Genomic DNA, 243,793 nt, shown 5'->3' with positions numbered 1-243,793 from the left:
ATAAAACAAAAATCATCCAGAGGTCATATCAGTGTCAGGTTGTTGGTTTTAATGCATATCTGATCAATACACGCACAGTCTTGAACTTTTGATTGTGTGCACCTTTTTAATTATGAATGTTTTATGTCAGGTACAGAGAAAATAAATATTCTGTCTGATTTAAACGTTTTTTTCAGGGCTGTATTGGAGTTTGCAGACTGCCAGACTTCTTAACTGCACCTGTGGGACAAATTACACATTGGTCATGTTTGGACTTTGGTGGTTTTACATATTTTTCTAATCAGCCACAGTAACTGGCTGCACCTGTGTGGCTGTGCAGAGCTGATACAGACACAAATTATACACATTAATATTCATTCTTCGCATTAATTGAAAAACTGACCATTAGTTGGTGTTATAATCTGGGTTGTTACCTCTAAAATGTGGCAGGTGGACAAGAAAGGAGCGGTGAAATGTAAAAATGTTATTTTTGTTAACTGGACGTGGGAATGAAGGATGGAAAGGCGCCGTTTCTCCATGAAATTATGGAAATGCAACACAAGGCTAAGCTACGTCCCAAGCTAGCTGGAAAAGGTCGGCTAACTAGCTAACATTTACAGACACAATGACGGACTACAAGCCAACAAAACAACTCTGGAAAAGACGCAAAAAGGTGAGTTATAGTGTTTAGTAAACGTTGGGAATTAACTGAAATGTCGAGTTAACGCTAGCTACTTTTAACTTGGGCTACCTCGAAGGGGGAAAAAAAGCTTCAAGGTTGAATTTGGTCAAATGTACGTTATGCTAACAAGCTAACTGTACTAGTTATTCAGCTGCTATATTTGAGGTAAGCTAGTCTCAGTCTTTATAGTGTTTCAGGTTTATAGTGCTTATATTTCCCTTGAAATGAAATGCTCTAATTTAAAGAAGATTTTGTTTTAGCTTAACATATAGTTGTATTAATGTCAGTTTTATTTAGATATGACAGCACATTCAAAAGATGTTGTATCCAATATTAGCTAAGGCTTCACGATATGGTTAAAAGAAATCAGTTTGCTAGGGTCATTTTTTGTGTATTAAAATTATAATTATATGACATTTATTAGGGTCTATACCAAACATACAAGATTTGTAGGCCAGGGCGTCACTTCTTTACTGGCCATCATGCTGTTTTGTCACTATTTTTACATTTAGACATTTAGTAACCTTCAACTTTATTGCAGCTTTTGCAATTTGGATATTGCAGTTGACCATATTTCAATTCAGATTAGGCTATATTATTGTAGTTTTGCATCCCTATTTAAATGTGGTAAGTTTGCTTACTAACTCAAAATCATTTTTTTTATTTTTTTTTACTAATTCAAGTTCAATTATCCAGCAGGGAGGGAAGAATAAATTAGATCCTGCCGTATTCTCATTAACTCTATGAATATTGCTGCTGATTTTGGTTGAATGACATTTAAGTTTCGGCAGCTGTTTATCAGCAATGTGGCGTCGAGTTTTTAAAAAACAACATGAGATAGCTGACAGGGGTCTAAAAGGACCAAATCATCTGTGGCCAAATTGCTGATGCATCTGTCAAAACAACTGTAGAAAGATTATTTATTTTTTGTTGTGCCACCAAAGGAAACAAAGAAAACGGCAGAAGGAAAACAGAGAGACCGCTGTGAAAAAAAACAAGCAGCAAGATGACGCTCATTTGAAATTATTTGAGCCGCAGAGGCAGCTATTTTAAAAAGATAAATGTTTGTGACTGGTAAATTTGGTCTCTCATATGTTCGTAAAATGTGCACATCAGAAATTTTCAGATGCCCACGTTGACGTCTTTGACTGTTGAAATTGTTTTATCAGAATCAAAAGTTATTCAGTTAACTGTCAAAGGAAAAAAAAATCAATTTTTTTTACATGATGAGCTGGAATGAAGTGAATTTCGGCATTGATTTAGTCACATAGAAGCACGTTTTCATGAAGAGTAATTTGGTTATTTTTCTTCTATCCTGTTTACTTTTGCTTTCCGACATATCACATGAATATCAGCCCTACAAATTCTCTTACACGGCCCCTGTATGCATCTCCCTGTATCTCAAACCCATTCCCTAGTTACCCTTGTCACTTTTGGTCACTCATAAATACACTCCATCGCGTCCCATCACGGCCTTGTTTTATGACAGGAGGGATAAGCAGTAAAACCCCTCGTACCCCTTTAATGCCTGACAGTATCACAACACTTACTCACCCGAGAGACGCGAGCAGGCCCCTCACGCCACGGGCAAACAGGTTACGTGACATTCACAGAGGCCCTCTGTGAGTTAATTTGGAGGATAATTTTCAGTGCACAGGCCACGAGAGAAGGAGCATGCTAGTCGGGGAAAGCGGTAATGGCCGTCCAGGGAATTTCTGTGTGTTACCGCGGGTCACAGGATGGAGTTTGTTATACAGTACATAAGCAGGCCGGCTGCTGCAGCATGATGTAGTTCACCTGTTACTTGGTTCTTGGTCTCAGCGGTCTGAAAGCTCTGAGGTCAATTCAGCCGCGGGCTTGTTTACAGTCGGTCTGGGCACGAGTTGAGATGTTGCAGCAGGTTCACCTTGAAAGAGTGGACTGGATCACAGCGATTTTCCATAATGCATTGTGATTGGATAACACACTTTCTGAGTTGTGATCAAACACTACAGTAGTTGTTTTTCCTCCTTTTTCTTTTTTTTTTTTTGCCTTTTAGGACCTCTGGGGTGAATATGACCTTCCTCAGATCAGATCAAACACATACTTGATGTTTCGCAGTAACATAAATAAAAGCAAACATTGGAGTAGTAGCATGGTGTCCAGTTTGAAGGATTTAACCAACTGCTTACCACTCGCCTCACCCTCCCCTGCCAAAAACATAGCAGACGCAAAAGGTCCCCTCTGTCCTTGACTAAGGATATAATGGCCGCTTGATTAATGGATTTAAAGAAAAAATAATTGCCACCTATTTTGATAATCAGTCAGTTGTTTTCATTCCTGGTTCTTAATTAAGTGACAGTCATTTTGATAATCAGTTATTCAAGCAAGAAATGGCAAACATTCCACAGATATCTGGCTCTTTTCCTTGACTTTAGACTGTAGGTTGAATGAAATAATAATTTAATAGGCATTTTCTGACTTTTTATGAATCAATCAATTTGATTTATCAATATAAGGAAGTCATTCCTACCTGTGGCCATTAAACTTTACAACCCCTCTCTCTGAAAATTGGACTCAAATCGCTATTTATATAAAATAAAAAACTATAACTACTCATTCTCTTTTTTATTTATAACGCTACAACCATTTCACTGTATATTGTATATATTTCCAGATTGTCTACTTTATTATTTTATTATTTGTTTTATTTTATTGTCTATTTTAGTATTTTATTTATATCTTTATCTTTATCTCTTGTTTCATTCATGCTGTATTTCTATTTCTACTTTGCACAGAGCATTGGAACAAAAACAATTTCCCCCCGGGGATTAATAAAGTATTCTGATTCTGATTGATTCTGATTGTGATTCTGATCGGTGTCTGAGCTGTGGCCTTCCCATGAATCAAAAACGACCTATAGTCTTGACATTTGCTTTTAATTTTAAGGAAATAATTGGCAGATTTATTGGAAAAATAAAATGGTAAAATAAATATCTGCAGCCCCACTGAGAAATAAATGTGACGGCACTATATATTTGGCCCACAGTTTTTATGGCACTCTCAAAGTGTATCAGTGGTAGAGAAAGCTTGTTGTAGCGGCGCTCAAAGGTCATTTTAGAGGGTCAGTGATACAAATTTTGTTGTAGCAAGGTTGCGACAGCCGTAATGACACTGTAATTATGCTCTCACACACCTCTCGATGAATGATAAAAAATGTGGCGATAGAGGTAAAATAGTTCTGTCCCGGAGCCAGATGGCGTGCCGCGATGATATCTGGCTCGCCGTCAAGGTGGACGGCAGATGCGCCAGTATTCTGACAAGCCAATAGATTCAGTACTCACTGTTGCCCCGTCCATCCCACCTTCTATGGCCAATCAACAGAGATAATCTTTTGAATTAAGAGAAAAAATCCAGGGTGAACACTTTGATGAGATAAGTACCCTTTGTCAGAGGCAGGCAATGGTATTTTAATTAAATATATGAACACATGGTCCTGCCCCAGATGCTCAAGTCTAAACAAAGATAGCATCATCTAATCAAAGCCAGGCCCGGAGTGTTTCAAGGGCAGAATTATTTTCTATTAGGGCCCCTCTCCTCGGGGATTGAGCCAATTTTCTTTATTATGATAGAATCAGCATATTGTAGATTGACTGTGGCGATAGTGTCACGGCAGGATAGGTGCGCTGCTCCCAGATGCACCACCAGCATCTTAAAATCTTTCAAAACATACAGGCTGTGTCTGTTCTCTTCACATGTCCAAAACGGCACACGTCCTCCTCTGAGGGCTGAAGTGAAAGAAGTGTACGGTTTCTTGATGTCAGTTCCCAGGAACGCAGTGTGTGGCTCTAATGAGCTCACTGATCCATTAATCTCTTGACCTTGCTTGATTATAATCAGTGTTCTTTCAAAAATATGCCATGGAGAGCCAAGATAAGGGCTTTCTCTTGTGTTTCAACCAGGCATGGAAGCATTCAGAGCATTTAGAGCTCGACTGTATACGTAGCCCCCGCGAAGATAATAAAAATATATTCCTCTGGATTCTCTGTGGATACTGTTGATTGGACGCTGCTGCGATCCAGCAATTTAATGGGATCTCCTAAAGGGATACTCTTACTAATGTGTACACATCTGCTTTCATCACAGGGGCTGATATGGCTGGATGCTAATACCAACACCGGGTTATATCATGGATGCTAGCACGTAAGGGCACACAGTTAGATATAAACGATGCGGTCGTAAAGTGCCATGTTTTCTAATTGGGTGGCCGAGCGGCCTGGTTGAGCCTGGATTTTTCCCGGGGAAGAAGAGATGCCGTCTGGGAGCTCCAGGCTCAAGTTGCATAAAATCTCCTGCAACAGTCACCTTGAATTTCCTGCTCTCAAACCAGATGAGATTTGAATCTATGTAGGATTATTAGTTTTTGTCATGAAATGTATCGCATCCTCTGAATTGCATTGAACTCAAATTGCATTTTATTTCATTGGAACAAAAACAGGCTCACTTTCCAGTGCCTCCACAGGAGCAGGCACTTTAGTCTAAGTCTTCCGACTGGTTGCTGCGCGTTAGGAGACTGTGTATGAGAGTCTGAGGATTTGTGCAATGATTAAGTAGCTTGATTTCAGGCTTTGAACTAAGCATTCAGATCGCTAATTGGCTCTGCTTGTACTTTCTTAATTGGCTTAAATTCAATCAATTGCTCTCTGAAACAACATGCTGAGTCAAAGGTTGGATGTAGGTGTTTTATAGTGTGAGTTTATTCGAGTGTACAATGTTAAGGAGTTAAAGAAAGTGAGAGCATAGATGCAGAGAGGGTATGTTTTCTTTTTTTGTGATTTTGTCATAACTGGCTACCACTTCTAATGATAAAACATTGCAAAGAAACTGGTGAAATCATGAATATGAGTATGGAATGGAGTCATGCTCTGTATCTAGTTAACAAATGTTGCATCAGCAGAAGCCTGCTGTCCTCTGTCGTCTCTAATGTGTTTGACAGGTCCGTGTGCATACAGACGTCTCTCCACAGTATTTCGTTTACCAGGCTGTGAAGGTCCAACAGCGTCTGTGAAAATGCATGAACATGTATTAGTTTCTGATTTGGACTTAAAAGAGTTGCACTGGCGTTTTCCAGCTAACATCACGATGATGTCAGGGTCAGTAATACATATTTAGCTCTGCCTTTGAAGCCGTGCAGGTTCTAATATAAGCTAACAGAGCTGAACTGATCTGTGGCAGATTCAGGTATAAATATTCCAGTGCAGTAAGAGGTTGGGTTTTTAGTTTTCAGCCCCCTTTTTTGTCACATTTACCAATATTTCCTGCTTCCTGTGTATATTCGGAACTGCTGCTTGATGCTTTTAGCTTGGCACTGACACAATAGTTTTAGCCTAAAAGATTTTAGGCGAATTTGCTTTAGCTGGACTGTTGTGTTATCATTTCATGCACTATAAAAGGTCTTACAGTGGTTAAGTGATCGGGGATTGCTGTTTTATGGATACAACCAAGAGTTCAGTGGTTTGTCCTGAATTGTGGCACAATTGGTTAATATCGGACCACAACTTTGTTAGAGGGAAAGTTCTTTAATTCACTCTTACCCTTCCATCTGTTTATACAGGGTTTCTGCGGGGTCTTAAACAGTATTAAAAAACATTTGACAATCTCAATTTTAGGTCTTAATACGTCCATATTTTGCACATAGGTCTTAAATTACATTTAGTTAGGTCTTAAATATGTACATTCATTCACCGCTTCCGTCGTCGCCTTTTTTGTTTTTGTTTCGGGGAAATGTGTTGGTGAGATTCACAGTCAGCTCCGTGTGTTGTACTTCTGTCTGAAGTATTAGGAATGTAAGTGGCATTTTGCCAACAGCCCGGTCGGAATTTAATAAATTTAATAAATTCCCAGATAAAAACTAAACTAAAGCTACTTAATCACTTATTCAACTAATTCAAACTAAACTGAAATAAAAAGCAAACTGAAAAAACAAATTAAAATAAAAACTAATGAAATTTGAAAACTATAATAACGGACACACTCCATTTTTAATTGCTTGAGTTGCTCTGTGAATGGCAATAGATTTTGTTATTTTTGAAAGTAATTGGGGGACTTTATTTTTCCTTGCTTTTTTGTACTTCGTGTAGGTCTTAAATTTCGTTGAAAGTGGTCTTAAAAAGGTCTTAAATTTGACTTGTTCAAGCCTGCAGAAACCCTGTTATATTTTTGACAGGCCTGCACCACCCACTAGTCACCACTATTGCCATGTCCAGGTATGTATCCACCAGTTTAAAATCACACATCCATTATATTACTGCTGCAGAACATTTCCCATGACGTAACCAACAGTGGCTTGAATAATTGAGCGTGTTTTTCTTACCTGCAGGGCAGCCATTGATTTTCATTCATTCCTGTAGCCCGCGAGGTGTAAGTCACAGTGGTGAACGCTGTGCCTGTTGTTATTGTTTTTAAAATTGTGTTATTGTTGAGCTGTGATGCTGCGCTGCACATTCTCAGACCAATCTGCACTAAACAGCTCAATGAAAACAAAATGTCCGCTGTGATCAATCTAACTCAAGCACCAGGTCAGGTAAATAGATTTTTATTCAATTATTGGGAACAATTATTGCCAGTGCTGCAGTTGATACTTTTCAAAAAGATCAGAAATCATTACGATTAATAATTAAAGGATGAAATGGTTATTAAGTCTAGCATAAGTAACAGTTACCAGATGAAACAGGACCAATTTTCTCACACAACTCACAGAAACAAACAAATACTTTTGCCGTTGCTGCTCATCACAGATCTAAAGGATATATATCAAGCCGTGAGTCATATCCATCCATCCTCTTTGAAAATAGCCGCATTTATACACGCTCAGTGGCAGAACAGAATGGGAGTAAGTCCGATAAAGACATTTTTCACAAGACAAAGGGCAGCAAACAATCAGTTTATCTAAAATCTGCAGGACTTTGCTTTTGTATCAAAATGTCATGGGGCCAGGAGTCAATAACTCACATTTAATGACTGGGAGAGAAGTTGTGGTTTCCTTTAATGAAGCCAGAAAACAGTTTATCTAGCTAGACTGACCTTAGGCAATTACTTTAAGCGCATTCCTCAATCAATAAAACACTACTTCTGTTTTTGTGTGTGTGTGTATGTGCACGGGTGAGATGTATAGCCATGTGTTTCCCAGCTTCTCTTGTTGGTGCAACTCAACAGATGTACCGTGTTAGATGTGTTGCTGTTGTGCAACACTCAACCGCCATGTTTTGCATCTAAATACTGTGGAATATCTCATTTGATAAGGTCGATCTGTAGCTGTCAGAGCACACAGTCCGACTGCTTGGTGGTTAAGAAGAGGTCCAATAGGACTGACCGCGTTTAGACATCAGGCTTCTGGCCTTTAGTTATTTGATATGTTTTCTGTAAGTGTTCTCTGTATCTGTCAGCAGCAGCTGTCAAAACTAAATGCCCACTAGCTGTTTTAAGAGAATACAGATGAAAGTGACCCCCCACCCCCAACCCTGCAAATAAGCTTTGTTCTGCTTAGCGTTTACAGTGACATGGGGTAAAATAAGAAATCACATTGCAGATGAATATCTGCACAGTGGCCCCTTTTTGCTTCTGTATGTCTGGATGACCTTGTAAGATAAAAATTCCAGATAGAGTATAGAGAAGATGCTCCAAATTAAAGCTTTGCACAGGAAATTGAACTGTCAGACAGATGGAGAGGGAGGAAAAGCCAGTTTGTAATACAGCTGATTTTTATGCAGAGGGTCTGCTTGCGCAAATGTCAGACTTAATGGCAGTTATTCTGCATGAAATACTGTACTTGAAAGGAGGGCTGTACATTTCTGTACCTGGCGTGCTGTTATCAAGGTGGGAGGCGCAGTCGGGTACTGTTTACATTTAAGATATTTACATAACAGAGATAAGTCAAGAGTACACCGAGCTGAATGCTGATTTGAATAATAAATTATTTGGAATACGCGGTGGAAATGCACTGCACAGCAGCAGAAGTAGAGGGAACCGGAGGATTTTTGCAATTATGCTTGGTATTTATTTAACAGGGTCGACTGAAATGTTCTCTAATGTACTACACCGTCATGTTCTAGGTTGTGTGTGTGTGTGTAAATCCAATGATGCACACTTTGCTTCAAGGCTTAAAAATCGTTCATCTGACGTTAAACTTGTTTCACTCTTGCAAAATGCACGAAACTGCAACCGCGAGCATAATCGAACGTTTTTAAATCTATTTTCTTCTGTTTTTGTAATTTGCACATTACTTCTTATATTAGGACTCGTGACATTTTGGTCTTGTGCTGTTTTTTTCATTTTAGAACTAAAATCAGGTCTTTCCTCTGAGAAAGATCTGCTCACAATCAGTCATGCTGCAGGTACTGTACTTACTGTGTCAGTGTTGTGAAAAACAATATTTAAGTAAGTCTAACATTTAATGATTTGATGAATTAAATCAGCTCATCGACAAATTGAAACAATCCACTAACGCCAGGGTTTAATTTAATTTATTTTTTTGTAATTTGACATTTTATTTTATCTTGTTTTTCTCAAATTTGATGTAGGCCTAATCAAATTTTAATGTAAGTTGTGTTTTAATCTTCTTTAATTGACTTTGACATCTTGATCAAGCACAGTTTTTAAATAAAATTTGATTTTATTGATTTAGCGTGTGTTGATTTGTTGTTTGATTTAGCTACTTTATTTTTTACATGAATTTTAATGTAATTTTTACTTTTTTTTAACCTATATTAATATAATATAATCTATATGATTGTATTGTTTAATTTTCACCTAAAGTTTGATATCAATCCAATTACTTCTATCCATCCAGTGTAGTTCCTTTTCACACTCTATGTGTTGATGGTTATTTTATGACTGACAGACTTGTCATCAATCACTGTAGACACCGTGAGCAAACTGATTTAGAAACGTTGATGTCATCCAAATAGCGGCAGAGTAAAGTCGGCCCCTCTAACATCAGTACTGGTCGGTATCTTGGTTAATACAGCAGCTGTTCAGAGGAAAACCTTCGCCCTGAACTTTAACCAGCATTAAGGAGAACTCCTAATGGTGCTTTGTGAAAATGGCCCCTGGTTGTAGTCTAAAGTGTTCATTGCAACTGTAGTTTTTTACCTCTAGAAGGTAATGTAATGCTGTCTACTCTGGGTTGAAATGGATTTTGCAGTGTATGATAAGGGCTGGCTAGTTGCTGCTTAAAGTGATAGGATTGATCACATAAAATTTGCCTTCAGTGCAATAATGCGACAATCCTGAAGCTTGTAGGAACTGTGGATTTTGTCTGCCACTTGCTGCACTGTGTTCCAGTATGTTTTTTTAAGCAGGGACAAAATCTGAGGTGTTTTTAAATTTATTTTTTTCAGTCTCCCTGCGCATCCATTCAAACTATTGAACGGAACAAGCGTACCCTATTTCGTCAGCTCCCTGGTTCACACTGGTGGTTTGTCAGCTTGTCAGGTCACACCTATCCTCCTCGACGGTGCCAATAAAGTATGTTCAGAAAGTGAACGAACACGCCGGCACTGACACTTTTTTCATTCCTTGTTTGTATTTTCACGCGTTGAAATCAGAGGCTCAAGTCACTTGTCAAGTTTGGGAAATGACTTATTCAAATAAACAGCAGGCTGCCAAACAAATCATGCACTCCCCCCCCCCCCCCCAAAAACAAAATATTGCTGAGGTATGTTGATAATAGTGCCAGCTGCTTACCAGACATGTTGGACATGATGTCTTTCTCACAATGCAGCTCGAGGCTTCCGTTTTCTTTTCATTTCTCCCTTTGATGCTCCCTTAATATTTTGATGTGGGCAGGTGAACTTTTGGGATTCCAGTCTGTCCTGTGTTGTCAACAGTGTTCTTTATTTTTCTGAGCAGATACCGTGCTCCCTCGATATGTTGTCAAAAGCATATGAAAGATATCAAACGCAGCAGACTCCAGATTCTGCCCGGTCTATTGTCTGTTATATTTCTCACTGACAAACATCGTCTTTGTGTATTACATCTTCTCCACTTTAAAGCATGACCTTTCCTCTCAGGCCACCCGCCAGTCGACTCTGTCATCAAAACATACAGCAGTGTTGTAAATCCATCACCGGTACAGATGGTGCTCCTTCAGCACATGATCCATGCTCTCCATTTCCCATGTTACCGCGACATCCTTGCACCTGCCGCAACCTTACATTGTCTCCTGAGATATGAGTTTCAGTCAAAATCCCCCTTCTTCCATCAAACCCAAACTAATGACCCCAGAGCTTAGCAAGACCTATTTCAATTGAGAAGTACAGCCATTCATTTATATCTGATATCATGGACAGTTGTGGTATTCTCTTCCCCCGAAGAGGCTAACCAAGACAAGTCTCTCGAGCCTTTGACGCTGTGCGGTTTCCAGTAGATCATACACGAGTGAACCAAATGGCCTTGTCTTGGGAGCAATTTAAAGCAACAAATGACCTCCTGGATAAAAAGTCTACATGAGCCTTCGCAGGCATTACCATATAGTAGAGGATACAGCCGAGTGTCTGGCACATCATTTTGAAAAAAAGTGCCTGATAGATAGCTAGTTTAAGGTTGAGGAAACACTAATACATCCTCAGGCCTAAATGACTGAATAGTTTGATTGCAAAATGACTCCTGACAGACATACATCAGCGTTTCAGCGTACAAGTTGCAGGCGTACAAGAGCTTTTATACATTCACATTTTTTATAAGTTGAGGCACTAAAAGTACTTGGTTAGGTTCCGGAAAATATTGTGGTTTGGGTTCAAATAAGAATATAACTTCTGTTATTCTACTTATGTACATACATTATCTATCAGTCAATCAATCAATCAATCAATCAATCAAAGCTTGTATTCTCATTTTGTTGTACCAACAAAGCAGCACAAAAAAAATGAGATTACGTTTCTCCAGGATTACGCATGTAGTTTATGTTATGTGATGTATGTGACATAAGTCACTAATAAGTCACTGCTAAGGTGAAATAACTCTACGTTGACTCTTGGTTTCTTTATACCATGTCGCCTGACTTCCTCCTTTGCTACTGTACCACAATAATTACCACAGCAACCAAACAATGTTATGCAAATATAGGTTGTAATAAGCTGCTTTCACAATCAATTTATAGACAGTTAACTGATGAATACCTAGAAAAGTAGTAAAGTAATTGCCAGTGACTCCTTTTTACGTTTTTATTACAGTATACAGGAGGGTTAAACTTTATATTAATTGAATGTCAAACTGTGAGAGTGCAAATGTGTCTTTTCTGACACAGTTTAAAAACTTTCATAGTCAAAAATGGATGAAGGAAAGGCAGCTTTGTACTGTTGAGGAAGAACGTGGAGTTCTTTATCCTTTCAGGCAGGTCATGTCCTCTATCCTATTGGGAACAAATTTAATATAAAACCTTCATAAATGTCCTATACATTTCATGCAGTAGCAGTTCTGGCAGTGTCCTTTATGTGACTGAAATTAGTATCTAACTAAATCTGCAATAAGCTCATGTATTAGGAGAAAGCTCCCATAGGACAAATGATGGGCCTGCATTAAATTAAGTGAGCCTTCTGATGCCATCACATCACCCAGAGCATCTGTGTCTGTGTTTCCATAATTATGCATGTCCCACTAAGAGAGCTTTAAAGGCAATCTATGCCATAGCTTATTTAGTATTCCTGCACAAATACTGTCAATTAGGTCCGGTTCCCAACAGGCCACCAGGACGGTAAGTGGATTGATTAAATTGTACATTTGAATGCACTTTCTGATTGTTTATTTTATGTACTAGCCATGAAATTATAGGCTAATTTCATCCTCTGACACCTCTGCTGGCAGGTGGATGCTTTCAAGAGATTGGAAAGTATCAATGTTTATTTAAGTATTGTCTGCTATAGTGTCAGCACTTTGACGTTTAGCACACAGGCTGATGTGACTCCCAACAGCACTGCAATCATTTTTTTCTTTTTGTAATTCTTCTGTTTTTATGTGTGGCGGTTGAGATTATTGTCCAGTCAGACAGCTCCACAGTTGTTACCAGGCAATGATACAACAGACAGATGATTCGTTATGGTATTGATGCCAGAATGGGTGTTTTTGTCTTTACTTCAAACACAATAATTGAGTCTTTTGTGGCAGCTGACATTTTCTAGTTTTCAAGTTTTTCTTGTGGAAGTTTTTAACTGAAGGGGTCCGTTGTCCAATGTCACATAATAAATATTACATTGCTGCGGTGTTCTGGGTAATTTGTCTGTGAGTTCAGGGTGGCACCGTGCACACATTAAAAGGCAAGCATCCAGCTATAATAAGTACAACTTCATTGGATTCTAATTTGTCATTCCTCCGCCAAATGCGGCCATTAGAGCAAATGGATAGCTATTTAATTGTCCTGCTGTGGCTATACTTCAGCGCTTTCAATGACAGTTGTGTCTATAGCCTTGTTGAATTACCTCCTTTGCTTTTTTTTTATTTGAGATCCACATGAAATAGTTTATTTTTTCCTTGGCTTGTAGCTCTCCCCCTCTTCCTGTTCTTCTCTCTCAGGTATGAATCGTGGGCAAGGATTAATAGTCTTCTTCAGGGTCACTTCTCTTTGGCCAGCTCAAAGGATTTAAAGTAAACTGAGCCATGTTCGTATACCCAGTATACCCAGTGTGTATTAATAGTCATCAACAAAGAGAACAGGGACAGTTGGTCTAATTTCCTAGGCAGCACTTCACATAGTTTAAAGCTGTGGTCTTTGGTGTCAGGCGCTCTTTAAACATTTTATATTTATTTAGTCATACAGCTAATTCTTCATTTGTATGCAATATCACGTCTCCATGGTGGTCTGCTAGGAACAATGAATGCAATCATGAGCCAGCATGATATTAATTATTAAAACTCCATATTCTTTATTAGCTTAATAATTCCGGTTCAGACTCCTGGCACTCTCCAACGCGTGACGCCAATGAACAGTTCATCAAACTGACCGATCCGGAAAAGGAAACGGCGTTTAGCAACGTGATTAATGGGGTCAATATGCTGCTAACGGGGGACACTAAAACATGTCATTTTAATCATGGGAATGCTTGTGGGGGAGATGGGAGCAAATTATTTCATTACCATTTTCGAGCGTCTTGCTGCAATGAAAGAAGGTCTTCGAGCCCTGCAGCTCTCCCTATGTAAGGATGCTGGGGACAGTGACGGCTCAGAAGGACTAGCGTCTGTCATTTCACATGGCTGTTCCCTTGGAGAGTAAAGACAAAATGGCAGCAAGTATACAGTGTTTTACTCTGGAAACAGCATGCCATCATGTGTCAGAGCTCAGGAACTTTGCATTTTTTATGGTCTGTCATGTTTTGTGACCGAGTCTGGGGACGCCGCTTCGGTTGTGTTGACTCGAGTTCCTGCACAGGGCACTGATTGGGCGAATCTACGGCTAATATAACCGCATTGGAAAAATGTTTTTGTTCACAGGCCGCCTGGCAGAAATGGTGGCTAGTCCAAGCACCGGCGTATTTGTCACAAGTAATTAATTTTTCACCCATAAAAACGCCCACTGGGATGATGGAAAAGGTGGGTTCATTAACCTCCCTCACCCAAACTTCGTGTGGCATGTTACAATGTGTTGGTGGATGGTTCCTCCAATCGCCCGTGGCGGAAAATGTGCAGGAATGAAACACTTTTCCTCCAAGATGGCTGTTTTGCACGGGGAATAAAAAAGGATTTGCTTGGCGGCTCAGTCTCGAATTTCTCAGACACTTTCACTTTGGCTGCGTCTTCTCTTGCCCAAGACACATCAGAGGACATCTTGGAACCCTCCTCCCAACTCCCCTCTCTTTTTTCCCCTCGTCTCATCCTCCCAGTATCCCCCAATTCCCTCCCCCCTGTCTGACTCACTGCCACCACTCTGCCTTCCCCTCCCCAGGAGCTTAGGGTTGGACTTTGAGTTGCTTTTGTCACAGTTTATTTCAAATTGACATTTATGGAGTTTAATCTCCAGAGGGGAACAATGGGTACATTCCATCACACAGAGTGATATGAAAAGCCCCAGACCTTGTGAATGGGAAGTGAGATAGGGAATAAAATAAATAAATTAGTATCTCAGAGTGACCCAGAATACAGATGACAGGAACAGTGGTGGGCAACTTTGCATTTCAGCACGTTCTCCTCTTTCTCCCAGTCTCTCATCTCTGCCTCCCTCCTCTTTATTGTCAGTCAAGGCACTTGCAGCCTGCTTACTCGAACGTGCTTAAATATTCAGAGATATGATCCACAGACTGAATGAGGCTTGTTAAAAGAAGAGGGAGGAGCATCTGCATGTGTGTGTTGCCCTCCCATAGAGCAGGCATGTAGATGATTTGCCTAAGGAGAATCCGACAGCTTGACTTGCTCCGCAGAGAAGGAAATGAACTTGTTTATACACTTGGAGTTAATAGGTTGATGGGTTGCAACACGTCTGGCTGCCCGTCGGCACTCCAAGAGGTTCTGAGCGTATGCTTGTCTTGTCCATCTGCAAGGCAAGTGGTGAAAGAAAAAGTCATGTATATTTGTATTCCATGTAGGAATGTTAGTGCTCCCCTCAAAAAATGGCATTCTTAACGGTATACGGGAGTTTTCTCGTCCATCCTGCACTTGCACTTGCATACACTAAGTTTGCGTCCAATGAAAGGCTCTCTGAACTTTTAGGACGCCATGGTGAACCTGTAAAGACGACAATGCAGGCAGACACATATTTTAAAACTTTCTTCACTTATTTGGAAGGAACTGGATCTCTTTTGTGAGGGAAATATCTGATGATTTTCACTCTGACTCAGCTTTTGGCAGACAGGTAACCGCCAACTGCTGCTAACTAACAGTTACCCAGTGATGGCCTGACCAGGAATTCATCACTGAAGTGATTAATGGATTTTCTTGATACACAGATAACTTTAATTGTTAGCTAAAGTTGATAGCGTTAGTTGTTACCTTCTGTTTGCTAGTTAAGGGTCCTACTTATTCACTTTACTTTTTGCTTAGTGCCACAAGCTGAAGTTGGCAACCTGTTCTAAGGTATCTCGCCTGCCTTTAGTCTGAGACATTTAAAAGCAGCGGGATGATCCCTGGCTTTGGCTCCTGGTAAAAGGAGCAGTTAGTACTGTTTCTCCCCATTACCAAACATCGGCAGTGATAGTGCTTCACAATATGAGCCCTCGTTTTGTTGCTGTTGAAAAGCTTTCTACAATGAAAGAGCAAAATCAGGAAATGGTTTTCACCAGCCGTAAGTAAAGATGGATTTACGTTTTAGTCAAATTAAATAGAATTAAGCACATATCTGAAAGTACAAACAGGGACACAGGAGCGAAAGTACTTCACATACAAGTGCAAATGATTTTAATACAATAAAATGATCATCATGGCCACATGGAGAAGATTGGCACTCTGTTGTGTTTATGAGAAAGCTAAAGAGAGCATGTCAGTATTTTCCTTTATTATAAAATAGCCTATTGCAGTCACAGCCACAGAGGCAGGTGGACACAAACAGTACATTTCCATCCATGCTCAGTACTGTCTTCCCCTTGTCACATTGTGGGAGCAGACCACATATTCAGTGCTATTGGCTATCGTAAACTGCAATTTATATCTGTCCCTAGATGCCTGTTTTTACAGGAAACATGTAGATATGCAGAAGCAAATAGCACTCTGCTAGCCATTTTGTCTGAACTTAACTAATGATGGGAGGACATAATTGCTAACCATTCATATAGAGGAGCTCTGGGGAGTCAATATATTGCGGATGCTTCCAGACCACAGATGAGCTCAGCCATGTTTGACGCCTCTCTGCCGAGAAACTTGTTGTGAATAGATTTGTGAGGCCTCTTTTAGCAATTCTTCACGAAGATGAAATGCATATTTCACCCATTATGTTTAAGCCCAAGGCAGCATCAGAGATTATGGGGTGTAATGTCTTTTGTTTTCTTCTGTGGGACAGAGTAACCAACCAACCAGGCAGCTAGTGTCATCTGTAACTAATGAACTGCAATAGTTTGTGGAGTTGATTGCGCCACTTGGATTTATAATGTTCTCATTCCTTTATAATTTGTTCGATGCTCATTACATTGACGCTCTTATTGTTTTGTTATTGAATTGCCACATGATTAATGTTTGATAAATGATCACTACTTATGTTTGAGATGGAGAAAATGAGAAATTACTGAAACCCAGTGGTGGAATAAATACTGCTTCAACTTAAGTACAAGTAGCAATATTATAACCTAAACCTCCTTTGTTATTAGTGAAACTCTTATATACGAAATCAAACTTAAATAAAACTATAGAATAATACAGACAAAATGTACATAAACTATGAACAGGTCGTATTGTGCAGAAATTACCCTGTGAGTGATTTTTGTTATTATTTCATAGTCTCTTAATGTCTGAGCAGCTTTTAAGGTTCACCAAAAATGCAGCCTATTTTATGTCGTGGAGTAAAATGTCCAATAACTCCGGCAATAATTTAACGTACCAACAAATGTGAATTTAAGCCATCAAAATCTGTAAATGAGTAAAAACAAGGTATAGCTTATATACTGTTGCATCAATAAACGTTATAGTTCAAGGTGCAGGTTTTTTTTAACACAGGTATTGAATTGTTGGCTAATTTAAAAAAACAAAACAAATGTGCTTCTGGCGGAAAGGCAAAGCAAACTGTTAAGAGTTGGAATACATGTTCACAGTTCTGTTCCTCCCACAGATGCTGAATTCAGCCTTAGTCAGATAATCAATTATCCACCATATCCGTGTTCCTCTTGATCGCCCACAGAGCTACCTGCGGCTATAATTGTCATTTTATTTTGCAGCATGCCCATAAATTATTCTCCGTGGTTTGACCTTCATCGTGTCTGACAGCAACACAGTGCCTGTGTTGGTCTTGTGTTGATGTTTGAACGACATACAGATGGAGGTTAACGCTTATGCGGACTTAAGGCAATGCATCCTCGGAAACTTGAGCACGAGAATGTTAATAGACATTTAATTCTTAACGGAACGCACTCGGGAGCTGGATTGGATGTGTGTAATTAAGCCGGCATGGGCCATAGCCATCGAAATAGATTGCTTGGCAACCTCTGGAGCTGCAGGTCTTGCAGTAATGTAACTGGTGGCTTTAAAGCTTAATTCGTTCTTGATTTGTTTCATCTGTTGAAATGACAGAGACGGCGAGAGACGTAACACAGACTTCTGGCGCTGTAGTAAGTAGATCTAGTTTAAACCCACTGTTCCACTTTAGTCCACTTTATTTGAATTCATTGGTTGAACTTTCCTTTTAAATCGATGCTTCATTAATTTCCTATGACAGTGTTGCTAGGAAGCATCTCTTCATATATCTTCATATAGCTGGGTATTAACACAGTAAAACCACCCCCAATTAACACATGCTCTGCAGAAGCCGTACGACAATGCTACACCTGATGGCACAACGACTGAGGCAGATGGGTTGATCTTGTCTCTTGGACTCGGAAGACTTATATGAAGGTGGTGTATTAAGTCTCAGCCTGCTCCCTGCGGCTTAGGCTTGGCTCCGCTAACGGTCATTCATCTTCACAGTCATCACTCACATCATTCACAGTCATCCCACAATCCCCTGGACCCCAAGGGTGTTGAGGGAGATTCGCAGAGAGAGTTTCCTGGAGGCTCCATGAGTGGCGCCATTATCAGAGCACAGTAATGGATTACCTCGATGGTCAGCCTGTCACGGTCAATGTTTGCCCTGACATTTCATGTAAAGTTCTCTTCCCCTGGTGAAATAGCATACTGCGGCGGCCAGGCAGTGGTTGTTTTGCCAAATTGGTTGTCACTGTGTTGCCGGTATTATGCCCTCCTCGCCCCTCCTTACTCTCTCTGCCTGTCAGTCCTTGTATCTTGCCAGTTCGGCTAAAAAGGACCTTGATTTCTTTTTTTTCTTCTTCTTTTTTTCCCATTGGTGATGCTAAAAGGATAATAGTGTAGGCAAACAGAAAAGGGGTAATTGGAAAACACATTTGGCTAAATACTCAAGAGACTGATAATTGGTGTAAAGATGGAAAAAATGTTTCAGTACATGTTAAATAGCCCTTTTTTCCCTTTTTAATGAAAAGCCCCGAACACCCACACAGGTGTTTTCAGTTATTCTGGCTGATTAGCCTTTGTTGTGCTGGGAATCATGTGAGGCCACCAAACTCAATATACCAATAGAAACGTTTCAGATTGTCCCATCTTTGCATACTCGACAGAAAATGAAGGAGATGTCAGTCAAGCCTGGTCTCGGCACGCTCGCAGTCCTGAATAAATAAGTGAAAACACCTGCATGAATCTGGGTGTATATTAAACAATCATACATCTTGTATTAAAGTCACTTTACATCCACACATTACAGTCATAACCCTCTGAGCTGAACGGTGTATTCATCTTTTTCGAAATTCTTCTCGTAGACAGCATCATCTCCTAGAAAGCTATTGTGCTGCTTGTGGTACAGAACATCACCACAGGCAAAATGAGTTTGACATTGGTCCATGGTACAGGCAATGGAGGGTGACATATCCAATATCGAGAGAGTGGCAGGGCTAAATATTTTTGTCAGGCCGGCGGCTTTACTGTGAAGAGATGTGGATGAAGGGTTCATTTGGGTCTGGGTTTGAGCACAGCCTTCTGGAACCTGAGACTCCAGGTAAATGCTTCTCTTTGGTCTACCCTTGTTGTAGGCAACCACCTGGCACAGGAGGACAAACGTGCAAGGTTTTAAGCTTCAAACTAAGCAGCTGAAGTGGCAACAGGAAAGTCAATTGTCAGTTCCTGTACGTCAGTCAGTTTTAACAATGCTGTTTTTAAAAGTTGTCTTTTGAAATTTTGATTAATTCCATTGCACTAAATGGTGGCTAAAATTGAAAAACAAATATACTTACATTTAATCTTTCTCATTAAAAGGCTTCATTTGTGTGACTAACACTCAAGTTTTAAGGCTAATGCAAATAGCCATATTAGGGAGGACAAGTTTATCTTCCCATGATCCCCAAATCTGATGATCACAGACACATATGTAGTGGATGTCAGGTATAAGTTTAACAAAAAACTGTTCTTCAAATTGACATCAGTGCACTGAAACCGTAAACTTTAAGAGAAATTTCCTATCCTAAATTTCCCCGGCATCTCTTTCTGCATTATATATTATATATTATTTTTCAATTTGGAGCATATTGGAAAACGATATACCAATGAAACCCTTGACATATCCCAGGCTTCATAAATAAAGCGTAGTCCACATCCTGTTGGAGGTGGGACAGGATCGTTACTCATAGCTGGAAACCCCACGGCTATTTTATCACTCAGGGTCCTAAAGATATAGAGGCTTGCATCCTTGGAAACCAAAGATTTTCAGCACTGTACTGTCCCTTTATGGACATAACATGTATGACATCTTGGGTAATCCTTCTTGCTTTTAATAGCTTCTTTATTGTCAGGTACGTAGGTGCAGCTCAGCCTATGTTTGTATACAGCTCTGCTTCGCTGTCAGCGTGTGGTCAAGACTGCTGTTTTAGTTCAAGCTTTGCTGGTTACGCGGTTTTAGCCTGCAGTCACTGCCTGCTCTTTACACCGAGCCGCGAGTCAACTTCCTGCTGGGATAACAGCCCGAAGAGTGTGTCACAATGGAGGAAATAACCTGAGCAAATCGATGGACTGTTTTTGAAATGCCAATCAGGCTTTGAACAGAGTGCAATTTGGATCCGCCTGAGCCGTCTGCACTGGAAGGTGTGGATCCAAGGTCAAACCTTTTAGAAATCCATTGTCACCCAGAGCCATACAGTTTGGAAGAGTAGATAAAAATATGTCAGGAGAGAAACCGAAGAGTACCTAATGGAAGATAAAAATATATTGTGTTGACCTTTTGCTTCACACTTTTATGGCAGTTTACCAACCGCCCAAAGATTTTTTTATAGCTTAACATGAGGCTGTAAAATCGCCTGCATGAATAGTGTTATAATGTTGTCTTTCACCAAAGTGAATATGTGAAATGGAGAAATCCACTCTTTTTAGATGTCATAATGCTTTGTCTCTGCTGGTGCAGTATAGAGCCGTGGTGCATTGCAGATGTACCACATATTTACATGACAGGGAATGACTTATCTGGTACTTCTGAAGTCAGGTGTACTGTTCTGTGAAGTGTAAGGAAAAGGCCATGCATGCAGATGCTTCTCCATCCAGTGTGTTCCTGTGTTGTTCTTTATTAAGAGCCCGATGCAGCTCCAGCAACCCTCCTCCAGCCGGTTTATCCACCTTTTATCGACTCTCTTCCCTCATGCAGCAGGGTGAATCCGAGCTACCTCTTGTTCTCAAATACAGCATGAAGAGATACAAGTCAATTTCCTGTATTTCCACCACAAGCTTAAGTCTGCAACGCCACGCTGGGATCGGTTTATAACATCTGTGTTTGTGTTACCCTGGCCCTGTTGTGTAAAGAATAGGTCAGGGAACACAGTGATTGTGTTGCACTTTGTGATGAGTTAACAGCCCGTTTGCAGTCCAGCTCTCTTTCACTGCATCTCCAGTCTTACTTTTATACCCTGTACCTGAACAGATCTTGGTTCATGTCTGAGTAAGATGGCAGTTTCTGGCAATCAAATATGGGACTGAGATAACATGTTCAGGATAGATTGGAGCTCTTTTCCACAAAGTGAAGCATATCGATGAGTCTGGCCACAAAAGCGTAAATTCAAACATTTATTTCTCGTTTTAAAATGTTAATTTCCCACTCTGTAGCCAAGGCATTAAATATCAAGTGTTCAACATCACATAATTCCTATTCTTCTCACATGCTGCACCTGTTTTAGATTGTTTTAATCCTGTAAGATTGATTTAAAAGGATGATATCGCGAAACATCGCCACATTCAAATGTCTAAAGCAGACTAGAACTTTGTCATGTATTCATTTGCGTTGTATGCTTACTGAAGGCTAATATTTCTGTGCTTTAACCCGGAGAAATGTGTGATTTTATTCAAGGCAACAATGTGTTTTATTTGGTCGCCTATAGCTGTCACACCAGGGAAAACTTGAGGTCATACGTCAGAGAGTGAGAAAGGATGTTGATGATCCAGAGTAAACATAGAGGAAATAAAACTTGGAAACAAGTCAGATTGAGACAGATTTTCATTTTCAGGCAATGGTAGTTGTGTAATAGTGAATAAAACAACCCCCATGATCCCTTGCTCCATCATAACATCCTCAGAGTACATCTTCTGCATTCAAAAATAACATACTGTGTTAAAAGTTTGAAATGTTACTGTAATCTTACAATAAAATATGTGGTATTTTTTGGTAGCAAGCCTATACAGTGCTGTTTTCCAAGGGTGAAATATGGGAATTATTATCTCACACGCTCATTTATGAAGGAGCAAATCTCTCCTGTAAACCACAAAAACAAAAATAAGGATGATATCGCTGTAAAATCTAACATTCAAAAAGCCTTGAAAAGGAAATGAATTTTAAAATGGCTTTGCTCTGAACAGAAATTGAATTTTTAACCCTTTTGTTGAGCTTCGTTGGCTGACTCATAGTGTAGTTCAATGTCGGGGCAAAGGATGAAATTAAAACATGTTGCTGTGCTGCTGTGTGGTGTGCTGATCACCAAATTCCCACATTTGATATCTTAATCATATAACCTTTTATCAAGGCTAAACTGAGGAGCTCATGCAGCCTCCAGGCAAATCACAACCACAACATCAACAACTGAAGCTGTGGGGAGAGAAAACATTGAATATTACACGCTTATATGCTTTTCTTATTCGCTACAGTTTAAAATTGATCCACATTATTTGTTACTTAATTTGTCTGTGGGGCACATTTCATTTCCTTACGCACAAGAAATTATAATTGAAAGCCATATCTTTTTTCAGATTAATACACTGCTGTCTTGTGAATGTGGCGCAAGATGCCTTCTATAATACATTGGATGTGTGAGGAGAAGATAATTGTGTTCATTATCAGAGAGTCCTATGAGCTGGAGTGCATTATCCAACCATCTATAAAAAGATGTATGTATTTATTCATTTTTTTTTTCAACCAAGCACACATAAACCATGGACAGTTTTCAGCAGTTATGTGTGAATTATTATGAGTGAAGTACACCCTCCTGTCCAGTTGGTGGTGAGTGCACACATTAGACACCTATTGTTGAGTCATGTCATGCTCTGGCAAATCTAAAGTATTTTTTTAAGTAAGTCAAACAGTTGTGCGTTGACGAAGTAACGAGGTAAACAAAAGAGGAATTGATATTGTGGATGATGGACAAGCAAGTAATATTGATCATGTTCAATAACCAGGAGGAGCTACAGAGATAATTATCATTAGATATGACAGGTAATAATAGATTGTGACAGAATTTTTGTGGCCCTGTCTGTCAAAATGATGTACAATGTGAAAGACTAAGGCAAAATCTGCAACATGACAAATATTTGTCACTATTTTTTCCGACTTTCTGCTTTTATCTGACAGGAAAGCGAGGATAGAGAGAGGGACGGTATATAGGAGCCAGGATGGAAAAAAATGTGTTTCTGAATTTCTACATCTGGCTGTTAAATGTTAAAAACTGGGTGACTTCTCTCCACTTGGTTTATGTATGTTTGAGTAAAGGTCTCTACTGAAGAAAAAAAGACTTCCGCAGTAAAGTTTCTTTCCCCTTTTCTGTCAGTGTGAGCAGCTAATGCAGCTGTCTATGACGGCGCTAACCCTGAAATAAAATACAATTTGGTTATCAAATACTTCTAAAGAGAAAAAATGTGAAGAACCAAGTTAACAGCTGATTTGACTGCTGTACTAATTGACATTAATACGTGTCCGTTTGTGTCTGAGTTGGTGGAGAGCTTACTACGGGAGCATGGCCTACCATTAGCACCCTGCCATTTGCCTTGACATGGAACCATAAACAGTGGGCAAAGCACACTACTCAGCAAATTAAAACACTAATTCACTCCGAAGGCTTTACAGTATGATAAATAACGTCATTTTCAGAGTTGTGTACAGTTTACAAAATAAGGCCCTTAAAATAGATTAGGATTCAGTTTAATCAGAATAACATAGTGTGAATTGTCTACTTGTGAATACGTTTTATCCTAAATAATGGAAAAAACCTACATGACTATCTATTTTTCCCCTCCTCCTCCATCGTCCAAGCCCAGAGTGCCTATTTTTCTTTTTTTTTTTATCAGGTTTGGTAACATAATTAGATATTGAACCAAGGCCCTCACACAATAGATGAGAATAAACTGGAAGAAAACGAAAGGTAGAAGCCACAAACGCGTCTATTTGTGAGGTGTCCCTAACCAATAGACGACTGAAATTCCATTACTTGCCTCCTGTGTGCACCCTTGATATCTGCAATATTAGAAAGCCTTTTGGTTTTTGTCTCTGAGCACGTAGTATGGCTTTCCTCATTGACATACAGTGACAGCTGACAATATGTCAAAGACTGTTTTTTAACTCTCCCGCTGAGGTTTATTTGAGCCAGACGCTGGTTGATCTCTTTGAGACAGCAGGTATAAGCATCACTCAGGCAACTCTTTATGGAGGCTTCAGATATGTGGCCGTCAGGGGCAAATAATTACTTCTCCAGCCCAAGAGTGCCTTTGTGTGCTGGTGGAAAAAACTTTTGATAGTTTCCTCTGTTCAGACATGCTTCAATGCATTCCTAACACCATTTATACTTTTAATAAGGGTCTGGGGTGCAGAACGCCCAGTGACTTCATCCTTCCAAATTTATAAGGTCCTTTGAAAACACTCAAAATGGGTCCCGTTATCTCTACAAGTCACAATGAGGTTCAAGCGCAGTGGAGCGAGATCAGCGACGAGATGCTTTGCCTGTAATTGTTTCAGTTGGCAGTAATCAATACGCAATCAGTTGTTATTTTTATTTCGCCTTGGAAAGAAATGATTTGCGAGCACATCCACATTGTTGGCAATGTCACTGGAGGTGGACACACTGCAGATGAACATAACTAAAAAAAACATACAGCACAGAATAAAGGGATCCAATACAGCGGCCCTATATATATATATATACATATATATGTGTATATATATAATGAGAGAGAGAGAGAGAAGCAGCAGCGTGTCAGGGAGGTGTTGAATAACCTCTATGGTCTTTCCTGAGGCCTCATGTTGTATTGCGAGTTGATAATGAAGGTCGATCCCCTCTGCCTCGACCAATCAAAGGGATTTAAAGCATATATTGAAGTTACACCTTTCTAATGCATTCCCAAAGCCAGAGCATTCTGAGCACGATGTTTCCCGCCCTTAAGTGCTACTTTTAAAGCAGCTGCTGCTTTTCTTTCTAACAGACAAAAGTGAAGTCAAAGGAGGCTGAGCAATGCCAGAGAAGTCCCTAACCACCAAATAACTTGTGTTGACTGAGAATGTCAGGCTCTGTCTTCCTTTAAAATTTGAAAATTGTACCTCTTAAGATATGTTTTTTTAACAAAGAAAGTTACAAATTGATCAATTTGTTTTCCCACTTGAGAAAAAGTCGGGAACTAGCAAAACATTTTGTGCACAAGTCACTTGATTCCACCCTGTTGGCAGATGTTTTTCACTTATTCATTCACTTGTTTTCTTGTCATTGCTTCTCTGCAGCTAGACTCTGACAGATGAAGTCTTAAACCATTTCACAGTAAACTACAGGCATCTCCAAACTATTCCACAAAGGGCCGGTGTGGCTGCAGGTTTTTGTTCCAGCCAGTCAAGAGCACACATTTTCAACATTTTCAACTTTCTGAAGAATGAGATCAGTTGATTAAATGAGTCAGGTCAGGTCTGTGCTGCTGCTTGGTTGAAAAGAAAACCTGCAGCCACACCAGCCCTTTGTGGAATAGTTTAGACATGCCTGCAGTAAAAGATTTCCGGGGCCATCCATCAGGCTGGGTGATGCCCAAAATTTGGTTAGCATTCTTAAAACTGAGCCTGGTAGATGGAGAAGTTGTAGACACTCGAGCATCTATTGGTCAGACGCTGCATTTTGACAAGGTTCAAGGAGTGTAGTAATAATATTATTTCCAAGTATGCAAGCTGTTTGTATATCTGAAGCATTTAAGGAAAGAACGGTGGAAATGTGTTGGCACGTATAACATCAATATACATAATGTGTACATCTTAATATTAGCATTCTTGTGACTGACTGTCAGGTGAATGGGGAAAAGAGATTAGCATCCACAAACAGTTTGATTCCTGTGAAATGAGCTCGGTGTGCCCTGTCAAATGTTTTCAGTCACTCTTTGAAACCTGATTGTCTAGAGTGCTTCTCGTTTGGATTTAAATGAAAATTTCCCCTTATTTATTGTGTCTCTTCTCGAGTTACCTGTTAGTTTTAAATTTCGCTTTTATAAACTGAATAAATAAGGTATTTACAGATAGCAGAGGCACGCAGTTCAATACTTAGGAAAGCTTATATCCCCATTAGGGACACAGATAAAAAACAAAAAAAAAGCAAAAATTCTCATTAGTGCTTCTTTTATCTTTGCTGCAAGTGTCGGACTGTCTCTTCCCCGCTTTGAAAATGAAGACTGTAAAACAGCGTGCTGTATCACATTTGGGAAATGCTTCTCAGAGTTAAATGTTCGGAGCAGCATCATAGATGATAGCACAAATGCTGCTTCTTTAAAAGTGTTCTTCAACTCACAGGTCAGTAACCCTCTGTTTACAAGTCCGTCCCTGATGACTTGTAAATCAGTAATCTCTGAAAAAGATCAAACACATTCGTATTTACCAAAAGGGATAACGTTTTAGGGTAACTCAACTTTTTGTTAGAACTTGGGCCAGTGAAAAGAAACAGGAATGAGCCTAATCAACGTTAAAAGTATGCTAAAGTATACAGCAGTGCGTTGTGCTTGAGTCAATGCAAGCATCAAGGCCATCTGTCCAAATGTCAGTGACATCCAACCCAGCTACTGGTAAAACTCTGACTCTCTGAACTGCACCCAGGATCCCGAAAGACTTGTTAACACATTTTAGTCTGATAGAAGTCTTCACCAATACAAGTGATTGGCCCAGTGAGCCAAACCGATGGAGCAGCACCAACTACTGCAGATGATACCATTGCTGACTTTGGCCCCATCAATATGCTGGCAAGTAGCTGGGCTGGCGCAGTTGTCTCTGTGGTTCCCTATGCCAGTGTGGCAGCAGGTGTCACACCTGGCTGTGGCCTGGCAGACTATTAGCCCATTTATCATAGGCTGTCCATATGCACAGTGGAGAAAAATCATAATTTTTTTTAGATGCTATAATTTGTTAGGGCCAGTTCCCCAAACAGCATTAGCACCCACAGTTAGCAGATGCAGAGTTTAGTCAGACTTCTGCTTCTACTGTTTAACAGAAGCCATCAACTCAGCAAGTAGCTTCATCCGGACAGCACGATGTGCGCTGAAGTTAACTCAGGGCCCTGCAGATCATGATTGTCGGGAGCCATTGGTGCAGTAACAAAGATGTGATCCCTCCCTGGCTTCCCAACATGGATGTTAGTAAAACCGGGTGATGCAAAAATCACTGTACATTGAAAAACATGTAATTGATTTCATTTCATTTAATGCTTCATGGCTTCAGAAAGGGAATGTAGACTGGTTTTCCTTGAGGGGCTATAAAATAGCAACATCACACAACTTGAATATCCTGTTAATGGTGCGTGATTTTTTTTATCCGACGATCGCTGTATTGAAATAAGTCTTGATTGTGTTGTGGGGCTGAACCACCTTTTGAACGTGAATGGAAACAAATTGACAAGTCAGTGACCGCAGTTTGAGTCTGTGTTTCAACATAATTAAGGATTACACCACTGGAATATATTTATCGAGACTGTGGGCGATTTCCAGCCATGGCGTCACAATCTGGATAGTTTTTCGACAGGAACTGGGACATCCTAAGCTGCATTTGGGACCAAAACAGGGGTACACAACCATAACTAACGGGTGTTTGATTCGGATAGCGGCTACCTGTTGTGGTGACTGAAGTGAGGATGTCAGCCCACAACGTATTATTGTTTATCTGGGCTAAATGCAGCACTATAAGGGAACGTGGGTAGCTTTCTCTGGCGGTCGCTCAGTTTTGATCAACCTTAACCAGGCGTTTGCAGTATTTTCCTTCCAACAACAAAGAGAAATTTACCAAGTGTATCTTTGGAGTCTTATAAAATTGGCTAAGAAGTGCTGGAACACTTCTCCTACTTCAATCTCCTGGCCTTATGAGCTCACATCTCAAGGTGTTGTTTTTCTCACACCATGTTCGCACTGCAGTCCATACAGTGGTGATGTCAATATAGGCTGCAGTTTTTCTTTTTTTGTTTTAAGTGTTGTTCTTCCTCTGCACAGTCTGTGTGGGCTGTGCTGGCTGAAGTCAAAACAAACACAATTGTACCCATGGCCGGCAGTCAGGAAGAGGCAACAGCATCTGTCGACGAAGGCTGTTATTTGTTTTCCTCAACTTCTCTGGTTTTCTGTTTCCCCAGGACAACTCTCCACCTGCTAAGAGGAAGACATAACACAATGCGGAAAGCCAAAATGCCAGCTGTGACCCTATAGGGCTGTCTAATGCTTATCCCTGCCTGGTGTCCGTCAGCTGTCTAGTTTGTCCGGATGAGCACGGTTAACAAGCACCTGCGTGTTTACTCCTCACCTCATCAACAGGGGGAGAGAAATTGTTGAGAATAAGGAGGAAATCAGTTAGCTAGCTAGCACAGACTCAGGGTTAGATCTGGCTTGGCCTCAGTCAGCAGCCTTAGATATTGACTGTTTCTGCTTGGGTATTCATCTGTGATCATTTCTTTAACGTTTGCTTTTTTAAAATTTGATAGAAATACAAGCATGCAAGGGTCTAACCAAGTAATGGTGCCAGCTTGAACTTTGATGCACATAAATAAGTCAGTGAACTTTGCTGTACTTGAGTTCCCCTGAGCAGGCAATAAAATCAGCAAAGATTGCAAAGAAGCTCCTTCCTCTCGTTTGAGTTTTGGGGAATATTTTGACTTCCCTAGATCACAGCGGATATTAGTGCTCTGTAATGATGATTTGACTGGTGAGATGCATTACTCCTAATGCCAGTGGGCATTCTGGGTAGCTGTGTTTGATTATGTAAGTATAGTGCGATGTAAAATAAGCTGTTTTTTTCTCCCTGATTTATTTGACTAATCTCACATTCTTTTGAGCGGATCAAGAATACGATGTTTGATGCATCTCCTCTGCCGCAACACTTGATCCCTCACAGTTTCAGCTTGTAAATTATTCCAGTTTTCTGCTCTCCTCTTTAGAATAAGAAATCATATCCCAAATACAGTAAATAATGTACTGACGTTGCACCCCTCGGAGATGGAAACTGTTAAATTAACTATTTGTTGCTCTGAATATTTGCTTTCATTATAGCTTTCCCACTGTATGCTCCTCCAGCTCCTCAGCATGCAGCACTTTTCTTCCTGTCAGGTTCAGGGCGGCGTTCCCATTATCATTTGCTCCTTAAGGTATGCGAGGAATAAATCACGAGGTAGTGCTTTTGCAAATGTTCACTTTGTTTTTCATTAGTGTGGCTGGACTAATACAGGGTTTTCTGACCTGGGAACAGCAGGTGTACTCCACTGCGTTGGCACCTTTGAGCGGCAGCACTTCATTAGTCGAAGCAATTACTTTTGGGCAGTGGAGGTTTCACCTGCGTTCCATGAGTGTGAGCGGGTGTAACGAATTGAGAGTGTGGACCCACACCTCATGACCAAGTCACAGTGACCTTTCTCAGTGATTGTGAGGGACAGAAAAGTTTTCTCTTGTAGTTTGCAAGAGCACTGGAGCAGCAGAGTTTGATCACAATCACGAAGGAATTAACTTAATTAGTCAGAGTTCTTTGTTGGCCCACTGTGCTAGTGTTTAAAAGTCAAGCTGGTATTTTCAAATCTTATTAGGAAAGCTGCAACTAACAATTATCCTCATTATTGTTTAATCCGCCAATTATTTTCTTGTTTGTGGCATCTTCAAACAGCTTTTTTGTCCAAACAGCAGTCCACAACCAGTAGACTCTTCATTTACCATCATAAAAGACAAAAAAGCAGTTCTTGCTCACCTTTAAGAAGCTTGAACCGGCAAAGGTTTGGACACATTTTCCATAAATGGCTGGAGCAATTAACCCATTTTCTTTTGATCGAATTTCTCTCACATGAATTACCGGAATGATAATCGAATGTAGTGTTGTTTTTTGTAAATGGGAACGATGAATTGCAGAACTTAATGTAATAGCACTGCTTTAACTTTCCGGTGGCACATTTCTTCATGAACACGAGAATAACATCCAGCGTGAGGCTTTCCTGTTTATTTCCTGTCTAAACACCCATCTCATCTACATAATTATATGCTCCCCATGCACCTCTGGTATTATTCTTTATCACCTAGCATAATAAACTCCTAGCCCCCTTGTTACCAAATTATATAGATGCTATAAAACCCTACAGTCAGTGCACTTAGCTGCTCCCCTCTTGTGATATGTTTAGTTGATCATCAACAACATCATCAACATTTTCAGGTCGGCGCTGTCTCACAGTAAATAAATGTTCATCCCATGATCCCATCTGGTCTCTCACATCTCTAATTGACGCTTCACTTATTTAAGAAAGAAGAAAAAAAAGATGAGCTTTAGGACTAATTAGCTCATGAATAATTTGTGCTAAGTCAACAAGTGACTAAATTTCAAAGTTTCCTACGAGACACCCCGCGAGACAAACTCACCACCGCCCGTGAATACAGAAAACAAGGCCAGAGAAATGTAGGGCAGCGATCCCTGTTCGCCCTCCTCCCCTCATCAGGTGACTCAGACAAGGCTACAACAAGTGGACATATGTGTTCTGCTGCGGGCCTCAGCTTCAGGGAACATGCTGTGTAATGTACACCACCTGTGTGCTTCCTGGCTGTGCTATTACTGTGGCTACAGTCGCCACGACAGGCCCAGCAGAGGTCATTTGCATACTTTATGACTCTGGGTAAAAGGGGATGGCTGGAGGTAGAGGTAGGCAGAGAACGTGTGTGTGTGTGAGAGAGAGAGAGAGATGGTAAAAACATTTCTTTTAGCGTAAGTCATAAGGAGAGACAGTTAAAACTGGCCGAATCCATCTTAGGGCCTTGAGATGTGCTGATGGCTGAAGAGCAAACAGCTCAGAGGTAGGTTGTTTTTTCTGACAGTTTGTTCTCTCTAACAGGACACATGTTTTGCAGCCGGGCCTCCTGTGATGCTGTCTTTTCTTCTGCTGCTGTTGTTGTTATTGTAGCTTGCTTTCTACTCCCGAGGCTAGCTCGGGCTCAGGCCTGGGTATCCATACACTTGTCTCTTGTTTTCCTCCGTCTGTCTTGTCTGCAGCGGATCAAATGGAGATGCCCTGAGAAACTGCTTATCTTATTTTGAAAGCTTTTAATAAACTGCCCTCCTGGCAGGCTGCTTTTTAAAATGGAAATAAAGTGGCTGAGGAGGAATTAAAGGATTTCAATGAATACCTTTTTGTGTTAGACAATAACGGAAGAAAATTAAGCACTTATTGTTGAGGGTTTTGTTCCAGCGGTTGGGAATCTGAACGGGCTAATATTGTGGGTTTGTTTGCTGAGTCAGAGGGGAAAGACGGTGAACTTCAGCCCGGGCTGAGCAACGTTACCCGAATGCTAATGATTTACACTGAGCCTGTCACTGATGTAACGAGCGGTAAAGAGGCCACACAGATAGCGCTATCTATCTTACTGTTTACTGTACGCGCAAAACAAAGTCTTCTTGAATGACATGTCTTAATGGTTCATTAAGTTCATTAAGTGCTAACATTTATCCTTCTTTTTTTTATTTATCATTTTCATTTGTTTCTAATGAATGAGTAATTAGCTGCTAAAAGTGATTGACAGGTTGCCCCAGGAAGCGCAGTTACCAGAGCTCAGAAATGTTGCCTCTCCAAAACTAATTACCTGTAATGACTGACTTAATATCTGTGATATCGTTTTGACAGACTCCAGTATCACAGCTTAAAGTCTCTGTGATTAAAGGGACTATTTGGAGAGAAAAGGTTGAATTAGTGACAGGAGCAGGAAACAGTAGTGTGGGTTGATGGTTTATTCTCCTGCAAATACTGTTTAACATGTACACTTTCACTCAGTGTGTACTTTTGGGGGCACGGAGGCATTAGAATAATCCTACTGTGCCTGCAGGATTAAGACATCTGTTTAAGCGCGGCACATTTTAGAGAGATATTTAATGTATTTAAGCTGCAAATTGTTTTTGTAGTGCACGAAGAGGTAAATTATAAGTAATTCCAGACTTCTTTTTTTTTTTTTTTAAGTCTGAAGTTAGGTCAGTGGATTGTTATAATATCTAATATTGTGCTGTGTGTAAGCAGACTGGCCGTGTTGCCTTTTTTTTAAAAAACCTTGCATTGCTGCTCTGTGAGGGCATGTGGCTAGCAGATGAGGCCAAGATATGAGATGAACTTCCGCCAAAAAACCAATTAGTGGACTCAACTCTGCTCTCCCGTTGCTCAGAATTTGGTGTGAGGGTCTGCAAGATAATCAAGGTCCATCTTTGGGTCAATAAACTCTCTTCCCCATCAGCTTGGCGGCTGGCACAGGGGCAAGCAAGAGAGGTGCCCCAGGGAGAAAAGAGTGCCGATAGCCAGGATACTGTAAAGTAAGATTTAAGCTACCATTGGCTGATAGTGCAGAAGCTCCATGGGCCTGGGCTAAAAGGCACGACTAGCTGAAAAACTAAAACCGAATCAGACAAGAAGAAAAGGAAGCTGTTGGCTTTTGTTGTAGCAGTTAATGCCAAACATACTGCAGACTTATATCACCAGTCTTGAGCTGCTGATATAAGCAACCTGAGTGTCCTGGGTCATGGAGTTCTGTGATTCACAGGCTCATGATACAACACACAGAAGTGTGACCTGAGCACTTGGAAATAAAAAGAGTGTCGTAATAAACAGAAGAAGTGGATTATGGAGTGGCTTGAAACTTTACTATAGTTGTTAGATATATTTTATAATTCTGGGTAACCAGTAGAATCCGCTGTAACAACCTTGGTCCTCTGTGAAAGAGAGAGCAGGTTGCTATAAACTTTTCAAAGCCATCTTTGAAAAGGAAAAAAAACTATATATTTTTCATATCATCTTCTGATGAATATTTCAATGTTTGCACCTTGCACTACATTTTCTGCCTTTTTTTCAACTGTATTTGTTTCTTTGTTTGTTTGAGTCCTATGAGAGAACCTTCTCACATTGTACAGTATGTAGTCTCGCTGTAGGGGGACTGCAGGGGAGCTCGTGATAGAGAAAGAGTTGGAAAGAGGAAAAAAGACGGATTGGATGAAGTAGCACTGGGACCATTATGCCCTTCAGAGGGCTGTAGCGGCCCGCTTGTAACGGATGTCGCAGACATTCTCTGCCGTCCTCTGCTCTCATGCTGTATGACAAATATCTGTTTACTCTTTCGATCATCCTCTGGGCTGAAATAATGCACTTTGCTGTCCCTAGTCCCCAAACGCCGGGCACGCATCAGCACTTATACCCTCTCAATACTTTTTCCTTTTTTTTTCTGTATCACTCCATTCTCTCCCTTTCACCCCTCCTTGGTCCTTTCATGGGGCTTTTCTTTGGAACTAATGATACTGTGAAAAGCTGATGCCAGTGCCTGATGGCCATAGTCTTGTGAAAAATGAGTCCAAAAAGTGGCAAAAAGAACTTATTCCACTTATTCTCGGCTCTCCCAGTCGTAGATTAAAATGATGATCTGGAAACGATCTTCACACTGTATGGTGTCTGTTCTCCAGAGGACCGTCTTCATTGTGTTTTGCTACACTGCGACTGCAATGCAAATCACAATCATACCCTCTCTTGTTACTTGTTATCTGTTCTTTAGATGTGGAATTGAAAAAGAGTCCTTGAGCCGGGCTTTTTCCACAACATTCCCCCACACACAGACGCATACACGCAACACACACACACACACACACACCGTCTTTTACAGGCACATCTCTTTTTCTCAGATCCCGACACAACTCACGCACGCACATTTTTGACGTATGGGCTGAGTATATTCTTAGAGATGTTTTTCACCCTTCATGCTTGACGTGATTTCAGAGTGGAGGTGGTACCAGACTGTCCCTCTCTCGCGCATTACATGTTTCAAAAGACGAGGCTTGAAAGCTGTGCAGGCGAACGCGGCACATACTCAATTATACAAGCACTGATGGAGTCGAGTGGTCATGCGTGTACTTCTTCGTAAAGACCAGGGCCATTTTACCCTTGTTCAGTTCCATAACCACCATGTCCTTCCTAAGATATACAAAGTTAGCCATGTAGAGAAAGCTACAGCAAATAATGATTAGAACCCTGCAAGGAAAACTACCCTGGATGAGGTGATGTGATGTGCAGCATTTTAAACCTGCAGCATCTCCTGTAAATGCCAGAAATATGGACCTCTACAACAGTACAAAAGGACAAAACCAAACAAAATGATAGTCAGGATTGTCTGTGCTGAGCCAATTACCACCTCACCAATACTCTCCAACAGATTATTGAATGGCGCTCTAATTCCTCAGCCCATCAGAGCTCTTATTCGGCCATTTGGAAGTTTCCCATGACGGTAAATAAAACATCCATGAGGTAGCATTAAATAATGTAAACACACAGAGGGGAGGACGGTACAGAAAGAGGAAATGGAGCGTTAAAAGGTGGCACATTTGTCAGGGCTACCCTTGGGCTAAAAAGCCCATCCCCATCCTCCACCTGCACCACCTTATACACAAGCTCTAATCTTTAAAGTGTCCACAGAGCCTCAGTGAAAGTGCTCTGCAGCCTGCTGTAAACACAGCCAGGTTTAGCAGTTAATAACTTTATTCTTCAAATGTTTTGGAGCGTTGCAGTATCCCTCCCTGTATTTATAATATTTTGCAATCAAACCTTTATTGCATGCCGTCAAATCAAGCATAGTTTTATATGTTTATATTAGAACTGAATCTTTTCTCTGTAACTGTTAGTCCACAACACGCAATAAAGAAAAAGCAAGAAAAGGACATCTGAACCTTTGTTCAAATAAAGCAAATGGCACATATGTTTGCAGGTAAGTGCAGGATGCATCAGTTGTTTCAGTTAACAAGAAGACGTCTGTCAAGTCCATCCGTATACTCAAATGTATCATGTGTGAGAATTGTACTGTATATTCATATAAATGTTATATTTAGTTTATGTCAGAGTGTGGGATCCAGTGGATTAGAGATAATGTATTGTCTACATTATGCAGGTAGACAATGATATCACAGAAGTCCATTCTGAGTGGTGGGTAAAGTAAATATCTCTTAATCCCGTAGTAGGTAATGATCAGGACCTCGCAGCAGGCCGATGTATAAGCTGTAGTCACAGGACGGACCGTCAGTTGTAGAGTTTTAATAAAGGTCATACTTGATGTGGCAGTGTAAAAACGCCACGGCAGATCTATTTGTTTATTATCTGTGTAATCAGTTTTCAGTTGCCAGTAAAACTAGCCGTAAAGATTTAACAGCAATCTTTGGTCCACATGAAAAGTGAGGCAGCTGCCCATGTAGCTTTTTGTCTTTTATTTTACTCTGATCACCGAGAAAAAAGGCTGATTAATTGACAAGATTTGTAGCACAGTGGTGGTTAATGAGACAGAGTGCACAGTTTACATTGCAAATTTTGGTTTTGACCTAACAGCTTTAAATGCAGCACATTAAGCAAAATATCATGAACATGGTCTTTAATAAAGGTTCTCGCACTGTAGATCCAAGTGCTGAGGCATTGCCCCATCCTGAGATTTGCTGAGTGTAGGTGATAATAATTCTTAGAACAGGTGCTGCACCATAAGCCCCAAGGCCTGGGGAAGAGAATGATTAGTGGCACTCCCCCAAGATGCATTGCTCCTCTGTATTAAAACCAAACTCTGCCTTTTATTCCCTCCAGGGTTTATTAAGTGGGCCAGTTGCCATAGCGACGCTTTGGCAGGATATTGCCAGGATAAGCCATAATGGGTCTCCTGACGCAGTTCACTCTGCTCCTGTGGAAGAACTTCACTCTCCGGAAGAGACAAAAGGTACACTTGTGCTCGCCAACCCCCCCTGCAAATTAAGGTATATCTGCTAAAATTGGTCAGCAATGGAGGGAAAATGAGAATATGGTCCCAGGGTTGTGTCATCAAGGGCGACTTAAGTTATTCATGGGGGGACAGGTAATAGAAGGGATTTACTACCAAAATTGTCTCCTATAGAAGTAAGCTGCCTTTAACACTGCCGCAAGAGAACAAGAACAATCTAACCTTAATGCCAACCAATTTCAAGTGTCACCTTCAATTTTTGGAGATCTATCTCTTGTGCACGTTATGTCACATTGCCTGTGTTTTTTAGTTCTAACAAAGCCGGTCTTCGGCCTAATGGAATGGGATAGGGAGTGACGAATGTTAAATGCTTTCTTTGAAGGGCAAATGTTCTTTCTGGCCCTTTCTCACACACACTTGCTGTCCTCAGCAATGTTATCCAAAAGTTTAGTGTCACTGCAGTTTACAGAAAGTGTCACCAGGCAATTAGAGGTCATTAATTTTTATTCTTCATCTGAAAGCTCAAATACAGTACACTGACTGACATTTACATTTATTTTTTTTATGACACACATAAACTGTCCCTGCTCCTTCACTTCGGCTGAAATTTTAACTGCTTTCATATTTCAACACTTCCCCTGACAGTTCAACTGCTTTCACCGCTTCTAGGTTTAGTTCACCTGCTTTGAAGTGCTCACCATCCAGCTCACAAGTCAACCGCCTGCAGGGATTAAACTTCAGTTCAAATGCTTTCAGCAGTTACACTTAAAAAAACATGCTCCAAACTTTCACTTTAACTGACACTTCAACTGCCTTAAGTGCTTTTACTGTAACACCGAACCCACATGCTTAACATTTAAATCATTTTAAGCTGATTTTCAGCATAAGTGAGCACATTGAAGTTATCTCCGGATTGCTTTTGTAATTTGTAGAGCTTTATCTTCTTTATCGATGAAACCTCTGAATGTAATATGAATTGTTAATTCTATTAGATACCCCAACATTTGTTTAAACAATTCACCACAATTTTTGAGAGTCCAAAATGTTGTCTTCTAAGTTCTAACTTGTTTGTCAAAATCAACAGTCTTAAAACTCTTAATTAAATATCATGTTTTTTATGAACTAATCACTTTTATGTTTACAGGCATTGTCTCTTTTTCCAGGCGTGTTCCCATAACTCCACTCATTACTTCCTCACTCCCACAACAGACAATACTGCCGCATACACATGATGCATCAGTGATATATGGTGGATTTTATTGCCTCTGATGTCATCCACGTTGGCCTGGAGGTCACATGCTGCAGATAACAGTCACACCATGTGTCGCAAACCGCATCCCAAGGGTCAGAACGAGTTGTCATGGAATCCAGTCAGCCTTATGAGTCATTTTTGAGGCAGATGTAGCTGGTACAAAGAGCTGCAGTGTGTTCTTTGATTTACACCCTTGCAGTGATGATAGGAGTCACATCCACCCACTTGTTTTGTTAGGGGTTCAATCGCAGCAGTGCGTCTGTTGCCGGAGCAGAACAAAAGACATCTTCACCAAAAATAAGAAAAGAATCGGCTTTCATCAAAGTTCTTGCTTTCCTGGAATAACTCAAGGCAAAGTCATTTGCAATTTCACAACTTTGTATCTGGGAAGCATTCCCCCCGCCCCCCGTTCATTTTCTTCCACCAGCAGAAAAGAAAAGTGTGGTGTCTTTTGCATCAGGAAGAAATATGCACTTCCATTTCCCAGAAATATGGAAGGCGACAGTGGTGGTTTTGTGCCTGGAATGTGGGATATTTGGCCAACGTCAACATGAAATATTGTTATTAGACAAAACCAGTGGGAGTTAGCAAGGACAATGGTGCTTCTGGAGGGCTCGTGGAGGTTAATGACCAATTATATGAATGCCTCACCAAGCATTTTAAGATTTTACAACAGGCATGAAACTGATTTTATGGTCCAGTATTTCACATAATTTCATAGGAGGAGATTATCTATTCACAAAGACGCTGGTGTCCGATGGCAAATGCCTGGGGAGCCAGACATTGAGAAAGTCCCCATGATCCCTGTGTTCCCTCTCCATTGCCTTTTTCTTTGGAATACATTATGATAATTCAGCCTCTCCGCAGAACTACATCCTCTCTGACATGCACTGGAGGGAATTAAAGGACTGAATTAGATATTCTATCTAGTTTCTTTGAAATATGTGCACTGTGACAATTTTCCCGTTTGTAATTCATTGACAAAATTGTAAAACTGCATATTCACTGTGTGCCTATATATATTTATATACATAACAGAACTAAATAGAACGTGTTCAACTCCCACCCGTCCTCCCTATTCTACCGCACAAACTTCACGTACATTCATGAGGTTCCCATAGCGCTGTGGCATAACAAACAACACATATCTTTGAATTTCCCTCACCTCTGCATGCCCTCCAGTCTAATTGTGAAGACAACAGCATCAGTATAGATGTCTTCTCTTATTATTTGTGCGAATATGTGTCAGCAGATGCGGCATCCGAACAGGCCACCAAAGCACAAGCAGGAAATCGGCTGGCTGGATATTTTTCCAGAGATGTGGGAAGGGATGAGCGTGCAGGCGGACCAGGTCAGCCGAGGTTAGCGGAGAGGGCTCGGTGGGTGAGCGCACAACTTGGCGGGTGGGGTTGTTGAGCGATGGAGTGCCAAGGGACGCATAAAAGCCTAGATGGTGGAGGGTGTGGGGTTGAAGAGTCAAGGAAGGATGAGCCGCAGCATTGTAATATCTCACTGAAAAGTCATCTGTGTTGGATGTTACTGCGGAAACACTGCAGAGATGAATTGCCTGTATGAAGTGAAATCTGCTGTTGCACAAATGTTACTCGGCCTTCAGCTTTCAAAGGGGCATGTTACCTTGACTTATGTTTTTTATAAACTGCAATGCTTTTGCTCTACTTCTGTGAGAGGTATGGTTAAAATAAGCATTCAGGAGTGTTTGGTAAATGTGCAAACCTGTAGTACCCCGAGGTTGTTCAGAAATATGTATGTTAAACCTCCAAACTTTAAGGTCTTGCTACTTTGTCTCTAGAATCGCCCTCGAGGCAATCTAAGGGGGAAGACCTGAGGAACGACCTCGTGAACAAGTACAGCCTTGAGGTCATCCATTTGTTCTTCGTTGCTTTGTCTTTTCACCCACTCCCTGAGGTTGAAATAAAAAGCTTGGCATGTCGTGTGGGGTGCTGCCTGCCGGCAAGGAAGTGGTTGGTAGTCTTCATCCAGAAAAAGGATTATAAAGGAAATGATAAGACAGGTCGAAGCAGAAGTTCAACACGAGACCACAGGAAAACATGTGGACTTATGACGTTTACTGCTGCACACTCATGCGGATACACACACCCTCGTGAGGTCTTTTTGGTCAATCATTAATGGTATCTCGGCTGTAAAAACATATAAACACAGCAGAAGTCTCCCATCTGCACATGCACCTCACGTCTTTCGAGAGTTTCCCTTTGACCGACAAGTGACATAACGTCTTTCACGTTTGGCAAAAACAAATGATTATGAAAACAAATAAACTTTGTCCTTCCTGCAGGTGCGGCTGGTTGTGGAAGTGATATGGCCTCTGTTTCTCTTCTTCATACTGGTGTTGGTGCGTGCAACCAACAAACCTTTTTACAAAGGCCAATGTAAGTACATGCCTAGTTTAATGTTAAACTCCATTATAGCCTACAGAACAGCTGCTCAGGTTTCCATAACAACTCAAATTATATTATTAACTCCTGATGATTACCTGTGCGGACAATATCATTATAACACAGGATATTGTCAAATACATGACATTCCTGGACATGATCTACCAAGACTAACCAACACCTACTTCTGTGATGACATCTATGCAACAATTTCTGAGACATGAAGCTGGGTGGATAAATAAAGCAACTCTCTATTCCTTCAGGCCACTACCCAAATAAAGCCATGCCATCGGCTGGCGTGTTGCCTTGGCTTCAAGGTATGGTGTGTAATGTCGACAATCCCTGTTTGAGCTATCCAACGCCGGGGGAGACACCGGGCCAAGTCAACAACTTCAACGACTCAATGTACGTACGACTGGGATATATTTCTTTTTCCCATCTTGTAAGACTTCTAGGATTTATTCCATTTCTCATCTCTTTTTGTCTCTCTGGCAAACCAGAATTTCTGGAATGTTGATAGAGCTGCAAACGCTGCTGGTGAACAGATCTATTCTCAGCAAGGTACAGGTGCTCGCAGACGACATGGACCAGTGGAATTCAGTCATGTCACAGTCCAACCCTGGTGATGGTAAGAGAATTTCAAGGCCGAGCCCTTGATGCAATGACCCTCAAAGTAATTCATTAAAGGACTTTAAACATTATCAAAGAAACTGGTGAAAAACACCAGGGTCAAAGTTTAGATCGGTCTGTCTTACTGTAAAGGTTTTATTGCCATTGAGTAATGGTTCAAAAAATAATTGGTATAGAAAATACTCAGCCTCAGCAACAATCACTCTGCTATGTCTTTATTAAGTACTCTCCATCAAGGAAAGTATCCCCCTCATGTGGATGACAAGTTGGAGGATTTGTTATTCCCCTTTATCCCTCAAAAACAATGGCCTGATTATTTATGATGCAATTTGCTGTGCAGACTGACAGATCGTTTGTCTTGATAAGTTGCTGCTTTGCATTAGGCTCATTTAGCCTGATGATATTCAGATTTTCATACGGCACCTAATTTGCAAAAAGACAAAGGGGGGAGAGGGGTATTGCTGTTCAACAAACGGCTCCTGGGCCATTTGCATTTTGGGGTCGCTGGCTTGTAATATACAAGATTAAATCCATCAAAGATCTAAGCCGGAGCATAATTAATGGCATTCGCTTTCTGACGAGAGAGCACAAAAGGTCATTAACAAGAAAAAGGGAATGGAGTTCTATCAAAAGACTCGGATGGCAAAGGGGATTGTGTTGTCCCTTCTTTTGGTTGATTAAAAGACTCAGGTGGTCACTTCAATCAGGACGGCAACAGTGTTCAGGAAGAGCCTAGAGCATGTCCTCCTTCCCCAAAATCTAACCCCGTCCGTCTCCTGGGCCTCCGGGGGGCTTAATAATACATGTGTAGGAACCAGAGGGTGTTGTGTAGAGAGAGTAAGCAGTGCATCAAGCAGCATGATTAATTCCAGACACTTGTGAATGATTATCTTTTTTACCAAACATTTGATTTAATAGAACCTTAAATAACCCAGTGCAACTCCCTTCCTCCCCTCATCCTTATAATTGACCGACTTGCATGCATTACGCTTGCAAACGGGCTGATCTAATTAGATTATGTAACCTCTTCATCATCTCAACAGCACATGCAGGAGTCCCAGAAAGAACGAAGACACACGCCACATACTTTAGCATGCGCATGACTGTGTGAGTCTCTGTAGTGGGCTCGATAACACCTTGTAATAACCATCTTTCATAAATAAATGTTGCATTTATAGTTAATTACACTTTTGTTAATAGTAGTTTTACTGTCAACAAACAGTGAAATGTTAAAAACAGGAGTTGTAAAGGTTTGTAAACATCAGTTGCAACTTTATAATGACTATCCAAATGACATTGTACTAACTATTAACTTAAAGGGATATTCCGGTGTAAGTTTAATCCATGGTCTAAATCACCGTGAAACTGTGTTAGACTCCCTCTCGAGAGATCAAGTTAGCAGACCGCTAATTTACGGAGTTTTATCAACCTCAGAAACGACTGCACGACAACAATACACTGCAGTAAATGGATCCAAATATAAACCTCCACCAAAAAGCCACAAGTAATGCTCAGAACAGCACCAAACTTCAGCAACAGTACAAATAGGGTCTCAGCACATAGTCCGGGGCATCTAACCTCCGCTAGCTTAGCTGGATTTCTATTGTGAAGCTAAAAACAGAGTTCAACTCTCCTCCATCAGCTTCCGGGTCGGGGAAGTCCCGATGCAACGATTACCAAGTGCGGTTAGAAATGCTCAATTCCGTTCTTTTCCCTGTCCCCTCTCGATAATAACTGTTATAAACTGGCAGGTAAGACACATATGAACTTTGATTGCTTTTTCATTGAGTCTTAATCATACATTTTCATCCATGAGCCGCGGAACTCTACTGCACTCGGTAATCGAGTCGTCGGGACTTCCCGTCAACAGGAAGCTGCTGCAGAGTAGAAATCTAGCTAAGCTAGTGGAGGTTAGATGCCCCGGACTATGTGCTGAGACCCCATTTGTACTGTTGCTGAAGTTTGGTGCTGTTCTGAGCATTATTTGTGGCATTTTGGTAGCGGTTTATATTTGGATCCATTTACTGCAGTGTATTGTTGTCGTGTGGTCGTTTCTGAGGTTGATAAAACTCCGTAAATTAGCGGTCTGCTAACTTTATCTCTTGAGAGGGAGTCTAACACAGTTTCACGGTGATTTAGACCATGGATTAAACTTACACCGGAATATCCCTTTAAGTTTGATAAACCCCAAATTCACTATTTAATAATGATCAGTATTAGGATCCCACATATGCTAAGCCATTGTGAGGGAGTATCAATAACCCACAGTTTTTTTGAAGCTGACTACCTGTGGGCAGTTAATAAGGTGAAAATGGCTTATTAACAATCTGGCTTGTTAAGCAACAAATGATCTCCTCTCATGTAGCTCGAGTGCTCAACCTCCATGCGCAGCAGTGAAGGAATTAATTATGACAGTTGTCTAAAAAGCATAGTTTTAAAATCATGCTGTAAAGCCACTCCGAGCAAAATGTGTGGCAAAACCAGATCAGAATGTTTTTTTCAAGACTCACGCACACGTGAAACTTAAATGATTTCTTTTCCACAGTTTCTCTCAGTTGGGATGAGATTATACCCGGCAGCTGCACTGCAGTGATTTTGAAGACAGGGACTTTAGCTTTAACCTTGTCCTTTCAACAACACAATAAATCCTCTAGTGCTTTGATGAGATCAACCTTCCATTGCGGTGGAAGGGCTTCGTTACATGACAGGCTGTCCTGCATGGTTGGCATAGGTGTCCATGAGGGCAAATGACACATGTGTTTTTGCATGCTCCCTGAATTTGCAAACTGTAGTGTAGAAATCAAATGCAGGGGTGAGGACAATGAATGGAAGCAGAGACAGAGAGGCTGCAGGGTTAGGTGCAAAATATCTGCAGTGCAGATGGCGAGGAAAGGAGGGTTTATAGCTAAAAGTAAACTTTTGCAGCACATGTGTAAACATCAAATACACTACTGTTCTGTGCAGGTAATGACTCTCTATCTTCTTGTTTAAGGTCAACCAGTGATCCTAAGGAGTATTCTACGAGACGATGAGACTTTCTCCACTCATCTCAAGGAGAATTTGACCGTGCCACCTACAGTGGTCCAAAGCCTCATGAATGCTCAGATTAAACTCAATTCAGTGAGTATCGTTCTGCTACTCTGCTTTCATGTTCAACCCCCCCCCAAAAAAGAAGAAACTCTCCAGTAAGGATCCCATCTGCTTTGAAAGCGGATTTCTCACCTCCCTCTGTACATAAAGTAATTTAAGTGTTACGGAAATCTTCAAAAGACCACAAGTGCCAAGAGTGTTGTGCTTGAACATTTAAGAATAAAATGTCCCGGCCAGAAGCTGCCTCTGGGACTCCTTGTCTTGACAGCTATAATCAAAGCAAACTCTGGTATTTGCTTGACAAAAAAAAGTCGTTTGAAGCCGCCTACATTAGGTAATTTGGGATGAAATGAACTTGCAACGGCAAGTATGTCTTCTCTCTAAATACTCCCCAATTGCTACTGTGGTATGTCCCAAGTAATATCAGATAAGCTGCAAGAAAGTAATTATGTTTCACTGACATTGACAAAAAAACAGTGTGCAGTGATTCATAGATCCCCACTGTTTGTGAGGCATTCTGAGGGTGCAACTGTACAATGTGTTCAGAAAGTAAAAGTTTACAAGCCATCATCTGTCTGCTGCCCATGCCTCCTGTCTTAGCTGGTCTCACCCTGTCCTGTCTGGTATGATGCATATTATCTGTGTATATGCATCTATGTGTCCATGCTATTTCAGGTGTCACTATTTGTGCATATGTACACTACTGAATGTCAGTCTTTACTAGCGACTGATCCAAGAAAGATGAAGCTTACAGTAGCTGCAATGACAAACCAACTCTACATTTGATTTTTAAATGTGATCTTGCACACCATCTGCCTGTGCAACACGCCCAACGGACACAGCACATGAATAAATAAAATATGTTTAGATGCAAAGTTGTCTTGCGTGTCAACTTCCACCAAACTCGGTATTTGTTTTTCAGATGATGGGCACCCCGAGGCCCGGCAACCTGAAGAGCATCCTGTGCGAGGGGACAGATCTGGATCAGTATGTCCAATTTAGCAGCCAAGCTGAAAAGCAGGCTTTTCAAAATGTCAGCTGCTCCCTCACTCCACAGCAGCTGATTAACACCCAGCAAGTACTCGTGCAAAACCTGGATGCGAGGAGAGTGCTCTCCGAGGTGAGCCTTTCTAGCTGGCGCCCACACACAATGAGCAAATCTCGAAACTTGTCTAATTTGAGTTTTATGAGAATGAATTCTGCATTGTAACCCGAACACAATTAGTCTGATTCTGACAACAGTTAGAGGGTGAATGCATTAGGGAACCGTGTTTACACTAATTGCCCTGATGGGGACACTGCAGTTGTAATACAGGCCATAATGTCTACATTTGTAAAAAAAACCTCATTCCTTCTCGGCAAGGTCACCCACATCTTGCATTCTTGCAAATTATGCTGTCTGGGCTAATGAAGGTGGTATTAAAATGTTAATCTGAAACTCTTGTGATGTCTTAGCAAGCACTGGTTAGGAATTACTTTAAGGATGCTGTTAAACCCTCCGCCAGGCATTTTAAAGTCAAACTGCAGATGCTGCAGCTGTTGTGTATGTCTTCTTTTCCCCCCATTTTTCAAAAGAGAATCAAACTGTTTTTGGACATTTTTCTTCTAACAGCATTTGATTCAAGGCCTCTTATTTGGCATTTCGCATGATGGGAATTTGAGAGCTGGCGTTGCTAGGAGATGCACTGTCAACCTCCATGCTGTGCCACTGACAGGAGCATGCCACGTCCCTGGGCAGCCCCTGAACATGGATCTTCTTATTAATTATTTAACTCTCGCATGGCTCGTAATGAATTGAATTGAAAGACAATGATGTTCTCTGCCAACCAAAACCCGGGGATGTAACCACTTTAATAACGGACCTACCAACAACAACTCAACACGTATCTTGTATTACTGCACCCTTTATCTTAATGCATTTTCATTTCTTCCTGTTGATTGAGGGATCCTTTTCCATACCATCGAGTCCAAAGCTTTTAAAAATGTCAATGCCATGAGCACCTCTGTGTCTTCAAGTGATTTTACTAGAATGCATGCAATCACGTGGGAATTATTTATTAGAACCAATGTTTTCTTGAGTTCTTTTAAATCTCTGAGTCTCCTTTGGGATGATGAAAGCCAGCACTTTTCTTTGAGTTTATCTTTGAGAAAAAATATATGGGACAGCAAATCCAATAAATAAGTGATAAGGCAGGAAGTTCGTAGGAGAGAGCATTTGAACAATTTAAGCCCACAGGCATTTTCAGACACAGGGAAAAAAAAAACAGAAAGGCCAGACAAGATATGGCGAAAAAAGCTCTTCAGCGCCGCAAGCAAATGGATGGAAAAGAACATCAAGCCCTTCACACTTAAAGCTCCACGCAGCTGAATGATTGTGATAACAACAACAGCATAAAGAAAAGGACAAGGGAAGAAGTCAGGGTTTATCACTCAGGTAGATTCAGACATTGGTTCCACAAGTTTGGGTTTGGGTTTGTGGGAATACACAATACACTGGGAAGGAGGTAAACAAAAAGGAATTAAATGTGTGTGGCGCTCGGCAAAGGTCACTCGAGTGTGTCCTTGATAATCTGCTCTGCAGTTCATTAGCTCAACACATCTCAACTTTCCTGTACCATTCAAAACACGTGTGGTCACATCAGCTTACCTGGTGAGCAAAAGAAACACACACACACCATCGGCGTCCTCAGTAAGAAAGTGTAGTGGAAACTGAGTTTACCAAACAAGCTGGAGAAATCTTATTTTTGCACCGTGCTTCACTTTGTTCCAGCTCTTAATGCGACATTGTTACTCACAGGTGCACAGCCCATAATTGCCTGAGACTTCTTTCACACACTCTCCTCTTCATGTCTGAGAGTTAAAGTGATCCTAAATGAATGTGCTCGGGGTTCAATCAATAGCCACCCTATTGTCCGAACCATGCTTGAGTGGGCCTCTGTTTGTGAATAGAGTTTTATCTGAAAATACTAATGCAGTGTCTCAACCTGCTTTACACCTCCGTCTGCCTTCTAATCTTTCCGCCCCGGGTATTTCGGGACCCGTGTCTTTCACACATTAATAAGCTTTGTAATTTTAATTGCTGAAAGACAATACAGGCACTCCTAATACAGCCTATACTTGACGCTTGATGCATGAAAATGACAGTGGTTTAAAGGGCATGCCATTAACTTGTTCTAATTGGACACATACTGCGCACCTTCAGAATGTCACACAGTAACATTTGTCATTTTAATGCAACTTTTATTAACCAGTGTCAGGGATGATGATGCCGGCATACAATTTACAGGTCAAGATGCACACATTAGTGTGTGTTTTGCCATCATATAGTGTCTTCAGTGGAGAGGCTAATACAGAAATGGTATTTTTAGCTAAGGTGTGGACGTCACAGTGCTCACCCACCAATATAAATCAATGTGGAGCTGTCACTGCAGCTACTGGCTACACAACACAATGACATCATTATTTTTCAGGATGTAGTTTATATGTGCAAAATAACTTTCATGCGAGCACAATTTATGCATTAGATTATTTCCTTGTTAAATTTCGATTTCGATTTAAACTAACTGTTTGCACCCTGCTGTAGCTTCCTTCAGCTTTGGACCTGAACGCAGCAGACTCAGCAGCGTTAGTGAGGAAAATCGGTCAGGATGCGGTACCAGTGATTGAGGAGGTTAGTGCTGCTACTGTTTCATGCATACTATATACTGTACTATCTGTGATGGTGTGACTTAAAATGTATTTTCAAAATGTACTTTTCTTGTATCCAGTTGGCCAGGTTGAGGAACTCCATGATCCTTAAGGCTGCAGATGCATTGGATTTCCAAAGGGACATGTTTGGCAGTATCGATACGCTGCTGTGTAGAAGGCAGACTGACGCTAATTCCACCAAGATGCCCTTCACTTCACGCTCGCCTAGATCGATGCATTACAACATGGCAAACTCCATGGGCAACAATTCTGGTAAGTGCTGCAGCAAACAGTTGCGTATGCAGATGTCACACTGTTCTTGTGTCTTAATCATGTGTCTGCATTGTAGCTTAACAATAGTGTACGTAGTCATGCCAGGAAATGGACAAAATTGCTCCCATCTTTTTAGAAACCATTGGGCATGCAGGAAATGGCAACTGACTTTCAGTCATTATGCAGCCAGAGGTCTAAGGCAGAACTGTGTTGTATTTGGAAAAAGAGGAAGAACTGGGATTAAAGCTTGATCAATGGATAGAACAGAGGAAGTCCTGAATCTTAACTCATGAATTTAAGCTTTTCCTTCCTTTTAAAGCCTGTTAGTGTTGTGCTGTTTTAGAGCTTCAAGTATCAGTTCCAGCAAGGCAACTTTGGTCCGACAGTTACGTTGTTAATGCACAAAGACTGCAAGAAGTAACAGGAGATAGACTCCACTTTGGTATAAAATCAAAGATAATTCAACCCCCCTTTTATCAAAATATACATGCATAAGAGAGAAATATCCAAATGATTCCTATTTTCTTGAATGAGTGGTGCACGGTACGCAGTGCAGTCAACTGTGCAGCTTGCACAGGATGCGACCGCTCTTGCTCATGCAGAAAGCTGCCACCTGTGGCACAGTTGGCACCTGTGCCAGAGCTGGAAACTGGGTTTGATTAGGAATACATTATCGGCGGCTGTGTCAGGTGCTGGCATCAATCGCAGCCAATCAAATCAAGCTCATCTCATTCTATTTATAAGCGCTGCACTCCCAACCCTGACATAATGATGTTTTCTTAATGGAGAGGGAAGTCCAGAGCAACTCATTCCAAGCGGAAAACTAATGTTGTTGTCTGGGTGGTGCAGATTCGCAAAGGCGAGAATATATAACATCCTAAACATGAACATATGGCAACCCAAACTTCCCACAGAGGACAGATGGTGCCACTAAAAGACTTTTTTGTGTTATAAACTGGTATTTTGTACTGTTTGGTAACAAAATAAACAACAACCTTGACAGCCATATTGTCAGCGCTATTGCTCATATTCCCCAGGTGTTGTATTGATTGCACTGAACCTGGCTCAGTTTGTAAAGATTTTTGGGACGTGGCACTTGTGAACTGGAGAGTAAGTGCCACCTACTGCTTAGCTTGAGCCAACTCCTGATGATGGCATAATGGTAGAGGATGTAAACAAGCTTCCTTATTGTCTTGGTTGAAATTTGTGATATATTTGGACAGAACACTAACTATTGTCGTCCATTCTCTTGAAGATACGCAGTGTTAAAACATTGTAACCATGATTAACTCTTTACACCATGGTTCCAGAACCACCACCGTCCTAAAGTGAATGTAAACCATCCCATAGTTGTTAGTTAAATATTAGCATTGATATACTTTTACTTTCAAACTGTATTCAGCTGAAGTACTATTTATTTATCGTAGCCTCATCTTGTGTTGTCACATTAAACCGCAGTTCACTGTTAATGTTCCTCTGAACAAAAACTCTCAGTCCTGCTGTGTGTTTAGCCGTTAGCACTCTATTTGCACCGTTAGCTGTTAGCTTCCTCAGCCAAACACACCGCTGGACTCTGTTGCTCACCAGCTGCGAACATCTAACAGCTAACTAGCTCTCCTCCTGCTGATCTCAACACAGCTTTGTAGCTACCAATGTAGCGTCAGGGGTAACAATGGGGCGCGTCCCCTGTCGAAAGTGAGTTTACTGAGTCCTTTTGAACTTTAAAATCAGTTTTCATTGGCCCCATGCTGAGTAGCACCAATAGTTACAGCACAAGGAGAAGCACTGTGTTGCAGTTGGTGCTCGTTTCTATTTTCCTTTTTGCTATTTTTCACATGCTAATAGTGGCATGCGAGAGTCGCACAAAAACTCCCTGTCGTCCCGGAGGCACAGGAAGTTCTCAGGAATTTTTCATTGCAGCAGCCTGGCAGATGTGGTCTTATAAATGATGTATTGTAGCTAGCCACATTGGTAAAATTGGTATGTTTGAAATGCTTTGAAAATCTGGGCTGCATCACCGACATTCAGTATGGTTGTAACGTAGGTGTGAGAGCTCTCCTGGCTGCCAGTATTTAATTAATAAAAGGGGCAAGATAGATTCTACAAGCAATTTTGGAGGACCGATTGGTGAGTCTGGCACTGATATGAATCACCCTTTGATCTGAGCCAGTGCACACTCTGCTTTGCTGGCATTACTGCATCAAAGTGTGTTTTTGATGCGCAAATTTATCTGGTGGTGGAGGACTTGATATCAAAGTAAAATAGGCATACATAAAAGATGTTTGTGATTTGGGTGACTCACTTCTGTACCAGATGAAAGGTTACGGGTTGACCATATTGCTTGTAGTGTAAACTTCAGGTCAGAGTCAGGTACAGTGTGCACCGACACACTTTCCACTTTTTTCAATCAAAGTAAGAAAATGTGTTTCTTTGCTCCGCGGGCTAGCTGACACTATGAGATGTTTCATTTAATGAGCCCAAAATAAAGGGCCCACACCATGGCCCAAGGCCTGTTGAGGCAATGCGACATGCCAGATCTACTGTATGATGCTTCACAAATGATTAACACCTATGTCAGTTTTTTTTTTTATTATTTTTTTTTTTTTTATCAAAGACAAAACTTGGTCCTTTATGCACATTACACAAAAACAAAACATACCAATAAAAGGGGGAAGGACTAGCCTTCTTAAACTAGGCAAAATCATCTACCGAACAGAACACATGACATTTTTTTCCCAGGAGATGAGAAAGATAAGATGCTCAAATTAATTATGACTTCCGACAAAGCGATTTTTTATACCCATCAGTCTTGATCAAACAGCTTTTATAATTCTGGTAATTCTATTGTCAAGCATCAAGTTACTCCGAAGCAGTAATAAAATCTCAGTGATGAGTTATAATACCTTATTAAGATAATTAAGTTCAGACTCACTTGAAACAAGTTAAATGTTCTCTACTAAAAACTAGAAGAAGAAATATCTTGTCTGACATTCAACATCGAATCTATTGCCTTGATTGAAGATATTTCATCTCACTTTTTGCATTCACAGTTCTTCACCCAGATCAAGGTTTTGTTGTTGCTAACCTTCCTCTGCATTGTGAAGATATTTTCCTCTAAACAGACCCTCTGATATAAAAGTTATCATGCACCTGAATGTATAATTCTGATCTTGATGAATGGGCAGAACCCTTTAGGACTAACAAACTTCTTTATCATTTGCACCTACTTATTAAGTGCACCTGATTCTATTTTTAGTCATTTAAAGAATGGTAACATCCACACAGGGATAAGCATTTATCTTGGTTCTCTCTGTGCTCTGATTCTGCAAACATGGTGCATGATACTTTAAATTAATTTATTTAATGTTATTTCTCCTCACACCTGCTTAATGTTACTGAAAGGAGTACAATGGAAATTAAAACCTGATAAAACATGTAAAGATAAAGAGTTTAATACTGTAATACTTTGAAAATAGATAGAGGGATTGTGTATAAAGACTCTACTGTTCAACTATTATAATCCAAAAGATAGTTGGTGATGGTGTCGGGGACAGCTTTGAAAACCCACTGAATATGTTTTGTTCCATAAAATCCTTGGGAAAGAGATCTTCAGTGTGACTCCTTGCAGCCTCACGCTCATTAGAGACCACACGTTCCTGTTTCATTAAATGGCTGTTCTTTGGAGGAAACTGCACGAAATTAGATTTTAATAAGAAGCCTTTATTCCCTGGGAATAAAGCAGAACTGTAAAGTGCAATCGCATGCTAGTGCCAGCGCAAATTAGCAAAAACATTGTATCATCCATACAAAATAAGCACTAACATCTCTGTTAGCATGCTAATAGCTGTTTTGGATTTGCCGTGGCATTTCATTGTGTTGCTCTATGTACAGTTAAATGAATCTAGAGTGTGGAGTGTGTCTGCATAATGGCCAATTACAACTGCTTTGTAAGTATAAAAGTACACTCAAAGGAATAGTCGAATAGCAATAATAAAGGCCAACACTGAGGCCCAGTAATGGTCCGTTCCTAATTAATGGTTGACAGCAAAAGGAAAACTTCTGAGTCACGATACAGAGTAGTTGAACTCTTCTTCTGTGACAGTAAACACTAGTTTTAAGTCGTTTCCATTTTCCAAACTTGGCCAGCAGATTAGCATGGATGCGAAGTGATTACATTACATTCATACATTAGCCGGATACATTTGTGAAAAGATATTTTGCAAATGCATTTGGAGGCTCTTACATAAATATATGACTTACTTTAGAGGCTGTTTTCCCTGCTGTTGAAAATTTGCATGTTGTTTGGTGGAATATTTGAATAGCTCGTCCCTCTTATTCTCTGCTAACAGAAACAGGCTGAAGTGCTGTAAGCATGGCTGTAAAACTGGTGATTTGACTTGACCTCATACTGTTAATCAAAGGGACATTTTAACAGTATCTGCTGCAAATGTCGTTTTCAAACGTGAGTATACTTTGTACCCACGGCAGACGTCAGCCTTTCAGTTTAATGCATCTTTTGTTGATCCATCAAAATAACTCTCAGTCAGTCATTTAGACTTTTTCCTATTTTCACTGGAGTGATTTTCCCTGACATTGCTCATCACATTTCCTAATTATCTCCAGAGTCACACTGTCATCCTCTGAGTATTCGCCTATGGGTGTCTCATTGAATATTTAGTAATTGGTACCCTTTCTATCTAGTTTTAAGCACATCCTTTTAATATATACTGGAGCCGGTGAAGGCAGAGGCATCTCATACTGTTGAATGTCAGAGCTGCCTCTCTCTCTCTCTCTCTCTTATGAGAGTGACTTCAATGACATTTATTCACACTTATTTGACTTCCCGTTGGAATGCTGCAAGACAGCACATGAATTGTACTTGTAGGAAATAAGTACTGCTTTATTGATGCATGGGTTAGCTCACTTTAGCCTGGCGTGTCGTATTAGGTGTACATTCATACTGTGTGTGTGTGTGTGTTCACTCCGAAATACGAGTGAACCGAGAGTAATATCATTTTCCTCGTGCGATGCGATTGCACGTGCGCTACGGTGCGTGTGTGGCACCAGGATTCGTATGTGTGTGTGCGTTTCGGCGGCACTGTCTCGCTGTAGTGCTGGATCGAGCCCATCTCCAGGGTGCAACTCAAATTGATTAAATTTGCCAGGTAAGTTGAGGGGCTGACTTGAGGCTCCAAGCAATTATTTGACTGTGGCTAAACCCGCTGTAAAGAACAGATTCTCTTGTTCTTTCATTCTGCCGTTTGGTAATAAAGTGCAGATCTGTTGTCAGGAAAGAACTACAGCTCACCACTTTTGAGGCTGTGTAACCTCTGTAATCTGATGCTCCCTTCAGTACACAGAATATCAAAAATGGATGTATGCTCCCCCCGGTACAAAGACTGCCGACTACATTCATGCTCCACTGTTGACTGGAGCTGCTTCAGTCTTTGAGTCATACAATTGGCCTCAACTTGCTGGTCAAGGTCCATTTGCGCTGCTGTCTGTTCTCATTATAGCTCTCATAATCTGAATTATTGTTATGAAAGGAGCTATCAAACTGTACACACAGATAACGTGCTCAGTGGTAAAGAGACACAAAACGGAAAAATCCTCGAGACATTATGAACAGTGTTTAGAGAGCTTAAAAACGTGAGAAATGTTTGAACGGATTAATTCATCAGGTTCACAGTTGTTAAGGACGGGAAACAGGTAGGAATTAAATATGCAGTGCGCTTGATGACACATTCTAGATTCTTAATAATAGTGTCTCCCAAACTCTTTGACTTGTGAGCCATTAAAATAAAGCTTGTATCCCACCTTTAAGGCACCCTGTGGAGTTTGGAGTCAAGTCAATAACACGTTAGAATATCTCCACAACACACATTGTGTATTTTGGAGATCTTGTAAAGACAATTTCTTTGCATACTTTAAATCCTGCTTTGTTTTGCATCCATAGCTGGGTGCTTGCAGTCATCTTCTTCACTTATTTCTGCATTGCCTCGTTTTCTGTGTGTTACTACCACCAACTGTCAGTCAGTGTAATGGCATTGAACTGATCAGGAGAATCAGGAATGTGTTTTGCATCGCCTGCACAAGAACGTGTACCATACATACAAAAATACTGGCCGACTAGTGGTCAAAAAAACTCCTCCTGGCAGCTTTAAAAGTGGGCTTGAGGCTTATAATTAAACATTAAGATTCTATAACTTACAAGGCCTGATAAGGTCATAGTGTTGTTCATTTCAACAACTAAGGGGACACTGTAAAACATCTTTTTGTGTCACATAAATATCTCCCTTTTGCAAGCTTCTAAATACATTTTTGACCCATCATATTTACAGCATCTAATCATGTCACATTTCCAGATCTCCAGATTGTGAATCACTGTCTCAAGGTAATCAGTCTGCTCTGCCCTCTTAGGTTCAAGCCTTCTAGTCTGTCTTTTTCTATCAAAAATCTTAGTATTTTTGACAAGCATGATACAAAGTCTACCCATTTCATAAAAAAACCAAAAAAGTCTTATAATTTGGTGTCTCTAACAGCAGAGAGCTGGTGAGCTGCGTGTGAAACACAGTTCCTGTCTTTCAAGTGTTATGATGGCAGGAAGTGGCATCTGTGCAGTCTGCGGAGGGAACAGCTGGCCAGACTCAGACTAAGGGGTGGCCATTAGCTGCCCTTGCACATACCTCCCAGGAGCACCTGGGAAAGATGGCCGAGAGGCAGAAAGGCTAACATTTAATTGCGCTGAAAATGGCTGGTAAAATCTCCCTGTTGGGTCAGAATGGTTGCCCCGGTGAGATGAGAAGAAGTGCCGGATTGAGGTTTTGTTGCCGTCTTGACAGGAGATAAATGAAAAAGGACTGAGGACTGAGAAAGGGCTGATGGTATGACAGGTGTCTGGACAAAAGGTACACTTGGCAAACGATCAGAAAAGGCAGGCGGTCAAATTGACGGTCGACACACTGAATTGATCAATTGTCTGATTATCCACCACTGTGCAGTGTGAGGCAGACTCCATGAAGCACCAGCTCTCCTTCTGCTTCAGACTCTTGCAGTGCAGGGCCTCATGTAACCTATTCAGCGCTCTACCTACCTGGCAGTATTCACGTTGGCAGATAAGTTAAATTAGTAATGATTGTGCCGCTGCTGAGCATATTGACTTTCTTTTTTCCTTTTTTTTTTCCTCTGCTACACAGAAGCCTGTCTTCATGTACTCAGGTCTGAACTCTTGACTTGTATTTCCCTCTACCTGTGTGCTAAAGTAATCTTAACTTTTGATAACTTTTTTGTAAATACATCCACTTTGCAGCTCTCTGGTCGCTGATGCATAATAAAGATCTGTACCAGTAACTGACCGTGAATCCACTTAAGGAGAGCTTTTTATAAGCCCAGGTAGGGCATTCCCAGGCACACTCATGCATAACGTAATCTTCCAGACGTATGAAATAAGCAGCAATGGTGTGTTTTAACAGGTAGAATTGGATAGTAAGCTTTCTTATCAACAAAAATTACATCAAAAATAAACTTTATCCATTTATCTGATTGCTGTAATTGTAAATTCTAGCTGCACATTGAGATGATTTTTTCTAAACTACTTTGAAGGTGCATAGCAGTGTGTAAGGTTTAGCCACCGGTTGAAATCATATCCCAAACAAATAGGGGGCAGCATATCACCAGTGTAATTGCTAATTGCTGCTAACTCCGGTTAGCTGTTGAGGTCATTTAACCACACAGCTAGCGGTCGTATTATCCGACGCTCTCTGGACTGTGAGCTCGGAGCACCACGGGATTGTTGCCATCATCTGATATCAGACTATCACATCTAGAGGTACATTGTGGCTGGGAGCATGCTAACTTCAGTAAATATTCCTGCAACACGTCACAACTGTTATTTCTTCACATTGTGTTGATAATTTGAGTTGACCTTTGAGTGTTTCAAACTAAAATTCTGACATATTGCACCTTTTAATGTTGGTGGCAAGGCAAGTAATGAATGAGCTAACCTCCTCATCCTTATCTTTTAGACAGACCATCTGCATAATTATTTGCAAATAATCAGATTTTGGGGTTCAGACATGTGCAGAGATCGCTGTGGTCACGGCGTAAGCTTCAGTCACTACATGTGCTGGTGACATGGCTTTCCAATAAGGAAATGCCAAAAACTGAATTTTGGCTGGTGTTCTGAACCTCTGGGTGAGAATGCGATAAGTTGTATCACAACACATCCCTCATGCTTTATTTTCTTGTGATTTATTTTTGATTGATTTTAGAACTTTTCTCATTTGGTGAGTGGCAGTATCATTATAGAGGGCAAAAGTAACATACAGAAGTGAAAGAAAATATAAAAAGAGTGCAGCAGTAAACATCCACAAAGGCTTTCTTATGAGTGATGTTTTAAGACAAAAAAAACAGAAGAGATAAGATGTTGCGTTACGTTTAAAGTCATTGTCAGTTTGTCACTCCTCTAACATGACTCATTTAGAACTGGCAATTACATGGCTCTCTTAACAATACGCTACAATAAAACCAAATCAACTCTTTCAACCATCCTCCTACTAAACGGCCTCATAAAGCGCCAGGAGCTGCCGTCGGCTCAAAGTACTCGTCGCGATCCTTACACAAACATTGTTACGCTTACGACTCGCGATGGCGTCAGAAAAAAATGAATCTTTTTAATCAAGACTCTTCAAAAAGGAGTCATCAGTAGGCGTAAGGAGTAATAGCTATCATCTGAAGTGCAGTGATTACATCAATACTGTCCCTGCAGGGTACACCCGGGGTGCTGTGTACTTACCTGTAGTTTTATTTAGTTCTGTCCTTGAATTTTACTGGTGCATTACGGTGTGTTACCTCAGAGTTGCTGCCGACAAACTTTAATGTATTAGTATATGTGATGATGTTCAACACGGGAAAATCATGAAATTCAAAGATGTGTCTGGTTTAGTGGGCTTATATATGTGAAGTTAAACAGTGGATATGTATGTTTAGTTGTTTACAAACTCTACTTTGCTCATATATCATGTTTCTTTTTGCCCACATATGAACTCAAGCTCATGTACAATATTTATTTGCTTCTCTGATATCGAGTGGATCTCACGCCGTGTTTCTCCCTTCCTGTCCCTTGAAAGAGCATCGAGAATGTACAGGTATTTTCTCGGTCTTGGCTTGACTTTCCCTGTCTTGTCCGCTCTCTTTCTTCTCTGCTGTAGATGCTTTTTGTCAGACCCTTGTCGACACCCTGGAGGGCACACCTGGTCTGCGCTACATTTGGAGCACCTTCAAGCCGTTATTGCAAGGGAAAGTCCTCTACGCACCTGATACACCTGCTGCTCGCCTCATAGTGAAAGAGGTGAGTCTGGAGAGAAAAATGTACTGTATCTAAATGCACACTGACATTTCATGCACTCGAAAACTAGCTGGGTATCTTAGCTCGTATTGGTTTGTGATATGTACAAGCTGAAACACCTTTTTTTTATTTGTTTTCCGGGCATATTTGAATATTCTGTGTACACAGGATCAGAACAATTACAGGGAAGACGCCCTCCTGTGAGGGAATGAAAACTACTGGATGTCACACACAGTCACCACCTGGGACAGGAAATAAAAATAACGTTAGTCGGGGGGCCTGTTCGTGGAACGTGGCAAATGTAATGCATTTTCATGACATGACATTTCTCCGAGACATTAGCATCGTTTTGATAGCTGCATAAGCAAAACAAACAACAGGCAGGCAGTGAGGGGTTCTGCATTACGAATACATAATGAGTTCACAGCGAGCGGCCCGGTACTGGCGCAGGAGGCCCTTTTCACACCAGACATAGATTGTTTACAAGTCTATGTTCTGGGGTAAATAACCCCATTTACATTTGTCACCGTGGGGGGTGGCAGTGTTAGGATGTGATGAGTTCCTCTGGGGATTAGCTGAAATGTTCAGATGTGAAGTACTTTCATGTCTGGATTGGCTCAGAGTGAAAGGAAGAGGCTCAGTGGGTATGCTTTCAGTCAGGGTGAGGTGAGATAACTGGATTGTTAAATATTATTTTTCTTTTCTTTTGTTTCAGGCAAACAGCACATTCACCGCCTTGGCCATGCTCAAAGAGATCGCTGATTCGTGGGATGAACTCGGGCCACGTGTCGGGGACTTCCTTCAAAATAGCCCTCAAGTCGAAGCAGTCCGGGTAAGAAAATTGTTTTTGTTTTGGCAGAAATCTTAAAGGTCCCTTATTATAGAATGTGAGATGTTTATTTATTTTTTGGTCTCAAAGCAGATCTGAGTGCCATAAATACTGTGAAAATATCAAATCACTTAACCCACAGAGAAACTCACACAGTCCTTTTTCACAGACTAAACCTTCAAACCAGCAGTCAGGACTTGGGTGAGGTTGTGATGATAAAAACAGTGGGTGGGGCCGGCTCTGCGCACTAAATAGAAATGAAATAACAGTAATTTGTTTGTTGAACATTAAAGCGTGTAAATATTTTCAAGTAGACAGCAAAAACAGAGGTATGAACCTGAATAAGAGCATAAAACAGGGAAAGTTCCACATGTTTTTCAGATTACAAACCTGTAATATACAGCCAGGTACTTTTGGTTTTAAGTGTCTTAGCTTGTGTATGATGCTGTTTTACATTTACCTGTAAAGAATTTAAAGAAATAGTCCACAATGATTAGAAATAGAATTATTTGATTCCTTGCCCTGAGTGAAATCAACACCAATGTCTCATAGCTTAGCAGAAAACATGAAACATTTAGCATTGTGCTGTTCAAAGGTAAAAATCTGCCTATGAGCTCCCCTAGAAACATACTAATCAACAAGAACATGTTGATAATGTAGTTGTGTCTTTTATTTTAAGAGGGTTAAAACAACAATATGTCATTTACAGAGGCTGATGGGCTTTTTTTTTTGCAGACCACAAAAAAAGGCAACAGCATTTGAAAGTATAAAGCGACTCAAAATCCTTTAGCTTCTCCCAGAAATCCTGGTATTTTTAGTAAAAGAAAATCAGTAAAGGAATGAAAACTGCAAGCCTCATATAGTTTGCAGGTGAGAATATACATGTCGTGTATATCAATTTGTTGCACCTTCTGTTAGATATGGAAAACGGGGGGAGGAAAGTAATTATGGATAAGTGCAGGATAATTTTCATCCGGGCAGAAAGGATTATCTATAGAAGTAGAGGACATGGACTCCTCGTCACCACTTCTCCCTCTCCCTCCCTGCTCTCCTTCTCTCTCTCTCTTTGCCTCTTGCCGTATTTCCTTGACACTGACATTACTCCAGTGTCACTCCAAATGAGCTTATAGGCAGCTGCAGGGAAGCAGACATCGGGAGCTCCATATAGCCAGGGTATTCATTACCCTAGCCCTAACCTTTACACAAATGGGCCAGCAATCCTCCTTTGTCTTCATTTTCTCCCGGCCCGGCTCCCTCGCTCTGCACCTCTCGCTACGGAGCTTGTGGCTTCGGAGGTTTGTCATCTTCGGAGGTCCTTCAAGGTCGCAGACTCGTTTTACGTTGATGGACCAATTACCATCACCACCACAGCTACATTTCAGATAGAAGATTTAGGGCGTGGAGCTGGATAGAAGAACACACTGCACAGAAAAGGCTCACTATCAACACTGGTTGAAAAAAATGAGTTTGACATAACAACACATGCCGTACATGGTGTTCACATGTTGGAGACGGACGCTTTAAGGTTTCAACCCGGGCTAATTTGGTGACGCCTGTGGTTACCATGGTGATAACAAGTGCAGTTAAATGCTTTGGGTCTTTTGGAGCAGAGCGTTTACAGTGCAGTCAGTCTCACTTTGCTCTGATAAAGAAAGCCAGTCAATAATCTGCCTTTTTCATCACCCCATGAGTAAGTGCAGTCTGACTCCATGCTGCACATGGAAGTAGTTCATGCAGTAGTATGCTCCGCACAACAGCCGGACACAGTAGAATTAATAACCTTTCTGGGAGGTCGGAGGTGACATTCCAGTTTAACTCCATTCCATGTAATGATGAAAAGGTAGCGGCATCTTGATAATAACTGTTATAAACTGGCAGGTAAGACACATGTGAACTTTGATTGCTTTTCCGTGGAGTCATAATCATACATTTTCATCCATGAGCCGCGGAACTCTACTGCACTCAGTAATCGTTGCGTCGGGACTTCCCCGACCCGGAAGCTGATGGAGGAGAGTTGAAGTCTGTTTTTAGCTACCCAGTAGCTTCCCTAGCTAAGCTAGCGGAGGTTAGATGCCCCGGACTATGTGCTGAGACCCTATTTGTACTGTTGCTGAAGTTTGGTGCTGTTCTGAGCATTATTTGTGGCTTTTTGGTGGCGGTTTATATTTGGATCCATTTACTGCAGTGTATTGTTGTCGTGCGGTCGTTTCTGAGGTTGACAAAACTCTGTAAATTAACGGTCTGCTAACTTGATCTCTCAAGAGGGAGTCTAACACAGTTTCACGGTGTTTTAGACCATGGATTAAACTTACACCAGAATATCCCTTTAATGCTGAAAAGGCAGCGGCAAAAATGTTACGTTAATTTGAGATGAGAATTGATTAATTTTGCTTTCTTAAAGTGAAGCAGAAGCAGTAGGATGCTCTGTTTGCTCAGTAAACAGTCGGGCTGTTATGAGTAAGATACAGTTACACAGGTCAGTAATGTGCCTTGTGTCCTAAAAAGTGTATTTGATTGTATTAAAATAAAAAAGGATTATAACTTAACATCTCAGTATATTTGCTTAATGTAAGAACTGGCAGTCTGTCAAATTCATACTCCAAACAAATTGGCGGCAGCATATTTGAAGGTAGCTATAAGCTAATAGCTAACATTAGCAGTTGTTAACTTCACACCTGTCTCAAGTGGTTGACAGCAGCAACAGAGTTAACTCTCTTGTTAAGCTTCTGTTACTATCTCTTCTTTTCTCAGACGATGACTCTGTATATGAAGGCAAGCCAATACATTTCACTCCCGTGGAAGAGCCTCTCATGACGAGCCATGTCATCTGACGCATGACCAAACTTGTATCTCTCTGGCCCCAAATGCCACTGAAAATTATGATACTGAGCCGGTTTAACATTTCTGGTCAATTTGCTCAGCGTGATTCTGCTGCTGCGATTTCTAAATGACTCAGAGACTTTTGAAGCACACACATTTTTGAGGGGTCATGTCCTTAATGTTGCACACACAAAGATGGATGTGCTGATCTTTTTTTTTTTTCTCATCGAAAGGTCACATGCAGCATAGAGATTGCTTAATTTGACACTGTGTCTTAAGGTTAAGCAGAATATCATCAGAAGTGTTGACACTGAAATGCCACTGCACCAGCCAGAATATATCTGAATCTCAACTCAGGTTTTCACACTTCAGAGGCTGAGTTCTTTATAGACGCTCATCTACTCTCCAGTCCACACAGTCCACTTTGAATTGTGATCCAAAATTATAATTGGCGTTGAACCTATCTTTTGATTTCCTTAATATGTCAGTGGGTTTAGTTTCCTTTTCACTTTTCGTCTATCAACACGTCTATAATCAGTTATGGTTAGTTTAAGTTGTTATTTCTCCATTATTCTAGTTTATGTAACAACGCTGTCATTACAGGAACAGTGCCGTATTCATATTTGCGCTATAATTTCACAGCAGCACTCATACTGGGTGGGAGTGGGGGGGTAATCGTTTAAACCAACAGGTGGGAGTGAAACTATCTTATAATGTAAGAGCTATTGTTGGAGGAGGTCACAACCATTTATTTCTGAAAACAATGATACCTATGCATATTCATGTCTTGTATAAATGCAGGGCTTAAGTGCGGCAGCAGATATGTTTGCTCCCAGATGATCACGTCACCTTTATTAATTCATCACATAATTAGAGCAATTGCTGTTTAATACGTGACCCGAGACGACTGAAAGAGGCTTCACACACATGTCTGTCATCATGTTAGTGAAGAGGATACAGAGAGGGGAATTAGCATTTGCCTCTGTCTGTTTTGTGCTCTTGTGTTTTGTGTGTTGTGTTTGTGTGTTTGCATACAGGCAGATTTGATTTGCATTCATTTTCACTCTGCTTAATGTATGTTCATGCAAATATGCTGTGTGTGTGCTGTACATTCATAATGTATGCTGTGCATGGGCACTTCTCGGCCAGGAGAATAGCTGATTCCCAGAGGCGGAAGTACAACAGTGCCATCTATCTTAACGCTCCTAATTAATTCTGCAGGAGAATGAATGTCACTGCCACCAATGAACACAGCTGACCTCCCATATTTTCTCCTCAGATTGCACTGCGTTCCTGTCGCATCCATTCTAACCCTCTCACTAGTAACCAGAATGACTATAATTAAACCCATTTTCTTGCCTTTTTAAATCAGACTCTGCTGGCGAATCCGCTGTTTGCTGTTGTCCTCAACCAGCGTCTCGGCGACACAGGGTGGACAGCCGAGCGGCTAGCCAACTTCCTGTACAGCGGACCTCCAGAGGACCGTCCACCCGGCATGCAGCCCTACGACTGGCGAAATGTTCTCAACACCACTACCCAAATCATGAAGCTCCTCTCCAACTTCCTTGGTGTATGTATTTCTTTTATCTGTTTTTTTACCTCATGAACTTGGCTGCCAGCCCACTCATGCGCCAGAGGGTTCTGTGACCTCTCCAGTAAAGTGAGAGATTTGATTAAAGAAAAAAAGAAAAAAGCACAGACTCTCTGACATTTTTGATTTTTTTAAAAACATTATTCACACTTTGGCGAGATTGGCGAGACGTATTTTCTCTGCCCTCCCTCGCCTGCTCTCTTTTAGCCTCTCCCTCCTGTGTTATTTATTTGATTTACCTGATATTACCCATGTGATATCTTTGGTTGGACTTGGCATTAAAACAAGGGCTGTGTGACCTTTTTAAAGCACTCGAACAAAAGAAATAGGTTGTGAAATTCTAATGTTTCCGCCTTTTTTTCTGGGTTGTTAGTTTGCCAAAAACATGATTCAGACGATTTAACATTAGCCATGCGGAACCAGCGCAGCAACATCTTCCAGATTTAATAGACATTAAATTACAATTTATTCATAGCATCTATTATTTTCCCATTTTTATGTTTTCACTTACAGACTTAAAGGTCCCATATTGTATCAAGTGAGACTTCCATGGTTTTTATTTGATTATAAAGCAGCTCTAGGTGCTACATAAATATGGCTAAAGGTGCCCTGTGCTCATCCACAGAGAATTGCCCTTATTCAGAATCTGTGGCTTCAAACGAGCCGGAGCAGGTTGTGACAGTCACTGCCTGCACTGAGCACGGCGGTGCTTTCAAATGGTGGCTGATCTATTTTAGAAGAACGGTGGGTGGTGCCTGCTCAAGCTTGTGAGAGCTGACCAATCAGAGCAAAGTGGACTTTTTGGAAGACAGAGGATGAATATAGGTGCTGCAGTAATGGACAGTATAAGGAAAATAAAGACACCCAAAAAGTATGAACCCTTAAAATGAGCATATTACAGTGTGAGACCTTTCAGTTGGTGATCTGGTGAAAGTCCTGTGTCCTTGACATAATTGCTACACTTACTCCTGCGTCTTACTGTTTACAGCTGTGACACAACTCTGACAGAATGTCCAGGGTGCTACAGTCTGTAAGCGGAGTGCTTTGTATCTGAGACACAACGTGTCGAGCACAGTACATTTTGTTTCTCGGCTCTTTTGTTGCTGTGTCTGCGCTCAGCCGCAGTTCAAACCAAAATCTAGACTTTTCCACTTGACATGTAGGTTTTTTTTGTGTTTTTTTTTATCTCGCTCGCTCTATCATCGTGTGCGTGTGTGTGTGTTGAGAGAAAAAAAAGGCTTCGATCTTTTATTCATTAAACTTTAATATCCTCGACTTAGCAAACTGTCAAACACACAGGAAGATCCGTCACGACATTGCTTCCGTGATAATCATGAAGAAACCTTGTTATGAGCCTGACTATAGAGAATGTGTAAAAGCATCAAACAGAGTGGTGTCTCTAAGTAGGAACACACACACTGTTGACATTGATATATTGATCTGTGGCACAGTTTGCAGCAAAACCCTTCAATCCCTGCGTCGAGTGATCAAACACATCTACAAAGCCCACACACACACCCTGACATGTGCGAAACACACGCGCGCACACACACACACATTTATATCAATCCACAGGCAGGTGGAATGGCAGGTTGGGCCCTTGGGGTTAGCCATACATGGCCAATGAAATTCCAACATAACACAATCTATTTTCTGATAGAAATTGCATTTCTCAAAGTGAATACCAGAATAGGGAGAGTTAGTAGACCACCTGTGCTGTGGTGTGTTCTCGAAATCTGTGGGGAGATGCGCAGTTTCTTCCAGTCTCACGCTGATGAGTGTATTCTTTCAGCACTGATAAGCCGATGTAAGCAGGCACAGTAGAGAAAAGGCAAATAATGCAATATAGTTATGGAAACTGGGCCCAGCATGATACTCTATATAATCAGTTTTACTGCTGGAAAGAAAATGAAAATTAGGAAAGTTTGCCTTTTTCATGGCTAAACTTAATAACAAATATCTTGTCCATCTGATGAAAACCATAATGCAACCTTATTCAATTACTTTTTGTTTGCTGGTTTTTGCATGCACTCTCTGCATTATAAATGACGAGCACAGTGCCTGTTTACAGCAAAACTGACTTCTTTACCATACAGTACATAGAAAAACAAATGAGGCCATTAAGCCTGAAGTGCTAAGAGGCTAGATATAGCAAGTAGAGAAAGTAAATGCCTTGATAATATGTGTTCAGAAATGACTCATTTGTATCTCTGAAATAATAATCTGTGTGAGCAAATTAACAACTCGAGATCAATGCCCAACAATCTGTGGTGATTTTATAATTGGCATGGCTTCTCTCCACGGTGCCACCACCGGCATAAACACTGCAGAATCAGGCTGCGTCTCTCTGATAGCACTGGTCCAAATTAGAGCCACGAACTGCTGCTGCCCAGCTTCTTTTATGAACTGCCCTACAATTTTATACGATTGTGATATTAATGGAGGGATTTATCAAAGATAAATGTGAGGTGCGATAGTCATGTAAACTGCATAACAAGTCATTATGAAGGAGTTCATGGCAGCAGTAACAGTAGCAAACAAAACTGTAGAGTAATACTTCATTATGAGCTTAAGGTGACTCTGATCAGTTCATTATTGGGAATGCTGCATGGTAGTATCGTAATATTTTGCCTGCACTGTAAAAAACACAATGTATAAAGCATCTCTGATTCATTTTTGTCAAAATAGTATCTCACTACACTCGATATGATACTCACCTAGGAAGTAGCATTCATAGCATGCACTCACGCAGCCACCCAACAAGCACATCCTCCAGTAACCTAATCAAATATTAGAAACTTCATCAGGATACACCAGCGTTAATCACTTAACTATGAGTCCGTAGCATCCACACAAGCATGACACTATCGTGACCAGAGTAGCTTAATATTTTGCCTTGGATGTTCCCTCTGAATTAGGCCAAGGAGGTTTGGCAAGCTATCAGTCGTGCTAGTTTCTCAGGCCACAGTCGGAGTCAGATGGTTAAGACCCGACAGCTAAGCTGGCCCACTGGTAACAAAAAAACAAAAATACCACCCAAAATGCATGAAGTACCTCACTTTATCTTTCCTGAAAACATCTTGGTTGAAAAGGCGTGCAGAGACAGAGGATGGTGCCGATATTTAAAGATTAAATACAGACACGAGAGGCTCAAAGGGCCATTTAGAAACAAATTAGACTGATGTTCAGCTACTTTAAATGAACATTTGAGAACAGAATCTGTACTGCCAGTTGGTTCAAATGGTAGTGTAGTATATCATAACACACTGAGTCTATGAAGAGAATTTTCTTCCATATATTTCACTCAGCACTTGTCCAAACTTTGGGCCAAAGTAACCATCCCACTGCTGCGATATCCTCACCACTATGTGCTGAACTAATGCTGCTGCTCTGATGTTTTGTTTCCCACCGGGGCTTGATATAGAATACAGACTAGAGGATCCTGGGGGGAAATGATAAAACTATTGCAGCACTGAGATGTGTGGACAGCTGTCAGGTGTGACTGCCTCCCAGGATGGTTAGCTCATTATCGTCTCATGAAACGGGGGACAAGGCTACAGAGCAGGGAGTGCTAGTGAGCCTGTATCTCATTTGCTTGTCTGAAGCCCAAAACATTTCCCACCCCCTGGCAGTGCCAGATAATTTGGAACTAGACTCTGCGTGGTTTAGTCAATAGCTGGGTGAGACTTTCTGCTAAATATCCATCTGCTGTTCTGTTAGTGAGTTCATGTATGCCTGTTATATTCCCTCTATTGTGGATGCTAAAGATGTATATGAAATGGGAGGAAATAGCTGCAAGTATTTAAAAAGTAAGTTTTTGTGATACCTCTGTATTTTCTTGACAGTGTTTGGACCTGAATAAGTTTGAGGCATTCCCAACTGAAGGCCATCTGGTGACCAAAGCCCTGGAGCTTCTGGAAAACGGTACCTTTTGGGCCGGTGTTGTCTTTGAGAACCTCCAGCCAGACGCCAGCCAGCCTCCTCCTTATATCAAATACAAAATCCGCATGGACATCGAAGAGGTAGAGCGCAGCAACAAATTGAAAGAAAGGTAAGGGACTCTGATCTTATCTATCAAAACTGTTACTGACTGACTTACATTCATACAAGTTATTTAAAGGAATAAGAGTGGCTCTGTCCAATGTTAAGAAACTCAAAGGAACAAGCATCTACGGCAGCGCTAGCTATATAACTTTACCTTCGGTTGACACAAGATTAGCTGTTTCCTCCCTCTCACAGTTTTCAGGTATTCATGCTAAATTAAGCTAATTGCCTGCGGGCACTAATTTCATATTAGAAGTGGAGACCTGAGAGTCTTTTCAACCTTCCTTTCAAATTCTCAGCAAGAGAGCTGATAAAGCACATTTTCTAAAATGTCAAAGTGTCCCTTTAAGCCCAAAGATCCTGAGTTTTATTGTCCTTTCTGTTTACAAAAAGATCAGATCTTTTGTGTCTTTAAAAGTTTACTGTCAAACAGCAAGACCTCTAAAAACAGTCATTACACTCTGACTATGTTTCTGACCATCCTGGTTGTAGTTTACTTGCCCTTTGCTAAGACAGATCACGGTGTGTCTGCTTTTTAATAAGGTTATGGTTTCCCGGGGCCCGAGACAACTCCTTTAACGACCTGCGCTATATATGGGGAGGCTTCGCCTACCTGCAGGACATGATGGACCACGGCATTATACGAGCACACACGTCAAAGACCCAACCCCTTGGTGTTTTTGCCCAGCAAATGCCATACCCTTGCTTCGTGGATGACGGGTGAGTACAAAGGCTTTGATCTGTCAGCCTTGTGATTAGTGGAAGAGGAAGGAGGTATTACAGCAATAAAATTCTGCTCACTCCAGGGAGTTGCCACTCACTGCCACCATAGTTGAGTTATAGTCTTATCAGTCACTTAGGGCCTCCAGATTTCCCAGTGGATGCTCAAGATGCTCCCTTGTATTTGTCTAACTTACCCTTTCTTTAATACCTGTGTTGCTTTTCTGCTGGTGTCTCACTGATCACAGTTGAAGGGACTCTTATAGTACTGTCAACTCTTAAAAGTCAGTGAAAAAAATGGATCCTTGAGGATCAGTTTAAACATGCATTGGGGGTCAGCAGGTGAAGAGAAATGAATGAAGAAACAGGAGGGAAAGAGTGGGTCAAAACTATTGATTTGAGTCAAACCACAGGAATTTCCTGAATAGTTGATGGATGCTGAATTATTTAAGCAACCACCATGAGTCCCTTCCTTCCCTCGTATTTCTGAGGCATTTCATTGGCAACAAAGTGAGCCCTGCGTGTCACATATCTCCGTCATGTGCAAAGATTGACATCAGGACTCCATCTGTGTTGTGCATGTATTCGCTGATAGCACCGGCTTCTATCGTGTTAGACCGTTCACCTGGGGACAGAAGTGATGGGATATCACTCTTGATCTTCCGCAGGCAAGATTTCCTCAGAGTCCTGGAAATTACTCGCATCCATGCAGCATTATGATCTCCATTAATAAAGAAAGGCCCAGCGATGCCATCAAGAGAAAAGATAATTACCAGGGAGATTTAAGTCCAACAACACAATACGCCCCTTTCAGTAGGCACAGAATATTTTGCACCCTTTGGGAAAAACGCAGTTCCAGAGATTAGGGATCTAATTTAAAAACATTATCTGCTTTGGATAGCACAGAACTTACAGTTAGGCAACCTTCAGAGGGTTTTTGGATCCACGTGAAAAATCTGACTTCACATTGCTGCTAATATCTACAAGCATGGTCCAATTCTATATCACATGTTTGTTAATGCAAAGGAACCATATACAAAATCGTTGGCTTCACTAATAAGGTTTTTTAATTATGTATGGTTTTGTATAAAGTGCTTATGTCCTCCTGATTTATATTCACATTGTGTATTCCGGATTAAATGCAGCTTCACTGCTTTGCACTTTATTTCACAGCTGTGTTCGTGAACCTGGTTTAACACACATATTTTTCACATTTGTTTTTAATTCCTTAAGTGGGTGCAATTGGTTCGGAAAGCCGGGGAATAGGATTGTTTCAGGAGGGCTAATTGGAGGAAATGGAACTATGTGGAGGGCTTAAAGATGACCACGATGGTCCTGATTTAGTCCAGATATAAGCATTTATAGATGTCTGGTGCTGGGCCTGACTCCTCTGTACATAAACAGGTGAACACACTGCAGACAGAAGAAGACCGACATCCCCACTGTGTCCTTTTTGTGCATTTTCCAGCACAATAACAACCAAAACGCAGCACCAAATTCCTCCATTTTGTAATCTAGCTCAACAACTTCAGAGGTGGCCGATTCCATTTTCAGCAGGCCACCTCTGAAAGTGCTTTTCACATAAAGAGCACCAATTTCCTCATGTCTTCATTTACAACCGATTGTTGTGATAATGATATGAAATTAGACAGCCGTGCTTCAGCTTATTTGCTGATGCCAGCCCCATTGCCTCAGTTTCATCTTGCTGAAACAAAGGATTAATAATTACAGAAGATAAATGGGAGCCGCAAAGCGCTGCTCTACCCTCGGTCCCACCACCATTTACTCTTTCGCCTGCCGAGCCATTTGGGCATTTCTATAAATTATTAACACTTGAAAACAGCTATTTCATTCATAAATAATTGAGAGTGAATTCACACAAAGGAAGATGCGCTACAAAACCGAGAGGCACGACGGTGGAAGAAACTTGGTGGTAATTATTTTCATCTCGAACCGTGAAGTCTCGCCAGCCAAAAAGGAAGGAGAGAACATTGTGCAGTCAGACAAGCATGTTTGCTGTCTGCTGTCAATGTTTCTCAGTTTAGAGGAGGGTCCAATCTTACATTGAGATGTCATTAAAAACCCTCAGCATGTACGCACATGCACATGCACAGGATTCGCCATCCACCTGGAAAATATGAGACGAATAATATACAACTATATGTATAAAATCAATGGAGAGACGATACGCTGCTGACAATTCAGTGTGATTGCAGTAACAGTGTCACATGCCAAAAATAACGACTTTTAGCCAAATAGTTAATAGTTAACTCAATAGTTGAGTTAAATTGCAAGAATTTAATGAATAGTTCTTTCTTTACGTTTGTTCACATCGTGCACACGAGAGTATATCTTCACAGAAAAAGTCCCTGCGAGAAACATCATCATCTTTTTCCCATTCCTTTTAATCTCACAACAATTTTCTAACAAGGCACCAGCACTCAGCGCCACATCCAACATCAGACGTGGTGGTGTTTCTTTTTTTTTGCGCCCCCTGATCTGGGCCTCTGGAACCACAGCTGACCCTGTTGGCATTTCGAAGCTGAGATAACCAAGCTGTATTAGCTCCCCACTGTCTTCACATTCACTTTGTGCGCAGATGATGGTGCAGGATAAAGCTTGACCCTTGCGGGGCCTGATAGCATGTAAAGCGCTTCTTTATCAGCGGCCTCTGCACCCCCACACGCACCCTGAATCAGAGGCATCTCTTGTTTGGATCCGGAGGCTGTGCTCACCATCAATAGGTCTTTCTCTTTCAATTGGTTTTAATTTGAGTTCTGAGGCGGCTATCGGCCATACATTACATACAGCAAAGGCCTGCAGTGAACGTGAGGCATATTTAAATCAAGGGCTGAAGAGGAATATGCTGCCCGTCTACAGCAGCTAATTAACCTACAGTGACGTGTGCACTGTTGGAACTGAGAGTGGGCGAAAAAGCTTGTAACAAGGGAAAATCAGCTGTTGATGCTTTGTTTCGTATTTTAGTGCTTCTGCAATGTGCAAAAGTGACACGCTGTATTATTAACAGCAGGAAATATTCCCTGTATTATTCCCTCACATTTAATTCCGTCTCTCCACTTGCTGTTTTTTGTGCTTACATAAGAGAACGCTGGGGAGCGAAGACATCTACAGTTTACAGTAGGTGGTTTATTGGATTTATTTTACTGAGGCTCCTAAAAACAATTTGGATACCCATTCGGATGTCCAGATGCAATATTTTGTATTCGCTAAATCGATATTAAATCGTCACAATGCACGAGCGTTCAGCCAGTCAACACGTTGAAGAGTGCTGAGGCCGAGAGCGCAGTAAGAGCCGCGCATTAATGAGTTTGTTTAGTCACTCGTTTGATCCTGTGTGATGCTTTTCAAGACCTGGCATTAAACAGCATCAGATGGAGGCCTGATGGCAGATCCTGCAGTAAACAAACAGTCCAGGCTGATAAAAGTCTGTTGCATTTGTTTTTAAATTATAAAAATAGTTTTTAGTTTTTTTTTAGTATGGCATTTTAGAATCATTGGATTTGGATGATGTTATTTGGAGGAAGATATTAATAAATTGATCTGTTTGCTTTCCAATAGACTCACACCAAAAGCTGATATTAGGTTTGCTAAAACAAATCCAAACCTGCAGGAACATGTATGTTAAAAAACGTGTTTTGTTAAATGTTAAAGAACGTGCATTCTTCAGAAGACTTAAGAAAAGATCCAACATTTCAAAATGAACCAGACTAAATGTGTGCAGTGTGAGGTATCTAAAGACTTGATTTAATCTCACTGCTTTTACTGAATTTTTCCAATTGTGAGGAGACTGATTCAAATTAAACATGACTCTATATATATATATTTTAATCTCGTATAAAAAACATCCATCCAAAGTAATCAGTACTAAGTTAAATAGAAGTGCAGATCTCAAAAAGGTTTGTTGAGAGGCTTCCAGGGCAGCACCATGAATAGTTGGAGCAATTTGTTTCAAGCACTTCTAAAAAATTAGATTGTATGCCTGATGGAAACATTGCCCTTGCTCATGTATATATATGCTTTTACAAGTTCATGGCCTTGGGTAGAAGGAGACGAGTTGTGCAGCTCTGGTAACACACAAGTGCAGTTCAACTCTGCGAGTGACAATGCAGAAAGTTTTGTGATATTTACATCGGTGAAAAAACTGCAACGTCGACCTTGGCCATCAAGGTCTTATCGCCCAGGGAGGTCCACATGGACGAGGTGGCAACACCAGAGGAGGAAGTCCCTTCCTACAGCACAGTGAGGAAGTGGGCTGATGAATCCAAACATGGCAGAGAGAGGTCCTGGAGGATAACCCCGCTGTGGAGGGTTGGTCACTGTCCCCACACAGGAGACTACTGACAAGATCCCTGACAAGAATAACACAACAGTGCATTGCCACAGAGCTAGGCGTCTCCCAGAACAAGGTGTCAGCTCATTTGCTCCTGAGACTCCTTTGTCCTGATGAGAAGCAGATTGGGCACGACATGTCAACGGGTAATCTTGCAATTCTGCTGTCAGATCAGATGTTGTGTACTTGTTTTCTGGGATGCAAAGGGTCTGCTGCTAGTATACGATTGGATAAAGGTCAGAGTTAAGGTCATTCCACCCAGTTTGACATAAGTGACAAATACGATACATTTCATATTACAGAAAGTGGTTTGCATTGCCAGTCTTTACATACAATGGATGTAAAACTGCTTGCTCAATGTACAAAGACAAAAAATACTTCCTTCCTCCTTCTCTCACAGATCTCGATTCCACTTAAATATTACATACTGTGCTTCTATAGACAGTCAGACATCTCAGCATACATCAGGGACATTGGATAATTGACCCACCTCATCATCAGTGCTGTTAAAGAATTTATTGAAAGGTTTTCTTCGAATAAGCTAGTACTTGGAAAAAAAATATTGATTAAATGCTGCTTCTTGCCTTCTCACAAGTCTCAGCTTCTTCGTCCCAAGTTATTAATATTTATAGAATTATTCGCAAAGTGTTGCGAGGTTGAATGAAAGCACTGCATCACTATCAACAAAAGCATGGTGGAGATATGGATTTTAAGATTGTATAATAAGCTTTAAACTCTGGCTGTTTCTCAAGACTTTGCCTGACTGTTGGTGAAAGGAATTATTCTCCGTTTTATAGACGTGATCTACAAAAACAGGAAAAAAAATAGACATAACAGATGACATGCGCGTTCCTACGTACTCTTTTTGCCATAACCACATGCACATCTTTCCTCAAGCAATAATTTGTACCAGCGACAAGATAATCCACATTGAATAAAGTCTGTTCCCTTCAATGAATTGCTCATTTCCATCCAGCCAAAGAACCCAACGGTATATTTGCTCAAAATGAGACAGGAAGCTCTTTTTCTTTTTTTTTTTTTTAGCATGGCACGCCGACCTCTGGGGAGGCTCTGCTCTACTATCTCTCGATTTACTGAGAAATCAGTCTTCCAGCTTCCCTAAATTTAGGTCAGGCTGCCAATGTAACTGGAGCCCCGTAACACAGACCCGCCTGGAGTTCTATTACTTAAGCACCTTTGATCGATCAGCGAATGTATAATTCAAGAGCATCTGGTGGCAAGGTTGTCAGTGTCAGACACGGTGTGCATGACTGATCTCTCCCCCTCCGGTGCTAGAAGTCACAGAAGGAGTTAACTCACACAGGCTGTCAGCTGTTACAGAGACGTTAGGGTAGAATCGGGAGCAGATAATGCCAGAATTAGTATTCCACCTGATGCGCGTGCTGCTCGAGGCAGCTCGCCTCCCTAGAAAAATGTGCAAGTGTGCAAGTGAGCCTTTATTTGTTGAAGTGCATCGATCTCAAACTCTTCAAGTTTGAATTTCCAGGTTCAAAGAGGCAATTTTATTTATGCAATCTTCAGTCACAGATTTGGTCTGAAGAGGTCTGAACTTTCCGAAACTCGGTGTCATCCAATCCTGTTTTGCTGCTTTCAAGGCCTAGTTTGTTAGTGATCCATCCCACGAGGGCAGGGGAAGTGTCCTGGAAAACAAGTCCGTCTCACTCTCCTTCAAGTTCTCATGTAACTGAACTTCCCCTCTGAGGTCTCAGTGGAACTAACTTAATCTCTCTGTTGTCTTTGCAAGGCTTTCATCGTTGATTTACTGACAAAACTAAACTATATCTTACACAGATTGAGCGTTAAAATGAGTGTACCTGTAGCTGCTTCGTCTCTGCTCATTTGGTGCAAAGTCAAATTATAATATAGTGAAAGCTGTCGGCAAGAAAATGCTTTTTGATTAAAACTATTATAGTACAGTAGTTTATGGCTGTTTAAAAAGAAATAAAGAATAAGTGAGGAAAAAAAAACCAAATTACTGATTCACAATCACCATTTGAAAAAAACACTCACGCAGGGCTACCTAGCAATTATGGTAAGTAGATGTTTGCGTGAACTGCTCTCACTTGGCTGGGATTCAATAAGGCCTTTTAAAAAATAACTTACCCAGAATTACAGGGGAAATTCATTTCATGAAAATGTGCTCGAGGTGTACTTTGATCAGTTGTTTATGTTAAATCGCTTGAAAAGGAAAAGCATCACTCTGCCAATTACTGCGTATTCTCTTTGTGCTTCATCTACACGCCCGTGCTGAGCCGTGCTTTGCTTGCATTATATCCCCGGTATTTATGGAATGCAAGCATAAGTGTTATATGAAATCTATACTTTGTCAAAATCTATTTGATATCCCTCCTTCACTGTCTAATAAAGCAAAGGAAGCACTTTGTTATATTGGCAGAGGAGGAGATATTGACATGGCATTTTGGTGGCATTATGAAGCCAGTTTAATATCACCTTATTGTGCTGTAACAGCATCGAATCATACATCATGTCTGGCACAAGGTGCAGCACTAAATGAGTTGACTGAGCTGATGCGCCAGATTTATGAAGGTTAGCGCGGTGTTAAAATAAAGCGGCATTAATGGCATTGAATCCATAAATACAACTCTGACGGTCTTGATCGTCCCTCTCGATGACACTTTCATCATCTTCTTCATCTTTTCTTCTTTTTAAGGCAGCCTTTAAGTAGAGTGTGCATGTAAAGATATGTTTAATCTTTCTTAAATATCACTGAGGCTGCAAATAAGTTTCTTTTTAAATTATTATCACCCTAGTTTTCTATAAAATTTCATATACATAGTGATTTGTGAGTGAATGTGAAATGAAGCCCAAGGTGTGTCAGCATTGTGCCTCTGTTGTTTAACCCACAATCCTAAAAACTCAAGAATATTAGATATTTAACAAAGGCAACAAGCAATTTCTCACGGTTATCACAACATGTAATACATGTGCATATAGTCTAAGCTGGTGCCTATGCATGTGTGTACCCAGCATTTATCTATGTACAAATCGGGAGTATGCAGCAGATGAAAAAAAGACACCCATCTGGCAGTGTTGCCTTTGTGTGCAGTCCTGACCTTTTTTGATCGCTTTCTTCTACAACCAGCTTCATCCAGGGCGTTGGAGGCATGCTCCCCATGTTCCTGGTGCTGGCCTTCATGTACACCGTGTGCATGACCATCAAAGACCTGGTGCTGGAGAAGGAACGGCGGCTCAAGGAAGTGCTGCGTGCCGTTGGCATTCAAAACGGCGCCCTTTGGTGTGCAAGGTTCACTGAAAACATTGTTCTGCTCGCAATTCCCTGTGCGCTCATAAGTGTCATGGTTAAGGTCAGTAGAAAAACAGTCGCTTAATGGAAAGTAGCGAAACAAAAAGCATACAGTGTGAAAACAACGCACGTTTCGGGGGTTTTTCAGTCGCTGTTTTTCCCCAAATGGGAATTTAAAAAAAGAAGAAGATAATTGGCAAACATGACAAAAACTAGAAGAGGCTAAACATCCGACCAAAAGTGATGGGATGCTGTCACGGGTCATTCAGGTCAGGGAATTGTTCATGCTTTGTGTTTTGGTACTCTTCCCGTTATTAATCATAACGCATTCATCAGAACTAAATCAAATCATTATCTGTGATTCCTTCAATCGGCCTTCGCAGGCTTACTAATCGAGCATGAGACCACAACTGCAATTTAGTCAAATTAAAATCATGCCAGTGCTGTTTGTCCTGTATTTCCTGCGATTGCGTCACCTCTCCGTCTGGGCCTTATGCATAAAGAAAGGCTCCTGTTATGTAATATGAGAAGTGAATGATCGGAACTGTATATTTCCTTTATTGCGAGGACTATTGCAGTCTTTTACATTATTGAATTTGCAAGGTAATAACCGTGAGTGGGAGGAAATGTGCTGCACTAAAGTTCAGAGGGAAGCTGTAGAGTGTGGACCAAATACCACTTGCAGCCCTGAGGTTTACATTTTTTAATATACACTGCTCTTATTTGTATGACAAATAAGATGAATGACATGATATGAACAAACAAGATTAATATTTGGCTCGTTTCATGAATCAGAAATGATATAAACTCACGATGGCTCGTCAGAACAGCGTGTTTAGATCTGGCATATCGAACAGTTCGCCAGCCCTCGGACTCATGCATAATGTACGCAGGTGGGAACAGTATGAAAAGAACAACACCTTAGACAACCAAAGCATATCTGCGTCATCACCCTCATGATGTATAATGCACTGCAAGCACAATCATCTAATGGGTCTCACACCATTAATCATTCTGAAAAACTTTTGGAACAAAATGTAAATTTCATTTCCCAGAAAAAATGCCGAAAGAAAACATTAGTTATGTGCAGTATATTATAGATTTTATTTATTTTTTTACTTAGCAAATATCCTTATTCTGGAAACATCTTTTAGGTTGTAAATGTATTTATTTCAGTTTGTTCTCTATCCAGCGATCCACTGCTGAATCAGTAGTTTGGTAGGAACTAATGGACTTCCTTATCTGTGGAATGATCCTCTGCTTACGGATTGATTCAGGAAAGAAGCACGAAGCACAGTTTTCCTGAAACCCTCTGTGCCGCCGGTGACATGCGCTGCAGCAGCTTTATTGCCGGTCTCCTTTATATAGCGCACATCTTTCACCGTCTTCATGCTTTGTAGGCGTTAATGAAATCAAAAAGGATGGTTATTTTAGATCCCCCTAATCAATTTTTGCAGTTTAATTGGAAAATGCGGCTGGTAAATAAAAACCGATATTTGAACAGCTGGGTGAAATGTAATTTCCCATCAGCCTAATGTGTTTGCAAGCCACCAACAATTTGTAAACATTAATAACAATAAATTGAGTTAGTTGAGTGCCTTGGAGGAGCAACTGCAAGCGCTGTGTATTCAGATCACGGGCCCGTTCTAAATGATAATTTCACAGCCATTTTCAGCACATTAATAATAATAGCAAATCAAATGGTAATTATCACAAGGCTGTATCTGGATTAGGTGTGACAGCAACTAGTTTTGTCATCTGCACCTGAGTCCTCTGTCACTTTACACTTGTTTTGTCTTCCATTACGGAGAAGCTAATGCGTGTATTAAGCTGCAGAATATTTACACCCTTCCCACACTTGGTTCCTGCCTCAAACCGGCTGAATCCAAGTGTTTGACAAGATCTTCTCCATGAAAACCAACACCGATCGGTGATGATCAATACCCGTTCCCTCTCCCCGACCGCATGTCCTTGTTGTGACAACGCGAAACCGCCTTTCAAATGTTTTGTCATGTTTGTGCGCAGTCATTAAAATTTGATTAATTTGTTGTGGAGAGCAACACAGAGCACAGAGAAAAGGATGCGAATGACGGCGTCAGAGACCACCTTCACAGTTGGAAGACAGCCGCTGACATCTCATCAATCAGCCATGCAAATAGGACAAAAAAATGGATAATAAATGAGACATTGTCGAGCCAGAAATGGATGCCGGTCGAACATTATTGCATTTACCTTTGTTCTGAAGTCCCATTTTGAACTAGTTGTACTTTAATTAAACACTTCTATGTCATGCCACTTTTTATTGCCATTCATCATATTTATTTGGCACATTGAGTATAGAATATGATTCATTTTTATATATCAAACTACCAGTTCATTGTGCGGACAGTGCTTATGTACTCTGATTTCAGTGAAATGTTAAAAGCAGGACTTTGCCCTCATTCTGACAAAAGCTAATATTCCAACTAAGTTGTTTGAATGGCTAAGAAGGACTATTGCAGGCATTCACACACAGACCACTAAACAAACACAGCCTCCCTCTTTTATTCCACAATATTTGTTAATATCCAAAACCCTGTTCACATCCAAGTCTTATTTTAAAAGTAAGTTTGTTTTTGTGGGCGTTCTTTTTGGTGCATTCATCTCTACAACAGAGAGAGCTGAGCTGACGGTAAATAGACAAGAAGCTAGCTGTCGCAAACCGTGATAAAAACGCCAGTTGTGATGCACACTTCTGAATGCACTGTATAAAGAATGCTACTGAATAACATTGGCTCATCCCATGTGTCTTAATTGGAGAACACTAAATTGTGGACATGCTGTTAACTGTGTGTGACTTACTGTGAGTTACTGCTAGTTTTTCCTCTCAGAGTTTCTTCCACCACTATTAATGGAGCATACCTGCAATAAACTCACACGGTGAGAATGTTGGACGTGTTCAGCACCGTTCTCAAGAGTCAGCTGCTGAGACACTTACCACTGTTTACTTCTGGTACTAAGATAGAAATCTCCATCTGAATGTGTCATCAGGAAAAGGTGAAGACGACGTGTTAATGCCATGTGTGAACGCATGCAGAGCAATCAGAATGCTTATGGACGACAGTTTAAAAGCAGATTGTACAGACAAATGTGTGTTTAATGTCAACTACAGATTAAATGACAGTGTGCATTATAAAGTGGTTGGTGATGGAGATGAACCCTCACTTCAGCTCTACAGAGCCTTTTAGCATCTTTCAGCTCTTCATTTGCATTCATGCGACCTTCACGGTTCAGGTTGAGTTTCACAGCTCTGAAGCTCTAACAACTACCTGCCCGGCACCAAACATCAGACAGAAAAGTTAGCGACTAGCTGGTGAGCAGTTAGGATTAGTAATGTGCGATTGATTTGATTATTATCTGCGGGGCGTTTCCTGATAAAGTGTCCAGATAAAGGTTGTAAATGGGAGTCATTGTCCTGTCTGGTCTGGCTCCTCCACCCCTCAGGTTCCTCCGGAGTCTGGCGCGCTCCCTCCCCTTATACATGACCTTAGCCTGGATCTACTCAGTGGCCGTGATCGTTAAAAGTATCGTTGCGGAGAAAGAGGCCAGGCTTAAGGAGACAGTGAGGATCATGGGCCTGAAAAGTGCCATCTATTGGCTGAGCTGGGGAGTGTCGAGTTCCCTGCCGCTGGCCGTCAGCGCTCTCCTGCTTGCCCTTATACTGAAGGTGATTTCAAAATGATTTAACAATGATCCAAGGAGGACCCAACACTACTTTTGAAGAGTTCTTGGCCATCATGTCTCATGGACTAATGAGACTTTTGTTTAAAATAATGAAGACATTAATTCAAAGAGAAACCGAAGGAATGAGATCACTTCACTTGACGCACACGCAGTCGTACTTGAAGAGTTCATTTCATCTTCGCAAATTTAGAAGACTCCCTGTAATGAACATTCATACAGCTCCATGTAGCATTGTCCTCTATAGAGTTTTTATAGCATAATTGCATCCATTACAATAGCACCATTATCCTACAATGGTTCAAGTGCCTCTTTGAAACGGGCTCGGAGAGAACATCGGCATCGTGGTGCAATGTGGGACAACGGATGGCTTCACAAGCAGCTCGCTAAAATTAGTGAGGGGTCCTCCATCACACTGGCAGAGCAAAAGAGTGATATGTTAAATGACTTTGGGACAAAAGAATATCAGTCAACTGGAGTAAGGTTCAGGTGTGTCAGAAATATTGATGCACTAGGTGTTTTATTCCTTTGAAAACTCTTTTACTCTGTCTGCTGTGGCGTAAAAAAAAAAATCGACTGTAATAATCACAAACTCTGAATCTCCTTGATAAATAATCTGCCTCTTCTTCCAAACCTCAAAGTTCTTTCGGCATCAAATTCCTGTCTTGCTCACTCTTTTTGTATCTTTCTCCACAGTATGGCAAAGTGCTGCAGTACAGCGACCCGTCTGTAATCTTTGTCTTCCTGCTGGTGTTCTGCCTGGCCACCATCACTCAGTGCTTCTTCATTAGCGTCTTCTTCTCTAAGGCCAACTTAGCAGCGGCGTGCGGTGGCCTCATCTACTTTGTCCTCTACCTGCCGCACGTCCTTTGCTTCGCCTGGAGCGACGTCATGGGTTTCGGGGCCAAGGTTGCCGTGGTAAGTCCGTCCTTAGCTCTGACATGATTTTTAATATCTCCCCCCGCTGTTATCACACGGGAGGGCTGACTGTATTTTCAGTTTGTATTCCTCGGTTATGTTTTTGCCACTATAATCACACTTTGCCAATCGTTTGTTCCTAATCCTTTTCCTTTTCCCTTTAAATCCAAACAGGCACGAGTCTGATTTGATCGGTGCTCGTGGTTATGAAAGGAAGTGAATTCAGTAATGTCTGTACTAGACTTGCCTTTATCGTGCCTGCACAACTGTCCTGATACGGGGGTGTGAAGACGAATTTAGAGGTCCAGTGAAACTGTGTATTGGTTTCCATTTGCTCAGACACATTTTGGCACAAGAGTGGAGAGTTTTGTCAAACCCGGACATACCCAAGTGACAGAAACATGAAACATTTACATAAAAGGAGACACTAGACAGACGCACAGCGAGGAAGTTAAGGCTTTTCTCTCATCCTCTAAGGGATAAAGATAAATAGCACACCATTGCTCAACTCTCAGTGTAGCCTTTCTGCGTGACCTTTAAGGACGGTGCCAGAATCATTTGTCCTCAAGCTGTCCTTTCTGCCGACAAAGACGCACAAAATCTTGAATCTTCATTGCTGTGCGGGCGAGTGCGTCTCCCCAGAATTTCAATCAGGTCATGCTTTCTTGTTTGTCAATTCCAACAATGCGGTATCAGGTGCAGCTGGCAGGTAAAACAGCCTTGTGTTCTATCAAATTGAAATAGTGGCAGTCAATAATATCTTACATTGGCGCCTGACAGAAGTCACTTCTGCCGTCATCTCTCATCCTAGGACGACTCTGTAAACCCCGCTTTTGCCAACAAGTCGTGCCAGCGTACCTGCTGAAATGGCGCGTCTTTGAGCAAGTCCTTTAAAGTGATGTCATTCTTTTCATTTAGGAAACTTTCCAGTCCGTCTTCCTTTTTCGCAGGCTGCATGCAGGTTAGGCAGGCATTTTACATATAAAGCACTGCAAACCTTATTTAATCTCTACACAAAGTGCTGTTGCTCGGTCCTCCCCTGGCGCTGAGATTTTTCTCCCCTGCTCCGACTAGATGGATAGCCCTCTAGCCCTCTAATTAGCATGAGCAATGTTCCTCTGACCAAACTGCTATCCAGTTCATCCTTACACTTTATCAGAGGTGTGTGTGTGTGTGTGTGTGTGTGTGTGTGTGTGTGTGTGTGTGTGTGTGTGTGCGCACAGAGGTTTCTCTCTCTCCCAGCTCCGGCGGAACTACACCGTGCCAAGGCATACAAATTCTCCCCCACATTGTCCTTGATAATGAAGTCTTTAATCGGAACAGAATTTTCAAAAGATCACCTGAGTTTATATGAGCAGATTTTGATTGCAGCCGTGTGCCAAAGGAAAGCTAAAGGCAGTGCATCAAAGGGCCACCGTAGGACGGGACGCAGTCACAATCTAACTACGTATCTACTGTACTCTGACTACCATCGCCCTCTTTTTTACCTCCGGTTTGAAATGAGGCTGAAACAAAGAGAGAGTTCTTTTATGTTCTGGAAATTAAATTACTTTCATTCTTTGTTCCAGTGTGAGAAAAGTTAATTTTCCTGCAAAATTTCTGCAGGACTTCTTAGGCTTTTTCTTGCTAAAATCAATTGATTGATCTTTGCTTTTTGTAATATCCGGCACCAGACATATGTTTTTTTATGTTCAGACTTATTTGCCATAACTCCTCTGACATTTTCATCCACGGTATAATCATTTAAGGTCAAATTTAGATTCTGTATTTGTCCAATATCAGATGTTAGAGAAGCAGACAGGAAATGAAGGGAGAGAGCGGTGAGATGACTAAAGGTCCTCTTGTTTGATCCATGAAATGTCTGTAAAAAAAGATGATTTCTGATTTCTCAAGATGCTAAAATAAAGGAGTCTTTGATATTTAAATGACTTCATCAAGCAGACATCACCAAAATAGCTGCCGTTTCCCATCAGTCTAATAACTTAGAACAAATTATTTTAGCCTTTTCTTCATTTCTCAAAATCCAATTCATTTAGCGAAACAGTATTTAGCAAAAAATTCCCCGGAAAACGACTTCTGACATAGAACGGGGAACCCTGATTGCTCTTCCTTTCAACAGTCCTCTCAGTCTGCAGCCAGCTGAACGGTGGCTGAATGTGCAGTGGTGACATGTGTTCAGTAGAGGGGGCTTTTCCTCGTCTGCCTCCCAACTCTTGCCCTTTTCTCTCAAGCCAAAGGAGTGGTTACTGTCATATTGTCAGCTGTTCATGCAGAGGTCAAGGATGGGTGCCCACTAGCCCTGCTGTCACCCCTCATCTACTGACTCACTGTTGATCGCTTGGCAGTAGATGGGCAATGGGGGACCACACAGGAAGTTGCCAGCAGCCGAGGCTAGAGGATTGGCGTTACTGCAGAGCTTTTTAGATTCTCTGCCTGGTAATGTAACATCGGGGTAGACGGTATCCATGGTGGATTGTCTCTGTAGCTTCAGCAAATGCTTCTGCCGGCTTGGAAATGCTGCGAGCAAATGAGGCGTGATAAAACAGCTGGCGGGCAACATGGCAATGCAGAGTGATAGGCAATGGCAGATGATGTCTTTTGGGCAAAGCATCATTTGCAATTTCCTACTGTATGAAAGACATATCTTGGTTTTCAGCACACACATTTTAGCCTCAGCCTTTGTCCACAGAGATGTTCACGGAGCAGCACTTACACCAGCTGATGCCTGTGTGGATGTTCTTTCTCTGTCTGCAGCAATAGTTTATTGATCAGTTACAGGTATGACCTTGGGCAGTAACAGTATATTCACCTGATTAAATCATCATCTGTATTTAGTAACCAGAGGGTATCGCACATCCAGTTTTATTGTTCTCATGAAAGTATGAATAGTGATGAGTTTCCCTTTGTTTCCAGTCTCTATGCTAATCTAACTAGCTATGTATTTAGCATACAGACATGAGTATGGTATCTGTGTATCCTCTCATTCAACTCCTATTCTTGTATTCTTTTTCTAGCTACTCCTTTAACCCTGGGTGTTTTTTTTTACCAGAGTTTACTGTCCTGTGTTGCCTTCGGCTACGGCTGCGAGACCTTTGCCAAGTACGAGCAGCAAGGCGTCGGAATCCAGTGGTACAACATCAACGTGAGTCCAGAAGAGGGAAACCGCTACACCTTCATCGTGTCCATCTTCATGATGCTCATCGACGCTGTTATTTACTGGTTGCTCACCTGGTACATCGAGAATGTCTTTCCAGGTACATGATGGATAAGTTGTTGTGATTTGTACACAATCTACTACTGCCATTTCTAAAAGAAGATGGAAAGATGCAAAAATTGCTACCATATTCCCTCAAGCCAAACCATCATTAAATTCTCTCTACACTTGATCCCAGGCCAGTATGGAATCCCAAAGCCATGGTACTTTCCTTTCACTTCATCTTATTGGTGTGGGACAGCCTCAAGGACCCGCGTTGACCCCGACCTGCTGAAGGACTCCACAGCATATAGCGGTAAACAGCCGTGAAAACTTTTACTTTTGGTGTTTTACTGGAGTTTGACATACCCAGTTATTATGTATTTCTCAGATTCTTAAGTTAATTGGGGAGTGAGTTAATTGTGATGGGTCGCAAACAAACATTAGCACCTTTTTTGTCACATTGGATGATAGTCGAGCTTGGCGCTTTGTGAGAAAAAAGGTGAGTTTCAAGGTAGGCACTTGCCAAAAAAAAAAAAAGAAAACATCCAATTAGAATTCAGAGTGAGTGCGCAAGCTCGTTATTTTTTATCTTTTGGTGCTCAGCAGTGTTTTCTTTTCACTTTTTTTTCCAAAGGTCCAATCAGTATTTTGACAATATAAATTAACAGAATATTCACATACTGTGCATAATTAAACAGTTCTAGAGAAAATGTGTGTCAACCATATTATTTTTAAAAGGTGGTTTGGCACCAGCAGATATCGCACAGTTCAGTTTTGACTTTATCTTGTATTAGTTTATGTTTTGTGACACATGCATCATGGTTTACGTCTCTAAAAGACATCTCTGTCTTTAACAGATCTGCCTTGACGCTTGTTTCTCTGCTCATGTATGAGTGTGTTCGTGTTTTTACTAAAGAGTATCTGGAGAAACCACCACCAAATCTGAAGGCAGGGGTCTCAATCCGCAACCTTGTTAAAATCTACAAGACTGGGAAGAAGCTTGCTGTGGACGGACTGAGCATAGACTTCTACGAGAATCAGATCACATCTTTTCTTGGCCACAATGGAGCCGGCAAAACAACCACCATGTGAGTTGCATTATCTATTCCTCCCATGCTCCGCCGCTTGGCTCAACGCTCGTGTGATTTCACAGGGTGCAACTAATCTAACTTGTACACAATGCCGACTGTACTGTCGCGCCATTAATTCAGTGGTCACCGCTGTCAGAGTGTGGCATCGTCTGAGAGGACATTTATCGCACAGAGTCAGCTGTGACGTTAAAAGTGGGACTCATCTAATTGCTGTTTTTAAAAATAAAGTAGTGGAAAAGGTTGGAAGGGGTTTAGGATGACAGGATATAACTGAAACCCAGTGGCCCAGAAAGAATGAGCCAGAGAGAGAGAGAGAGAGAGAGAGAGCAAGTGATGCAAGACTAAGGGCTGAAAGGGAAGACATCCACTCTGAGCAACTGTAACCAAACATAACAGGGCACAACAACAGAAAAGGACAGAGGAAGGACTCCGTGACACACTGAAGCTCACAGCACAGTATCTGTCTGTCTGCGAGATGCAGCGTTACAATTGAGTTTGGGCACAAACGTAAAAAAAAAAAAAAAAAAGCAGTGTTTGTTTTGTCTGTTCTGTTATACAACCTTTTGCTATTTTTCTGCTTAGTCTAGTAAATAATCAATACATAATTTATGACCTGAGACTGAATGAAAGTTATTACAGATGATATGAATAGTCATTGCTCCCGATCTTCTGGCACGGCGCTACAGTCCTGCTTTCTTTTGTCAGTACTTGAGATTAAAACATCTTTTTCTTTGCTTTTTGAGCCTTAAATTAGAACATGTTGATGAATTAGAACATAATATCTGTTGACAAATATGTTGAAATGGGAGCAGGGGGACACATCTAATTCACCATTATGTTCAACCAGCTGCTTCTCTCCTTCTGACATTATTCATCACCAGACCAAAAAAAATCAGCAGCCAGGATGGATCACGAGGCCTCGCGTCTTGTTTACGCCTTCTTTTCTCTGTAGGTCAATTCTGACAGGACTCTTCCCGCCTACATCAGGAACAGCTCTCATCAACGGATACGACATCCTCTCCGACATGGACAGCATCCGAAAGTACCTGGGAATGTGCCCGCAGCACAACGTCCTGTTCAATGAGTGAGCGAATTTAGCTGATCCGCCTCTGTTGTCAATTGGTCATTGGTATAATCATGTTTTGCCTCTAGTGTATTTAAAAAAAAAAGGAAGAGGAAGAAAGAAAGGAAAAAAAAACAGATCATTACAGTGCAATTTAATCACATGCATAATGACAGCTCAGTCTGGGCTTATGTTTCACATCAACACATCATTATCCCTTTCCCTCTTTCTGTTAAGAAATGAAATGAACTTTGCTCACATCCATCCACTAAATTCACTCTAATGGCACCATTCTCAGTCATTATTCCACTTTTTTTAATTTCACCTTTAGATTCCCCTCTATTTCTCCCTCTCCTCAAACTGATTACCTGCAACTCGACACAAGTCTTACATCATAATTACGGCTGAGCGACCGCAAATTACTTTCATTAATATTAATCCCAGACAGTCGAAGCATCTATATTAAGTAAGGTTATGATATTAATGCAAACGTAAAGGTAGGCATTACGACCTATTATGTTGTGATGAAATCCTTACGTTGGTTCACATCAGTGCACCGAGAACGGAGATGAGGTGCATTAATCCGGCATTTTGGGCCACTTATCCACAAAAAACACTTGTGAATAAGTGGCAGGTGATGCCTTCACTTGTCAATCACTAGGGGCTCATGATATAATTTCCACCTTTGCAGGCTGACGGTGGAGGAGCACATCTACTTCTATGCGCGGCTGAAAGGATGCAGCCGCGATGAAGTGAAAATTGAGATGGACCAGATGATTAAGGATGTAGGCTTGCCGCATAAGCGGAAGGAGCTCGCAAAGAACCTGTCAGGTGCGTCTGTACGTGTGTACGCTGACATGCTTTGGATCTCGGCACCTCGTTGAAATTATGCAGGAATGTAAATGTACTTTTTGATGCGTGCATCAGATTCTGAGCTCGGCGTCTTCATTTCCCGTGGGAAGGAATATCATCTGTAGATTATCCCCTCTTTTCAGGATGAAGCTGCCCTGTTATGTCGTTCCTCTGCCAGCGCACGTGTGTGCAGCTGTCTCAACATACACATGCACTGTACCTGTGTGTCACAGGTTGTTATTCATTGTCTGGGGGGGCACGAGCAAGTCCTGCTTGATAAATTGTCCCCAGTCACGGATTGCTTGTGAGCAAAATCACTGAAATATGACTTTCAAGGTTGATCTATGCTGACATTTCCACTACATTAGCACTGCATTGGATGCATTTTGAAAAGCTCGCTATGAAAAACTGGACTGGACTGGGTGTGTGCACCTGCCTGCCATCAATCATTTCACACCGTGCAAAAGACAATAAGAGCCGGAGACAAGTCGACACATTTGTTCCATAATCAGTTCCCGGTATTGTGTCCATTTTACATCTGAAACCTAATGTTGACAGATGGTTGTGTAGGATTTTCACCGATTGCATCCAGAATGTCTGCTACACAGAACAAAGACGTCCACGAGAGAATATACCAGTGAAGCTGATGAGTGTTGTTCTGTCTTCTAGGTGGGATGCAGAGGAAGCTGTCAGTGGCTATAGCATTTGTTGGCGGATCAAAAATCGTCATCCTGGATGAACCTACAGCAGGAGTGGACCCCTACGCCCGCAGGGGGATCTGGGAACTGCTTTTAAAGTACAAACAAGGTAGTGTATGGGACCAGTGGTAAGAACTAACGCTCTGCTAAAGACTCTGAAGCCAGAATTGACCAGATTGCACAGGGTGCTTCTTTGATTCAGCTCAAACTGAGAAACTTTCCAAAACTGAGCTGAAGTCATTTTAAACTTTTAAGTGACGTTGCTCAAATGTATCCAATATGAGAGCTGTTAAGGTAATGAACCATCCAGACTACTTTTCTTTTCTTTTTTTTTTGCCTTGGTCTCTCTGACACTCAATTGTGGGTGGAGAGAAATTTTAATTTGCGCTGGAACAGATTGAAATGGAAGTGAAGACAAGTGAATCCAAGAAGCTTTAATTGACATTGCTATTTAACAGAGTCCCTAATTGTCCGCCGCCATCAGTCAGCTTGTCACTTCCCCCGGCCTTATATACTGTGTGGTTGCTAGTGGCTGTAAGCAGGACACGGACATTATAGTAACACATTCTCTCAACAGATGTCTAAATGTTTAATGTGCATTGAGTGACATTCCGCCCTCGCCGTGTCATTAGCTTCTCTCTCTCTAATCAAGTCCTTTCACTCGAATCGAGAGGCGGAGATAACTCCGTTATAATGAGAACACCCACATTCTGGCTGGTTTCAATGAGTCATGTTTTTGTGCCTCTCCAGTCTTATTTGCGCCTCGGTGTTACTAAGGTTTGTCATTAAGCAGAAAAGGCTACAGGCCGTCTGTTTGTGTGGAAAAACTGAAGGCTGAAATTGGACTTAATATCGTGGTTCTTCATAGCTAATTAAGTGTTCAGATTGTTCACACGGGCAGGGTGACCAGACGCCTTAAGTGGATTTTGTTTGTGATTAAATTCAGCTGGGGCTTGTTTGGACTCAAAGTTGCTCAAAGTACAAAGAACATGTGCACAGCATACATGTGTTAATAGGCTCATTCACGCCCTTGGTGTACATTTCAGATGAGTATACTCAATATATCTTGTAATTAATGGGGATTGTTCATCAAAATCTTGATAAGGTGGCATTTGATTAATCCTCAGTTCTTGGCATTTAAGGTGCCTTTTAATTCTCTCTTTTGTAGTGTGTCATTACAAAATTACTGCGGAAGGTGAAGATTTAACATGGAAAATTAGCAAATTATGAATTTTTAATTATTATCCATTACTGGAAGTTGATTACTATTAAATTACCCCACTCATTATGCTATAAAATGGGCCTTGAGGACGATTCATATAATGGATTTTTATACATCCAGCTTTGTGCCTCCAGTCTTGCGTTTTTTTGCTGCAACAGCATCATTTTATATCACCTGTTTTATTGATCATAATTGATAACTTTAACAATTTGCACAAACTCTTTTTAGTTCTCTCGCCACATGTATTTATTTTTTTATACCTCAACTTCCACATAAACATGATTTTTTATTTTACATTTGTGCACAACATAAACAACATGTTTTTAATGATATATTACAGATTCCTCACACTGATGTATCTCACAGCTCATATCAGCAGCCATGTAACAACTGTGAGTACAAACATTAGCATCCCTGAGGATCGTTGTTCTGACTTAATTAGTCGTTAAACAGTTAAATAACATAAACCAGCTCCTCAGAAATGCCATAAACATCATATAAAAGCAGCGTGTTACGATGTTGAAGGTTTTAAATCCCACATTGGATATTGAAACCATGAATAAACTTCATTTAGGCTGAGACAAGACTCACGTGTGCGAAGCAGTTAACATTCTCACTCTTACTTTATTGTTAAAGAATGATATCAATAGCATGTAGAAATGTATATCATTTAGCCATCCTTTGCAGGCTTACTTTGAAAAACAGTGACAGAATTGATGTTGAATGTTTGGAACAACTCCATTTATCGTAGACTCTGATTGCATTCATTTTTGTACTTCCTCTGGCAGAACCACCATACATAATGCATTTTCCCCAGGAAAAACAAATTAATGTAGAGTTGAAGCCAATGTTGCAGTGCAAATGACATAAAAACGCACCCGCCTTTAGTTTTTCTTGTATATGATCTTACGTAAGCTCTGATAAAATAGGCTGCAGAGTGTGGAGAGGAAGACAGGAGCAGGCTGTAAACTTCGGACTATATTAGCCGCAACATCATATAACATTTAATACGATGCTCACAGAGAAAAATATTCTTTCAACCCGTGCAACCACATAGTTACAGATTCCTCCTGCAGTGACTTGTTATTCACGCGTGGCAATACAAAGACTACATTCAAGTGTGAACAATTAACAGAACTTGAATCTGAAACATGTGTGATTTCTCCCAATCTGTCTTTACAACATTTGATTAGCCCATCTGCCTAATTTAACTCCACTAACAGGCGTTTAAAATGTATTAATATGAACTGATTACTTGTGGTGCAGAAGGTTTTATGTTTGACCCTGCCATCTGTCTCTAGCTTTCCTGTGGCCTGCCTGTGTGGACTTTGCATGTTCTGTTTTTGTCCGGGTGCTACGGTTTCTTCCCACAGTCCGAAGACATGCAGGTTCACTTAATTGGCGCCTCTAATTGGCCGTAGGTGTGAATGTTTGTCTGCTGGTGAATGGTTGTCAGCTGGGATCGGCTCCGGCCCCCCTGCCGTCCGCCACCCCTTTAAAGGACATAGGTAATGGATGAATTGATTGCCACAAACAGCAGTTAATGCAGTTCTGTCCAATAATTCATCTTCCTGCCGATGTACATAATATCTGTCCAGCTTTACTCAACCACTGTGAAATTCATTTCTATCAAGTTGATTTAGGGGGAAGGAAGCTGAATAACAGAAACCAGATTTTCAGCCTCACTTTGCTGTACGTAGTGCGACTACCAAATTACCTGAACACACCCAGCTCAATTTGATATATCACTTTGTGCTGTAATGCACCACAACACACTATAAATCAGAATACCTTTGTGGGCCATCTGCAGTCCAAACACATTTATTTAGCTCCCAACTCACGGATGATGCAGTGCGATTTAATTTTTTGTATTTTTTTTTATTCTTCCTTGTAAACCACAACAAATCCCAAGGATAATCATCTGTGAGTTAGAGCATCTCATTCAAAATGAGCTGGCTCCATCACACCAAACCTCAAGCAATCTCCTCAACCCACCCCCATCATGAGCTTAGCTTTTTCGCATCCATATGTTGAATTGACTGGGTTGTGGGCACTCATTCAACGTGGTTATTTTGTTGGAGTTGTATATAGAGTGGATCCAGACTTGTTTGGTATAGCATAAGGCAGCAATACTTAACTGAGGAGGGATGGATTTAGCAGCTCAGCTGGTGGCAGGGCACAAAAAGTGTGGGGGTGGGAGAAGGGGAGACGGAGCGGAAATAGTTGGCCAAGCAAAATGGCTGCACAGGGCTGCAGTTAATGACCTCTGAGTGTGTCCTTGTCCCTGGGATAATGTGACCTGCAAGCATACAGATTTAACTAGCTCAGTGCGAGGAAAGCCGCCAAGCTCAGCAGCTCACCTGACCTTTTTGTAGTAAACCAGCGAATTCAGTGAAAGAACGGGTGAAAACTCAATCCAGTCAGCTTCTCACTGAGCGTGCAGCATCTGCTTGCCATGTTTTGAGATTAATATGCTTGATATGGCACACGGTCTCCGTGGGGAGCTGATGTGATCTGAAACTTGTCTTAACAAGGCTGAGAGTCTGCTGCCTTGCTACTGGCACTGCTTTGAGCTAAAGGCTAATGCTCACAATGCTAACATGCTGATGTAAAAGCCTCATGCATTTTTTTTTTTCTCCAATTTTGAATATACATTTGCAGTGAACAACGGCTGTAAGTTTAGTGTCTCATTACCTACACTGAATTCAATAAAAAATGTATCTTTTGTTCAGGATTTAGTGGCATCGAGCCATAATTAATATGATAGATCCTGATAGATCCTCCTAACCTTAATTTAGCATTTAACATGCTATCAAAAGTACATGAGCATTAACCCCAAAACGCAACAGATGCTAATGGAAATGTGTTTGGGTTTGTAAGGAAACTGTTGGACAAACCAAAAATTTGACCTGATAATGAAACTAGAGAAAAAGTTGAGGATAGGAAAATTGTAACAGTTGTTGTTGTTGCAGTTAGCAGTCCCCTCCCTCCTCCCTACATCCACCACATGAACATACAGCGGTAATTGCCAGACATAGCAGCAAACAGGAGGATCCTGCTCTCAGGCCCGCCTCTTATAGGAGCTTTCTGTCCTGATTGGATAAAGTGAACAGGGATACCAACATTTTTTCTGTCTTTTACCTCATGAGCAAGAGAGACATTACTTACTGACCAAACACTCTGTAACAGTAATAACTGTTGGAATATGGAGCAATTTAAGTCTTATTCTAATAGAAATATATAACTTAAAGCAGTTTTAATTCAATGACACCATTTTATTTTAGTTTCGAGACTGCCATCCATTGAGCCATAGTAGCATTTCTGAAAAACACACAGCCTTCATCACCGTTTATCGACTCTTTTTGCTAACTGCAAAGAATATTATTCTTTTGAGCTGGCAGAGTCTCAAAGTTACTGACTTCTAAGCGGGTTTATTTCATTGTCACTTAATGAAAAAGGCACCAGGTTAAATGTTTTCTGCTTTAAAACATGATTTGATCAAAAGCGACCCTGTGCTTTGTGATGTCGCTTTCATGCCGACTGCAGAGACATGACCATGCTGTGACTCCATTACAGATCCAGTCCCTTTTTCTGATTTCTGGGGTATGTGATAATTAATGTGTGTTATCTGATGCAGCGTGATCTGAAAGGATTAGAACACCTGTGAATAACCTTGCAATGCATGCCGTAGTTGTCAGTGCAATTGTGCTCTGTTTGACGTCTTTCGAATCAAAGGACCTGCAGCACAAAAGGGAGAGCTGAAATGAAATGTGGTCTCATATAAACGCTGGAAAGTAGGCTTAGGGTGGCCTTTATCATAATTTTAATTTTGTCCCAGATTCACACCCACGCGCTCCTCTAGAGTTTGCTTTGTTGCCATGCGGATAAGCGTGGCTAAAACACACAGCGGATTCGGCAATAAGGAGATAAGTGTGGAGACAGATTGTGTTATTGGCTTGATTCGAACACTTTTGATCTGTGGCATCTTTTCTTGTCAGACTTCTTCTGCCTACCGAGAGTTGTCAAAACAAACACGGTCCAAAGAGAAAAACGCTTCAGAAGTGCGATTTATTTTACAATATCCAGTCTGTGCCTCATCTTTTTTTTATAGTTGCCAACCAGCGTTTTTGTTCTTTGACTTCAGACGCACTCTCGACTCCAAATCCGCACACGAAAAAACACTACTTCAGACGAGCACACGTTCCTATTACTGCGGTTCAGGCGACATCGATCAAGTCTCTCCCTCTGTCTCTCTTCAGCTCGCACCATCATCTTGTCCACACACCACATGGATGAGGCCGACATCTTAGGTGATCGCATCGCCATCATCTCCCAAGGCCGGCTGCGTTGCTGCGGCTCCTCACTGTTCCTCAAGAAATACTTTGGCAGCGGCTACTACCTCACTCTGGTCCGAGACGGGACTGAGAAGATGACAGCTCAGCGAAATGGCATCATACACAGTCAAGCCAAAGAGGTACGAACAGGAGGATATCTACGATTAAAGTTTTAAAGGTGCACTTTGTAACTTTCTGTAGTATCAGTGTTTGTTTGACGGTCCTATGTTCTTGAACTGTAGGACATCTGTGTTGAAAATGTGCTGTTTTGTTCTCCGCCCACCGTAACTCTCAAGAGAAATCTGCTTTGCTGTAATATTTACAAATATAAACAGATGGCCTTTTAAAGGTGCAATTGTAAGACTTTTGGTTGAAAACATTCAAAACTTAACTGAAATAAAATGATCAACAGAGTGTGAGGGATCAACAGTTTTGATGACTTCTGTCTATTGTGTTGTTAAGCATGTTTAGCATGCTAACCAGCTAGCCCTGGCCCTAGCAGCGGGAATGCCAGCACTTCCCCAGTGCTCCAAGCTCCCCGTCCTGATCGCTTGGTGCATGGCTAACTGAGCTAACTAGCCAACAGCAGCTACAGTTGGCAGCAGTTACTGTTACTGTTTTGAGTATGAATTCAGCAGGTCTTGCAATTCTTACATAGTGCACCTTTTAAGTGCATCTTAAACTCATGTTAGCTCTTGCAAAGTCTGTTTAAAGGCCTGTAAAATAAAAAAGTTGCATTGTGCACCTGTAAATCAGACGATTTATCAACCGTAAGGAGATTGTATCATTATTATTGTAAGAAGATAAGATCGCATTGACTTTCCTACATTATTATGGCCCATAATCTAATTCACAACAAACAGATTCGCAGACATATAAAAAATGCGAATATAAGTCTGCGTTAACAACCTATTCCAAGTGGTCTCTCTACTTCACCACACATTTCTCAGTCCTACCATTAGAGCTGAAAGAAATTGTGTTTGTATGACACAACTTTTGCAAACTCTGTAAACCATTCCCTGAAAGATGGCTCACCTGGGTAATAATTAGCTTTCCCACCATTATACTGGTCGGAATAAAGTTCTCGGCTCTGCAGTGGGATGTGATTTGTGGATCACTGAGAACATACAGCCTCGGGCGGAGATCAAAGTTGGTCTGGGTAATGTTTTTTTTAATCCCTTCATGAACCTTAAGCCGGTTCTGAATAGTTCTAAAGCATGAGGCATTCACAAGGTAGGTGAGGAAGCACTAGCAGCGGTCAGCATAGGTTATTTTTGTACAGTTTTATTCTGGTGTGAATATTTAACAGATGAGACATTTGACTTCTTATGTTACATGAAAAGAAAAACATTCCTCAGAGTAAGACATCACAAACCGTCATCTTATAATCCTCAAGTGTATTTCACACTGTTGTCTCTCTGTTGGGAGGCACAACACTGGCTGTGTGATCTCATTATCTTCAGATATACACACATTTGGTGATAAGGACCCTTGCCGGACCATGCAGTTACCATCCTTTATTCTCCTTATTAGAATAACTTAACATGAAACTGTTGTAATTGGAAGGGGATCAGGGTTTTTGACTGCATGTATGAAGAAAAGATCTTGAGTTGCAAGCCCCTCTGACACAACAGTAAACTCTGTCGAGTCTATTATTGAACATGGCCCCATCTGACTTTCCTGAGTGCTCTCGTTCTCTCTTGCTGCCCTCCCCCTATAATGATCTGTGTTTAGTCTCTCCCAGCATGAGAATTGGCAAATGCCTACGTGCTGGATGATACTAATTGTCACAGGGGAGAGGGGTGATCCTCGCTCCTGCTCGCCAACAGTGCCTCACACACTTAGTTTTAATCAATAGGAGCAAATGAACAAGATGCACTGATGCCAGCAGGGCTAGAGCAATTACCATTAGTCTGCAAGCTCTTTGAGGTGAGCGGCGTCATTTGTTTGAAATAAATAAATAAGGATGCAAACACCTTTGTGGACGAGAAGAAAGAAACCCCTTCTCCAAGATGACGACTTTGCAATTCGCTGGAAGATTTTGCAATTACACAGCTAATATAACTCTGAAATAGAGCTGGACGAAGTTTCATCAACCCGATCTTATTCCGTGTGATTAAACTCCATTTTAAACATGTCATCAAGTTCATTTGAAATGCAGTGAGGCCTCTTCAGTCTTGAAAATATCGTCTTCACTTGTGTGTCTTTTCTTCCCCTTAAAAAGTCTTGATGTTGCGCCACAGGTTGAATGCATTACCTGTCGTCCGTCTCATGCAGTCTGTTTTATTTAAAGCAATTAAATAGAAACTTTTGGATGGCATCCATTATTCCATTAACGTAAGACAGGAGTTGTTCTAAGTGGTGAGGCATGATAAGGCCCTTCTAATCCAATTCTGGTTAACAGGAGAAAGGCTGTCCTTCGAGGAGCAGCAGCATAGATGACGGCATCGGCAGCACAAGCTGGAGCAACTCCGATCCCTCAGGTAGAAACTTTATCTCTGTTCTGCCAGCCCTATGCTGTGTGAAAATGTGGTATTGTTGGCGCAGAATGCATTTGACAAGCAACTTTTTTGTATAATTTTGTAAATATTTCATCCAAAACTGAACAGTCTGTCATTATTATTTATTCAACTCTACTGTGTATGAAACCTCCAGTAGAATCTGTAAGTTAACATAACACGCTCCAAGGTTCGCACCGTGTTAAGCCTTCTTCAGATACAGGAAATCAAAAAAACAGGACACCTTCTCAAAAACAATATTCCTATTAGCTCACAGATGTTTGTTTTTTTCACCCTTTCTCTACCAAACCGACAAACACTACAGGAGCGGTGAGGTAGCTGCTGCCTTTAGATGCTGCTGAAACCTTCAAGCTAATGGTAGAGTGCACTTTAATGTCCCACTCAAATGTGAGATACAAATGGGAAAGCTGGATTTTTGGTGATGGAGAAAGAACTAACAGAGCTTTATGAGTGCAGACAAACTGGCAGGCAATATAGAAAGTGATGGATTTGAACATGAAACTATGGCAAAGTGTAGTTTGACAAATTCCCTGCAAATGGACGATGATCTTGGAGAAGATGTATTAAAAGGTTCCATTTTTCTTTTGTTATTAGTTGAGTCCAGTGCAGATGTTCACTCTCAGAGCTCTCAAAGTTTCATTTTCATCCGCAGCGGGCAGCTGTTTGGAAGACAGATACGGTCTAGCTAGCTGGTTTGGAGCATGGGAGGCATTCAGCAGCAATAGTGCAGAGACCATTTCCAGTTGGTAGAGACCAAACCAGAGCTAAAAGAGAGTGAATATTACATTCATCAGGTGGACAGAAACAGGACTTATGTTGTTTCGTGTTAACACCTAACAGACGATATATCATTTTTGTGTTCACGACTTGTTTACACTGCCCCCAAGTGGCAAAAGCATCTCCTTGATAGTATTTTTCAACTGTAATTCAAGAAACCTCAACTGAAACAGTGGGAATCCATTTACCCTTCGGCAAGTTTCATCCCCAGTATCTCTGCTAGACACAAGCAAGTCAGTCTTGGGCAGCTTGGATTAATGCATGTTTAAATCCACATTTCAGACAACTCTCTGGTGGAAGTGTACAGAACAAAGAGAGGTAGCTCAGGCTGAACACATACCGCCGCACTACAACATGCGATGCTGCTGATTTGATTTGTTTTGATCATCCTCGGCCTTGATCATGTAAACAGAAGTACCTGTGCAAGGCGTGATCAGACGAAGAATCTCCGGTAGGCTCGAGTTTATTATGCATGGAGTGTCAGTCGGTCCTCGGAGTGATTATACGCACGATGGATAAATATAAGATGCCATAAAAGTAATCACATTTCCACAAGTGACAGCACATTTCTCTTTATTACCACACAGATGGAAACACACACACATTTTCACAAATAATTTAGTCTGATGTGTGAAGAAGATCCCTTTACTTCTTCATAAAGCACCAAGCCGGTGGTTGTTAAGCTGCAGTAATTATGTATGAGAGGTTCGGGATCAATAATGGATGCGGTGCGTTCTGCAACACTGTCCTGATTGATTCTCACTAAGACCGGGCTTCAGAATGGATGAGACAGGAGAATTATGTCCACTGATCTGTTTCAGTGTGTTTAAAGGTCACATCATCAGGTATGTTGAGATCTCAATTCATTACATGGTGGGTTTTTGAGTGTTTTCCTCCAAAAGATATTTAACTAAGCTCCGCTGGTGGTATTATATCAACACTGGGTTTGGAAACTTTAAAAATACGCTTGCTCTTGAATTGTTTGCACGCTATATCTCTCAAATCACTGGAGTAATGCATGAGACAGTGAAGGAGGGATAGAAATCTATATTTCACACGTCTCCAGTTTGTATATGTGCAGTTTTACCATCCTTTGGAGTTTGTTTTATGAGTACTCTTGCGGATGTCCATCCGGCAGATTTGACGGAGGTGGGTATGCTTGTGCGGCGCCACGTCCCGGAGGCGGTCTTCCTGGAGAGCATCGGTCAGGAGATCACCTACATACTGCCTTACAGCGGAGCCAGAGATGGGACCTTTGCTCTGCTCTTCCAAGAGCTCAACCTGGCCATGGCTGACCTTGGCTTGACCAGCTACGGCATCTCTGACACAACACTGGAAGAGGTACAGTAAGCGTGGGATTGAAAACCTAGTCAGAGACGCAGTATGGAATACGCAGATATACTGTCGAGAGAATACACACAGGAACACAAAGTACACATGCAGATCAAGTTGCCCCTGAGCTTATTATTTAACTTTGCTTCTGTTTCTTTTGGGGTCATTCAGTGTCAAGTCAGAGGTTTATGGTTTTAGATCTTGTTCAAAAATGCACATAGCCTGAAAAGATCTTGTCACAGTTCATCAAACTCAGTGCTGGCACCTTTACATTTTACTCTTTGGCTTACTGTGACTTTTTGTTCGCTGGCCGTTGTCACAAGCTGCTGATGCACTTTACTGGCCTGTACATACTCTGCCGTGGACACACAGGAGGTGCAGTGCCCTAAAGCAATGCCCACTTCCTTTCAGCGCCTATCTTGAGCAATTGGGCTGTTGAAACGGAGCGCAGAGCTCAGCAGCCTGATCGCGGTCTGCGCCGATCATTTCGACATCTGTTCTATTTTCGTTGTCTGCTGCGAGCGATCTGGCACGAAAAGACGCCGGTGATCTTTTAGAAAAACTGTCACAGCTGTTTTTGAACAACTCATGGATCTGTGAATAAGGATGGTGACGGCACTTAAAGCACTGCATGAAATACTGATATATTTTTAAACAAACATAAACTGTTCATTTGATTTGACACAAAATATCAGATATTGCTGCAGAAACACACACCACCACACTTACTCTTTTGGTCTTTATGCTTCTCAGTCTGTAAGTAAGAAATCAGAATTTTGGTAGACAGTTTTCAAAAACCTCCCACAACTCAGGTAATATAAAACTACAAAGGCGGCAGCACTATAACAAGCAACTTCACATTTACTACATTACATTTCTTTTCTTAGACTCGGTCTCAGTGCCAAGTATTGTTTTGAACAGCATGCTGATTTGAAATATGTGTGGCCCCTTGTGTGTTTTTCCTTCAAAGTTTTTTCACTTTCAAGCGAATGTCACACAATAGGATCTATGGGCTTTATTCATTTATTGGCAGTTGTGCAATGCTCATATTAGAAGCTACACTTGATTGTAGAGCAAACTATGAATTTTAGATGAACAGCAAATTGAGATGGAAATGTCGAGTCGTTTTAAATACTTTTACAACCTTGTAGCAACTGCACTGTCTGTAATCTTTAACAGAATTACACAATACAAATGTCTGCGTCGTGTTTATGTCATAGATTCCCTGTAGTTGCTTTTTCATGACCGACCATTGAAGTTGACAATGAGATTTGTATGTTTTTCTAAATTCCCTGAATTCAAATTTGCCCTTAAAACTGAAAGAATAAGTGAAAGACTTCTTCCACTCTTTGAGCTAAATAGATAATTTAAAACATGACGAAATAGCCAAACATATATTGTCACAAAGCTAAAAAAAGGGGTTGTAAGGATGTGATTTCACAGAACAGCAACATTTAGAAGCTAGAGCATTCAAACTTGCATAAATGACTTTTGCGTGAAGTACTTCAAAATACTATGCTTGAAAACTTCATTGGTGTAAAAGTACCATTTTACTTGCACTTGAAGGACCTTTAATCAATATTTTAACTTTTCACAAATAAATGACTCACAGTTTGTTCGGCACCCAGACGAATCTCGGATCATGAATTTGAGCGACTGTTGGTTAATGCCCCTCGTGTAACTCAGACATGATTCAGACACTCGTGGCCTGCAGGCGATGTAAATAATTCCTTTTGAATTTCCCCAAATTTCGGCACAACAAGGTTATTTCATCCATCCATGTTTTTCTTTTGAAGTCCAACCACACTGCTGTCGAAATGTGGTGTGATTTTCTATATATATGGTACTTACAATCAAGGGATGATTGAAGTTACGTAGGAGTTAGTCATACAGTAACACTCACTCAAGTTACTGTTACGGAATAACCTTTGAGCTCCTTTTTGAGTGTTTTTACAAAGTCAGAAGTCCTTTTTTTAATGTGTTTTTTCATATAATTCACCACATAAATTCATACTCGGTTCAAACGATGTATTTTTTAGGCTTGCCCTGAAGCTTGCAGACACTTTTAAGAGGGCAGATGTTGAAACGCCGCTCAAAAACCCACAACAGAATGAAATAGACGCAGGTCACTTTAACATTTTTGCACAGATATGAAGATTTATTTATTTTTGATTCATATAGCCTGAATTGATAATTGAAGTCAAGGAGGGCACTTCTCTTGGAGAGGTTCTCAAGTAAAGGTTAGGATCTCTGTGGATGCACAACTACGATCCGACACCGGGGATAACTGGCATTAAATCTGTGTTAAACAGTTTAGTTAACACACATTTGCATTCATCTTGCTTATGTGGGTCCTTATAAGGTGACAGGACACAAACTGCAGCTCTTATAAGAAACTTAACTCACACTTACTATGTTTATTTTTACAGATTTTCCTTAAAGTGGCAGAAGATACTGGAGTGGATGCAGAAATACCAAGTAAGGAGCCGATGTGTATGAATCATGCTGAAACAGTCAGAATAGAAAACAAATAAAGAAAAATAAAGGAGGCATAAAGAAAGAAGAGGGAGAGGGGAAGTAGGTAAATACGGTTCGGGAAATATATGGGCAGTGTTGGCCCAACACGAGCAGAACATGCTGCTGCATGCGACTTGCCTGAAGACCCCCTGCTGCGTAAAGCCACTTTTGACGGTTGGAGATACAAACATTACTTTGAATTTGTTGGACATAAGGAAAATAACTTGACTGTAAGGTGCACACTTTGTCTGTGTTGGAAACTTCTCTCCACCGCTGCTAACACTACCTCAAACCTAACGAAGCACCTATAGAGACAGCACGCACACACAAAGCTTGTTGCTAAGGAACCGTGGAGCAAAATGAATCTGACGAGCAATGTAACTAGTTATGTAACTAATTACTTTCTTCAGGGAGTAATCATGTAATGTAAGGCATTACTATTTTTGAGAGTCATGTGTAATGTATTACTTTTTTGAGTAACGAGCCCCAACACTGTAAATGAGATGCAAAGAGAAATCAATACAGACATAAATACATATTACATAAATACAAAGAATGAATACAATTACAAATAAGTGGAAAATGTAATGGGTAAGTAAATAGACAGGGGAATTTATACCTGTGATATTAAAAACGGAAGCAAATTGATACAGAAATATCAGTTTATGTAACATTTTATCAATTGATTAACGATTACATGTATTTTTACCATTAATTTCGGTGCATTAAATTACATATTGATTTATTAATTGAGCCATTTCTTCCTCCTTTTATTTTGAAAAATATTTAACCTCCTGAATCTCCACTTTACCTGTGCAGCTGCTGTTTGTTTGGAGAATCTGGCAGCAACACAGAGCACTTCAGTGTGGCCTTCAACATTTAGCGATGATGTTGCTGCATCATGTTGTATCAGGTTGAATGCTGGGTAGTATCATCTTCATGTTATAGCTGATACAACTAACCCTACATACAAAGAGGCCACTTCACTCCACTTGTGTCCACAATTCTTCCACTCCCACATTTGCAGCCTTTTCGTCCGTATTTACCGGCAAACAACTTCCCCTTTCAGTATAATCTTACATTTCCTTACAAGCACCTGGGTTTTTGTGCTTTTGCAGGGAATAATATGGCGTCATGCAGGGCAGGTAGCAATTCTTATTGTTATTTATAACCCTAAATTGGGTCAGGCCAAAACAACATATCTTATTTGTATTCCCACAGCAGCAAAGGAGCTGCTGGCGAGAGACTGCAAGAGAAGCTCCCGCACATCCAAGAGAAACAGCATCGCCAGCGCCCACAGTAAAACAGAGCACGTCTCTGGAAGAAGTGGCAAGTCCCTCTTCAATTTATCATACATTGATTTTTTTTTTTTAAGAATTACGACTCAATTTATGTTTTGAGAGTTTACTCAAAGCTGTTTTTGATAAGTCATATTCATGGTGGTGTAATTTTGAAAAGATTCTCAGTCAAATTAACTTTAATATATGCCTGAGCCTGGTTTCTTTTCTGTTTCAAATGAAGAAATGAAAGAAAAGTTCAGAAGTAAAGTTGAAGGTAAGTACTGTACTGTTTTATTACACCAGCAAGTGTTTTTTTTCCACGCGCCTTTTATTCTCTCGCGCTCATTACCGTCATGTAGTTTGGCTTCAATTTGTCTGTTTCACCTCAGTGGCCTTTTTGAAAAGAGGGTATAAACAAGTGCTCGGTCTTTCAGAATGAGTCATTTTCAAACAGAACTTTCTTCCATTCTGCACAAGCCTATCGAAGCTTTCTCTTCACCTTTCTGCCCTCCTGAAAGAAATTCACTTTCATTCAGTGTTTTTTTTCATCATAGAAAATGGCTTTCAATCAGAAAAGATTCATTATTTGAATTATCTTATTATTGTAGCGAGACGTAAAATCAAGGTGTCAACGAGACCTTTTCCCTACAGAATTGCACCCAAAAAACATCTCTAAATTCCTGATGTGTTTAAAAAGAAGCAGCCGCTACAGTGAGGAATGAGCTAATTCAGCTGGCAGGCTTAACACTTAAGTCATATTTGATCAGCCCATTAGCTGTGCTGGAGAGCATGCTCAGCATGTCCTTTTACATATGCATAGATGATAAATAACAGGGTGGGTTAATGTCCACTGCAGACTCAAAGAGGAACGCCAGTGTCAATGGGAAGGGATCCACAGTCATCACCGGATGGAAGCTGATCAGGAGGCAGTTCCTGGCGCTCTTTATCAAGCGCTTCCACTACGCCCGAAGGAGCCGCAAGGGACTCATTGCCCAGGTAATGGCCACAGTCTGTCATATTGATGGATGGAAGGGTTATACTAGGAGGGCTGCATGGGAGGATCAAGGTAGGATTACATGTTGGCTTTCAAAATCCGTTAATGACACATACGATAGAGAAAGCTCGTTTAAAATCTGAAGGGAAAAGTCATCCATCTCGATGGGGTCAATAGTGGTGAAATTTAAGTTGTGGGGAGAGAAAATCAACACAGAGTGAAAATAAGTTGAAACATCTTGCAGAGCAGCGGATGACAGTGAACTGGCTGTACAATAATTATTTTTATCTCTGAAAAGAAGTCACGTGTTATATCACTTAATAGCATGAGGGAAAAAATAGGGTGCCTGACTGCAACACAGGTTCATTTTTCACAATGTAGCATACGGGAAAATAGTCTTTGATTGAGAGTTTACTGGGTGGATTTATGCCTAGCTTGGCCAGGAAACTGTTAACACATTTGTGTGTGGAGCGAGTGAGTCAAAGGTATGTTCGCTCACCTCAGAGTACGATCAGTTTCACCTGATGGCTATGATTGGCACCAGAAAGGCCAAGTGACACCCGTGATTTGTTTTCCCATCACTTTACTGAGCGCTAATCATGTGTTTTCGTTTAGCCATATATTAAATGTGATCGCATAACAATTACAGCGATGACAGACCGTTATTAGCCTATTAAGTGAATGTCTATATTATTTTGTTCCTCATAAACATAATTTCAAAAGTCAAAACCGATAAACAGACGTAATTTAAATGAGTCAAAATCAATTCCGGTAAGAAGCAATTTTCAGGTTTTTTTTTTTTTTTTCTAAAATGTGGGTTGTGACTTAAACTCTGTTTGCATACACACACACACACACACACACACACCTACACACACACACACACACACCGACATGATGCTGAAATAATCATAAGTGAAAGTGACTGAAGTGCAGCTCATTCGCTCAGGTCCTCTGTGTGTGTGTGTGTGTGTGTGTGTGTGTGTGTGTGTGTGTGTGTGTGTGTGTGTGTGTGTGTGTGTGAGATAGAGAGAGAGAGAACAATGTTTCACCTTTGTGAGGTGTACAGGTTCCTCTTGTAATTTGCTGCAGTACCAATCCCCATTAGTCACTGTCAGTCTTGGACGTCCCTCTTTAGTGCGGACGCAGCGCAGGATGGAGGGATAAGTGTGCGAGTGTGTACGTACAAGGGTGCACGTCGTCTGCAAGGGCGCACCTCCTACCTCCTGCTCTTTATTCATTTGGCTAAAGGATTTTTTTTTTTTTTTTTGTCCCCCATCATGTCAACAGCTCCCATTGTCAGCTGATATGATTGTGTGGTGAGGTAATCTCCTGGAATACAAGCGGTTAGGGGAACATAAAAGAGATTATGGCATGTAGCACAAAAGGAGTGATTTATGGGAATGAAAGTTGGGCACGGGCGAGTGTTGGCAATGTCAGGATCAGGGAGAAGCAGTTATTGGTCATGTTGCAGCAGATGAGCTGAAGGCTTCTGGTTGTTTGGAGCTCAACCTGATGACAACACAGCCTCTTCAAGGCTGCCTCGCCTCGAAGCAGCAGATGACACTCATTCCTGCTCCAGTGTCTGAAGTATTTGTGTTTATTTTCATGGATCGGGTTTTTTCGCTGGAAGTAACATCAAGTTGACTCACTATTTGTCATCTTTTTTCTGAATGCTGTGAAAAGAAAACATTAAGGCACCAGTCAAAAATATCCAAGGTGATGCTACTATCCACTTCAACATGAGGAAACGCAAGAAAAGCTATTATTCACAAATGAAATTGGGTAGACGTAAACGTTTCGCTGAGGAAACAAATTCGATTTAATGAGCCATTTGAGTTTGCCGGGAAATATAACACGTCTTAATCGTGTTTTGGTGTTTATACCCTGTTTGCATATAATCCTGTCCTCTTCTTTAAATCCCCGCCAAACTTGAGAATGCGATAAACTCATGCATTGTTCATGGCGGCGCTTTGGCTTTGTGAGCATAATGACTTCCCCCTGTTTTTTTGCAGATCTCTCTCAATGGAGGAAGTACCAGCTGTCACCTGCAATTACTGTTGAGAGAGAGAGAGAGAGCAACAGGAAAAGAATAGTTCCGCCATTAAGCTTTTCAGTCCCATTGCTGCTCTTTATCTTGCTTTCAAGCACATTTCCACGACCGTAGCTCCATGCAGTTAAATTCAGGATTTTCAATTGTGGCATCTTGAATTGGCCTGGCAAATTGTGTGCCCCGCAATTAATCAAGTGTACGCATACCTCCCCCTCCTGCCGCCGAGCTGCCCCCCAACCTACTAGTGATTAAACATGAAAGATATCTTGCTTTTTTTCCCACTGACCTTTTTGGCGGCTCTAACAATGAAATGAAAAGAGAATTACATGATGGGGAAAAAGGCGATTGAATGAGGGAGGGCGCTGGCGAGGAGGACGGGAGGATGGGGGGTGGTGGAGGCTCGGCGCCGTCTAGTCTTTAAAAATAACAACACAAAAGACAAGAGAATAGCGAGAAAGTAATTATATCTGAGAGGCCAGATGATGGTGGCAGCGGTGGAAGTGTTTAATCAAAGTCATAAAGCGTTCCGAAGAGCCTAAACAAGTTTGTGGGGAGCATATTAATGTGGCACGCGTCACTGCGATGATTGCATCAGGCATTTTGCAGCACGTAATAACAGTGAGGCGGCTCGTGGAGGGGGATGATGAAATGGATCTGACTTTGAATCTTGTGCCGTCATGCTTACACACGGAATCACCCGTACAGATCTCCAATGCACACTGCATGATATAATACTGCTTCTCTTGTGTGTTGTTTTGTTTTCGAGGAAGCCCAGCGATGTTTTTACTAATATTGTGTAATTTAAGTGGTCATAAAATGATCACAGCCTGTTTCTACTTACAATAGTTATAGTGTGCTCTATGACTATGACTATGAAGCTATTTGAATTCTGTATTACCTCAGGTCCTCCAGTAATTGTCGTCACCCTAGCGGTCGATGGAATGCCTCAAATCTGATTCTGTTTCTTGCGATTCAGTGAATTTTGCAAAAAAAGTCAACTTCAGCTCATTTGGCAGTTAGAAAAAATACCCACGATTTCATTCCAATCTCACACATTTGTAGCATTTCTGTAACATTTTGCCTTCAGATGTAGTGGGATAAATATCTCAAGCAGAGCCGCCTCAGGGATGCTTTAATGAGATAATTTGATTTCAAATTTGTCACCATCCTCCTAGGTGGTCCTGCCTGCTGTTTTTGTGTGTCTGTCTTTGATCTTCTCGCTCATCGTGCCACCGTTCACTGAATACCCGAGTCTGGAGCTGCAACCGTGGATGTACGGCCTGCCTCAGACCACCTTTTACAGGTAAGCACATTATGTAAAAATGGCATGAAATGCTTTGTTTTTATTTCTTATTACGGCAGTTTACCTGATTCAGCACTGATTTTGTTATTTTCCTTTAAGAAATCTGCTCGCGGTGGATAGTTAGAGTAGAAAGAGCAAAAATGGCAAATGTGCGCCCAACAGTACGATGTGAGAAACTTAAAATTTCAAAGGCAGAAAATCAAAAGGAAAAACATGACACTGTACTGCTCATGCTGTTTGACTGCCAAGAGATTTTTGCATTGCTGAGGTCATCAATCTGGACGCTGTCCCCTTCTTGGCGGCAGCTTGCCATTCTGTCACTGAGAATCATGCTTGGTGACAGGACATGGCCTTGGTGGACGTCAGCACCCACTGCGAACAAACCTGACTTATTGCAGAGGATGTGGACACATAAGAACACCCAGATGTGCACCACTCTAGATGGTTTTTTAGTGTTTTTTTTTGTAAGAATCTGATCCAAGACATGTCCTTACTTTCATGTGTACATGAAATTTAACAATTTGGATTTCTCCATGGTAAATTAGAATCTGAGTTCACAGGTAAAATCTCCATATTCACACCTGTAAGACCCAGATTTCTCCCACAGGACGCATCCTTCTCCGTGACAACGAAAGTGCTGTAAAAATGCCAATTGAATTCTGATAGGCGTCACCGGTCACAGCGTCTGTCTCAAGCATCAAACTAATCTCGACACTGCATTCGTAATCTCTTCTTGTGACACGGTGCCGCCGTCGCTTATCCGCCCTGCAGGTATTTCATTTTCGCTGGCAGCGCTTTGTGGAAATTCACTTTGAAGATGTCAAAACACAATTAAATGTAACGAGAAACTGGTTTATTTGAGATGCAATCTGAGCTCTCAGGCGCACGCTTCTTTTGTATTGTGGAGGTTAAAATTTTTGAACCCTTAAGTGAAATCTAAGCAAAAATGTGTAGTAACATTGTCAGGTGTTAATAAACAGCTCATGAATGTGGTTCTATCCACACAGCCACCACATAACCCTCCCTTACTTTATTCTTCTGCTGCTTCATTCTCTGGACCAGTATTGTTACAGGTTTAGCATCACACATCCACCTTTTTCCTTCTGTACGGGCACTTCTGGGCTTCTTGGAGCATTTTGTGTGTAACATTCAAACATGAAGATTAAGATTAGCGACTTTATCAAGCGAATGCTATGAACACTATCATTATTGACACTGGTGTGTTGGTATTGTAATACTTTGTTACGGATGCTCATTCTGCTGAGCACCGAAAGTAATAACCATGATTGTTTCCCCGGTAACCTCCCTCCTGACCAAACCTGGAATGAATTAACTTTTGAAATGCTTTGTGCAAAGAAGCGTTGAAGCACTTGGTCTTGAAAAATGACTTCAAGCTTTTCAAGTAGTTTAATAGTGGGTATTAGGTTTAAAGTCCAGTTCTTTGTCCCTCTTTGTAAGTGCTGAAACACACAAATTAATTCTGTCTCTGCCTCTCTCTGCTGAAACATTCAACATGGTCCGTCTCTCTCCATGGTGCTGAAACTTTCAGACCCAGTCTGCTCGTTGTCACTACTTTTGCCACTGCTATGTCCTCTGTGGACCGACTCATGGAGTACATGGTGTCATCATTTGCACTTAGAAACAACCAGCAAAAGTACAGCCGCGGAAAACCCAGGCAGCAAACTACCTATAAACTAAATTATCATCTCGCTCAGGTTTAGAAGGTGAAGGTGAAGGTAAGTTGTAGCTAACAAGCTCTAGATTTCAGAGCATTTTGCTCAACAGTCTCGTTCACAAAGTCTCTGAATGGTTCACCTCTCTCTGGATTTCCTGGAGACCGAGTTTTCTTCATGTCTTTGACATTCCCCCTGGCCAATTATTAAATATTGTCTTTTCTCTTGAGTGACTTTAAAACATCCTGCCTGTGTAATTAAAAGTAGTGTGCCTTTTCATCCTAAAAGTTCATTCGGAGGAGCATCGCAGCTCTGCTTGCATCATAAACGGCAATGGTCCATTTAAGTTTCGAGTGATTGAAGATAATGATTGATCTAGTTTAGCAGTCCAGGGGCCTTCTTACCCCGCTCACATGGTTTAATGTATAACAGTGATCATAATGTGGCTTAGTTAACCTCTGTATTTTTAGTTTTAGGTTTAGAGATCAGAATATTAAAGCTAAAGCTTCCTCCTAAAAACGGATCAAAAACACTCCTTTTATTCATTTTTCCTATCTCAGTAATATAATGTAGCCTTCATTTGACTTTCTTCTAATATTGTCTCAGTTCTTAGTTCTGTGATGTTTCATTTTGACTTGATGAACTGTTCATTAGTTTCCACTCTTTCTGTGTGTGTGCACAAGTCTTTGGAACTGTCCAATAGTTTTATTACTTTGAATAACGTGCTAACCCAGCCATTGTTAATTACAAAACAGATGGCTGCACACAATCCTTTTTTTTTTTTTACAATCCAGCCACTTCAATTGCGCTCACTGGTGGTCAAGGGAACGACCGTATGACCTTCACGGAGACGCCTCTAAATGAGACAATGAACACAGTATTAATCCAAATGGTCGGTCGGGCTGTGGCTCACTGCTGGCAGAAAGCCATCACGATGGTCTTTTTGTAACACTGTGTTTTAACTCCCTCCGGTACCCTTAAGATAAAGGGCAGAGTGTGTGCGGTTAGTAATGAGAATGAAATTGGAATGGGAAGATTGTTTAACCGAGACACGGGGCTCAGATATGTACAGGACACTCAGATAATAATGAAAGGCTGTGAAGAGCTTATACTGTACACAGAATCCTGAACAGGCTCGTGTCGGTACGTGCTCGCCCAAGAGTACACATCAGAACAGAGCTGGACTCAAGCTATAGGCACAGAGTATGCATCACCGTACAGTCAGTGTTGATGTGGGAGTTCTGGTTTTGAAAAAGATGGTAAACTCTCTCGCACTTCTTGTATAACGAAACCCCGGCGGCAAGCAGCATCGCGTCTTTGCGGCCGAGCATTGTCTCGAAATGCACCACGTCTGATCACCTCATGTGCATGCCGTATTTTCCTTCTAGCCTCTGCGGATGTCGAGATACGTTTAAGATTAATGATCGTCTAAACACCCGTGCTTTGTGGAAGACAGATCAGATGATCAACTGTGACAGGAGATGGATTATAAGATGTGTTGAACGCTAACCAGTTGTGATCAAAGAAGGATTAGAAGACTTGTCAAATCCTAACCACCTGTGAACACTGCGTATTCCAAACATAATGACAGATAGCACTACTGTTACATTTACTTTTCACTTACAACACTTTCAGACAATATCACTGACTGAAGTGATTTCAGGGCCTCTAACATCAAAACGTCTTTGTAACACCAGTCAAACCATCAATAGAGGTTAATAGTAAGTCTCAGCTTGCTTCTCCTCACAGTAAACTCAGCTCTTATTGAGTGTTGGCCGTCTTTTTCTTTTTAGATGGGATCTCTGCTTCCAATACTATTAATGCTGCACAGGTCAGTCTGTGAATTGATTCAGCTGTTTAAGATAGACACCATCTTGGTGCCCTGTCAATGTCCAGTGGAATGACAATAGATCTCAGTCGATCATCGGTCAAGACTACCAAGACTTTGATATATTTCCATCTTGAACGTCTGGATGGTTAATTCTGATCAGTCCAGTCAATGCTGCTGCAGGCAAGTGTACAACTTGACACTTTTGATGGGTATGGCTCTGCAGAAATGAATGAGTTTTCAAATTATACTTCAGCAAAAGGTTTCAGTCATCTTCACAGTAACCAGCTGTTCCTCCAGCTGCTAAAGTAACTACCTAATCACATTGCCCAACAACTTATGACAATGTTCGTGACGTTGCAAAATTCTCCATGTTAATGTCAGTCGAAACTACAGCAAGGCTTTTGAGCTACACTCATCACATGTTGAGAACCATAAATCAGGCTTCTGACAAAGGGGCCATATTCCATCAATAGTTTTGATGCTCATGGATTAAGTAGAAACTTAAGGCACGCTGTAATGTTGGTATGTGTTTTATTTCTATTGATTATATTCCCAATTTCTCCAGCAACGACGGGCCAGATAATGTGGAGGTGTCTCGGGTGGTGGAAACCTTGGTGAACGAGCCTGGCTTTGGGACTCGCTGCATGATTGGAGACCCGATACCGTGAGTATTTCTGAGTGCACAAGAAGACAAAACAACAGTGTTTGCACATTTTTTCAAGCCAGACGGTCTCTGTGAAATGTAATGCTCTGCAAGCTGTTTATGTGTGGATAGTAGCTGGACACCTGTGTATGCACATACCCAAACATGGACTTGTGCGTTCCTGAGCATGTGCCTGCGCCTCCTGCATGGAAATCCTGCTGCAGAAATCAAACAACCCTGAAAAAGAGCAAAGTAAACCAGAGCGTAGTAGAAGCTCTGCATGCCCATGTTTGGAAACGAAACGCCCATCTTGATCAGAACAATTTGAATAATGAAAACGCTTTAAACTTCAAAATGAAATGGAATTATTACTGAGCTCGGAGCCCATACAGTTCATGAGTGCGCATGCATAGCAAATGCAGTGAGCTCCATACTGTGCTCAAGTTCTTCAAACACACGTCTTGTAATTCAGAGGTATTATCCAGCAGCCTTTAAAAAAATATTTTACTCTTGACAAATGTTGTTTGTACGAGGTCAGTAAACAGAAACCTTTCAGATGGCAGACAATATCCAGTCAACAAAGTACTTACAATATCTCAATTCGATCCCCCTCATTCTCCTCACTTATCACACTTATCAAGCTTCATGCCACTGAAGCTGTTACGAATGTGGTAAAGATAAGAGAACATTTTGTTTATATGTTTTTCAGTAGTTGCGGTTGGCAGGACTCAATTATTACCAATTAAATACTCATTGTTCATCCATTGTTCTCTCTTAGGAAGTTACCGTGCTCGCCGAGTGGCTCTGAGTGGTTTACACCACCCGTGGATCAGTCTGTCGCTGACATCTTCCTCAATGGGAACTGGAGCATGTCAAACCCCTCCCCCTCCTGTGAGTGCAGCACACCTGAACGGTCGTTCATGTTACCTGACTGTCCACCCAGTGCAGGAGGGCTCCCGCCACCTCAGGTCAGTCTCTTACACCAGAGCTTGTGTTTTTTGCTGGGAGGGCAGTGTGGTAGTTGCGGTAGTCACCATTATTTGACGTTGTACAGGTTATACATTTGATGTGCTGCACTGTGGTTCTGAAACACAATGGGCCGGTGCCTGCTCAGGCCTGTAAGAGCTGACCAAGCAGAGCAGACTGGGCTTTTTTAAGATGGGGACATTAAAGAAGAAGGGCACTGAAATGGAGCGTTCCGACAGAGGTGCTCCTGTTATGGACAGCAGGAGAAAAAATAGTTTTTTGAGATGTGAATACAGGCTAGGACTGTTTGCATATTCACTGATATGTACATACACAGTGAAGGAACAGGTGTTTTTTAGGCATTTAAGGCATGAGGGGATTTTTATTCAGGAACAAACCTTATTTATAACCTCATATTATAAATATGTAATTTTGATGAAGACAGATGGGTTTTTAGAGGTTTAATCAATGCCAGGAATGACACAACAGCACAATAAAAAATGCTTCTCATGGATGCTTTCAGCTTGCAGTCTGAAAGTCCCAGTCAGCATCATTTTGATTTGAAAATGTAAAGGGACTTACCAACAAGGAATTTGCATTGCATTGCAAAATGTAAATCAGCCTTTTGTGCTGTGTCCCTTTTGTGAACTAGCGTGCATGCATGAAAGTCAGACCAAAATTGATTCCGTTGAAAATACACTGAATTTGGCACTGAGAATGATTCAGCTGGTTCCACGTCTGCTGAAAACCTCGAATATACCCATAGTGTGTCCTCCTGCTCTTTCAGGTGTATGCCAGCCTTTAACTTTCTATTTTTGTATTTCTGCCAGCATAGACCTTACACTGGACGTCACCTTTTATTCTCACATCATCCCAAATCCATACCTATTTTTTATTGGCCATTACTTTATACACATGGCCAAATGCGCTAGGGCAAATGTTGCACATCTGACCTGAAGAGGATCATCCAGGTTGGGATCGAAGGACATGTTAGAGGCTTTTTGCTACCAGCCACCACCTGCTGACTGAAACAATCACTATAAAGACTATAAAGTAGTGTGTCATTTGGAGCTAACTGGTTTGCACTGCTGTCTCCCAATGATAATGAGACATCCAAGCTTGAGAGAGTAACAGATTGAGGAGCTGCCACCTCCACTTCAATGTCATTTTATTCGCAAGGGCTTTGTCTGTATACTTGGGCTTTGCATATTGGGTAGCTTTCTCTTCACATGCAATAGCATGCTAGAAAAACTGCCATCTGGAAACAGTCTGCAAGTCTTAAAGGATGTCTGTTGTACTAAAACAGCATGTCTGCAAATTATTATCTATAAAAGCCCGAAAAAAATATTTGAGAAGTTGAATATTGGATGGGAGTCTGGGCAGCCTTGATGTAACAGGAAGTGCAGAGGTGGGAGGGTGTGGCAGGAAAGTGTTACTTTTTACAAAAGTGCCAAATCGCAGTAATATACACATGACCTGTGTCTACCTCCAACTAATGTCCATAATGTTCCTCCAGTCCAGACCCTCACCTTTTTTCAAATAATCATCAATAATGTGGAGACACTGTAGAACAGTCTGGTATGTTGAGAAAATGCTTTTCACTTTGCTTTAAAGACAACACTTAAACAAAGCCAGGGTATGATGATACCCAAAATCTAAAATGAAACATAATCTCATATCACGATACCATAAAATATCAAGATATTGCCCAACCCTTTGATGCTCCTACAGGACAAAAATACACAGCACACCGCTCTTGCTAGTGTTTTACATTCACATACCTGTACAGATCATCCTTGATGTGGAAAAAATGTTTTTCGTTCATCTTCCACTTCAGGAAAACTCATTCAACATTCAACATCCACAGCAGTGTCCTTCACTTTGAAACCATGCATTCATGCAGTCTGATGACTGTTATTCAGCCTTGTAGCAGTTAGCAGCACTTTATAGCATTCATACAAATTGAAACATTAATCTCTCAATTGAAGATCAACAGCAGAAAGTCGTAGAAATGATCCTTGCCCTCATAGGTGACCCTCAAGTAATTCCACTACAAAGCAGGGGGAATATATGAGAAAAGTCCTATAAATGAAGCCGTTAAAGGGATAGTTCGGGTTTTTTGAAGTGGGGTCATATAAAGTACATATCTATAGTCGATCTGTTTCCTACCGTAATCACCGATCAGCGCAGCCTCAGTTTGGAGAAGTAAAGAGCCGCTCCAGCCCAGAGGCTCAGCTTTGTACTGCAGTGAACGGGGTTCAGCAAAAAAGCGAAATTAACCACCTAAAACAAGGCTCACCTAAAAAAATCTATATCAGGTCAAGTGTACGTTGTATAGGTAAAATTCACACCGCTTTACATCGCCGTCAGACCGCGCTTTCTTTTGGCACTACATTTTCTCAACCGCAGAACCTCCGTATCCCTACGCATGAGCGCTAATGCGGAAGGATACGGAGAGTTAAGTTTCGTTTTTTATCGAAAGTAAACCTCTCGTCCAGCCGCCGCTCGCAGATCAGCTGTTGCCCAGTTACGCTAATGCGTAGGGATACGGAGGTTCTGTGGTTGAGAAAATGTAGTGCCAAAAGAAAGCGCGGTCTGACAGTGATGTAAAGCGGTGTGACTTTTACCTATACAACGTACACTTGAACTGATGTAAAACATTTTAGGTGAGCCTTGTTTTAGGTGGTTAATTTCGCTTTTTTGCTGAACCCCGTTCACTGCAGTACAAAGCTGAGCGTCTGGGCTGGAGCGGCTCTCTACTTCTCCAAACTGAGGCTGCGCTGATCGGTGATTACGGTAGGAAACAGATCGACTATAGATATGTACTTGATATGTAAAAAACCCGAACTATCCCTTTAAGTTTACCTTGAGCAATAATTAACATGCTTTATGTTAACATGAGTAGACAGAACATTGCCCACATGATCCAGTAACTAAAATGTTTTGACTTTCCAATGGTACACTGTGAGAAAACTGCATGTTTTAGTTACCTGCAGTGATTATCCGCATCCAAAAATGTGGCCTTGAGCATTTTGAGTGAATATAGTTTTTAAGGTGATGTTGATAAAATGTATTTGTGGACAAATCATTTTTTCAAAACAGTATACCTACAGAGCTTGTAGAAAGGTGCACAGTCCTTGACTCAGTGGGATAACATCTTTGCTATGGCTTGGTGTTTGTGTTTTGTCAGCATGAATAGTCTTTAAAAAAAAAAGTTAAAAATGGGAGATCAAAACAACATTTTATATAATTAAGCTGCATCTCAGGGAAGAGAGAAACTTTATGGGAGCAGAGGGATCAGATTACACAACAGACGGCTATAATCTTCTGCTTCACTGAGCTTAAAAATGCCTTACAAGTTTTTTAAAAGTGTTTTTAGATGTCTATGATATCATTTAAATAGTCCTTGTAAGTTCAGTTTGCACAGCGGTTATGAAGTAAAAACATTTCCCTTAAGTCTCAGTTCTTAAGAGAAGTGAGGGAGCGTTGAAAGAGACAAAACTCACACAGCCACATTCAGATATATCTAAAATGATTGTGTCTCTTAATTGCCATGACTTTTCCCCCTTTAGAATCTAACACTCTTGGGAGATGTCATCTTGGAAGGACAAATGAGACACCTTTAAAAGAGAGAAACTCTGGCAAGGACATGAAATGACACAGTTTGAAACAGCAGGCCTCCCCTGACTGCCAGTCTTTTATTTTTCCTCCGTACCCTATACAATACTCCATGCGATATAGTGTGCCATTTCAAACCCTCCACATAGCTGTAATGCCTCGTTGAACTTGTGCGAGTCTCTCTGTGCGCTCCCTCCTGTGACAAGGCCATCCGGAGCCACATTAATAGAGCGACTGTCCAGGTATCATGTTATAGGATGATTGTTGAGACAGTCAAACAAGAGATGTGCCCTTTGTGTAACCTTTTCCTTTCCCTGACGTTCGGTCCTAGTTTGTGACAGCACTGTCACACAGTTGCCCATTTGTTGACTTGCTACTTGTATCTTCAAAGTACCCTGCGAGGACATCAAGGTCTTCCTTTATAACCTCCTTTTTTGTGTCCTTTTCTTCTCCTTCACCTGCTACTTCTATCTAAAACAGTCTGGATCTTTTCCTTTTATGTTATGAATTGCCACCACTTGATAACTTTACTGGATTTCTACTTTATCCTGCTGTGAGTTGCAATACTTTGGTACATTTAGCCTCAGTAAAAAGGCAATTTATAAAGGCCAATTCTTGACTACATCTTGTTACATTCACTTGCATCATTTCTTTATTTACAACATCTCGTTTCGTTCCAATCCAGATCCTGTAAAAAGGATATTAAAATGGACTCCTGTATTTTTTTCTTTTTTTGTTTGTCTGCATGGAAACAACCTTGAGGACATTGTGTTATTATCATGCAACAAGATTATTGCCAGTCATCTCCCACTGTGGCTGAAGGAAGTTTAAATTTAGCATTAAGAAACTGCTGGAAGAGGAGAACATTTATATGCAATACATATGCTGTAAACAGTCTGGTTTCTCTGCTCATCACCTTTCTTTTTTTTTTTTTTTCACATAACGCAACACTATGTTTATTTGGCAGGGGTCAGTTTTTTGGTAACTCAGTAAGCCGGCAAGCTGTGCAGCCTTTTATTTCATCATCTGATGGCTTGAAAGATTTATACCACTGTGACAGGGTGCGAGCTCATATGGTAGAGAGATATTGTAATGTATCGGGATTTTGAGGTAAAATAATTGATCTTTACCATTTTAATGCAAGTAAAAAGACTCATCTTTGTCTGCGTATATATCCAGTGTCTTTATAAATGACAGTGAATGAAAATACGGAACTCGAAACCCTCGAAACCTCTCCGACCCTGTTCACCGCAATCCACAAGTGGGCCGTAACCTGTAATTTACTGTTTGAGATGCAGTGTAATGCATAAAATCATGTGATAGATCATACAGTATATGTTTTTTATATTGTCTGGCCATCGTGCGTCAAATATACAGCATCATTTCTTGAAGCTGGGAGAATTGTTGCTGAGCATTGCAACATGCTGCTGAACACACGTATGCACTCAGGAGGACGTGTATGCTCATGTGCTCTGGAAACTTATGCATTTATCATCATTGCTCACCTGCAGCTCGCGGTCCATCACACAGGGGGGGGATGAATGAATGCGAGTCCAAGGCAGAGACCACCCACAGTGGCTGAGCACATTGTGAGGATGTATTCCCTTTGACCTGAAAGCTTCCCCCGTTGAATAAATCATGACAAAGCATACCAGCCTTACGCAGGTTTTCTTTTTTATCTTTTATCTTGCCCATCCTCCGAATATGCCCTTGAGAAGCTACAGAAAAAGACGGGAGAGGGAAAAAAAAAGAAAACATCGACACATCACCGCAGGAGGTAGTGCGAAATCATTGTTTCCATGGAAATGGCAGGCAACAGTAAGCCTCGATGAATAGGCCGTCATGCATGCAACGGAATTGATAAAGCCGCCACGTTCACCAAATTACAATTGATGGCTTTATCATTGGAGACCGGCCTAACAACTGCTCACTTTAAAACTACTCTCCTCAGCCTCATCTGTTAGGTTATCGAAGTTCGGCATTGGCTTACCACTTGTGTTTCTTAAAAAAAAAAAAGCTTGTGCGAGAGAAATTCAACCTCTAATTAAAGAGTTTGTTGGTTTGAGAGAAGCTCTCAGCAGGAGTATTTGTTGCATCTTCAAAAGCTTCTGCGTGGCATATTCACTTTAATTCAGAACGTAGACTGACCGGATCAGTGAACTCATAATGAATCTGTTAACTTCACATCTATAAGCAGCTTTTTTTTTCACCCCCCTCCAGCAACAGCCTATTGGCAAATCCAGTAACCGCGGATCAGCTCCAAAATCCCCGCCAGCTCCATACACAACCTGGCAAACACAACAGGCTGGCACATCCTTTCTCTGCTGGGCCCTGTTGATTTGTCACCTTGACTCCCAGCACCCGCAGACCCATTTTAGTGTAAAGCGACCTGTCCTGAGTCACCCTCTCAGCAGAAGGCAAGAGATGCTCCAAAACAAGAGCAGAGAGGTCATTGGATTGTGAGTCGAGGCGAGTGTCAGACAGGGCAGCGGTTTTCCCTTTGTTGTGGTTAAACAGAACAGTAGGCGTCCGGATGAAAATCTGTCACCAGGCGAGGATGTGGGCAACTCGGTCTCTCATGATCTGGGACAGAATAGGCAGAGCAGCATGTAAGTGTGTGTTTGTCACCCAACAAGGGCTTTGCACACCACTCCAGCTATTACCTAATGGTTGTGTCTGGCTCAGTTTAAAATGATTGTTGTGCCGAGATCAAATCGGACATAATCACACACAACACAATGAAACCGCATAACCGCAATGACACACACACGCACACTTCACACAACAAGGCCGCCTGTCACTTCCTGCCCTGCTCATCATGTTATAATGAGTTCAGTGATTTTAGAAACAACTTCACGCTTGCAGAAAGAGATTGTTTTGCTGAAAACACAATTAACCTGATCATCACTTGCAAAAACTTGAAGTCAGAGGACATGTGACCCTGCACCTCAACATAACATGTTTAATTATAGGAGAATTCTGCTTCCCTGAGATTGCTTTTCCTTCGCTCGGGCTAGATAACATTTGAATTTTACCTTAGAGGTACAGTGGGATACAAACAGTGCCAGGATTAATATGAACACAGCGCGGCCTCTTATCTCCCCTGCGCTCGAGTATGCCAGCTCATTCAACGGATTTGATTACTCCTTAGTTTACATTTCCCTCACCCCTGTTTGCTTCCCCAGCTATCAAGCTACCACTGTGCTGTGGAGAGATGCCGCTATGCACAGAATGCCAAACAAACTGACGCTGTTCACAGGTAATGAACAAGAGATGCAGGCACAGGTATTGCACGACCACGTATTGCACCAATTTCAGTCTTTCTGATGGGGGATATGGACCAAGGCCAAAATAATTAGACCCACACTGACTGCATAAACTCATTGTACACACAGCAGAGTGTAAAGCTCTTATTTATGGTTTTGTTTGTTTCCGAGTTCCTGTGGTCTTTTCGAAAGAGAAGTATGTTTGTTCAGAGATAAGCCAAGGTTGCCGTGCCGTTCGTCCTCCTTATCTCTGATTCATAAGCCAGATGGGTCCCCTTCTTCCTCTGCCTTCTCCTTCTGTTTGTTCTTTGCCTTGTGACTCGAGTTCTCCTCCTCGTCTTGGGCGCTCTCCTCTGCTCTTTTAGCTTATGTTTCCACCCTCCATTCACTTCCGTTCTGTTTTTCTTCTCCAATTTGTTTTTAGAGCGACTTTCTGGTCTTTCTAATATCCCTTTACTCTTCACCTCCTTCTTGTTTTACCTCAGCTTATCCTCCTCTCCTCATCCTTGATGTGCCCAACACCATTTGGTGTAAAAGCCAAAGAAATTGTGATTTATCTGTAAAGGGGTTTTGGACTCAGTAAGAAAAGACATGCCCAAAAAACATCCTTCCAGCTGATTCCTAGACATCATCTTCTTTACAGACATCTTGTGTACTGTATGTCCAAAGTGATAAAGAGTGGGTGTCCACACAAAGGTAATTGACACACAGGGCTAACTGATTAAACAAGACACATCAAGCTTTTTGTACAAACGTTTAGATAACCAGCGTAGCTAGTGGGTACATTGGTAAATTGCACTGCAGTCAGGGGTCCCTACTGCACTTTATCAAGGATCACTCTGCTAATTAGCATACTGCTACCTCTCTAAATAAGCAGGGGCTAAAGCATATTGGCATGAGCGTGTGTACTGGGAGGAATCAGCCTACACACAGTGGAGTGTATTCATGTTAGTGTGTCGCACCCTTCCTTAATTGGATGTTGGAATGTACCCATTTATCCACAGAAGGGCGTCTAATTAGGGTCCTTTGACATTAGATACAGCTTCTGTAGCTTTGGCGGGGGTCTAGATATCAGCCAAGCTTCCCATAGCCAGGCTTAATTGACTATTATGATAAGGGCTGGGGGAACGTGTTCCACGCTGCTGTGAACAGATATCACCTGCGAAATGGTCTCGCTCTTAAGTTTTGTTGATTTTTATTCGTCTAGCGGATGAGTTTTTACGGGTGGCTGAGCAGTTGCGTCTGCTGGAGTCTGTCTGTGGTCAGCCGCTCTGCTCATGATGCTCCACCACACATGGGCGCAGCAAAGTGCTGTTTGCAAAAGTTTGGGATCTTTCAAGAAGTAAAAGAAAAGGCGCTGTACCTCTTTTCATGAATGTCACGCATCTCAAAACATCTACAGATTAGAAGTTGTTATGAAATGTTTGTCTGCGTCTAAACATCAAGGTCCAGCGTGTAGAGTTTGGGGTAGAAATGGAATTCAAGTTTCCCAATTGTGTTGGCTTCTCAGGTTTTCTTGTGTGTTTGTTTTGTGTTTTAAGCTGGCAGATGTAGGTGAGGGTGAGACGAGGGGTGTTCACTTGGTCATAAGCTGCAACTACACTGTTGCAGATGCCACTGAATCCTATGCACTGTGCCTTTAAGGCTGCTCTAAACAATATGTTACTCTTCAATGCTCCTGAGCTCTACAGAGCATGTTGGAATCTTTTTGCTCATTGTTTTGCTTTCATGGTTCACCACTTACAGATGAAATATTAAAGAGCAAAATAACCACTAATTGTCGCTAACTGTTTGCTGTTTCTTCCATTAGCTAATTAGCACAGTTAGCCATGCAGCTAACAGTCCAGATTTTGAGCTTGGAGCACTGGGGGAGTGTTGGCGCTTACACCGCTAGCACAGGAGTTTTTGACCGAGATGACCCGGGCTAGCTGGTTAGCATGCTAACTGCAGTACATATCTCTTCAATATAAAACATGGATGTCATGACAACAAAACTGTTGAAAGTTCAAATTCTCACGCATTCTACCTTTAATGATTCTTGTATTCCACCTTGAATGTTTTCAGCAAAAAAAGCAACAAAACAACTGCGTGCTACCTACGCAGCACCCATAGCTGTCAAAGTTAGCGACTAGCAGGTGAACAATGTGTAGCATTTAGCAGTTTAAGACCCTGATATGTTTTGTCGTGAGTTGGTCGAAAAACCAAAACCGAGATCAAAGTAGAGAATTTTAAAGCGACATTTGTAAACATTTGTGATGTGTGATGCTGCTGTGTGATATGCATGGTAAATTAGCAACTCTTTGCTAATATATTCACCATATCAGCCAAATGATAAACCAGTTGAGTGTATTTATATTACAAGTGCTAACACTTTTTGGGCTTTGTCTCTTTTTAACAGAGGATCCAGAACACAACAGACACATTGTTGGATTTAACTGGCCGGAACATGACGGACTTCCTGATCAAGACTTTTGAGCGCCAGGGTAAAAAGAGGTAAAGCATGTCAGTGCTTTTGACTGTGGGTACTGCAAGTGCATTCATGTATCTGTTAGCACAAGTGACTCTCCTCCAGTGCTTTGGCTTTAGTCACACATTTTTTTGACACCGAAAGGAGCCAAATTGCTACCTGTGTTGCTGTTGTGGTGTTGATGCATTCACTTTCAGAAGGTCAGTTGAGTGTAATATGAATGAATGGACAGAATCCTGCAGAGCGTGCTGCCATTTCCCTCTCTACATGTTATGCAGTTGTCATGCTCTGACAAATCCTGCTGGCCCCCTCTTTGATACGCTTCCCTCAACCTGTCTTCTCATGTGTTTGCGAACGTTTAGAGTGCGCTCACAGTGACAGAATTGATTAATTGTAAGCTTTATGTTGATGTGTTTGCTTAACCCTGTGAATGTTTGGTCATGTGTCCAGAATAAATGCTACGTATCCACATTTCCACTGCTCCATAGCAGGTGTAAGAATGCGTGGGTGTGTAAATCCTTGGCTCTGCTTATATGATCTTACCTCCCTCTCATTTCTGCTTTATTCTGCCACTCAAGGTACGGAGGGATCTCTGTCGGAGGGGTCAACTCCCAAGTCCGTCTGAATGAGTCGGCAATCGAAGATGCATTCAGGGATATAACAAACCTTTTGAGTTCATTCCAGGTACTGTATATATTAGATATTTCACAGAGCCAGACCTGTTGATATCACTGAATTATCTGAATAGCCCGGAGGCATCTACAAGGATCCTTAAAACCTTAGAATGTGTTAATAAACCAAGGGCAGAAACACTGAAATTGTGCTGATCCTTGAATGTGGGTTTTTTAAAATTTGGTCAAATAGGTCCTATTGTCTGGGAGTTTGATATTTCCAAACAAAAACATTTTGTCCAAATATAGTTATTAGATCCACATTTATATTGTGGATAATACAACTTTTTCAATATTACCATATCACTCTTACATATGAAACGCTCCTCAACAGTAGAACTCACCCAGCAACGAGTTTCTTTTAGATCTTCTCAGCTCCATCTCCATCTCGCTCTGAAATCCAGTTGTTCCACATTTTAAGCAGTGTTTTAGAGTTCCTAAGACATTGTTCTACGATGTTACAGCACGATGCCTTGATGCTGAAGGGAAATCCACACAGGGCAGAGCTCCGTCCTCTTCCTGCTTATTTATACAGATCGAGCTTTACTGTCAAACACTTACTTACATACAAGTCGTACAAAATCACATTTTGAGTCCTCGTCAGCACTGTGATTTTGGTGCTGCAGCTCTTCTTTCAGCACTGAATGTTTACACAAGTTTTGTGAGTGAAGAGGTGGTTCAGAAACCGATTTTCTCCTGTCAAGGCTGCAGTTTGCCAGTTTTTCTTTTGAGCGAGCAGCTCCTAATTGGAGCGTGGCGTCCTTTGTTCGGTTAGCTTTGTATCTCAGGTGCAGGTGATGTTTTCTGTCGTGGACTTTTGGACCCCGCTCAATTCTCAAGCGATTGAGAGAGAAGAATGAAGGAAAAGAAGAGGAGGTTTAGATTCTTCAAATCTATTTTGTTGAGTGTCCATGGCAACAGGCTATGATTGTCTGTGCGCTGCCTTGAATAAAGGTGTTTTTCACCACACAAGAACACTCGCATTCACACACACCATCCTGCAAACCTTTTCACTCTCCGGTTTATTTAACTTTATCTGCTTAACTACCTCAATTCAATTCGTACACATATGTAAACTCACACACTTTCACTCAAGCTTTGTTTTGTGAACTTTGTACCAACTCACTCGTCCCCTTCTTGCATCTCTCTCTCTCAGCCTTGCATTCTCACAGTCTCTCATTAACATTTCAAATTTTGGACGTTCAAACTACTTCGAGATCAGCACATTGCTTCGCCCTCAGGCGTCTCCGGTCTTATTCCTACCCAGGCTCCTTTCTCTGTCTCCCGGATCTCAACACTAATGTGACTTTAATTTGTGCGGCAGCGATGATGTAACCCTAATGGCTGGGCATTAGCCATCCCAGCTCTGCTTTCCTTGTTATTAAAGTGCTACGCTGTCCTTGGGAAATGTCTGGCTCTCTTCTGCTCGGCAGCCATTGTGATGAGAGACGTTAACGGGAAGTAGCGTGTTTTTGCACTCTATGCCACCTGCGCAGCCTGGGAAGTGGGCACTGAAATGTCTGTTTAATTGCATTTCCCATGTCTTCCAGGTAGAAATAGGTTTCCGTGTTGCAAGAAGCGATGGGAGCGATGCGAACAAGAATGGCTGTGTGCTTGGAAGTTGTTTAATTAGGCCGAAAAAAAAAGTAATGCGTTAATGTAACTGCTCTTCCCTGAAATGTTTATTTAACCTCCTCAAACAACATTTATTTTTATTTATTTTTCATTAGTCAGAGAAATGAGTCTGTAATTTAACAAATCACGAATCCCTTCCTGGCAAGTCCTCAACACACACACACACAAACACAGATCACGCTGTCACACACACCATTTGACCACTGAACTGTGGAGGCCACATTGGAATATTGGCCCGAAAAAGTCGCCCCACACACTCGAGTGGCTTTATTGCTGTGTCGTTAGCCGTGGCACCGGTGGGTCCACTGGCCAAACCAGCCTTGTCATTGTCCTTGAGCGGGGAGGAGTTCTGTCAAGGATTAGACCCCGGCAGCGGCTGGCCCACTTCTCATCTTGTTTCAGCCAGCGCTAATCCTCCGGAAGGCCACCTATTGGAGCTGCCGGGCGCTGCTTGGCGTGATGCAAACCAGAGTGAAGGAAAAAACACAAAATACCCTCAAGATTCCATCGCCTTTTTGTTTTTTTGATTTTTTTTGCTGAAGGAAGCAGTACGGACAAGAGTAGGAGTCTTGTTCTCTGCCCGGTTTATGAATAGGTAATGACTTGGAACAGCGCGGATGTTATTTAACACAAATACTCTTGTCAGCGTAGATGGGGGTGTTTTTTTTTTCCCTCCCCTTTCACACTGTGATATGAAAAGAGATGACGAGTGCGTGCTGCGTTGCTGATTTGATGTGTAAACATTTTGTTGTGCCAAAGGAGCAGACGTGATCTACGGCAGGGCGGAAACAACGCTCTGAATACATTCCTGAAATTTGTCCAAATTGTCTGAGAATGTCACAATGTTAGCGGAGGCTAGGTGGAGGAATGTGGGGGAGGAAACGTAAGAACAGGAGCAGTATGATCTCCTCAGATATCTTGTGTCTACTCCTCCTCGCACCTGAGCACACTCTTGCATTCTTGCGACGTCTTTCTTGATTTTTCTCCTCTTATTTTTCCTGCCTCCCCCGAACCTCTCTTCCCAGTTGTCACCAGCACTTTTCCTCCACAGACCTCTCCTCACCCCTCGCCACATCCGCCCCCTCCCCAGCTATAGCCCCATGATGAAGGCAGAGTCCAACAGGAGGTCCATTTGCATTTATATCACACATGTAATGTGCTCAGTGCTCTTATGGCTGGGCTGAACAGCATGGTATCAACATGACACTTTGGAAATCGCATGCCTGTCATCTGGAGCCCTCTTCCTGAGGCTCATTTCACCTGAAACATGAGAGGAATAGAGCAGATTTCTAATGCAACCTGTCCGGTCTACCCTCTCTCTGCCATTTCATCTCCCCGCCTCACCACAAAACCCAGCAGACACTCCAGAAAATAGTTTTTTTGGGGGGGGGGTTATTTTGGACACTTACAATCCAGTCATGCTGGTTGAATCTGATTGGTGCGTTGGATAATGAGGTAATTTCTGTTACTTGTGAGCCTTTGTTTCATGTCCTCTCCCTCGTCTCATGATTTTAATTATTTCGCACGATTTAATAAAACAGAAACGTCAGAAGAGAGCGGGGGAAAAGGACTCGCATGTAGCCAGAATAACAGGGGACACATTTTTCCCCAAGTCTGTGGGAAATAAGTGGCTCAGCACAGCCAAAATGCTCTCCGGAAGTCTTAATTCTTGTCTCCCTCTGCCTCATGTTTTGCATTTCAAAGAGCACTAGTGGTTTTCCAAGTGTATCCAATTAAGTCTCAAACTCATTTTTTTTCTTTTTTTTTCTTCTTTACTGTTGTTTTCCTCATCTTCATTAGGACAATTTGACTGATCAGATCCTCCCCAAGGCTGAGACGCTGCTGAAGAAGCTGGGAACCAGGGACAACGTAAAGGTATTACCCTTCACTCAGCTGTTTGATTTGACCCGATCTGATGAAAGTTTAATGATCTCTGGGGGGAAATGAGGCAGGTGTCGTTTCGGATTTCTTGGGGAGGAGAGGGGTGGTGATTAGGAGAAACAGGACATGATGGAGAGAGTGGGGGCACAAACCCAACTAAAACTGACCCAGTCACCTTTTTTACTCATGCAAGGATTCAATATAGACTATACTTGTAATGTTTATCCATCAAAACATTTTTGCACTTTTTTCTTCATGAGAATAGCTGATCCACCTTAAAGGTCAGTCCACCTTATGTGAGCAGGGGTCAGAGTTGTCATTAAACCCCATTCATTTTAATTAGTAGGTTGCAAGCAAGATGCGAGGACTTGGATCGGATGTGTGACAGTTGCAGCAGCTATCCACCAACAATAAATAGAAAAAAAACATGATGAATGCATTTATGTGTGTGTACGTATGTAAGCAGCATTTATTTTTGTAGCTGGTTTAGATGGAGCTAGTTTAAACTGCTTATACACCAGTTTACTCCAGTGGTTCCAAATCTAAAGGATTGCAGTATAAATTAGAGAGGTTGTGACGTGACTAATTGGGTAGGAAAGATGTAAAAGTTATTCTACGGTTCTCTACTTTTTACTTTTCTGAAACTGCTAACAACTCCTACACATCCAACGCACGGCAAAGGGTGCTGGAGAGTACTGGAATGTATCTTATAAACTTATCACATAATAAGTTTTTTGTCAAATCTTCTTCTTGATCTTTATCTAGCAACTATTGCTGTCTAATAGATTTAGTGGAGTAACAGTACAAAGTAGCAGAAAATGGAAATACTGTGATAAAAACTCAAAATTATAATCAAAAGTAAAGTTCATGTGTTATTGTACATTCCAGCACTGGACTACACGTCTATCTAATGTTGAAGCTGATGCCTCTTACACATATCTCATGCTTGTATCTCTCACGCTGAGACTACAGTCTTGCTCCTCCTCAAAAACAGCGAGAGGTTTGAAGTTGTGTCAGAAATGCAAATGTGAGTTGCCATCGCATCTCCTCTTGTATTTGTCGCCTAACTCCATACCACCCTCGTGTGTTTAGCAGACACGATTATGATCTTAGGTACATCAAATAATCTTTGAGATGTGGATCTTTCAGAGACTTCAGGATGAAGGGAAAAAATGATATTAAAAATAATATCAATTTCGGTCGGTGTGTGTGTGTGTGTGTGTGTGTTGAGATACGGCGAGAACAAAGAGAATGAGAGTCGCAAACAGACAGAAAGAGAGAAGTGTGTGTGTGTGTGTGTGTGTGTGTGTGCATGTGTGTGCACATCTGTGTGTGTCGTTTCTCTATATCTTCCTCTGTAATGCACTGTTATGTCAGGCTGACACTCAAACACCATCCACTCTTAATTAGCGCTGCACTATCAGCGGGGTGTCCTCTCTCACTCCCGCTTGCTTTCATCCATTCTCTTTCCTCTACACCCCGCCAGCCACCGACTCAGAGAATCACTTATTAAAAAGAAAGTGTGCAAAAAAAATAAAAAGATGCTTCTTGCACCGTCTCTGCAGCTGGCATGCCGCGCCATATCGGGATTTGGCAGTCATCGCCGTAGCCTTTATCTTCTATTAGAAGAAAAAGTTACATTTGACAGTTCTGTTGCTGGCTCTTATGGAACAGTGTGTTGCTGTGAAAAGTGTTTGAGAGATCATTTGACCCCTCTCCTCAGAGCTCCTTATGCACGCTAAGTGGACAGAAATCTATTTTATCTCTTACTGAATTCTCGCCATCTTAGGACGAAATATGTATAAGCACACAGAGATACAGAATAGAAAGCCCAAAGGTAACAAAGTAATGTGCCGCACATCTCACTGTTGGTTGCACAACATATTCATATGCCTTTCTTTGCCACTTTTCTGGATAGTTAGTGTTCTGACAAAGCCAAAATAAAGACGGAAAAACATTTCCTTTCGAAAACAGAAATGGAATCCATACCACAATGAGAATCTTTCATCTGCGACTGTATGTCTTATTCTTTCTCAAGTGTGCCTTCTTTCTTAGCCTGCATTTTAAATCTTTCTCCACTCTTTGTCCACGACCGAATGTATCGATGTGTCGGGTGTAGTTGCTAGGAGACATCTGAACCGACTGCAAAGCCTCCGCATGCTGTTCTCTGAGCTAATGCTCGCCTCTTCCTCGGCAGGTGTGGTTCTACAACCAGGCATGGCACGGCATGGTGTCCTTCCTCGGCACGGCCAACAACGCCATCCTGAGAGGAAATCTGCCGGCAGGACAGGACCCCCGACAGTACGGCATCTCTGTGTCCAATCACCCCCTCAACCTCACCAAGGAGCAGCTCTCCTACGCTGCCATGTGAGTCCTCAGACCGAGAAACCAGTTTTAGATTAATGGAGCAAAGGTGCAACTTGAGAAATCACTGTTTTTGTTCATTATGACTTCCCATGTGCCTCATAGAGGTTCAGCTGAGAAAAAAACAAGGCAAAGTGTAAAATGTGAAATATAGTGTTAATTAGAAATGCGATCAAGGTAGATAGCATGAAATGATGGCAGCTATACGGACACGTGCACCATATCTTGTGGATATAAAAAAACTTCTCTAGACTTTAGAGTGTAGTCTGCAATTATCTCAGAAAGCTACGTCTGCAAACCTTGTCTGCAGTTTCCCCCCTTAATAATTTCAGCATGTAGGGCTGCTGCATTGCATTCTGCCTCTTGTTGGAAAACATGATTTTTTATTTTCTGACAATGCATCATCTGAGAGAGATAAAGCAGAGCGAGCGGGACGGAGCAATGGAGTAGGGGGAAGAAGAGCGGAGACAAAGGGAGAACAGATGAGTAAGAGACAATACAATAGGAAGCATAAGACAGATAGATGGATGAGGGATTTCTTTGAGTATGCACAGATTTGGAGGCCCATGGGAACCCCGTGCGAGGATCTACCATATTTTTTTCTAATTCCTTATCCCAGGGCTAGCAAGAGAGCAGCTCCCCATGAGAGTGAGAGATTAATGACGTGCTAAGTCACAACATATGGATCTAACCGCTCACTGTGCACTGTTTTGTTCTCTGATCATGTCCAGCGATTGTGAGCTTTTGTGTGTTCCTTAATAATATCTATTGTTGGATTTTTTCCCCGCTTTTAATGGAAAGGAGTTGGAATGTGCTCTGCTGCAGCAAATTACCGCGCAGTGCCATAACCACAACTCCTGACATTATACAGGCAATTCAGTGGCTGCTACCAATCACCACTTAGCAGCGGTTTTATTCCGTCCTCTGCTGCTGCTTGAACCCAGTCCTCAGCCAGGTATTTATGTAGTGATCAGGTGACGACGACAGCCCTGAGTTAGAGAGGGAGAGCGCGCCGAGGTTGGGCGATAATTACAACGGTAGGTTCAGGATGAGCCTTTTCTCCTCTCTCTCTGCGCAGAGTGTGACGTCTGCAATTTATGAACTATGATTTCCAGATTAGCTTGGACAGTCCGTCATTGTTGAACAAGCGTGCAGACAAGAATGGGGGAAAAGGAGAGAAAGGGTCGACGAAGTTGCTTAATGCTCCACTGAAGTGTTTTTCTATATGACCACTGGATCAAATAAAAACCCAGAAGAAATATCAAACTACGCTGCAATTCTTCAGACTGTCTCTGCAATTTCTTAGCCTTTTTCGGCTTATTATTATTCTGCAAACAATGTGCTCTTCAACACCATGTTTGGCAGTGTCAGACATTTATGTTCTTTTGGTGATAAATGTCTAAATGGCAGGTAGAAAAATGTCTCTTTTCAACCCGCTCAACACAAATATGTCAACAGATTAAGAAACGGACAGCTAACAGCTATAGCTTTTTTTTGCTGAAGTTGTTAGAGAATGTAATTATTGACTTTTTTCATTGTGTAGCCAGAGACAGAACTCCAGATAGCCTAAATTGCTAATGTTGTTCTGCAAATTCCTCTAGTGATGTCCCTCTGTGTTGCATTGTGGGTAATGTAGGCACCAGTTTTTTTGAAAAAGGAGGATTAATGCACAGAATGAATGAACACCAGATGTGTTACGGTCCCAGTGTTGTGGGGCAATAATGCAAGTTATTGGTTGATATGTGAGTTATAAACATACTTCAACGTACCCTTTAAATACACACATTTTAGTGTGCATAATTCGGTATTTGTTGTCATTGCCTGTTGAGCATGGTGGAAGGATGTTTGGACTAATGTTAGATATATAAAAATATATAATATATATGTAAACTTGCAAAAGTCCTTTCTATGAAATTTGATGAAAAAATGCCCACGTTTATTTTGGTCTCAAAGTCAATTTGCAGCAGGTAGCTGTCATTGTGTTTGTGAAGGCTTCTATAATTTATCTGTCACCAGTCCAAGTAAAGTCCCTGAATTACAGAGTGAAGAATAACCACCAATAATGAAAAGTGTCTCTCTGGCCGGTAAAAACAATAGTCAGCCTTAAAAAGGAAGTTAGATTTCTCACTGCCACCTCCTTAATGTCAGGGAGAGACAAATGCTCGAGCTGTTCTGTCAATAACAATTCGCCACTAAATGTAACTTGTTCCTGTGCCAGGTGTCGGACACCAAAATTGCACCACGCCATCTAATTTAGAAGTGAGACGCCCCTCTAGTGCACTCCAGAAACAATTTCAATACAGGTGATGTCACAAGGCCCCAAACTGTCAAAGTGTGCATGTGGAAAGAAAGGTAGTGCTCACACCCATCGAAATTACCACTTCACTCACACCCTGTTCCATCTGCACGATAAAAGGGACTTCTAATTTTCTCCACGCGTTCAGAAATGTCACATTTTGGCACATTTCCATTATGAAAACACACTGTATCATGTCTCTGTTGCTGACGACCAGCAATTTGGCAGCTGACTTCTGTCGAATTTGATGACTTGCAAATTAATATTGTTTCTGATTCGTGAGCGTCGTCTGCAAAAGCATCCCATTGAAGAACTCATGTGTGGCTGAGCTGCCAGATGAAATGTAATTCTCTCCTAACAAAATTGGAATGGCTCTCTACATTGTCTACATAATGCTGCATAATACAAATAACGGCCTTAATGTTGCGCCTGGAGCTTCAGATTTGATAATTATCTCCTGCTATCAGCCCTCCTACACTTTAACATTTAAGGCTGTGGCCCGCAGCCCTTGTCATTAAAAGAAAACGAAAGGGAAGCAATACATCCTGTAACGCTTTACTCCCACCGCTCATCTTTCTTGCTCTTCCATTATTACTTAATTAGCAGATTGCTTGTCCTGTTCTTCACAGCAATTAGTGAGCTTCAAGCGTAAGGGGTTAGATCATTCACAGCTTCGTCCCCTACATTATCTCCCCACCCGACCAGAGCAAACGGCCCTTGAAACCTGTTGAAATGTGGACCGGCACCCGCTGCTGTATATTATTTTATTTATGTGTTCTAATTGTGTCTGGTTGGCGGTGATAAATACAGCCACATGCCCACACGGGGTAGCTTCTTTAATATGCTAATTACACAACAGGAAGTCTTGAGAGAGATTATCGCCGGCCGAGGGTGAGGGCGACGGCGGGGGTTAAAGGAGCACATCATGATTTCATCTGATCCTAATTGAGCAGGACTCAGCGAAGGACATTTTCAAAGCAGAAGTGAAAACATACACCAGTCAAGTGAAGGTCAACATCTTGGAGGACAAAGGGACAATTTGTCTGGACGAAGTCAGGATTTTAAGCTGTGGACCGTTGCCAAGAGACGACCACGAGCTGTGAGTCGAAGAAAAAGAGGCTAGGATTAAAGCCTATCATGGTTCCAGAGGGCTAATGATCTTTAAAAGCTTTTTTATTACATACAAACAGCATTGTCGGTGCTTGTCTGATTAAGTCTTGAAACTAACGAGCAGCATTTCTGCAGGCGTGACAAAATGCATCCAAACAATGCAAAGTAATGAATGTAATGCGTTTATTGCATTACAGGAACTGAGACAAACGCTGCTTTAACAATGCTTAAGTGTCGTCCAGCTCGTTCCCTGGTAACAAGAGATCCGACCGCACACCTGTTCTCTCTTCTTTGAATCTCCTGGACTTTTCTTGAGTCACATTTATACACCTATAAGTACACTTCTACCTCCACAGAGAACTGAGTCCATCAGCTTTAACCTTTTCTGTTATTCTCATTGACGTCAGTGTGGTGATTAGTAATATTTCTAGCCTTGTGAATATTGGCAGAGGAGGTAGATATGAATGCTGTGGTTTGTAGCTATGTAGCTATAGCCAGCTCTGATGAAATAAAAATGAATTTCAGAAAAGAAAATTAAAGGGGCACTTACCTCTTATCCATAATGCTGTTTATCCGTCTAGAATGTTCTGGTATGAAGTTTTGTTTTACTTTTTCAAATGTGGACCATCTAATTCCAATAACTCCAAAACTGATAAACTTACACAACAACAATTCAGACAAAGGAAACGTAGTTATTCTTGAGAGTGTACTGTCCCTTTAAACGCAGTGAATATGCACTTGGCCTTCTATTCTTTTGAGGCCTTTTTCTACATTTTAATGGATTATTTGAGTTTTTTACTTCATAAAAACACTCATTTATCCCAATTCATTGTGTTTTTTTTGTTTTATCAAAGGAACCCACAGAGGGCTTACTTTTAGCAAGCGTATCTTCTCTCTCCACTCAACCTCCTGTTTGCTGTGCTCTATTCATTCACAGGGCCACGACCTCCACTGACGTGGTTGTGTCCATCTGCGTTATATTTGCCATGTCCTTCATCCCTGCCAGCTTTGTCCTCTTCCTCATCCAAGAGAGGGTGAACAAAGCCAAGCATCTGCAATTTGTCAGTGGAGTAAACCCAGCTGTCTACTGGTTGTCCAGCTTTGCCTGGGACATGGTGAGTACCAGCTTCATCACGCTGATGTATCACCTCTTAATTGATCGTAGCGTCTTCAGGTACTACTCAGACATTTCCAGTTGTATACATTTTTAATGAAATCTAGTTGAAAAATGTGAGACAATGAGATTCTCTCAGGTTTCAGCGCCATAAGCCTCACTTTACAACAATTTGACACTCTTCTACTATCCTGAGTTTATTTCCACCTAAGGCTATATGTAAAAAAAAAAAAATCCACCTACTGTAATTGATAATGTAGCTTTGACACGGCTGACCTCTGGGAAAAGCTTCTGCGGAGCAACAGTTATTGGCTGAGGCGTAATTATCGACACCGGCTGCCCCTGCTGGTTACGCTCAACAGGCTCACCGGCAGTTTCCCTCAGGCATAATTGAAGCAAACATTTTATCAGGTACCTTTGGTAAAGAAATGGCATCAGGACGCTCATCATTATGGTGGATAAACGCTGTCGGAGTGGAAGACAAATGCACCTAAGGAGTCAGTCTAATGATCCTAGCCTGAAGCCGTCTGCATTAGCATGCGTGCTCTATCAACAATAGGGATATTAGAGGGAATCCAGGTTGATAGCTCCTGAATATATCCGTGTAAACCTTTTTTGTGAACTGTAAATAAACACGTGTCAGCGTATCTTGATGCATTCTGTTTATTTTATCTGTGGTACATCATTTATTCACCAGTGGGAAATTGTAGATGTGTTTTATTAAAGAGCTCTGCAGCCAAAAGGAATATTAAACCTCAAAGTGGAAGGCTTTTTTTTTTTTTCTTCACCCATCTTTTGATATTGACTGAGTTTTAGCAGCATTTAAATAAATGGTAGTTTTAGTTGGAAGATTTCAGAAAGCAATCGTGCACTACTTGTTCGGTTTAATGTGTCGGTGAGCAGCCACGTGCCTCAAGCAGAGCAGAAGCAGATTGGTCTGTTATTTAATGAATTAATTAGACAGATAAGGATGGAAATATTTAAGTGTTGATCAAGAAAGTAATTTACAGATTTCATAATTACACATCCTTTCAGTTTGTCTGAAAAATAAAAGCACAGAATCTTCTCAGGTGATGCCCGTAGAACAGTTTCTTCTTCCCCACACTTTCCTCTTCTGATGGTGTCAGCTGCTTATTGTTCTTCATTTGTTTGCTCTGACAGTGTAACTACGTCATCCCGTGCCTGATTGTGATTGTGATCTTCCTCTGCTTTCAACAAAAAGCCTACGTTTCACCCGCTAACCTGCCGGCTCTGATTCTGTTGCTCGTTTTGTACGGGTAAGTAAAGTTGAAAACGCAATGCTTGAAGGCGCATTATGTAACTTTCTTTTTTAAGTAACACATTTTTATAGTAAATGATGTGTGCAGTTTGAGGTTTTGATCGTTTGTGCTTCATTAGGTGACATATAAACAACAGCATCATATACTCTAGTTGGAGCACTTAATGGAAGCTACAGTGCGATCATACTTATAATCAAATTGAAGACAGCATTTTCTAAATTCTATTGTAGGTGACATAACCAAAGCTGTCTCTTTGATTAATGCCTGAATTTGTCAAATGAGTGAGTTATGTCTGCCTCTCATACCTGTGTCAAAGGAAAGTTCGATGATTTCATCAGTTGAATCTCTTTAGCTTTTAGTAGAAAGGTGGTCACCGCCAGTCGAATAAATGACGGCAAGAAATCGTGATACTTTAATAAAGTAGAACCTGTTAGTGCATGAACCACAGCCTGGAGATATTCACCCACTATCTTAACATTCAGAATGACCTGCTACCATGCGCTACATGTGCGGCACGTTCATTAAAGCTGATTCACACTAAGCGATCCGAGCTTGAGTGCAAAGTGTACTGGCTGTTGCATCATTGTCAGTAATAGTTGCCCCAGCGAAAGCTGATGGAAACCAGTATGTTAATGAGGTGTTCTTTAACAGCCGACATGATCGGCCATATCACGGAGCGCTGGTCACAAAATATCCCAAAAAATGTAAAAGAAAGTGAAAGAGATCTGCAGACTGACCTTTAGATACTGCCGGCCTGCAGATGAACTTTGATTAACATTAAAACTCTGAAAGGTCCGGCATTTGTTAACTCGCCCGCATGCACAATATTCATGCTGACCTCAATAATAAAATGATAAATACGAGTTATTGAAGTCTTATTTCACTACTTAAGTGATAACTTTGAGCGGTACTTCACTCACGCTGACCGTGAACTGCTGCGGGCCGAGCGTGGGTGGCATTTGTTGTTCAGCGTTGTCTTTGTGGGTCACTCACTGGTCATGCAAGAGGCTGGTGATGATCTGCAAATAAAGTGGATCCTCATCTTGCGTTAAGTGCTTCTTTATTCAGACTTTAACTATACAATAGGACTGCTAAATCAGGTCAGGGGATGAATGTGATGGTGTCCTTGTGTCTGCAGGTGGTCCATCACCCCCATGATGTACCCCGCCTCCTTCATCTTCAGCGTGCCCAGCACAGCCTACGTGGTGCTGACCTGCATCAACCTCTTCATCGGCATTAACGGCAGCGTGGCCACCTTTGTTATGGAGCTCTTCGATGATGATGTAAGTGGCACACACATACGGTACAGTACGAGCACACATCCTGGAGACACTCACATGCATATATGCAGAATTCTAACACCATTGAAAACACAGTTCCTGTGAAACAGCAGGCGCAGCCACTCATGCTCCCATAGCTGCATAAAAGATATATTTGGCAGCTATAGCAGTGGATGGCTAATTGATATGAATCATAGATAAACGCACTGTGTTTTTCGAAGCAAAGGCCTCCGTACGCATGTGGGTGGAGTGTGTACCCACCTGGTATAACTTTTAATATATTTCCTTTATCCTCTCAAGGATCTTTCAAAGGAGTTATTTTCCCTATTCTCTTTAATGTTTAATCGTTTGGTGAGAATTGGGTCTTCGGAGAACTTTCCTCATCCATCTTTCAGTAAGTGTTCATTTTAACTGCAAGCTGCTTCAGTCTCAGGGGAATCAAAAGACAAAGACACCAAAAAAGGAACCGCGTGAGAAATGGAGAGCTTCGGAGAGTGTTGACTGTCAGTCATTTCACTTCTGATTATGATTTGAATCACATTCCATTTTAAAAAAGAGAGAAATTGGCCGACACCGACGACACAGTTTGTGTAACAGCCAGATCTCTCAGCGGCAGGACCTCGGCTCCTTACAGGTGGTGATGATTGAGGAAATTATCTGCTTTTCTTGATGTCTTTTTCTTCTCTGAACTAAATATGTCTAATTTGATTTGTAGACTTAATTGTTATTTGCATGATTAGCATACAACGCCCACACTTGGACTTTCTCATATCACATTTTTAGCCTGGCGCTGATCTGTCATTCCTCGTCAACAGACATAACGCCGCTTCGCTCCCTGACAAGCTGCTTATACATCTGATGCTTCATCAGGATGTCTCCCACAGCTCTGAGCCGGCACTTCAGACAGAACGTATGTTGTCTGAAAGTCTTTGCCGCTGCACAGTCGTGTCCCCTCTGACACGCCTGCCTCTGACTTGACGCCTCTTCTGGCGCCGCTTGGTGATGGCATGGGATGTTTCCTGTCTCCTAACGAGGCTGCCTTATTTGCATCGTGATTTCATTATCGCCAGCATTCATTATCAATTTGTGTTTTCCAGCCGGTGCACCCCTTCTCAAAGAGAGGCGTTGTTGCCATTTTGTTGTCTCTGCATCCACTTTATTTATTGATACGGTGCTAGTGGAGCGTATTACTCATAAAGGGTGCCATTGGTGATAATTTAATGGACAGCATGTGGCCCACTGGCAGTGTAAAGGGCTGGATTTATTGCGCTATTCTCTTGTCCAAGGCATTAGGGACAGAGATAATGTTTCTCTGAGACTCGACAGGGACAGGGGTCCTTGGTAATTCTGCTAATCTGACCTGATTTCACAGCTGATAACAGAACCTGATGGGTCGACATCAATCAACAAATGTTAAAACTCTCAGAGCTTCCGTGTGCCCCCTAGTTCAGAGGAGATATCTCAACAGAACAGACTCTTCACAATATCGCAGTGCCCCGGTGTGACCCAGTTCGACAGAAAAGGTAGATCCTAGACATGACAGCTCAATCCAGTCGTCTCTTATAGAGATTTCTGCTGTTTCAAAGCTACGTCTTATCTTTTTTAGGCTCCTCAGCGGTGGCTTTAGTTAAACATTGTCGCTCAAAAGTGAAGCTACAGGCTTCAATGTGCTCCCTGTTTTTCAAGCGCGGGGTGAATCCAGATCCCTTTTGGGCACAGCACCATTTTTACCAAGAGAAAAAGTGTGAAAGCAGAGCTCCCGTGTTGCAAACTCGGTGCCCCAGTTTTGTCTCGAGACCAATGGGAGATTTTCTTCCCCTCAGGACCGGCCAGCTCCCTGTGGATTGCATCAATCCCAGCCTGCCTCGTGTGCTTGAAGCGGTGTCTGAGTCAATATCTCCACCACGTGCCGCTCAGTGATAACCACAGGCACACATAGATTTTCCAGGATAAACATAAAGGTGCGGCATTGTGGCTAGGTACTGGTTTCCGCATTGTACTGTTATTTGTGTGCATTGTGTGGAGCCCAGCAGCTTTTATTGACAGGATGTTCAAAGTAAAGGCAGAAGTTTTATGCAGTTTATTCTTCTTCTTCTCTGTACTACTTTTGTTGGATGATACACTGTCACAGAAATAATTGCAATAAAAAACATAAGCCCATTTTTTGCCACTAATATGATGATAAAAATGCATGCACACCCTTTAAAAGAGCGTTGAACCTCCAATGCATAAGCTTATCCAGATGTTGGAATTTGAAATGGATATCTAAATATCCTGATTGATTGAAACAAAAATCTAATAAAACTCTCTGGCTCTGTGGGGAAATACAGAGGTCAGCGAAAATGATCGATCGATACATTTCCCTAAAATGTCCTTATAAAGTCTTGAATTAGCTGATAGGTCGCGCCCTTGCCTTTCCACAAGAGCTACACTGGTGCCAAAAAACAAGAATAAAAGCATGAATATCATCTCCAGAAAATATCTAACTAGACTGCTTGAGTCATATATTGTGTCTGTCTGCTCTCATTGTGATTCCTGGCGTTATGAATGAAGCTATGCTGTGGGAATAAGCACAAGTAGCGATATGGGTCAGATAAGCGCCTCGCAGACTATACCACCTTCAGAACCATTTGAGAATGATTTATGGGCATATGGCTGAAACGTAAGGAGGAAAATTGTCCAGCGTTTCATCATCCCCGACTAAGAGCCTCTTAGATCTCCTTGATGAACACCCAGTCGAGAGAAGATGTGTTATTTCATGTATTGATCTCAAATTAGGTCTCGCCTTCTTCGCATTTCTCCGCCAGACGGATGGGCCGGGCTCAGCCAAGGTCACAGCTGCTGTTTATTTATTTGACTTTCGTTATGTCTGCATAAGCTCGGCGTTGAATTTAAAGAAGTGTGTCTGAACTTGAACATTTACGTTTGCAAGCTTGAGAGTAAAAAACATGTTTGAAGTTTGTGCTCGCAAACAGTGTTAATGACATCTTTAGGTATAAATCCCTCCGGTGCACTGAACTACTTTAATAGCTCTTTTGTTTCCAGGAAAATACATATTACATATGTTTCAGACTAATTGGACTGATCTGTAACATATTCTGCAGGTTACAGACTTATTTATTGATCAGATTCTTTTTCCAACGATGTCTCATCCACATTCACAGTGGATTTTACTCTTAGCTCCGAATTGCCCTCGAAGTTCTTTGCACCCTTTCGACTTCAAGCAAAGGCGTAAATGTAGATAAAAGGTTTGATGAATTATTGTTGAACACGTTGCCGGACATCTGAAGGTTTGCTCTGACATCATGATCAATGATGCCTTTTTCATCGCACTCTTGTATCTTTCCTGAGAGAAACTAGGTCAGTGACCACCTACTCAAGGTAAAAAAAAAATAAAGAGAATTTAAAAATCCACTCACATATGCAGGTGCCCACTCTTGGATCTTGAACGTTACTGTGTGTTTTGCCCCGGGGGGGAAAAGATTAAGTGAGATAGCTTTCTTCTTTTTGACCTGGATATACTTGTTAGGAATAGAAATGTTAAGAAAGACGGGACTCTTTCACGTGAAGAAGTTATTGTTTGAAACTGTTTCGCTGCACAAATGTTGACTTTCGACCATCTGAGACAGAGTCAATACCGGCCTGTCTGTGTGATAAGATAAAGAGTCAGCAGGCAGTTAGCTTAGCACAGCATTAAAAGCCAAAACAGCTAGCCTGGCTGTCTATACAGAGCTGTGTCAGTGCTTTGGCTTGTTAATATTTCTTACTAACTTTCATTCTTACTGAACACAGTTGATGTGGAACGTGCTAAACCTCAGGTGTAGTGACAGTATGCATGCAAAAAAAAAGTGTTGTTGTTTGCTGTAATAACAGAGATTTTTGAAAACATCAACACAAAAACAGCAGAAGGGAGGAGAATGCTGCCAGGTGTAGAACCACAGACTACATCTGGTGAATCAGACTGGCCCAGATGTAACAATATCAACCTCTAAATCTGACTAATTGACACTGCATTCATTGCTTTTTGAAGTGAGAAAACAGCAATTAGCTTTTCTATTTTTTTGGTTTTGTGGGACCAGTGGCTGGGGAACCAGCAGAGGCTATAGAAAGTTACTAACTCAAGATAAAACATGTCAATTAGCGTGCTTTTGAGGTGTTGGTTGTTGGATTTTGTTACCTTTGGGCAACTCCTCGCAGTTTTCTCCCGTGTTTTGCTCTGAGAGAGAAAAATACTTGGTTTTGTTTGAAGTCTGCTAATGCCATGGCAACAGAGGGCTGACCACACAGCTAGCGCGATAAAAGCACAACACTCACCAGCAACATTCAGTGTCCAGACGATCTGCTCCAACAAACAGACTTCTCTGTCTCTGTTATTAGATTTTCTGTCCGATGAAGCTTTTCCTTGATTTTCAGGATTATTATTATGACGAGTCCCCACCAGGCTAATATGCGATTGGTTGCCTGGAAAAGAGCTACTGTGACGCCCCCGGCACCTTTCTGAAAACCTGAGGGATTTTCAATGTTTCTCCAGGCGGCAGCTCCTCATTAGACACAACTGGAAAAATTGCATCTCAGAGAAAGATGTCATGTGGACACAGGCCCTAAGCTTGAACTAGCTGGCTGCTGGCTTTGACTATATATTTACTGTACAAACTTGACTGTGGTATCAATCTTCTTATCTAACTCTCTGCAAGAAAGCTATTAAGCGTATCTCCCAAAACATCCGACCATTCCTCTGAAAAGTAGACAGACATCTGTTAAACTTACTTGACAAAGATATCTTTCAGTCTGGCATTTGAGACATTTTTTTTAAGTCTGACGGACTCAAAAGGCTTCAAGCGTTCATCCTCAAGTGCCAACTGAGCGCTTATTCGGTGAAACTAATAAATCACGGAGCAGTTACACAACAACACCCATGAATAAATCCTGCGACAAAAAATGGCCATCATGTGGAAATCCTGCACACAGCTTCAACAAAATGCACTTGCCGCCCCCATCCCGCCCACTCTCTGCCGAGGCTCGCCCCCAAAAAAAGAAAAGAAAAAAACGGAAATGATGAATTTATAGTCTCTCTCCATGTATGCAAGTGCTTTGAAGACTATGCTGCAATGAAGCAGTATGCATTATGCATGAACCTTCTTTTGAACGCCATGCCGCGCCAAACGTAGTAATATTTTGTCATCCCCCCTCTCTGCCTTTTCCTCACTCAGCCCTTCCTTCCTGACTCACTGTACTCCTTTTCTTATTGGAGACAGATTGTTACAGCGTCGTCCATTGTGTCTTCATCTAATTAATTATTTTCTTTTGTGCTTTACTGGCCCACCGTTGAATTGCAGCTCTGGTGAGAAGGAGGAAAAGGAGAAAGGGGCAGTCCAATTCTAGGGAGAAAGACGAGTTGTAGCGAGGAAATGCCCTGTCAAGATAAGACTAGCCTTTTATGTATGCCTTGTGAAACACTGAAACAATACGCTTTGGTTCTGTGTTCGCGTGTCTGCTTGCTCTTGTATACAGTATCAAAAGAAAGAAAAGAGGCAGACACACAGAGAGCCTGCAGATGTTTTCACATTTTGTGTTTTTTTTTGTTTTTTTTTTTAGCTGTGTGCTCCTTTTACCTCATTTTAAGGACCAGCGTCTGCTTACACGTGCACCAACTCACCAGTTTGTGTTACACATACTTGTGTCTATCGCCGACTTCAAATAACAGTAAGGTAGATGAACTAAGATGCCCCACGCTCCCTCTGCGGGCCACGTGGAGCCCCGCATCACAGCAGAGCGCAGCGTGCAAACGGAAAGCAGGATGTTTGTTAATTATCCAGTCTTGCATCGGGGACGCTGCACACTGCTTTCTAAACCTCCCACACGTGGCTGGGCCTGCTGCTTCAAGGTGGCAAGTCAACATCACGGGCATATCTTAAACATGCCACCAATTTGTTTCTTATGTGTGTTTGTGTGTGTCTCCCTCAACAGAATGTCACCCGCATCAACGACATCGTGAAGCAGGTGCTGCTGATATTCCCGCATTTCTGTCTGGGCAGAGGGCTGATCGACATGGCCAAGAACCAGGCCATGGGCACCCTCTTCAGCAGCTTTGGTAAGAGGAACAACTGATCCATGAGAAAACAAATCCATTATGTTTCATATTAAGCACTACGACTACATTGTCCTCATAGGAAAGAAAACATCTGCCACGTGGGCAGAGTGGGATTCTAACATTTTTAGTAACACGCTACAAATGAACATGTTGAACTCAAGCAACTGTGTTTGATAACTCAGCAGCAATCCGCCTCGTTTTAAGATACTAAATGATGCTGAAACGTTTCAGCATCATTGAAAGAGTCTCTGACAGTGAACGGATTCTGAAATAGAGCTTTCAATGTGATGTTAACACAGTTTGAGTGTGATGGTCTGTGCTTAAAGGTCCCCCGTGGAGTTCTCTTGTAAACAAACAATAGTTTGTGTTTATATTCGATGTTACCCCTGTCGCACATCACCATCAGGGAATATGCATCAATATTGCATCTTTGGGGAGTCTCTCTCATCATGTGTCCGATTACAGAAGGGCTGTGAGATTTGCATTCAGGAGACTTTAATCGAGTGCAATTTCATCTGTAGAGCTGCAGCAGAAGACTGGTTTCAAGGTGTGAACACTGGGATGCGATATTGAATTTAAGGTGTTGGTGTTGCTAGTTTATATCATCTTTCACATCTGTTAGGGCTTTTTTTGTGAAATTAGATTTAAGCTTATGCTCAACCATAGAAAAACCCTTCTGTGTTTATTCCTTTAAGGTAACACTAATAATCATAATAACAAATGTATGATACCATGAAACCGGGGAAACGAGGATAAATTAGTTCCATTTGTATAAAAGCAAGCAAGCAAGGAGTTTATCTGTACCTCTTGAAAAGGATCTTCCAGTGGACCATCCCAATAAGATTTGGCGTAATAACATGTTAATTGCACTACAGGAGACACTTGGTCTTCCCTGCAGCTAGGTGGAACAAAATGCATATATTGGTGTCATCAGCCAGCCCAAATTATTTGGAACATATCGGCATGTCGAGTAACGGCAAAATCCAAAATTGTGCATACCTAAGTTGCAAAATGCACGTTTACTTTTACTCACTCTCTAGGCTCATTACTGTCAGCTGTAGACTGGTGGAATAGTGTCAACACATTGGCAGGAATGTGTGTACTGAATGTATGCTTGTGCACCATCCTCCTTCTCTGGTGAAATAACTCTTAAACATGCCTTTCCTCTGGAGTCCCTCTCTACCACTTCATTCAGAATGGTACTTCTTTATCCCACCAGTGTTTGACCCTTAATACAGCCCACCAAACCTCCTCCTGAGCTGTACACTCTACATGTGTTAAATTTAGATAGGAGACTGGGAGACGAGGGGAACGGGGGGTTGAAGAGGTGGAGCCGGGAGGTTGAGGGGGCCATCAAGAGGCAAAGAGGCGCATGAAAAGAGGAAGAGGAGTCTTTGCTGTAGAGAGACGGAGCAGGAAATAGTGGTTTGAGGAATCATTTGTGGAGAGCAGGAAGAGAAAAGCAATCACAACCTAAAAGGGCTGGTGTGGAGAGGGGCTATTTACGAGAGAATGAGACTGAAAGCGCTTTCGTTTTTCTTGTCTGCCTGCTCTGCCCCCTCGGGCTCGAGAGTCGCAGACGCTGAGAGAGGGTGGAGAGGCAAAGAGAGGGAGAATTGACAATGATTAGAGTGGGGGGCTGTCAGCGGTTTACTTACATGTTCATTAGCCAAAGAGGCTTCAACATGAAAAGTGCAGGATATCAGTGATTTTCTCACATGACACACTGTAGGTGACAGCCATTTATTTATTTTTTTTAAGGCTAAGTGGTGTTTTAAAAGTCACCAATGAACGTGTCTGCAAAACACTTCAAAGAGCTGACAATTTCCTGCTCTCCACTAACTTTTAACAAAGATAAAAATGTGGCTGCCAACGGAAAGAGAAAACACATCAGCTAATTCCTTTTTGTTTTGACGATGTTTCGGTTAAAAATCATCCCCTGAGCTTGTAGATAAGAGCTGGGAATTAACATCAAGTGACACACAGTCATAATGCATTTCATTGCTCACCTTTTCCCTGTTTATCGACGTGTTTATTAACGTTCTGTGTTCCTTCCCATCTTTTTTCTATCAGGGGAGAACCGCTTCAAGGACCCCCTCGGCTGGGACATGGTGGGGAAGAACCTCTTAGCCATGTTCATCGAGGGAATCGTCATGTTTGCCCTCACGCTCCTCATCCAGTACAAGTTCTTCTGCAAGCCGAGGTAAAAGCAGCTGTCAGAGGGAAGTAACTCGGTGTGGGTAGAAAAAGTTTCTGACCACAAAGTAACGTAGTTCATGTTTCTTACTTTTATAATAGTTGTCGTCCGTTCATTCAGGCAAACCGTTCTCCCCCTTTTTAAATCAATAATGCACTTTTTGAGAACACTTCCTACTTTTAGTATTTTTTAAATTTTTCTTGCTGCCATGGAAACTAATGCCTGTGGCTTCCCCTTTTCTTGTACTTATGAAAATTGCAGAGATTGTTTCAGCGAGCTTAAACTTTGACCGAGATAATGTGTCAGTGCGAGTTCATGTTAATTTTAATGAAGGGGTGTTGTGCCAACTGTGGTCGACTTCTCTCTGCCAGGCTTATTTCAGCGAAGTCATTATCTGCGGAGGAAGAGGAGGATATCGACGTTGCTCGGGAACGCAGGCGGCTGTACGAAGGCGGGGCCCAGGATGACCTTTTGAAGATCTGCGACCTCACTAAGGTATTGTGTGCAGTATATCTTAGCTCCTGCAGAAGCACTGCTCCGACAATGAGACACTTTTGTTATTCAGTCGATTCTTTTATGTTTTTTGGGTCGGACGTCGATCGATTGCTGTATTTGTTTTTATGCTCTTTATCTTGTGTATCATGCGTGATATTTTTAATTGTTCATGGCAACAAGTCCAACACAGAGAGAGTCTCTGAACTCTGCCCTCTGACCTTTGTAAACCCTCGGCCTTGTCTTGCCCTCTGTGAATCCTTTGCTTTGCCCTGCACATATGCAACCTACACATCAGGTCAACTTGAGCATTTTGATTTTATTTTATCTTTCCATTCTATTCTTTAGACGTGTATTTTTAATCTTATCCCGTTTTTTTATTACACACCATCCTTTTTCACCATCCAGACAAAAAGAAACGAAAACAATGTTTTTTGTCCTGCATTTAAATAAAGATATAGTTTTGAAGAAGTAATTCAAGCTTATAAATGTAATATTTACAATATTAATGACATAATGATCCAAACTCAGTAATATCATTACTGAATAGACAGTTGTTTTTTTTTTCTCCACTTGCATCTGCATTCTTCACTTTGCAAGACACATAGGAGAGACAGATTACTGCAGCTGTGGACATTCACAACCATCAGAAGTGGGCATGAACCAAACAAGCCTGTGTTTTAAAGGGTGTAAAGGTCTGCGCTCCCACACAGCCCCGGACGCTCCCTCCTTTTGCAGCAGGTGAAGTTGAGCGTGCTGTGACAGTGCATGCCTCGACACCGCCGAGATTAACACCTCTTCGGCGGCAGATGTTCCCTCCCCGCGGGTGGTGTGGCAGCAGGAAGTGTCGCCACAGCATCCGGCTCCGCCGCTCCAACGCCAACAGCTGGACGATCTAACAGCATTTCACTTCTTACCAAGCCTCCTCACGCCTTCACTTCCTCGCTCTCCTCAGTCTCACTGTACTTAATCTTTCGCTCATTGCTCACGGACACAGACGCGCGCCACGCTCCCCGGGGTAATTACTGAACAAGTGCTGGGTAGAACAGTTGGGTGGGTAATGTATTACAAGGTGAAACGGCATGGAGAGAAGTGTTACCCCAAAACTTGCTGGGATAACTTCACAAAAGCAAAACTTGTGAAATCTCTTCAGTTCCACTGTAAATACATTTTAAAACAACAGCAAAGACTTTAGGAATGTTAGATTAGATCTGATTAAGCTTGTCGGCTGTTGACAAGCAGCCATCGTTCATACGCACCTTCATGGTTGACGGTATTTCTCTGAGATGAGACACGCTGGCCAATCACCGCATGGAAATGGCAGCGCAGCGGCAGAAGGCATCAGGATTCCTCCTGCAGTGCCCTCATTGACTCCCACCACAGCTGTGCCCCATCCATTTGGGGGTGTAGATAACAAATTGATCAATGAGCGCGTGGCTTCGGTGGCCACGCACCACAGGCTGAGCCCTGTCATAAATCTAAGCATGCCTCTGAAGCGATCGACAGGCCATCAATCATGTGTCAAATTCCCACTCCTCCCCTTCCTTTTCCCGCTGCTTTAAACAGGAGCATTTTTCCGTGCGCCCCACCTGCTAGCCTCCACTTAGCTGCTGCATTAGCATCCGCACCGTAATCGATGGGGACTGTAATGGAAGTGTGTCCGTCTGCGAGGCCCAGCGCTGTCAGTTCAACCTTCCAGTCACTCACTAAGCTGACGGAGAAAGTTTTGAAGAACCTTGTGACAGCTGTTTGGGTTTAGCAGACTAATGAGAGATGAGTGGCACGTTGGCATATACAAGTATGCTCATGTGGTGATATGCACTCCGGGCGTACGAGAGGTTCAGATGAGACTAGTTGGACAAAAGGTCTGCGTTGTATGATTACAGAAAGGCTGAATTCATCCACCAAGTATTTTTATTTTATTTTTTTGTTACAAATGGTCTTGAAAAACAGCCCAACCTCACTTTTATTTTTATTCCCCTCCAAAATTGTTTTTTTTGTGATTCTTTTCTTTAATTGTTTTTTTGTTTTCTTTCTTGCTCACACAATGTCATTATTTTTCTATTGAATTTTTTCATTTCACTCCCCTTTCAAAATATTATAAATCCCTGTGGGGGGTAAGGGGTACTTCTGCAGTCGCTGCGGGTTCTTGTAAAGCTTGTCGAGTGACAGTAGAAATAACATGATTTGGTGAAAAAGGAAAATATACATGCAAATATTTGTATGCAGTTGGAAAATGAGCAGACAAATATGAAGTTGTGAAGGTTATCTTTCTACTGTTTTTATTCCCATAATAACCTACAAACTACTACAGTATGAGGGTACACACCTAATCAGAATCAATGCAGCGACTTAAAGGTCCAATATGTAAGAATCGGCCACCTGTCGCATCCACACTGAAAACCAACAGATATCACCAGAGTAACCTACTAACTGTAGCTGCTGATTAGCCCAGTAAACTGTACAGCCTGAAGGCCTGAACTTAAATATCTGACTCACGCCTGTTGAAGTGGTATTAGGAGGCAGGACAGCCAGGAGCTAGCTCATTAGCTTGTTAGCTTTCGTAGACAACTAGAATGGCACTCAGTCGAGCACATACCTCAACCGAGCCCAACAGTTGTACTCACTCACAGATAACAGCCACCTAAATACACCACATTGTTTTTTATTTTTTTCCATCCATGCATTTTTTCCTTAGGTACCACAAGATATACTTCTGTTAGTTTCTTTTTAATAAAGCAGTGTCAGGGTCATGGTTTACCACCTGAGCTGTCGCGTTTGGCTTTTGAAGCTTGTGATTTTCCAGCCTAAATCTATATTTCAGGTCTGCACAACTGCCGCCGCCACTTTCTCTCAACTGTCTCATCTGATTAGACGTCTGCCTGCTTATCGTGACAGCTGCCGTGGTGTTCGAGTCAGAGGGGAATTATCCTTTAATTGCCTTCCTCCTTACATGTATCTGCTGCTTTGATGTAGCTTTAGCGCTGCAAACTATCACTAAAAAGTAGTACGTGTAATCCAGGTTGATAAGTAGTGAGTGCAGCTGCCAGATGGCACTGGAAGAATGGCGGATCTCTGCAACTCCTGCTTTTATCAGAAGCTTTTGATGTGCCAACTGTGAAATAAATGCAATGTCATTGTTTGTCAGGCTTGAAGTGGCAGTTCTAAATTTATATTTGCCTGGTAGCATTCTGCGTGCAGCTGGGAGAGGTGACTGTTTACAATGGTGAATATTTGGTGTAGAGATTCTATAAGGGAAACGTTCCGCTGTCACTTCTCTGTTTTAATGAACGTTCGTTGTGTCGGTATCCGACTCCCGAACACACGTAAACATGCTCATCGAGAAAAAAACTTTTAAAAAGAAAAGCCAAACAGTAGTCACTTGTCTGTCCTTGATTCTGAATGGTAAATGTCTTTACTGTCACACTCAGCAACAACAACAAAGTACTTGTCTTGTCTTTGCGTGCTAAAGCAAGACAACTGCCTTCAAACCACTTTGGAGAAAGCACCCCGTGCACGGCCAGTGGGGGAGGTTGTGGATGCAGCATGGAAATTCTTTTCAATGTGGAAAAACATCAACCACCTTCTCGTTTCCAGTTTCATTCTCTTCTTTGTTCTGAGAGCAATTCTGCTACTCAGGGGGTCCGGTTCTGTGTTTGAACCATGGCCGGAGCTTTAAGGGTGGCTGTGTTGGCCTACCACAACTGGATCCCTTTTGGTTTTATCGAGCGTTTTAGCTTCTCTCAGCTCATTGTTTTGGTGTTTTGAGTCACACTCGTATTGCTGCCATTCAGCACTGCTGTTTTCAGCTGAAAGTATCAGGTCATAGTGGTGTATTTCGTAGCTAATGAGCGCGATATACCCTTCAGGAGTTGGTGGAGACCATAACAGAGCTAAAAGGAGAGTTAGCATTGGCTTTGAATATTAACGTTGCTCTGTGTCTGCTTAGGCAAGCCTTTGCAAACCCGTTCAACGTAACAACTGTGGTAGGTGCTTTGACAAAACTGCAGTAGAATGCAATTTTAGCATGCTAACTGTAGACTTGCTAACATTACATTAGCATTATAGTCATTGTAGATTTCTTCAAGAGAAGGACCAACATGCCTTGAGACGCACTAAATGCAGCCGAGTCTAAAGTTGGAGTCCACACATGAAGTACTGACGGACTTGTTTGGTGTTGAAGGTTACTGAGGGTACTGAAGTGGCACTCACAGTGGAGACAGATTTCCTCATGAATACTGTCACAAATATTAATGCTCATGCCCTCCTCTCCTCCCCCTCTGTGCAAGTGTCTAACTTTTTTTTTTCTAGTACCTTTTTCCCATCTGGCTCGCTCTAAATGTTGCAAATTAGCCCTTCTTGTTAAAATGTGTTTCCTTCACCTTCTCTCTCTCTCTCCCTCCTACTTTTCCTCCACCTGCTTCTATCAGCTCTCCTCTTCCCTGCTGCTCTGGTCTATCGCTCCATATATTCTCATGCTATCCTCTCTGCTATCTTTCTCACTGTCTGCTCCCCACCCCTCCCGTGCCACCCGCCTTCTCTCCCTCTTTCTCTCTCCGTCTCTCCGACTCTGGCTGGCTGGTTGATTCATTTTATTGTCTGCTCTCCACAGGTATACCCTCGGAAGAGCACTCCTGCTGTGGACAGGCTATGTGTGGGCGTACCTGCTGCAGAGGTGAGCCAAATGCTGCTAAATAACGCAAGCACCTTTTTCAAGCCTATAGTCAGTTTGCTTCCATCCATATTAGAGGAGTTACTAGCGTTTCATCATTTGGTTTACAAACACTATTCACCTATTCCTCTGCTGCTTATTAAACCATCTGGATATTAACTGACTAAATGAAGCGCACTCAACAAAAATTTCAATGTTAATGATAATATTTACAAAATATTGACACACACGAGAGCAAGGAGCATCGAGCATCGATTCTCTGGGCTTCGATTTTCAGTTTGGTATTTTTTTTAGTTTTTTTCTTTCTCGAAGATTCAAATTGGCTCTGTCGAATCAAAATATTTTCCAAACGCTGCTCGGTGAAGGCGTTAGGAGGAACACTAATCTCCTTATCAGGCTTGTTTCCTGCTATTATGCTACTGCCAAGCATGTGTGTGCTGAAAACACACAGGCAGGCCAGTGGAAGAGCAGCGCTACAGCAACCCGGTGTGAAGCGAAGGTGCGTGGAGACAGTGAGGTTCAGATCAGTGGATTTGCAGCGGGAAACTAAATCAACCAAATGCAACAAATTGAACTTTTACGCAGTTTTGTTGAAAGAAACTTATGTGTGAAATTGAAGTAAAGCATCCTCGTTATGCAGTAAACATTCCCATACACACACTCACCGTCACAACACACACACTGTACCGCTGGCAGCCTGATTTAAACATAATCTCAAACGCTGACAGGCACTCGTACTAGGTAGGCTTTCAAGCCGTATCCATCCACCCTGCCACTGTTTACTCAAAGCCCAATGTAAATGCCAGCGGAATATTGTCATTCACGGGGCTCTGCTGATCACACACTGCATTTCCATACATTATTTACATCAAGCTTAGCCCCCTTCTATGCATTCACAAGCACAGGTCACAAACAAGCGAGGATCAATGAATGACAGAAATCAAATATTTATGCCGGAGCACCTAAGGCGGAGTCACGTGACCGCTGGGGCTCTGCAGAGACAACTTCCTGCCACCTGCCCTCCAGAGGGACAGAACATCAGCAGCATCAGGGAGGAAACACCGGGTAGTGTTTGTTGTCGAGGATGTACAGAGGCATGAAGAAATGCTGTTGGGAACCGTCACCACAGTTCTTACAGTGTTTGTCGGCGCGTGCCTACGGTGTTGACTTAGCGTTTGTTGTTTTGTTTGTGCACGGAAAAATATCAATTTGTTGTTTTGCTAAACGGCGAAGCAGTCGTGCATACTCTGTAGACTGTAGTTCCAATTGTATGTAGTGAACAAATACTGACACAGTCTCTAGATAAACTTCATTAAAGTGGCTAATGTGTATTCATTCGAAAGGGAACTCGTCGACGTACAGAGTATTTGAAATGGCATCCAGTACGGCTGTTTTCCGATGAGGCTTGTATCTACAGAACACTGTTTTACTAACGGAGTCTGCGCTCCCCGTTGTGTCCGTCAGTGTTTCGGGTTGCTGGGAATCAACGGGGCTGGGAAAACCACCACGTTCAAGATGCTGACAGGAGACATCCCAGTCTCCAGTGGAGAGGCCTTCCTAAATGGATACAGGTGAGGCACCAACTCCCACTAGTGCACCAAGTAACTCATCATAATTAGCCACCCAAGATGGCTGCTCAGAAGGGGATCGAGCTGGAGGTATTTTTTGTTTTTTTGTTTTTTTACAGCTCACACCCGCTCTCAGCTCCTCTTGTTCTGTGTAACACAGCTTTCTATTCCTCTATCTCTCTTACCTTCAGTCTTTTGTTTTCTGTTGGCTAGGTAGTTTCGATATCTCTTATATATTCTGCCGTCTCTGCCTTTTCAACTCTGGTTCTCTCTCATGTCTCCTCGCTGCGATATTCTCAGAAAAGCTGAACACTCTGCTCTCGCTTTTTCCTCCTGCCTCTTGCACATATTTCATTCCTTTTCACATCATCAGCCTTGCTCTGTTTTTTTTTTGTCTCCGACGTGCAGATTCAGTCAGGAGAAATCTTTGTACATGCCAAAAAAGTACCTTGACACCAGCAATATGAGACTCAAGCACTTGAGCGAAGGAAGGCTTGCTCTTCCTTATTTTTAGGAACAAACAACAAGGCAACACAGCTAAGCATCGCCCAGTGTGAGCAGCAGTTGGTTTTGCACATCACAACGGTTGCTATAGGTGTTCATTTTTACATCCGATAATTGCGTTGAACAAAGAAGGAGAGCTGAATAGAGCACAGCAGTGTTAATCCTGATTAATGTGGGTAACAGAGCTCAAAGAAAAGTCCCAGGGACCTTAAGGGGAAGCAAAAACTGAATAGAGAGAAAAACAGCTGTAAGTACGCCCACACTCAGCTCATTACGCTTCCTGGATATTGGCACGAAAAACGATCATCATAAAGGAGAGACAGCATCGCTTGAATAGAAGTCCTCTCCTGACAACCGTCTCTCTTATACGCGGTTGTGTCCTCTCAACACTCACAAGGAATAGCTGGCAAAAGCTAGCCTGCTAACTTAGCAGTCTGCATGCTCAGCTAAGCATCCTTCATTTGGCAAGAAAGCGGACACAACTCAGAAAATCAAAGCTTCCTGAACAAAATAATGCTCCGGCAAATTTAGCATGTATGTAGCTTCATTCTTCAGTGAAATCTGGGTTTTGTGTGTTTTTGTTTGGCTCTAGTCACTGTTTTCATAAACATTTCCGCACAATATGAATGTTAATGTTTAGCAGCAATATTAAAAGGTAAATCTTTTTCTATGTGGTGACAGAATCTGCCCAGCTGTTTCCAGCAAGCTTAAAAAGATGAAGGTACTTAAAAAGCTGTGGTGGCACATGAACAGCCCGAACTATCCAAAGGCAGTTAAACCGACTGCTATCACGAGCCTTTATCAAAGCTAAAATAAAAACAGCCGCAGTATCAGATCAGTTAAGCTTTAAGTTCACGACAGCCTCCAGACACATCAGATCACATTTAGCCTCCCTCAGGGTGACAATCGAGCCAGGAAAATAACAATGGACGGGGAAAAAATGGATCCAATATTGTCCTGAAAAGAGCCCAAACAAAGCATCTGTAAAAATAAAGAAGAAAATCGGCTGTAACATTTGTGGCAGCAGGTAGTAAAAGTATTTATGTTATAGTTTGTGCACATATTATGACCCATCCCTGGTCTGAGGATGTATTGCAGCAAAGTGACGCACCTGTCCTCCATAGAAGCCTTTAATTACCCTTTAATCAATTTGAAATACATGCCAATGTGTTGTGATGTAATCTTAACAATTTATGTGAGTTAAACTTGTTTTTTTAAAACATTATCCTCCAGAACAACTTTCTTGAGAACACGAGTGTGTGAAATGAATCACAGAATCAAAGGCCTTGACTGGCTCAGCTCTGATTTTCTCTTTCTTCTCGTCAACATACATTAGGCAACATAAACAAGTTTTATATCATATGCTCTGTGTTTCTAAGGCATTCAGTCTCATGTTTAGATCTGTCATCTCAAACATAGAATGGCGTCCATTGTCAAATCTCCCTCATGTCCTCTTCTCCCAGCATCCGAACAGAAATGAGGAACGTGCACCAGAACTTGGGCTATTGTCCCCAGTTTGATGCCATCGACGACCTGCTGACTGGAAAAGAACATCTGGAGTTTTACGCGAGGTTACGAGGGGTACCGGAGGAAGAGGTCACCATGGTAACCATTGCATTTCTTACTGCTTGTCCTTGTAAAAGATGCGTTAATTGTTTTACTCGTGGCTGTCACCGTTTTCAAGACAAAATGTAGATTAGTTGTCGAGCTCTTTTCAAATGTTTTGCTACTTTAAGACGCGTCCATTTCCTTCCAGAATGTTTATATTTTATTTCCCCATCAAAATACTGTTCAGCCAGAATGCATGTAGGGCAAGCTGAAGGTACATGTCGGAGTGATAGATAACCTCAATGGGAGAAGCCATACATAATGAAAAATGGCCGGTGGTAGAAAAGCAGCAGCTGTGGGTTATAGCTCTACATTATTCACCATGCCCAGTGGTGTGGCCGGCCCTGTGCGGCCTCCCTGCACTCCTTCTCACACCGCCCACTTCTACAACAGTGAGATCAAAAGAGGAAGAGGCTGGCGGCGACCACGGGCCTCAGACCCGGCGCCAGGGCTTTGATCTCATAGCTGCAGCATAAAGGGACCCAGTTCTGGGCTGCTAGCATAACTCTAACTCATTTTACTGCAGCCCATTGTGGTATGCCTTTTTTTTTGGGGGGGGGGGGTGTCAAGTCCCGATCCAGATTGAGCCCTTGTGTAGCCATATTTGCATATTGGGTAGAAAAAATGTCTCCATGTATGTTCTGGAAAGGCACTGGAAGTGAATTGTGGCTCTTACAGCTTGCTAAACATCTCCTTTTTGATGTTTTGCACTTCCGAGACGGTCCCAATCTCCGGCGCTTGACGAGATGTTGTTTAAATAGCGAGGAGAACAGTAAAACGCCTCAGCAGGCTATGATTAAGGTCTAACAGTGGAGCCAGCTGTCACGCCTTGTCCTTGAAAGCTATGGAGCACAAATACTCCGGAGATCCAAGCCAAAATATCATCCATCACGAAGCGTCTGATGATGCAAACACTCCTCTTGACACCGTAATGGGTTTGGTCACTTTGATTTCTCTCTTCAAAAGGTGGCCGAGTGGGGGATCCAGAAGTTGGGGCTGGTCAAATATTCCAACAAGTCAGCAGGAACCTACAGCGGCGGGAACAAACGCAAGCTCTCGACAGCAATTGCCCTGATCGGCTGTCCTCCTGTGATTTTCCTGGTGAGATACGCTGCTCTTGATGTGTTGCACACGGTGAAAATGTGGTACGATGCCGTTCCATTCACTGAAGGTTGTAATACTTTCAATCAATATTGAGGCTGTGCAGATGTTTGGATTACAGCAGATCAGTTCTTTTGACGTTTACAAGCACACAGAGACCCGACTGTGGTAGGAAGACGAGCGAGTGTAAAAACACATTTAGACCAATCTGGTAAAACCTTATTGAATATCCCAAAGTACGTGACTCGTGGATGAGAGGGGTCACTCACTGGTCATTTCCTAATTCATTAATTTGTAATTTTCAAAGACCAGTTCCTTTCGAGAAACACGGAGCACACAGAATCCTACTTACACGACAAAAAATCTCATTCACAAGTACTTAATACTGAGCACAAAAGCATTTTCTCACTGATGGAAGAATTAATGAGCGCCTGACTCAGAACACACTGCATCACATGCTTCAGTTAAGTGGCTTTAATGTGCCTTATGAAGTTGTGGCCGTGCTATAATGAAGGACATACTTTAATGACCTTAAATCACACTGCGGGGCTCCTTAAGGCGATTCACCAAAGTCAACATTTTCATTAAGATTATTGCAATTTCTACGTGTTACCCTGTGTCCCACACCAAAAATCACATGATCGAATAAAGCAGAAATATTATATTACATAAATACATTTTACTGCCAGCTCATGCTGTTTAATTTGCTGCCTGTAAACTGTAATAAACGCATTACTTTGCATGATTTAAAGCAATCCATCAGATTATGCTGCTAATAACAATTTAATGAGTAATCACTCAGGTAATGAGTAATCCATAATAAATTACATTTAGAGAATAATCTCTCCAACCCGTTTCTGTTTTGCTGGCTCAGTGCTGCTCATCCCATCGAGCTGCTCTCTCCCAAACCTACTTATTTACTCGCCCTAGCCAAGCTAGCCTTCACTTTGAGGCAGTGGGATAATGTGTTGTCAGTGTCTGTGTCAGTTTCAGTATTGTGTGCAAGCCCGTAGAGTCCAGGCGGGCCTTGAGGCAGTGCCACGTCGGGTCTGCACAGGGACACATTGGGCACGGTGATGGAAATACCCCTTGGGATTTGTAGGACTCTGCTAGTGAGGGAGAAGCAGGCCTGGAACGAAAACCAGCCAATGGACTGAGTACTGTCACTCTCTAATCACGCATGGGCAGACTAGCCCTGAGGAGAAAAGACACAGCAAGTCACTGAGGCCCTGTGTGTGTGTGTGTGTGTGTGTGTGTGTGTGTTGTACTGTGTGCGAATGCTGGAGAAGGCTTCAGTATGTGTCTCCATTATGTGTAAATGGGTACACTCAGAGTTCACCCAGACCTTACCTATGTCGCCAGAAAAACGCCTCTTTTTGGCCTTTCAGCTATGTGTTTATGTACAAAAATGGGTGACAAATTGAGAGAAAAATCACCATGAACAGCTTTGGAATGCATGGAACACCCCCCTTCCAGGACTTGTTCCCTCTCTCGTTGTTTTGATGACGATGTTGGAGAGCACACTCGCATGTTAGTCCAAAAATTCACAGTTGTTTTAATTGGGTTGACCTGCTTTATGTTGTGTATGACATTTTTTCCCTCATTAATTCAGGTTTTTCCTTTTATTTGTCACCCATCTCGCACACGTTTTTAAATCCTCTGCTAAAAAAAAAACATTTGTGCAACTGCGGCATCCTACATTTTCAAACGGCGTGCTGAGGCGGAGAACAATCAGAGCGGTTCTGAAGAGGCTGTGTTTATTGCAGGATGAGCCCACCACTGGGATGGACCCCAAAGCCCGGCGATTCCTGTGGGACTGCATCCTGAGTATCATCAAAGAGGGACGTTCAGTCATCCTCACATCACACAGGTGCAGAATCACTCTTTATCTATTGATTTGAGGGATTCGCCCGCCAAGATGGTGTCCAAATAATGTGACTCCTCACCAGGGACAGCAGATCAACCGATTTGTCCATAAAACTAATGGGAGCTGTAAATATTGTTATTATAACTGATTGGAGTTGGACTGAAGTTGAAAGGTATTGTTTTAGCGCGACTGCCAGAAACACACTGGCTGGGATAAAGCTTTCATGAAGTGCGAATTGACTGAGTGGCGCTTTTTTTCTTTTCTTTTTTTTCCTGCAATGAAAAGAGAAACTGTCAATATCAGAGCTGGAGTCTTTTCATTATCCAAGACTTCCTGGAGCAAAGTCAGCTTTTATGTCTTCTGTAGCATTGGACAGTTTTGGTCACGGTTTTAGTTGGAACGCCTCATTTTTCATGAAACTTAAAACTTGATGGAGTCGATATGGAACATTTAACAATGCACATGTCTATTCATTTCACTGTTTTCCCAAATTGCCGGGGTTTTCGAATCATTCCTGCTCCTGGCACCGCAGGTGAATAATCTGCGCTGCTGTTTCCTCTGGAATATATTATCCTCATTACACTTGTTGCCTTCATAGGGAAATAAAAAAGCGTTTGTTGTCATCCCAGGCAGTATGGCTGCGCTGCATCCAATCGTCCATGGCGCGACCAGGTGGTTGTGTTTTGTTAAGTGGCAGATTCGCCAGGTTTTACAAAGTCATAATCCTAATTGCGCCATTCCTCAGAAAGGCTTCACAGGTTTTGCCTCAACTACAAATGACTCCCGCTCCAGTCCAACGCTGAAAGAGGAAAAATGAGATGATAGGAACTACAGATGGTTTCCTCTCTCTAATTCCCAAATTTGTCGTCCATTTAAGTTATCAGAGTGGACATGCAAAAATGTCATTTTGAATAAAAGGTTTGGCAGAAATCAGGTTAAAAATATAAAATGATCTGTGATCAATGATTTAGCCTTGAGAGCAGACTGAGAAAAGACAAAAATACCCTAAAATACCCCCATTATACCGAAGAGACCCATTTTAAGATGTTGTTTTTCTGCAAAAGACGCGACTCACACATCTGGTATTAATGCTGCTTTTGATTTATCCTGCAAACCTGTCGGCTGTTCTTCAACAGTATGGAGGAGTGTGAAGCACTGTGCACCCGCATGGCCATCATGGTGAACGGTCGTTTCAAGTGTTTGGGGAGCATCCAGCATCTGAAGAGCAGGTAAGGAACCTTCTGTTTTGTTTTTTTTTTTTACTGCCAAGTGTGTTAGACCAAGAGTAGAATACAAAAAAAACAATCTTTGAAGCTCCTTGAAATGAGATGAAAGAAATCCCATTCTCCCACTGAGCTGTTCTGTTATTTATACTGTATATATAAATAACACGGGACAATGAAGTGTATAATGGTAATAAAAGTATCTAAGTTTTTTCAGGGAAAGTAAAGGACAGAATACATATTCTTCTTTTATCATGTATTGCTGTAGCTATGAAGGACTACATGAGTTACACAAAGGAGGACAGGATTTATCAGAAAGTACCAATATTACCTCACATGAGCTCCACGATGTCATCATTCTCAAAGGAATACTTAAAAATTGTGGTTTATATACGTATTTGCTCTTTTGCCAAGAAACAAAACAGTTGGTATCACTCTCACATCCATCCTTTAAGTACAAAGCAACACACAGAAGCTAATTAGCTTAGCTTCGCTTAACACTGAGGCTCAAAGGAGAGGAGAACGGCTGGCCACTTTCTTCCACTTTGGTTTTCCATTGATTGAATGGACGGGATATAATCATTTCAACCCAAAGAAGTACGCTGCAAAATCTCAACCAGTGTACAAGCATGAGAGTAGTGTCAGTCTCAGTCTCGGCACAATAACACAAAATGTAAAGCTATTCCTTTGATTCACTGTTCACCTCTCCTTTCTACATGCTTTGAGGTTTCAGAGGCTATTTAGCGATAACATATTCATTTGTCTGACTTACCTAAACCCATATATATCCCTCATGCACTAAGCTAAAGACGTTTGTGTAATGGAGACTCCTCATTGTGATCAATGTGATCCATATACGGGGGAAATGTGCAGACAGTCAGGTCTGTGAGCATCAGGTTAGTGTCCCCAGTCTTCCACCATTATCTCTGTTTCCCATTTGTTTCTCTGCAGACCTATAAATTCTATTCCCACCAGCCCTGTCTTTATGCACATCCTTAATGGGATTTGTACACGTCTCTTAATGTGTTTTGTTACCTCTCCATGCCAGATATCTCCTGCCCTTAACTCTTACAGCTCCGGTCCGCTCTCTGATATCCTTCTGACATTTCCCAAGGCCAGCACTTATGCCCCGAGCCCTGCATGTAGCACTGAAGCCCATCCGTTACGTTAGGTACAGTCTGCTGACATTATTACCACTCCATTGTGCGATCTTGTAAGAGGAATGACACTCGACGCAGACACAAGAGCTACACACACGGCGGGAATATGCAGTGGCAATCACTGGGCGGAGAGAAAAATCAATACACTTGGGATGAGGGGTGGAGCACGCCATTTTTAAAGTCATGCAGGGGATTAGGGGAAATGGCAAGGAGGGGGCACTGGTGTCAAGGGTATTTCACATCAAGAGCGTTAATGTCATGTCATTGGCCACTGTCTGACTCGGGAAAGGCAAGTGGTAGATTGTGTACGGGGCTGAAAAAGAGTGAGAACGAGGGAGAGTTGAGAGGCGAAGGGCAAAAGTGGGAGAGCGATGTACCAATCAGTCCCTCCCAGATCCTCTGTGTCAATTACATCCTGTCTGTAGGGGGACGGGCAGGGTGGTGTAAATAATTTATGAACCGCACAGGAGGTATAGGATAGGTAACAGCAAGGGGAGGGGGGAGGAGAGGGGAGAGGAGAGGGTTAACTCGTGTCCTACTTCACTCAACATGCTATCAGGTAAAAGGGAATCGCACTTCACAAGACAGTCAAGTGAGAGGAAGCCAGATAAGCATGACGTCTACACCGATTTTCGCCGCGCTTATTTTAGATCTCACACGGACAATTTACATGCCGCTGAAATGCTATCGCTCAGTTCTCCCCACGCAGTGAATAATTTCTAATTAAGCGTCCCTATCTCTGCAGCGCTCGGTGTAATTAATGTTTCATGAGGTGTGGGACCCTGTTAATGACTGAAAAGGCAATTAAGGACTGTCTTCTCTGTTTTCTTTTCTCGTCACTATCCCACCACATGTTTGTGCTGCTCCCGCCCCTGGTTTAGCATGTGAGCCGGCATCGTTTAAGTTGCTGTGAGCCTCATCAATCCAGCCTGGCGTGGTGAAACGCTTGACATCCAGTAGTCTGTCTCCATATCTGAGACCATGTGTGGGAATGGAGGGGCAGATTCTCACAAATGCACAAGATGCTTCCAGTTTGCAGATGGGAAGATTTTCATCAGAGTTGGAAGTGGAGGGTTGGGCGAGGAGGTGTGCGCCATTGTAGCAGCTGACCTGCAAAGCTGGGGGCTGCTTCTTCCACTTTGCCCCCCCCCACCCCCCGCCACCACTCACTCTACCCATCATCCCCAACGTCTCCATCTTTTTCTCATCGCAAGCCCCTGAAAGGAGAGCAGAATCTCACAGCGGAGGCAGCTCTCACATTTTGACCCCCCATTGCTCACCCTCCCAGATTTGCAGCCCCTGCTCCCCCGCCATCACCTCCTCTCCTTCAAAAACCTCTCGCCATATTACCCTTATTTATTCCTCCCTCTGCTACTCTCAGGTGGCAGGGCTTCCAACCCAGCCATCCAAGTGCTTGTTAGTGCTGCCCCCTTTAGTTCAGCGGTGACCCTGTCTTTATCACCAAGATGCCCTTCTGTTGCTTTAACAACCCCGCCTCTGTGTATCAATCAAGGCCCAAATGAGCCAAAATAGGCCATTTAAACTGCCAGAGAGGTGGTCGGTGTGTGAGAAGGGCTGAATATTTCATTTGGGTGGTGGATTCTGAGCAGTGGGGCGGCCATTTTAAGAGAAGCCCCCTTAATTATCTTCCTCAGCAGCAGTTAAAAAAAAACATCCTCCTTACTCATCCGGATATTGAGACCCTCAAATCAATCACACTTCTAGGAATTTATGAAAGGCTGACGGGGAAGGAGGGGGAAATAAATAAGTAAAGAAAAAAATCCAAGGGGCTGTAAACAGTGCTTTAGTACAGCAGTGTGCTGGTGTGAAAGCTCCCAGGTGTTAAGTAAACCCAAATGAAGTGGAGGAACCAATAAAGGCAGCTTCAAAGCTCCCCTATAATCTTGTCAGTTAGGAAGGACACCCACTAGCCGATGCAGGATTTTTCACTGATTGATATCATTCATATCCCCTCTCCATAGAGTACCTGCTGTAAGCACACACCACAGCCTGGAGTCTTATTTTCTCCTTGCTTAAAGCACGTCGGGATATAAAAGCGGGGGGTAAAGTGCCTTTAATGCATTAAGGTAATGCAGTGTGGGCACTGGAGAGTTTTTTACAAGAGCGGTGTCTAAAAGTTTGGATCAAATCCCCTGAAGTTGACGTGGAGGAGTCCAATAAACTCCTGCCCACTCACTCTGCGTCGGCTCTGCAGGTGTGCCATTAACTAAATAGTTTACGGCTTTAAAGTGTGTGTCACCGGCGGAGATGGATGGCAAGATAATTCTCTTTACAGTTTACTATGCATCAGCAACGTAGGTGTAATTAAGACGACAAGAACATCGACGGACCCAGATGGTGTACTGTATATGTACTGTACGCATCTGAGAGCTGTCTGCACTCAAAAAATACGACATCTTTACCCTTGGTATTTGGTGCGCAACTCAATGTGTGTGGGAGTCGTTCTTGTACAGACATTAGTTTTTATCATATCTTATTTTGTGTTCTAGCATGCAGGGCAAACGCCAGCATCTACATTTGATCCTTCAAGGTCTGCAGAAGGAGCTGCACGGCTCTCGGTATCTTATCACGTCCTTGTTGAACTATGCGTGTTTGAATATCCTGTAGTAATAACCTTTACAAGCCCGATGATGGCCTTCATGTTAGATTACTTTTGAAGCACAATTTTCCGTGCTATCACCTTGTAAATATGTCCTCCCATAGAAGCAGACTGTCACTACTAATCACTGACAACGATCACTAAAGGCAGATTAATCTGTTTTATTTGAACACAATAATCTTAACTCAAGGTCCGACAGATGCATTTCCAAGGTTATAACTTAACTTCATGCACTTTCTAATCCAATCATTATGATTAACACTGAACGTACACTGAACATTTTAACTTTCTTCCGATTAGCAAGCACTTGACCATCGTCAGGTGTTTCTCACATGTTCATTTGAGATAAATTAACACTCAAACAGGGGTTGTATTAAAGTAAGATGCTGAGGAATGAATCCTCAACTTCAGCTTTCACTTTATTGTCACTGACAAAACAAGGGTTGCGTTAGGAGACGTCAAAAAACAGACAGGTGTCAGGAAGGTTTAGACATAAGGGATGAGAGCAATAAAAAACCCCTAGTATGTCAATCCAGCCATCAGTATAGTTAGTTCCAGTATATGGAAAACTCATCTTCAGCTGAGTCATCATGGGTATATAAAAGTTTGATGGCCTGAGAGATAAAATAATGTTTCACCCTGTCAGACTTGGCATTTGGTCGACTAGAGCTCTCCATGAAGAGGATGAAGAAGACACCAGAAGGACTCTGTGAGTTCGGTTGGACAGATCAGTTTGCCGTCACTTGCAATGTGTTCTTGTCTCCTATTGAGAGAACACCAAACCAGGTATACAACAGAATAGACCCCAGACCAGTTGAACAACTCAACCCATATCAAATCTTCAATATCAATAATATGCTGAGAAATGTATGTGCCCAAAAAAGACAAGATTGGTAGCAAAGGGTGAATAATGAGCTTTATTCATGGTAAACAATGTATTTTAATCAGTTCATTCTTCAATGCCTCATCCGAATCCAAAGCTCTTCTTTTCTGATTGGCCACAGATCACTTGCGCATCCTTCTGTTCATTCATCCTTCCCTCTGTCCTCACACTGCCTGCAGAGCCCCTGCCTAGAGTTCTGTTAGCTCCCCCTCCAGGAACTAAGAAACTTTTTTGGATGACTTCCTGCCTGATCAAAGCACCAGACCACCCAAGCCACACTGTGACCTCTCGCCCCGCGTCCGCCCTCCCCCCTGCGGACACAAACACAAGGTTTGGCAGTGGTGAGGGTGACCTTTCTATACTCCCTCAGATGAAGGAAGGCAGCAGAATTATTTTCTGCCTGTCATGCCCTTATCTGTGTCTGGCTGTTGTTTGTTTTAAATTACATGGAAGAACGGCTTTCCAGCGGACCAGGGTGGAGGAGAGGATTGAGGCAGAATAATGAAAATGAAGAAGCAGCGCAGACATTACAGTGTCTCTGCCATGCTGTGTTGAGCTGCCGTATCGTATCTAATGTAAAATATTATGAAAGGATTAGTTGTGACAATGTGGTTCAGTCATGACTTTAAATGTAATCCATTCATTATTTTCTCTTAGACTTTATCCAACCCCACATTGGAGAGATCTCTCTCTCTCTTTTCTTTTTTTTTTTTTTTTTTTACCTTTTATACCACCAGCTACTGGTTAAAAGCTAATTGATTGTTTCAGGCATGTCATGCCATTGTTATAAACACACAGTGTAGTACAGGCTCTGTTAAAGCATATCCAAACCTACCTATCTCTATCCAAGCGCAGTTTATTTGAGGAGAGCCAAGACCAACAGTGTATCAAAGATGAAAGAACTTGTTTTGTTATGAATACAGAGGCAAAGTAAAAATGATGAATATGAAAGGAAGATATTTCTCCCAAAGTGCCGCCTGAAGCCCCTGTGTAGCTGCAGAGAGAAAGGAAATAAAAAGTAAGGTATGCAGGGAGAGAGAATGAGGGAAAGCTAATTGATAAGCCCTTTTACTGTCACTGACAGGCAGCATTTCATTACCCACATACGCCCCGGACCCTTTCGCCAAAACCCTTTTGCCACATTGCTTCCCGGCCTTATTGGATTTTTGCAAAAATGTTTTTGCATCTTGGCCGAGCTTGGCAGCCCTTAGACAAAGCACATTTCCCGAGCCAGGAGCTATAATAAACACAAGGAGATTATGGTCATAGTCTTGATTGGATGATGGATCGAGCTTTATGTGTGGGGACAGCTGTGATGTTGGTGGTAGTGTCTGATTACAGACTGTGTACCTTATAAAAATCATCACAAGCTATGTCGTTGTCCTTTAATAAATGTATGCTAGGGCTGGGCTATATAGCCTTAGAAAAATAACCAGGGACCTTTAGGCTATATCACAATATACTATATATATCTCCATTCTGAAAAATACATAAAAGCACTTGTCAAAATCAGTATTGTGACAGTATTGTTGGGATGACTATTGATACTTTCACAAAATGTTAAAGGTGCAACATGGGACTGAGCACCTTGCTGCGAATACTGTGCGTGTGTTTTCACACTGGTTTTAGGTATTAAAAACACCCAATTTTATTCATGATTCTTTTATACCTTTCACACTGAATACAGTCAAATGAGCATATTACATTAACACGTATCCATTAACAAGTCTTAGTCCTGCTGTGTAATATCTCTCATTATTAATCATTTTCTGCCTAATTTCACTGGCAAATGTGAATAGTATTACAATGGAATGTAGCCATGAAAATAGGTAATTAAAAAGTTTAAATACAACCTGAGAGGAGCTACATAAAGAAGGACGAAGCAGTGCTTCTATGGTGTAATTTGTTTTGTGAGATAATATCAGAGTCGTTGTTGAGACCCCCGTTCCTCTGATGATCATTATCGTCCTGCCTTCCCTTTGCACTTTGAGCTAATGAAGCCCCACACACTCAATGAACTCCCAGAGAAAGGAACGGTATTTCATGGCAAGGTTGATCAGGGCTCAGGTCAGTTTAATAGGAGTATATTTTAGTATGGTTGAAGGGCTGTCTAAAGGGCAGTCGGTTAATTAAGCGCTAACATGCTGATACTTGCAGGGCACGCATAGTTGTATCCACATGATGTTCACTACATAATATGTCTTGGAGTTTCACGGGGGATGCTTTTGATCACCCGCCGTGTGCAGCCCCTGAGGAGATCACAGTGCAGGCACAGCTCTCAGATCTTCCCTCATACAGCAGGTTCCACGCAGATGTGCTTGTGGCAGGATAGCATGCCACCCTATTGCATCATGAAATGGGAAATAGTCCAGTAGTTGCAGGACATTTTCTGCACTCTTACGTGTCGCTTTCTTTCCCTGTAACACTGCAGCCAATTCAAATGCAACGGATTTGAATGCGTAGTTGTTTTTGTTTTGGAGCTTCTTCGTCACTGCGGCGTCACACGAGGATGCTGACAAACACCGAATCTTAGGAAGACGTCACAGTGTCCTGAATTTAATCTTGTCGCAGTACCAGTTCTAGATCAAGGGGTGGAGGTCAAAATATGTATTCTGGCTTGTCCAATCATAATGCAAGAAAATTCCAGCTGAGGATGGCGGCATTAATCTGTCACACAATAATAACGTAAATCAGTATTAAGTATTGATGCACAGTTCCTCCATCTTGCCTGCTGCTCTTCAACGTCAAGCAGTCGTGTTTTAACGAGAGGCTCTCTGCTGCCCATGGAGTCCGCTCATTGTGCATTTCAGCACCGGCACTGAGCTCCACTTCCTCTCTCGCTCCCGTTGGGATCATGTAGGCCTGCAGTTTATTCACCATATCTCTAATTGCCACTAAGGGAGCCTCTGACTCTCGTTGCATGTAGCGCTGTACCAGCCCACAATGGACATTTCGACGAGTAAATCCAACATTAGGGAATTAATTAGGCTGAAAACAATGGGTCATGAGAGTGCTAACGACAGAATAACAAGGCACAGAGTCTTATTTGGTGCTCACCAGACGTGGCGTACAACCGGGAAGATGCAGAATGCTAATTAGCTTTAGAGCTTTAGCTATGGGCCATTTTCATCTGTGAACATGCCCAGGATATCGTTCATGTGAAGTTGTGCTGGGATATTTTCAAAACCCTGGTTGTTCAACCGAAGCAAGAACTTTATATGCACTCTGCATTATGTATCCTATAGTATGATTCCTTAGAGTTTTTATGTTCAGATTATTAAAGCAGCATTAAATGATTTTTTTGCCACCCAGGGCTGCAGAACATGCTCCAAACACAACATGTATTACATGATATATTATCACATTATCGTCACTAGCAAAGAGTGACGTATACACTTAGCAACTTAAACACCGATCTGCTCGTCAAATGTAAAACCGATGTTTACCTTTTTTTAGCTTTAATAGATTTTTTTAGATTACACATTAACTTTTTGACCCATTAATGCTATAAAAGTTTTTTTAAATTACAGCTTTTAAGCAGAAATCCATAGGTTTAATATGTTTAAGTCAAATATGGCTGCAAGAGGCACACAATGTATTGGCTAGCATGACTTCATAATCATCACAATGCCTGTAAATATATGAAACATATTTTCTTTAAATCCTTTGTTGTTTCAGTCATGCAAAGGCTTCTTGACTCATTTCCACCTTTGTCTGAAAGTCATTTCTGTTACATCTGGTTTGTATCTTTTGCTCAACTCAGATTGTTGCCTTCTTAGCCATCCGGCTAACCGGCTATTTCTTGAGAAATCAGCATTGATTCATCAGCTAACATCTCTACTGTTGTTGGAGTGAAGCTGCTTTTTCCTCTCACCTGCCCCTCCAGTTCACCACATCCATGAAAACTGAATTGGTGGGAAATATGAGTCCAATTACATCTTGCTTCCTGCCTCGCCTCTTTCTTTCAGTTCAACAACCTATCATCCATCACACTGAGCTGTGACTACAAAAGAAAGGGGAAAATATTCAGATGACCAGCAGTGGGCAATTTGTGCCTCTTTTTTTGTTCTGAATTCTTGGGTCTGTTGTTTTTAGATTTGGCGATGGCTACACAGTAATCGTGAGGGTCGGCGGCTCTCCTCCTGCCTTGAAGCCAGTCGAGGACTTTGTCCAGCAGAACTTCCCGGGCAGCGTCCTGAAGGAGAAGCATCACAACACACTGCAGTATCAGCTCCCGTACAAGCAGGGGGCTCTGGCCAACATCTTCAGCGTGTTCACAAGCCATCAGCAAAGGCTGGAAGTCGAAGACTACACCGTGTCCCAGACCACTCTGGATCAGGTAAGGCCCCCTTCTTCTAAACTGAAGTGTGCCTAATTTGATTTTAGTTTTATTTACACAGAGAAAGCGCAGGTCAACCTATTTGACTCCCAATGCCCTAGACATTGTGAGTGCAATTTGTTTCCATCAAGGCAGAGGTTTTACCCCCCTGACACTTGACAAACAGAACTTGAGGTCTTTTAATCCTTCAGCTGAACGATGATTTGGCCTGTGACTAGATTTGGATGTCCCCGTCTTATTTTTTCTATTTATTCACTGATCTCACAGACGGTTACGGTTAGAAGTGAGAGTCGCAGACAGTGACATCGGCATTAACCTGCGTATTGCTCCAATTTCTGATGGTTGAGATGAAAATGGAGAGATTTGAAAGAATGCACGGCCAACTTTCAGTCGCGGTAACAACAGATGGAGATGAAGAGATGTCAGTCGATTCCTTTTCACCTTTACCTTGTAGAACATTACCATTGTATATTGATCAAAAGGGACAGTATATTCACCCCCAGAAATATCATGCAGAATATATCAGAGAATGCAGACCTGGAGAAGAAAAATTACCAAGTTCAGCTCAATAATCAGCAGCAGCTAGCTGTCTTAAGTGTTGAGAACAATGTGATGACTCACCCTAAAACGGTGAGGGATTACATCTTAGAAAACTTTGTTAAAGATGTCTGAACCTGAACCAAACTTTAATGTTTAAAAATAAAACGATGAAAAACAAAAGCCAACAATCAGCCTGAGAAAAGGAAGCAGTTTCTTCACAACAAGAAATTTATGTTCCAATAAAAAGAAATGTATGTTTGTATGTATGTATACACCTGAAAGTGCTGTCATCCACTCACTAACTTATGTCAGTTGAGGACAAATGGTAGAATCAATTCATTAACTAGATTTATACACACTCTTCACTACACTCAAAGCAACTTTATGTAACTTTTTGCTTTAAAATAACAGCTTCAGAATCATGTTGATGCTTCAGTGTCTTGTGATATGGTGGATGGTGTCTCTGTCTCAGCCACTCCGCCCCCTTTACTTCAACATACAAGATTTCAGTACGTCATAGTTAGCAGCTACATTACGTCTGACAAATTGCTACAGACCTGGCATTTGTGTTGTACGACAGTGGTGTTGCACTCTGAAACTGTGGGGAGTGCCAAACTGAACAAAATGATCATTTCTACATAATTTTGCTTTAATTAGTTGTTTTTTTCCTCATGTAATATTCTCACATGTAATTTCTTGATTTAAAAACAAACAACGAAACAGATAAAGCCTAGTTGTGCCAGTCAAATTTCTAAGTGCAGTTGAACATTGGGAGTGGAGCTGTGCAATTATTTGTGTTGTCATCCTTGAGGGCAAAACATCAGTTTTGGCTGAACGGTAGCGGGGGGATGCACAGTGTGACTCCAAATTTCACTTCTGACATGGGCAGACATTTGGCGGCGGGTTCTATTGTCCCGCTGTGATTCTGTGGAGTGCCAGCTCAGTTTAAGAGATTATTCAGTCATCAGTCAATGCATTCAGCATTTTAAGTGCTCGCGGTTAATGTTAGTCCGCACAGTCCAGGACAAGATGTAAACATCTATCATTGCTGACGCATTGTCATCTCCAATTTAGGCTGTCAGACTGACCAATGAGGACTGCACTGAGTTCATGTAGCCAAGATAGTTCAGCTGCCAGCTCCCAGTATTGATCAAAAAACTGGACTGTGATTTCTTTATTTCATATAGATATATAAAAGGCTCCTCCACCCTGTGCCTTTTTTTTAATTCCAGCCCAAGAGCACTCCCCAGACCTCCTGATCGCTGAGATAAAGTAAGCCCTGCATGTTACAACTGGCTTCACCTTGTGTTTTCCAACTGGCCCCCGGGGACCTGATGCAATCAGGCACTCAGAGGCGAGTGCAAGTGTGTCTGGTCTTGCAAGCCCGTCATTAGCTCAGCAGCAGATGACCAGGTGGGAGGTGGGGACGACCTCCAGAAAGGTCACCTGTCCTCCTCATCTGTCCACCTCACCATGGGGGAGAGAAGCGGCTCCTCTTGGATTTAAAACTAATCCAGACTGATGTATGAATAAGTGAGTGACTAACAGAGTTGTCTGTTGTACTCTGGCACTCTTGTATTTAAATCAAATTATGTGGTATAAAGAATACTACAGGCATGTTAGGCATTTCATTATCAACATGATCCCCTCGTGGATAACCCCCTAATTCAAGATAAAAACCATCTTTAGCAGCATTATTTAAGCGAAATGTGCCCTTTAGGGGACAATCAGCCTTCCACTGTGACAGGAAAGTAATTTATGCAAAGAGAATTCCTCTAACTTAGCGTGGTTGTCGGTGAGTCCTCCTCAGATCATTGGTGTCCTTCTTTAACCTTACATCACGTCATTATGTCATTTCTCTTTTAACTTTTATTCCACAACTTGCCCCACATTCTGCACTGGTCAATATTTACCAGATCAGAGGCAGTAAATAAATAATACCTGGACCAGAAGGAGGTCATAGTGTTAAAACACAGAGGGGAGGACTGGAGAACCTGTGGAGACCCAGACTGTCACCTTTCAGCTGGTGATTTATAGAGAAGAGCCGTGACCTATAGTATAACACCAGACTTGCACTACAATTAATATTGATCCACGCTCAGCCCGGAGCTCGGGCGTTAACGCCGATGGCCGAGACGGTGCAGAGCAGGCGGAGCGTTTGAAAGGAAAATGTGACTTTCTAAACTGTCTCAGAAGCAGATTGTGTGGCAGGAATGTGAAGTGTTAGTTAGTCACTCACTGCTGCACATTTAAATCACATCCCCTCTCTTCATATATACAGCTTTAAAGGTTTTCTTTTTACAAGCCTTAGTTTTTAGGAGCTAACATGAGTTGCTACAGAAATACTACAGTCAACAATATGGGACCGTCTAACACAACGATGATGCTACAAAAAGCTACCAAGTGCCCCCCGAACAATTCAGTTGTATTACAAAACAATATGACAATAAGAACGTCGAGTGATCTGACCCCTTGAGAAACACCACAGAGCTAATGTAACACAAACCCTTTATGTAGCGTATTAAAGAGAACAATCCTCCTCAGATTTGTTCCCCACATCAGAAGCTAACATGCTCTCACACACTTTTGACCTATTGTATAATTTACAGTCCATCTTATTACCTCTTAGTTGTAGTAAAATAAGACATAACCCCATTATAAATGCTTTGGTAATGCATATCCCAGGTTCACCATTCACCCTGTTACAAGACGCTGTGCCATCAAAATGATTCTGAGTCTGTTATTTTGAGTTTCTTGTAGTTATAGACCCACAAAGAATGATCATGTGGTCCTGGCTCTACGGAGTGCTTTAGGGTCTTTCGGCTAATTGTTTTGGGTCCACTGGATTGTTTTGGGTTTACTGTCAGTGCTCAGAGCCAAACATTTCCCACTAGTAGTTTGTGGAGACAAAAACAAATAGCTGTCAGAGGAGATTCTGTATTCGACTTACATTTTCAGGGTGTCCGGGGACATGGCTCCAAGTAAATGATATTTTTGCTTTGCAAAAAGGCAACAGTTTTCTAGCATTTGTTCCCTTTCAAATGTTTAAAGTGATAACATGTCAAAGTCTTGTAAATTGTACGTAATAATGAACTTTATTCCGAATAAGCCTCATGATGGCAACCACATGCTTCCTTTAAATATAAAGACATGTATTTTTTTTGTCTTATTATGTATTACTGAAGTGAAATGTTTGAGTCCAGACTAAAGCAAGATCTTGTTGCGTTAAAGAGCATTTCAAAGTCAGTGGACATGTGGATGACATGTAAAAGTAGCTGTTTTACATTCTGCAAGGACTCCTTTGAAATACAGGGGAGGTTAATTGGGTGACTCACGTCCTTCCCCTTCTCTGTTCTGCCTCAACGGGCATCAAATAAACACCCAAATGCAGCCTCTGTAATGTAATTAATGCCTGTATCCATCTGTCATTAAGAAAATGCCACTCAGCAGCGCTGGTGCGTGACGTTCAGGTCATGAATGGATGGCTGGCTAAATACAGAAAGCGTGGCGTTATGAGGAGAGTAATAACACAGCGCAGGGGATGGATTCACCGTGGTCACCGCAGTATGAAACGCTGTCAGCTGCACATGTTGAAGCGCTTTCCATCACACAAAGAATCTTACAGAAATTTTAATGCACTCGGTACTTAGAGATTCTAACTACACAGCCTTGACTGTGAATATGAAATGCTGTGCATGCCTCAGCACGTCAAGCCAATATCAGCCAGTGGCAGGGTCAGAGGCCGAGAGAGAGGGGCGCAGAGTTTATTTGTTGCTACTGTCATTCTTATTCTCTTATTCTTTCTGCCCCGATAAGATGCTTTGACAACTGTGACCTTGATACACACTGCTGATGGCCTGACATCACACACACACAAACACACACACACACACAGACGCGTGATTCAGCCTCAGGCTTTCTGCAGACGTAGCTTGCTCTTCCGTTAGGAGCTAGTCTGCTGTTTTTGCTCTTTCTGCACCCAACTGGCGACCAGCTCCGCGAGCTTCGAGGTCGGGAAGCTTTACATATGTAGGTCCCAAACTCCAATTAAACTGATTTGCTGCACAGAAAGTGAACACAAATTGCTGCTTATTCTTTGGAAATCCTGTATATGAAGCAGCGAAAGCCTATTTTACCTTCAAGTGAACAAAGGAGGCTAATCCCCTCTTGTAGAATTACAATTTATGACTGGAAGCATAACAGTTTGATTCCTTGACATCCCGAGTTTTAAACCGTTTGACTTCGAATCTGCCTCTGCTCATCACTGCCACTGAGCCGCCCTTGAGCAAGGCATTTCACCTCCGACTCGCTTCAGATGCTGAGCTGCTCTGAAGACAACAAATTGAGTTAGGCTTTGTTTGTATTGGGTTGCTTCCCAGAGAGACTTTAGAGCAGGAAAAAAATGTATTTGTGCTCAGAAAACTCCTGGATAAATAAAGAAGAGACATTTTGGAAACATCAGCTGTACGGTCATAACACTTTAGGTGTTTTAGAAGAGATGAGAGCCAGAGAATCATTAACTTAACACGTAACACTAATATTGATGTACCTAAAGATACAGTACGTAACATTTCTGCATTGGTCTAAATCGACTAGATGTTCAAATCCATGATTTTACTGAAGGTAACCGTGTGCTTCATTCTTCACCTGTTGCTAAGACTTCTGGGAGAGAATCAGAATGAGGAAGTAAGTTGTAAGTCACATCTCAATAGTGAATGTTTAACAATGAAGACAACAACTCCCATGATCCCACACTCCTTATATCTTCTAGTGGCAAAGATGTGCGTTTAACATGCACTTCAGTAGAATAACATTATCTAGAATAAACAGGGGGGGAACAGTTAGCCAAATACTGTCCAAAGTTCAGATATCTTTTTATATCTTGTTGTTGTTAAACAAATAGAAATATGAAAACCCCCATTTGTGGTTTCAGAGAAAGCTAAGCTACTTTTGTCAGTGTTCAGGATCATTACAGTGGGGTCAGTCTTCTCATCTACCTCTCAGCAGGAAAACTAAGCTAAACAAATACTTTTGTAAAGGTTTGAACGTGTATAAAGTAATATAATGTAAATTCCTGCACTCCACATGTTCACTTCCAAAGAGGGGAGATATCACACAGCAGTGACGCAGTGAATGCATCAGAGTAATTGGAAAAGCTCTTCCTTTGTTCAAAAAATGGAACTGACTAATGTTAATAAGACGTTTTCCTCTTTATCATTAACATTGAATTCTAAGGGTGCTGATTATATGAATTGGCTAATTAAAAACCGCTGCTTCAAAGGCTGACAGGATATATCTTTATGAGCCTGTCGTCATTATCTGAGCCCCTCAAAAAAAACAAAAGCCCTAAAAAGGACACGACTGTTTATTTATCTTCATTTATGTTCCGTCCTGCGTTTGTCCCGTTTAATTTAATGGAGAGTGTGTAGCTGTGAAGACGGGTTTAACTCACAGGGAGTCTGAGTGGTTTCTGGTGGAATTGGTCGGGGTGATTTTTTTATTTATTTATTTTTTTCCCCATTAAGATTTTAAATACAATCTAGTAATTCACATGTGCTTTTATGCTCACACGGCCGCTGAAAACCCTTTAATGAAAAAGCAATGCTCTTATCATTTTATATGATCCTCTTTGTTGCCTTTTTTTTCAGTCGAGTAAAAAAGAAAAAAGTCTTTGTGTAGCTTTAACCGCGACGGGCCGCTAATGCGAGGAGAGTAAAAAGCCCCGACTACAGAGATGTTTACAGCACAATGAAATACACACAGCGTTTTTATGAACGCCATAGGATTGATTTCTTCTGACATTAAATGGGCATCACAGAGAGAAGAATGATTGTTTTATACTCCTTCTCAGCTGGTCAAAGATGTCAAACTGACATTCACTGTGTGAGTCTAGACGCTTACTTGATGCTTCATAGCTCTCGTCTGGCAACTCATTCACATGCACCCCGTTGTCTGTACCGCTACTTCTGTTTGTTTTAGAGGCGGAGGGTGGAGGAGAGCAGAAATAAGCCGGGTAGAGAAATGTCCACAGGCCCTTTAGTGATGCGTGTACTTGAGTGGTTTTGATTTTTTTTATATCTTGCATTTGCCTTTAAGAACCTTCTTCTTCTCGTTGGTATTCCAGGTCTTTGTGAATTTCGCAAGGGAGCAGCATGAGGACAAGGACTGTGAAGCCTACGACAACCCGGTGGACACCTCAGACGAGCTGCCGCTGAAGTCTGTGAGGACCGGCCGAGAAGCCGAGATGGTGTAATGCAAGAAAGAAAAAGAAAAAGCAGAACATTGCACCTACAGTTGTCTAGCAATCTACTTTCAACAAGTTTAAATTAGTGTTATTTATATACACTGCCGGAATAATGGGTCCACGACCAGAGCAGAGTGCAGTATGTGGCTTTAAACATCATATTGTGTCTCAGATGGACTTCACCACAATTCCTCCAACATAACTAATCTAAACGTGTTAAAACTAGAAAAAAAAATGCTTAAAACTTCAAATTGAACGACTAAATTTCGACACTCCAGCTTATAAACTTATTTCTGTCTGTAATCGAATCGTAGAAAAGCAACTTTCTTTAAAACAACAAGATTTTAGTTTTCTACAGTTTCCAATTGAATAGATGAACTGAGCGTCTGGATACAAGACACTGCACTGCAATCAGGAAAAAATTAAACTACATGTTGGAAAAAATATCTATTTGCATTTGAAAAACACTGCACTGCATAGTTTTCCACTTGCACCAAGTAAAATTCACTTTGAGAACTAAATTATGGACAAAAATGACTTCATCACAACGGCTTAACTTCAGAGAGAACACCAGTTTGATTTTGATTAGAGCACTTTGCTGGTCTCGTTATACCTCATAAGAGTGAAAGAACCAAAAAGTCCTCAGGAAGAGCGGCTGAGGATTAAGCATTTAGGACACTTAGTTATATTTTACATCTGTTCACATTTGCTGTTGGTTGTTTTTTTTTTATATAGAGCTCGGGGTGCGATCAGGTCAAATGTTGGATTGCTTAAGTTAAAGAATACCACCAAGCGACTTATGTGAGAATATTTCGTCAACACACATCCAACAAGATTTAGTTCCACGGTCCTCACATTGTGAGACGCTGACAGGCACTTTAATGATCGCTGATGATAAGAAATTCATAATAGCAGCTCTGTCAGATGTGTTGACTTGGACTGTCTGACTGAGCCTCCAATCAGCTGTAGACAGTGTTTAATGAAAGACGTCGGTGTTGCTGCAGCGAGGACAATACAGAGTCAGTCAGAGTCAACCAGCTGTCACACACGTTCGGTCTGCAGGATAGACGACGCCTCCCTCGCGTGCACCGACCTCAGCTCACAGACGACTGCAGCGGCGTTAAACTCAGCAATCATGAATGCAATCAGAAAAATCGCTCACGAATCACAAATGAGGAACCACAGATTTATATTTTATGAGTGAAATCTATCTTTTATTTATCTTTTTTCAACTGTACAACTGAGATTTCTTTTGTCATATGAAATGCTGGTTCTGGCACTGGGCACAAGAAACCAGTGTTAACCTTCACTCCCTCTCCTGCACAGAACTCTGCATTTAAAGTGGATACATGTTGTCACCATGTGCCTTTTGAAACACACAGTTTTAACATGTGTAAGCTATGATGTACTATGCATTTTTTATTTTTATTTTTGAATTGACCATTTGCTAAACCTCACTCCCTCCAGTTACTGTTGCTACATCTGTCAAGTTTTACATCTGCAGACATGGAGTTTACAATAATAACGCTGGCAAATTAACAAAATCGATAGTAACTTATGAGAACACTGGGGTCTTGATTTAGCAAACGCTGCTTTCTAGCCGCCCTGCCATCACATTAGCTACCTCAAGTGACCGCCAGCCTTGTGTATAGCAAGCTAATCAAGCTTCACTGTCTCAGGCGGACTTTCTAATATTTCAGAATACTCTTTTAAAGGTGCAACATGTAAGAAATTAAGTTCAAAACATTCAAACATAACATTATAAACAAATGTGGACGTTATGTTAAAAACGTCTGTACTGTGTGGAAGAGATATCAACTTAAGTTAGCATGCTAACCAGTTAGCCACAGGCTGATGACCTCATTTCCACAGCTGTCAAACGCTCCTGTGCTCGGGATGCAAACACCAACGCTCCCCCTGCGAGTCTGGCTAGCTGCACGGCTAACTGAGCTAACAGTAGCTACTGTCATAAAGATTACAATCGCCAGCAGTTAGCAGTTATTCTGCTGCAGTTGGCAGTTCATGCTCATCCTCACATATTGCACCTTTAAAATGAAAGCTATGTACATTTACGCTTGATTGTCAAATACAGGATGTCATGCTAAACAACTGATGCTAAAGCTGCATGTTTCAGGTAAAATGGCAGTATCCTCACCTGCTGATGATCAATTTGTAATAGGCCTACGCAACGCTGATCAAAGACGTGGCATTGCTCTTGTATTGTATTGTAAAGGTAATAGGTTTTAGTATTGTTGTACGAATGATGAAAAAAGGCCTTGTTCTAACCTAATTATATTTGGATATTAACTTGCAGACTCATGTCTTTACTTTTAATGTTTAGCAGGAAAAAGGCTTTTAGTGGAACAGCTAATCAGTGTGTTTGGTGAATTTAATTCTATTGGCTGGAGCTGATGCAGTTAAAACTTTATCCAAATACACTTAAAAAAGCAGAACACAGCTGCTAACGTTGACCCGAAATCAAATATCATCCAGGACGTTAGGGAAATAATATCTTACAGAGTGGATGTACTGTACCAGTCACGTTGAAGCAGCTGAACACACTGTTTATTAAGTTCTTACACTCTTGCTTTTGTGTTTTTGGTTTTGGCAAAGATAAAAAAAAAGACACAACCCTCCAAACTTGTGATATGCCAAATATACACAACGCTTCAGTATGAATCCAGCACCTGACACACCTGCTGTTCTTACAGTAGTTAAGGTTTTTAAGCTATGATCGTTTAGCAAATGGTCAATTATGTTTTCTAACATTTATATCAGGTGTTTACAATAGAAGTAGAGCGATACGCGCTGTTTGAGTGAACGTGAACATCATGTGTAATATGTAGCCCTTTAAAAACTGCACAGCTCGGACGAAATCTCCCTCAGGAATGTTTTATGTGCAATTTTGACTCTGGAATGTTGTTCGTCCGTTTGTATTAATTTAATCACTCCGTCCTGTACTGTACGACACTTAGCAGCTCTGACTGTTCTAACAATTAAAAAGCTCTTTCCACATGACGTGGCACTTTTCCTTCAGAATGCAAATACTTCCTCACTTCGCCCCGCGCCCGCGCTCTGGTTTACTTTGAGAGCTTGACATAATTTGTATGCTGTGCTTAAAGTCCTCACATTACTATCATGCCCGTTGAATAAGAATAATGAATCCTGTTTGTACTGAATATTGCTTCATGCCAAGACAAACGATTAAACATTTGCACAAATTGTAATGCGACTCTGACTTCAATGTTTGCACGTTGCCGCTGATGGACTGGGTCCCAGTTTGAAAGTCTCTTGAGCTCAACTTTCTTCCACGCTGTTTTATTGTGTTGTCCGTCATGTATCTCACTTTGAGTGGAGCTCTGGGTTGAAGGCTCACATTTGTTGAATCTCTCATACGTCCATTCTTTAACTCGAGACCGCGGGATGCCAGGACACAGACGGCACCGGAGTGGGCGAGGCGTTTTATTTCACATTTATGGACTCGCTCCTTTTCTGTGGGGAGGAGATGTTGTGTCTGCCAGACGCCTGAGAATGAATTCATTTTCTTGTCAAACTCTCACACAGACCCTTTTAGCTTGTGTGCTTTCTTATTTAACTGTTTTCCAGCGGATTCAAAGCGAGCATGCCTTCAGGTTGAACCAATTGTTTTCTCAGTTTCATTTCCGTGCCACAAAATATGCTGCTCTTGTTTTTGGAACACGCCGTCCTCCGATAATTCATTAAGACGTCTCCATTTTTATGTAATTCTAAAAAACCTTTTCCAGTACCAATTTCCTGTTTTGTTTGCCCTCCGGATTAGAAGATCAAGCCTCGTCTGTCTGCTCTACTTTTAAGTCTAAATTATAGAGATGAATGGATATGGATTTTCTGTTTTCTCTCTTCAGGTGCAAATGTATTTGTTTTTTTGCTCGCGAGAGGCAGTCGGATGAGAAAGGGTGGGAGCTGTAATCTATGTACGTTGCTGTTGGATAAATCATTTACCGTGTTTCTTCTTGCCTCGCGAAAACATTGACGTTCTCTCTAATCCTGCAAACAGAATGTACAGAGCATCAGTGGGCTGATCCACAGTTGCACTATCAAAAATGTGCCAAATGTTTTACAAGTTATAGTTGTGTGGAAAGTGTTTTGGCACCAGCCTTCAAGGAAATTTGGCACCAGCCTTCAAGGAAATTCTTCACATTTGGTTAAAGTGTACAAAGGTCAAAGGTCATTATGACCTCATGATGGCGCATTCTCATGAATGCAGTATCTGTGTTCACCGTTGCTTTGTCTCAATTCAGGGTCTGCATCGTTCGGAGGCCACATTTGAAGACCATTTACCTCACAACGCCGTGCGAAGGCTCCTCCAAATGCTCCTTCTTTTCCCTCTGTTTGGAGGATGCACGGCTACTGTCCTTCGCGGCCTCTCATATCCCAAGATTCAGACCCTGAATTGAGACACAGCAAGTGACTCATGGACGGACTGAGCAGAATTTGGTGGTCAAAGGTCAAGTTCATTGTAAGGTTATGGCCATAACTCCAGAATTGATGCCATTGAACTTGACAAACAGACGTCTCAGAGGATAAAATGATCAAGTTATGACATTTGAGATCCAAAAGGTCAAGGGGGTTAAATCCACTGTGACATCATAATATTCTGCAAGTAAAATGTTCTGGCCATTGTTCAACTCCCAATTGTTCAATTACAGTTTCTGTTCAATATAGAAATCAAATATCTCTGATGCTTAATTGACTAAATGACCCGTGATGACTTGCAGCCACAGTTTGATCCGCGTGTGTCTTCAAGTTTTAATGATTAAAACACCAGATGTGCCCATCTCCACTTTATCTGGGAAAAAAATCACGTGCGATAATTATTAAGGGATATAAATATACTCAATCACATAAGATAATTATACCGTAAATGCAAATTCAGTTAACAGCGCGTATGATTTTCTTCAGTAAAGACGTGGGTGAATTACCTACCTGTAATAATTAGCGAATCCTTTGATTATCCAGAGTTTTAACGGCTTTAACACGACCTCAAATTCCCTTAAATCCACCAGGCGACTCATATTTCCCACACGCAGGCAGGAGACTTCATGGTGGCAAAACTTTACCTCCGCTGTCTTGAGATAATGTTTGGGCTTTCCCGCATGTGTCGCACCTCCTCGTCTTTGTCGTGCTCATTAGAACTGCGAGCTCCGGGGCACGCAGCCCGAGGCAATCCGTCAGGTGGGAACTTCACAGGGGCGATAAAACTTGAGAATAAAGGTAAGATTACTTGTCACATTCCACCATTATTCCCTCGCACTTTTTGTCCCAGTGTAATACTTAGGAGGTTTACGAGCGCAGGTTACGTTACAGTTCAAGGGAGTCGGCGCGCGCGGGGCTCAGCAGGCAGGCCGTTAATTCCTTTGAGCCATTGATTCTGCAATATACAATATATTTATCATGCACAGCTCGACCTGACTTCACCCATTGACTGGGTATGTTTACTATATATATATATTTTTATATACAAGAGGCCTTACTTTACATTTTTAACTTGGCTTTCCAACCACGTTTTAGAACAAAAAGCACACCGTCTGTGCAGTCGTGAGCGCTATTATATGGGAATAAAATGATGTCGAGAGTGGGGAAAAATACACCGAGGAACGCCAGGTAACAACACATGAAAGGTAGTTTCCATTCCGAGGAACTGAAAGCTTCGGCGGTAATGTCAGAGTGAAGTTTTGCTCAGAAAAACAAGATGAGAAATGAGTCGGCTGTATCCTCATTTTGCCATAAAATTAGCGTCTGCGTAAGTTTTGTTTGTCAAATGATGATTATTTCCGCAACACGTGACCCTGATAATCTCGCTCATACAAGCGCGCACAATAGTCCTTCCCATGCCTTTGACATTTCGCCAATCTCATTGCCGCGTACAAGAACACAATAAAAGGCGTTGTCAGTCGGAATGGGAAGATTACAGGAGTTAGAGGAGATTCAATGATCTGCTCGACAGGCGAGCTTTACAGAAAGCTCCTGCCACCCTTTCAGACTGTAATCACCCTTTGTACTCTGAGGTTTGCTGTTCTTGCTTCGGGGTACTTGTTATAGGCTGTCTAGAATAGGTAGTAATTGGTACAATGTCTCTGTTCATCTCGCTGCAGTCAGACTACTATAGACACTTCAGAGGAACTCGTGCTTTTTTGACTGCCGAGAGTAATTTTTAAAGTTCAATTTTTATTTAATTCTCCATTCTTAATGCTTGTGTCTCATGTCTCTTTGTCTTTGGGTTCATAGAAAAAGTGTGAACTCGACTGAACTTCTAACGAGACGTCATGAAGCCACCATTAGATATCGCAAAATGTTAGAACGCTGTGTTTGCCACGAGGTCAGTAGTTCCGTCGCCTGCTCCTCCTGAATGGTTATCAGTTGGCGGCTTGAATGGTAACCTCCTCCACAGAGCGAAACACATCCACGAGAAAAGATGCAGCGTTACGCTGAGTGTTCACCGCCATTGTAGCGTCCAGGTGACATCCTCACAGGATTAACGGTGGCTGTCGGCTGTCGGCGAGCATCTGCGGCCGCGGCTTTGCCTGCGTGTTCCAGACGGCGGGCACTAGACGGCCTTTATCAGAGGCTTTTCAGCCGACCTGGCACATTGACTCCACAGCAGAGCTCTTCGGTGAGAGGAATCACTCCGTATCAGTGCACAAGAAGAGAAGCAGAAGAAGAAAAGGGAGCCACCGGTGTGTGAATGTGTGTGTGGATGTTGGCTTGTGTTGTAAAGCTCTTCAAGTGACTGGTCTTGGAATACGGAGACCCACAATGTTCAGAATTAAATAATTAAATTAGAATGATAATTATTTAAGCCATAACACTGGCTACTATTTCAAAAAGTTCCAAAGTTATTGCTCCACAACATAATGTCCTGTCGTCAGTCAGAGCCAGTCACTCTATGTGATGTCAGTCTGCTTATCACACAGACATTCTTTCATTTTATTTATTTAGTTTTCCTCCATGTTGCAAAATGGAAAAGCGCCGACATTAAAGTGGCCGACACTGTCCATCATGTGGTCGCTCACGCAGTTTGAAATACCTTTGAGCTCGTCTGCCAAAGCGACCGTGACATCCCTTTATGCTTACCTGACATCAGCAGCCATTAAGGCACGGCGACGCAAATCCTCAGCGTTGTGCGCGTGCGTCTTTACATAAAGCGCTGCGCTGCATTACGCTCATTTTCTGCAGAATTTGAAGGCTGCACTTTGACAAACACCTCGACGCCCCGTGCCGACTGAATGTGCAGGTGAAAGCGTCTCTTAAATCCAGCAGCAGCAGCGGGCTGATGTTTCAACAGGCCTCATGCTGTTACACATGAAGCTGTTAGGCAGGACACGTGGATTTTAATATTAACTACGCTGATGGATTTTTAGTGGACAGCTCAATAATGTATTGAAACTAACTCGGGTTTTTTTTAAAGAAGCACACTTAATGCAATATCCAGACGGAAACTCTTTGCAGGATACAACACCAGATTTTACTTGAACATAAAAAAGATTTTTTAAATAATTGCAATTCACATGGCCTGTGGCAAAAAGCGATATAACACCTGAAGCTGTTCCGTATCTTAAAAGTAGTGAATTGTTTGAAAATGTGCCCTTTTCAAGCGTTTGTTGTGATCAGAAAGTTATTTTGGAACGTAATTGCTGTGCGATTTCATTTTATTTCTTACTTTGAACTCATGTTAACATGGATGCACGAGGCTTTTTAAGTTCTGCACCAAAAAGTCTGTTGTTGCTCCAAACTTTATATTTGCAGACAGTCAGAGGAGTCATGTTGCCCGCCTGCCTGCAGTGCTGCAAATTCAGCCGTCAGTCTGGGTCAAACACTCTCCCATCGCTGTTTCTCTCTGTCTACTATAAATGAATAGTATTGACAGGAACGACATGAACTGATAAGAATTTTAGGTGGAGAAAAGTGACTTTTGCAAAGGACATTTTGACATCTGCATGCCGACTCATGTATTGGCGGAGTGGGACATGTGAAGAGAACAGAGCCATTCTTAAAGTCCCCATGAAGTCAAACTTCACGTTAAAGTGCCTTGTTTTTACCTGCTTTGCTCTATCTCTCACCAATCTGCCAATATCAGGCCCAACAATGGCAAGAAAAATGGTTTCGTAGGTTTCCTGGATGGTATTTTAGAGATTGTAACTTGAAAAACAATAAGAAATGTTGCTGACTCATCCTGCACTCGTGGGTGTGTTTTCAGGGGGTCAGGACTCACAGAACCAAAACACCACTTTAAAACTTGTACTTGGGTGAAACTGGGTCATTTTTTTGGGAGAAAGTGTTTTCTGGCTGCTCTGCCTCCCTACTGGACAGGTAGCTGAAGTAACCGCTAACTTACAGCCTCTCAATGAACACCTCTTGAGCAGGGTCATACGCAACTTCTGAGAATGATGGAGGCGATTTACAGTAGTACTGAGGGGATTTTTGGAGTTTCCTGATGGACTTATTCCGGTAGCTTCGTTGCTTAAGTGTTTGCTGCTGTTAGCTAGTTAGCTGGTGTCAAACAGACCTCCATCTTCTCCGAGGCTGCCGTCGGTGGACTGCTAGCTCCCCTGCCAGGGACGTAGTGCAGAGTTAGCGCCGTTGGCTAATGTTAATGCTAATCAATATCTGCGACAAGTCCGCCATGGGCTGCCTTTTTCATTTTTTTAGGAACCATGTAAGTATGCTGAAGCAAATAGCACTACTGGGACAAGTGAAAATGTTTGCTGTACAAAAAAATGCATTGCTTTCCATCGACGACTGAGCAACAAACCTGTAAAGACTCCGTGGTTACTGTTTTCATTGTTTTTATAAGAGGTTCAAATGCCACGTTCTGAATTTTGCTTAGCATGTCTGCACGGAGGGTAATTTTCGTGATGAATAATGTTTCCTGCATCATCAAAACCTCATGGAAATCAGGCGTGTGCCTATGTTTGACACGATGCATTATGAAGAACGTGCGCCGGCAGCGGCGGAAATGAATGTCAGCAGCTTCTTGCCGACAACAAAAGAGGGGGAAATAAATGCAGCTGGACTCGGCAATGTGCATTTTTATCTCTCTGCCTCAACCAGTCACTGTAAATTCCTCACATCCAAGACCCCAGTTTGTGACCCCGTCTGCAAGATGCTGTGAAATATCACATGTGGAAAAGGCCTCCCCGCTCCTCCTCCACTTAATTGCCTTTGTTGACATTTTTATGCACACACGCCGCGCCAAACCCTCCATCTTGTCTCCCGGCTTGATTTAGAGGACGAAACACGCAATCTTCTCTTTCCTGTCCGTTTTATTTCCAGCTCAAGATGGGACGTAGCAGCGCTCCCAAAATATTGTTTCCACCGCCTCTCTTTTATGGAGGCCATTATTGTTCTGAACGTTTGTCACTGATTCTCGCGGTTTAGTAAAGTTAGAGTTGTTTCTTTAATCCCCATGCTCGTCTCTTACGTGCAGTAGACGCAGCAGAGCTCACACTGAGCGGGTATTGTATGCTGCTTTGGGCTATTTCGAGCAAGCTTTCGAGCCTGATCCTGTCTACAATAAGCGGCTGACTCCTGTGGAAGCTGACGTCGAGCTGCCGAGGGGGGGTTGCGCTGATGCATTCTGTGACGGGGTCCCACTTAATTGAACCTCTGATCTTTAACAGGGCAAAATTGAGTCAGAAATTGCCGTAATGACCGAGTATTGTCGTACTTTTTTGTCCAGGGCTATTTTAAGTTCCACCAGATGCCTTTTTTTTTTTTTTTTTTTAACAGCCACCCACCTCTCTGGGGCTTCACGCTGAGGGATGATGAGGGTTGGAGCTCGCTGCGTGGGCCTCGATTCCCTTTTGATTGGTGTTCATTTAGGATCTCCTGCAGCGATGAACGCTGCAACACCGCTGCGGAGTCAAGAGACATTTCTCACCACCTTCCAGCGATTCTTCCTCCCGTCCGGCCGCCGTCTCCAAAGTGCCGCCCGTCTTCGAAGGCGGTGGGTGGGGCTCGCTGTCACGGCACCGTCAGGCATGAACTGTCTGCCGCGCTGACTGATTACGGCCATTTTAATAATTTAGCTTTCCTTAAGTCACCTTTGCAATCAGCAGTGAATTACTTTCCTTCCCAATTCATTACATCATGTCTCCTTTGGACTTGCCCAGCTTTTACAAATTGCAATTGTGTTCTTTTTTTTTTTTTTTTGGTGTTGGGGGGGATTGATTATTACACTTGCACAATTATATCCGTGAATCATCCGCGGACACCTCGAGGACAAACCTGATCAGCAGTTGGATCGAGGCGAGCACTTAACCAATTTTTGTTGGATAGATTTTTTTTTTTCTTTACAACAGTAAATATGATTGAGTAAATTTTTTCTCTTGCTTTTCCCTCAGTTTTCTTTCACTTAAGTCTCCATCAGAAAACCGACGATAGCAGCTGGCGAACGTTAAGAGCGGCGCACAGTAGAACCGTAAGTGAATGTCAAGGCCGTTTCGCTTTTACAATACAAGCTTTCTACCTTCACATATATATGATTTATCTGAGAGTGGCTTTTCTATCATTTATAAAACGCTGTCGAGGAGGTTACCGGACAATTTCAGCTCAGACCGGTTGATAAATCCGATGGGCTGAAACCTACTGTATTAATATACCGCTGTTTGATGCGGCACATAATCCGTTCTCCAGATCGTTTTTCCCCGAACGTGAGACAAAATATCTTCATCGCTCCGTCGCCTGCTTTGTGCGCCAACCACCGAACCTCAACCTCCCCCTGAAGACACATGCAGCCAGTTATCCTGGTCCAAAAAGCAAAAGAAAGCAGTTCTTGTGTGTTTGTTTGAATCCAAACCGCGGCTCAACAAAACTCACGCAGACCGATAATTAATTCAGTTTGCCGGACAGAGTTTGTGTGAAAGGTCAGAGGGCGATCTGTTCCTAGTCCCTGTAAGAGCAGCAACGTGTCAGAGCTTGTTGTCTGACAGAAAGGTGTCTCCCTGTAGAAATTGTTGACAGGATGTTGTCGGACCACCTCAGCCCGTCAGAAACGAACACTGTTGATGGATGTGGCGGCTGCCGGCTGAGGGGATCCATCTTCTCCACTGTATCTGATCTCTTTGGTAAGAATGGATCATTCAGAGTCCAGACTTACTGTAAGACTCCATTCAGACTTCTTGATAAAGCATGTATTATGTGAGTGAGCGTAGTCATAAAAGCATTATGATGCTCACATGACTCCCTCCGTCTGTGGGTTTGAACAACATCTTGAGCATTCAAACACGAGTCTTCTGACAGCCGTCAGTGTTTTTTTCCCACCACCAACTTGTCGGGTTTGTTTTATCCTGTTGCCTTGTCCATTAAAGGGCGCCTAGGAGTCTGAACAGTGGTCGTGACTTTGTATGTAATCTTGTCAGGAAAGTGATGCACTCGCTTGAAAGGGCACCGCTGACCTCGTTGACAATAGAGGCAAAATAACGAGCAGGCTCTCACTGCCTCTCGCCACTTCAAAACCTCGCTGTCTAATGGGTCGGTGGTGGAGAGGCTTGGGTTTTCCAGCGAGGTTGCTTCGAGGAGGGGAAGGAGAGTAAAAGAGAGGGAAAAGAAAAGCTGAAGGAGAGTTCACGGCCCAGACACTCTCACGCCCGGCTGTTTCTCTCCTCGCTCTCTACCTAATGCCTCCCAGCGCTTTCCAATCTGTTTTGTGGCCGGGCATGCTACCTCAGTCCCAGTGTTTATCTGACATCATGAAGGGTTTCGGCTTCCCCGAGATCCGCCGACAGCCCAAACCCTTCAGAGTGCACACACGAGCCAACTCGGCAGATGACAAAGCGCCGTGGAGCCTGTCGGCAGAACCACGCGGCTCCCAGCATGCTTTGCCCTCAGCACGTCACCTACCTGGTCTGGCACAGACTCAGCCGCGGAGACCGCCTCATTATTCACTTTGACAGAGTTTTATGACCCAGCAGCTATGCCCAGACTTGTTCTGGGAGCATGAGCAGATGCTTAAATCTGTAGCTTTTGCACTGTTATCAAACCAAAGAAGCAACTTCTACCGCTCGACAGGAAATTCGCTGAGAGACAAACAGGTTATCCGGGGTTGCGACCCGTGTTTATTTGAGCTGAATCCTAGTTGGTGGGTTGGCCCAATTAGCCAGCTCAGAAAAAAAAAAAATCCAAACACAGCTCGTATAAAAGACACAAAGTTTGACTTTCAGCTGACTTGTTATGCAGCGAAGGGCTGGGGGGTTAAAAATAAAGCCAGGAAGGAACCGATTAATGCAACACACACGGCCGCCTGCAGGTGCATACTGATCAGCAGAGCTTCACTGAGCTCAGGATGATTCACCCGGGCCTTTATTTTGATGGAGCGCCTCGAGGAATTACTTGAAGAGACACCTTGCTGTCCCTTCGGTCGCAGGTCTCGTCACGAGACACCGGCCAGGCAGCCTGTTGCTGAGGCCCGCTTCAACATGAGCCCTAAATTTTCCACCGGCAGGGATATCTTTTTTTTTTTTTTAACATATATTTTCTCCCCCCTTAAATCAAATGAGGTTTGACCTTAGCGTCGTCTGAATACTAAGCAGGCGAGACAGAGGGCCCCTGTTTAAAGGCCGATCTGAAAGAGGTGCCGCCGCTTGGAAACTAACAGTATCAGCACCCTGCACTCTTGCAGATAAGCGCAGTCGGCTAAAAAAGAAAGAGATACATATGTTTACCATCCCTTTACTTTGCTGCATCAGGGAAAAAATGTTAAGGACGCACAAAATGACTGACCTTCAAAACGCTGCAGCAGCAGCTGGACGAACCCCTCAGATAGACCTTGTTTTCTTACGAGGTCACTGAAGGCAACACCGGCTCGGACAGAGGACAGCGTGATATCTTAATTACACTGAACAGGAACAGTTTTCTCTCCTCTGAATCCAATTGGTTGAAACATTTTAACAGTCTCCTCTAATGTTACTGTATCTACCGCTCTGCCTTCCGTCACAGTAGCGACACAATGGATTCTAACACAGAAGGGCATCCGTTGCACAAAGGTCTCCCACCTGGCCTTGACTTATAGTTTAAAAGGCAGCACAGGAAATCACAGGCCATTTGATAAACGCTACGCTGCCATGCTGTTCTAGAAATTATATGCCAGTGGTCTTTCAATGCCTCTTACCCAATCATAGGCCTTTGCTTCAATTTAAAAATAGATATAATATAAAACCTAGCCAGCAAACTTCTTATATCGACTCCCTGTCAGTAGCTTTTTATGTGTATATTAGAAAAAAGGGCATCAAGCCTTATGAAATTGTTCTGCAGGGCATCGTGAGCGAGAAAAGAAAAACGGAAAGGAAAGAAAAAAGTGGCGAGTTACCCGCGGAGCCGTGAAAGAAAAGAAATTAACTACATCTGGCCCCAAGTACAGTGTGTCGTCCGCTTCCCTCGCGGTTAAACCAAGCACCAAAAACGTAGATTCGCAGTATAAACCAACAAGTTCTGATCCGACACAAGTAATACAAAGACTAACAAACAGTATCGTTTGCATTTTGGAACTTAAAATATCCTCGACTGGCTGACTGATCAGATTACCATTGCGACCGGACGCAAAACGAAGATGGAACGACGGATACTCGGCCTAACGCTACTGCTGCTAGCACTACTAGCCTGACTGTGGCTAGCTAGAGAGGAGTGTAGTCTTAAAGGGGACTGTGATGTTTTTACGCTGAACGTGTCTGGCGGTGGGTCACATTAATGGAATACCCTGAGGGGGTGTGGTCCAAAAACAGGTGAGCGGGTCCAGTACCTGGCTGCACCTCGGCCCTGCTTGCCAACTTTGATATCTCGACCGCGCTGGAGAGAATCCTATCGAGTCTTGCACCAGGCGAACCGACCTCGGCATGTCTTTACGTGTCACTGTGTGGCGGTGACAGTAATGAATGGTATCCATGGCAACAGGTGTCGACGGGCAGGTCCCCCGAGCGACGCGGGGTTCGTAAGCAGGGAGGGAAGAAGTGAGCCGCTCGCTGCCTATCGACAGCGTCCTCCGCCTGTGATGTCACGTGAGCGCAGTCGCAACATTTTGTGTGTGTTTGCTGCATCGGGGTTGTTACATGGACGTATAACCGAGGGAAACAATGTCCTACTGCGGGCGTGTGTGTGTGTGTGTGTGTGTGTGTGTGTGTGTACAGTGGTAGTAAAAGGCCAGGCCAATCGATCAGCAGGGGCTTAACAGCTTTAGTCAAAGAGCACATTTCGCCGTTCTGCTCGTCGCTCTGTGGGCTTCCTGTGCCGCCGTCGTTCCATCGGGGAATTCACATGTCCAGGCTCAGAATGTGCGGTCTGAGCCCCGGCAGACTCGGAAATTTCAGGGAGCCTGACGACGACTGAAGCGCCCATCTTGAATATATGAGATTGCTCTTTCCTCTTTGTGGCAAATCAACACATTTTCAAAGCTGTCAAAGGCTGCGAATAGTTCCCTTCCATTATCACCAGGAACTTAAGGAACCGTTTTCAGGGCCGTATTCCAGAGACAAGAACAAGCCTCTGTTACAGTACCTGATCTCTTCTGTAATCCCATCAGCAGAGCAGTGAACTGTGAGGAATCTCACCAGCACAGTCTACAGGCGAGCAGACGCTGTGGAAGTCCACACAGAGCCCGCACCAAATATTCGCTTGAGAGCCCTTGCAGACTTGATGAATGTTGGCAAAGGCCTGCCGTAACCCCTCTGCAAAGCCCGCAAGTCTGGGCGAGAGTGGACTTTCGGATTCAGCACATCTTCTGTCTTCACCGCCCGAGTTGTCTAACTGTGTCTGAGGCCCGTAAGGAAATGAGCGGCCCGAGTAGAGTGACTGACTGCTGCAGCTTTAGTATTTTTTTTTGTTCTTGACTGCTTGTATCTGACTGACTGATTTATTTATAGAAGTTGTCTGAACATGGCTGCAGCTAAAAGAAAATATATTCTCACTTTGCCTTTCAAGCTTTCTAGGAATAAATAAAATGTCCGCATCTGTGATCTGATCGCACAAAATCTGCTTCTTAAATCGTTAAAGACTTTTTTTCTCAAACTTGACTGTGACGTATTTTGACGGTGCGCTCTCTAATAGTCAGTGAAAATTAAAGGGGCAGCGACAACAACAAAAAAAAACGTTCCCCTGCGAATTCAGGTGCACGAAAAACGGCAGAAATGAACTAAAAATGCAATTAGCAACAAATTGCTTTTAAATGATCACCAGGAATTGATTGCTTTTTCCGTGTCAGCTAATTCCTTATCAACCAAAACCACATTTTTGGAGTCATTAGGTGCTACAACCTATGCATGTTCTTATCTTAACCTCGCTGTTAGACAGTTAATCAAACCACTTCACTTATCAAAACGCATGTGCGTGTCTGGTCCCCGGCCCCTGCAGCTGGTTGTCTGCGTTTCCAGCAGCTTTGATTACCGTGCTCCAGCCCACTTGGCGTCCCACATCACCGGGATACGCTGGCGGCGGAGAGGAAGCGGCGATGCTCCTCGGCACGCGGCCGTGTCTGTGGGTGAGACGGCGAGGTGTTCGTACTACGAGTGTCATTATGTGCAGCGAGTCAACGGCAACGACAGCCTTGATGTGGAAATGTTCAGTATTTATTTGTCTTATCGGGGTAATATTTTACATTTATTAAAAGGAGTCTAAATGTAAATCAATCGGAAGACTAATCCAGGAATCTGTTGTTGTTTTTTCTCTCAAAAAGACAAAAACTAAAATCCCAGCTTTTCTCCATTCCAGTGAAAAATGAGCAGCAGCTTGTACAAATGTACGCGTGTCTGCCCTCTTTACGCCACCGCAATGTAAAAGCATTGTTAGACGGATGAATGAGGCTCTTCAGGAGATACATCCTGGTGAAAAACAGGAAAGCAAAAGCCTCTTGAGAGCAGGGAGATGGTCGGAATAGGGCAATATGACCGGTGAGGTCATTGCGTCGGGCGCACAATGGGCTGGAATCCTCCCTCACAAAGGCCAGGGACAATTTAGCTTGATTATGACTGTGAAAGGAAGCATCATCCACCGGAAAGCAAAGCGGAGTGAGGAGGGAAATCATGGAAACAGGAAGCACTACAGCTCCTTCACCTTCTCTAAGAACTGGGATCAAAAGAGTAGGACTCATTTATTACAGAAAAGAAACACTACTTCAGAGCTACTTGGACATTTTGGGAGGTATAAATGGCCGTCATGCTCTCCTGCAAACGGTCAGTACTTGACATCAGTGTTTTAAGCTTCCCTGGCTACAAGTCTGGACTGAATTCCCCCCTCACTGATCTGCCTTTCCCCCAGTGTTGCTGTCCTACAGGTTCCACTTGAAATATAAATATTCCACTTGAGTGTGCACTTAAAACACGATGACAAAAATGCATCCTGTGTAGACGGAGCTAGAGCACTGAAGTGTCTATGGGTCGGCAGTGTGCTCCAGACCGACGCTCAGCCATCGGCCAACGTCGGGGCTGATGGTGAGCGCGCTTGGACCCGGTTTAAACGGCTTGTCCCGCTTCTCAGCCGACTGATCATGTTGAATCAGTGGCAGAGGCCGTTGGTGAGTGCAGGAGAAGAGAAACGGGCGAAGGAAGAGAAAGCCTCTCGAGTCCGTCGCTGTGGCATCTGTGATTTCAGCCGTTAAGCGCAGTTTCTCTTCATCTTAGAGGAAAAACAAAAAAAATGCGTCAATTACTTTCCAGGAAAACTCTTTATTTTAGTATTCTTCCATACGTCAAAAAAAGTTCGACCGGAAGAAAAAAGCATTTAAAGTTGGTAATTGCACGTAAACACAGGGGTCTCCGTGTTGGTGACCACTCTTCAAATCAATATCAGTTTTTTAATCTTCTCTGTAGGCGATTGCAATATCCGGAGGTTAAACTCGGTGCCATTTTAATCAACTTCAGTTGGTTTATTTTCTGACGGCAGGACCCACACAAACCCCTTTACATACAGAGACGACGATAAAACAGATTTTAATACTTGAAGGGAGAGAAGTTGACGTGCACCCTCAGCGCCGCTCCGACGCTGCCAGTCACCCCTCGGTGGCCTCACATGGCGAGCATTCATCTCCACCCGTTGCTCATTCCTCTGCTCTCGCCGGACAGAAGGGGACATCTGGGGTGACATTCTGAAGCAGATGCAAAGAGTCCATTACGGTTGCCCTCCCAGCTCGGCGGCCATATTTCCTCTGTCACCATAACCAAGCAATGAGATTCTAAGGGAGGTGACCAAGAGCTTGGCCTCGTCTCCAGCGCAATCTGCTTTCAGGACCGCGGAGCAGACGCGCCGGCACAGGCATTCGTGCTCATACATCACACACACACACACACACAGAGCGCCACGCCATATGGCCACGCCACATAATGAGGGTCATTAATGTGTCCATGGAACGTGTGATTGACAGGTGGCGGGGTGAGCTGAGTGGCAGGTCCATCCACAATCGAAAAGAGATTGAGACGGCGGTGTCAGCGCCGCACAGGCAGACGCACACGCCTTTATATATTAGTTTATATGATGATGTGCCGGTGACAATGTCAAAGCTTTCACCTGGCACGACCGAGCCACCTGAATGAAACTGTTTGGATCTTTATGTAAAAGTTTTAAGAGGCTTTCCTGTCTCTCCTGCGCTGGAATATTATTGATGCCATTTTAGTTTGTCTCTTCTGCTCGGTTTGAAGTTCTGTCATGGCTCGATACGATTATGTTAGGCCTTTTTCACAGGCGGGAGAAAGAGCACTTTCTGAAGGCAGACACCTGGAAATAAAGCAGGCGCTCAGTTGATTTCGCTCCGTGCAGCAAAACTATTACGACCAAACAATCATGAAGATGAATGGGCAAATACAGCCTCCTTCTGAACCACAGCTTTTACTAATTGGTGTTATTTGACAGCAGCTCATACATTATAAAGGACTGTCTAAGGGTGTGTGCCGGGGTCTGAAAACTATTCAAAGTTACTAAATTAGTTTGGCGAGCATGAAGGCCGCTAAAAAGTTTTTAAAGGTGCAACATGTAAAACTTTTAGTTCAAGAAATTTCAGTTAAGATGTTGAGTCAAAGACGTCTATGTACTGTGTTACTATCTACTCAAGTTAGCATGCTAACCAGCTAGCCGGGGGCATGAAAACGTCCTTTTTTTTCAAGCGGTCCAAAACTCCAAAACAAAGACTGCCCTGGTATTCTGGCTAGTTGCACCGCTAGCTGAGCTAACAAGCTAACAGTAGCTACAGTCATGGACTGCTACTACCTTTAAAGCCTTAAACGTTTCAATACGTGCATCGGTCCAAAGATGTTGTATGCTAGATTTTACATGGATTGAACCATGTGAGCGCATTGCAAAGGACCCTTGGCGACCGCGTGCTAATCTTTTTTTAAAAAGTTTTCAGACGGTTTGAGGAGATTGAACGATGTGTCAGAATGTGATGGGTGTTGCCTTGACGAGAATCAATACTCCCGCATGCTAAGGGCTAGCGACAAAGCCGCTAAGGGATGCAGACAGCAAAGGCCAAGTGCATAAAACTCCGTGACTAAAACTAATTGCACAAAGACTGAGTATGCATTCATTTCATAGATTTATAATGTTGAACGTATGGCTGATTGTGTTTTAATAAATGTCGGTCACAGCTTCATTTCCACTCCCACAATTATCCATAAATGAAAGTAGGGACAAATGCATGCTCCACCGCTCATTAGACGTGTCAATGAAAGGAACAGCGAAGAAGAAAAAGTGGAATTCAACCGCTTGCGTTGCATCAGCGAGGTTCTGCAGCAGAGCGGCCTACGTTACGTATGACTGTGGCTTTTTATAGAAGCCGTACCCCTAACTTCATCACATGTACCTACAAACCATCATTCCTGCAATATCTCCGTCATAATTAAATGTCACACGGACGATCAATGATTAATCTGTAGAGCTCAAATTGAGACAGAGCTTACAAAGTGCTCTGCGGTTCAGGATCAGATGAAAAGATCATTAACGGGGGACGTTATTGCTTCAGTGTAAATACAATTCATCACTAATAAATTCCGATTAAGCTCATAAAGGTGCCTCTGGGTAACATTTCACAGAAACGCCGTGTAGACTGCAACACAATAACACCACAGGTGATTCCGGCAAACAGCCGTGTTCCCTGCGGCTGCCTGGTGATTTCACTCGCGGCTATCTCTTGACAGCCGTGCGTACGTTGGTCTGAAGTCTGTTCTCGCAGCATATTCTTCTTTTATAAATACCAACCGGTGAGTGGGAACAACACATGCAAATGTTTGTTTCTCTGTCCGTACATCAAACCCCCCCCCTCCTGAGGCCACCGGCGTCCCCGCGGTATCACTGTTGGCACTGCTTTAGCAAAGACAGCTTTAGCAGCATGGCTACTGTCAGTCAGTTTGAACCTAATAATCCGGATCTCTGTTATAAAAAGGCACCTGGTTATATAATCAAGCAGGCAGGTGTTGTGACTGACTCGTCTAGTAGACTTCGACACAACACTTGGCTCTCTCTCCGCAGGGTGAAGGCACGTCCGTTCGCTCAGTGTTTACCTTGGTTTCAGTCGCTCTCCCTCTTCACCTTATTTGCCTCTTCTATCAGATCTTTTCCAATTCAAGCTTCGTCTTCCTGGGGAAACTCCGGCTCGGTGGCAGAATAAATGCCAGGGTGGAAGCGAGGCTTATAGGGAACCAATCTATATGCAGATGGTGTCGCTGGTTTTCTGCAGCCATCATTACACCGCACATTTAGGGCTGTAACGACACACGTATCAAAACCGAAATCGCGACACTCAGATGCACGAACCTGTCTCGCGGTGTGAGAACGCTCCTGAAGAGGCGTGACGGTAACGTGTACCCCCCTGTCAATCTCGCGGGACGGAGGCTGTTTTCCTAAAGTTCACTGAAGTCTCGGTCTGGAGGGCTGACGGTCGCGAAGAAATTTTTTTCATCACGAACACTCGGTGAGTTAAAGTTTTTTGCCGGTGACAGACGCTGTTTTTCCTGGAGGAAATGTCGTGAGGAGTCGGTAGGACAGGCGGGAGGACGGACACTTCTTCACTATATCTGTGGTATCTTTTTCCCCATATAAATTGGCCAAAGACAGTTACAGTTACTACTTTACTTTTGTTTGGTTCTGTAACGTTGCTTTGTGGGACATTTCTGTTTATTAAGTTGAGTGAGGGACCTGTGCAGTCATCAGACTGTACGACACCCCCTCCATATGCGCAGCTGGCTCATCCATTCACACTGGTTCAGTTTCCCAGTACTGCGCCTCTGATACTATCAGACGAGTTTCATATACAGAAGTTAATGAAATGCTACATAAATAAAATGTTTAATTTTATTCTAAAAAAATCGAGGTTTGTATCGAACCGTGGGTCAAAAATCGTGATACAAACCGAATCGCGAGTTTGGCGTATCGTTACAGCCCTACGCACATTGTGTATTTGCTTCAGAAAAGTTGTCTATTGTCTCTGAAATGTTGTGAGTAATGTGTGACATGATGTGTTGTTACGTTCAGAAACTGCTTAAATAAACCTCAAAGCACTCTAAAGGTATTAATAATAGTTCTTGTTTGGGCAAGATTTTTATTTTTGAAAGAAACATTTTGCCTGCCCACTTTTTTTCTTTTTTTGTTACATTTTATGCGATGATTCATTTAATCTTCCCACGCGAACAGAGAAAGGGATTACGGCTCTTTAAACAGTAATCCATTCATCTCTGAACAGAAGAGCTTTTCTTTTTTCTCGCTGAGGTGAGAGTTTTCTCTGTTTGTCTCCTGGCTCTGTTCTAGCAAGGACAAAATGGCAATACCAATCCATGAAGTGGCTAATGTGTCTTTGTCCTCACATCCAGTCACAAAGCAGGAGCGGCTCCTGGAGGGCGGGAGGTCGCGTGGCATTGGCGGCGCGGAGATGAACGAGCCCTTTTGTCAAGGGAGATGGTTTTTTTTCTCTCTTTTTTCTCCAGAACGTGGGCGAGTGTGTTGAAAAACGGGAGAATAAAAAAAGTTTTTATTTTATTTTCGAGGCCTTGAGAATTGGCAGAAATTCAAGAGGCAAAGTAAATCAGCCTCCCTATTGATGGATCAACCTCTCAAACAATCAAATGTTTGTCCCTGTCAGCGTAACGCTGGTGAGACCGGCTCGCCCACGGCGCAGTCCTTGGTAAGCGACTAAAAAACATTTTCATTACCATCACATTTCCCTGGTAACCTCAATATAAAAATTTCATTTCTACTATTGGATCTCGTATTTGCAGCTTTCAGCCGACCAAGCAGTCGTAACTTTTGCAAAAACATTTAGCCTTGCTCTTTATTAGAACGGCAAATCAATGTCTATGCCGGTGTTCAGCTGCTCCGGCTGAACTTATTAGGCTTGCGTCTCTTATGACAAGTGGCAGAGTGATGTTTTAAAATGTTTACAGACGTGGATAAAATGATTGAGCTGTAATAAATCATATTACTTTAGGGTGTATTTGGGGAAACAAATAGATGCTCCGGTGATTAGAAACAGCCAAATTTATGTGTCGTCCTGTCAGCTTACAAGAAAATGAGGAAAGCTCATAAAAACTAAAACAGCGGGGCGAAATCAATAACACAACAAATATCTGCCTGCATTTGGATTCGGATTATTGGAGCATTTCAACCTGGCAGACAATTTTCTCAAGTTTTACAGTATTTTTAGGTTTGCTTTATGACAGAGGTATAATTTAATAGCACTTAGTTCTTTCTTTAAAAATGTGTGTTGTCAGAGGACAGGGTTTTCTCTTCGACAGAACAGATGGAACGATCTGCTTGCACTCGGAAAATGTGTTTGCTTATTGTTCACCTCACATGGATGGTCGACCTTCACGCTGACGATTGATGGATGTTTGGATTCTGACGCTTAACGGCTGTTTTCACATTCAACCGTTGAAGGAGGAAAGTTTCCGTGTGATCAACACAGTGTGAGGAAATATCAGGTCATCTATGTAATGTGTTGCAGATTCCTACTAAAGCTAGCATTCTAACTAGCCAGCTCGGCCTTTCTTGCCTAATCATACAAAAAAACCTGGCAGTCCATGCTACCAGTGTTAGCTGCATGGCTAATTGAGCTAAATAGCTAACCTCAGCTGGACGTATCAATCATTTATCGCTGCAAGGTTCAAAGAGACATTTCTAGGGGAAACATAAAGCCTTTTGTGACTCCAGAGGAAGCTGCATTAAATGTGATAAAATGCCTCCTGGGATCTCACACCGTGACTGTTGTATTGTGGGTAATGTAGGCGCCGAGTTTTGAGGAGCAGTCCACTGATCTGCTGCTGGACTCACTATGGATATCGGGGACAAATGATCAAAATTGATGCAGAGGAACCAGAGATGTTGCCTTTTTTATTCCACACATTCTTCTTCCTTTCCAAAGGAAAGCTGCTCCAGCTGCTGAGTGACAACACTGCAGGCAATTTATCAGATTACATGCAGCTTACTTTCTCTGGAACCACTTTTTTTTTTCTTCACATATGCAGTCGTACTGTAAATACAATTAAAGGTGTAAAATTGATGGAGTCGTCCTTTAACTGAACAACGTCTCTATTTTGTTTCTAATTATCACCAAATTACATTTGTTTTATGAAACTTGCAATGAAATTATTGGTGAATTATGGACTGTAAAGTATACCATGACCGTTTTTTTCACCTGGTGGTTAATGCAGACACGTATTTAAGACAATTAGCTTAGCTTAGCATTAAGAACACCCAACACAATTAGAGCTGTGTCCATCTTCTCATTGAAGCTGCGAGAAAGCATATAAACGTATTTCCCCAAAATGTCAGACTACTCCTTCAAGAGCTGTATTTGAAGAATCAGCAGAGTCTTGAAAGTGACTCTTTAAAACAGCTTTTCCACAGATTACTTCCCTATGCCAGGATTTTTTTTTTGTAAACTCCATCCTCATTGGTCGGTCACTTCAGCTAGGTGGCAGGTTTTTTTTTTTTTTTCCAACATAATTTAAGTTATTATAATTTAATGCAGAAGAACACTGAGCCAATTCCCAGTGCCATTAGAAGAAGTGGCCTGTTGAGTTGTTTTTGATTGCGGGAGAATTGCAGAGGCCAAGTCAAGTTGTGAAGCCCCGGCCGCAGCATGTGGGTCCAAGGGCACATGACTGACATTTCCACAGACCTCTGGAGCCACAGTCAGAGCCTAAAAGCTGCCGGATTTCCAGCCGTGTGAGCGGCCCCCTCGGACGCCCATCAATGGCGAGGCTGCGTGTGTGTTCCGCCCACATTAGGCATCTCCTGCTGTCAGGGAGACATTAACAAGGCAGGTCGCGGCCTGTCCTCTGCTCTCAAACTGCTGCTTTTTCCTGTTGACTGTTGACTGTTTGCTGCGTCCTCTCTGTGCACTTCCTGGGACGAGGTGACGCACGTGGCGTGAAGTCCTAACGCACACTTTTCCAGCCTTCCAGCGAGGTTTTTCTCCTCTGAGGCGTTTAAAACCAAAAAAAAGAATGTGCGTTAGCTCGCCGAGTCGATCGAGAGCAGTCATTGGTTCTCATTGGTCCTTTACAGTTCAGCGGCGACAGTAATTAAGCAGATAAAACACAAGTTCAAGAAGCAGAGCTCTCCCCCGCAAAGTCAACCTGATGCCCACTCCTTGTTTTTTTTTATTTTTTTGTTTTTCTCTCTTTGTCAGACAGCCTGTGGGGAAATTAACTGATGAGTTCACGCTGGCAACAGGGTTGCTATAGAAACTTCACATATAAGACTCGGGCTGGAGTTTGTCACCGGAGAGAAAACGGAGGAGAGAGCGAGAGGAAGACAAAGAGGTGGCTGTGTTGAATGCTCACTGGAGAGGCATCGAAGGTGGAGTCACTCGCAACACAACGTTAACGCCGGCTTTTATTCCCTCTCCTCTGTAGCGCGGCGCCGTCGCTGCAGTATCATCACATCCTGCTGCAGGCTGGGCCGGGCCGGGCCGGGACACCTGAGAGGAAGGTTTTCTTTATATTCCACCAGAGTGGCTCATAAATACCAAGAAAGACATGTCATTCTTTCTATGAGCAGAATCAGACAATATATTATACTTATTACCCATCAGCAGGGTGTCAGGGTGCTGTTTTTTGGGGGGGATTTCAGATGAGTGCTTTGGAAACAACATGTTTTTGGTGAGCTGTCCGACTCCACGCTGCTTTGTACATATCAATCGGATGTTCTGTTACTGGCCCCTAGTGGTTCAGGTCAGAAGTAAGTCTGCAGCACTGTGTGCAGATGATATGACCCCAGGGTAACACTTCATAACAACCTTCATTAATGGTAAATGTGTTAAACACAATTTAAAAGTGACAAACAACAAAAATGCTTCATAAATCATTTATTCAGCAATTGTTAAGCCACACAAATACTGTTAATAGATGAACTACATGGTATTTATTAAAAATTCACAACAGTTTCAACTGAACAATTAACAATTTTTATCATAATAATAATAATAAATGGTTGAGAGGCGTTATGCAGGATTGTTTGCTAGCTATGAATGATGAATTAAAGGGGCACTGTGTCATTTTGTAGAAGAAATTGTAATATTTACAATATTAACAAGGTAATAATACAAACTCAGACATATTCATCTTTATACCCAAGTGAATAAACGAGCTGCTCTCAGAGGACAATAAGGTTCCAGCACACTGTTTGGAGCTGAAAAGGTGGCAGGGTCCGCCACATATCAACAAAGTAAAACTGTGTAAATTGTGCCAGTTTGTGTTTTCGGTTTAGTCGTGAAAACCAAGAGAGAGTTTGTTTATTTCGTTTGTTGAGGAATTTAAAAAAAATCAGTCGACGCAGATTTTTCTCTTCTGGTTAAAAGGTATTCCCCAAAACTACAGACTGCTCCTTTAACAATATATTGATGAGGGCGACTGTAAAGTGTTATAGTCCTTTAAAATCCTACTTTTTACTTTACAGTGAGTGAAAGCTTCAGTGGTTATTGTTGCCTTCAGGAAAAGGAGGATTTTAACTTGTCCTCTGCTGGGAAATCTATACAGCACTACATTAAGGTTTATATCGCATTAATTAATATAGCTTATATTGCAGATGATTTAGCAGGACAAACTGGATTTAATTCATGCCAACAAAGCAGAAAAAAAGTCTTCCCATCAGGACAAATTGTTCCTCTCCCTATTCCTTTTTTTTTTTTCTTTCGAGACAGCAGAATTCAAACCTTTCATTACTGTGATTGAAAACAAATGGATAACTCTATCACGTCTAATGGAGTGAGGAGAAGAAATTGGACCATTCCTCAGCAGCCCTTCCTTTAGAAGACATCACTTACATTCTTTATAAAAATCTATTTTCAGTTTAAGGCCAGTTGAGGGAAGATGTACCTGCTGAGAGCGGGAGATTAAAAGTGATTAAACGGTGAAATTCATTTACGGCCGCAACAGTTTGCGACGGCGCCGCCTCTGATTTATGTCCGTCCGAGCCCGTCCTAATTCCAGTTCGGGTGACACATGAGATGAGTGTCAGCAGTCCTCAGGCTTCTGACGGGAGAGTTGCGGCGGCGTCTCTCGCCCTTTTGCTCCCACCAGTCTTTATCCTCCACCGTCTACACGGCCTCCTCTCTGCGCCACTCTTAGACGAGACGAGTGAACATTGTCATGCCACGCTAAACTCTGCACATCTCTATCAAGTATCCGCGGCCCCCTGGAGGAGTGTTTTAGGGGAAAACAGAGAGAAAAAAAATGTTTATTTTGAGCATTTTCCTCTGCCCATCCTCACCTCCCCCCCCGGCACACACACTCTGCCGGTGGGTACGAGCAAATGTGTGCAGGGGGGTGAGCTGCAGCACACAAACACACCGTGAGACGTTCAAAGCCAGATGCTGCCGATGTGAAGCTCTGGAGCGGGCCTCTGCTCCTGCAGCACGCCGTAAACAAACACACCGAGCTCCCTCTGCCTCTTTGTGTCGGCGGCGGCGCCTCGCTTTGCTTCCAAGCTTTCTCAGAATAAACCTAACCCCGGAGTTGACTGGAGTTGGAGCCGAGAGAGACAGAAAGTTGGAATGTCACCTTCTGCTCCTTGGCATCTCGGCCGCGGAGAGTGCAACGGGGCACAGTGGGGGCCCGCGTGAACCTTAGCCCTGGGACAGATGGCAGGTTTGGACCCTTTGGACCTTGCTAATGAGCGGGTCGTGCCAAGCGGTGTAGGACACGGGGACATAGGTCAGGTTGCTCCATCAAAGCCGTGATCTGCCATGTCAGTTGGGTGAGGCCACGCCCAGCTGCTTAGTCGCTCGTGATGTGTTGTTGTCGGGGGGCTGCTGCTCATTCAAAGATACAATAACTCACTCGCGTTCTTTCACATTTCTGACACTGTGAAACATTAGGTTGCCAAAAGTAGATGTCTTAATCTTAATTTCAAGATGAAAGGTCGCCCGCTGCCCTCAGATTCCTGTCTAATTGAGAGTCTGTTTCCTCGAGCACTCTGAGTCGTCTCTGAATGGTGTTAGGTTGCTCGGAGGTCGTGTTCATCTGCCTTTCGACGTGGAAATTTGTGCTGCTGACCATCAGTCTCGACCACGCTGACCTCCGACGAGAGAGACTTCTAAACACGGGAAGCTATTGTAGCTATCAAAACGTGTTGCAGCATCCACGTCTCCTGCTGGAGCATTCACTGCTTCACGAGGCGGCGGCGGCTGGCGGACGGTTGTGCGACGGGAGCCGATGAAACAAACGCCTCCACTGGATAAACTGTGAACTCGCTGTCCCGTTAGCAAGCGAACAGATGCAGAGAGTCTGCTGACTGACTTCAACATTTCTTTCTATTGAAATGAATGCGGTGAGGATCCCAGAGGGCAGCGCACCGAAACTGTAGAAGATACGGCAGCTGTTGTGAATGAGATATCAGTTAGCTAACCAGCCAAAGCGGTTCACCGCTGCTGCAGTGAATCCTCGCAAAAGTAGGCGTTGTTTTTTAAAGAAAAACTCACAGAGGGGAACTTTGTACTGAAAAAGACAAAAAAAAAAAACCCACAAAGTTTTCCTCCAGCACTGCTCCTGAGGCCAGAAGATAGCTCGAGGTGAAAACATTTGTAAAACATTTTTGCACGTGGATCCAGTCCGTCGTCTCTGAGGCCTTCGTGGTATCAGCTTCTCTTAAAGCGCAGTTTGCTGAACAGGAGGAATGGTCACATCAACGAACGGCTCTTCAATTAACATTTTAGCATTTAAGCATGTTGATATGCACTTGGAACCTGGAAGTAAAGTAAGGAACAGCAGTAGAAGGACAGTCCTTGCATGGACATCCAGAGTGTTGCTGCCAGGAAGCATTTTCACACCTCAGACGTCTGCATTTTGCACCTTAGTGCCAGTCAGACGGGCCTCCAAATTGGACACTACAGTAGATCAGGATGTGGATTGGCTGCATGTAAACACACGAGGGCCACATCGAGCGACGTATTATCGTGTTTCGTTAATAACCGTAACTTTTGCCCTTGTTATCTGCCAATATGTGAAAATTATGTGATTGTTAATATGCATGATTTTTCTCTCAGACGGAATCTAATCTGCAATTCCGAGCGAAAAAAACAAAAAAACACGAGGATGAGCTTTTTCATGTCCAGCTCGAAGCCAAAAACGCTCTTTGTTTTCCCTCATTTGTGAAGTCTTTTTATTTTTCGCCGCAAAGCGAAAAAATCATGATCTGCATTCATATCCATCCCGGTTATCGATCTGACCGCCGAGCTCACATACGGAGCTGTTTTTTTATCCGAGCAAACACTTCAGCTCCTCGGTGAAGAATCGTGCGAAACGGCTGATATTGGTGGGCTAGACAGGCTGCATCCTGGGAGCTCATTTGTAAAGAGTACAGGTGTAAGGAGAAAGAGAAGAGACAGGTAGGAGCTTGTGATGGATGACGAGGGTACACGGTGGACCGGTGACGGGAGAACATCAATAGTTAAAGCATCAATGATGTATTGCGTTTTGTAGTTTCGCAGCACTCAGTCGGAGTTAAAAGTAGTTTGGGGATTGCAGCGGCCCACACCCAACGCTTTGCTTTGTCACATTTAGGAGGCGTGATGCTTTTGAAACGTTATTGTCAGGCATAATCAGTCATCAGCCGGCTCACTGGAGGCTTTTTTGTTCCTCCTACCAAAAGAGCTGAAGGGCGTCTGATTGACAGCGCATGACAGTCCCTCGCACTCTGAGCTAAAGTCCCAGGTCCTGCCTATTTGAAATTGCCCTGTTATGTGTGTGTGTGTGTGTGTGTGTGTGTGTGTTTATAACCTTAACATATCCTGTTAAGTTCTGCTCAGCATGCAGACTCCTTCAGCACCAGCGCCCTGCTTTACCTTCGCACACATTTCCCCCAGAATCAGACCGAGCCTCCTTCACTGCTGTCAGCTCAAAGGGTGGAGGTGACCCAAATGCCTTGCTCAAGGGCACCTTAACAGTCAACGCTGACGGGTGTCAACTTCATTATGTCGTTATCCACTTTCCTGATCGACAAAGTGAGACAAGGCTCCAGACATTTACCCGTGCATTGATTCCCGGATCTTCCCTCATTGAAATCACCCTGATTCTAGTGTATTATCCTATCTGCATATCAATCAATCATACTCTGCTTTGTCAAGTTATGTCCAGCTGACCCTTTAAAGGTGCATTCTGTAAGAACACATTCAAAACTGCCCCCAGTATGGACTGCTCGCTGCGTGGCTAACTGAGCTAACTAGCTAACAGCAGCTGCTGTTGGCAGCACAGCCAGGGGTTAGCTGGTGACATGCTGCCACCAATTAGACTTTTAAGTATCCATATAAAAGGTGGCCAATTCTTTACATATTGCATCTTTAATGGAAAACAGAAAAGAAACAGAATGAGCAAAATTCCCAGAAAAAACAATAAAAGTGTCATATCCATTTGTATCGCATTTTTGTCGCGTGTAGTTTTCGTAGTTCATTTTGTGGTATGTTTTGTATAATCACTTAATAAATATATAGTCAAGTACACACACTATAATAACTTTTATGACTACTTGAGCTAATGTTATGCTAACAGTTTTCTGATGCTGCCCTTTGATGGTGCTTTGACCTAAATGCTAATGTCAGCCTGCTAAAAAAAAAAAATCACAATGACAATAAAATGCTAACATGCTCACAGGGATAACGCTAACATTGGAACGTTTAAACAGATATAATGACCATGTTCACCATCTTAGTGGAGCACGTTACATGCTAACATTTGTTTGTTTAGCACTGAACAAAGTACAGCTAAAGCTAAGCGATGCAAAACTGAAAACAGCACAGACATGTAGACATTTTTGGCTCCAAAATATTTCAGTTAAATCTACAATTAGCCAAAATACCTTTTTTTATAGACCAAAAAGGCTAACTGTGACATTACACTTGGCTAACATTAAGAGTTTAAGATGGTATGTGAGTGGGGACTTTCTATGCAGACGTTATTGTAGCCCAACATTGTGATTGGTTCTTTATGTAAATCCAGTTAAAGACTTAAAGAGTGCAGCACATCAGTCACCTCTGAGGTTCCTTCCTCCTGCCATGAATCAGCCAGAGTCAACACGTACAATAAATCAATTACACCATGATTAAAATTGTTCTACAGCCATCCTGTGCAATCAAAAAAAAATTGAGAATGATGCGCCAAAGTTAATATTCAGCATGGAGCGACTTTAATATACACTTGAGACTCACAAAAGACATTTTTGTCTAGACACTGTCCAGATTCCTGAGCAGTCACTCCCACTTCTTCCCTTTACAGGGCCTCATGGGAGGATGATAATTATTCTCCTCTGCTACAGATGGTTCTGACACGTGAGGACTGTTAAACAGGATTGACACCATCGTTTACTGCACCTGCATTAAAAACATCATATTTGCATCCTTAAATGAAACCCAGGGGGAAACTGTAGGATCCCTGAATGATGCACTAAAATGTTTTATCAACACATCACATTGTAGTATTGTCATTATTAGCAGTATTATTAATAATACTACTAATAATAATAATACTAATGATAATATTAATTTACACCTATCATGGACCACAACATGATGGCTCGGTTCTTGTCACAGCATGACATCATACTCATGTTGAGCTGGCGTCTGCGGCTGCATCGTTGTTTCTGGGCAGCACAGAGCTCATCCGTCTCTTCTGCAATGAAACAGTGCCATCTATGGAAATAAGGCCTGAACTTAATGCAGACAAACCTGTGGTAGTCCCCCTCAGTACATATAGACCTACTCCACTGTGGACATACTGGAGCTTCTATTTATTAACAAATGCTTAAAACCGACAGTCCTCGTGTTGCTTTCTATCTGGCCTGATTCAGATTTCCTCACAGGGAGCCCATAAGAGATACGAGCATGAGGGAGAAATTGCTCCGAAATTTAGTCATGGATAAATCCAGGGCTTATGTGACTGTAAATATCCGTCTGACAGCTGGAAATGGCACTAATATGTCAGGCTTGGCTGCTGTCAATCATACTTAGTTTGCTGCAGAAGGCTTGTACCTTCAAAGCTTCCTCGGGAGGCATCAAAGTTGTCTGTGTTTCTGCAGCATCCCTGCCGCTGCGCAACGTACACACATGCAGTTTATATGTTGAGTTAACACATGTGTTTTCTCTCATTAGAAGTATTGATTTTGTAGTTTACTGATGCATCTTTGAATCTTTTATGAGATGTTTTATATATTCAGTTATGGCATTCATGTGAGCGTCAGCTGCGCTGTACTGACGCAAATGTCAAATGGTGACCGTTAGCTTTTAGGGTAAAGCACATAGCCTACAGTTAGTCTTGCCTGGCCTGCTGCTTGCTGTGGGAGTTTGATAACTGTATTATGTTACTGTTGGGTAGATATCAAGAAGGCTAGCATAGCAACACAGTGCACAGCAGAAACATCAGACAGGTGGGACCACGTGTTTAGCTACGCATCTTTAAACCTCGTCCTACAGTCACAAGGTTGACAACAGAAGTAAACAATGATTTGGTCTACTAGCTTCAGCTGCACTGTATGCTTAGTGCTAATTAGCGCCTGTTAGCATGCTAATAAGCTAAATGAAGATGATGATGAGAATAGCTGCTAAACATTGGCATGCTCTACGTCAGCTTCCCCGTGCAGATGTAAGTGTCCATCTATCAGTTAGCTCGCCAGTTTAATAAGTAAACCTGTCTCCATGCTGAATGACTTTGATGCTTTTTAAATGTTTTATAAATGTCGGTGAAAGTGGAGAAACGCTTGGATTTGTTTTCATTATTCACAAGCCTGTTTGGTTCTGTACCTCAGGTAACCTTCCCGCCCTGCAGTCTGCTTTCTTCACAGACACTTTTGTTCCTGGAAAGTTGCTCTGACTTCAGCTGAAGAAGACAGCCAGGTGGTAACTATAGACTCAGACAATCCCCAAGCAAGCAGATAACAATGAACTCATCTCTCTCCATTTCTGTTCCCTTTTAAATGAGGAATGTATGGGGCCAACCCAGGCTGACTGCTCTGGGAATGAACCGGTGCCCGAGGATTCTGGGAGGCTAGGGGTTGGCCCTTAAGGGCCGAGAGCCTGTCAGTTTTCCTCCCAATCTTAGCCCTCAATTACTGAATCAAAGACGAGGGGGGAAACCAAATCCCATCCTGCGCCTGGTCCTCATCTCACCCTGCTAGACCCGACAGGCTATCTCTTCCCACTTGTTCACTCGGTGTGAGTGGAACGCACATGGAGCACGGCTCCTGGGGAACCTTGCAAGTGAGCTGCTGCTCTACAAGAAGCTTCAAAGTTTGCTGCTCTTTCTCAGCGGGAGGGCAGATTGGGGTGAGCTCTCGATATCTCCTCACTTTTCTCCCCACACGCACTCCTTTACACGTTGCTTACTCCTAAGCTGCTCCCGCATGAATGTGTGCAGATGAGACATGCCAGCGTGGTTTCCATCCCTCCCGCCTGTCCTGTGAAGAAATGCACTTTTCTATCTTGTTATTTACTAAACACAAAGGCTTATAGCATGAGTGGTGAGGGGCTTATACCGGCGGAGAAACTACTGCAGTGACAGCTGGAATAAGAATATGAGTGACATCATTTCCACGGGTTTATGTGAAATGCGCGCCGCCTGCGAAAAAAGCCTCTTTTTTTTATTTTTGTATTTTCCTTGGGCACGCTGTAGATTTAAGACGAATATTCCCCACATGATTTCCGCTCGGGATGGAGGAATGAAGCATAAATATGCTCCAAATCTCATGCGAGAAAACCTAATAAAATCCACTCTCAGTTAAAGGAATGTATTACGCCATCTGACAAACCAAATTGTCGGAGAGTCGAGCAGGAATATTACGTTCGTGCCGCCTTATCCGTCTGTCAGTATTTATTTTCTGTGTTCCTCAAAGTGTCATGATGATTTTTCTACCGGCGTTAACGCTTAGAAAACATTTCCTTTACCGAGACAATTCGGAGCCCTTCTCATCCGTGTCACCTGAACAGTTAACTCGACTGACCTGAAAGCAACAATCTTATTATTTTAACAGGTGGGTTTGATATCACTCTCCTCGAGCAGCTATTTTAACGTGGTCTCATGAGATGGTGTTTAAATGGCACGCCAATTTTAGTCACGCAGGAAAGGACGAAGTCAGGTGACCTTTGCTGTCATACTCGGAAAAAAGAAAAAAAACAGGCAAATGAACAAAAAATGGCTGCGGAGAAGATTGTGGTTCGGGTTTAAAGAGGTATGTGACATAAGTTAAATAAGGGACAATGCTCGACGAGGTGTCCATTCTCAGAAATGACCGGACAACGTGCCTCAGATGGTGACCTCCTTCATTCCTGTTTCATGACACATCAAAAGGCTTTATCCTTTTGATAAAAAACACACATTTGCATATATGTTCATGTGCTTTTCATGAGCAATAACTCAGATTCCCTGGCAGCACCGCAGAGTTTGACTTACAGCTGCAACAATCATTCCAATCCCGTTCAAAATGGTCGTAAACAATCAAAACGATGTACAAAGAAAGGCCACTCCAAGAATCATGAGGAGATTGTTTGGTCTTATACATTATTAACTTATCTTGTAATATTATTTCCAGCCTTCTTCAAAGACCCCACGACATCATTTCTTTATTTATGCTACTGTTACTTCTCGGATCTTCGGTCTGACGAAGGTTTCATCACGACGACCCCTTGAAGCTGCTACATGTCTTACTCCAACACGGCTGCGCACCTGGTGCGCTTTACCATTCAAACCTCAGCGGGCTCATGAATATTTTAAAAAATGTCTCTCCGCTATAGGATAAACTGGTGAGCATGAGCCAGGCGGCAGCACTGTGCGAGGGGCCTCTCCTTCCCTGGGATTGCCTCTGTCGAATCCCCGCCCGACTCGGATCGCCTTCGCTCAGCGATGACTGCTGCTCTTGATGAGCTGCGGTTCTCCTAGAAGTCGGCGCGAGGCAATGAATAGATTTTTAATAGACATCCCTGGCTTTCATTACTCAAGGCAACAACTGTGTACACACCGCCTTGTTTTTGCAGTCCTCTAACAAGCTGCCGAGCCTCGCCGGGGAGAGAAGCTGCTGCTTAAGTGAGAACAATTGATATTTAAGTTAACACCGTGCTGAATGAGGGAAGCAGGAGAGCTGTTGCACTGCGATCCCGAGCCAAAAAGAAAGTAATTAGTTCTTTAGCGCCATTATTCAGTGTTTTATGTGGTGCTATTAGTTGTTTTTTAAGTGGATAATTTACTACAGTGGAACGTGGATATTTAGCCAGCGCTGTAATTTGATTATAATGCAGCCGTTTCATCTTTTTTAATGCGAAAAAAGGATCTCATATGCAACAAACAGACGCACTGCAGGTTCAGGTTTTACCTCGGTGTTGTGTGATCCAGGCTTCCTGATCTATAATCCCCACTCTGCCTCGACTGCTGCCGTGTCGGAGCGCCAAACTTCAGCGAGGTTATTTAAAACGAGGCGGGTTAGTGGGAGACACGCGGCTTCATATTGAAATAAGCACCTCTAAAATGTGAGGAATAATAGTTATTAAGACGGAATGTTAACCACTGGCTCTCATTTTAAAACAACTGATAACTAATACATTAGTTACATTTAATGGGTGACAGCTGTCAGCCTGCTGCACAAAGCTGTGTAGAGATAATTGAAGCTTATAGAGCAGATGACCATCAGGGATGACAGCTGAGGATGCTCACTGAGAGCATGGACCAGGACCTGGACAGCCATTAGAACCGGCCGAATTAAAGCTCTTTGCTTAGAGATCCTCCGCTGCATTTTTGTCCTCCTTTGCCGCGGAGCTGCGGTGGAGATTTCTGAAAGAAACCTCTCCAAACCCTTCACCGATGGGCCATTATCTGTATGGCTAAATCTATGGGGACCAGTGACACGATATTAAGGTGTCTGAATGTCAATAGACTGTTGAGAGACTCAATCTATCAAAGTGCTCTTACAGTAGCTGTGAGATGCTGAGGAGGAGGCTCAGGGTGGATGGATGGATGGATGGATGGATGGATGGATGGATGTTTACTACTGTTCTGAAGCCTCCAGTTTGGCAGTCTGGCGAAACTTTAAATGTATTTATTTATTTCTTGGAGCCACAAATTATCATATCTGGGCAAAAACCAGTGGAGCCGGGGAGGATATCCTGTTCGGACATACCCTGCTTCATCATCTATTTTACTCTAAACTCAACTATAATTCACTAAATGAACTTTAAGCTGTATTACAGAAGACTTGAAACAAGTGGTTGAGACCATAAACTCATCTGTGGTGTGCTTACTGGGGAAATAAATGAAGTGAAAGGTGAGAGCTTTTCTCATAAGCTCACATACAATCAAACTTCTTTTTGCAACCGGAGAACTTGCCCCCTGCTGGTTCAAAAACAATTCCACATTAGCTTCATATTTCATAAACCTGGTCCACTCACAGTACTGTCTAGGAGGAACAGTATGACTCCGTCCCACACTATTTTATTTATTCCATTTTTTTTGCAATGAAATCAGAATTCAGTTGATTTAATTCCCTCTCATGACTAAATACCACGTATACTTAAAATATGGGCACTATATTTACATTTTAGGGCATTTATCAGACCCTTTTGTCCAAAGCAGTTTACAGTAATTCATACACTGATGGCGGCAGCTGCCATGCAAGGTGCCGACCAGCACATCAGGAGCTATTTGGGGTTCAATATCTTGCCAAAGGACACTTCAACATGCAGACCAGGGGTGTCGAACCGGCAGCGTTCCGACAACGAGACACTCGCTCATGTCGTAACATAATCGTAGGGTGATTCTTCAATTTTAAACCCTTAATCCTTGATCAAATCTCCAAGTCTTAAATAAAACTAAACACATACACTCGCTTAAGAAACCGCTCTTTAATATTGAAGGGTGTGAATTGGCTTCCAAGAGAAAGCCTAAAAGCACGGCTATATCTGAAGCCAAGCCTTCGTCACAGGTGTGTTTCGAGTGTATCAGAACAAAAAAGCACATCGTTGTCAGATGGCAGACAGCCTTTTATCCTACACCCACTGTCAATAAGTGTGGGTTTGTCAAGCGAAGGTGTTGATTGGCAAGTTGTCTGTTTGCTCGAAGAACTTATACGAGTTCAACGAAAGGTACTCAGAACTACCTGGAGGGCTGAAATGAATATATCTGACGTGTGTGCATCTAACAGAGCACTAGAGTAGGTCTGATTTGTGCACTCCAAGTCAATTCAACACTGTTTCTCTTCAGAAAAAAGTAATTGTCCTTAAAGGCTTGTCTGAAAATGTATAATTGTTTAATCAATCCGTGGTGACACTGCGCCGTTTTGAATTAGTTTATGTAATTTTTGTCGCACCAAGACAATTGCAACGGAAGTGGCATTATTGTCGGCGTGTAAACAAACCCAGAGACGACTAATTGAATGCAATCAAAGCTATTGTCAGAGCTCCACTATGTATTTAGCAGGAAGGGCAACATTTAAACAGAAGAATGTCGACAAATGATATTATGGTTTCGCTCCGTTCTCGGCTGTTAAATCCTGAAAACTACGATGGCCGGAAAACAATGTTGAGTCCCCGATGAGCCGACAAACACACATATGCACCACTCCAATAAATGATCCTGTTCAGTTTCATTCTTTCTCCTGCATCAGATCGAGATTGATTTGATTTAAATTCCCTTTCTTGACTTTATTTATTTTTCCGTTTCTTATCCTCTTCTGTTCTCGTTTTTTTTCCCTCCTCTGATGAGAGGCATTCTCATAAACTCCCAACACTTTTTTAATCTCACATTCGCTGGTTGAAATGTTCTTGTTTTCCTTGTGACTCACCATGCATTACGCAACGCAACTAAATTAAATGAGAAGAATAGAAGAAAGCCTTCAACACACTGCCACACATCTCTTGATTAGCCAAATTTCCTCATTAGACGACACAGCCTTGGTGCGTATTCAACAGATACTCTCGCCCTTTTGAAGACAAAGTGAGAATCGTAGGCGCTATTTCTCTGTGCAGCCTCTATTTTGAGAATGCAGTCGTGTCCTGTGGTGAATCAAAATGATCTCATCAAAAAAAAACAAAGCCGCCAGCCAAGTCGTTGTGCTGACTTGTTGGCATTTAACATGTCGTAATGTTTCGTCGGCCATGTACCATACTGAAATTTCAACAAAACATGTCTTATCATGTTCATATTCCATGTTTATGACGTGACTGTCACATCAGGAGGTGGAGGTGATGGGGGGGGGGGGTTGGAGTTATAGACCCGAAGCCTTTGTGACTGCATTTCAGTTGTGAGCTGTAGTTTCTCCGGTAAACACACCAACCTCTTCAGCTTCCTTCCCGATCTCCTGCCTCTCCTCTTGGGGTCACTCATCCTCTGGAGATGGTCTTCAACTCCCTCTAGTGTGTCTTCATATTTTCTGTTGTGATTTGCACTCCAGGGCCACCGTAGATCCAACATTTGTAAGCACAACACTGCCTCGGGAGAATTTCTGGCCGTGTTTGTGGCGACAAAAACGTATATATTTTGACGGGAAGTCGGGAGATCTCAAGTCGTGTTTTGGGCGAAAAAAACAGCTGTTTTTTTCTGTCTAAACAATATTTTTTCCAAACCCTGAATCTAACCAGACAAGCATAGCATTATTGCACAATTTTTTTTTAAAAAACTGAACCTAAAGGAACTGCAGCTGCAACATAAAGACATACAAAGTTGAACTCATCTGGAGACACGGAAACTTTTTGCTTCAAGTTGGGTTGCAGAAACATGCTTTTTTGAGAAACTGTTTGGCTTCAGTTCTCAGAACTTGCACACTCTCATCTACACACTGTGGTTGTTTTTCTGATCCTGTGCATGGCTCCCAAATGCAATGTCCTCTTCAACAGTGCCAGCTCCATCATTGCCCTTTTAACGAGGCGATATCCAGACACATGGGAGCAGATGTTGCAAAGAAAACACATTGTGACGTGATTGTGATCGATGCGCGCCTCCCACCATATCCACTGCATAATTTGGCGGATGGCATCAGGATAACAACCTGCATTATGTGGAGACAGCTGTCGCCATGGCGCCTGGGCAGCCATCGCATTGGCTCCCGCCTTATTTCAGGCAGAGGCGGGGAAGCCAATTAGAGTGATTTACAGCTTGCTTTTGTCGTCACCACCTTGAAACCTGTGTCTCGGTCCAGCTGAAGAAAATGCACGGCTATCTGGGTGGTAATAAGGAGCGCATGCTGGAGAGAGCAGCAGAGGTGTTTATTGGTGAGATTTAATATAGTTCTGCTCCAGACGGGAGATCAATTTAATGCTAACTTTAAGTGAAAACAGGGAATACAAAGATAGTTTTTTACCCTTTACATTGCAAAAGTCTAATGGCCTAATCTGTATGTGTATTCAGCCTTGAGTGCATTGTTCTGTGATTAAGTTAGCTTTCAATGTATAGTATCTGCAGAATAACATCTCTGTGTCATATTTCAGCAAAATAGAATAATAATTGTGCTGTTTCTGTTTAGTGTCACAGTTTGAAATGCTTTATATAGGCCATGCATAATGCTCCACAGTCATAGTCACAGATTTTTCATACATGTCTCTTGATTTCTGCAAGTTCTGCAAACATGTGTGACATTATGCAGCCCCAAATCCTTTGTAAATTCCTTTGAAACATGCTTGCTTTAAAATGTGACACCTGAATGATGTAAATGAGCAGCGGCGGCAGGTTTGAAGGTCCTCGCGGTAATGAATCCGATACACAGCATTTTGATGAAACGGTGAGGCAGATGGAAACCGGGAGATGGCGCGACCGTGTGAAATACAGGAGACGCACCCGTGATTGACTGTCGCCAGTAATCCGAGCACGCTTTGAAGTGTAAAAAGATGAAGGGATACAGTTTGAATGTATTTGCACTTCCATCAACAGCTTGAGAGAGGTCACAGGAGCGGCGCCCCTCGCTGTGAGAGAGAGGTTCAGTCAAAATACAGACGGTTTGGCAGCTATAACATTCACAGATCCTATAGCTCTTTGTTGCTGGGGTTAGAAGAAGATGTTTGCTGGGATGATGTGTTATTCTCACCAGTTATGGACATATGGTTGTATTCTAGTGTTGCAATGCTCATTTGATAGGCCTGGAAGCGAATGCGGACCATTTTAAAAGCAATCGTGACCTCTAAATAAAAAAAAAAAAAACACTGCTTAACCTGAGGGACAAATAAGGAAATAAAATGTTAAGTGAAATTAATTAACATTGCTTAAAATGCTTGGAAATATATTCACATATTTACAAAAGACAGGTGAGCAGGGACGCCCCAACTCAGCAGGGGGCGATAACACCAAAACGTTGTGCTGGTTTATGGACACCAGAAGAAGAAGTCGTCGCCTGCTGATGACGCGTCTGCCCCGCGACATTCAACTTTAACTAGCGAGAGAGAGAGAGTTTTCTAAAGACAGACAGGTTAATTTACGTCGAAAATGCTCAAAAAGAAATCGAGTAGCGCTGAAAAGAAAAGGAAACACTCGCAGTCCGAAGAACGACACGACAGCAACAAACGAAGAAGCGCGGAGGCCAACGTAGAGGTGAGTTACGCGAGCTATTGAGGCGCTCATGCTAGCTTCATGCTAATGCTATGTTTTGTTTATAACCGGAGCTACCCCATCGACACACGTACTACTGTATTCACTTAACAGCAGCGTTACACAGACACAATAGGATACACAATTCAGACGTTTAATCGAAGTAGTTGCACAAAACAACCAAACTTTAAGCACACTCTGATGGTAAATTATTCTGAAAGGACACAATTTAACACTAGGAATTAAAGCGTTAAAAGCCTGACTGACCTTGTTTGCTGCTGTTAATTTCTAATCCGACACGGTAAAACATTGCAGCTGTGTGTTTCTTTGTTAATGAGTCATTTTAAATATAAATAATTAGTGTTTTGTTAGCCATGAGGTGTGTTGAAATTGATAGATGCTATTATAGGACGTCTGTTGTCAAAGACATCTCTGATATGACAGACATGGAGGTATAAAGTGATAAAGTCAGAGCTGTTTGCATTATTGGCCAAAACAAATTAAAATGAATTGTTTTATATATTTGTTGATGAAGGTTCTCAGTCATCCTGGTCTTGGTAATTCTGTTTTCAGTATCGTAGGTAATCAGAATTCTTTCAGTCTCTTGGAGATGTTTCACCTCATCCAAGAGGCTTCTTCAGTTCTAACTAGCTGGAGGGGAGTTGTAGGATTTTAAACTCTGTGTGGGAGTGTCCTTAGATAGAATGGGAGTGTCCTCACAGAGTCGTCAAGGACACGTGTGAGCTCTGAGTTACAGAGTTGTTGAAGCCACTTGTGGGTCATTGATCAAACCGGCCTTCATGTGGGTTGCTACGGTTAGATGAACCCGGGTGTGGTTGGTTGTTAAACTACCTCGGGAGAGAACTCAGTACTGCATTGTAGTTGGGTGATAACCAAAGTCGTAGGCCACCTCCTCAGTTCAAAGACGATTGTTCCAGTTTGACATGGATGGATTTCTTTACTCCTCTTTCAAACCATATGTCTTCTCTGGACAAGATATTTTTATTGTTGTCCTCAAAGGAATAATTTTCCACCTTCAGATGTAAGTAGACAGCAGAGTCTTGACCTGAGGAGTGAGTCCTCCATTCGTTTATGGAGAGGCCTCACAAAGTCAAACAAACATGCAACTAAAATTGAGAATATAAAACATGTAGATTTCTCTGAAGTTAAAGTATTGAAATATTGATATGAGGTGGACAAAATGTCAGAAACACATTGGTGTAAGCCTCTACATGATCATAGATTTGAACTTCAAATTGAATTAAACAAAAACTGGGCATTCATGAAATTATTGCGAGTGTCCAATAATAAGAATAACCCTTTAACAGTCCTTTTAGGAATAAAGATGTAAAGATGTAAAAACTTTTTGATGCAGAACACAGTCACACTGGATGCTTAACTGTATTGTTCCTGCGAAAGTAGCAAACCAAACCAAACAAAGATTGCTGTAAAGATTGCAATCTTTAAAACTTTCAGTGCAGGATTTATCACACTTGCAGACTTGTCGAAGACTCCCGTACACTGTGTCTCAGTGACGTATTGTTTTCCCAAAAGCAGGACTCCAAAGATGAACTCGCCGACCCAGAGCTGGACAGGATTGGCAGCGACATCGAGGACGGGGGACTTGACCTCAGTCTGCCATTCAAGCCCATCACCGCTTACGTCACTGACAAGCGGGAGATGCTGGAGCAGTGTTTCCGCGTGCTGGGGGACAAGAAGCTACACAAAATGCTGCCTGATGAGCTCAAGGTAGTATTGTGATCTTGTTAAAACTCTGTTATATAGGGATAATTATAAACTCTTAATCACCATGTGACTGGAATACATGTGGCTGAATGTAAATGTCAGTTTAAGAAAACCTTTTCTCAACGTTTGAAATGTTTTCACACTTAAACTCTGTGTTTTTCATTGATAAAGGAAAAATATAATGACTACTGATCAAAGAGAATTTATTAGCCTGATTTCACAACAGTGTAGATTTGGACTTCTTTCAACGTTGTTTTTAAGATGGTCATCCACACTATAATTCAACACATTTTGTGTATTGCAAAGTGTTGCCTTCCAACATATATGTCCATTTTTTGCACTGTTGGCTACATTTCAACTGCACCAGCTCTGGCTGAAATTGCAACGACCCCTTGAGCGATAGTGATGATTTCATGAAAGCGGTTCTTCCATGTTTTATAGGCATTTGATGTATTTGGCTGCACATATTAATGAAGTTATGTTTTGTTTAATTGCCAGAAACATACCAACGTTTGTACCAACTTTTGTCTGTTAAGGGTGCTATTTAAACATTTTCTAATTCACAGGACTGTAGTTCAGAGGAAATCAAAACGCTGTGCTGGGAGCAGCTGGAGCCGATCTCAGAGAGAAATCTCACTCAGATCTTGGCAGGTAAGACTTGAGGCCAGTTTGGCAAACTCATCACAGCTGTTTCCTTCCTGGACTGTCTTTGTTTTAAACAATGTGGCATTGTTAAACACTCAAACGCTTTCACTCAGCTCAGCTGTTGTTTGTGTCTAGGGGAAGAAGTAACATCTGGAAATGGTGACAAAACCAGTCCAGGAGAGACCTTGGAAAGCCAGTGAGTGAACACAAATTCTGGGAAAAGATGTCAGAATGAGAGTAGACTTTGTTCTCATGCTTTTATCTTACTTTTATATGTTTGTTGCTTTTTCCCCCCATGAAGGCAAGACAATAATGTTGACTCTACATCTTGCCTTAAAGAAACTGCAAAATCTGAAGACCCCAAGCAAGGTAATTAGTATGTAATGCGCACAAAGAACATCCCCCAGGCTCTCCATCAACTTCAAAGACAAGGATAAAGCCATAAAGAGAACAATTTTTATATTTAAAATGTGTTGTTGTAATTTTCCTTACAGAGGGTGTTGGTTCAGGCGAGGAGAGCGACGTCCTCAGCATCAACGCTGACACTTACGACAGCGACATAGAGGGACCCAAAGAGGAACAGACTGTTAAAGCTGTGGAAGGGGCTGTCAAAGTAGCAGACAGCATCAGGGAAGGCGCTGACCCAGTTGTAAATCCTGAACCAGCCAATCCTGAACCCCCCACGGGCTCTCAACCAACTGAAGCAAAGAAAGACATCCAGAGTGACATAGACAAAAGCGTCAGCGAGATTTTAGCGCTATCGGCTGCTTCCAGCAAAGAGGTAGCCGAGGAGGTACAGAGTGTGCCGCCGCAGTCCACAGATGTGAGTTCACCGGTTCAAGGTGCAGCTGCTGCAAGTGGAAGTCGCGCACCTGCAGCGGGTCCTCCGTCAATCCAGCAGCTGGAGCTTCTGGAGTTAGAAATGAGGGCAAGGGCCATCAAAGCCCTGATGAAAGCAAGCGATGGGAAAAAGCCTTTGGTAACAAAAACTGTTTAGCATGTATTAATAGTTGTTTTTGTAAAAAAAAAAAAAAAAATCAGGTCTTTTTAAACTCCTGATTTATTAGTGTGGGTACCATTCAATGCATGTTAAGTTATGACTCCATATTGGAATGATGTTACATGCTATTTAATGTGAAAACCAAACACATAAAGACTGTCCTACACTTTCTGAATCATTGTATGTCCAAGTGTATTTCTCTCTCTGGCCACTAGATGGCAGTCTTAACCTGCCACTGTGCACTCCCAGTGATAGCCTGATCTGTGCAGAGGGGAGCAAGAGATGATTTACTCGCTCGACTCAAAATAAGCAAGGCAGCAGGAAAGTCAGGTTTTCTTAGGAATGGTGTTATGCAGTATTACAGTTAGGGTAGAAATTGGTGGAGGTTCTCCTTGAGTCAATGTTGGAGGACGGAAGAATATCAGAGGGATGTTATTTTGTGTGTGGCAGCTTTGTAGCACGACACACCTGCTGTGTTCCTTCACTGAACACCTGTTTGACTTGTCAGGCTCAAGTGTGTGTGTTACCATGCACTGCCTTCTCTTGCCACCAGGTTTATATGGATAACTGTAAGGCAAAGATGGCATCACACACAAGACAGGGGAAACATTGAATGAAATAAATCTGAAGATAATCAGCCCAGCTGTTGTCACCTATACATCAACTTAAAGGACCTGCCAGTTTTATCCACCAGTGCCTTCCTCTATATGTGCAATTAATGGCAACCTCTCGCCTTATATTGTAATTTATTCTGAAGCTGCTTTCATCCTGTATAAATTGTAAGTATGCGGTGTGTCTGCAATTACATGCAGATGCAGAGCAAAACAGCCCCCTAACCCACCACCCCAGAGGAGACAATGAAATGTACGATAAGAAGCCAGCTTCCTCCCGGGCATTTGCATTTAAAAGGGTTATTATTTCATGGGAGGAACGAGGGTGGGGAGGGTTAAAAGCCCCATTCTCTATGCATCTGTGTGCAGGTATCTTTGTGCTCATTCATGAGCTGAAGAGGAAAACGTCCGCTTTAGTAAAAAGGGGCGCAGCGCTTCTGAAGTGCTCGTGGTGGCTATGATCGCTGAGTATTTATTGGTGTCATTTTACTGCTATTAGAATGCCAATTATGATTTGGCGTGAGCAGATAAATGGCCTTTTAAGCAGAGCTCCAAACGAGTAGGCTGACAAATGGATTGACGGCAGTGAGGTGTTTTGTTGAGGGAGTACTTTTTGATTTTAAATGAGCCGTGTGAAGATGTTGCTATTATGAGAAGTCAAAAACAGGGTTGTCTAAAAACTTTCTGTGTCCACTGGTTCACCTGTTTAATAGGCGCAGCTGTTATTAAGTGTTGTAAGGAAACACATTTGCTTTAAAAAAAACTTTTTTAAGGCTGACAGGTGAGGTTTGAAGTTTATTTTCTAACCTTTTCAATGTAGCAACAGGTAACGTATTTCAAAGTGACTCCAGGCACATTGGTCACGTGCAAGTTATTCCTGAGGAGTTTCTATGCTACATGCTCTGCTAGTTGGATGTAGAATTTGATTGTGCTTCGAGAAATGTCACTTGTTTGCCGTCACTTTTTCAACCCTGTTGAAAGAGCCCCTCCCCCGCGCAGGCGCAGTGCCAGCCCTCACCTGGTCAGATACGTTCGCCCAAACTGTAAACAATGGCGGAGAACAGACAACAACAATAGAGCCGAAAAATGCCCCACGCCAAAGAGAAGAGAAAAGAAGACTGACGAAGAAAAGCAGTGTAAAAAGAAAGAATTGGACCGAGTTAGAGAGAAAACAAGGATAAACATCATCACTTCATTTCAGAGGTGGGGGGAGCTGTGAGAGGAAGAGTTGGCCTGGACAGGTAAGGACCCCTGCTTTATATGTGTTTGAATCTATGTTTTAACCACAAGGCTAAGGTGGCAGTGGTTACAGTAATCCGCGCCGTACTATGTTGCATTCGTGCTACGAGCTAAACACCGGAGTTAGCATACAAGCTAACAATTTTGTATGCTAACTCCGGTGTTTATGGCTACTGGTCAGCAAAAGTGTCTCTCAAGTGACCGGGCAGTTATAATTACGTTAGCTTGTGTTCAGTAGCTCTGAAGAAGTTGAATTTGTTTAGAGAAATAATGTTACTCATGATTCACAAAGGCAGCATGGTGAAAATGTTGCACCTGGTGATGATTACCTGGTAGCTCCGCCCACCGCCATGTTACTGTGTGTTACAGTGATCTGCATGAGGCGCTCCTCATTGTAATCTCGTTGTATTGATCAGAAATAGAACAATTAGGGCTTATTTTGTTGTTGTTGTTGTTTTGATTGAGCCACCTTGGTTATCTGGCGTCCTTTGTTACCTTGGTTACGTTGCTGCGATACGTCGACGTCGCCGCCATATTGGATGTGGGAGCTCTCCCCCGTGAACTAATTCAAATCAATGGAGTGAACTTTATAAAGCGCTCTTCTACAAACTGCTATAAGTTAATGTCTCTCTATTACACATTCACACACATACGAATATATTTGAGAAACAGATAGGAACCAAAAGTTCAAAATACAGGTCGGCACCAAACCACAGGATGCATTATTATAATGTTTTTGTGAGTGTTTACATGTCTACTATACTGTCAACTTGTTTCATTTAATTTAACTTCAGTTATGGACATCTTCGTAATATATGAATCAGAATCTGAATGGAATGGGAGCAGCTGTAACGCAAGCAATTTCAATAAAGTAATAATAATAATAATAATAATAATAATAATAATAATAATAATAATAATAATAAACTACATATATGGTGCATATTTATAATAGCAGCCTACTGCAACTTTACCTTTTTTTACCATTTAATGTTATTGTACACATTATCATATTTTATAATGTTCTGTCAAGGTAGTGTATCATGTCATGGAATATGTCACTTCACTGTTAAAAGAAAAGAAAACTTTGTTAATTTTTTGTCATGATTGTTTTTATTAGTACTCGCTGTATTTATAAAAAGGACTTTGATTCTTTTTATTCCACAGATGTCACATTTACATGTCAGGATCTGGTTATTATACACAGATTCAATAATTAACTGTCATTTATCATCACAGTAACATACCTTGGCAGCTGTAAACAGCTGTGAATGTGTAAATGAGAGGCATTAACTTACATTATTACATTATTCCATTGACTTGTATCAGTTCACGGGGCCGAGCTGCCACATCCAACGCCAACATATCGCAGCAAGTGTTTGGTACCTGCTGAGGTGTTAAACATGATGTGTGTTGTACTCACACATCATCAGAGTTCTCCGAGATGTTGACAGATGAGGTAAAGTTCTAGTGACGTTATGTTTCGTCTTGTTCTTTCGACTCTACTGGAAGTTTACTGCTTCACATATAGAACAACCCTTGAACCCTGTTTTTTTCTCTCCTCTGTCACCAGGTGCTGTAAGGGAAATGTCGCTCTCTGCAGAAGAAGTAATCAAGGAGTTTGGTTTAGACATGCTCAATCTGGCAAGTGTCATGAGATGGCTTTGTTGTGAATTATTCAATTAACGAATAAAGATTAATTGAACGATGGATTGATGTAATGAGCAAGTTTCATGAAGCTCATTGACTTCAACCCTGCTGTGATGACTTACCACATCAAAAGCTTAGTTGCTGATGGTACATTTACCCATAACCCCCTGCTTCCATCTCTGAGAAACCGCTGGGGAGAGGACACAGCCCCTCCCCTTCCTTCAGCTCGAGGTAGGACCAGGCAGGAGTCGAACCTGTGCAAGCGCCTCTGTGGTGACTACAAGCCAGGAACAGAACCACCACACTACCAATCTGCCGAGCGCTTGAACGTCTTCTCTTGGCACTTTTCATTCTCTACTTCAAACTTCACTGAGTTTTATAAGATTCAAACCCAAACAAGACGAGAACCCACAACCTCAGAACTGCCGACTGGGCTTCTATCAGCCTGATGTTCCTTTCAAATTTCACTCTTTTGAACCCCAACACTCAAATATCAATCAAGGCTCAAACTCAAGACCTAAGTAGGAGTCGAACCTGTGCAAGCACCTCTGTAGCAATTGTAAGCCAGTAACAGACCCACCGCACTACCAATCCTCTGAGCACTGGCAGTTCTTCTCTGGGCGCTTTTATTCCGTACTCCAACTTCACTGAGTTTAATAAGATCAAACCCAAACAAGACTCGAACCCATAACCTCAGACCTGGTGACTGGCGTTCTATCAGCCAGAGCTACTGGATCAGACTGATCCACCTTGTTTCTTTCAGATTTCACTCTTATGAACTTCAACACTCAAAAATAAATCAAGACTTAAACCTCTTGCTTCCATTTCTGAGCAACCTCCTAGAAGAGGCAGGAGTCAAACCTGCAACCTGTGTTACTACAAGCGAGGAGCAGACCCACCACACTACCTACACTTAACACTGGGTGTTCTTCTCTGGGCGCTTCTCATTTCGTACTTCAAACTTCACTGAGTTTTATAAGAATCAAACCCAAATCAAGACTCAAACACATGGCCTCAGAACTTCCAACCCTGGTTTTACCCTGCTGAGCTAAACAGGATGCAACAACCTCCAGACCAGCTCATCAGATACCTGAATGTCCTGCCTTTGAGCTTTTGACTCTTTTATTTGAAGAGCTGCGTCAAAACTTCACATTTCTACATGACAGTTCACATATGGCGGTAAGATTCTATAGCACAGATCAGTTCAACCATTTTTTGTCGTGTGCAGTGAGCGTCACGGCCTCGGACCCCCGGCTGGAAAGGTTCTTCATCTTTTTCTGTAGCTAATTCAAAAGCCACTTATCCACTTCATGTGTCTTTTGGTGCACATGTGTGCTGCTGTTTGGTTTCATATTTAGAAGTTATTTTGAAAAAAAAAAAATTAATTGGAGTATGTATTAATTTCAGTTCTTCCGATCGTGTGTGCTTTCACATTCGGCAGGGATTTTCTCTGAATGTGCTTTGCAGCCACTTGAAATGGTTAAAGAAGTATGCTTGTGAATAAAAGATGCTAATCTCGTCCTACAGGGAAACAATAGGATAAAAAAAGATATTGAAAAATGTTGATGTAGTTTCTTTTTGTGTGTTTTTTTTATTTTATTTTTTAAAAAAAAGAGCACATCCTGTTTGCATACATAAAGTAATTCTCTTCAAATTTCCTCTGTGGCGTCTCCGTTCTTTTCCGCAGCAAGAAATTAAATTGAACTAACAGCTCATGCTGACAGGCAATAAATAACTTAGCACCTCTGTATGACTAAATGAATTGATTTCCCAGAGCGGTGACTCAGCGGACACATTTCATTTTCTTCAAGTTTCAGGAAACCTTTTTTTTTCTTCTTTTTAACGCAGCAGAAGACGACATGTTTCATGTTAAATTTAGTTTGTTTTGATTAGACGTCTAATTCTGTCATAGTGCTAATTGCCGCTGCATTGGCGATAATCACGACTGCGTTCTTGAAGACGGTGGAAAATGTAATACAGTATGCTAAATGTGTTGATTATGCCTAAATAGAGAGAACGCTGCGGTGTGTATTTGCTGTCTGTTCCTAGATGTTGTATATCATTCGAATGGTTGGCTTCCTCCTGCTGCTAGAAACAGGAAAACAATGACGCTCGCTGTAGTCCCGTCTCAGGTGTGCCGCACATCTGTTCACTATTCACTTCATTTGCGCGCTTAAATGCTTTTCTGTTTATTCTCAAAGTGGCGTAAGCTTGGCTGAGTCCTTTCTGAAAAAATTGTGAAGTGGGAGATTGTAAGTGTGAGGGAGAAGAGCTCCCCCCCCCCCTTTTTTTTCTATTTTCTTTTTAGTCACACTACGAAATCTCTGAAAGAGACTTGAACATTTGATATTCCACTCCTCTGACATCTGACTTTCAGATTCCATGCATGCTCTCTCCACATGGGTTAACCCCCGCCTCCTCCTCCTCCTCAACTCCGGGGTCTGCATTTAAATGGTGCATTAATACCATCAAACATCCATTGAAATTCTAGTGTGTATACCGGCGAGCCAATAAAGCAAAATGCTTTTGAAGGATATCGGAGGCATCAGGCAGGATGGATGACCTCGCACAATCAAATCAGCATAATCAAATGAAATATCACAATATTACATCAAAGCCAACTCCCACCGCGACAGCAACTGCAACGCGATCAACAAGCCCGGTCCTTGGGGTGTGGTGGTGCAATCTCACAGAAATACTGCGGCGGATGGCCCCGAATTGAATATATTTTACAACTAATAGGCTTTGTGTAAATCTTTTAAACGCTCATGTGATCGACGGTTAATCTTATCAGTCAGTAAACACGACCCGTTCCCCCTGAAGTTAGCACGCAGGCTGCAGCCCTAATCTGCAACATTACGCAAAGATCTATCCGTCCTCTGAGCATTAACGGGTGATAATTATGTACGCATCAGATTATATTTCTTTTTCCACATCAATAACACGAGCAACTCTGACGCTAATTTGAGTATAATAACTCTCAAAACAGCCTCCGTGTCAAATGAAACACACATTATTTTTGAGAAATGCTTCGTCACCGCGCCCAATGGAGATAAATCTGAGAGGGCCGAGGCCATAATTCACTTGTGCGACCGCTCGAAGTTTGATAAAAAGAACGTGAAAACCATGGTGATGTGTAATAATTGGGCTTGATGTTGTTGATATTGATTCCAGCCTCCTGGTAATGTCCTGTCAGACAGTTTATTGAGTTGAGTTTGATGCAGAGCTACAAAAAACTTTTTCTGCACCGTCACATCTCTGGGGATTTGACAATTAAATATATACTAATATAATATTTATTACACTTAACCAACATCAGTATACTTAACTGTGGGGATATGAATCACAGAGGAACTCATGTTGTGATAGTATCACAGTATGCTACATGCGATATTGATGGTAAGATACAGCGAGGTCTGTGTAACTGAAGAAGAGAAAGTAGGAATTAAAATGTATTTACTCACTTATTAACAAGTGAAAGAAGAAGTTTACACCAATATATAATTATTTATCTGTGATATCTTGTCCCGTCTCTACTGTGCTGGAACATACAACGCTCCCAACTTTTTGTAGCACTGAATATAAAGCTTTTTAAAGACCTAGAAATGTGAAAAATAAACTCTAAAGCCATCCTAAATTCAGTTTCTTTAAACTAATCACACTTTCTGCGGGGATAAGCCTGAAACAGCTGCATGGTTACGGTCCCAGCTGTCCTATGAACGGCAACGGACCACCAAAGTGTCCCCCAGACGGGTGATGGATCACCTCACACAGCCCTGGTAGCTCACACTTTTATGACGCTAGGTGAAGACTGCACCATTTGTGCCGGTGCTGGAAGACATTGAACTGTCAAACCCTGGCGGGGTGCCCTTTATTTATTTTTATTTGGATGATTTATTTCCCGCGGAAGCACAGACGGACTGAGCCGAGTAAATTACTTTTGTCAAAGTTGTGATAAAACTGTCAAATTGCTTCCCACCATCAGCTGGCAAGCAATTGTATTACATAAGTAATTGTCAAAAGGAATGTCAAGAGAGGAGTATATTGCTTGGTGAGTTTCACTCTGTCTTTCCATCAGGGCTTTGCGTTCCTCGTCCAAGTTTAATGGCCCTGTCGTGTGTTTTAACTACATTGCAGCATGTGGTTCTCGGGGGTAAAGCCGTAAGTTTAGATACAGGAGACTAAATGAGTCTTAACCCTGACACTGGCACTCTGGCAGCCCTGACCGCATCCGCACATATTACCACTGACAACGTAAAACACGTGTGGAATCCGACAAATCACCATTTTACCGTTTACCTTGTTTTTGTGCAACTGAAAGGAAAATGGACAGCGAAGATCAGCGTTTCAACCCCTTCAGCCAACATTACCATTTGATAATATCTATCTGGTAACATTAACAGACAGTCATGTTATCTGGGAAGTGGTCGAACGCCAACGTAAGCCGCACGTTTATTAAATGTGTTGTTTAACCTTGAAATAGTCAGTTAACCACTTCCCGATTGATGAGCGACTCAAAAGATGACGGACGGTGAAAATCTGAGGAGACGTCCGGCTCTGTTTTCGAGGTAAAACAAGGGATTTGATAAAACCATTAGCCACTGTAACCATTAGTTTGATCGGTATCAATGCACATGTCAGACACAGCGAGTGAAACGATGCAATCAACCAGTGATGTCAACGAGGTGGTTGCATGCTAACGTTAGCTTGTGGGTGAACTTGAAATACGGTTCCGTCGTCCCTCCCGGTTCTCGCCGCCCAGTTAATCAGCTCCAGTGTGAATAAACAGGTAGTTATGAAATGGTATCAGTTTGTCAGACTATTGAGGTTTATGACTTGCAACCTGGAACACAAAGCAGTGTGACGTGAGAGGAAAATGGCTGCAGTGCGAACACGCTCTATTACCCTTCATGTTTTTGTTTCAAACATAATAACTAGGGCAAGTGTCAGTCATCACTCTTGACTGATAGCTGCTAAGTTCCTGTATATTTTCGGCGGAGCTCGACAACCCTCAGATTCCTATAAGTTCCAAAGTTATGGAAGATAATAAGCCTCAAACTATTATACAATAGGCATGAGTCATGCGGCCAATATACAGAGCCTTACAAAAGCTTACCCCCCCGCGCAACACACCGCCACCTCAAGTCCCGGCATCCATACACTCGTCTCCGTCATCGCGTCTTATGAATGGAGTGCTATTTTCGGTTGGATTTCTTGACAGCCAATTAAGCAGCCGCTGTCTGCTTTACGCTTCCTCAAACTGATTGCTTATCCCTCGCTCTGATTGTGAGGGGTTATACGGAGGCAGCACTTTTGCAACTCCTGATGTGAAAACACGGAGAAGAAAGAAAACCGTGGAATTTCAAGCGATGCTCTCTGTGTTTTTGCAGATCAAAGGAGGCATTTACAAAGATGAACTCACACAATAACTGTTTCTTTGCTACCTTTTCATCTTGAAGGTCTTGCTGTATGACTTTTGACATATTCGTTACGATCAGGTGGCAGCTCTACTGTCACCAGACTGACTGTGTACTTACATTCATCGGTCGGCTGATGCTAACTCACTGATGGGTCGACCACGAAGCCAAGTTGAGGAAATGACCTGCTTCCTCTTTGTCACATGTTTCCCCGGAGTGGCCCTCCTGTGTGAGCCGGTGAAGGGCTGCCAGCATGTAAATCCAGAACTGTGATTAACCTTATAATTCATGCAGTTAGCTCAGCTTGCCCTGTGACACGCTGATCTTTTCTAAGTATAAAGGGCTGAAAGGAGCAAATTAGATCGCGTTGCTTAATTACATATATTAACAAACCAAAAAGAGGAATGAATGGGCAGTGTAGGCACAAAACTTACTGTCGGAGCGCTCTCAGCTGAACAGGAAGGCCGGCAGTGACGTACCATTTGTATTATGTGATTTCCTGTTTTATTTTGAAGTTCTGCCCTCATCTGTCGTGTGTCGCTTCTCATTTCCTCCCCTTGTGTGATTTCTCTACACTTTTTCACATACAAGACCCGAATACAAGCACCAGTTAAAACACTATGTGTGCTTCTACATAATATTCTATAGCATATTTATAGGAGAATGACTCATGGATATGTTTGCGGGGTGGAGGAACAAATAAACTCTCCACATTTTCCTGCGAACTGGTCCGTTTACGCTTAACGGATCCTTTCTCATCGCGCCATTTCATACTTCCAGAGAGAAATACTGCGTCGCCGTCTGTCTTTTATTTACCCATTTAACTACGTAGGATCATCCACACTGTGCCTCCCTTTCCTGTGTCTTCATTTGTTCATGAAAATGCAAATAATCAAGAATTACAAATCAGAAAAAAGGTGAAAGACGAGTACATTCTGCTTAAATACAACTATTTGACATCTATAGTTACTTTACCGAGTAAGACTTTTGCATGCAAATCATCTGAAGGTCATCGGGGGCTATTTTGATCGACACTTTTGCCTTTCACTTCTGCTGATTTTTGATTGAATATAGAATCCAACTTCCAGAAAAAAAGGGAACATGGAATTTTTGACATGGAAACTTGCAATCTCAGTGCTATGGTAAGGCAGAGCAAAACAGACAGGTTGTATTATTCACTGATCTAGTCGAAAGAATGACTTGGTGTGAGGTGAGGGAGTCCAATCAGCGCTTTATCTACTTCAGAACGATAGGTAAAAAAGTTGTCTATTACCAGTTTAAGTACAGAGTATGAATATGTCCTCCAACAGTGTTCCGTGTGTCCTTCATCGTGAGTGTTGGGTTAACGATAGCTATTTGCTCACTTAATTAATGAACCTCTCAAGTTTTGCCTTTGAAAGTGAGGTCAGCGAGTCTGCGATGTTAAAAGTGAGCACAGATTCAATGAGGGATCTGGGGACAGATGTTAAAATGCCATCCCTGAGACTCACCTCAGCAGGAACAGGTGTTACTGGGCCTGCTGGTAAATGGAGTCAGCGCGCTGGGAGGAGAAGGGCGGCTGTTTATCTCCGTGTCCAAGCACCTAAAAGCTTCTGGACTGGCTCCAGCTCCTCAGGACCTGCACGGCCCCGCCTGGAGCTGCACGTTGTCATTCATTTGTCGATTCCTTCTGAGGATAATCCAGTCGGAAAGTGTCGTCACATGTATTTATTACAAATGGGAATGCGACCGTCGGTGCAGCGTTGATGAGCAGAAATGTCACCGTTGAATGAACGCGCGCGCGGTTATGAGCTCAGGAAACCATTTGTTTGTCAGAGGCTGAAGTAGTTCAGCACCAATAACGATTTCTGCGGAATTAATCAAGGTGAGTTTGAAGTGACTCTAACATTAATCAACATTCCCCTTGCCATTCAGTGTAATCCGGTCCAACCCAAACTAATCAGCGGCAGCCGATGCAGCCCCCCCTTAAGACTTCACAGTTGAGCTTTTATTCCGTTTTTTCCCCTGCAAAGATGAATTGACTATCACTTTGCGCAATTAAAGGTCATATGGAAGTGATGAGTCACTTCAAAAATCAACATCGTAAAAGCAAGAGATCCATCATGAGTCATCCTGTATTCACAGCAAAGGTCCACCTATTATAAGGCTCCTCAATATTGATAACCTCACCTCAACCTATCCCTAGGTGACTCATTAGTCACCCAAGTAATGATATGTCATAATAGAGCAATCAGCGTGCTGGGAATGAGTGATGACCGGGGCTTGAGACATGCAAAGCCGTGATGTAGCGCGCGTCTGATGGGTTTGGTATTTGCAGTCGGGGCCAGAGAGCTGCCCACCCTATCTCCGTTCTCCCCCCGCTCCCCCGAGGTAAACAAACAGCATCCTGCCACATAGAGTTAGACTCAGCATTCACCAAAGACCCTTTTTATTATTTATTTTAGAGGGCTGAGAAGTCAGAACAGCCGCGTTGGATGTTTTATCAAAGCTTTATCACCCTTACGCCAGACTCATTACACGGGTGCAGAGACGGCGTAATAAAACGTGACTTAATCAAAACGGAGCAGGCCTCCAGAATAACGGCTCCCCACAGCTGAATATGGGAAACAATTGGGCAGGGGCTACTGTTGTGCTTAACCTCATCAAGGTCCTCATTTAGGTGATGGAGGACACAGATGCTGAGGCGAAGGGGCTGCCGGGGGGTTGTTTGTTATTTTCAATTTACGCTTGATGAAATGAGTCAGCAGTTTGGAGGTAATTACAGTACATTTTATTATATGATGCATTCTTGTTCTCCATTAACAGAGGAGTGATGTGTGTGTGTGTGGGGGGGGCGTTCTTCAATATCTGGTGTTTTTTTCTGTTTCGCGGCAGCATTTACGTGTAGTTCTCAAGCTGTTCCCAGGGGACGCAAGAAAGGTGGCAGGGTCCGCCACGTATAAACGAAGTCGGACGGAATGAAGCTGCGCTGTCCTTTCGGGTCGGTTTGTTTCAGTCGGGGAAGATCTTCTCGTAAAAACCTTCCAGTGCACCTTTAAATGTTGCAAAGAATGGGCTAAAACAAAAAAACCCTCCACCACACATCCTCACACAGGTAATTCAAGATCCAGGTTTTAAAGTTTAAGCAAAAGACAATCGAAGTGTTTTCACACCGGGGTGGAAATCTCTCTCTCTCCCCCCGCCCGAAAGCTTTTTTTTTTTCTTTCTTTTTTTTTCTTTCCGAAATGATGTGTAAGTGTCTGCTCCTGTAATGGGCTATGCCATGGGAATGTTTCCATGGTAACATGGCGAAGGCGCTCGTACAGCTCAATGCCGCTCTCTGGGGAGTATCTGGGGAGCTTCTGCTTAGTGGGAAATGATGATTATAGTGCCGAGTGTTGGATAAAACTCAACCGGGGAAGACTAACCCCTTCATATTGCAAAAGGAAAGGAGATGATGTTCATCTTCTTTCGCTGGCTTTTTAAAATTTTTTTCCTCCCCAAAACCGTGCTACAGCTTGTTTTATATTCATCATTTTTTTTTCGTAATTTTATGTATCTCACTCTGACAGACAGCAAAAGTAACTCCTCAGGAGCACAAAGGGAGACGGTGGTGCAGGTCAAACCTCTTTTTTGAATATCGCAGCTCTATATATAAAATCTCCATGAGCTTCACCTATTCAAAAAAAAAAATACAGCGTGATATTGTGGCTGTGAAAGCTTCTTCTGCCTCTCTGACCTTCTTTTGAATCCAGCCTGACAATCTGAAGGAGGTATGTTATCGCAGCTGCAACATATTTTTATAGAAAATAGTTGAAAGAATTAAAAAGATAAATGTCCACGCACAATTGCTCACACACAGCGGGTCAGAGCCTGAAAGACTGTTTGACCCCGTGACTCCTCTTGCGGCGGGAAACTTTCGGCTCCAATCAGATACCTGTTTGTTCCCCACCGGCACGCCGTTGCTCTTTCCCCGGCCCTGATATTCGCGTGTTGTTCAGTGTCAGATGTCGGATTCCAGCAGCTTAGAAAACACAGCTTTGTATTAGATCACAACTGTGCATAAATTACATCCCCAGCGAGTGTTAGGCGTGGAGGAATAACTGAAGACTAAAACTCTTTGGAGTCGAAAATGTCACATTAATTTCAAACACATTACCCCCCGCCGGAAGACTTAATGAAGAAGCCCATTAGAATGTCATACCTGCTTACTTGTGAATTTTGTGGAAAGTTTATTTGATATGTCTCAGTCAATTATCCAAAGTCTTTGTGATAAGGAAACTGCGCAGTGAACCTGAACCCCCGGTTCTACTCGGGGAGCGCTGGGATATTTCATACACGGTCGGTGCTTTGGATAATTTCCAGGCAGAAATTCTTTTTGGCAGGGCTCTCTATTTTTCCCCTGCCAGCTTAAAGGTTTTGTCCTTGACGTCACTTTGCAAAGTATGTGCAACTGATAGGAAATAAAGACCTAAAGATCTGTTTTAAGTAGGGCCTCTTCTTCCAGACCGCGAGCATAAAGAGGGTGACAGGGCGAGGCGAGAAAATGCGGCAGCGTAAAGGTCTCATGACTTTTAAACGGAACAAAAAGCTTTCTTCTTTTAAGCTTCCCCGCCTGTTTTAATACAAAGTTGTTTCCATGGTGCCATGCTGTGGAATTATTCTTCATGGTTTAAAGGGCCACTCTGGCAATTTAGCATTGCACTTAGTTTAAGTTGGAGGACATGCAACAGGTTGGAGAAGAAAAGAAAGAAGAATGGTTCATATTGAAGCAGCTGAGGCCGTCGTATCCTGACTTTTAGTCCCTTGTAGGAGTCTGACTCTAAAAACACTGGATCCTACATTTCCCACAATGCAAATGGAGCTTCCTGAACTTTTACAGGTACAGCTAATGACACATTTTCACTGTTGTAAAAAGTACATCAAAGCCACATAAATACATTTAGAGATGTCATGTTAAAATATAACTTTGCTGACTAATTCATAAAATGATCATAGAAATAACAGTATGGACGTTATGTCAAAGTCATCTATGTTTTGTTTTGTAGAGATAGTAAGAATGCTAACCAGCCAGCCTCTTTCACCAGTGGTCCAAATGAGGTAGTGCGCTACCGTCTAGCTGCACAGCTAACTGAGCTAACAAGCTAACAGCAGCGGTCATAAACATAATACAGTTAGCAGCAGTTAGCTAATCTGCTGCCCCTATTTGTTTGGACTATGAGTTCAACAGGTGGCCAGTTCTTACATACTCCACCTTTTCAAAGTAGCTGATATAAAATAAATTGATTGATGACTGACATTTACAGTAAAAATAAAAAAGAATTTGAAATAACCAGTGATGGAATGTAGCTAAACACAATTTACTCAAGTACTCTGCTTGAGTACAACTTTGAGGTACTCAAAACATTTGAGAATTTTCATCTTCTGCTACTTCATTCTTCCTCTCCACTTTCTTTCTTTGATTCAGCTACTAGTTACTTTGCAGAATGTGCACATCTTTCAATTCTATATTTATCATTTATTGATAAATGTGTTGAAATTGCACTACGTTGGCTTTGACGCATCTTGCACTCTACAAAGTAACTAGTAACTAAAGCGATCAAGTAATGTAGCGAGTATAAAGTACAATACTTGTCTCCGAAATGTTGCAGTACTTGGGTAAATGTACTGCAAACATGGGGGTGAAATTGGTGGAATGCGCCTTTAATAACGCGCAAAAGTACGCATAAGATTCTTCCATTCACTCATTCCTCCCCTGTGCAGCGGGCAGACAGCTGGACTAACATACTGACTATAGTGTGTATAATGTATGAATCATGTGCGGAACATGTCCAACATTTGCGGTGAGTTGTTGTGTCGACTGGCCTACTTGTGTTTAAACACCACCCGAGTCGTTTCTGTTTGTCAGCACTCTCGCGGTTGGAGTTTGTCTCTCTCCGTGGACGTGGAAGCATTTCATGTCCCCCTCAGACGCACGGCGGGAGCGCTGGGACAAACACCGGATGAGTGACTAAGAAAAACAATTCCCCTGGATGTGCCCGTTGTCTCGCTCTTCCTCTCCCGCGCGCTCGTTCTGCGTCTCTTCGGGGCTGAATCACATTCCTCTTGCCTCCCTCCGATGTGTCTCTGTCATATATAGGCGCATGCACACACACACACACACGCGCGCACACAGGCGTACGCTCGCTACTCTACACACACACAAACACACACACACACAGTCTGACAAATCCTCCCTTCTGCCAAAAAGTCGATAAATAAATGCATTGTCTCTTCACTTTCTGCTGTTGGCATCGGCCTGTCTAAATTGTCTGAGAAGGCAGTGGAGTGTGAAATTGAGTTCAGAACTGTACGCTGTGTGAGGGGGCACAAGATGAGCGTATGTTTTGCTTATTTATTCATATTGCAGCAGCGTTCAGTGGCGTGTTTTTTTTTTTTTTTTTTTGCAGGAGAGAGGGTCAGTTAAACACGTCGAGGTGTCGTCTGTGTAAGTTTTAAAGGAAGGGTCTCGGGCTGCGGCGTTTTGGCCCTCGTGAGCGGGAGCCATAGGTGGTTCGTCCGAGGGGTAAATGAAGCTTTAAAGTGAAATTGTGCAGTTACAGTGAGTCCAGTAAGTTTCTCATTCCGTCAGTCCCCGGGTGCTGCGAACCAGGACGCCTTTCTTTTTTGACAGTCGCCGTCATTGTTCTAAATGCCATCCACACCGACGCTCCGTGGTTGCATACAAAGCAAGAAGGTAATTTTACTTGAATCGCCAGGTAGTGATTGAATAACTTCACAGTGATTTGCGCTCTCCTCCTTCTGAAAAGATGAATTTCTTCTCCCAAAGCCAAGAGTTCATGCGAGAATAATAGCACCTGCCCACACTAATTTGCAAAGAACAAATGATTTTGCTTGAGAATGTAACTTTTGTGCCGCTCTCCCTGAGATTTAATCAGCGGTATTACACAGGCCTTCCCTCCCTCAGCTCTTTTCTCGCCGTTCTGTGATGAATGTGTTGTTACCGGATGATGTATGTTTATAGATTGCGGAGGATAACTGCTGTTTTGAAGAGTTATAGCTTCGCCTCACATCACAGAAAGTGCCTCTATGCGAAAATCATTCAGGGATTTCAGGTTTGTCTCTCAATTTCACAGAGCACAACGCATGATAAATGTGCAGTTGTGAGAAAAGGGAAGAAAAAAAAGTCCACAAACTTTTTTTCCAGACTTTTTTTGACAAGGCTGTCTGAATGACAGTCCTCACCACGGAGTCTGACAGTCAGTGGAAAAATGATTCACGTATTACTTTTTTTTCCCCTCCGTTTTTTAAGATTAGCCGCGGTTCAAGCGTCCTTCACTGTCACCACAGTCACCAGTGTTAAGGTCATCCTCTTGATTTTTATTTCAGAGTGACAGAAATTGTAATGGCAGCATAAATCCCATCACAGTCTCTACATTCTCAGCATTACCTGTACGAGCTGTCCAGAGGTCATCTGACAACAGAGCTGAAATATGCTGAATTGTATGTTGGCACATCCAGAATGTATGTACAATGTACAATATAAAGCATAAAAACATTAAACTTAAAGGTGCAATATGTAAGAATTGGCATCCTCTCAAAGTCAGCGCTAACTGCTGCTAACTGTAGATGCTGTTAGCTAATTAGCTTAGTTAGCAGTGCAGCTAGCAGTGCACACTAAGAGCTCAGAGCAGTAATCTGACACAATACGTGCACAAGTCTTATCTGATCACACTGTGTTGATGATTTTAGTTGAAATTTGAATGTTGTAAAGAAAGTTTCTTGCAAACTGCACCTTTAACTAACATCCAGTTACCATCATTGATTATCATTATCAGTTATTATTAAATCATAATGTCTATGCACTGTGTCGCAGAGATATCTACAGAAGTTAGCATGCTAACTAGCTAGCCTCCTTGTCCTCATAAACACTAACACTCCCCAGGGCCCTGAGCTTCCAGTATGAACTGCTAGCTGCGCAGCTAACTGAGCTAGCTAGCTCAGGGCAGCGACAGTTAGCGGTTACTTTGGTGATCCCCCCCTATTGAGTATGAATGTAACAGGTGGCCAATTCTTACATACTGCACCTTTAAAGACTGTGAGTACTGGTTTCTATTCCGCTGTAACAGTAGACATTTTTTTATGTATTATTTAGTTTTAGGGTTAGTATGGTAGGTAAGTATGAGATCACCTCTGAGACTCACAGCTGTGTCATAAACCTTGATAAGTGAGAGTGATGACCACGTCTGACTGGAAAAAGAAAGCTCATTTCATGTAAGTCACAGCACCTTGAGGATGTATTAGTCTGTTATCTACTTTTAAGCATCTGCACTCATTAAGTGAGTAAATACACAATTACTGTCGTGCTAATTAACGCGCCGTTTGGCCCCCGTCTTTAATTTCCATGGAGCTGCCATCTCTCATTTCCAAACGTTACTATGACAAACAGATTGCTTTTCATACGATAGATGTCGTTTGCCCTTTTCTGAAATGCAGATTTGTTTTAATGTGCTTAATGATGTAATTAGTTGTTCTTGGAAAAAAACAAAAAAACAAACCCTAAACAAACACAAAAGAGCTCTGATGCCTGCGCCTGTTTGATTTCCAGAAGCTGTCACATTGATTGGAGAATATATTCATCCTGACTGCTGTAGGGGGATGTTCTTTAAACATCATATTCACTTTGATTGATCTGATCTGTTTGCCAACCATGCTTTGCTGTTTTTTGTAAGGAAATGCCATCCGGTTGCCAGCGAAGCTCTGCTTGTAAATGTCAGCCATTCTCACAAAAAAAAAAAAAAAAAACGCTTGTCAGTGTTCACTTTAACCTTTTTGTTTCTGACTTCATGCGGTACTTCATTCTGCACTGCTGCAGATGTAGCAGTGCAGCGTACAGATGGAGTATCGACAAGCAATTATCAGTTCATTCTTTCCAGATTCACCTTTCACCCAACTTTCTAAAGTCAAAGTCAACTCTGTGTTGTTATTTCTTGGAGTTCCCAAAAGCCATTAGCTCCATGGACGCGGTGCCATCATACTAATGTAAGTCAGCAACTCCCTTTAAGTTGGCTCCAATCAATATTTCAGAGCCGAACGGCAACTCCGTCCTTAAACAAAAATAATTTTCCTTGACAACCTGAACACGCGTTAAGTCAGTGAGAGGAGATTAGCCCTCCTCAGAGTCCATTAAAAGGGTTTTAATGAGGGGAGAGTGGAAGACAGCAGTAGACCCCCCGCCAGCTTTGGATACAATGCACTGTCACCTCATTAAATCCTGATGACGTTCAGCGGTATTTCAAGACAGTTGCGAGGCCCGAGTGGTACTCTGCGGACTTTCAGTCGCCATGGGGGCGCCGCCGGGGGGCTGCGGGTACCAGCTGGACTTGGAACCACAGCTTGGCTCTAGACGGTGATAATGGCCTCCCTGCTTCTTGTTTCGCATCAAATGCTTTGTCACTTTAAACTGCTCTGTAATGGCCTTTATGGGGCTGCCATGAATTGTTCTATAAAGAGAGGACGGAGGCAACCCAAAGCGAATTATAAACAAGCGGGGGCGTTTGCTCGAAAAGGCCCGCCCTCGTGGTGAGGAAGTGCTTTTTAACCCCACCCAGCTAACTTGTGTTTGAAGTCCAAAACCTTCTTAGTGTTGCTACGCCTGTCATGCTTCACCCAGCACAGTTTACAATGACGACAGTGGGACAATATAGATACGTGGCAAAATGATGAATGTCACTGACAGATTATATCCACAGCTAGCTTATTATGCTAACCTTAGCTCCACAAGTTTGTTTCTCTGGGTAACATAATGATAACTGACTCGTTTTAAAACAGGAATCATGAGTAAATGCAATTTTGATATGAACCTGATGGCTCCATACATGATGCTGTGCTGAAAGACTGAGGTTAAAGCTACATATCCTGATGGTCCATTTAGAAACATTATCTTCAACCATTTCCGCGTTTGAACAGCACGGCATGGCTCGGCTTGCCTCGACTCGCCCTTTTCTTTGTCGCCCATCGTCAAGCGTCGCGGATAGTACCTGCTAGTTGTTTGGTATCACCTTTGTCGAGGCTCCAAGCGAGCTGAGCTGGGGCTAAAGTTTCAGGGAAAAACGCTGCAGATGGCAGCACGCGAAAACCACGCCAAGGTCAACTGACCAATTGGAGATGTTTATCTGTTTGGTTGCTAAAGAAATATATCAACCGAGCCGAGCCATGCAGCGGAGACACTGTTCATGATGGTATCCACTACCTGCTGCCTTTAACAGGACTTTTTAAAGAAAACTTAAATAATTTGCCAGCCCCGGACTTTATCTATTCAGGTAAAGATGTTCTCCTTGGCCGAGAAACTAATGCCCTATGAAATAAGCTTGTTAGCCAGACATGCTAACGATTGCGGCTCACGTTAGTATTGCTATGCACCTACGCACACTGCTTTTATTGCACAGTTGTAGAAAGACCGCCCCACAGAAGCAGCATAGATGAGCTGGCTATTGTCCAGAGAACGTGAACTCAAGGTCCGCTGCCAGCCCTTCCAGAGGTTTTGAACCAACGCATTGCAGCGTTTGAAGAATTGATTTCTTTCCGAATACGACAACAGAAACTGATGCACAAATTAGACAGCGTTTCCTCCCGCGCTCCTCAGGAAACCGGAGATCATTTCCAACAGAAAAGCTTTCGATTAATTGTTGTCTGTGGAGAAGAAAGCATTCTCGTCCTCTGCTTTGTATTTAGGTTTTTTGTGGACGCTATAATGTTGTTTTTGTCTGAAATATGTAAAGTAGCCCGGCTCCGCGTATTAAGAGGTTCTCGGCTCTGAGCGGAGCCATCGCCGGGAACAAGCGTGAGCAAATCATGTCACCGTTCCAAGCCTATATTGTTTTTCAATTTGAATTAGTGCCTAAATGAAGCATTATGATACATGCGCACAACCTCCCGGTTTATTATCCCGGCCTTTTCTGCAGTCGGTGGTATTTTAATCACATTGGAGCATGGTTTAAGCGGAATAATAAAACGAAACGGGGAGGCTGATTTTAACAGCTTTCATTTTTCATTTGACTCAACCGCGAGGTATATTTGTATGAGTGTTTGTATGTCGTGTGTGTGTGTGTGTGTGTGAATCTGCATCGAGCGTCTTGAGACACTCAAGGCCTCGCAACGCCACAGACATGATAGAAAATGAAATGTAATCCGCATTCAACCGTCACACTCTGAGTTCTTCAATACAGGGGGGAAAAAACCCAGCAGCTCTGTTTGTCTGCGTGGTTTTACAAGGCCCCAGGTTGTACACATGTGGATAACATAATGAGATATTGAGACCCAGCAGGTGGGGAGAGAGACGTGATGGAAACACAAGGCGATATACTGTTTGAAGATCATTTACCTAGCAAAGAAGGAGGCCCCACTTTACGAGGGCCAGTGAAGTGCTGAACCGCGTGCAGTTGGAAGCAGAACCTCCAGTTCCGCTGTTCTGGTTTTGTTGAGCTGGTATCATCTTTATATTCGTTTTCCGGTCTCGGCAGATGATGACAGCTGTAGTCGCATCATCACCCTTCACGTTACCTTTACACCTCCCGTGTTATTATTTCTTTGGATATATTGTAATATGACATAGGCTGAGCTGTGGCCTTGGTTTATATGTGAGAACTGAACCTTCCCTTTTCAGGACACTTACTGGAGGCGCTGTGCTATTCTCACGGCCACCTCATCCGCTGCCCAATTATCAAAGTATTCTACAAACTGTGACTTTCTCTTCCCCTCTTTGTCAGACTCGTCCAGAAGGCCCTGGTGTGCCGAGCGCTGACCTTTCAGCTGAAACAGACTCTCACTCTCTATTTTTTTCTGTTTCTATTAAATAATACAAAGGACAGTCTTTTGTTGATCCGTCCTTTACTTGCTCACTTCTCTACAAAGGGGAAATGCTCATTTCCACCACGGTAACCAGCTCGTGCTCACGGTAAATCTAGTTTTTCTCGCACATATTTTGAACTACAGCTGGAGAAAGTGGGTCTTGTGTGTGGGCTCGACTGCGCCGTGATTGACAGAATGCGGGTCTTAATGACGCCACAGAGAATTTGTGTTTCATTATGGAGAGATGACAACATGAAAGTCTGGATTTTCTAACTCAGCTCTCACTGCCGTTCCTCAACCTGTGCACTAGTGTGAATAAAATAAAAAAAAAAAACCTTAATCCCCGCTCGGAATGTAAAACTTTATGTTGATCAAGCGGCCTTTGATTTACGGCAGTGAGTTACTTTACATGTCGCTCTGCCATTTGGGTGTGAAAGGGAAGTTTAGCAAACTCTTTAAAGAATCCAGCTCCAGGAGGAACAACTGATACGTACTGATACATAAAAGACGCGCCATCGCATGTTCAAATACATGCTTAAGACGTGACTTTCACATCCGAAGACGGAGGAGTGTGACCCATCACAGCAGCTAAGACATTCTCCGCCCTTCGTTCTCTCTCTCGCTCGACTCTTACTTTGAGCCGGCAAGTATTTTAATTACCTGTTAATGTTCCATTTAATTTCATGGCATCAACTGAATGCAAAGGGTCATATCCGAAGTTTTTCTATCATGTTGAGTCCGTAACTTCCTCTGATTAAATTGAATTAATGCAAATGTGTACATATACCTTCTGGGTTTATTCAGTTGCGAGAAAAACTCTGACATTTACATAAGGTGTTTATATTCAAGTATTATACATAAAGGTAACACATTTCAAATTGGTTATTCTTTCTCTTAATAAATCTCACAGCAAGTTATTTAATTTGTACACTCAGACTCAACATAATAGTAAATTAAACCCTTTGCATTAAATGTGAACATCAGAAATGAGATATATGTAATAAAGTAAGGGAGGAATGTATTTTGTTTGAGTGCATAAGGTAAAGAAATGCACAACACGACAAAGACAACTATGAGAATGATAGAAACATAATGGCAATGAACAAGGCCGACTAGCTTTTACATTTTTGGATGTATTTCCTATAGATATGGCTTATTTTTATGACACTATGTCCGTCTGGCATGGGGTTGAAAACAGCTTCCTGCTGAGGAACCTGCAAGCGACCCCTTTTAAGGTCCATGTGGTTCGGTGATCCATTTTAATAAAAATATCAATGCAACCTCTTTAATTAACATTTCAGTTTCCATGGGTGACATACCTTATACCCCGTTTGCACAAGACTAGTATAACCTGGGCACCCTTTAGTCATTTGTAATAATTGCAGGGTACTGCTGTGATCTTAATCCAGTTTGCCATGTCTGTAATGTATGAAGTAAAAATTCCACTGCATTTTAGTCCTCCAAATACAGGTCATGCAATGATATCATCCCTGTGTGAATTGGCAGATAACTGGACAAGTAGCAAAGTTGATTGGCAAATTAAAGCTGTGCTGTAAAATCAGCCGTACTGACTTGTAAAAAAAAGCCATGACAAGAAGGTTAGGAGCAACAACAAGGTGGCCATATTCAGTACAAGCCTTAAACGTCTTCAAGTGTATTTAAATAAGCTTGCAAGTACGTTTATGCTGAACCACCTGCAGGGTAAATTAAAAAGTTGTTGCAGACCAACACAGTCTTTGTATGTCCAAACTGTACGCATGATATAAGGGCGTGAAGAGGAGAGGAGGGGACAATAAAGGGGCCAAAAGTCGAGCAGCTTATTACGACACATATCGACGTCTCCAAAATATATGTTAGGAAGGTTTTGTAGGCGGCGACCTCTAGTGGCTGAGGTAGTTTTCACAGCTGCAGAGGAGGAAGTGAGGAGAAGTTATATAAAGAGAAACAGCTATTGGGAGGAATAGCAGTGGAACAATGGTTTAGGTTGGACGATGTGTTTGCTTTTGAAAACCCATTTGGCTCATATTTCCTTTAAATATCACAACTCAGTTTTTCTCTCTGCTCTTTTCCCAGCCGGCACATACCCTTAATGACATTTAACTGAATTACATTCACCTGCGTTCATCCTTCAGATGTGTTATGAACTTAATTAAAAGCTGATGTTTGTTTGCTTTGTCCTTCGCGCGTGTCAGCGGTGGACTGCGCGTGTTTGTCTATTAGCTCAGTTTGTAATGACTTTTTCGGTGACTGTGAAACTTATTAATTGATGCGTGCAGCTCGCAGATACATTTTCACAGCAGAGTTCAGGCTACGAACTGTCCTCTGCCTAATTTCCCTGTTTACACGTCCAAAACTGACTCGGTTTGACAACAGCCATTTGCCACTTTGGCATTTGTTGTTGCAATTACGTGCGACTCTCCTTTTTCATTCCCATTGCTTTTCATTCATCTGGACAAAGACAGAAGGAGCAATTTTTCATAGCGTTCTGCATGCCCACTTACTCACTGACAGAGGCACTGTTTGTAATTAGACCACTATTACTGTCTGCCAAATTGCGGGTTGTTTTTCCTTCACAAGCTCCAAACCATCGTATGCCTATACTTGCCAGTGAGAAGGCCGCTTTGTCCATGCTGGGGAGGGATCCATAATTGATATTGTGAATTTCATTTGAGATATGTAAGTTGGCAGAGAACCTGTTCCTGGCTGCTGGAGATTTGATAAGCCCCCTGCCCTTTTGTCAAGTTGAACAGACTGTAAAGGCAGAGAGATGGACCCCCGGGACCAATGAACAGCTAAACAGATGACATGAATCCGAGCAAGAGTTCCAATGAACTTTCCTTGAACTAAGAGAGAACCGGTGATCCATGGCTGCATCTCTCTTCCCTCTCCTCTTTTCCCTCTTCTATTCTCTCCTCCACTATAACTCCTCATCCCCCCCCCCCCCTCCACCCACCCACCCACCCTCCAAAACCCGTCACACGATATTTCTTTTTATTCATTCTCCGGGCTGTCTTGCCTCTCAGAAGGAGCCAAAAGCAGTGGTAGTTCTTAAGCTAAAGTCACTAACAAGGCGCTGTCACAGTGCAGTGCCACTTCGCTGCTTTCCCATCATGTGGGATTTTTGGTTTGAGAGACAGCAGTTCATTTTCCAATGCGTGGGCTTTCACTCCACGCCGTCCCCCTCGTCTCGCTGTCCCATTGCGGCTGACCAGGAGCGTTCCCGGGCCATTGGTTTGATTTATCCACTCTGCTCGGGCAGTAAGCAACAATAGACGGCATAAAATGAAAATTCCCCAACCTCCACAAGATATGGTCTGCGTGCTCTCCCGCGAGTCTTGTGTTTTCACAGAGCCTGTGTGTGTTTCTATGAATCTCTGAATGGCAAGCGCACAAATTGATCTTTTAATTGAGAGCAACATTCGATTGAGAGGCCTGAAGAATTGTGTTTTACATCAGCACATGTCGCCTGAGTATCTCTCTCTTTTTTAAAAATCATAATCCCCATCCATCCATCCATCCATCCATCCTTTCATCCATGCATCGAGCCAGCCATTTTCTATAAGCACTTAACTACTTCTGTATGGCTTTTCATCTGTGCATCATGGTGCACGTCTGCATATCGCCAACAGGGGGCAGTGTAGGAGCTCATATCGATGCCCACTCCTGCCTGCCCGTCCCCTCAGATGCACAAAGGCGTGAGGAGGCATCGATTTACATACATCAGAGGTGTCTTTAAAATACTTTTCAAACACTCCTAATCTCGCTGTCTGTCCCTGTCGGCCTCTCGCTCTCTGTGCTCTGAATGTTCAGCTGCTTTCTTTACGAGAAAGAGGAATAAAATTGTCCATTATTATGCTGTTCAGATATTAGAGGTACTTCTTGTTGTTGTGATGCAACGAGTCCACCACCTGGTTCCTGACGGTGCCGCAAAAACAAATCAACACTATTAACTTTGAATCCAACACATTATTTGGAAAAAAACAAACAACAAAAACAAAAGGTTTCTTGAACGCTTCTTACATGCAACCAGTCGGTCTTTTGGCCAGAGGGCTGTGAAGATTTGTAGTCCGCCCCGAGGCGGCTGTGGTGTTGTCAGGAGAACCTGTGGAAGAGTTGATGCCTGCTGTCAAGATCCCCCCTCGTCCATCATCCATGTTTACGTTCCGTGCTTTTAATTTATCGGCCCCGCAGTGAAACGTCCGGCGTCCGAGCACAATGACGCTGACAGTCGCGTATTGATCGGCGATGTTAAAGTGAAGCATGTCCAGGGTTCGGGCTGAATTCCCAAGTCATTCGCTTGCATTGTATTATCATGTTTGAGGCCAGAATAAATGATGTCCTTTTTCACTCTAATGCAGCAAAAATAGAGATTGAGCATTTTGAAGTAAAGGAGAACACAGTTTCACTATACTGTCTATATGTGGCGGACCCTGCCACCTTTCTAGCCTCAAACAGTGTTCTTATTTTCCTCTGAGAGCAGCTCATTTCTTCACTTATGGAAGAAAAAATATTTCTAAGTTTCTATTATCACCTCATTTATTGTAAATAGTCAAATCCTGAGTTTGAATTTCTTCTCCAGAAACTACAGAATGCCCCTTTAACACGCCTGCTTTGACTTTTGCATCAGCTTCTCTGGGATATTGTCTCAATCTCCTCCAACAGCTCCACGGATCTATTTTCCTCAACCTGTTCCACCTCTGTTTATTTTCTTCCCGGCGATATAAACAATTTACAGAGTGCACTGAGTAATTTATAACTTTCATCAACCTCTGCTGGTGACCGAGGAATTGGCAACAATATTGAGACGCCTCTGGCACAGCTGTGTGTGGGTTAAAGATGGGCAGCGGTATAAAAGTGACAGTTTAACAATGGAACAAAGACTCGAGCTAATTAGGGCAGGGATCCAATAGAAACATTTAGTGAACGTAACAATGCTGCTTCGTCACTATTTGGAGGGAATGATTAAGAGTTTGTTGGTACTGATCAACCACCCGAAGCCCTGCTGATGTAAACATGCTCGTTTTGTGCAATTATACACAACATATCTCAGATGTGTTCATAGACATCCGACAAATATACATGTGTCACCGTCCATCCTCCAGAAACGTTGTGCTTTTTCAACTTGTGACCTGCACATGACGACGGTAGACTTCCTGGCGACGGCCCTGGCTCTCAACATGATATGCTGGCATAAGAAACCTACACCTGTCAGTGCTAATATTTAATGTAGGCAGGCCCTCGGGGTGAAAATGTCACGCTTGTTTGCAAGCCCCCGAGTGTTTGCTGAATCCAAGGAGCAAAACCCCAGAGAAATGTTGGACTGGGACAATATTTGCACGTAATACTCCCCACAGGCACAAACAGCGTATTAAGTGAGATACTATAATGCTTAATGATGAGTAATGAATAGATAATGAAGTGGTACCTTAGCGACTTGCAATGCATTCAGCCTTGCGTGCACTGGAAGCTCGCCGCAATTATTAATCGAACGTAAATCCTAATTATGGACTGAGTATTGAGACGAATTTTCAAGGTGGCACAGCAGGCGGATAATCCGTTACCTGCCCACTGCATGTTTAATTTGTTCTTAATTGTTGTCAAGTAACTTTAATTATCTATAAATAAGCAATTGCACGCATTAAGCTACAACCAGAGAGGAGCTTTTCCAATGCCACGGAGTTTTAAACTTTTAAGAGTTGCACAATCAGAATTACCGATAATAAGGACAATAATGATAATTTATGTTTACGTTTTATTGCCCAGCTCCTCTTGTGTCCGTGATATTATTCAGTGTCAAAGCCTTACCACTGAAGAAGCAGCTCAAAAGACAATCGTATTAATACATTTTCATTCGAGGATCATGTGTGACAGTTTTGGAGGGCACCGACTAACAATATCAATTTGCCCAAAGTGACGCCATATCAAATAACGCTCATTTTGGCAGGCAGTGACATTTGTCTATTTTGTTGTTTAGGTCTGGAGGACTTTTGAAGAAAAAACTACAAGCGGAAGCATCGTGGAAAACATTACAACTTTTGCAAACTGCAGCCTGGTGTGTGTCCCCATCAATGCGCCACTCATCAAAAAACAAACATCTGTTGCAACAGTTTTACTTGATGATGATGTGCTTATAGTCTGGCTAGGTTTAAGCACACGAACCATTTGGTGAGGGTTGGGAAAAGCTCATGTCTTGGCTTAGAATACCTGTTTTGGTTCGCAACAATCACGGCTGGAAATTGTCCTTAAAAATATCCAGTGGTGTCACCCCTACAGATCTGAAAAAAAAAACACAATCCCTCGTCAGAAACATCCAGTGGTCTCACACATTCAAAGTGTTGATATGGTACTATGACCCGTATAAATGTGAATGTTATCAGTGGTCCGCAAACTGCCGACATTTTATTCCAGGGACCATGCTGTGAAAAAATGACTGCTTCTAGATTCAACAATTTAAAATTGTTTCCGTTGAAAATAACACATTTAGAACCAGCTTTGCTTTAAAGGCATTAGAGTTGCATTGGACGTCAGACGAACGCTACTATGAAAAAATGCCACCTGCAAACACCTGCTGTCATCTAAAATTGCTCTATATTTGCATCGGATGCGTCACCAAAGTCTGGCCTCTTCGCTACCATTCTCCTGCGTCTACTTTGCTTGTCAGTAAGAACGTCCTATGTCCTCAGTTGTATTCCTAACAATCTGAAAAGGGTCTTAAAAGGTCTTAACTGTAACTAAATTTTAGATGTTGATCAAGGTGTCCAGGTCGTGTCCTTTGATAGCTGTGACCCGGATTCAGTGGTTGTTCTGGGAAGCTGTTGAGGGATCCTGAACACTTGTTACCACTATTGGACGGTGTATCAACACTGTTAACACCCTCCCGAGTCCAGCAGGGTGAGTTAGCGAGAAAAGAAACCATAATGAGCTTGTATGCTGTATTAATGGGACATATTGTACACTATAAATAATTACTGATCCTCTAAAGAGCATATAATGTATGTTTAGACCCAAAGTTAATAGCTGGAATAATATAATGTGGCAGAATTAAATGCCAAGGTAATGAAAAAAAAGACAGTATTTTCTACCTACAGTATATTTACAGTGTGTAAATGTATTCCGAGGACGTTAATGATAACTTGAGGGCATTTTCTTTGAAGGGATCCACTCAGCGTTGATGCCCAGGTCGGCTTCAGTTAGCTTTTAATGACAAACTGGAAATCATTAGTCGTCTGCTTTGAAAGCGGTCAAAAGTAAGCAATTATATCCCTACTTGTGATTAGACCCGGAGCTTTCTCCGAGAATTTTGTTTACATCACTTTTTATCAGGCGCTTGCTGGCAGGATGCCTCGTGAAAAATGAAGCTACAGCAGAGTGATACAGTAAGGAGAGAGAGAGAGAGTGGTGGGTGTGGGCAGACTGGCTGGAGCACAGTTTCTCTCGACTTCCTGAGGCCACAGGAAGCTCCATTTGGGGGATTAAGGTCACACTGACTATTCCTTATCTTTAGTGCAGGGTCCACCCTTCAGCCAGCTGGTACTTACAGATGAGATCTGGACCTTAGTGCCTCTGACAGCCAGATTGGCAGTCTATATCCCTCTGCTCCATACCTCTTATCCTGGGCCTTCTCTTAATAGAAAAGAAAGCAACAAACAGGGCACACTGAAGAAACTGGTGTAAACCCAGAATCCGCTTGTCATCACTCCGAAACGGCTTGTAGAAAACAATAAATGCAGTAAATGATTGCTTTTTTACGGATGGGCAACATTGCGAGAAGGAAATAGTTGCAGGACTCGAGGCAAATCAAGATTCTCGGTAAACCAAATTAACTGGTGTTTCCTTTTACCTCAGCATTGTTTGCAGGCGCCGTCATCAATTCTTGCTGTATCAGGACATGGGGAAACATTGGGGCTCTTTGAATTTACATTAGAATAGGCATCATTAAACAAATAAAAACGCATTATTTGTTTTTTTCCCCACAGCTCTGTATGCGCTGTGTTGTTACAACAGGATTTTATACAATGTGCAATTAAAGCATTTGATTGATGTTGCAAGCCATTAATGGAAATTAATGCATTAGGAATAACAGCAACACAAAAGGAACAACAAGAGGGAGGTGAGGTGATGCTATCTGCTTTCTACCAGTGTTACTTTGATCTTGAAGTAAACTTTGATGCAACTTAGTTAGATGGAGCCACAAAAACATCTTTGTTAGGTTTAGGCACCAAAACGACTTGGTCAGGTTTAGACACAACAACAACTTGGTCAGGTTAAGGCACCAGAACTACTTGGTTAGGTTTAGACACCAAAACAGCTTGGTTAGGTTTAGGTACAACAACAACTTGGTTAGATTAAGGTACAACAACAACTTGGTTAGATTTAGGTACAACAACAACTTGGTCAGGTTTAGGCACCACAACAACTTGGTCAGGTTTAGGCACCACAACAACTTGGTCAGGTTTAGGCACCACAACAACTTGGTCAGGTTTAGACACCAAAACAGCTTGGCTAGGTTTAGGTACAACAACAACTTGGTTAGATTTAGGTACAACAACAACTTGGTCAGGTTTAGGCACCAGAACCACTTGGTTAGGTTTAGGTACAACAACAACTTGGTTAGATTTAGGTACAACAACAACTTGGTCAGGTTTAGGCACCAGAACCACTTGGTTAGGTTTAGGTATAACAACAACTTGGTTAGATTTAGGTACAACAACAACTTGGTCAGGTTTAGGCACCAGAACCACTTGGTTAGGTTTAGGTACAACAACAACTTGGTCAGGTTTAGGCACCAGAACCACTTGGTTAGGTTTAGGTACAACAACAACTTGGTTAGATTTAGGTACAACAACAACTTGGTCAGGTTTAGGCACCAGAACCACTTGGTTAGGTTTAGGTATAACAACAACTTGGTTAGATTTAGGTACAACAACAACTTGGTCAGGTTTAGGCACCAGAACCACTTGGTTAGGTTTAGGTATAACAACAACTTGTCAGGTTTAGGCACCAGAACTACTTAGTTAGGTTTAGACACCAAAACTACTTGGTCAGGTTTAGGCACAACAACAACCAAGATCATACTTTTTGTTAAAATAACTACATTCAGTGCAGGGGGTAGACATGTAACAACGGTCCTGAAAGGCTGGAATTTGATCTGAGGACTTTGTGGTTCATGTTTGCCATTTTAACCCATAAGCCTGTCATGAGAATGACTCTGACCATTGAATTTCTATTTTTCTTGTAGTTTGCTTTTTACCTAGGTTGTCAACATAAACTTAAAGCATATAAACCAAGCTTGGATGTGAAACAATGGAAGCATCTACAGCGTACAGTGTGAGGAAGGCGTGTAATTTCCCACTTCAGCTGCTGCAGCTACTTATAGATTCTATGTATACTTTCCTGTCTTAGTCATGAATGAGATAAATGTATTCTTCAGTCTACTTTACAGTATATTCTCTCTTCAATCAAACTGGTTGCTCTTCTCAGCTGCTCTGGAATTTACCTTTCGTGACTAAACTTAAGCTGTGACGCTCGCACGTCTGTGACTCCCTGTATGAACAGGTGGTGGATGTAGATGCAGCATTTTCCTGGCACCGTCCTCCACAGGGCCATCCCTGGGTTTTCAGGCTCACTGCTGAGCCTCAGATGCCACTCTGTTGTATTTATATTTCATTTGTATATATGACATTTCCTTGCCTGCTATCTTGTTTGTGCTGACAGGTTTTCCACCCAATAGTATCTTCTCTCTGCACCTGTATGTTCACACTTCTTTTCCTCAATATTTCTCTCATGCTTCATCAATAATTACTGCCTGACTTGTTCTCCTTCTTGTACGAGGTCAGTTCGATGCACAAGGTCTTGTGCTAAACATAAAAACTGTCTTTGCTCACATCGAAATGGTTGCTGCTTCTCTCTTTTTTATTTTGACCTCATTAAAAATCAACCTCCTGGAAGGAAGTTCATGTCTTTAGAGAAGAACAAAAAGTGCTGTTGTTACCAAAGTCACCATTATATAGTAGACTTAAGTGTAAGTGACACTGCAAAGATTATTACTGTCATTTCAGAGTAAATTACTGGCTAACAACTGCAGTAAATTCACGGTAGTAAACTGCAATTATTTTACATAAATATAAAAGAAAGTGACAGTAATATATTTTTCTATATATGTTTCTTTTTCTTTTTTTTAAGTTGGCATCGTAGCCTGTTAGCTGTTTGCCTGTTAGCACATTAGCATGTGTACCCTGTTGGACCCCTCCTAGGCCTGTTAGCATGTTAGCCTGTGGAGCTTACTGGACCACTTGTAGGCATTTTAGCCTGTAAGCATGTGAACCATGTTAGACCACTTCAGGGCCTGTTGTCTTGTTAGACTTTTATTAGCATGTTAGCCTGTTAGCATGCTGGCCTGTCAATCTTAGTGGTCCACACTTATAGGCCCGTTAGCCTGTTGTTAGCATGTTAGCCTGTTGTTATCCTTTTGGTTTGTTAGCATGAGTGCCTTGTTGTATGACTACAATATTTTAATACTCAATTACTGCATGTTTTGTTATGTATGTATTTTTACAGTTTACAGAAATTCCCATTATGTAATGTTCATGGGCACATAACACTAAAAAAATGGGGATTATCTGTGGTTTCTGTATTTAAAGCTGTGTGGACAAGTTCATGAATCACTCAGTTAGCTAATGTGGATATCCTTTTTGGAGAAAATGACTATGGATTCCGAGCTGATGGTGATTGCAGAATGAAAGTAAGCACATTTTCCAGTGTTATCATTCAGACCAGTGTTGGCTGCTGAGGACGCCTTTCAGTAAATGATGACACAATGGGACCCAAACAGGCTGGTCGGGCTGAGGAGAAATGGGAAAACACACTTAAATTCAGCCGTTACATCTGTTAGCTCTTCCTTTTAGGCGTCGTCAGTGCGGCTGGATAAATGGTTTTATGATTGAACATGTGAAGAAAAGGTCAGTAAATAATTTTAAGCGCTCCGTATGCGTGGGTGACGGCGACGGAGATATCAACAAACCATCCTGAGATTACACTTTTTCAAAGAGCACTCGCTTCAGTGGGAGCTGTATCGCCTCTCACATTGCCGGCTACATCCAAGACGCTTTCAAACTCCCAACTTTAAAAAGGATGGCCGGAGCCGATGAATTGGACTGTTGCATCATTTGAAAACTAAAAAGGGTTGGTCGCTCAAAAACGCATCCGTCGTCAGCGCTTTTTTGAATCACTTCTGTCGCCTGTGCCGGGAAGCGATAACGCAAAGTTTACCAAGCGCTCTTATTTTGTGGTATCAGATCGATGCAGCTCCATTAAGCAGAGGGATGACGCAGGATGATTTTCTGCAGTGATGGGTGAATATTTGAACGCTGCGTCAGCAACCTCACACAATGCTCATCATTCTAATCAGTTTCTCATTTGTTTCCCTAAAAAGCTCACTTCAGGCCGCAGCGTGATGTTTCTAATTACATCACATGATCTGTATCATCAGATAGAGAATGTAACGGAGCCGTGGATCTTCATATTTCT

The 243,793-nt window shown here is 42.2% G+C and overlaps 2 protein-coding genes and 1 long non-coding RNA gene across 8 annotated transcripts; all 3 read left to right on the top strand.

Moving 5' to 3' along the window:
• The first annotated feature begins 381 nt into the window (after positions 1–381).
• LOC115590183 (phospholipid-transporting ATPase ABCA1) lies at positions 382–172,370 on the top strand. 5 transcript variants are annotated; one of them, XM_030431448.1, is made up of 50 exons: positions 382–652; positions 35,608–35,737; positions 39,304–39,397; positions 39,667–39,808; positions 39,904–40,031; positions 43,026–43,153; positions 44,046–44,243; positions 46,707–46,793; positions 46,891–47,083; positions 56,293–56,432; positions 57,145–57,261; positions 61,451–61,648; positions 65,515–65,720; positions 66,257–66,433; positions 77,554–77,776; positions 78,487–78,708; positions 81,758–81,962; positions 82,101–82,217; positions 82,821–82,992; positions 83,948–84,079; positions 84,750–84,889; positions 85,580–85,717; positions 91,090–91,304; positions 93,569–93,647; positions 95,599–95,801; positions 98,222–98,270; positions 99,531–99,638; positions 99,831–99,863; positions 100,446–100,585; positions 103,812–103,939; positions 108,009–108,107; positions 108,865–109,054; positions 118,335–118,429; positions 118,982–119,087; positions 122,510–122,584; positions 124,788–124,957; positions 129,298–129,475; positions 130,636–130,751; positions 131,893–132,037; positions 138,002–138,125; positions 140,199–140,328; positions 140,694–140,817; positions 145,427–145,489; positions 146,951–147,057; positions 149,022–149,163; positions 150,133–150,267; positions 152,034–152,137; positions 153,271–153,363; positions 162,116–162,359; positions 169,024–172,370. In XM_030431448.1, exons 2-50 carry the CDS (start codon positions 35,672–35,674, stop codon positions 169,150–169,152), a joined length of 6,747 nt encoding a protein of 2,248 aa, XP_030287308.1. In that variant the 5' UTR covers positions 382–652; positions 35,608–35,671; the 3' UTR covers positions 169,153–172,370. The 5 variants fall into 5 exon arrangements, with proteins under 5 accessions (XP_030287308.1, XP_030287310.1, XP_030287307.1 ...); XM_030431450.1 differs by lacking the exon at positions 382–652 and adding an exon at positions 30,601–30,823 and having other exon boundaries at positions 99,534–99,638; XM_030431447.1 differs by lacking the exon at positions 382–652 and adding an exon at positions 30,601–30,823.
• A 35,542-nt stretch (positions 172,371–207,912) lies between these two features.
• caap1 (caspase activity and apoptosis inhibitor 1) lies at positions 207,913–211,696 on the top strand. 2 transcript variants are annotated; one of them, XM_030429793.1, is made up of 6 exons: positions 207,913–208,133; positions 209,688–209,879; positions 210,443–210,527; positions 210,657–210,717; positions 210,823–210,890; positions 211,016–211,696. In XM_030429793.1, exons 1-6 carry the CDS (start codon positions 208,029–208,031, stop codon positions 211,516–211,518), a joined length of 1,014 nt encoding a protein of 337 aa, XP_030285653.1. In that variant the 5' UTR covers positions 207,913–208,028; the 3' UTR covers positions 211,519–211,696. The 2 variants fall into 2 exon arrangements, with proteins under 2 accessions (XP_030285653.1, XP_030285652.1); XM_030429792.1 differs by having other exon boundaries at positions 207,920–208,133; positions 209,685–209,879.
• A 2,721-nt stretch (positions 211,697–214,417) lies between these two features.
• On the top strand, positions 214,418–216,675 carry LOC115589097 (uncharacterized). The gene is made up of 3 exons (XR_003985479.1): positions 214,418–214,564; positions 214,701–214,830; positions 214,945–216,675. It is a non-coding gene; the product is annotated as an uncharacterized LOC115589097 (long non-coding RNA).
• The last annotated feature ends 27,118 nt before the right edge of the window (positions 216,676–243,793 follow it).

The sequence above is a fragment of the Sparus aurata genome, chromosome 10 (genome assembly GCF_900880675.1).
Source record: "Sparus aurata chromosome 10, fSpaAur1.1, whole genome shotgun sequence".
NCBI lineage: Eukaryota > Metazoa > Chordata > Actinopteri > Spariformes > Sparidae > Sparus > Sparus aurata.
This window is presented reverse-complemented; position numbering and strand designations above follow the sequence as displayed.

Coding starts and splice junctions, on each gene's coding strand:
- LOC115590183 (XM_030431448.1), top strand. CDS start 35,672: ATGGGTCTCCTGACGCAGTTCACTCTGCTCCTGTGGAAGAACTTCACT. Junction 61,649..65,514: donor TCCTCTCCAACTTCCTTGGT/GTATGTATTTCT, acceptor TTTTCTTGACAG/TGTTTGGACCTGAATAAGTT. Junction 162,360..169,023: donor CCCAGACCACTCTGGATCAG/GTAAGGCCCCCT, acceptor TTGGTATTCCAG/GTCTTTGTGAATTTCGCAAG.
- caap1 (XM_030429792.1), top strand. CDS start 208,029: ATGCTCAAAAAGAAATCGAGTAGCGCTGAAAAGAAAAGGAAACACTCG. Junction 209,880..210,442: donor TGCTGCCTGATGAGCTCAAG/GTAGTATTGTGA, acceptor TCTAATTCACAG/GACTGTAGTTCAGAGGAAAT. Junction 210,718..210,822: donor GGAGAGACCTTGGAAAGCCA/GTGAGTGAACAC, acceptor CCCCCCATGAAG/GCAAGACAATAATGTTGACT.